Genomic DNA, 288,358 nt, shown 5'->3' with positions numbered 1-288,358 from the left:
CACCCTTGCAGATGATATAATGAATAATATATACTTAGAGAATGCTAGAGAATCAACTAAAAAATTACTTGAAACAATTAACGACTTTAATTTACATGAACTGGTGCTGAGTGAAGTGAACAAAAATAAGAGAATACTGTACATAGGATCAGTAAAAATATGAGAGGTTAAACTGTAATGAACTTAGCTCTTCTCAACAATGTGATGCTTCAAGACAATTCCAACAGATTTGGAAAGGAAAACGCCAACCACATTAAGAAAGAGAGCTAAGAAAACTGCATTGAAGCATAGTTTTTTGTTTGTTTGTTTTGTTTTGTTTTGTTGCTAAAGCAATTGGAGTTAAGTGACTTGCCTAGGGTTACATAGCTAGAAAGTGTTAAGTATCTGAGGTCACATTTGAGGTCCTGACTTCACAGTTAGTGCTCTATCCACTGCACCACATAGTTGCTTAAAGCATAGTATTTTCATCGTTTGTTTGTTTGCCTTTTCTTTCTCTTAGTTTTTTTTTCCTTTTTAGTCTGATTTTTCTTGCATAATATGACAAATGTGGAAATATGTTTAAAAAGATTGCATAGTTTGACCTATATCAGATTGTTTGCTGTCTTGGGGAGGGGAGAAGAGAGGGAGGGAGAAAAATTTGTAAGACAAAATCTTATAAAAATTAATGTTGAAAACTATCTTTACATGTATTTGGAAAAATAGAATACTATTGAGGAAAAAAAAAATTAACAACTTTAGCAAAGTTGCAGGATATAAAATAAACCTACATAAATCACCAGCATTTCTATATAAGCCCAGCAGCAAGAATTAGAAAGAGAATTCCCATTTTTAAAATTGTAGATAATATAAAATATTTAGAAGTCTATCTACCAAGCCAAACTAATTAAATGCTAAACTTTATTTTTTCTGTGCTGCCAATCAATATAGACAACAAGCAACCTCCAAATTCACTCCTCTGAGGCAAAGCCCCCATTCTTCTGTCCTAGTTACATTTCTGAGATTAGCCACCAAATGCTGAATTTTAGAAGGGAGGTGTGATGATATTCTGCTACCACAAAGAATGGAGGGATTATAAACTGCTATATATCTGCATTTGTGGAAAGGGTGGCTGCCCTGAGAAATCTTGAAGAGATTAGTAAGTCCTACACTCATTTTAGTTATTATTGTTCATAGAACTAAGTGTTCTTCTTAATGTGGCACAAGCATTTTCCTAAGTGGTGACTCTAGTCCATTCATCCTTCACAAAGCTGACAAAAATAATCTTTCCAAAGCATGGGTTTAAAAGCCCAAGAGAAAATACATAGTGTGAGAAATACTGAAAAGTTGATTTTCCACAGTGTTGCAAGGATAGTAGATATTACTGACCAAGAGTTTTCAGAATGTTAGAAGTAAAGGAAAGGTAAGATTCCATAAAACAATTAAGTGATCTATAGAAGTCTTGAACAAATAAGGAATTGGGGAGTTAGGAAGGCACAGGTAAATTCAATCAATCAGAGTCTTGTAGTTTTGAGAAAACCACAAACTTTGGTAATAGTCCATACAGTCCAAACTAGTTGGGGTCAATGACCTGACTTGATCAAATCATTATTGCAGGTGCTTAATAGGCTAATTAAATATTAGACAACATACCTTTAGGAGTTTTCCCATTTTTGAACATAGGATATATGATAAGGGAGGAGGAACATAATAAAAATTAGAATAATAATACATGAAATGTATGTATTTTTTCCTTCTCATTTTTTCCTCTTCTCTTGTGCAGCATGATAAATGCCGAAATATGTTGAAATATGTTTAGAAGAATTGCACATTGGTGTTTAGGGGAAGAGGGAGAAGGGGAGGGAGGGAGGGAAAAAATATGAAACACAAGGTTTTGCAAGGGTGAACGTTGAAAATTGTCTTTGCGTGTATTTTGAACAATAAAAAAACTATTATTTTTTTTAAAAAAGAAAGACAAATTTGGCAATAATAAAAGATTGCCCATGCTGTATGGCATGACTTCACTGTAGACTTGATTCTGAACACTCTTTGCACTGTATAAGCACTAAGATTGCCAGAAACACCCTCGGTTCAGATTTGAGATGGATCATGTAAAAATTTCTAAGGGAATGGAAAAAATACAAAAAGAGCTGCTATAGACAACAGTTTTCCATTTGTTAAAAGGTGGTAGGGAAAGAGAGAGATAGATCCATACATACATAGACAGATGGATGGACAGACATATAAACAAGTGGATAGATAGATAGATGATGGATATATAAATAGATGAATGGATAGATGGATGGATAGATGGAAGGATAAATAGATACATAGATAGATGGATGGGTAGATGGATGAATGCATGGATGGATGAATAGGTAGATAGATAGATGGAAGAATAGATGGATGTATATATAAGAAATCAGGCCATTCTCCAATTGATAAATGGTCAAAGGATTTGAACAAACAATTTTCAGATGATAAAATTGAAACTATTTCCACTCACATGAAAGTGTTCCAAATCACTATTGATCAGAGAAATCCAAATTAAGGCAACTCTGAGATACCACTACACACCTGTCAGATTGGCTAGAATGACAGGAAAAAATAATGATGAATGTTGGAGGAGATGCGGGAAAACTGGGACAGTGATCCATTGTTGGTGGAGTTGTGAACTAATTCAGGCATTCTGGAGAACAATCTGGAATTAAGCCCCAAAAGTTACCAAACTTAATAAATGACCAACAGGATGATTTCAGAAAGGCCTGGAGAGACTTACATGAACTGATGCTGAGTGAAACGAGCAGAACCAGGAGATCATTATATACTTCAACAACAATACTATATGATGATCAATTCTGATGGACCTGGCCATCTTCAGTAATGAGATCAACCAAATCAGTTCCAATGGAGCAGGAATGAATTGAATCAGCTACATCCAGTGAAAGAACTCTGGAAGATGACTAAAAACCATTACATTGAATTCCCAATCCTTCTATTTTTGTCTGCCTGCATTTTTTATTCCCTTCACAGGCTAATAGTACACTATTTCAGAGTCTGATTCTTTTTGTACAGCAAAATAACTGTTTGGACATGTATACTTATTTGGTATTTAATCTATACTTTAACATATTTAACATGTATTGGTCAACCTGCCATCTGGGAGAGGGGGTGGGGAAGGGGCTGAAAAATTGGAACAAAAGGTTTGGCAACTGTCAATGCTGTAAATTCTAAATAAAAAGCTATTAAAAAAAAAAAAAGAAAAAAAAGTTACCAAACTGTGCATATCCTTTGATCCAGCAGTGTTACTACTGGGCTTATCCCAAAGAGATACTAAAGAAGGGAAAGGGACCTGTATGTGCCAAAATGTTTGTGACAGCCCTGTTCGTAGTGGTTAGAAACTGGAAACTGAGTGGATGCCCATCAATTGGAGAATGGCTGAACAAATTATGGTCTATGAATGTTATGGAATATTACTGTTCTGTAAGAAATGACCAACAGGATGAATACAGAGAAGCCTGGAGAGACTGACATGAACTGATGCTGAGTGAAATGAGCAGAACCAGGAGAACATTGTACACGGCAACAACGATACTGTATGAGGATGTATTCTGATGGAAGTGGATTTCTTCGGCAATAAGATCTAATTCAGTTCCAATTGATCCATGATGAACAGAAGCAGCTACACCCAGAGAAGGAACGCTGGGAAATGGGTGTAAACTGTTTGCATCTTTGTTTTTCTTCCCAGGTTATTTTTACCTTCTGAATCCGATTTTTCTTGTGCAACAAGAGAATTGTACAGATCTGCACGCATATATTGTATCTAAGATATACTTTAACATATTTAACATGTATGAGACCGCCTGCCATCTAGGGAAGGGGGTGGAGTCAGGGAAGGGAGAAGTTGGAACAGAAGTTTTTGCAAGGGTCGATGTCGGAAAATTACCCAGACATATGTTCTGTCAATAAAAAGCTATCATAAAAAATAAAATAATTTATTAACAATTATATCGTTGAGTATACTGTTTTTAGATGGCTAAATAGCCTGGGACCCTGGCCAAGTCACTTAGCCTCTGTTTGCCTCAATTTTATTATGAAATGGGGTTGCTGTTGTCAGTGCTTGCCATACAGTGGGCGCTCTATAAATGTCAGCGGGCTCCTTGGTGCTCCTTTACTCATTCTGCATCACCCAAGTCTCTCTCTATGAATTTTTCATAGGATGGAAAGAAGGGACAAAGAGAAGAAACGAGCAATTAATAAGCACCTGCTGTGTACCCTGTGCTAAGTAAGCCCTTTATAAATATCCCCTCCCTCGGTCTTACAACAACCCTGACAGGCAGAGGCTGTTTTCGGCCTCATTTGACGGAGGAGGAAACTGAGGCAGGCAGTGGTTTTTTTTTTTTTTTTTTTTTTTTTTTTTTTGTTCTATTTTCAATAAGGGCTGAAATATCTCTGTACATATGAGCAGGTACACAGATGCATCTATGCGTGTGCGTCGCTCTATGTCCGCATACGCACAGCCTGCACACGGAGTGAAACTGAATAAGGAGACTGCTAGGTCAAAGGGCAATTTCCTGCTCTCGGGCATGAATGCAAATTCGGGGGGTGGGGGCGGGGACTCGCCCAGGGTCGCACGGAGGTGCAACTTGAACTCAGGGCCCACTTAGCTGCCCCTAAATTGCTTTTTTAATGGACGCGAGGGCCTCAGGTCGCAGATAAGACCAGTCCTGCGGGTTCGGCCAATGACCCGGCCTATTTGTGACAAGGTTAGGTTTTTCTTTGGGGGAGGGGAAGCTGGGCTGGGTGGCCCACCAAGCCTTTGGCGGTTTCAAGGCTCCCCAGGGCCCAGGCGCCGCAAAATTAACCTTCTCCCAGAGACACCACTTTTTCCCGCCCAGGAGTTCAAACGAAACGGCGGTGGGCCGAGTCCATTTCCGCGCAAGCTTTTAGGGGGCGGGCCGTACGGTTTGGGCCTCCAAACGGAGCAAAGTCTCCGAGCCTCTCTCCTCCCTGCCGGCCCGGTCTGTGGAGAGCCGCCAGAAGAGCCAATCAGAACGCCATCGTGCCCGACTCCTCCGACCAATGGGAGAAGGCGAGACGGGATTGGCTGGAGGCTGGAGACCATTGTCCAATGGAAGCCGGCGGCGGCGGCGGCCGTGATGGGGGTTGTGGCGGCGGCGGCGGCGGCGGCGGCGCGGTAGCGGTGTCTCCGGGAGGCCCAGGCCTGAGCTGGATCCCTAGGCCTCCGGGAGAAGGGGCGTCGCGCGCGGCCCCGGCCCGGGACCCCAACGGCGACAGGTGACGGACGGGGCGGAGCGGGAGGTTCGGGGGCAGAAGGGGCCGCGCGCCCGGGGCCCGGCAATGGCCGCGCTAGGCCTCAGTTTCCACGTGTGTCAGCTGAGGCCGCAGGTCCGGGCCGAGGCCCCGGGGGTGCAGGGCGGCCTCGCCCGCAAGGCGGCGCCGGAAGCCGGGGCCTCCGGGAGAGAAACCTGGGGCAGAGCCGGCCCAGCCCGAGCACTCCCTGAGCGTCCCCCGCGGGCCAGGCACCGGGCCTAGCAAGCTGCGGAGGAAGGCGGTGGGGGGGGAAGGAAGTGGGCGGTTTTTCAGCCGGGGCTCCCACCCAAGTAAGCGTGCAGAGAGAGGCGGCAGCGAGGAGAGGAGACGGGTGTTTTAAAACACCTGCCGCGTGCCAGGCCCTTGCTGGGTGAGTGACCTGAGAAAGCGTAAAAAGCAAAGGGAATGTGCATGTATTAAGCACCTACTGGGTGCCAGATACCGAGAAGTGCCGGCATCCGCGAAGGACAAGGAGGAAAGGGAATGTGCATTCATTAAGTGCCTTCTGTGTACCCGGCCTCCTAAGGGTCTGTGTGTTCCAGAGACCCCCCCCCCCCCAAACCCCAAATGTCAAACACCTCTGGTCTCCGAGAGCTTGGAGACTAATGGAGGAGACTGCCTGGGTACAGCTGCGCCCAAACCACTCCCGGAAATGGCTGGAGAGGCTCAAATGAGGTCATTTATGTGAAGCACTTTGCAAACCTTGAAACATCACATAAACGTTCCATGCTGGTTCCATGATGACAGGGAAGAGAGGAAATTGGGAGCGTGCAGCCTGGGGGAAGAGGACAAAGAGTGGGCTTGGGAGGAATAAGGGCAAGGGAAAGGTGGGGGAGAGGAAATTTGTAATGAGAAAGAAGAGTTTGGATCCTGGTCATAGATTTAACACAACTATGGGTCATTAAGGTATGGAGTGGAGGCTTTCTCCCACCGGAGTTAAAATTGAACACTTGGGAATCCAGGGTATCCGAGATGTCTCTCTGCATGCGGGAGAACTCGGATGAAGGGCAGTCTGGAGAGAAACTGAATCAAGGAGTGGATCCCTTGAGAAAGTAGGGAGAGTTGCCAGCAGAGGAATAGATCCTACTCTGATGATCCGGACAGTGAGACAAGCAGAGAATAGATCTCAGAGGAAGAAGTCTGCAGGTGCCTATAATTTCATGATTGTGATTTGATGTTTTTAAAGTGAGCCAATTGTCCTTTTCAAGCTTTTGGTTTTCATAAACTGATCGTTTCTCCTTTGAAAGCTAGAGATTCTGATGTTTCTTCATGTTTAAAGCATCTTCATGAGCTTTGAGTTCTAGTTCTCTAGTCCTTTGTGACCTAAAGTTATTCACTTGAACCTCTCATATTTGAGGTCGAGGTGTCAAACTTGCAGCCTGGCTAAAGGGCCTGCAAAATTTTGAGTTTAGCCTAAACCAGATTAAAATGCAATTGGGAAATGTTTAACAGAATAAATACAAGTACATTATATAGGTTGTATTTTGAATTTGTTAATGGAGAGAGTTGTCAGTCCTATCCCCACCCCAGTTCCACTTCCCCCAGGTCTTAACACTCATGAGATCACAGGTCCAATCTCTATCCCTAACATCTCCCCTTAAGGAGTTTGGTTCTCTTTTGAACCAGTTTGGCATTTCTTTTTCTATATTCTCTTAGGCTACTACTACTAGATTTTGTGTGCATGGCGTATTGGTTCACTTTCCTTAGTTTTGTAATATTTGTGAAGACTTTTGTATTTTCTTTGAGAATTAATACTTATCTTTCCTTTTTAAGAATCTCTCTTTTGATCTGTTCCTGCTCTTAAATTTCTAATTGAATTTTCTTCCCCATGAAATCTTTAATTTTCCAGGCCTTTCCCCTTGTATTATCGCTTTCTGATTCTTTTCCTCTTTAGTGAGTACACACTCAGAGTCAGAATACAAAGCTGCTCCAGCTTCCTTAATGAGGGAATGTTACCAACTTAGGTTTCCTTAAGGAACTTGCAGAGGGACAGGACCGGCATTCCACCTGGTTTCTAGTTGGTTTTCCTTCAGGCCATTTCATGACCTGCCATCTTCTCTGGCTGGCTGAATTGAATCAATATCTGGACATTTTTGCAGAGCTGGGGGAATGTGGGGAAGGTGTTCCAGACGGAGCAGAAGTCAGCCTGATTTCCTCCCACCCTTTCTTCATGTGACTAGGCAGAATTAATGTCTGCCTTTCAGTTTGGAAAGTACTCTAGATGGAGAATCCCATCGTGGGTCCCAAGCACAATCTCTCCTGGGATGATAGCGGCTGTTGGAGGAAGATTGCTGAGAGTCCCTTAAAGATTAATCCTTACTGTCTAGTCTTTTGTGGGGCTCTCCCTTTCTCTCTCCAGCTCATCCTCTGGGTTTGCCTGTCAAAAAATGCTGCCTTTGGCAGTTGTCACCTGCCTTCCTGGGGATCAGACAGTCATTGGTTTGGAAATAAACGTAATACTGAGCCTGGCACAAGAAGGACTAAAGCAGCACCAACCTCTGCTTAAGACGGCCCTGAAAGACTAGAATTAGTTGAACCAATAGTGTGGGGTTATAGGTTTACTCTGTATGTACTTGTATCTCATCTTTAATTTTTTAAAAATATGTCCTCTTTTCAGCAATGGCTCAGGAAGCAATGGACCTTGATCTTCAGGTGATAGAAGATGGTCCTGCTGTGGAACATCAGGAGGAGGCCTCTGCTGAAGCATTTGTTGGGCAGATGGATGCCCCCCTACTCCCTGTTCCTCAAGTGCCTATCGAAGTGACTGAGGAAGTTGTGTCCTCAGGCCTGGAGAATGAGGAGACTGTGGACCTGGGAGCCGCAGCTGCAGAGAATACAGTAGGAGCCGGAGTCAATCCCATCCTCCCAGAGTCTGCCCTGAACTCAATGAACAGTTTTCTTGATCGACTCCAGCAGTTGCATGGGGTGCTGGGCCTCCTGAGGCAGCCACAGCAGCTCGCACAGACTGTGCGGACCAGGAGGAGAGCGGTTCGCCTGCAGAGGAGGGCAGGAGGGTCTCAGAGGACTGTGGACTACAGGTAAGAACAGGGCCATGCCTGCAGAGGAGGGCAGGAGGGTCTCAGGGGACCATGGACTACAGGTAAGAAGCAGGGCCGCATCCACCCAGCCTGAAAGAAACAAACCCTGGCGACAGCTGGGCAGGCTCTCAAAGCCTTTTTGGCCAAAAGAACATAGAGGTTTTTTCCAGTAAAGTAATTGTATATCCTGGCACATAATGATGGAAATCCATTTACCAGTCTATGGTCCCCAGCAGGCCCAGATTAGTTTGATTTCAGTCAAATTATATTAAATCCATTTAAAACACTGAGAGAAAGTAGCCTGGTGTTCTGGGAAGAATCAATGAAGTTAGGGTAAGTCCCAGCCCCTTTCACAAAGAACTGTATAACGTTAGTATATAGAGTGGAGGTGAGATGTCCTAGGTCAAAGTGATGCGTGTAACAGTGCTTTGAAGAAACACTTACATGATCTCTTTTACCAAGATCAGGGATCCTTATTTATGTCAGGGGCCCTCTTTGTCAGTCAGGCCAGTAAAGCCTATGGACCTCTCTTCTCAAAGTCATTTTTTTAAATGATGAAGGAAATGTTAGTGAAAATATAAATGTAATTTTTTCCCCCTAAAATTTATTCATGAACTCCAGATGAGAAACAACCAAGATGCTGTTGTTGTTCTTGTATGTTAAAAAATATTTCTCGGCTTTAAATGGAAGTCTTTATGAGTACAGATGAATTACTTTATTCAATAATCTCTCAGTAAGTGTGTCCTGTCTAGTCATCTAGGAGCCTTAAAGCTGGAGGGGAGAAAGACTTGTAGAAGAAAATTATCTAAGGTTATAAATTAGTTCTGAGTATATTCTTCAAAATGAAAATATTTCCTGCTCTTTGTCCCTAAGAATATGTTAGGAATTTGAAAATAATATTCTTTTCATAACCTTTTATCTGGACTAGTCTCAACAAGAGAGAGGGGTTCAATAAATCTTTGTTTTCCCTTTATTTTAAGTTTAAATACAAAATAGGAAAAGAAAAATTGCCATGTGGGCAGCAGAACATGAGAGGATTTAGAATATAAAGCAATAAATTTCTATTTCAAGAAAGCCAATAATAACTATTACATCTTGTGTTCAGAGCTACCCATCTTTTCTCTGTTTCCTTGTAGGTTTTCTTTTGTTCTCTGCTGTGTACTTTATACTTCATTCTTTTTTTTTTTTCTTCCTTCCTCCTCTCCCCAAAAAAAACCACATATACATATATATATATATATATACATACACGCACACAAGGATGGAGACATCTGTGATCATACATCTATATATTTTTATGCATCTGTGTGAGACCCTACTATGCTTGTTCATCCTATTTCTCTGAAGGTGGATAGCATCTTCCTTCATAAATCCAAGCCTTTCCACATTTTTCTAATTCTACCTATTCATCATTTTCTATGGCACAGCAATATTCCAACCTTAAACTGTCTAATTATTTTCAGGAGTGTAAAACAGTATTGACTAATATGACAGTTTCCTTCTCCTTTAATTAAATCTATTTTAGCTTTAACTTTTTCTGAGCTCATGATTCCTACTTCTGCTATTTTTACATAATAAATTCTACTCCTAGTATTAATTTATGTTTGTGTGTATCTCTTATTTCCTATCCCTCCTGATTTCTCTGATTTACTTGTACCCACTACCTCTCCTTCCTGTTACTTAACCCACTGCCCCCTCCAAGTATCCCTCCCTTATCCTTTTCTCCCATCTTTTCCTCTTGTCCTCTTGTTTCTGTCTGAATTTAGAAGACTTTTATAGCCTTCCAAATATATATGTTGTTCCTGCTTTATCCCATTCCCATTAATGTGCTTACCCTTCACATGGGCCTGCCCTCTGTGCTGGTTTCTGTCTTTGGGTCTTCTTGGTTGTCTCAAGAGGACCACTGTGCAGCCCCACTCTTGCTTGTTTTTACCTGCTCTACATTCTCCCTGAGGCATTATTTTATCTTGTTTGTGGAACATCTGGAAAGCTTGGAATGTTATAACCTACTCCCTTGTCTTTGAAGAATCCTCTCTATTCTATAAGACTTTCCTGCTTTATTAAGTAGTAGTACTTTTGTGTAAGATTCTTACCATAAAATCCTGCCCTGATTTCTTACTGAGTTGTGGAGGTAGCCATGGCTTTGTGGCTGCAGAGCACAGGCCCTGAAAGCTCTGGGTCAGCTTCAGGCATGATCCCAGCCTCAGACCCCACCTGTTTTCCAAGGACCAGAATAACTAAGTGTAGGTGTTCACCATCAGGCTGGCCTCTTGATAATGGGTTTTATTGGCCTCCCTTGAATGAAATTAGGGAACTGCCTACTTCTGGGCCACTGACAGGGCAGTGTCTGAGCAGAGTGCTCTGAATAAGCACAACAAACTGTGCTCTAAATGGCAAGCCTTTGGCCAGCCCCGAGGACAAATGAGCACAAGCCTTCTTAGCCTTCTCCCCTATGTATAACTGGAAGCCACATGCCAGCCCAGGGAAGGAGCAACCATAGGCTCTTCTGGAAGAGCTCCTCCTTGGCAGAGTCAAGGCTGTCTGTATGTCCAAGAGCCCCGTCGTGGCAGAGTATGGCTCTGTGATGGGAGCCATCTGTGGCTCAGCCCAGGAGAGAAGGCCAAAGTCCCCCGACCAGGCCCATCGCAGCAGAGCAGGCAGGAGAGGCTTTCTAGGAGGAACTCGGGAAGAGTTCAAATGAACTCCAGGGTCATAGGAAGAGCAGGGTGGAAACGGTGTTAGAAAAAATGGTTCAGGAGAAAGACGTGAATGAGACCAAAGTTCTCCCTCCCATATATTGACAACTTACTCTTTTAAATGAAGCATTGACTACAACTATAGTCAGAGGATGCTATTCCAGACACCTGATGTTCTGGGGGAGCATCTCCAAGCAGCTCCCCTGTATGCCTCATCCCTCAGAGCCCCCTAGGACTGCTTGGTTTGCCAGTTTGACCTGCCCCCTGTTGATACCCAGCTGTCTGTTCTGCACATAGTTATGGGTCAGGCTAATGTTAGATTTTATTTGACTGCAGCACCAAATTCTTTGTGTAAACTCAGTCTTCATAATTTTATTGCCTGTGTAACATATTTGTCTGTCCCCAATTTTAAAAACTGAGAGATGCATTGGGAGATAGTGAATGTGTTTAAAATTTTTACAGATGAAAAGCTCTATTTAATGTGTGTCTGTCTGTCTATATCCTTCTACAAATGGAATTTCTCTTCTAGTTCTTGAATGGATAATAGAAACAAATACTGAATTCTTCTTTAGGCTCATCTTTAGTTCACCTATTTAATGAGATGCTTAGAAATGCCTAGTTTTCCATTAAAAGCAGACAAGCCATTAGAAAATACAATTTTTTTTAAGGAAGATGGCCTAAACTGTACCAGATCTAAAACGTAGTATAAAGTGACAGTCATCAAAACTATTTGGTACTGGCTAAGAACTAGAAGATGCAGTAGCCAATGACTATAGTAATCTGTTCTTTGATAAACCCAAAGACTCTAGCTTCCAGAATAAAAACTCACTGGGAAAACTGAAAAATAGTATGGCAGAAACTAGGTATAGAACAATATCTCACATCCTTACCAAGATAAGCTCAAAATGATTTAGATATAAGCAAAGTAGGAGAGCAAGGAATAGTTTATCTGTCAGGTCTATGGAGAAGGTAAGAATTTATGACCAAATAAGAGATAGAGAACATTATGAAATGCAAAATGATTACATTAAATTAAGAAGGTTTTGCACAAACAAAAGCAAAGCAACCAAGTTTAGAAGAGAAGCTTCTAAAGCTGGGAAACAATTTTCATAGCCAGTGGTTCTAATAAAAGTCTTATTTCTCAAATCTATGGAGAACTAAGTCAAATTGATAAGAATACAAGCTGTCCCCTAACTGATAAATTGTCGAAAGGAACTGAACAATTTTCAACAATTAACAATTTTCAGATGAAGAAATTAACCCTATACATAAATATATATTAATTAGAGAAATGCACATTAAAATAACTCTGTAGCAGTATCTATGAGATTGGCTAATGTGACAGAGAAGGAAAGTGATAAATATTGGAGAAGTTATGGGAAATTTGGAATACTAATCCATTGTTAGTGGAGTTGTAAACCAACAATTCTGGAGAGCAATTTAAAATTATGCCCAAAGGGTTATAAATCTGAGTATACGCTTTGATACGGCAATAATACTACCTGGCCTATATCCTAAAGAGAGCATAAAAAAGGAAAAAGGACAACACACATGTACAGAAATATTTATAGCAGCTTTTTTTGTCGTGGCAAAAATTGGAAATTATAGAGATGCCCATCACTTGGGGAATGACTGAAAAGATTTTGATATATGAGTTTGATAGAATATTATTGTTCTATAAGAAAAGAAGACAGATTTCAGAAAAAACCTGGAAAGACTCATATGGTCTAATGCTGAGGAAAGTGAACAGAACCAGAGAATTGTAATAGCAACATTGTACAATGATCAACTATGGTAGACTTAACTCTTCTCAGCAATACAATAATCCAAGGCAGTTCCAAAAAGCCCGTCCATTTCATGATGGAAAATGCTTTCCACATCCACAGAATGATGTAGTGTGAATGCAGATTTAGGTATATGATTTTGACTTTTTTTTTTTTTAATTGTTTTTTCTTATGATTTTTCCCTTTTCTGAATCTTCTTTCGTAACATGACTAATGTGGAAACATGTTTAACATAATTGTACATGTACAGTCTATATCAGATTGCTCTCTGGGGGAAGGAAGAGAAAGGAAAGAGGGAGAAAATTTTGAAATTCAAAATTGTACAAAAATGAATTCAACATCTTTACATATATTTGGGAAAAAATAAAATAATACTAAATCGGAGGGAAGGAAATCTTATTTCTCGATTGCAAAGCGTCTCAACAGTTCATCTGGGGACTTTGAAATTCAATTCAACAACATATAGGCAGCTATTAAAGCTAAAAATAGGAAGCTTTTTAATAATAACACTTTTTAAGATATATCCTAGATAGTTATTAGGGGGCTTAATGCACTTAGGGGGGAAAATGTATAAAATTGAAGTAGAACTTGGGCCTGACTGACAGGAGCCTTCCTGCTTACAGCCTGCACAGTTTTAGCCTAATCTGCTGGAGTAGCCAACCTTTGTCTTCTCCCTGCCCTTCCCCCATGCCAAGATGCATTGTGGGTATATGGCCAGAGAGCTCAGAAACAAGCTAATCTACCAGTGAGCCTGAGTGCCCCACCCAGTCATTCTGCAGACCTGGCTCAGTCCATTTGTGTCCCCTTTTCTGCTCTGCGAAGGCTATAGTAACCCTTCCCTTGACCAGTGGCAGTGTCAAGGCCTCACCTGAGCATCCACGCTCTTATCTAGGCGCTGTCGTGTGGTTATTTTCTGTATAGATCAAGGGCACCACTGGACACGTACTTTCGGGTTAACAGGACACAGTCACTGCAGGCAGCCCACCTGCCCAACCGTAATGATGATGATCCCGGCTCTGAGGACATCCATGTGTCGAGTGTCTCTGATACAGAAAGTAATAGTTCCAGTGAGAATGAGGAGGTGGTGGATGTCCAGAACGGGAACCCAATCGCGGCTGGGCTTGGAGGTAGGCACTCTCCAGGTCTGGGAGTGGGTGGGCAATGTCTCTGCAATGACCACAAATGGCCACCAGCTCGGCAGGTTCCTGCTTATGCTTAGGTCTCAACTGAGGTTTTCCTTCATACTTCCATGAAAGCTTTCTATGTTAGACATTATCAAAGTACACATTTAATTTGATCTCAGTTATGTAGTATTTATATCACATTGACATGATGGAGGTCTGATGTACCTTCTGATGTCATGCTTTAGAGAGCTAAGTATGGATATGCTCATTCTCCCATCTTATTCATTCATGTCTTTTCTGGGCTTCTGATTTATTTGTGTCAAAAGGCAAAGGGCAAAGTGTTGTAATTGGGGGATCCTAAGTGCATGTCCTTTTCTCAATCAACAGCTTTTTTTAAAAATTTTATTTTTTATTAACCAACAGCTTTTATTCAGCACCTATTCTGAGCTTAATGTAAACACAAAGAATGAAGCAGTCCCTATCTCATAGGGAAGTCAAACAAATGGATAAATGCATGTAGATACACAAACATAAAGAGAATCAACAAGTTTAGTACTGGGTGGTGTCAGAAGAGGTTCAGGCTTTCTATCTTACAAGAAGGAGGAGTTTTAAGGTAGAGTTGGAGAAGGAAAAAGCATGAGAACATCCCAGCATGGAGAAGGAGGGGCTGCCTAGCTTGGCTGGGCCGGCTTGGGAAGGGTCTTAAAAGACAGGAGGGGAGCCACAGAGGTGTGGTGGGCCAAAGAGTCATGGAGTCGGTCCAACATTGAGGGCTGTGGCAGCTGGAGCAGGGCAGGGGGGCCGTACTCTAGGTAAGAGATTGGGAAACCCTGAGCTAAGGCAGGGAAGAGATGGTGGGATGCACAGGATGTTAGGGAGGGAGAAACAGCCCGCTGGGGACTCTTGGCCAGAGCAGTCTCGGCCCTCAGTCAGCGCATCCTTCCCATGCCCGCCTGCAGTTTCTGGAGAGGTTCCTGGAGAGGCTCCTCCGCAGGACCCTTCGGCCCAGCCCCAAGCCGCTCCTGCTGCTGCTGCAGAGGCTCCCCTCCCGCAGGTAAGAGTTCTGCTCGGGCTTGTGGAAGAGCCAGTGGGGCCAGTGCTGACCACCTGACCTCACCACACCCATGCTTCCCTTCAGGAGTCTCCGCTGAAGCCTGAACCATCTCCTCCGGCTGCCAAGGGCCCCTCTGAGGAGGAGGAAGGGGACACTTGCGCCATCTGCTTTGAACAGTGGACCAGTGCTGGGGACCACCGGCTGTCTGCACTGCGATGTGGGCATCTCTTTGGGTACAAGTGCATCTCCAAATGGCTCAGAGGACAGGCTGGGAAATGTCCCCAGGTGCGTACCCTTGGAATACTTTAGGGGAAGCAGGGTCAGGGTGCCCAGTGGGCACCGAGGAAAGTTCCAGCCATCCTCTCTACTGCGGGGAGCAAGTCTCACCTGGCTCAGCCTGCTCCTCTGAGCATTGGCCTTGGGTCGCACTCCCTGTGGAAGCTGCCTCAGACTTTTCTTGGAGGTGATCGTGCCCCTGGGTGGCAGGCAGTAATCTGTTGTGATTCTGGGCTCCCAGGAAGGAAGAGGCCTTTCCTCCACAGCCCGCGGCCTCGGTCTCCCCCTTTGCTGGGTTCAGCGCTCATCTGTCCTAAAAGAGCCCGTCCTGGCCGCCTCCACAGCTTCTCCCCTTCAATCCCGCCTCAGTCCCGGCTTCATTGCTCTGGGGATCTCAGGGACACCCCCGGCTCCTGGATTGAGCTGCAGCTTTGGCCACCGTACAGAACATCTCCCCCACTTCCACTTCCTACGCTGCTCTACCGCCTCTTCAGCCTTCTTTGTCAGGGCACACTGGGACCTCCTCCTCTCCCCCTCTTCACCATTTTGCGCCATCTCATGGGTTTGACCATGAAAGTGTTTATGTCCGGTCTTACTATTTTTTCCTAAACTCCCAGCCCCCATGGCCAGCTGTCTGCTGACCTCCGCCTGGGTGTCCCATTAATTCATCAACCTTGTTGTATGCAGAGCTAAGCCAGCCTCTCAGCTCATGCTGCCTCCTCATCTTCCTTTCGGGCCAGAGGGAGGCCTCCCTCGGGGGCAGAGCCATCCTGAGCCCTTCTCTCTCCCTGGTTTTGAGCAGGCACAAAAAATGTTTGTCAAATGAGTTGGATGTTTTTGTATCAGCATAGACAAGAGATTCTTGTGCCTGGCCCCCTCTGGCCTGTGGACTCTTCTTCCTATATTGTCAGGAAATGTAAAAGCACAGGATTACAAAGGAGACCAGTTATATTGAAATAGTTATCAGAATGCTTTTGAAAGACCCTATAGATAGTTTTCTTTCACAAATACCGGTCCCCATCTTGGCCCAAGAAAGACCTTGGGCTCATGGAAGCCAGGTTCTGCCAAGCTGCAGAAGGTGTTGGTGCCATTTCATTTAGGTGCCAGATATCTCACCTCAGTAAGACCAGCTAGCCTCACTCAGGGCAGCTCCTGCCCTCCATTGCCTCAGAAGAGTCAGAGCTCGGGATTCAGACAAGCCTGGAGAGATGTAGGCGCTGGGCCTGGGCTGCATGGTTTCTGTCATGCCCGGCATAGAATGTCTATGGAAGGCCTTGGGGTCAGGGGCCACCTCTGTCCTCAGGATGTGATCCCGGCCAGGACAGCTCCTCTGCAAAGGGCAGCCGCTCCAACGCCTTCCCTTCCTAAGTCCGAGTCCCTGGGGTACTTTGGGTAGCTATGGCACAGCCAGGGGGTAAGAGGTGGACAGTGGGTAATGGCAGCACTGATGCCCTGCGGCACCATGTATATGCTGAAGGAGGGGCTACCTTGCCTTTGGATGATGGAGAGCCGCCATGGCTTCTGAAGTGTCGTGCCTGTGGTCTGGGTGTGAATCAGGAAGGGGTTCTCCTGTCACAACACTGTTGCTTTTCGTTCCTCTCTTTAGTGCAACAAGAAAGCCAAACGTGCAGACATTGTGGTTCTCTATGCCCGAACCCTAAAAGCCTTGGACACCAGTGAGCAGGAGCGCATGAAAAGGTAAGAGAGCGCATGGATGATTCTCTGCAGGCATTTCTTAGGAAACAAGTTGGCATTGAGGATAGCACTCTGAATTTGGGGGTCAGGAAGGCCCGAGTTCAAATTCTCCCTCAGCAAAGTCACTCTCAAAGTCTCAGTCCTAACACCGATGCAGCCTTTGTGGCCTTGCTGTTGTTACTGCTGACTTCTAAAAATAAGTTCCCTTGGGTTCAGTGATCACCTCTTACACAGCATTACATCTGGCCCTCCTTTGCAGGGCCCCAGTACCTGCTCTCCATCAGAATGTCCTGGGAAGTCTTCCTATTTCTCCCTGACCCCATCCTTCCTTTCTGCCTATGTCCAGGCCATCAACATCCTCTGCTCACCCAGTTTCACCGCCACAGACTTGGGCTTTCCTCTACCTTCTCCCCTTCCCCTCCTGTTACACCCATTGTCAAGTCTAGACAATTGAGAGGTACCCTGCATCCCTTGCCACTCTCCCCTTCTCCCCCCTCTCCATAACCATCCCACACCACTCCCCCCTTTCTCCTCCCCCATAGCCATCCCTCTTATTCCATCCTCTCTCACCTCTTGCCAGGAGACATCGGCCTCTCCATTGTTCTCCCCATTTCCAGTCTCTTCTCCAGTGTCTGGCACATGCGTAGGAGCTACTGCATAAATGTTGGCTGTTAATATCTTTCTCATATCTGCCAAATTGATATTCCCAAAATACTGTCTGAACACCCTCTGACTCGGGCATCTTGGGCATCTTGCATAGTTCTGTGTTGCCTTTAGGGTAAATGCAAGCAAGAGTTGTAGAGTTGGACAATTGGAAAGGAAGGCTGTGGTCATCCAGCTTTGCTTGAAAGGTTTCCCAGAACTTATGAAGGTCCCTTTTCCACTGTTGCCCAGTGGAAGAGAAGATTATTTCCCTTTTGATGGGGTTTTATGGAGCAACTTTAATCTGGCCTTGAAAGTTCCCTGCAGTCTCCCTCCCTTCTCCCCTCTTTCCAGGCTGAGTTTACACCTAGTCGGCCCTCTCTGTTCCCTCTCTGGATACAGTGTCCCATCTCCTGCTCCCTGCCCTTACCCGGCCCCCTGCCCCTTGTCTGGAGTGTTAGAACCTTCTCAGGCCCCTGTGTGCCTGCTGTCTTCCCCCAGGAGAGTGGGAGCTCTGTGCGAACAGGATTTTTTTTTTTTTTTTTTTGGTTCTTTACCCTAGCCCAAAAGAGGAATTGTGTTAAATCCTGCTCCCTGATATCTTGGTCTCCATAAGCTCAAGGTGTGTGTGTGTGTGTGTGTGTGTGTGTGTGTGTGTGTGTGTGTGTGTGTGTGTGTGTGTGTCAGTCCCCAGACATTCCCAGGTCGGGGATTACTGATCCAGTTCGACAAACATGCCTCCGGGGTTGTGCTATGCATAGGTGGAGAGAGTGCAAAGACAGAAAGGCTGTGGGCCCCTTGATGGGCTTACACTCTAGTGGGGGATACTACCTATACACATATCAATATGCTCCCCTCAGCAGTCCCCTGGAAATGGAGTTGTCTCCTAGCAGCTGCCTTGTCCTCCTCAGCTGGCCATGCTTTGGATGGAGAGCAGGGTTGGGTGGAACAGTTCGGGTAGCAACTTCCCCATTGCTCTTCCATTTGAATCTAGCTCTCCTCTTAGAACTGTTCTGTTGTGCTCCTGAGCATTTGGTTTGCAGAATGAGCTGTTAGGGATGCTAAAAGACTGTGAAAGGGCACAAATCCTCCAAAAGAAGTACAGAGAGCAGCCTCTTGGAAGGCAGATTTTCTGGTGTATTTGCTTCCCCTTGGCAGAATGGTAGGGGGATCTCGGTGTAGAATTCAAATTTATTTGCCGTATTAGTAATTTGTTCAATTCTTTTTCTTTGTATTGACGGTTCTAGAAGAGATGGCACATATGCCATTGTATCAGTAAGCATTGGTTGGGCTCTTTCTGTGTTCTATGCTACTGATACAAGTACAAAGAACGAGACGTTCCCTCCTTTGGGGGAACTTCTATTCTAATGGGAAAACTTATGTTTGGAAATATTCACAGAATAATAATAAAACAAATACAAAATGAGTTGGTGTGGTTGAGTTAGGGAGATCACTAGCAACGCAGGGTCAGGAAAAACTTTACTGCAAAGATGGTTCTAGAGCAGCATCTGATAGGGAGAGGGGGCACATTCCTGGTGGGGAACACCCCCTGAAAAGGCACTGAGACAGAGGAGATGTAGGGTTATGTTTTTTAGAGATCCAAAGTATCTTTGGAGAGAGCAGATTCAGAGGAAGGAGGTGATTGGGATCCGGTGTGCAAAGGGTTAAGAGTGAAAGAGGGGAGAGGAACTGCTTTGGTGGCTTTGCCTGAGAGCTTGGCTGAGAGTGAGCAAAGATGCAGGGCAGTTATTAAGAGCATGGAAGGATATACTGAAGATTTTTTTAAGGATCAGAGAGATGTGTGCCTATTTGAAGCCAGTGGGGAAGGAATCGGTCAATAGGAAGAATTTGGATATTGTTGGGGGGAGAGTGACTAAAGATGACTGGTATAAAACCAAACGTTTAGAAATAATTGTGACAGGGACAGCTAAATGGTGCAGTGGGTAGAGCACCAGCCCTGAAGTCAGGAGGACCTGAGTTCAAATCTGGCCCCAGACACTTAACACTTTCTGACTGTGTGACCTTGGGCAAGTCACTTAACTCCAGTTGCTTCAACAAAGAAAGAAAAGGAAAGGAAAAAGTTATGATAGTCCAGAGAAGAAAATCCTGTTATGCAGCAACATCATGAGCATGTGAGACATGTGCAAATGTACTGTGATGGGGGAGTTCATGTGTTAAAGGGATGCCTCCTTAATGGCCACTTGTGGGCTTCTCTCTTACAGTTCCTTACTAAAGGAGCAGATGCTAAGGAAGGAGGCTGAGTTAGAATCAGCCCAATGCCGGCTTCAGCTGCAGGTCCTTTCTGATGAATGTAACAAGCTCCGAAATCACGTCCAGGTATGTGTCTTAACTTTTCAATTCTCAGCATTTCCTGAATAATAAGAAACGGAATCTGGAGCTAGTCTTCAGCTCAACAAGCATTTATTAAGAGCCAGAAACTGTCTAGACCCCAAAACCAGTTCCTGTCCTCGAGAGTTTGCAGTCTACCAAGGGAAGACGAGTACATAGAGTAAACAAATACAGAATGCAAATTGGAACCAATCAATTAACAGCATTTATTAAGCACTTACTATGTGCCAGACCTTGGCATATCAGCAACTAGGGAGATCAGGAAAAGCCTCTTGAAGAGGAAAGTCAGACTTTCCAAAAAGTGGAGGAACAATACTTTAGGTGTGTCCAGGGCACAGTCTGCAAGGGCAAGGAGCTGGGACTTGGAACATCCGGAAGAGAACAGCAAGAAAGCCAAGTTAGCCGAGTGTGAGGGGCATTTGTTCAGGGCTGGCCCCTTCATGGAGTCTGGCTTTCATGGAAGACAAGGCTTTCAGTGACAGAAATGCGGAGCAGTTTACGGGAAACCTGAGATAGAAGCTATTTCAGCGTCATCTTCTAAGTACAACTTTACTGACTACTTTGCTAGTGCTCTCCCTTTCCAACTCTTCAATTAAACACAATACATTCATTTTGTATTTGTTCTCATTATTATTATTTGTGAAAATTTCCATACATAAGTTTCCCCATTAGATGGTGAATTTCCTGAAGGAGGATGGATGGAAACAGGGAGCAGAGCAGAAGGAAGCTGCACACGGAATAAAGAGGGAGGCCTGGTGGTATTTCCTAGGAGAGCGAGAGGAGAAGGGACAGCCAGGGTGAAGTGTGATTGATCTGGAGACAGAAGTGCTGGAGTACCTCACCGGGTCACCCGGCTTCAGAGCCTCATCCTCTTGCTCCAAAGCAGCAGGAATGAATTGGAACCAGTAGTTCCCCTTTGGCCTGAGCAGCTTAAGCTTCAGCAAGAGCTTTCTGCTCAGGTCTGGGCACTCTGGGGAAGAAGCCGCTGGGTCTTCACAGGCTTCTCGCATCTCAGGGAGTCAGGAGAGTTGTTTGTTACACTTGAAAACTTCTTTTTAGAAATAGCTAATGGAGCAGCTAGGTGGCGCAGTGAGCCCTGGCTGAAGTCAGGTGGACCTGAGTTCAAATATGGTTTGGGGTTTTTTTGCTTTCAATCCTATTTACTTTATCTTTGATTTAAATAATTTCCTCTTGTAGCTATTTGTGGAGTTTAGTCACTTGACTTTTCTTAAAAATTTTTTACTTATTCACTTCATTAATTTTTATTTTTTCCCTTATTAATTTGTGTCCGAGAATTGTGGTTGCATGCCATAAACTCTGACATTGGCTGTTATCTTCAATGTATTCCTTTATTGTCTCTATGATTTGGTCTGTATTGTATTTCCATTTAAGACCTGTCAGAGTTTAGTTAAAGATGTGAATTGGGGTGATGAAAAATCACAAAAGGGCTGTCCCCAGCTTTGGTGAGAAGGGAGCTTTGGCCTCCTTTTAGCTGGGAGGATGGGGTCAGAAGCAGGCCAGGCTTTGGGCCCTCTCACTCCCAGCAACTGTGTTGGCTTAGAAGGTGAGGATTATGGCCTTGTGGCCTCTGGGCTCACAAAGCCCATGCCTGGCCGTGCAGCCTGGCACCTGTCCTCAGGGAAACAAGGAATTAAAGTGCTGCACCTGGAGTTTGTCTCTCCCAGACTGTCCTGCATCCCCTCCCCCACCCCCCCAATTATCAGCCGGTCCGGAGGGCTCTTCATGCGTGTTTGTGCTTGGCCCCTCAGGAACTGAAGGTTCTCGTGGCTCAGCACTCATCGGGTCCAGCACAGCCGGGCAGCTCCCAGGTGGGCTTCCAGAACTGCCTGCCCTTCAGCCAGAACCAGCACAAGTACCAGTTTCAGAAGGCCTTCACAGTGTCGCAGGAAGGGCGGTGCCGCATCATGGCCTACTGTGACTCCCTGAGCTGTCTGGTGGTGTCCCAGCCCTCTCCTCAGGCCAGCTTCCTTCCTGGTAAGCAGCTGGACACCTTGGTGCCCCCAGCCACCCCCTCCATTCAGCACTCCAGGGTGCCCAGGCATCCAGCCAAGCTGGCACGTGAAGTGCTGGGCTGGAACCTTCTCCTGGCCCAGCTCACTTCTCTCAGCATTGGCCATATAGGCCCTGCCGTGCTTGGGAGGGCTCAGCCATCATTTTCACCCAGTGTGGCCACAGTCCCGAAGCTCTGGGCCATGGTTATTCTGCCATTCCCCAGGAGAGAGAGGCGTCAGTCTGTGGGCCAGGCAGTGCACTATGACACAGAGAACGCCGTGATCCCTGCTCGCAGTGCTGACCGCCCAGTGAGAAAGAGAAGTGCACGTACAAGTGTAGGCAGCAACGTGGGAAGGGGGGCCAGGGGGTTAGTACAGGCAGGGAAGGCTTCGAGACAGAAGGTCTTTATGAGGGGAGGGAAGGAACAGAGACATCTCAGTCTGGGGGGAATGGACCACCTGTGTGAAGGCAGAGATAGTGATGAGATAGTAGGGAAAAGGAGAGGGGGGCCAGCTAGTGAAGAGGTTTAGGAGCTAAACATCTTAGCCTGGTAGAAAGCCCCTGGAATTAGGTGAGGAGGGGTCACAGCTGTGCTTTGGCAGCAGCCATGGGAAGGATGGTCTGGCCTTCCAGGAGGCAAGAATCAAGGCAGGAAGGGATGAAGGCCTGAGCTAAGGGAGGAACCATGTAGCTGTGGGCATGGAGAAGAGGTTGGCTGCCAGAGATGTAAACAGCAGGGCTTGTGAGCACCTCTCAGACTGACCCATTTCATATAGATCCTTTTAGTGCAAGCTGATTTTATTGTTTATTCCTTTTGATGCTGCTCTCTTTAGCATTTCTTTGGCTTCTCATGATTTGGCAGGAACAAGGGAAATGTTAGACTCCTTTTTCATTTTGAATCTTTTAAAATAGTTCTTCTATAAATACATAGTGTTTCTTCTTGTTGAAAAGTTGGTCACTTTTATTTGGTGTTTAGGAAGGAAAGTTCTTAGCCTACCTTTAATAAAAATCACTTTGAATTTCCTGTACTTATGCTATTTCATATATTATAGCAATATGTATGATGATTTCTTTAACTTGGTTTTAGCCTTTAATGATAGTAAGGGCTTCACTTCAATGTTGGTTTTTCCATCTTTATCTCTCTTAATTCCTTCACTTTCCTCTTCCCCTTTTATTTCTCAAGCAGTTTGTGATTTAGTCAGTACAGTGCTCTGAGTTAAATACTTATATGGAGAAGTATAACTTAAATATGCTTATCTTTTTGATTGGGAAACTCGATTATTGTTGATAGAGTTCCTTGAAGTATATAGGTCTCTCTTTAAAATATAGTTGTAGTGTTTCTTTTAATTCAAAAAGCATACCATGTTTTGCTTAGTAGACAATTATGGGTTCCTGGTCCCACAGTTCTTAATTGTTCCTTGTCCCCCTTGAGTAAGGGAGTGGATGAAGGTGGAAGGAGTTCCCTGGAATGCCAGTTGTTCCTTGGCAAGTGATTTCTGTTTTTTATTATAAGAAGACAGAAATATTTTCCCCTTATCACTTTAGTATTGATAGTTAATTAGAAAGTGTCAGGAAATGCTAAATCTTGGGTTCTTTTTTGTCAGAATCCCATGAGTTCTATTTATTTGTACTTTATTGATTATATGTTCCATTTTGGGAAGTTGTATTTAATGATTACATGAAATGAAATGTTCTTATTCTTTTGCCCCCAGATTTTCTAGGATGTTAATAATTTGATTTGATTTTTTAATTTTTAATTTAATTTTTAAAATTTTAATTTAATAATAGTATTTTATTTTTCCAAATACATGCAAAGATAGTTTTCAACATTCATCTTTGCAAAACCTTATATTTAAAATTTTTCTCCCTCCCCAAGACAGCAAGCAATCTGATATAGGTTAAGCACGTGCAATCCTAAATATTACCGTATTCATCATGCTGCACAAGAAAAAATCAGATCAAAACACGGGAAAGCACAAAAAAGGAAAGGAAAAAAAACACAACCAAGCAAACAACAATAAAAAGGTGAAAATACTATGCTTTGATCCACATTCAGTCCCCCTAGTCCTCTCTCTGGATGCAGATGGCTCCATCACAAGTCTGTTGCAGTTGGCCTGAATTACTTCATTGTTGAATGGAGTCAAATCCATCACAATTGATCATCACATAATCTTGTTGCTGTGTACAATGATCTCTTGGTTCTGCTCACTTCACTTAGCATCAGTTCTTGTCTCTCCAGGCTTTTCTGCAATCAGCCTGCTTATCATTTCTTATAGAAAAATAATATTCCATAGCATTCATATATCATAACTTATTCAGGCATTCTCCAATTGATGAGCATCCACTCAGTTTCCAATTCCCTACCACCACAAAAAGGGCTGTACATGTGGATACTTTTCCCTCTTTTATGATTTCTTTGGGATACAAATCCAATAGACACTCTGCTGGATCAAAGAGTATGCTCAGATTTCATAGCCCTGTGGGTATAGTTTCAAATTACTCTCTAGAATGGTTAGATATTTCACACCTCCACCGATAGTTCATTAGTGAACCTATTTTCTTCCCCTTCTGTCATTTCTGAAAAGTGTGAGGTGGTACCTCAGAATTATTTTAATTTTCATTTCTCTAATCAGTAGAGCTTAAGAGTTTTTTTTTTTAATATGATCATAGATAACTTTGATTAGTTCTAAAAACAGCTTGTTCATATCCCTTGACAATTTATCAATTTGAGAAATGGCTCTTGTTTTTAGAAATTTGACTCAATTCCCTATATATTTGAGAAATAAGGCTTTTATCCAAGAAATTTGCTGTAAAAATATTTTTTATTCTTTGTCTACAGTACCTTTTAGCAAAATGATGTTTCCCTCATTATTTCTTTTAATTAGATCTGCTTTTTACTTTTCTTTGTCTGAAATCATGTTTGCTACTCCTACCTACTTTAACTGAAGCAAATGAGATTCTGCTCTAGCCCTTTATTTTAATTCTGTGTGTCTTTCTATTTCATGTTTGTCTTGTAAATGACATATTGTTGGATTCTGGTTTTTAATCCATTTTGCTGTTCTCTTTACTTTTATGAATGTATTCATCCCATTCATATTCATATTTGTGATTTCTAACTATATTTGTCTCCTGTTTCTTTTGTATAGCTCTCTTTATTTTCTTTCTTTGCCAATTTTGTTGAAAGTGAGATTCAAGCATTGCTGGCCATCTTCCCCCTCAATTTTCTACTTGATTCAGCGTGCCTCTTTGAAGCAAGAATATTTTCCCTGTACTGCTTCTCCCATTCCCTTTCTCCCAGTGCTTCTTGCACTCCTAACTTAGAAGGTTACAGTCGAGGGCTCTGTGAAATTATCCTCAACTTGAGTCCTTATTTCTCTTATATTCATTGTGTGGTTTCTCTATGCCACACCCCAGCCTGGGTTCCTCAGAATTGAATGGGTTTGGGCTATAGGGTGTCCTGAGGTTAAGAGCCCCACATTCCTTTGATTTAAGTTTATCATCATTACTAGTTTTGAATTAAAAGCAACAACAATATCAACCGAAATGCGGCATTAAGAATTTCCATACTTGCATCCATGTTGACAATGTAAAAGATTTTTCACTGCCAGATGAATTTGTCCATGCAAATAATAAAATCACAGAATTTATGCCCTCTGAATTAATGTTTGTACATGGCCCCTTTACTCCCTTCTACTAGCCCTAGTCAGCTCCCATTTAGGATTAATGTCAGCTTTCTTTAAAATCTCTATCCCTAACATAGGGATACAAGTATTGATAGTCGTGATTTTTTTGTTTTGATAGGCTAGATAGGTTTTGCTTCCCCATTCTTTTATTTAGAAATATATATAGTTTTTTAAAGTCACCTAAACTTCTCCCTGTATTCTCTCTCTTTTTTTCTCTCCCAGAAAGCAGTTCCATATAACAAAGTGCTTTTTTTTTCTTTGTTTTTTTTTAAGAAAAGGAAAAAGGAGTAAAATCATTATATCAAAAAAGTTTGAAAATATATATAGTGTTTCACACCACTGGACCCCACATTCCTTTGGCAATGTCTCATCTTTTTTCTTCAAAGCCATGCTTTTTCATTCTCAGTTGCCTTTGGTGGTGGTTATTTCCCTTTGTATTGCTGTAGATACTGTGTACATATTGATCCCCTGACTCTATTTCCTATGGGTTTTCCTATGCTTCTCTCGTTTTATCTCATTATCTCTTCTTATAGCATTGTAATTTTCTTTATATTCAAGTATCACAGTTTGTTCAGCCAGTCTCTAATTTATGGGCCATCTTCTTTCTAGGCCTTTACTTTATTTCACTGACCTCCTTGGGATAGATATCAAGTAGTAGAATCTCCAGCTCACAGACAGATGAACCACTTTATTTAAGTAATTCCAAATTGCTTTCCAAAATGGCTGGACTAATTCACAGCTCCATCAACAGTGCATTGGTGTGTCCCATTTTTCCTCTTCCCCTCCCAGAATATTGATTGTTCCCATCTTTAGTATTTTTGCCAGTTTTCTGGGCATGAGGTGAAAACCTTAGGGTTATTTAAGTCTGCACTTCTTTTATTACTTGTGATTTGAAGCAACCTTTTCATATGATTGTTAAAAGTGTGCAGGTCTTCCCAGAACTATATGAACATAATTATAGAAACACTTTTCACACAAATAAAATCAAATCTAAACAATTGGGAAAATATTAGTTGCTCACAGATAGACTAAGCCAATATAATAAAAATGACAATTTTATCTAAATTCATTTCTTCAATGATGTGCCATCGATCTATCAAAAAATTATAGAGCTAGAAAAAATTTTAAAAATTCTTCTGAAGGTTGTACAAGTGGCAGCGATATTGTTTGATGCAGAACTCCAAATGACACGAAGTTTGCCACCATCTGCCTCCAGAGAAAGAACTGAGGTGGCTTGAATGCAGACAAGCACACAATTTTTCACTCTTTCATTTTTTCCTTTTATCCAAGCTTTCCTGTACGAGATGAATTGCACATGATTAATCTGTGTCTAATTGCTCACCCCCCTATTTGGGGGTGGCCCTCTGCAGTCTGTACTGCCGCCTCTCACTCCCCCCACTTATGGTATCGCCTGGATTCTCTCCTCCCACATGGGCAATGCAAGGGCCGATTAGGGAGGTGAGTGGCGGGGGAGGAGTGCTGCTCAGCCCCAGGCTTGCCCACCCTCTTGTCCTGGGCAGGTTTTGGTGTGAAGATGATCAGTATGGCAGACATGAAGAGCAGTCAGTACGTCCCGATGCACAGCCGAGAAATCCGTGGCCTGGCCTTCAGCAGCAGGCAGAATAGCTGGCTCTTGTCAGCCGCACTGGACAACACGCTCAAGCTGACGAGGTGCGCCCGCCCCTGGGACCCCCCACAAGGGACAGCTGTCCGAAGGAGAAACCCGATTGGTTTCTTGTGAAATCAGAGCCGGTGGGGGAGGACATCTCGGGGGGAAAAAAGGAGAGTGAACCTGGTCTGGACAAGGCTCATGCCTCACTTAACACCCGGGGCTCATCCAAGTTGTCTTTGTCCTTCATCCCCAAAGCCTGGAAACCAACACAGTAGTGCAGACGTACCACGCTGGGCGCGCCGTCTGGAGCTGCTGCTGGTGCCTTGATGATGAAAACTATATCTATGCTGGCCTGGTCAACGGCTCTATTCTGGTGTACGACCTGAGAGACACGAGCAACCACGTGCAGGAGCTAACTCCTCAGAAGTCCAGGTAGGAGCATCACTTCTGCTCTTTCATTTTGTGCCTTCTCTCTTTATCACTACCTAACAGCAAGAATAAGCTCACCTTGATACAGACCTGTGTGCCAGACCTTGGGATCATTACAATTATCATCACACTTGATCTCACAACAGTCCTAGCAGTAAGTGCTATTCTTATTTCCATTTTACAGAGGGGGAAACTGAGGCAAGTGGAGGTTAGTAACTTGCTCAGGTCACAGGGTTAGCAAGTGCCTTTGGCCAGATCTGAACCTGGGCCCTGAGTCCAGGCTCTATCCATTGCATCATTTGCCTGCCGCACAAGGGCAGCTTTTCATTATAATAAACACTCACCAGAGAGGATCCCTTGGGTGGCTGAGGAGCACTATGCTTATATCAAGAAGTGCTTCTTGCTTCACATGAGGGATTTGGCAGGGTACTAGAGGTCAGAGGGTGCAGCCCCTGCCTGGTGCAGATACCTGTGGGTGGGTAGCCGCCTTTTGGATCTCCGAGGAGGAGAAGGGGTGAGTGTCAGCCCCAGGGTCCCTGGACCCTGGACTTACTAACAAACTTTCAGGTGGAGGAGACCCTGGATTTTCTGGATGAGTATGGTCAGATTTAAGACCTCTCTTTGGTCATTGTCCAGTAGAGGTGGCAAGGGCTGGCCTACCTTTGGATGGGATGCGGGGCAGAAGAGGGTGTGCATTTGAGAGTGGTGGAGCTAGCATTGGGCAATTGACTGGGAACTGGGGTCCTCCAGCATCTCTAACAAGAGATGGTGACTTCTGGTTTACATTCATTGAATTTTCAGTGTCCATGGGATACCCACTTTGAAATGTCTGACCAATTATTTGTGGAACAGGCCTGGAGCTTAGGAGGTCGGGGGGGGGGGGGGGGTGTCTGTGTTTGCTTGAGATTGCATATGACTTGAGATGGTCATTGACCCGCCCATGTGGGAGTGGGTAACCAGAAAGTAGCATCCAGAGCCCTAGGAGGATCCCCAGTCAGTGAGTACAGTGTGGGTGACGAGGCAGCCATCACGCAGGTGGGAGGATAAGAGAAACTGAGAAAGCCTATGGCCAGAGCCTCTCTGCCCAGAGAGTTTTCTCAAAGGGCCCTGGGATTGGAGGGAGGGGTTTGATAACCTAAGAATAGAAAATCTCTTCCAATTTTTCCAAGTATGTCTTCCCCTTAAACATGACTGCTGTTTTCTCATGGAGTCTCAGAATAGCTAAGCAGAGAAGGAAATTTTCATTACTGTGACGGAGCTTTCTTTGGACACTAAGAAATACTCATTTTTATCTTAGCAGCTTTACAGTAAGCTGATCTTTTGGAACTTATCTCCGTTAAGAAATATCTTTGAGATCTGTTGGGCCCCTTCTGTGAAAGGGATGGACAGAAAGTGGGAACTTGTGACTTTGGTGTTTGCCTAAATTTACCTTATAATGGACCACACATAATGATGATAATAAAAGCTCCCATTTCACAGCACTTTGTGGTACAGGAGAAGGTCAGGCTCAGAGACTGCCGAGAAATGGAGTAGGAGGAGGCTCGAGAGCCGGCCTTCGGACAGAGTGGTTTTAGGGGAAGGATGAGGTTACAGCCCATGACCAGAGGGGTTGGGAGGGAAGGAGCATTTAATGGAACCCTGGTTAGGTGCTGGGTGTCTCACAAATATATTCTCCCCACCTCTTCACCACAACCCCATGGAGAAGGTACTCTTTGATATGGGGTGGAGCCAAACGGGTTAGATGACTTGTTCAGAGTCACACTAGTAAGAAGTCACAGCAGTCGTCAGATTTTAACTCGGTTCTCCCTGAATCCAGGCCCAGTGCTCTGTGGCACAACTGTTGCCTGAGCAGGGAGAGAAAGGGCAGTGGGGGACCCTAATCATGGGCAGCAGCACCTAGCAGGACTGCTTAAGGGCGAGGGAATGGGGGTAGGGGGGAAGTGCAGGCCATGGTCCCTGGGATCAGAACTCCTTTCAGAGGCTGGCCAGCTTGTAGCCCATCACCAGCTAGTCTGACTATTCATCAGTCAAACCTTGAGAGCAGTGCTTGACCTCTCTGTGCTTGGGCTGGTGCAGCTACAGATACTCCCCTCAACTGATGAAGGATCAGGACATATCTTGGTGGCTAGTCTGGGGCTGTCCATGAGGCCTTCGTGGTCTGTAGTTGGGACACGGGCCATAAGCCAGCTTAGTGCTCTCTAGGTGCGACATCGCATCATAGAAGCTGGCACTAGGGGAGCAGCTGATTGGTAAAATGTTCTGTTTACAGATGAATAAACTGAGGTCCCCAGGGGGGAGGGGACTTGCTTTACCACACCTGGAGTCTTTGTCTCCATGTCCACCTCTCTTTGTTTACTGCCTACTTTGATGTCTGTGGGGGCATTAACAGCTCAGTCCTTAGAGTGGTTGTCCAAATCCTTTTATTTTCCACAACTTGGATCATGCCAGTTATTTGGCACAACAGGATTGTGTTTTTCAGGCAAGATGATAGAGTGAGGATTGTTCAAAGGGACCCAACCTTTCACTTGCCTACAACAAATAGGCAGGTAGAAGCAACAGCAAAGAAAAATGGTCACAACATATGACAAAAGCCAGCCGAGATGGACTGGAAGCAGAAATGAAGAATATGACAACTCAGACCCCAAAACCAAATGGCAGAGAAAGGGGGTGCCCCAAAGCCAAGCAGATCATAAAGGGCCTGGGAGCCTTTCCTTTTAACTGGTCTCATCTGTATGATTGGAGAAGGCTCTCTGTGTCACAAAGAGGGAATTTGAAGAAGGTGAGCAAAAGTTAAATCTAAAACCAGACCAACTAGAAGAACTTGAATAGAGTAAGAAATCTCAGGGAAGAACGTTTGAACTAAAAGCTACTTTAAAAAAAAAAAAAAAGATTGAGAAGAAATAGTAAAGAAAATGACAGATTGGGAAGAATATTTCACAGAACCATAGAAGTATACATAGACATACAGGAGGAAGTCCGAGCTACAAATACCCAAATGGGCCAAAGAATTGAGTCTGCCGATTTGAGAGGCAGCTGGGGCCTGGTGAACAGGGGTCTTGGCCCTGGAGGCCCCGAGGGCCTGGGTTCTAGTTCTTCCCTTGACTTACTGGCTCTTCACCCATGTCATCTGCCTTCTCAATGTTGTAAGAGTAAAGAAGGTCCTGGACCTGCTCTGGGAGATGGGGTTTCCTTCTCTTTCCAACAGACCTTCCCCATATTTTAGGATAGGAGATAAACTCTTAACATGATGCAAGAAGACAACCACCCTTTTCCCCTACAAATTACTTAACCACATAGCATAAATCATGGTCACAGAAGATTGCTGAAGGAAAACAAGAGATGACTGGTGGAAATTGGAATTGAAATCTCTATTAATGCCTAGTAATAATTATATTTTGAATATCACAATATTAAGAATTGATGCAGGGGCAGCTAGGTGATGTACTAGATAGGGTACTGGCCCTGGAGGCAGAAGGATCTGAAATCAAATCCAGCTTCAGCCAATTACTAGCCATGTGACCCTAGGTAAGTCCTTTAACTCCAAAAAAACAAAAGAGTCAGTGGACTGTGTATTCAGAATTGCCTTGCAAGATAACAGTATTTTATATTGGTGCAAGAAGTGGACAAGTGGTCAATATTTTCACACTAAATTTGTAGAACTTCAGTATCATTGAAAAACAGCCAAGCTATTTAAGCAAAAAAGTTTAATGCTTAAAAGTCATTCAGATTCATGAAGTCAATATCAGGTGATCTGTTAACAAAACGTGAAGCTTTTCTGAGAGCTCTAGTGCCTAAATCACTCACTGGGGTCTCAGGGTGTTTCTGAAAAGTGAAAGGACCCCCAAGGAAAGAAGGGGATAAGACAAAGCGTAGCACACAGGTGAAACGGTCCTTCTTAAGAGGAAGTCCAAGCTCAGATAGAGGGAACGACAGGTCTGGGAGAGGGCACCCCTGTCCAGAGGAATCCAGTTAGGCTTCTTGTAGAAGGTGGTCCTGCTGACCTTGCAGGAAACGAGGGATCTTTCTCTCTGAGACTCTGCCACCTTCAGGCCCAGGGAGGAGACCAGGGGTGGGGGAGGCTCTGGCCTCAGGCCAGATGGGGGCCTGTGAACAGAGAGGAGAGGACACAGGTCATGTCATGGTGGACTGGAAGCAGCAAGACTTGGGAGCCCAAGATTGAGAGGTAAATGTGACCTGGGGTGGAGCAGCAGGCGCATTTCTGCTTTGTTCTATGTTAAGGATTTATATTAAGATTTTGTTAGCTGTTTGCATGTTCCTTTTTATCAGTGTATGAAAAGGAGGGAAAAAATGACTTCCTGACCGTGACTTGGAAGTCTTCTGATCTGGTTGGTGCCAGAGGTCCGCAGACCCCACAGGAGCTTCAGAGCAACTGTGAGCTCGAGCACGGAGAGCACTCTTTCTGTTCTCTGAGCTCTGACTGACATTTGTCGTCACTTCCTCCCATTATTTAAAAATATTGTCCCACAGTGAAAGGGGTAAGACCCCTGTTTCAGGGAGACTGTCGTGTGTCTATCATCTTTTCTGCTTTCCTGGACCTTTCAGAACCCACTCTTGTTCTCTGAGGATCAGCCTTGGGGGTCTGGAGGCAGGAGGGCAGAGCAAGTGACTATTGTTGTCCCTCTTCAGGTGTCCCCTGGTCTCGCTGTCCTACTTACCACAGATGGCTTCATCGGCATTTCCTGCTGGCGGGATATTAGCTGGAAGCTTGGAAGGTGCCTGCTTCTGGAGGCAGAGCAGCACTAACTGCTTTGACCCTCACAGCCTACCTCTGGAGTCGGGGGGCTGCACTGACCTCCAGGCAGAGAGCCGCAGTGGACACTGCCTCGTCACCTATCGGCCCAGTAAGTGGGGACTTGTGGAGACCCCCAGATTCTACAGTCAGAGCTGGATTCATGGTTTTGTTGAATGTCCTAAGTGATGGGAAAATGTTAAGAATGAAAGTTAGACCTAAAAGTGGGCTCCCGGCTTCATCTCTGCCATGTCAGATAAAACAGAGTCAGAAACACATCGCATAAAGACAAACATCTTTTCCTCCCTTTTCTCAAGTGTGAATATGGCCAGATTCCACCAATAATAAATGTGCTCCATAGGAGTAAATTAGATGTTTGGGGAAGGCTGAGACTTCTTTTTAAGCCAGTGCTGCCCATGAATAGTCGTTTCACAAATTGGGGTGATAGGGCAGCCCCCTGAGAGCTGCCTTTGACTTGATTAAACAAGATCCTTCTGACCAGAAAGATAGCTCTGGAAATGCCAACTTATAATTATGAATAGCAGGCTTTTAAAATCCCTAAGCACTGCTAATTGTGAGTGGGTATAATGTATTGTAAATGAAAAAAATTCAGAACCATGGCAACTTATTGCCTTGTTAAAATTGTCCCTAGTTTTTATTTAGGGCCTATTACGTGCCAGGTACCGGTCTAAGCCACGGGGCCATTTTGGGGGATTCTAGAGTGTGTTTGTTTTTGTGATTCCGAACAATGTTTGCAGTTGTGCATCCCCCAAGGGATCCGGCTCTGTTTCTTCCTCCCATGTTCTTGGACAAGCTTACCTGGGTCTCTCCCTTGTCCCACCTTTGCTATGCTTGCATCCCACAGGGAACTAGAAGGAATCCCAGGGGCCATCGGGGCTGGCCCCATTGCTGGACTCCTGCATGAAGCAGCTTTTCTAAAGGCAAACAGGGGCCAGCGCCCAAACTGGGATTCATGCTTGGTCCTCGGCTCCCACTCAGCCATTGCAGGGCCCTTGGGGCAGCCCAGGTGTAACCGAGTCCCGCCTCTTCCCGGCCTCTCGAGGCTCTCGTGAATCTGTCTGAGCTACACGGGCTTTTGCTTGGGCCTTTGTAGAATGTTTAGCAAAGACATTCCCTGGAGCATTTGGAAGAGGGAACCCAAGGGAGAAGGTGGAAGTACAAGTTGACCTCGTTATGCAGTGACCTGCCTTCTTTGTAGTTGTGCGCAGAGGTCACAGGTCAAAGGCTCCCCTTGCATCTGGAGCCCTGGCCAGGACCAGAGATAGCTTTTGTGTTCTCCAGTCTGGTGAGGGGTCCCTGCGGGTGTCCTCAGCCGGTGTCGCTGAGGCTGATGGCTCTTCGCGCCGGCTGTGCTAGCCCTGCTGTCTCTTCTTTCCCCAGACAAAAACCACAACTCTGTGCGCAGCGTGCTGCTGGAACTGACCTGCAGCTTAAATGAAGCCACAGAGCCGGTCTACTCTTGTCGACCCGTTCAGACATTCATCGCCGGACCCACTTGCAAGCTGCTGACCAAAAATGCCATCTTCCAGAGCCCGGAGGAGAATGGCAGCATCCTGGTGTGCGCTAGCGACGAATCCTCCAACTCTGCCCTGGTGAGTTAGGGAGAGCCAAGCTAACGTTTGGGTTTGAGATCCAGGCCAAAGGCTGTTACTCCTGATTGCTGGGTTCGAATCTTGGGGAACGTGATGGTGGCAGACACCCAGCTTTCTGTCTGTTGTCATGACTGTGAATGAGGGTTAATTTTGGCTCTGAAGATCTTCCTTCTACATATAAAAAAGCAGTGGTAAGAAAACACTGTGAGCCTTTTGTCTCTTAAGGTGCATGTTTGGGGTGTACAGATGTTTCGGGGTGACAGTGGCGGGTCAGTGACTGGGGAAGCTCAGGGACTCCTTTATCTCCCACTTAAGGGCCACAGGGATTTGTCACTTCTCTCTCTGTGCCTTGTGCCATGGCAGATTACAGAACCATGCCTTAGAAAGTGGCTTCAGGAGTAAACCTGCTACCAGAAATTCATCCCCTGTGGCCACCCTCTCCAGGCCCACATATTCAGATATTTCCAGGACCTTTTACCTGCCAGAGTTACTGATACCCAGTCCCGGAGGAGTCAGTCACCTCCATACCATAAGCATCCAAGAAAGGTTGTTGAGGAAGTTTGAAATTATCTTCAAAGAAGCAACATTGGGAATTTGTCTTGTGCAAACTTGCTTCCTTTTCAGGAGACAGCTGAAGATATTTGTATATACAGATTTATCTGTCCCCAGGCTAAGGTTTATCTCCTTTTAATGGGGTCACATTTCAGTAAATGGCTTCTCTAAACGCGGGCCGGCCTCTGCGGCCCAGAGGTGTCCGGTGCTGGCAGGCGTGACTGCTTACGTTGGGCATCAAGGCCCCCCACTCTTTAGTGCCGGACCCCCTTTGCATACCATCGGGTCCCCACCCAAGAGAAAACAATGGGCTTTGGATAGCAAGCAAGAGCAGGGAGTGCTTCCCTCTGACTGATCTGCTTCTTGGAGACACAGCTGGAGGAAGAGTTTGGTTCTGGCTTTCCTGGGCCTGATGAATAGCAGCAGGATGCCGAGCCCGCTACTGCTCAGCGGGGAACAGGGGAAGAACCCCACCCTCACCCCCACCCCTGGCTGTCCCTGCCCGGGCCTTGTTTCCTGAGGTTCCAGATTCTTCCCCAGGGCCTCCCCTTGGTGGTGGTTGGTTTCTCCCACTATAAAGGAAGCCCCCAGAGAGGAGAAGCCAGCCCTTTTCACCCTGTGTGTGTCCCTGGTACTCACCTGGCAACAGCAAAGCCTTTTCTGGTGACCCTCTTGTCTTCCCCTCCTTGCCAGAGGGAAAAGTTCCCTTCCCTTGGCCTTGTGGGCCTTCCTGTCCCCTGCAGCTGGGCTGGAGGCCGGCTGCCTGAGCCCCGCCTCTTTTTCTTTCAGATCTGGGATGCGGGCAGTGGCAACCTCTTGCAGAAGCTCCAGGCAGAGCAGCCGGTGCTGGCCCTCTGCCCCTTCGAATTCAACCAGAACAGCTACCTGGCCTCCCTGACGGAGAAGGCCGTCCAGATCCATAAATGGGAGTGAGGGGGGTGCACGTCCAGCGCACCGTGGGCCCGACTCTAGCAGTCTCGTGGTCGGGCACAGACCTGTGGCCAGTCATCAGCTGGAACGTTCTGACCTCCAAAGCCGAGCCCCAGACCTGACACAGAGGCAACCGGCAGTCTTTTCATGCGCTTCTGTGTGGGACTTTGTGTTTTCTCTCTCTGCCTTCTTAACTAGCTGGACCCAGAGGGCCTCTGGATGGGAGAGCGTATCAGCTTTTGAGATGTGGTTCGTGAAAGCTTCCCCTGGGGAGCATATATACTGCATTTACTGAAGTCCTGCTTGCTGGTTCCATTTTTAACAGGCACAGAGAATTGTTTCTCTGATCAGGCACAAGGGCGTGCTAGGGAAGAGAGGAAAGGATTATTATTGATTGAGTAGCCCAATGAAGGGGGTCCCTTGAGAAACAGGGTATCTTTTGTTGGGGTCTCAGCTCTGTGACTTCCTCTAGCTGGTTCTATGCAAAGCCCCTTGAGAAAGCTGCCTGGGCCTCTGTGACTTGTAGGGTGAGGGGAGGAAGACTTTGGGGATCTCAGGACAAATGTGTCTTAACATCTGAAGTCTGTATCTTCCTCCTCCTCCCTTCAAGAAATGTTAGAAAAACAATAGGAATTATGTCAAGTTAATTCTTTTCTCTCCATCAACAGCAGCCAACAAAGAAGTGGCAAAGGAAGGGGAATTTTAATTGATCTAAAAATGGGACATGTGGGCAGAATGGTGTCTTCAAGCTAGTTATCAGAAAAATCCCAGTATCGCTGTTACCTATATACACACCTGGGCGTGAAGTTCCGTGCTGCTCCTTGAACTGCTTCTGCCACCCAGGTGCGCTGTCTTAGTGATGCCTTTCTCCATCCCAATTGCAATTAGACCCCAAACTCCTCCCCGCCACTCCTTGTGGTCCCGAGGCTTGTTTCTCCAGAGGGGTCACCAGTAGAATGGCAGCATCTGGACACGTGGCATGCTTGGGATCCTGCAAAGGGCCTCCATTTGGACACTTCTGTCCCTTTAATGGAGGATTCTGATAGTCTGAACTGACAACCCAGTGATCCAGTCAAAAGTTTCCAGGTGCAGGCCCAGGAAATGAGTAACCCAGTGCTTGGAAAGCTGGGGTTTTTTTTTTGTTTTTTTCCCCATTATTCTCAGAGGTTGGGGGCTTAACATAATTTAAGGAAAGATAAGGCAGTTTTGCTTCCAAGACCCTGGGTACCCATTGTTCCATTAGCTGGAGGGGCCACAGTTCTCTGGCCCAAATGTTCCAAGAGCCTGTTCACCCTTTGGTAGATTATGGTATTCACAAATTAAATGGCCACTGGCCCCTTTCTTTCCCTTTTCAGATAGTTTTTCAGTCCCAGCTTCTTGACCTGTGAGAGAGAAAAATCTCTTTTTATCAGCCAAAGAAGGTTTGTTTCCTCTCTTTTGATTATCAAGAATTGTTGCCTGAATCTGGGCCTGGGGCCCAGAGGGCGGCACAAAACTTGAGTTAACACCCACTCACTTGGGCCTTTCAGCAAGCAGACTGCTAGCAGAAATGAGAAGGCACTGGGCACAGGCTCTCAGTCTGCAGAGAGGCCCTCACTGTGGACCAAGGGTGGGGTGGGCTCGGGTTGTGCTCTTGTCCAGGTGACCCAGAGCTTGGAGTTAGCCGCTCAACAGGTCAGATGCATTAAGGTTCCATGCAACCAGGGATGAGTTTTTGAATTGAAATCCCCTAAAGGATAGGAAAAGGAAATGACTTAGGCAGGCAAGGTTGAAATTTTGCCAGTTTACTACCATGAATTCAAGCTTTTTGCTGGCAAACGTGAAAACAAAGAACTAAATTTAAGCACTCCCTCAAAATGCTCTCAGGAATAGGATCAAAATTATTCTCAACTTGACAGCCAGAACCATTGAGTGCTATGTTGACTGGCAAGAAAGCCTGCAGTCATGTGCCCAGTACCGGCATCTACCTTTCAGCCTTCGAACAGTTTGGTTTGCATGTGTTCATCGAAGGGTTGTGCGGCTAGAAAATAAGAACAACCTCCTCATGAGGCTCTGTGTCTGAGGGTCCTTCCTAGAGTCTATAGAGTATATTCTTTGTGGCTTCTGGCACGGTATTTTTAATTTCTGTTATTTCCCATCTAAATCTTGGAGCTGAGAGAAATGAGAGTGTTTTGGACTTGCTTTGTGCCTAAGTCCATACTTGCTTGGAAAAAGATTATGTGATCTTAAAAGGCCTTTGTTCAATTGTACTTTTTGTGTCCTCTGTGTATATGTAAAAATAAAGAATTTACAATAGGCTCCTTCTCCTTGTTTATTGAATGTTTGCATGTTTTCTCTCTGTGTACAGTTTAGTCTCCATCCAGCAGATTTTGCCACCTTATTCAGGTCCGTGTTCTCCAAACTCTCCTAGTAAGAAGTAGTTTTGACCCATTTAACATCAGCTGCATCTACAATGAAAGTTTTTGCGTTTTTGAATTGTCAAAGCTTTTACTGGAAGCATCCATTTTATTAATGTAACATTTTCCTTTTAATAACTCAAAGTATTTCTTTGAGGTGCTCTAGGAATCCTGGCCTCCCAAGAGGCGTGTCCAGAATCCTGATGGGGGAACTTGGATTGGGAAGGATGGAGAGGGTCCTAATGGTCATCAAGGCCCAGGCCTGGGTGCCGGGGACATTGGAGCCGGGCCTCAGGCTTCACTGAGCGCAGAGCCTGGAGGCCGCAGACCACAGTGCCTTCATACCTTCTACCTCTGTGTTTGGGGGGAGAACTGAGTCAGCAATTTCCACTACCAACAGCCATCATGTCACTGACTGCACCTGAGCCAGCAGGCCCTTCTGGCTCCTGCTTGCGGTCCGGGAAGTCTTACTGGAACGTCGGCAAGGGTGGCTGGGAGCAGCTATTGCCAAGAGAACCAGTTGTCATCCAAAAAACCCAATACTCACTGGGGGACTGCCGTGGATCAGGCTCTGAAAAACATGAATGGGTAACTCAGGGGCCAAGAGGGCATTCCAGTAGGATGGGCCAGATGCCCAGGCTGGGCTTTGGAGGGACCTGCAGTGGGGAGGGGCTTCATGGAGGGAGCGGGTGGGGGTTGTGGACAGCCCGGCCTGCCCCCGATGCTCCCCCAGGTTCCTTTGGAGATACTGCAACCTTACAAGTGGTGGGCTCTCAGTGAGACAACAGGAGCTGTCGGTAAATGGCAGGTTTGCTTGCCTTCCCCCCAGACCGGCTTGTCTCTCTGTGTCCCCAGCGTTTAGCCTTGTGTGGGGCAGCCGATGCTTAATAAAGGTTTGTGGACTTAGTGCTATTGAAAATGTTTTTGCAAGAACCCATCATGGTGAGCATGTGGGAAAGATTTCTTCCAGCTGAGACGCACTGAGGGCAGCGAGGAGTGGAAGGTACAGGTGGGAAATGGTGTACAGACTGGCCCTTGTCCAGAACCGGAGCCATCTTGCGGTGGGTAGAAGGGTCGGGGCCTCCGCTCTCGCTCTCCTGGCCCCTCTCCTTGGTCTTTGGCCAGTCCCCAAAATCGCCCTCGCTGTCCCTTCTGTTGTGTCATAGACGCCAGACATTGGTCAGTCAGGCAACGCTTATTATTATTAAAGAGTTTACTGAGGACTGCGCTCCCTGGCCAGAAGCGCCGCCCTGTCCTCGGGAGCCCCAGCCCCAGTGGGGCAGAGTATCCCGACTTGGATAGAAGGTGGAGGCCCGTGGGAATGGAAAGGTTTGGGAGAGGGATTGAGGGATGGCCATGGTCCCCGGAGTCAGAAGCAGCAAACGTCCACACCCTGAGCACGTTGTGCAGGGAAACAAGATGTCACCTGTTGGGGCAGGTGTTAATGAGCATCGACGCGGCGCCTAGTGTTTTCTGGCAGCTCACTGACTTCTGTAACCCGACAGGAAAAATTGCACTTTGCAAATACAGGATTCAGAATATCCTTGCGAATTACATCAAACTACTGGGGTTGTTCGGCCGTGTCCAACGTCCGCTGACTCTGTTTGGGGTTTTCTTGCTGAAGATACCGGAGTGATTTTCCATTTTCTTCTCCAGCTCATTTTATAGATGAGAAAACTGAGGCAGACAGGATTCATTGACTTGTCCAGGGTCATGGCTAGAGAGTGTGTGCAGCCAGATTTGAACTCGGGAGGATGAGCGCTCCTGACTTGAGGGCCTGGCATTCTATCCACTGCATTTCTTAGTTGCCTTTTATGCATATTATGAATTATCTCACTTTAAGTCTAAACACTAAACAGTCAAGTGTTTGCTGATTGAATAAATGAGTGACTGCAAGTAACCTTTCCTCCCCACCGTGAATTGCTAATACGTTTCCTGATAACCCAAGACCTGGCACATAGTTGCTGTATAATAATTACTTGTTGACTTAAATGAAAGAGTTGAGAAAGGAGAAAGAATGAGAGTAGCAGGATCCAATTTGGAACCTGGGTGTTCCTTTTTTTAAAAAATTATTTATTTATTTTTAATTATTAAAACTTTTTATTTACAAACCTATGCAGGGGTAATTTTTTTAACACTGACCCTTGTAAAACCTTCTGTTCCAACTTTTCTCCCTCCCACCCCCTTCCTTAGATAACAGGTAGTCCCATACATGTTAAAGTATAAGTTAAATCCAATATATGTGTACATGTTTATATCGTTATCTTGCCGAGCATTCCTTTCATTACAGCTGGCATGGAAAAGTCTATAGAATAGAGCCATGAGGGCAGCCTGGCCAGACTGGATCTTGTAGCTGGTGAGCCCATTTTGTTGAGCCTTTGGTAAGGAGGCCTGGTCACAAGTTTTCTTTCCCCCCAGTCCAGTTAGCCTCACTCTCTCTCCCCGATCATAGCACATGGCAGGTACCAGCCCTTGTTCCCAAGGAGAGGGGGGAGGGAGAGGGATGTAAGGCCCCATGTAAGAGCTGGAAATGCTTCCCTGCTCTCGGAAATAGATCAGCGAGTGGCCAGCTGATGACAGACCCTGGCATTCTCCTGTCTCAAGGACAAAAAATTCCTTACCTTATATGGATTTCCTTTAGCTTTGTGGTACTCGTGGTACTCATCCCAGGGAGGGAGATAAGAAAGGGAAGAAATGTTAGGAATCCTTTTTACTAAAAGTCAACAAACACCCCTCTTCAAGAAAGTTACCAAGGCCTTATTTCTAAAATATATAGAGAATTGACTCACTTTTATAAGAATTCAAGCCATTCTCCAACTGATAAATGGTCAAAGGATATTCAGACAAAGAAATTAAAGCCATTTCTAGTCATAGGAAAAAAATGCTCTAAATCACTGTTGATTAGAGAAATACAAATTAAGACAGCCCTGAGGTACTGCTTCATACCTCCCAGATTGGCTAAGATGACAGGAAAAGATAATGACAAATGTTGGAGGGGATGTGGGAAAACTAGGACACTGATACATTGTTGATGGAGTTGGGAACGGATCCAACCATTCTGGAGAACGATTTGGAACTATGCCCAAAAAGTTATCAAACTGCACATACCCTTTGATCCAGCAGTGTTTCTACTGGGTCTGTATCCCAAGAAAATCCCAAGGGAGGGAAAAGGACCCACATGTGCTAAAATGTTTGTGGCAGCCCTGTTTGTAGTGGCCAGAAACTGGAAACTGAATGGATGCCCATCAGCTGGAGACTGGCTGAATAAGTGATGGCATGTGAATGTTATGCAATATTATGGAACAGCCAGAGGATGATTTCAGAAAAGCCTGGAGAGATTTACAGGAACTGATGCTAATTGAAATGAGCAGAACCAGGAGATCATTGTACACGGCAGCAACAAAACTGTATGAGGATCAATTCTGATGGACGTGGCTCTCTTCAACAATGAGAGGATTCAGGGCAATTCCAATAGACTTGTGATGGAGAGAGCCATCTGCATCCAAAGGGAGGACTGTGGGAACGGAGTGTGGTTCACATGTTGTTTTCACTTTTTTTGAATTGTTGTTTGCTTATTTTTTTCTTTCTCATTTTTTTACCTTTTGATCTGATTTTTTTTTTCCCTTGCTGAGGCAATCGGAGTTAAGTGACTCGCCCAAGGTCACACAGCTAAGATTCTGGTAAGTGTCTGAGGCCAAATTTGAACTCACATTCTCCTGACTTCAGGGCTGGTGCAGTATCCACTGTACCACCTAGCTGCCCCGCATCTGATTTTTCTTGTGCAGCATGATAAATGTGAAAATATATATAGAAGAATTGTGTTTAACTTATATTGGATTACTTGCTGTCTAGGGGAGGTGGGGAGGGAGGGAAAAAAAAGCTGGAACACAAGATGAACGTTGAAAACTATCTTTGCATGTATCTGGGGGGAGCTATTATTATAAAAAAAAAAAGTAGTCACTTGGACTGGTGGTACTCGGGGTTCAGAGTTTGAGAACCCTTTGATCCCATCTTCTAGAGGAAGAGAGATCTCAAAAGGGTAGCTGAGTGGTCAGGCCTCCAATGAAGAGAAGTGTCTCGGATTCCCAGCTAACCTGCCTCAGCCTGAACATGGACAAATATTTGTAGTGAGAATCCAGTGCATTTATCCCAGGGACTAGAGAAGGACATTTCAGTGAGTTTGGTGCTGCCCTAGAAATGATCAAAAGCTGTGGAAAGTTTACAATGCCTGACTTATAGCTTTTAATAAGTGCATGTTGATTAATTTATGGTCAGTCCCCATCATATTTGCCCAGCATTGTGTTGACCCTGTGGGAAACAAAACAAAATGCATTTATGGAGGCCAACACTGTAACATGGTTGAATTGAGAATATTGTTATGCCTACCTGATCACTGAGGGTGATTCTAGGTTTCAAGTAGTTCGTTCTGTGTCCTCTTGTTTGCTTAACTACAGGATTTCTTAACCTGGAGACAGAGACAGAGACAGATTCAGACAGAGAGAGGGAGGGATATGAATAGAGATAGACAGACAGATAGACAGATAGATAGATAGATGGATGGATGGATGGATATTCAGATAGATGAACAGACAGGCATACAGGCAGACAAGCAAATAGACTAACAAATTTCAACAAATTTGTTTCCTTTGTTATGTATTTTATATCCTTAAAAACATTAGTCTGAACAGGGGCCAATAGACTTTCTTAGACTGACAGTCAATAAACATTTTTTAAAAGATAATCTCTACTCTCAAAGGGCTCCTAGCCTAATAGGGGAGGCAACATGCAAGAAACTGTGTACACATAAGATAGAGACAAGATAAATTCAAGTGAATCAGCAAAAGGAATGAAATAGAATTAAGAGGGATCAGGAAAGGCTTTCTGTAGAAAGTAGGATTTTAGCTGGGGTTTGAAGAAAGCCAGAGAATACAGGAGGTAGAGATGAATGAGAAGAGAATTCCAAGTATGGGAACAACTTGGGAAATTTTCTGGAGCTGGGAGGTAGCAGTGCCTTGGGCAGTGGGTGCATGTCTGTAACCCCTGCTTCCAGGGAGACTGAGGCTGGTGGATCACTGGAGTACTTTAGTTCTAAGTCGTAGGTGGGTGAAAGCCAAGTGGGTGTTTTGGGGTACAGTACCATGACAATGAGCCCCAAGGAGTAGGGGACACCAAGGCTGCCCAATCTGGGGCAAACTAGGCCAGGTCAGGAGCAGAACAGTCCAAGGCTCCTGAGCCAATCATAAGTGTTAATGTGCCATGAGTGAGTAGCTGCTGCACTTCTAGCCTAACTAAGCAAGATAGACCAGTCTCCCCTGATTTAGAATTTCCATTTCAATGCCTTCAAGCCATCCCTTATCATATTTAGTTTTGTCCTTTTTTACTAAAAGGAAGGAAAGAAACAGGTAATTTCTTTTAGAGTCTACATATTGATTACAAAGTTTTTTATTTTTCTTTTTTTCCTTTCTCAATAGAGAAATGCTTATTAATTGAAAAAAATAATGTAAAAATAGTCAAAAGTAAACCAGGGGGGCTGCCTGCTAATACTTCCACTCAGTCTCACAACTATCTCTCTGTCTCTATGTCTGTCTCTCTCTATATCTCTCTTTCTGTCTCTTTTTATCTCTGTCTCTCTGTCTCTTTGTCTCTGTCTCTGTGTGTGTGTATGTGTGTGTGCGTCTGTCTCTGTCTCTGTCTCTTTCTCTGGAAAGCAATTTGTTAGGGTTTTGTATGTTAGGAACTTTTGCATTATTTTATTTTTTAATAGCTTTTTATTTTTCAAAATGCGTAAAAAGGTAGTTTTCAACATTCACCCTGGCAAAACCTTGTGTTGCATATTTTTCTCTCTCTCTCTTCTCCTCCCCCCTCCTGTAGACAGCAAGTAATCCAATATAGGTTAAGCATGTGCAACTCTTCTAAACATATTTTTACATTATCATGTTGCACAAGAAAAACCAGACCAAAAAGGAAAAAACCCAAGGAAGCAAATAACAACAACAAAGGTAAAAATGCTATGTTTGAACCACATTCAGTCCTCATAGTCCTTCCCTCTGATTACAGACGGCTCTCTCCATCACAAGTCTATTGGAATTGGTCTGAATCACTTCATTGTCAAAAAGAGCCACGTCCATCAGAGTTGATCACATAATCTTGTTGCTGTGTACAATGATCTCCTGTTTCTGCTCATTTCCCTCAGCATCAGTTCATGTCAGTCTCTCCAGGCCTTTCTGAAATCATCCTGCCAATCGTTTCTTACAGAACAATAATATTCCATAATATTCATATACAACAATTTATTCAGCCATTCTCCCACTGATGGGCATCCGCTCAGTTTCCAATTCCATGCCACCACAAAAAGGGCTGCCACAAACATGTTTGTACATAGCAATTTGGAACTATTTCTAAAACCACTAAACTGTTTATGCCTTTAACTCAGAAATACAACTCAAGCTTTTTTATTCCAAAGAGATCAAAGAAAGAAGAAAAGGATCCACATGTACAAATATTTACAACAGCTTTTTTCGTAGTGGCAAAGACCATTGAATGCTCATCAGTTGGAGAATAGCTAAATAAATTATGGTAAATCGATGGAGTGGTACAGGTACAGAAACATCACCTTTCTCATTTTATATAGTACAATTATATAGTACATTTTATATAGTACAAATATTTATATAGTACATAAATATAAATATAGTACAATATAGTACAATTGTACTATATAAAATGAGAAAGGTGATGTTTTCAGAGAAACCTGGGAAGACTCACAATGAAGTGAGCAGAACCAGGAGAACAATTTATACCTCTTTGGAAGATTTAAGAACTCTGAGCAATGCAGTAGCCAACCACGATGCCATATTTATCCTAGATTTTAGCAAAGTTTTTTTTTGTTTGTTTGTTTGTTTGTTTTTTAACAAAGTGTCTCATGCTATTGAAGAGATGAAGGGATAAAGCTAGACAGAAGAAATCTGGTTCAATGGCGAAATTAAAGTAGTCATCAATGGTTTGGCAACCATATGGCTTGCAGTGTCTAGCAGAGTATTAGCAGAGCTCGGGCCCTAGATTGTTTAGCATGCTTATCAGAGCACTAGATAAGTATGATGGCATACTTACCAAATCTGCAGAAAGCCTAAAGGATAAATACACTGGCCTGGTATATTGTGGAGGGGTTTCTTACTCAGATACCATTTGAATTGCATGATCTTTGTTTCTATAACTAATAAATATTTTTTTTAGGTTTTAGGTAAAACTCATTGACTTTGTTTATGTCAAAGGTTTAAATTACAATCCCAAAGAGTGCTATTTAAATCCTGACTGTGATCTTTTTGATAGTCATCTCTGATGACCCCTTAAAATATTTGTAATGATGTCAGTTTCTATCATCTGATTCACTAAAGATGCATGTGCTTCTTCCCTGGTACTTTTAAAAAATATATATTGTTATTATAAATAATAGCTGTCAACAAAATCAATGAATGAAATAAACATACAAAAGGCAAAAACTTCACATGAACCTTTTAATAAGACAGAATATCTTAGGAAGCAATAAAGACATATATATAACAAAACTTATCAGCTTCCAGTGCTTTGCACTGTGCCAAGCATACAATAAGTGCTTAATAAATGTTTATTGATAGTCATGGCCACTGTTCCTCTAAATGTAGTGTGTATATACACATAGTGAATACATACTTATTGCCCATATATTGGCATAAATTGTAGACATACTATTTTTAAAATATATTATTTTCACCAAGTAGTCATTGTGTTTCCAGGTTCTGCTTTCGATTGGTATCACCCATAAATATTTTTCCAAACTTATATAGAGATAGATAGATAGATAGGTATAAATAGATAGATATATAGTCTATTTTTGACCTCTCTCTTTTTTATTGATGAATCATATTTCTCAATATAATTTTCTTTTTTCTTTTAACTACAGCTTTTTATTTACAAAACATATGTATGGGTAATTTTTCAGCGTTGACCCTGGCAAAATCTTGTGTTCCAAATTTTCCCCTCCTTTCCCCCACCCCCTCCTTAGATAGCAGGTATTCCAATACATATTAAATATGTTAAAATATACATTAAATCCAATATATGTATACATATTTATGCAGTTATTTTGCTGCACAAGAAAAATCAGATCAAGAAGGAAAAAAAACTGGGAAAGAAAACAAAATGCGAGCAAATAACAACAGAAAGAGTGAGAATGCTATCTTGTATTCCATGCTCAGTTCCCACAGTGCTCTCTCTGGGTGTAGATGGGTCTCTTCACAAAATTATTGGAACTGCTCTGAATCATTTCATTGATGGAAAGAGCCACCACATCCATCAGAATTTGATTATCATATAATCTTGTTGTTGCTCTGTATAATGATCTCCTGAGAACACAATAATCTTACAAAATCTTATATTGGCATTTTATTTTTTATTGGGTTACTTTTTAATATGTGCCTTATTTACTTATATATGTGTATTCTCAACATAATTTTCATTATTCTAACCTGTCACCATCATTGCTGTGAAGTTCTTAGCAAAGAATGTGTTCATTTAATTTGGAGTTCTTCATGAATTCTTATAGTTTTTCCTTTTACAATGCCAAAATATTCTTTTTTATAAATATACTTATATTAAGTCATTCTCTGGTTGTTGGAATAATGGGTTGTTTAAAAATTTTTTTTTTTGCTATTACAAATAAGGAACTATGGGTATTTATATGTGTGTGTGTGTGCGTGTGTGTGTGTGGTTTTTTTCTTCCTCCTTTTCTGATTTTTTTTCCCAGTCAAATCCCAACAGTCCTGCCTCATACCTTTTGGAAGGCATTTCTTCACTATTAAAAAATCCTATTGGTGAAAATCCCATGGTCAGACTTCTTTTGCTTGAGTACTAGGGGCTGCTTTCATGTTTGTAACAATAAATTCAATTGCATTTAGTTCCTGGTCTAAATCCAGACTTGGCAGGCAAGCTATTGCAGACATTTTGTCAGAATCATTTCCTGTTGCAAATATTTACTGTAAGTGCAATTGTAGGCTTGTGTACTGGCCCTCATCCCAGTCAACCTGCTCTGTACTTGCCGTGATAGACTCTCCTCCTCATCCTGTAGATCTGAGCACTGAGGTGAAATCTCCTCTTATTCTTTCTGAAAGTCCTTTCTCCCAAAGCAAACTAAGTCAATCACTAACACCGAACATATTTCCATTAGGACCAAAATAGAAGTACTGTGGACTTTATGTCTAGATCAAGTCAACAAATATGTATGAAGCTACTATGTGCTGGGGCACTGTGCTAGGTGCTAGGGAAATAGAGACCACAAATATTAATTAAGTACCTACTATGTGCTGGAGCACTATGCTAGGTGCTAGGGAAATAGAGACCACAAATATTAAGTACCTACTATGTGCTGGAGCACTATGCTAGGTGCTAGGGAAATAGAGACCACAAATATTAAGTACCTACTATGTGCTGGAGCACTATGCTAGGTGCTAGGGAAATAGAGACCACAAATATTAATTAAGTACCTACTATGTGCTGGGGCACTATGTTAGGTGCTAGGAATACAGACTACAACACTCATTGAGTATCTACAATGTGCTAGGGCACTATGCTAGATGCTAGGGAAATAGAGACCACAAATACTAATTAAGCACCTACTATATACTGAGGCACTATGCTAGGTGCTAGGGAAATAGAGAACACAAATACTAATTAAACACCTACTATGTGCTGGGATACTACTACAGAAACAGAGACCACTAATACTAATTAAGCACCTACTATGTGCTGGGGCACTTTGCTTAGGTGCTACTCCCAAAGATAAAAAAGAAACAATTAACTGTGTTCAAAGAGCTTATATTCTCAGAGCAGGATCTTTTAAATAAAGACAAAATACAAAGTATTACAAAATAATCTTAACAAATGACGATAACTTATAGGATCAAGAAAGGCTTCCTGTAGTATACAACGATGCTAATAATAACAATCACATTCACGCAGCACCTACAATATGCCAGGTACAGTGCTAAGCTCTTTATAATTCTTAATCTCATTTGATCCTCTCCTCAGCCAGGTGCTATTATTACCAGTTATCTTTGAGGAAACTGAGGCAGACAGAGAAGCATCGTGCCCAGGATCAATCAGCTAGTAAATGTCTGAGGCCTGATTTGAGGAGGGAATACATTGCAGAAATGTGGGATCCAGGTGGGAGGCAGGAGATGTAATGTCATACATGACTGGAGGAGGAGAGTTTGACTGGAATGGAGAGTGCAGGAGAGGGAATAATAATGAGATGAGATTCAGAGAGTAGGTGGGAGCCAGACTCTAGAGAGCTTGTAATATCACTCTGAGGAGCTTTAAATGATCAATAGGGAGCCACTGAAGTGTCGTGAATAAGGGGTAAGGGGCAACGAACCCATATTTGTGCTTTAGAAATTTGACACTGGAAGAAGGATTGATGAGAGAGAGTGAAGATTGGATACAGGGAAGCTAATAGGACACAGGAGGGTGGTGATTATTCAGACAAATGCAATAGACACAAGTGGGAGCAGACTGAACTTGGGGTTAGCAGAAAAGGGAGGAGTCAAGGTTGCAAACCTTGGTGATTGGAAGGATGGGAAAGTGTGAAGGACAGGCTGGTTGGGGGTAGGGCTGGATATGATAATATAGTACTAATCCATCATATACCATAACATGTCACCTATATTGTGTTTATATTACATATAATTAGGTTAGATGTTATTGTTGTATATTATTACATCATAATTTTAACATCATAATCATATCATGTTGCGTTTGAGATGCCTGGGAGGCAATTAGCAATAGAGAGTAGATCAGGAAAGAGATGAGGAAGGGAGCCATTCATTTGAGAGTATGTAATATGACCCATCAGACACTAAAGGTTCTTATCCCAACTCCCACCTGCACTGATAAGTCGTGGCCTCCTAATGAGATGAGCTGATTGATTGTTCTCTTTTATGGTCAGAGGATCAACATGACATCCCTATGTTAGTCAAGACACTGCGGCTGATCAGGCCTGTGGGATCCTGGAAGGCTGTACCACATGTTGAGCACAAATAATCCGGGTGAACTCTGGGAGTGGAGATGGCTCTGAATGGGCACATTTCATGCTTCTTTTGAGCTCCTGCAATTCTGCTTTGCTCACAGAGCACGGTGCTTTCTCTGATGGGGACACACCCTGCTGAGTGGTCTTCCATGTCTCACAATCAATTCCAAACTTCTTCAGAGAGACCTCGGGAGTATTGCTTCTTCTTACCGACACATAGACACTTGTCTTTTTTTTTTTTTTTTTAATAGCTTTTTATATACAAAACATATGCATGGCTAATTTTTCAGCATTGACCCTTGCAAAAACTTCTGTTCCAACTTTTCCCCTCCTTCCCTCCAGCCCCTCCTCCAGATGGCAGGTAGTCCCATACATGTTAAATGTTAATGTTAAATACAATATATGTATACATAGTTATACAGTTACACTTGTCTTGTGTGAGTTCTCCACAAAATAGTCTTTTAGGCAAAGGACATTTGTCATTCCCACTTGGCCAGCCCATCAGAGTTGCGCCTTCTTGGGTAGAGTTTGAATGCTTGTCAGTTCAGCTCCAGAAAGGACCTCAGTGTTTGGTACCTTATCCTGCCAGGTGATCTTCAGGATCTTCCCAAGACAATTCAAAGGGAAGCAATTCACTTTCCTGGCACGGCACTGGTGTACTGTACTGTGAATGGATCAGCACAGGCTCTGTAGACCTTCAGTCCAATCCCTCTGCTCTCTCATACATTCTTTTGGGGCCTCCCAAACACTGGGCTAGGTTTGGCAATGCGTGCACATGCACATCTCTGGGAAGCATATTGCCAAGGTCTGTGAACTTATCCACGGCAATCATAATTTCTCCATTGGCTGTTGTTGAGATAGTAGGAGGCACCCTGTTTTCCAGAGCCAAGATCCAGGAAGGAAGTTTGGGATCACAACAATCCTTTGCCCTCATCCTCTGGATGATCTCACCTTCTGGCAAAAGTCAGAATTTTTATATTGCTCTGACCAGCAACAGATTGCCTGAGCTTAGACAAGCACCCGACAAGCCTAGGCAAGTATCCATGTTCAGAGCATGAAGCCCTGCTATGACTCAAACTTCTCTCATTGTTGCAGTTAGCCCTCATTGTCAGGGCTACTGCTTGCTCTGCAGCTGTTCATGTAAGTATTGAGATTTCCCCACATTGTCTCAGGTTCCCCCAGTAGGGCTGGGGCTCTGGCAATGTGTCCTTGCTTGCAACCATTTCCCTCACTTTGAAATTAAACTTCTACTTATATGAACTGATGCTGAGTGAAATGAGCAGAACTAGGAGATCATTGTACACGGCAACAACAAGATTATGTGATGATCAATTCTGATGGACGTGACTCTTTCCAACAGTGAGGTGATTCAGATCAGTTCCAATGATCTTGTGATGAAGAGAGCCATCTATACCCAGAGAAAGGACTGTGGGAACTGAATGTGGACCACAACGTAGCATTCTCACTCTTTTTATTGTTGTTCATTTGCATTTTGTTTTCTTTCTCATTTTATTTTCCTTTTTCACTTGATTTTTCTTGTGCAGCAAGATAATTGCATAAATATGTATACATATATTGGATTTAACATATATTTTAGCATGTTTAACATATATTGGATTACCTGCCATCTAGGGGAGAGGGTGGGGGCAAGAGGGGTAAAATTTGGAACACAAGGTTTTGCAAGGATCAACGTTGAAAAATTACCCATGCATATGTTTTGAAAATAAAAGGCTTTAATAAAAAAATAAATAAGTAATCATTTTGAGAAAAAAAAAAAAAACAACTAAACTTCTGTTTGATTATTGACTCTCCTATTTCTAGCCTGCTCTTTCTGATGCTGGCCATCCACAGTTAAGAGGCCAGTTCCATCCAGTTGACACCATTATCATAGATAATGTGGTCTTGGTGGGAGGAGAACCTGTTCTCTTGGTGTTGACTGTTAGGTCAAAATTAGCACAAACAGCAGGAGATTGAGCCCTAATCTGATGCATCTCAGTCTCTGCAGCTGCATTGAATGCACAATAGTGTAGCCCATGTAGACTCAGTGAGTCCTTATCCCAACTCCCAATTACATTGATAAATTATCCCACTGATAGTGAAACTACTCCCATCTCCCTCTGAGGATTTTAGGGGTGCCCCAAGGAGCTGAGCGTTTTTCTAATGCCATTGGCTCAAACCGTACTTCCTGTTTGTCCTCCTTAATACAATTGCCAGTTAAAATGTTCTCTCTCATTTATATCACTGGTGGACCCTGCTACTACCTGATCACCCAAAGGTTTATAGCAGTGTTTGCTTGATCAGGAAAAGAGATTAATTTGGCCATTATCTTTTGTGTGTACACTCAATTCTCTCAGCAACCTTCCAAGAGAATTTGTCTTCTAGGATTTTATTTATAAATTTATGTATAAATATTTGTAGCAACACTTTCTGTGATAACAAAGAATTGGAAACAAAGTAGCTGCCTTTTGATTGGAGAATATCTAAGCAAACTGTAGTATGTTAATGGACTGGAATATGATGGTGCTGTTAAAAAATGGTGCTTGTGACAGCTTCAGAGAAGAATAAATAGAAAGATCTGCTTGAACTGATTCAGAGTGAAGCAGTATAAATAATGATGACAACAGTGTAAATGGAAAACAACCACACACAAATAAAAAGTAAAAGTCATTAAAAAAAAAAAAAGGACTTGTCTTCTACACTCAGTAAGTAGATGGGGAATTTTATTTGTGCACGTTCTGAAGTTGACACAGAGGAATGCCTACTGCATATGCTGTGCATGCTTATTTGTACTGGGTTCTCATTGGCTGGCCTTCTACTACAGCAGGATCATATAATCAGTCACCAGACACCTATTAAAGCTTCCTAGCCTTCATAAGAACTGGCCCCTTCTTATCTTCCCAGCTTTCTTATTCCCTACCAGGCATTCTGGGATTTGGTCACTCTGGGCTCCTAGATGCTGCTTGAACAAGACCTTCCATCTCCCAGTCCTGGGCATTTTCCCTTACTCCTCCACAGCTGGAAATCTCTCCCTTCAAGTCTCCACTAAATATAACACCTTCCACAGGAAGCCTTTCCTGGTCCCCCTTTAATGTCTTCTTCTCTCTTGAGATCATCTCCAATTTATTCTCCACAGATCTTGTTGGTTATGGCTGTTTGGATGTTGTCTTCCTCCCTATTAGATTGCAAAGGACTGTTTTTGCCTTTCTTTGTGTTCTCAGTGCCTGGGATACAGTAGGCACTTAATAAATGTTTAACTTGACCTGATTTCCTTTATGTCAAACATTATGCTAAGCACTGAGCATAGGAAGAAAGATAAAAACAGTTCCTGCCTCCAAGGAACTTATATTCAAATGTGGAACTGTAATGTTCTCCGTGGTTTTCTGGAGGTCTTGGGAGAGGTTCAGCTGAGTAACCACCAGGAGAATAGCCAGGTGTTAAAGTCCAAAAGTCTTTATTGTCTCCTTCGCCTGGTGCTCAGCTTAGCTTTCTCCTGGCTTTCAGAGGGGACTTAGTTTCAGTGAGAAAATGCAGGAGGTCAGGCCGGCCACCACAAGGCTGATGAAGATGGAAATGAATCTCTCTTTCCTTGATTTGAGCTCCTGCCTCCAGTGCTCTGTCTTCTCTGGCTCTGAGTCTGAGTCCCAGTTTCTATGCTCCACACTGAGTATAAACCAGTCATTATATCACTAGGAAACCATTATTTGTTGTAGGATTAAATCAATCATACTGAACTAGAGAACTCACATGCTAAACTAGATAACCATTGTCTCATCAATTCCACTGAGTTAACACCTTGTAAGAATCCTTGTTTCAGAGTTCTGGCCCATATCACGGAACCAACATACAAATAATGATATACAAGGTTTCTTTAGGTAAATGGACAAGCAGTCTAAGAAGGGAATGCATCAGCATCTAGTGGGTGGGGGGGAGACCTGGAAAGGTGTGTAATTTGGAGAGGGCAAACTGGGCCCTGAAGGAGCCCAGGAAAACTAGCAAGTGGAGTACGGGCCAGTGCAGAGGCCAGAATGTCTGTATCAGAATGCATGGAAGGGAAAGGAGACAGGTAAAAGAGGAAGGGGACAGATGATGGAGAGCCTCAAAGGCTCTCCAAGCAGAGGAGTTAATATTTGACCCCTAGACAAGGGGGAAGGAGGATGGTAGCAGAAAACCAATAGAGCAGAATGGGAAAGGGATATATTTGTATGACATGGAGGGATCCAAGTTTTAGAGAAGTAACTGTGGAGGTCCTGTGGAGGATGGATTAGAAGGGGGAGAGATACAGGCAGAGAGACCAATCAGGAGATGATTATAATAGTCCAGGTAAGTGGTAATGAGAGCCTGCACTAGGGTGGTAGTGGTATGAGGGGACCTCAGTTGAAGGTAGAAGAGACAAGATTGGCAGTGGGTGGGATAAGTGAGTAAATAGGTAAGGGTTAAAAGATGGCACCGAAGTTGTGAGCCTAGCTGATTGCAAGGACGGGGTCCCCTCAATGTTAAAAGGGAAGTTTGGGAAGAAAAATAATATGATATTTTGGACATGTTAATTGTGGAGATGTCTGTAAAAGATCCAGTTCAAGACATCCAAAAGGCAGTTGGTGCCGTGTAACTATAGTTCTGGATAGAGGAACTTGGAATCTGGGAACTGTAGGTATAAAGATGAAAATTGAAGCCATGATGATGAGATCACCAAATTAAATGGTATAGAGAGAAAAGAGAAGAGGGCCCAGGATTTCCACAATTTGTGAGTTTAGGATGGATGAAGAACTCACAAAGGAGATTAAGGGGTGGTAGGATAGATAGAAGAAAAGTGAGGAGAGAGCAGGGTCACAGAAACCTTGAGAAGGGATAAGGTGATCAAGGGTGACAAATGAGGCAGAGAGAAAAGGGCTTTAGATTTAGCAATTAAGAGGTCATTGGTCACTGTAAAGAGAGCAGTTTCAATTGAATAATGCAGTTAGAAGTCAGATTTTAAAAGGTTTAGAAAAGAATGAGAGAAGATGGGATGAAGGCAGACACTCAAAGTGATTTTTTCCTCTCTTTTATTATTTTTTTTAATTAAAGCTATTGATTTTCCAAACATGCATGTTTAGTTTTTCTACATTAACCCTTGCAAAACCTTGTGTACCAATTTTCCCTCCCCTTCCCCTAGATGGCAGGTAATCCAATATATGTTAAACATGGTAGAAATATAGGCTAAATCCAGTATATGCATACATATTTATGTCTTCCAAACAAGAAAAATCAAATCAAATAGGAAAAAAATGAGAAAGGAAATAAAATGCAAGCAAACAACAATAAGGGTGAAAATGCCATATTATGATCCACACTTGGTTCCCACAGACCTCTCTCCGGGTATAGATGGCTCTCTTCATCATAGGATCATTGGAACTGGTCTAAATCATTCCATTGTTGAAGACAGCCATGTCCATCAGAATTGATCATCATATAATCCTCTTGTTGCCATGTACTCTGATCTCTTGGTTCTGCTCATTTCACTTAGCATCAGTCAAACTGCTTTTCTCAAGAATGTTTGCCATGAAGGGGAGGAGAGATAAAGGATGAAAACTAGCAGAGATGGGAGGATAAAATGAGGGTATATATATTTTTTTTATTTTTCTCTTTTTTTAAATAATTTTTTTATTTACAAGTTATATGTATGGGTAATTTTACAGCCTTGACAATTGCCAAACCTTTGGTTCCAATTTTTCTCCTCCTTCCCCCCTCTCCCTCCCCTAGATGGCAGGATGACCAGTAGATGTTAAATATATTAAAGAATAAATTAGATACCCAATAAGTATACATGACCAAACTTGTTATTTTGCTGTACAAAAAGAATCAGACTCTGAACTATTGTACAATTAGTCTGTGAAGGAAATCCAAAATGCTGGCAGGCAAAAATATAGGGATTGGGAATTCAATGTAATAGTTCTTAGTCATCTCCCAGAGCTCTTTCACTGGGCGTAGCTGGTTCAGTTCATTACTGCTCCATTGAAACGGATTTGGTTCATCTCATTACTGAAGATGGCCACGTCCATCAGAATTGATCATCATATAGTATTGTTGTTGAAGTATATAATCTCCTGGTCCTGCTCTTTTCACTCAGCATCAGTTCGTGTAAGTCTCTCCAGTTCTTCAAATGAGGGGTTTTTAAGAATGGTCTAGACATGAGAATTTCTGTAGGCAATAGAAAAAGGAGACAGAGATTGAAGATAACAGGGGAAAATGAGAATGATAGTAATATTGGAGGAGTTAAGATGGGATGGGTGGAGGCAACTATGGACACAGTAGATAGAGCATCAGCCCTGGAGTCAGGAGGACAAGTTCAAATCCTTACTTAATCCCAAATGCTTCCCCCACTCCCAAATAAATAAATAAAAAGAGGGACTAAATACATGTAGAAGGATTGGGAGAGAAATAATTCATTTGGATCTCTACTCTATTCTAATCAGTATTAATCAACTTGATAGAATCAATTTCTGTATATAAGGTCCCAAAGTTGTAAGCTGCAGATTCTAACTTCACTTGTTTAACTCTAGAAAGCTAACTAAAGGCCCTCCACCCTTGTTTTGCCTTGTGATGGATGATGACTAAGCCCAGCTTGGCAGAAGCGACAATTACATGGAAAGTTTTCCAAAATATTTTTTGTAACTCCGGACCAACCACTTGTCCAATAGGAGCAGATGATCATCTTATAAACACTTAAATCATTGACTGTGATAGCTTGTACCATTTCCTCCTGCCCATATTAAGAAGACGGTCCATCTCCCGTGGAGATATTCCTTGCTTCATCCAACTTGTGACCCTATTGACACATTGCTTATTTTAACTTATGTAACATATGTCAATCCATGGACTTATTCTGTATTTGGTATAGTTGTTCCAGAATGGCTGGACATATTGTCCTATAAAAATAGGGCCTGAAAGAAAGAGGCATCTGGGATTGTGAGGAAGATCTAAGGTCCACTTCCTTAGAGATGACCATGGACCCTTTAATAAAGTATTATGAGCTCAGACCTCTGCCTCAGTCTCTCTTATTATAGATGGGATAATTTTAATCCCCACAGTTGGTTTTGATGAGGAGAAGGATCCTCTCTTCATACAAAACAAAATGAAGGGATTGATAATAGGAAAGAAATCTGAATATGAGTTGAGGAAGAGGGGCAAAGAGAGAGGCTTCTCTCAATTTTTTCCATGAATTATGAATTGAAGTCTTCAACTGAGATCATGGAAGTGTCAGAGGAGACTTGAATATAAACAATAATGTTTGGAACAAACAAGTCAGTTAGAACCTTGATTAGGGAGGAACAGAATGTTTGCCTTGCTGCAGTGAAGACCCAGTGGAGATTAAATAAGGCAAATTTGTAGTGGTCCCAATAAGCATGATTTTATGACCTGCCTCCAGCCCTGTTCAGGAGTGCTAGAACAGAAGCAAAGGAGGAATAGGATTGGAGTAATTGAGGGTGAGATTCAGCAAGATGTGATCAAAGTAGAAGAAATAGGGAAGGATTTGAGAATAGAAGAGAGTATAAGAGTAATTTGTTAATAGGGAAGGAAAGAAAATATAGCAAGTGGAAAGATGATGGGAAAGTATAGAAGGGAAAGAAATAGAAGAACCATGGTGAACATGAAGAACAGAGTTAGGAATTGTAATACATAAAAATGAAATGATAGATTAGGATCATAAAGGAATTTTTTAATAATTTAGAACTAGAAGGGAGCTTAGAAGCTTCTCTTTGCAGATGAGAAAATGAAACCCATGTGAGTTTAATGAGTTGCTCAGGAGCATTCAAGTAAAAGGGGTCAGAAGTGGGTTTTGAACTGAACTCTGACTCCTGAGCCAGTTTTAAAAGCTGCAGCAATATTAAGGAGGGGATGGCTAAAAAAGGGCCAGTATATGAAGTAGTGAAGTAGTAGTTGTAACATGCTGAACTGATCATTTAAAAAGAACAGTAAATTGTACATCTATTGATAGATAGTTGCATATAATATATAGTTTAATGGAAATCTTTTTTTTATTCTATTATGTAAGTGGTGATACCCATTTTATTTGGTGTTTAGTATAAAAATTTTTTAAATTAACTTAATTTCTTAAAAAAAGATCACTGTGATCAATGGTGATGGACTTAGCTTTTTTCAACAGTGAAGTGATTCAAGGCAATTCCAAAAGACTTGTGATAGAAAAAGCTATCTGCATCCACAGAGAGAACTATGGAGACTGAATGTGAATCAAAAAAGTATTTTCACCTTTTTGTTGTTGTTTGTTGGCTTGATTTTTTTTTTTTTTTGCTTTCTTGTGTTTTTTTCTTCCTTTTGATTTTTCTTTCGCAGCATGACAAATACAGAAATATGTTTAGAAGAATTGCACGTGTTTAACCTGTATCAAATTGCTGTCTTGAGGAGGAAAGGGAGGGAGAAACAATTGGAACACAAAGTTTTGCAAAGGTGAATGTTGAAAACTATCTTTGCATACATTTGGAAAAATAAAATGCTAGAAAATAAAGTTAAGCAAAAACTCAAAATAAAAACCAAAAAGATCCTTGGCAACCTTGGAGAGAGAGATGTTTCAGTGGAATTATGGGGTTCAGAAATTAGATTGCAGGAGGTTAAGAAGTGACTAGGATGTGGGGAAGTAGATGCAACAAATGTTTTTATCCCTTCCTGAAATTTTTGGTCTTGAAGAGACAGGATAAGAGCTTGAGGAATGATAGGATCAAATGAAAAAAAAAAAGTTGTTTTCAAGAATGAGAGAAATAGAAAATGAGAAAATAAGAGATATACACACACAAAATAAAGATCAGGAACAGAATTTACTTTGTAAAAAAAGCAGGGGTAGTAATCACGATCTCAAAGTTAAAGCTAAAATACATTTAAACAAAAGAAAATATAGGGAAACTATACTATATGTCAGCGATATTAGTCAATGTTGTTTTAGATCTTTAAAATAATTAGACAGTATAAGGTTAGAATATTGTGGTGGTGCAGGAAATGATGAGTTGGTGGAGTTAGAAAAATATTGTAAGTCTTGGACTTAGGAAAGAAGATGAAATCTACCTTCAGAGAAACAGAAAACAAACAAGCATAGTACTATATAGATATCCATGTATATGTATATATGTATGTCACATTTATGTATATAGGTGTATGAATATGTGTATATACATAAGTTCATAATTCATTCTATCTTTCTTGGGGGAGATGGAGAAGAGGAGGAAAAAGAATAAAATAAAAAATGCATAGCAGAGAATAAAAGAAAAACTAAAAAGAAGCACAGAAAAGATGGACAGCTCTGAACACAATGTGTAGTGTTTATTATATAGGCTTTCTTGAAATGGAAATTTATTGCTTTATATTTTTAATCCTGTCTTATGTTCTGCAGTGCACATGGCAATGCTTTTTTTTTTTTTCCTTTTCCTCTTTTCTATTTAAGTTTAAAATAAATAAATAAATAAAAGATGAGAGAGACATGGGTGTGTAGGTGGTGAGAGACAATGGGTAAAGGGATTTTGAAGATGGGGGGGGGGGGGGGGGAGAGGAGAACCAAATGATTGAAGAAGGGACAAGATCCTGAAGAGACAGAAGGGAATGGGAAGGCATTAAGAGCAATTGGAGATAGGTAGATTAAGGAGGAAACTGAGGGCCAAAGAAGTTATATCACTTGCCCAAAATTATCCAGCTAATTATTTTAAATGCCTGAGCCTTGGACAAATGCATCTTAGTCTGGGATACTTTGCACTATATTTATATCATGCTTCTACAATAGCCGCCCTCTTCACCCTTGGCATAAAACTCGAGCCTTATGGTGTAGGCTGGGGAAGGGAAGGACAGGGAAAGAGTCAGCTGGTATCTCTATTTTAGTCTCCTATATAATCAGGGGCAGAACTAGCCGACTGAGTAGGCTGCTTATATAATGATCTGAAAAACACCACATGAATTCATTTAGTTCCAAACATTTTTTTTTTCCTGCAAGCAGAGCCCCATTTTATTTATTTTTTTTTTTTAGGTTATTCATGTACAATCCTTTTAAACATATTTCTGGATTTATCAAGTTGTGCAAGAAAAATCAGATCAAAAGGGGGGGAAAAAACATGAGAAATAAAAAGCAAGCAAACAAAAAGAGTGAAAATACTATGATTTGGTTCACATCTGGTCTCCACAGTTCTTTTTCTGAATACTGATAGCATTTTTCATCCCAAGTCTATTGGAATTGCTTTGGATTTCTGGATTGCTGAGAAGAGCTAAGAATCATAGTTGATCATCACACTATCTTGCTGCTTCTGTGTACAATGTTCTTTTGATTCTGCACACTTCACTCAGCATCAGTTTGTGTAATTCTTTCCAGGCTTTTCTGAAATCAACCTGTTCATCATTTCTTATAGAACATAATATTCCATTACATTCATATACCATAAGTTATTCAGTCATCCCTCAAATGATGAGCATCCACTCAATTCCCAGTTCCTTACTACTACCCAAATTAGCTCCTAACATTTCACCCCAGAGGCTCTACTATCTCCAAAATGCTACATTAGGATAATTTTTATTATATACTTTCTTCAAAAGATCCCTACGGTGAGATTAGACTGTAAACTCCCTAAAGGTGGATACTTTTTTTTTTTTTTGCCTTTCTTTGTATTTCCAGTGCCTGGAATATAGTAATGATACTTGGATAGGATAGGATACTTTTCTCATTTACCTATGATACCTGGATAGGCAGGAAGGATACTTTTACCTGTGAGTAGACATTAACTTGCTGTTCTTTTAGAAAACAGCAACAATTTCTTACTGACACATAAAACACATAAAAAATTTGATGGAAATTAAAAAAGAAAGAAAAGTATAGATAATGGCTGTCTTTGTGTCCTTAAACGTGCACTGTTTTCACAGAATCATAGAATCTCAGAGGCAAATAGGGTATTCAGAAGCCATCCAGCCCAAACTGACCAGGAGTTTTCTATATTATCCTCACAAATGGTACCTAAAATCTTTTAATAAAGAGGAACTCACTAACTTCTCTTTTTTTTTTGGTAAATTTTTAAATTTTAAACTAAATACAAAATGGCAGGTTACATAGCAGAACATAAGAGAAAATTCAATACAAAACAATACATTTTCATTTTAAAAAAAGTTATACAATAAATACTACACATTGTTTGGGCATATATATATACACATATACATATATACTCATATACATAGACATTTATAAACATACATATAGACACATACACATATATGTAAGACTGTATGCTTATTTAACTTCCTATCATCCATTTCTCTGAAGGTGGATATATCTTCATAAGTCCAAGTCTTTCCTTGTTTTTCTAAATCAACCAGCTCATCATTTCCTGCACCACAGCAATATTCCAGTTCAATTACATCTTATCTGAGAGACTTTCTACTAAAGTTTTCCCCTAATTTTCATCATTCCTTCTGTTTTTCATTATATAGATTTTATTTATATAAAAAAATTTAATTTAAAATAATTAAAATTATCCGTTTTTATACTTCAACAATGTCTTACAAAATACTGCTAAGTCTATTTCTTTTAATCTTTTCTCATTGGTTTCTTTGAAGTTCCAAACCTTTTGTTCTTCTAAATGAACTGTTATCATTTTATCTAACTCAGTAAAATAATTTAATTGGGATGACATTGAATAAATTGGTTAGGTCGAACTTATTACTTCCTAAGGCAGCACACTTCATGGGACCAGATTCCTTATGCTTTTTGGAGCTGCCTTGGACATCTTACCTAGAATTCTAGGTCTGGAAAGCTCTTTCTGAAGCAGCTCGCACCTTTGCCCCCATCACCATCCAAGACTGGACTGGAGCCTTGGGAAGCGTCTGTTGCCAATAACTTCCGGTGAGCTCTGCTGCAAGGGGAGGTTTTAAACAAATACTGGGCAAAGTGCACAGTTGACATCATCAGTCAGACAGATTGCTCTCTTCCTTTCCCTTCCAAGGGTGAGTCACTCCTGATTGAACTCAAAGGAAGTAAACATTGCATTAGTAAATGCCAATATCTGATTACCTGGCTTGGGACTCAGGGGAAATGCTGGTCTTCAGCTGAGGGATCGCAATGCTCCCATAGCTAAGTAAACAGTCCCTGGGAAGTCAGAGTCCTGAGTCTAGTCCTAGAAACTGGCACAGACTCAGTACACATAAACTAGAAAAAGACTTCACCTTATGGAGGCTCAGTTTCCTTCTCTGTAAAATGAAGGGACTAAAAGTAGCCCACCTGGAACTAGAATGTGTTTCCTAAGTCCCCACGAACTATTTCCTAGGAATATTGTGAAGAAAGAATTTTGTTAACTGTATGTCATTGATATCAATGTCAATTGTCATTATTGCTGAGCAGCACTAAGGGTCAGGCAGTATTGTGGTCATTTGGATAAAGATGATTGTCATTTGAGATGCCTTTAAAACCAGGTGCACACTGAGCTAATAAATCATTTTAGGGCTTCTTTAAATGAGTTTGCTCCCCCCTCCAACTTCCAATTTTACATGCACATACATACACTCACATATATATGTAGATATACATGCATACACATATAATCTTGATCTATATCTTGCCATTGAATCCAGATAGCTCTGGAGGGGAAAGTGAGGCAGGTGATCTTGTATAGACTAACCTCACTCAAATACAATTCACTTTCATTTCACGGCATTCCCTTCCTGATGTCATGGTCCTCTTCTAGAACAAAGAACAAAGAACAACTATATGTGTGTGTGTGTGTGTGTGTGTGTGCGTGTGTGTATAATATTTACCATAATATATATTTAACATCGTTTAACATTTATCATCAGATTTATTCCATTTGAAAGAACATTAGAATAAGTATCCAATTCTCTGGAAAACTCTTCAAAGTAACAAGTGTTTAATTTCTGACACTTAGGATTTTCACTAGCTTGTTTCATATGCCTGGAATTCTCTCCCCTATTAGCCTCTGCCTCTTTTTTGTCTCATTTAAATTGCCTTTTTGCAAAAAACTTTTCCCAATCTCCCTTAATTTTAGGGACTTCCCGGGTACCATGGTTTCTCTAGTTTTTTTGCATGCTTCCTGCAGTCTTGGTCCAAAGTCACCATGGCTAGACTCCTGGATCTAGTGGGGGTGAGTGGGGTTTGGGACTTGGAATGGGGATTGTGCTTTATGGGAACTGAGCTAACCTTGGAACCTAATCTCCTTCCCCTCCACCAAGACTAAGATGATATGGGTAAGGTAGGGATAGGAGGGGAAGAGGAATTATGCCTCCCATATGTTGGGGGTAATAAATTGGTGTATTTGTGATTATAGCTTTTTCCGTAAATTTTCCTTTGTAAAAGCTAAAAAAAAATTCAGTGTCTTCCTTCTCAGATTACTTCCAATTTTTTTTCCTTTTAAACAGTTGTTGGCTTGCTTTCTCCCTATTAGACAAAGGGCTCCTTGAGAGTATGGACTAGGTTTTGCTTTTCTATATATTTCCCAGTGCTTAGCACAGTGCCTAGCACATCGAAATTCCTCAATAAATGTCTGTTAACTGATTGATTGTCTAACTGTAGTTTATAATATGAGCAAAAACATAAAATCTCCACAACAGCCTTCATTAACTGGGGTCCTGAATTAAACAGATTTTTTTTTCTGCCTCTTCCCACCAGGGGAAAATAGGAAACGACACTAATTCATTCATTTATTCAACAAATATTTAGTTTGTCCAGAAAACAATCTGAGGAGATTAATTAAAAACAAACAAAAACATCTTTCAGGGAATACACTGGATTCAGCGCTGATTCAGCCCAATTTCTCAGTTTTCTTCCATTTCCTAACAAAGACTCTGAAGTCCTATAAGATTCCCCATCAGAAAAGAAAGCTTCACTCATATTTAAAACACTGAGTTTTGCTGAAACACAAAAATGACTTGACATTGTAGAAACAAGTTCAATGACATAGATTCAAACAAAGGATTTCTAGAAGATGCTCAGGAAAATCCAACTCACAAACTCCTGGGGCATTCTTATTCATGTCAGATTTGCTATTACTGCGTAATTCCAAGGCCAGCCTTTGGGAAAGGGGAACCACAGTGGTCAAGAACAGAGTACATCACTGTGGGGTAGGGGTCAACCACCAATAAATACACTTACTACTCAAGAGATTTACTTCTTTCCAGTGTATCTCAAATACTTCCAAACCCTCCTCTTACATACTTATTCCCAGCTGTGGAGTTCTCCATCAATACCACTGGCTTGATTCAAGGTCAGAGACTTATTATCTTATTATCTCATCACTTTGGGCAAGCCACAACTTCTTAATTTCATTTTCCTTCATTGTAAAATTTGGGGGTTGGAAAAAGGGCTGGTTCTGTAGTGTGAGGACTTGGGAGCTTAGCTGTCTCTCCTAGATAAGTCACAGCCTCACTGGGTCCTCTGTAAAATGAGAGGATTGGACTGGATGGCCTCGGAGGTCTCCCCCAGCTCCGTCTAGGTCTCGGCGATTTCTAACGTTTCCTTCTTGCTTTAAATCCCATAACTGTGGTTATCTGCCATCTCTGTTCAGAGAGCTCTGCAGCTCTGCTGGGACACTGCCAGCAGAGAGGGTGCAGACTTGACTGAGGTTAGCCAGACGAAAACTCAAGAGTCCTACATGTAATGGTCAGAAATAAATGTCATTGACTCGTCCAGCTCGCCGGGCTGTGAAGATTATGAAAAGCCACCCAGGGACTGGCATTTCCAATGACTGTCCTGGGGGGCATGAACAAGCAGATGTGGATAGATTGTGGACAGATTCAGCATAATATTCTGGGTCACTTATCATCTTGGAGGTCAGTTATCAGCCTGCAGTCAGGAAATACTACACCCAAGTTAGTGATCTTCACTGCAGACAAGAAGGTCAAGAAACTGTCTGAATTCTCCTATCTTGGCAGTACCAACAAAGAAGGGAGGAAAAATACAGATTGGAGGCCACCAACTTAGCTGGCTGCCTTAGCTCCTTATCAACCTGCCACCCGGAGTCCAAATCAAAATCACTCTCTTCTGGCACTGGGAAGCTACAGTGATTATGGAAGGGATGTGATAGAGAACAAAAAGCAGAATCTGGTTCTGTCATGTTCCTTCCCTTGGAAAAGGTTTTGCCCTTTCTGAGCCTTGGTAAATAAATTGGGCTGATTGATATCTAAAGCCTTTTTCAGCTAGAACATTCTCCCACTGCATCCGGGGCCATTTCCAGGTATTCTGACCTATATCTTTCCAATGGATCCAGATAGTTTTGGAGAAGAGAGTCTGATGATTTTGCACAGTCCACTCATTTAAATGCAATTCCCTTGCAAGTCAAGACATCAGCTTCCTGTTGTCTTTGGTTTTTTGGGAAAGGAAGGCCAGCTCTAACCATGCCCCAGTCCGCTGAATGATCCCACTTCCTGCAGATGGGGAAGAAAAAGATGAAGGGGAACATGGGACAAGAAGAGGTGACCTGAAGTGACTGGAAGCCCCAGGTTAGAATCTGGGGAGAAGTTATTCCTGTAAATAGAGCTTCTGACCAATTTTCCTCTTCCCCAATTAGAGTGTAAACTTCTAGAGGGCAGGGACTATATTTTCCTGTGGTTCTTTATCTAACACAAAATGTCCAGCCTCAAAAATAGTAAATGCTTAAGAAATATCTCTAGCACGATGAGCAAACATGTATCAAGAGACTACTATGTTCTCAACATCAGGATACAAAAAAAAGGGCAAAAGAATAAAAAATGAATAAATTCAAAATAATGTGAATTCACCGACTGGTGGACAGAAAAATGGTAAAATGGGAAAACCAAGGAATTGGGAGTTTTTAGGAGGCTTGGATGCTCTCTGTTTCAACTCTGTCACAGGCTATGTGGCAGTGTGACAGTGACTCTGGCAAAGCCCCTTAGTTTCTGTGACACAGTTACCTAATTGGCCAAATGAGTGATATTATTGTATATTTATTGAACACTTGACGTGTGCATGGCCAAAAATGAAGTTCAGAGTCTTGAATCTCACCCGTTTAGAATTTATAACACAAAATTTTACTGACTTTTTTTTTTTTTAATGGAAAAACAATGTCCAGAAAAGTTCCAAACACTTTATACATTTTATTTTCTTTCCTTTTAAAATCTTTCTAGGGGGATTGGGAGGGGGCAGACACTTCTAGGTTCGGGCTCATTTTCTAGCCGCCCCAGAGAGAGGGAGTAGCCGACTGAAATCCATTCCTAACCCATACACTGTGCTCGCTTTATCTTTTACCAAACCCTGAGAAACTGTAAAACCGATTGATGCTGGTTTCCTTTCCTCTCCGTGCCCTTAAGGGGAGGACAGACAGAAATGTCTCATCTGTCGTGTCGGCAGTAGACAAAGCTGGACTTGGAATCAGAAAATCTTGGGTTCCGATTCTTTCCCGAAGCCTTGCCCGTCAAGTCGCTTCATTATTCTGCGCCTCTGCCCTCGCCTGTAAAATGAGAATGATAGTCCCTGCGCCCCCGGGATCGATGCCAGACCCCAAAGAGACGTTTGTGAAGTTCCTTGGGAATCTTAGCGCCCTAAACGCCAGCGAGCTCACGAGCCCAGATCAGATTTGGGGGAGCGCGGGGCAAGGTCCGAGGGTCAAATTTTCGGCGTGAGCATTTTCACCCAACGCTACAAATCGGGGTCTGGCTCGTTTTGTTCGCTGTTAGACTTAGATGTAGGTGAAGCGGAATAAACTTGAATAACAAACAATAGAACAAAAACAGCCGGCTGTTAAACTTGGAGCAGCGGGACCGTAAGCCACGTGTCTGAGCCCCGGAGACCCTCGGCTTCCACGAGCCTCCAGAAAGGAGCTGGGAGCGCGTGGCCGGGGTGGGCACTTGCGGGAGAGCTCAGGGCGCACACGCTCCCCCCCCCCCCCCCCCCCCCCCCCCCCAGCCAGGAGGCCCCCAGACTGTCAGGTAAATGGTCGTACACATAAAGTTGTTGTTTTTTAATGCTGATTGGAGCAGCTGCGCGCTGTGGCAGCCATCTTGGGAGAGGCACCAAGCCACAGCGGTCAGAGGAACCGCCCGGAGAGAAGCCACCGCCACTTCGACTCGGCACGCTCCCTCTCTGCTTCCTTTCCTCGGCTTACTGAAAAATAACTTAACCCGACCACGGTCTTCTCCGGGTTCTCTTTAGGTGCCGCCATCTTGAATGTGGCATCACCCTTTCTCCCCGTAACCTTTCTCCTGCGCCGCTAGGCCGCTCCCCATTCGCCGGGGGTGACGGCGGCGCACGCCCAGTGGCCCCGCCCCTCATTTAAATACGTGGCGGCGCCGGGTACGTCGAGGCTGCCGCGGACTCAAGATGGCGGCGTGTGGACGTGTACGGAGGATGTTCCCCTTGTCCGCGGCTCTGCCGCTGCTTCTACTCGTGGCGGTCCGGGCCCAGAAGTCCCAGAACCTGGGAGCCCTCCACCAGCCTCCGGGGCTGAGCTTCAAGAACTTCGGCGAGGCCGTGGAGCCCCAGGCTCAGGTGCACGCCCAGCAGCAGCCGCAGCCGCAGGCGCCGCCGCAGCAGCCTCAGCAGCCTCAGCTGCAGCAGCAGCCGCCGCCGCAGCCCTTCGCGGCTGGAGCCGGGCCGGCCCGGCGGGGCGGCGGAGGGCCCAGCGGCGGCTGGAAGCTGGCGGAGGAGGAGACGTGTCGGGAGGACGTGACCCGGGTGTGCCCCAAGCACACCTGGAGCAACAACCTGGCCGTGCTGGAGTGTCTGCAGGATGTGCGGGAGGTGAGTCCGCGGGAAGAGCCAGAGGCACGGGCCGGGCGGGGGGCAGGCCCAGGCGAACCCCAGGCCGTCCCGCCCGGCGCCTGCGGCCGCCCGCCCGCCCGCGTCCGCTCCCTCCTCTCCGAGGCCCCCCGCGCGGGCTCGGGGCTGGGGGAGGGGGCGGCGGCCGACGAGCGGCTGGCCGGCGGAATCTCGCCGAGTCTGGTCCCTTCCCTCCGGCCTTTTGTGTGCCCGCGGGCGCGCGCCTGGGGGCTTGTCAGTTTCCTCCCCTCCCCCTCCCCCGCTGACAGCTCGAGGAAGTCCCTTTAAAGCCGCGGAAGCCGCTACTTTGTATCTGTTGGTGGGGGAGACTCCGCCGCCGGGCGACCGCTTCCTCTGGGGAGTCCGGTCCCCTGGAGCGCCCGGGGCGGGCTGGGATCCCGGGACACCCGGCGCCGATTAGAGTTGGAGCCACGCTAAGGACTCGTCGGATTTGTGAAGCGCTTTAACGTGCACGTGGATCACCCTCTTCTCTGCCCTCTCGTCTTTCCCCCGCCCCTATCTCCGAGGGGAGGCGTGGGTGTGCGGTTAGGGGTCCCCTTTGCCCGGGATGCTGCTGTGATTCTGGCTTTTCCTGGTGGGGAAACTGAGGCCCGCCGCGGTTAGCGGCCTTTGCGCAGAGCATTGTTGTTGTTATCCTAGTTTTACATGTGGGGAAACTGAGGCCCGCCGCGGTTAGCGGCCTTTGCGCAGAGCATTGTTGTTGTTATCCTAGTTTTACATGTGGGGAAACTGAGGCCCGCCGCGGTTAGCGGCCTTTGCCAGAAATCTCACAGCAAGCAGTTAAGGCAAGAGGGGAAGACTTGTCTCGGCTATTATGCAGCCTAACAGTCTCTTAACTTCACTCTTGGAGGAATGGGTGGGTAGGAAGTATCCTTTTTAAGGTCTGTTAGTATGCAACCCAAAAAGCACGACAGGTTGGTGCTGCTTTTGAAAATGAAACAGAACTGGGGTTAGCCTTTGAGGTTGATGATCGATCCCTTATAAATCATGGGGTGGCCTGTTTTTCTGCTATCCAAATTTAGTTTTAGTTCTCTGTTGGTAACTTCACGATGGGTAGGCAGAAAATTGTTGATATTCTTAAATTAGGACCAATAAATTAAATTGGTCAATACTGAGCACTTTTCTCGTGGTGGACTGTTTTAACTATTGTTTACGGGAGGCAAAGCTAATAGGGATATTAGAGTTTGTTGGAGCAGTTGATCTGTTGAGAGAAGCATCCTGGATAAATGTAGGTGTTTAATTTCCTACTCTGTCCTCTAGGCTAAGGACCATTTTTAAAGTGTAATAAGGTTGTCAGAAGCAGCAGAGTGTAACAGATAACTGACCGGCTTGGAATCTGGGAAACCTGAATGCTGCTAGTCATTAACTTCTCTCTGCCTCGGGCAATGGGCTCCGCTTGGAGTTGTGATCAGTTGATGACCTACTTTAGTTGAAGGAGTTTCCCTTCTTTGGGAGCGGAGGATTCCTACACAAACAAAATAACCGATTCACTTTAACAGTGATAACAATTTTTTACTTAGGAAGACAACAGTTTTGGAGATTAGGAAATTTATTCCTAGATAAATTTGGTCTTTCTCCAACAATTTAAGTTTAGAATTTTGTAAAAATGAGAAAAGCTTATATTTGAATAACACTTTCTTGTTTATAGAATACATTTATATGTATTTTCATTTGCTTTTCCTAACTGGCATTTGTTATGATTTTTTCCCCTTTTACTTTTCCTGAATTGTTTTTGTTAGAGTTGTCGTGAGTGAGTTTTTTTTCACTATAGCAGCTTTAGAAGTTTGGATTTTCATTGATCTTCTGGTGTATTCTCTTAGGATTCTTTCCCTCAGTAATTAGATGTGTAGCTGATTTTCCTCAAACTGATCTTCATTCAGTGATTTCCATATCTATTAATGGTGTCATTTGCTCCTGCTGTTAAGCAGAATCAAAGGATTTTATGGTGTATGCTGATAGGGAAGGCCAACCCTTTCTGCCTTCCTCCTCCTCCCCACATCCTTTCCTGGAATGTGCTAAAGGACCTGTGGTTTTGTTAATGTGTGAACTTCCTCCACTAAAGCAGATTGCAATCAGTTTATAACTTTTATAGTCTTTGAGGATTGTGTGAGGCCTTGATCCCATTGCTGACCGGGAGAGGGGAGTGTTTGAACTGAAGTTTGGGGCCTCCCAGGCCGGCACTCTATATGCTCCTTTACATGAAATGCAGTAGGAATGTTTAAAACCCTGCAGTCTCTATTATAATTCCCATTAGCCATGCTAGTGGAGGGCAGGCTGTTTATGTGGGGCTAATTACAGGATCTGTTAAATAGTCATAGTAGATGAAATCCTGCTTTATTAAATAGAAAATATCCCAGGCCAGGAATCTAGTCCCTGCTAGGTTATTAGCTCAATTTGGTAACAGGACACAAAAGGACTGGAGATGACTTCGTATTGTTTCCCTTACAGGGGTGATCATTAAGGCTTCCTTTGGAAAATTTATATCCAAAGGAAGCCTTAATGATAAGGCTTTCATTTATAATGATTCACTGGACTGTCTTGAACAGTTCTTTATACACAGAAGATGCTTAGTAAATGCTGTTGATTGACTAATGAGGATGCATGAAATAGTGTGGAGATAGATGTCTTCTAAATTGAAGCTGCTGTAGTTTAAAAAACATGAACAGCCTGCTTTCTGTTTTCTTTTAGTGTCTTCAGCATGGAATCTTATTTCATGTGACTGGCATTTATCAGCTCTGATGGATATATTTGAAAGAAGCAACAAAGTTAAGTTAAGGAAATATACTTTAGATGTAATGTGGAATGGAGAGTTTTTTTTTTTTTCCTTTTTTTTTTTTTTTTTTTTTTTTTTTTTTTATTTAATAGCCTTTAATTTACAGGATATATACATGGGTAACTTTACAGCATTAACAATTGCCAAACCTCTTGTTCCAATTTTTCACCTCTTACCCCCCCCCACCCCCTCCCCTAAATTGGCAGGATGACCAGTAGATGTTAAATATATTAAAATATAACTTAGATACACAATAAGTATACATGACCAAAACATTATTTTGCTGTACAAAAAGAATCAGACTCTGAATTATTGTACAATTAGCTTGTGAAGGAAATCAAAGATGCAGGTGTGCATAAATATAGGGACTGGGAATTCAATGTAATGGTTTTTAGTCATCTCCCAGAGTTCTTTTTCTGGGTATAGTTAGTTCAGTTCATTACTGCTCCATTAGAAATGATTTGGTTGATCTTGTTGCTGAGGATGGCCTGATCCATCAGGACTAGTCATCATCTAGTATTGTTGTTGAAGTATATAATGATCTCCTGGTCCTGCTCATTTCACTTAGCATCAGTTCGTGTAAGTCGGAGAGTTTTTTTTTTGTGAATAGAAACATTTGGCAAAAAAGCTCAGAACCTTTTTTATTCCTTTGCACTTGAATCTAGAGGAAGTTTGTATGTATTCTTTTTTCGTTGCTGAGGCAGTTGGGGTTAAATGATTTACCCAGGGTCACAGAGCTAGGAAGTGTTAAGTGTCTGAGATTAGATTTATACTCAGGTCCTCCTGACTTCAGGGCTGGTGCTCTATCCACTGCACCACTTAGCTGCGTGTGTCTGTGTGTGTGTGTGTATTATGAGGATTATGAAAAAAGGGGCTGAATCCATGGAATATTTAAATGTAAAGAATTCAAACTGCTTTCTTTTGGTTATAAGCATTCTGTTGAGGTGTCTGATTAAGTCTTAAATTTAATCAGGTTTTGTTTTTTTTTTCCCCCCAAGTCAGGTATTAAGATTTATGTTGTAGTTTACATTATAAATATTCTTAAAGGTAATGATTAATGCTAATGAAGTAAATTCTGTGTTTTCCCGAGGTTAATTTAAATCTGCCTGTGGAATTGGGCATACTAGTGACATTTGGCATCTTAGTTGAACAATATGAAGCTTTGCTTAATATTCGATCAGAATTGTTTAGTTTATGACTTTTTCTTAGCTTCCATTTTGAAAGTTTTGTGTTAAGTGGGAGTCTTAAAGATTTTCTCAGATTAATATTTTTAAAACTGTTTAATCCACCAAAGGTCAATCAAGGAAATGATGGTAGTGATGACTGATTAGTAGCCTTAGAAAGTGAAAACTTCTCTTTAAAGCATAATCATAAAGAGCAAAGTATAAATTTCCCTCTATTCCATATGAAGGACAAGGGAGATTTCGACCTTTCTTCGAAGAGGATAGGGGAGCACCAGACCTGGAGTCCACAAGACCTGAATTCAGATCTTGCTTCACGATAACTAACTCTATGACCCTTGACAGGTCATTTAATCTGTGCTTCAGCTTCCTCATTTGTAAAAATAGAGCTGATAGTGGTACCTGGGTCCCTGAGTTTTTGTGGGGATCAAACTCAAGTAAAAAAACAATCTCTGCAGCCCTTAGAAAACCTCAAATTAACATTATTTTATGTTGTATTTTGTGTTTCCCTTCTCTGAGAAATTTTGACTGGCTCCAAGTGTGATGCCTTTGTTTTAACTTTCCTGGGGCCTTTAGTTCATTCTCTGTGCCTATAGTAAATGCTAAGGTTCAGGGCCTCTGCATTCCATTGTCAGAGAGAGTATTTATTGAGTTATGATGATTACAATTCACCTTTATATTCAACTTTAAGGTTATGAGATAGCACAAGTAACAGCCATTTTACAGACCTATTGAGAGAGCCAGCCTGGTGCAAGGGCAGGAGTGGGGCAGGGTTTTACAACAGGATCATTTTCTGGCTCCTTGTCTTTGCACGGGTTTCTCCTAGGCCTGTTATGCCAGGAAGCAGCCTTTGTCAGACCTATCTTTTTGTACTTTCTGGGCTCTTCCTTCTCAAAGCCATTTCTCTTTAGATTAATTGTTCTCCTTCTCTGTTCAGACAATCTTATTTGTTTATAGGTTTTATCTGACCCCAATGGAATGTATACTCTTTGGAGCCTGTACTATTTTTTGTTTGTATATTCCTCTTGCCTTGAAATAATAGTTCTTTTCTGAGATTTTTGTGACTGATGGCACTTGAACCCAGCTCTCCTGTCAAATCTGGGGCTTTTCCCGCTGTTTCATGTAGAATTGAACACAAATTAATGTGCACGAAACAAAAAGGCACTTTCAGACTCCTACATCTACTTAATTTGCATAAAATAGAGCTGCTTCCTAAGCTTCTGCTTCTCCAAAGGGAGCTAGAAGACAAGATAGACAGCTGGGAAGTGGGGAGCAGCTGGACCCATTGTAGGCCAATTGCTGGAGGCACATAAATTGCACTGTTTACGGTTGAGTCATGAACTAGAGAATCCTTCTCTGGCCTGGTCTTCTTGTCAGGAACAACTGTCCATAATAATAATCATAATTGATATTTGCATAGCAGTTTAAAATTTGCAAAGCACTTTATAGGCCCCAAGAGAGTTAGAACAAAGGCATCATTTAGAACCAGTCAGAATTCCCCAGAGAAGGGAAATGTTTAAGAACATAAAAATAAAATACAACATAAATATCTGCGAGCCTCACATAACCCTTTGAGATAGTTTTTACAGGTCTTGTTCTCTATTTTTGTAGATGAGGATACTGAGATTCTAAGAGGGAAGTGATTTTTACCTCAGATAAAAAAACTCAAACGTTGTTGTAGTTTACTATATACCAGGTACTCTGATAACAATTTTACAAATATCTCATTTAAATCTCATGAGTTCCCTGGGAAGTGGGTGCTGTTATTATCCCCATTTGTAGAAGAGGAAACTGAGTTAAACAAAGGTGGGCTGCCTGCCCCAGGGTTACAAGTACCAGAGAGGTGGGATTTGAATTCAGGTTTTCCTGCCTCCAGGCTAGTGCACTTGACTAGGCTGGTGCTCCTTATATGCCTAGTGTCTTAGAATGTGAATTTCAGTCCTTTCTGACATCTAAAACTAAACATAAAAATTGTGGAATTTCATTTCTTTTGCTGCCTAAAAACAATCCCAACAATAGCATGAAAGAAGTAACGTGGCGCTCTTAAAGTCCTGGCTTCCACTTACCCTAATACATCTGGCCTCTGTGAATCTGTATTAGCCTTTGTGCTGCAGTCGCAGACTTGTCAAGCTTTCATAACTCCCCAGTGAGAATGGAGCTAGGTTAAAATGTAATTGGGAAATGTTTAACAAAAACACACACACACACACACACACACATACACACACAATACAACAATATTTATGGTTTTAGGAGTTATTACTTTTATTTGTATTTGATGTCCCTACTCAGGCAACTTTTTAAGATTATGCACTGCAGAGGAGGTACCCACATGTCTTGGTAGAAAGAGTTTCTTCCTTTGGAATTTGCCTGTGTGAGTGAAACTACAGATTTAGCCCCTGGCCCCTCTCTTATCACCACATACTTGACACTCTAGTGAGTGGGAACAGCCTGTTTAATTTTGGGAGAGCTGCTCAGGACTGAGAATACAAAGGCAAGAACAAAGCCGCCTCTGCCTCCAAGTAGCTCCATATTCTTTTTTTCTTTTTGCACTTTATAGCATTTTATTTTTTTTTCCAATTTTAAGTAAAAATAGTTTTTAACATTTATTTTTATAAGATAGTGAGTTCCAGATTTTTTTCTCTCCCTAAAAACAGTAATCTGATAGAGGTTGTTATACATGTATACAATCGTGTTAAATATATTTCTACTTTCAATATGTGTAAAAGAATCAGAACAAAAGGAGAAACATGGTAAACTCAAAGTTATTTGCATTTCTCTATTCAGTAGTGATTTAGAGCATTTTTCATATGAACATAGTTTTATTAATTTGTTCATCTGAAAACTGCCTATTCATATCCTTTGACCATTCCTCAATTGGGGAATGACTTGTATTCTTATAAATTTTACACAGTTCTCTATATATTTGAGAAATGAGACCTTTATCAAAAGCTCTGGTTGTAAAAATTGCTTCCCAGCTTTCTGCTTTCAAGGAGCTTATCTTCTGCCAGTGGAAGGAGATACCTGGGTGGAGAAGGAAGGAGTAGGGTGGAGGATGGGGAAGAATGACGAGAGGTCTCCTGAAGGGGGTACAATTGAAGTTTTGAAGGAAAGCAGGAGGCAGAAATACATTCCTGCCTGGGGAGAAAGGAAGTTGAATGTGGGCAGCAGAGGAGAGGGCTGGGCAGTGGGAGGGAGGGAACAGGTGGTAAAGGAGCCTGAACTCGGTCCTGGAAATGGCTGGGTGAGGGAGAGAGAACCTGGAAGCAGGGGACTAGTCAGACCAGGGCAGAGCTGAGCCCTTCCTGCCCAGCTTCACTGGGGCCAGTGTCATCCTTCCTCCAGGGGATATCACATCTGTCCTGCTCTCCCCCAGTCTTCGTTTTAAGTGCTTGGTCCTTGTGAACGCCAGGCCCTTCATTCTCTGCCCTTCCCTGCCTTTCACTGACCTCAGATGAGGTGTTTAGAACTGGACTCTCATGAGAGTGAGAGGTGCCTTGGGTGGGAGTGAGCAGAGCTCTGTTTGGGACTGCTGCTGCTATTATTGTTTGGCCTTTTCAGTTGTGGCTCCGGGATACTGAAGCTATTGTCCATTTCCTTCTCCAGCTCATTTTATAGATGAGGAAACTGAGGCAGGCAGGGTGAAGTGACTTGTCCAGGGTCCCACAGGCCCTTGTTCTATCCACTGTGCCGATGCTACCCATTATGGCTGCCAGTAATTGCCTCTAACCCTGTGGTCTCAACTGTCAAAGAAAGCTGGCTATTGGACTACTTGATTTTTTTCGTTTGCTAGTGCTGACATTTCATAACCTAAGCACAAAAAGGTTTTTTGTTAATCAATAACATAACTGATTTTTGGGCGGTGGGGCAGTGGCGGCAAGGGGTCTTGGTGAGGAGGAGTATTTGGCTTTGAGTCTGGACTCATTGGAACCTAACTATGTACAGGTCACTGGGGAAGAAACAGGATATAGACAAGTTTGGAAAACAGATCATAAGCTTGAACAAATAACTTCATTTATCTAGACATCTGCTGGAGCTCTTTCTCTATTAAAAGTTGAGTAGCTAATCATTTCTTGACTTGTTTAGTGATCCTTCCTTTAGCTCCCAAAGTGACTTTCCTAAAGCTCAGGTCTGACCATGTCACTCCTCTGTTCAATAAACACTAGGCATTTCTTGTCCCCTGTGGGATCAAATAAAAAAAAAAAATGCCGTTTGGCTCTCAGAATCCTTGAAAATCTTGTTCCCTTCTTCTGTTCCTCCTTCCTTGCCAGAGGTACTCTTAGATCCAGTGTTACTGGTGTCCTGGTTGTTCCAGGAGCAAGACATTATTACATCTCTTAGGCCTGGACGTTTTCCTTCAGCTGTAGCCCAGGTCTGGAATACTCTCCTCAACATCCACTGACCTCCCTGGCTTCCTTTAGGTTCCAGCTGGTGGTGGTGATTGTCCTTGAAGAGGACCTAAATGACACCACTCTATCATACTGTTATAAGCATGGAATGCTCTGCATTCTACATGCCCTGTGGGTCGGACCACAAATAGTTCATATGAACATTTGAGGTGAATTTAGTCCCAACTAAAATCTCATCTTTTACTGGAAACCTTTCTCAACCTCTTCATTCTAATGCCTTTCCTCTGATAATTATTTCCTTTCTGTCCTCTGGATAGCTTGCTTTGTGTGTGTATATATATATATATATATATATATTTTTTTTTTTTTTTTTGTATTTTTTCTCCCTGTTGGGTTGTGAATTCCTCGAGAACTTCTTAACTTTGCTTCTTTTTTGTGTTTATCATGTTTAGCTCAATGCCTGGCACATAGTAAGTACTTAATAAACATTTAGTGATTTATTATTGATTGATTGTGGATCTGATTCTTATTAACTGGAAGGAACTAGTTGTTGGGACTAGAGATTATGGCAGGTGGGGCAGTGACCAGTTTGTGATAGAGGAAAGGAATTGTGAGTGCCCCAAATGTAAGATTTCTACAGGTTGGTTCAAACCAACACATGAACATGAACAGAGACACAGGGAAATGAGAATATAGTATACTTGGTGATTAAGGAAAGCAGTAATTATAGTTCCTAGTCATTAGATTAGAACGCTTTGCACTCTTTTTTTTTTTTAAATTAAAGCTTTTTATTTTCAAAATACATACATGGATAATTTTCAGCATGTACCTCTATAAAATTCTGTGTTCCAGTTTTTCTCCCTGCCTTCCTCCCACTCCCTCCCCCAGATAGCAAGTAAAACAATATATATTAAACATGTGCATTTCCGGATATCATGCTACACAAGAAAAACAAGATCAAAAAGGAAAAAAAAATGTGAAAAAAAACCAAAAATGCAGGCAAACAACAAAATGAGTGAAAGTACTATGTTGTCCACATTCAGTTCCCAGTCTTCTCTTTCAGGATGCAGATGACTCTCATCACAAAACCATTGGAACTGACCTGAATCAACTCATTGCTGATGAGAGTCATGTCCATCAGAATTGATCATCCCATAATCTTGTTTCCATATACAATAATCTCCTGATTCTACTCATTTCACTTAGTATCAGTTCATGTAAGTCTCCAGGTCTGCATACAAAGATTAAGAAACTGAACTGAATGAAGTAGAGTTTGAGTCTGTGAAAAGACCAAGACTTAAGAAGACCCTGAATACGATTGTTGGAGAATTTTAGGTATGATTTAATAGGCAAGTCCATAAGCCTACTGAATAATCTAGATATAGTATTTGTTGATAGAAAATTATTGCATTCTGATTTATTGTGCAGGAGTGAGAAGTAAAACACTTAGGCAACCCAAAATTGAGACATGTTTATCTTTTATTTGGGTCAATAAATTCCCAGTGTGTTTAAATCTAGCTGTTAATTTCAGCCAATAGTTATCTAAAATATTATTCTTGTTTACTATGAGAAATTTAAAAAGGAAGCACTGGTTATACATATAATAGAATGTGATTGTACTTAGTTTTAAAGTTATCTTTAGTTTTAAATTTTACTTAACTGTCCAGATTTAAAATTTTTAATTTTAAAAACTTCCTATTACTTTCTGAGCTCTTTGTACATGGCAGGAGAATTCCTCTCCTTTCCAATATTCTGAGCCTATGTAGTAGTTTAACCCTATAGAGTCAGGAAGTGGGGCCTATTAAACTGTACTATATAAATTTCAAACTTAAGGGGAAAAATTCCTATATAACTTTAGTTGTTGTTGGTCCTTTGTATTCAAAGAGAACCATGATATCAGGGAGATGAAGCTGTGACATGCGAAGATTCAAGTGAGGGAGGGCTGGGCCTTGTGTCTGGGGATTTCTGGCTCTTGAGGCTACATCATTTGGTTTCTCAACCATAGACACGCAACAACCATTTATACAAGCCAAAGGTTAGAAGAGAGACCTTTTCCAAAGGGAAAAGAAGTTGATTTAAAGAACCAGATCTTCTAGCTTTGAGGCAGGCTTGGTATCCACGATGTCATGCTGTTTTTTTGACACATACTGGCTGTGGTTTCGATTTTGGAATTATAATCAGATAAAGTATTCCTGGAAAAGGGTATGTCAGTTTATCCTCCTATAGCTCCACTCACCATTTTTGTAATTTTCCAAACCAAAATACCCTTCCAAAGTCACCACTTCCTTATTATGTGAGGTTTTCTCTTATTAAAATGTCAGCTCCTTGGGATAAGGTTTTGAATTTGGAATTATAGTGCTTGATACATAGAAAGCATGCTTTCTCATTCATGCACACCTCTGCAGTGTGTATTCTTAGATAGACTTGCTCAGTCACATGTAGCATATGTTGAGGCCATACTTAAACTAAGCCTTCTGAACTCCAAGGAGACTATTTTCTTTTTCCACTGTCACAATCCCGCTCCTAGACTTACACGAACTGATGCTGAGTGAAATGAGCAGGACCAGATCATCATTATATACTTCAACAACAATACTATATGATGACCAGTTCTGATGGACCTGGCCATCCTCAGCAATGAGATCAACCAAATCATTTCCAGTGGAGCAGTAATGAACTGAACCAGCTATGCCCAGAGAAAGAACTCTGGGAGATGACTAAAAGCCATTACATTGAATTCCCAATCCCTATATTTATGCCCACCTGCATTTTTGATTTCCTTCACAAGCTAATTGTACATATTTCAGAGTCTGATTCTTTTTATACAGCAAAATAATGTTTTGGTCATGTATACTTATTATGTATCTAATTTATATTTTAATGTATTTAACATCTACTGGTCATCCTGCCATCTAGGGGAGGGGTGGGGGGGGGGGTAAGAGGTGAAAAATTGGAACAAGAGGTTTGGCAATTGTTAATGCTGTAAAGTTACCCATGCATATAACCTGTAAATAAAAGGCTATTAAATAAATTAAAAAAAAAAAAAAACACAAAACAATCCCGCTCCTATCTCAGGTTCTTTTTACATTTCTCAGATGATGAAATGAGAAGTTGCCAAAATTTTTGTGAGTTCTGGGTCTGTGAGTTCTTGACACATTCATCTTATTTAAGAGACACAGAGAGAGAGAAACACACTGCTTTTGGCTTTCCTTTCTTTCCAAGAGGGTTCCATCAACAAAACATTGTTTTTCCCCTCTGGATTTTTTTTTTAATCTTTTTTTGTTGTTGTTGTCGTCATTAATTTCAGCTTTCCTTTCTCACTTTTTCATGTGATTATTCATTTACAACAGTAATAATTTATATAACACTTAAGGGTTTACAAAAACATTTTGATATATTAGCTCATTATTATGTTGTTAGGTTGTAGTGATGAGTAGATTTGCATAAGAATTTCTGGGATTCTGTTTCCAAATGGACTCTTCCAGTACCAAAGTTCTTTCATTGCCTATGCAACATTTTCTTTTTTTCTGTTAGATGGGGATTTTTGTATTTAATTTAGAAAAACTTAGATTGTTCTACTTGGATTAGGAATTTCTTTTTTAGAATTTTGTTTTCAAATTATCTTAAAAGATTTTTCTATAACTTAAATTTAGTGTAATGCTAACAGGCATTTACAGTAAACTTTTACAGTAAAACTACCAAGTATTTTATTGGTGCTTTTTGTCATTTTATCTATCATTTTAGAATGCCCCAACTGCAGATTGAGCCATTCTTTTTTAATAGAAAAATACTCTATACAGTGACTGTATTTGGCAGTACTGAGAGTAAATTCTGGATTTAGACTATTATTTACTCTTATAAATACTTGTCTCCATCCCCACATTTAATCTCATACACCATACTTCATTAGTCTTAATTCTTTCAAATGTAGGAATCTGATTGAGTATCAGATTGGGGGAAGAGAGAGAATATATGAATCCTTAACTCCATGTTTTAATTACAATGACATCCAAAGGTGACACATGAGATTGGATAGCTTAAATTTGGGAGTATTAGGAAAAGAGTTGGAATATCCTCCAGAGAGAAACTAAAGCAAATTTCTGAAGTGTTATTTTTCTTCTGTGTTTCAGATTCCTTCCTGCCCTCCTCTCTCCGTTTAAATTTAGCTTCTACTATTAGTTCAACAGCAAAACCTTCATTTCTATTTACAGGCAGGAGGCAGGTTCAGAGCTAAGATGTAGAAAGTAGAACAGTTTTTATATTCTACAAGATGTTCAAGTTCAACCAACCCATATTATTATCTTTAACTATATTTTAAGATTGGATAATTTGTAGAAATAAATATAATTTTATTGGTCGAGGAACAGAAGATATGAATGGCATCTATGTGCCCGCTGTAGGATGAAAAATATAAAAATCATAGTAGTTTTCCCGAAAAGTCTTGTTGTCTAGCCAGCAATAAGCATTTTTATTTTTTCCTTCAAAAGCAACCGTTAGCAGCTTAAAAAGAAAGCTGATCATTTTTAAACTGTTGTTACTACTTCAAAAAGTCTATGCTATACCTAGAGAAATCACGACAAACCCCTTCAACTGCTAAGTTCCTTTGAAAGCCTTTGCTTGTTTTCTGAGGATTAATTAGAATGTTTGACTGGAGTAGTTTGTTCCTGTGACTGTGGGTTTCTTTTGTGTGTGTTTTTTTTTCCTCATTTTTGACTCCTCTCTTTTTTTTTTTTTTTTTTTTGTGTAGTTGATCCTCTTTTATTTTGGGTTTGAATGATGCTTAAAATGATTGACTTTTCCCCACAATAGTAATCACTGAAGTATACTTTTAAGGAATCATAATTTTGCCCATTTCCTTGTCCTTCTATGGAGAAAGAGAGAGAGAATATGAATTCTTTAACTGTTTTAACTACTGTGACATGTATAGGAGATAGTGATGAGAATTTTTATATTTCCATTTATATCTTTAAAGTGAGATATGGAGTAGTTTAACTTTGAGAATTGTTAAGGACCATGCCTAAATGAAGGGGCAGGTTAGGCAATGAATTGAAATATCCTCTAGAATTTTAGTTCCCCTTTCTCACCATTGGTAAGAAAACTTGAATTAGCAACATTATTTACAGAGGAAGGTAGAATTTTATTGTTGCTTACATCTTAACTGCTCAAAGACTAAGCCTGTTTCCAATAATGAAAAATATCCAATATAACATAATAAAAGTCATTTTACTAATTACACTTTGACATTTTATAGGAAATTCTAATACTGTAAATAAATACTATGCCAAGAGCGCATCACAAATAAGGTCATTGTTGAGTAGACTAGACTTGTGAAACACTTTTTGATGGCAAATATCTTCTTCAAAAGAATTCATTGTATTTTCATCAGCATGGCAATTTGAATGTTGACATGTTTGTAGTAACAAGGAAATTGCTTTTTAGGTTAAAAGATGCTATACTAGTATTAGTTTGAAAATAAAATTCTACTTTTAAAAAAATGTTCTTCCCCAGTGCTTAGCCCGATGTTCCACACCTAAATGATGAGAAATCGGATAGTTCCATATGTAGTTCTCCCATTTGTAACTTCCTCTGCTTATGGAAACAGAAATGTTCCTAGATTTATCAGTATTATATTGTTTTCTCAGTTGATGTGTACTTTAGTAATTACAAAATTTATTTTCAAGTCTCTGAAACTTTCTAGGAAGAAAGTAGTTAGCAAAATTTGCCACTTTTTTTTTTTAAAAAAAACATGATATATTACTTATACATGTGACTTATTAGGATTAATTCAGATTTCCTTGAAATACAAAGTGTTTTTGCTAACAGTTTATATGGTGTGTGTATTAACACACATACATAATATATTCACACACATGTATGATATACATATATATTTGTATATGCACATTATATTTGTACTAATATATGTTTATGCAATAACATACATGTATGTATTATATATAGATATCACATGTACATATGAAAATTGTTAATGTAATGCATATGTCACATCTACCAAATATTACTCTCTATACAGGTGTGTGTGTGTGTAAAAGTGTGTAATGGATACAGTATTCTTTTATGTCTGGTTTATATCTGCAGCTATTTTAGTTTTAGTCTGTTTCTCTCCCCCCCCCCTTTTTTTTTTTAAATCAAGTTGTGAAGATCAGATGAGAGAGAACTTAATGCAGAGCACTTTATGAATCTTAAAGTACTATGTAAAAAACTATTTGTAGTGGTTGGTTCCTAGGACAAAATTTCAGTTAGAAGGTCACTTTCAGTAGCCATCTAATCTAGTTTTGCAGATGGGAGCTGCTTCATGAGACTGGTCCTTGGTGGCAGGAGAGCAGCAGTGTATCTCTACCACCTTTAGACCAGGCCAGGTAGTATATAGAAAGGGAACGAAGAAGGCACAGTGCCAGGGATGGCCCAGGGTCACTTGCATATTTTTCTGTGGGATGGAGCTGCCTTAGTTGTTTACATTAACTATGATGCTCGAAGTCACATTCTTGCTTCCACCATACACTCCATGACCTCTTCATACATTGTTTCTGGTATGTTTAGGTTTCACTGAGTGATTCTAATATAGAGGGAATAGAGGAGCTCAACAGTGATTTACATTGGAGCCATGATTCCCAACCACAGTATAAATGCAAATAGGAAAACCTCCAACAAGAGAATTAATACAATAGTTAACAATCATCCTACCTCAAAGAAGGTGAAGAAAGAATCGGTGGCATCTGGTGATTAGTAAGAGAACTGAATTTTTGAACTTAACTCATTACATATCAGAATTAGGTTCTGAGATAAAGAAACATGGCTTGGGCAATTTTCAACATATTAGAGGTGATAAAGAACAGAATCAATTACAAAAATGGAATCAGTTCTGTTGATTTTCTCAATTTTCTCTTTTTTTGTCATTGAGAAATCTGTCACATGTCTATGCAGGAACAGGATTGATTAATCATACTACAATTCATAGTAAGAATATCTAAACCCAAGGACTAATTTTATTTTATTTTTAAATATTTTTAAGTAATAGCTTTTTATTTTCAAAATACATGCAAAAAAGTTTTCAACATTCACCCTTGCAAAGCCTTGTGTTCCATATTTTTCTCCCTCTCCACTTCTCCATTTCCCTAGACTGCAAATAATCCAGTAGAAGTTAAACATGTGCAATCCTTCTATACATATTTCTATAAATATGCTGCACAAGAAAAATCAGATCAAAAAGGAAAAAAATGAGAATGAAAACAAAATGCAAGCAAATAACAAAAAAAAGGTTAAAGTATTATGTTGTGATCACACACTAGTCCTCTCTCTGAGTGCAGATGGCTTTCTCCATCACAAGACCATTGAAACTGGCTTGAATTATCTCATTGTTGGAAAGAGTCATGCTCATCAGAATTGGTCATTGTATATTGATGTTGTCGTGTACAATGATCTCCTGATGCTGCTCCTTTCACTTAGCATCAGTTCATATAAGTCTCTCCAGGCCTCTCTGAAATCATCCTGTTGATCATTTCTTATAGAACAATAATACTCCATAACATTCATATACCATAACTTATTCAGCCATTCCCCAACTGATGGGTATTCACTCAGTGTCCAGTTTGTTGCCACTATAAAAAGGGTTAAAGACTTAATTTTAGAGGGAAAATGTACATGATACCAAGATAACTGAGAAAATTTACTATATAGATAACAATGAAACAAATAGCCAAAGTAATTAAATGACCATCAACATCAACTAACATTTATTTTTAATATTTTAGTAACTCTCTCCCAATGTTTATTTAATCATCATATTTCATCTTGGATCCCAGATGTTCCTTGTAATTGTCTGGTATATAGAAACATCTTCTCTTGGGCATTCTGGGATACGTCTTGTTCTCAGGCAGTTCTGCAGCAGATTTGCTTTTCTGGTTCCAAATTACTTGTAGAGATCCTTAGATGTTCCTTTACAAAAACATCTCAATACAAATTTTATTTTATCAGTAAGTAGTTCATGTGGTGAAAACTGACTCAAACCTTGAAATTCTGAAATGATCTATAACAGCAACTTCAAATTAAGAACCCATTGTTCACTTGAAACTTCAGAGATTTTGGATTTTTTAATGTACCCCATTGGGATTATTTATTTTTGACATATATGATAGTATGATCTTGTTGCTTTCTCAAAATTTTTCACTCCCAATTAATTCTGATTCCTTTAGGATGACTAGTTGCTATTAAGGATCTAATTCTGTATATGAAAATATAAGTAGCAACACTCTTTGCAAGTAAATTCTTTGTACTCATTGGTTTATTGATTATACAAATTAATTAGAAGAATCTGGATTTAGTTGTAACAAAAGACCTGGGAAAGGGGTTTATGTAGATACACTAAGTAAATTAGTTCCCAATTATATACAGAGATGTCTGATTGCAATGAAATTCTATTTCTTAAAATAAAACAGAAGTTTCTGACTTAAACCTCACAAATTAATAGATGCCTATATTTGTTCAGTTATTCCCATAGCATTCTGAAAGAATGTGATACTTCAAGGACTAAATCTTATGCATGACAATATAAGTATTAACAAGTAGATGACAAGCCCAGGCACTAATTTAATTTAGTTTTTTGGGATATGGAATGACATTCAAGCTGATGACAGTAACATTTTATATAATAACATGGTACTCATAGCTTCTACTGACCAGCTCCCTAAAGTATTGAAATTTGTTATAAAAAGAAAGAAGCAGGAATATGATTATAACAGCATCATCCTGGTCCTCCAAGCCTAAGTCTAAAGGCACAGAATAATTAAGTACATGTATACCAGGATTTCTGGTTGGATTTTAGGTACAAGTCACAGTTGACAACCTATCATGAAATAACAATTCCACTACTTTATTGGCAGGCTCAGGATTAATCAGGTGGGAAGCATTCCTGTTCAATAGGAAATAATACAATGGGGAAGCTAAGTCAAGGGCATCCTATCTTTGCCCATGCCAAAATTGTCCCCTCAGTATTTCCCCATATACAAACATCCCATATTTGCAAGAGTTCACGATCACATTTCACTCTCTGTGACTATCAGATCTGAATTCAAAACTTAGGAAAATGTCCTAAGAGATTTTATCTCACATAATAAGTTTCACAAATCACAGCTGAGGATTTGATAAGATTATTTATACTCCCATGGTATTGCAATAAGCAATAAAATTTAACTAGGACTCATGCTCATATAAAGAATTTCACTGAACATCCTTCACTTGTTTTTCTTCTCCCCAACTTTAAACTCATCCTGGTATAAAGATCATTCATTAGGAATTACTTGTATATAGCATAAACAAACATATAAATTCCCTGTTTTCATTGTTTAAGAATTTCACAACTCTAACAAGCTCTTTTTTTGAGGTGATAAGAAATGTAATCTTGCCTAAGCAAGATAGTTTCAAGAAATAAGTAAGTTTACAAATGAAAGGATTTTTACAAGGTCCTTTCCCCACATAGTAATTGCCAATTTTTCTTTCTCTCAAAATTTTTTCCAGTCCTTACTGAGTCACATCCTTCAGTAATGCCCCTATTTGGCAGATTTTTTTTTTTTTGAATTATTACAGTTTGAGAGTTTTTAGGAAGGTTTGACTTTGTTCCTTTTGTTCCCTTAAATAAGCCTTTTTTTTCCTAAGGGAGGAAATAAGAATAGTTCTTAAAATTCAAGTCACATATAATCTATTATAGAAATGGGTAGGAGACTCATGATTTAAAGCAAAATTTCTCATTTCAAGACACACCAATTTAAAAATGATTTTTAAATTGATCAGCATTTAACTTTAGTTTGCAAGACTCCCCGTAATGCTTCTAATCAAACCATTTATTTTTTGGTTGTTTCCTGATGTTATTTAACTTCACTTGACCCCAATTTCCTCATATGTAAAGTAGGGATAATAATAGCGCTTATCTCCCAGGATTATTGTGAGGATCAGAGTATATTCAGAGTGCTTTACAAATCTTAAAAGTTCTACGTAGATGTAAGTTATAATTATTAACAGAAACGACCAAATTGGAATGTAGTCATTTAGAAAGATTTTTCCAGCCCTCTCATTCAATTCTCCTCCATTTCAGCTGTTTTAGTGTTTTGGGTTCAATAGATAATTAGCATCCCATGAGTTTCTTTAACAGTATAAGTAGAATCTATAAATACAGAGTTCTTGGTCTGACTTAGATTCTTAGATTTCAAATCCCTTCTCTCATCATATGTGAAAATGCTTTAAATCACTGTTAATTAGAAAAATACATATTGAAACAACTCACTTGTTAGATTGGCTAATATGACAAATAAGGAAAATAATAAATGTTGCAGAGGATGTGGGAAAGTAGGGACACTAGTGCACTATTGGTGGAATTGTGAACTGATTCCACCCATTCTGGAGAGCAATTTGAAGATATGCGCAAAGAGCTATAAAACTCTTCATACTATTTGACCCAGAAGTATCACTACTAGGTCTATATCCCAAAGAGGCTTTTAAAAAAGGAAAAGGACCTTTTTGTACAAAAATATTTATAGCAGCTCTTGTGGTAGCAAAGAATTGGATACTGAGGGGGTGGTGTCCATCACTTGGTGAATGGTTGAATAAGTCATAGTATGAGGTAATAATAATAAAAAAAACTTTCATACTACAAGAAATGATGAACAATATGATTTTGGAAAACTGGAAAAATGTATGTAAACTGATAGATACATAGTGAAGTGAGCAGAACCAGGAGAATATTGTACCCAGTAACAACAATATCATATGATGATCAACTGTGAAAGATTTAGCTATTCTTAGCAATATGAGACAATTCTGTTTTCTTTTTAAATTTAAAAATTTCATTTTCAATTTCCTTTTCTTTTTTGTGTGTGAAAAGAATTAATAATAAGCAGGCAGTTTCTAAGTGATAGTTCTAGGTTTTTTTTCTTCACTTTGAAACTATTGACTAGTCCCCAACCTCTACTCCTTCTTTATAATCAATGATGGGATGACCTCTTTCTCTAGTTAAAAATCTGGCATGGGGGAAAGAGAGAATGGTTCCTAATTCTCTTAAGACAAATTCTAAAAACCGTTCAATTTTTAATTTGTTTATGATGTAAAAACATTATGTAGTCTGAGAGAAAATATTTCCTTCTTCCTTTTTTTTCCTCCATACTTCCTGAACCTAGCCATAATTCAAGAATGTAAAGGAAAAGGAAGAATCTTTTTGAAAGCTTATAGTTTCTCTGGCTAGTTTACATTCTTTATCCCAGGAAAAGATAAGTTAACAAGACACATAGATTTGCCAGCGAAGTTTTTCTTTCTAAGCTCCATACTTTACAATTTCAAACACACAGGTTCAGATATGGGCACAGAAAAATACCCATATAAACTGACAATTGTGAGACAGTGGCCCCGATATTCCTTTACCTAGTGAGGCTTTCAGTTACCCAGCCTTTTGAATATTTATTCCTTTTTGCCTGATAATTAAATAAAAGTCAAAAGAATGTTGTTTTTCTCAATTTGATCATTACAGGATGTCTCCAAGAAGTCATGCTTTCTGGCATACAAACAGATAGATACACATGGTTTAAGGAATTATTACCCTTCAAAACTGCATCTACCTGTCTTCCTGCATATCCTAATCTGACACTTCTTTTACCCGTCAGATCTCAAATCATCTGTACCAAGTTTTTTCTTTCCTTGTCTCTCTCCTGTCCATCTGACTAGGTTATCATCTGAGGGAAGGGAAAGAAGAGAGAAAGAAACTGTGTTTTCTTTTCAGTTCAGAGTAATAATCACCCCAAATGCAGCCAGGTGTTAAAAGTAGTTCTTTATTGTTTCTCCCAAAATAGCCCAGTTAGCTTTCTTTGATTCCAGAGCTCTTGTTGCTAGCTAGCTTCAGCCTCTCTCTGAATCTTGGTTCTGCCTGACTGCAGATTAACTTCTCAGTCTCCGGAACTGAACTCTCACTCTGTCAATCTTCCAAAGTAACTAATGACTCTAGCTCAACTCGGATTCCGTGGCTTCTTCTGAACTGCCTCTGACTGTCTGACTGACTGAAGCTGTTTTTATGCTTTCTCAAAAGGTTGACTCCTCCTCCGAGAGTGGGATTATGGGAAGTTACAAAGTTAACTTTGTGTATCTCCCATACTTGTGAACTCTGTGTGACCTCTAATGTGTAAACTCTTAAAGGTGCAAACACAAGCATTGCTTCCATCAATTCCACTTAGTACCTTGTTTCAAGTTCTAGTCCATAACATCTCCTTGTAGGATTAGATCAATCATAATGAACCATGCTAAATTAGATAATTATTGTCTTTATCAATTCTAATGACTTAATACTTTGTAGGGATTCCAACATCCGAGTCAATTCTGTGTCCTTGCTGAGCAGCCTGAGGCTAAGTAAACTGGTTTTTGTGAGCTGGTGGATGGTCTGTGCAGACATCATTTGGTGGTTGAGAATAGGACTACTTTGGTGTGGTAGCTAACACTGTGTTTGAAGGGAGGGGAATGTCATGCAGATGCAGTGGAGGGCTAGGCGAGTTCCAGGCAGCCTCTACCTGTGAAGGTAAATTGATGTGGGCATTAGAAAGAAAATACAAACTGTCTTTGGGCATTCAGATGTCACTCTAAACTGTCCATCTGATATATCAGGCTTGCCTTACAACGACCTAAAAATACATATTGAGTATGCACAAAGTACAAGGTGAAGTATTGGGTGAAGCTCCATGTTGGAGGTAGTGCTCCTCATGGGAGAAGCTTGGAAGGAAGCTGAGATGTGTCTTTAGATTTTGGGGGTAGATAGCAAAATGCACAAATATGGGAGGAAATGTCCTGTATAAGGGAGAAGCAAGTAAATTAGTGTATAATGCATTTAGAACAATAGATTGGATTTCAGGCCTCTCTAAATGGTACCCAAGATCACTATGCTTCCTTGACTGCCATTGTGTGCTGTTGGCTCCTAGTGAGTCTTTTCCACAAATCATTGCCTAACCCAGATTCCCAATTTTGTACTTTGGAAGCCAATTTCTTTAACTCAAATGTAAGACTTCATCTTTACCCTGTTAGATCTCATTCAACTCCTATTTAAAAGTAGCTAAGATGCAGTGGGGATATATCGAGTGTCTTTTCAATAACTGGATCATGTATGTATGCTTTCCATATGGACATAAAATCAGCTATTAAAAAATTATGGGCATAAAATCAGCTATTAAAAAATTAAATCCTATCCAAAGAGTAAAATTTCAGGGAAGCTGCAATTTTCTTTTAACATAACTTGGTCTACTAAAAGACTTCAGTTCCACTTTCCACCCTCTTGAGAATGTAGAGCAGCACATTCTATAATACTATTATTTCTTATTTGCAAAGCAGGGTTAATTATTACCTTCCTCTCCCTCCCCCCCCCCCCACTTGCATTGTATTTTTACTTGTTTCATTAAATGGTATTCAATATCAAGTTAATTGACTTTGTTTTAGAAAATAACAATTGGCACCTTACTGTTGAAATTGAGGATTATGTACATTTAGAACATATAGCAAGTTTATTTTATAGTTTAGTAGTTTTTTGTGACCAGATATGTCAAGTAGCTCATTCTTAACTGACTATATGTAGATATCTATGTTTTTTCTATCCTTTACTTTTGCCAGCATCTCCAAAGATGATATTTTTTAATTACTGGAGGTTTATTTTGGATGCTTTCCTTTTTATTATTATAAGCATTTCCAGCCTAAAGAAGAAATCCTACTTGGTAATTTAGAAGAGGAAGTATAAAGAGTTGATCTTTGTCTTTACTGGGCCATTGACAGGCACCTCCATAGGAGAATACAACATGTTGGAATTAAGGATGAAAAGACTATTGTTAGGTAGTTTTAGAAGATTTCTGTACTCTGGAGATTATTTTCTTTTTGTTTCTTATACTTAAGAAAGATGCCTACTAGTCAGACACTAGAATGAATCCTAGGAAGTGGTTGTTAGCCTCTCTTAATTCAGAAGTTATGGCTGTGGTTATTATTGTCTACAAATAACCTGGCTCCAGAGCTGTTATTTCTTTCATAGAGTTTAAATACTATCACAGTTGCCATCAAAGAGGGATATTGGACATGGGCTGTGAGAGAGTGAGAAATCAAGGACGACCACATTTGTCATCCTGAGTTACTGGGATGATAGTTGTACTCTGGACAGTAATAGGGAAGTGAAGATGAGAAGGTTTTGTGTGAGAGATGAGTTTAGTCTGGTTAATGTTGTTATATGTCTATGAAACAAGCCGTTCAAAATGTCCAGTAGAAAATGAGAGACTAGAAGTTAGAGTTTTTCCTTGTGAGAATCATTAGCATAGATATGGTAGTGGAATCCAGGGAAGCTGATGAGATCACCCGGAGAAATCGCTTAGAGGGAGAAGAGGGTCCCAGGCAGAGTCTTGGGGGCAGTGACCTGGGTGAAGATCTAGCCTGGGAGGCAAACCAGGAGAGAGAATTGACAGAAAACAAAGCTGAAGAGAAGAGGGTCAGAGGCTGCTGTAGTACCAGAAGGGGAGAGAGGTTAGGGGAAGTGTTTTTCACAGTTTGGTCTGATGGCCTTCTCTGGCAGTGGGGTGAAGCCTGTGGACCCCTGCTTAGAATCGTGGTTTTATCTGCTCTGAACCCCACAGGATTTCAAAGGAAACAGATTCTGTTGACAGGCAGTTATTGAAATGTAGAAAGGTCCAAAGAGATAAAGAATCTTCCCCTTTATTTCTTTAGGGAGATGCCTGGCCTGCACCAAGCCAATGAAATGCCCAGATCAGCATCCTTCCCCACTGTTGAAATTGTTCAGTATTAGAGTCTGTGTTCATACTTATTACGCTGCACCCCTCCTGCACGGCAGGTGTTTGTGTAGATGGTGAGGTCTCCTTCTCCATTAGGGAAGAAAGAGGAGATGGTTGTAAGGAGGCTTTGAGGTGAGGGCCAGGGAACCCTGTTTAGGATGATCAGACAAAAAAAATGTTCATAATTGCAGTCTTTTAAAATGCTGGAAACCCGAAATGTGAAGGTTGTAGGAGATCAAGTTAAATGGAATCCACAGGTGATTTGTCACTTATGACATTTACACAGCACTTTAAGGTTTGTGAGATGCTATCCATGCAGACAGTTCTTGTCTTACATAAAATTCAAGTTAGATGAATTTGATCAGTGGGAGCTGATGTAGAAGAGGGGACGGCCTGCTTAGCCAAACACTGTCCCACTTTGGTGGGGGCAGTTTGGCCTTGTCTTTTCTTTTCTCTTTTATTTTAATAGTATTTCATTTTTCCAAATAAATGCAAAGATAGTTTTCAACATTGTTTGCAGAACCCTGTGTTCCACATTTTTCTTCCTTTCCTCTTCCCTCCCTCAAGACAACAAGCAATCCTATATAGATTAAACATGTACAGTTCTTCTAAATATATTTCAATATTTGTCATGCTGCACAAAAAAAAATCAGCTCAAAAGGGGAAAAAAACCACAAGATTTTAAAAATATATAGTAAACAACCTTTTTAAGGTGAAAAATACTGTTTTTATACACATTTTAGCTCCATAGTTCTTTTTCCAGATGTGTATGGCACTTTCCATCACAAGTCTTTAGGAATTACCTTCAGTCATTTTGTTGTGGAAAAAATCTGAGTAATGGCAGAACTTTTACTTTTTTTGAAATAGCTTTTTATTATCATGGTATATGCAAAGACTCAACATTCGAATACCTTTGCAAAATCTTTATGTTCCAAATTTTTCTCCCTCTCTCACTTCCCTCCACCCCTTTCCCTAGACAGCAGGCAATACCATACAGGTTAAATATGTGCAATTCTTCTATACATATTTCCGCGTTTATCATGCTGCACAAGAAAAATCAGATCAAAAAGGAAAAAAACAAAAACGGCAAACAACCAAAAAAGTGAAAATTCGATGTCATGATCCACATTCAGTCCCCATAGTCCTCTTCCAGGGTGCAGATGGCTCTCTCCATCACAAATCTATTGGAATTGGCCTGAAATCGCCTCATTGTTGAAAAGAGCCAAGTCCATCACTGTTGTGGGCCAAAACTCTGAACTTTAAGAATTCTTACAAGGTACTAAAGTACGAAGTCAGTGGAATTGATAGAGACGATAGTTATCTAATTTATCATGGTTCAGTATGATTTCTTTAATCCTACAAGGAGATGTTATGGGGCAGAACTTGAAAGGAGGTACTAAGTGGAATTGAGGAGACAATGGTTAAATCTGGTTTAGCATCGATTTAATCCTACAAGAAATAATGGTTTCCTAGTGATATGATTGGTTTGTACTCAGTGTACAGCATGTAAGGGAGAAGCTCTCAGGGCCAGAAAGGACAAGGGCACTAGAAGCTCTCCAAGACTGAGACAAATTCATTTCATCTTCCACTTTTGTTGTGGCTGGAGGCTGAAGCACAAACCCTTGGAATTCGGGGAGATTCAGGCAGGCGGGAGCTCAAGCTCTCGGAACCAAGGCCAGACAGAAAGGCTCTACAGAAAGCTGCCCAGCCTCAGGAAGGAGATAATAAAGGATCTGGACTATAAGAAAGCTAACTGGACCCCAGGAAAGGAGACAAGACTTGGAAAGAGACAATAAAGGATTTGGACTTTAATTCCTGGCTGCACTTGTGGTAATTACTGACCTGAAAGGAAGGTTGCTTCCAGAGACTCCAAGAAAACTCCAACAAGAGAATATTACACATCACAGTTGACTATCACATAATTTTGTTGTTAACAATGTACAGTGTTCTCTTGGTTCTACTCACTTCACTTAGCAGCAGTTCACATAAGTCTCTCCAGGCCTCTCTAAATCATCCTGCTAATCGTTTCTTATAGAGCAGTAATATTCCATTCATATACCATACTTTATTTAGCCGTCCTCCAACTGATGGGCATCCATTCAGTTTCTAGTTCCTTGCCACTACAAAAAGAGCTGCCATAAACATTTTTGCACACGTGGATCCTTTTCTCTTTTTTATGATCTTTTTGGGATATAGCCCCAGTGGAAACACTGCTGGGTCAAAGGGTATGCACAGTTTGCTTTTTGAACATAGTTCCAAACTGCTCTCCAGAATGGCTGGATCTGTCAACAATTCCACCAACAATGTATCAGTGTCTCAGTTTTCCCACATTCCCTCCAACATTCATTATCTTTTTCTGTCATCTTAACCAATCTGAGAGATATGCAGTATCTCAGAGTTGTCTTAATTTGCATTTCTCTGATCAGTAGTGATTTTGATCATCTTTTCATATGGCTAGAAATAGTTTCAATTAATTCATCTGAAAATTGTCTGTTCATATCCTTTGATCATTTATCAGCTGCAGAATGGCTTTGAATTCTTATAAATTTGAGTCAGTTCTCTATATATTTTATAAATGAGGCCTTTATCAGAACTTTTGGATGTAAAAATGTTTTCCCAGTTTGTTGCTTCCCTTCTAATCTTGTCTGCATTTGTTTTGTTTGTACAAAAACTTTGTAACAATATAATTTTCTATTTTGTGATCAATAATGATCTCTAGTTTTTCTTTGGTCACAAATTCCTTCCTCCTCCACAAATCTGAGAGATAAAGGATAGTAGCTTTTTAAGAAAATTGTTGGAGCAGCTAGATAGCACAGTGGACCTGTGGATTCCATTTAACTTGATCTCCTCCAACCCTCACATTTCGGGTTTCCAGCATTTTAAAAGACTGCAATTATGAACATTTTTTTTTTGTCTGATCATTGGTGTGCCTAGTGGCACACCACCCCTGAAATCAAGAGGACCTGAGTTCAAATCTGACCTCAGACACTTAACACTTCCCAGATGTGTGACCCTGGGCAAGTCACTCAACCCCAATTGCCTCACCCCGAAAAAAGAAAATTATCCTGCTGTTATTAGCTTGCTGTTGGAAACATCTGTGATTGCTGTATTTAAAAAAAAAAAAAAAAAAATTTATTGTCTAATAGAGACTAGCCTATTAAGACAGATTCTTCCACTGACCTGCCAAATTATTGTAGTAATGAGCCTATCCTTGATTTTTTTTAGGTCCTATATTTATTGTAGTCATGTAATGGCTTCTGACTAATATGATAAACTGTAAGTTTTAGTGTTGTAACAATATGGTATGAAGCACATATTCCTAGATGGACCTCCAGAACATAGAATCTTGATTTCTTTCTTTTTCTTTTTGGCCATTCAGTTAATGTTTTAAATCAAAAACTGATTCTATGTTTAACTAGAAATCAATAGGCTCTCTGAGCTATTTATCTGAGTACAGAGGTCTAATAGAAGTTCCATTTCCAATTGAGTTTATTAAACATACAATGTTAAAAGAGAAATTTTCTTCCCTCTGTAAAAATGTCTTAGAAAAACAAGGTTAAAAACATGGTTAAAAAACAACAACAACAACATGCTTATATTAATCCAATCTAAAAATTGTTTTGACCAAAAAAAATGTAGCATTTCTATGACTTTAATGTTTGGGACTTCCCTCTCCTAGGACATATCTGTATCCGGTTTGTAATTAGTGCCTGAGGTAACTATTCACAGTATAAAGAAACTATTGTAATTATAGAAACAATGTTGGTGGTTTTTTTTTTTTTTTTTTTTTTAATAGTCTTACTGAAAAACTGTTCTTATCTTCCTTATAAATTCCTTTGGATGCTACATGAAATGGGTGTGTGGGAGAAAAGTGCTGTATAGTTAGTCCTTTTTACAAAAATCAGGTTTTAGAATGGATAAATTGGTAGCAATTCCAAACACTTACTCTTGGTAACTTGGCATTCAGAAAGAAATTGAATTACACCTTGTTGAGGAAGTATGAAGAGGCAATAAAATATAACTGTTTCTGATATCTAGGGTTTCTCAGTGGATACCAACATGTCAGAAAACCATTACAAAAATCAGTTTTGCTCTCTGGGTCAATATTTTTTGAGGTTTGGGGTTGTCAGAAAATAGTGTGTTGGGTATATTTTGTTTATATCACCTCGATACAACATTTCTCTTCAGAAAGTTTTGCTTAATTTTATCTTTTCTATTAGCATTCATTTTAAGGGAACCTTCTACCTATTTTTAGAAATAAAACACTACTAATTTATATTGTGCTTAATGTTGACAGAACACTTTATATCCATTTTTTTAGTTGATCCTTATTTTGCAGAGAAGACAGGTATATAGAAGTGAAACAATTTGTCACAGATTACCCAAGGAGTCGGTGACAGCCATGACACAGTTCTTCTGACTCAGGAGGTTCAGGTAGAGATGGTCTTTGGGAGAATTTACCTGTACTTAAAAATTACAAAATAAAGCAGGGGGGGAAAATTAACATTTATTAAGTAAGAAAATAGTAAGTTAGCTTTAAAAAATAGTTTTTTATGGATTTCTTTTGTTTTTGTCACCTAGATTTCCTTTGATCCTTTTGCTTCCACCTCTTCTATAGTTATCCTTTATAGTAGATTTTGTTGTTGTTGAGGAAGAAGAGTAATTATCGGAATTTTGAATTACAAAAAACCCAACATTTAAAAAAGTACATATATAATAATTCACACTTGTGGACTGTAACCTTTTCAAAGGAATTTGGGGAAGTGACTATCCTGTCTCTTCTTAGGTTTGTTCTTTGTAATTTTTCAGTTCTATTTCTTTTATTGTGTGTGTGTGTGTGAATTTCGCATTGGTTTTGCTTATTTCACACTTTGCAATAAGATCATATAAATCTTCTCATGTTTCTCTAGATTCATTGTGTTAGTCCTTTCTTCTAATACAGTAATATTCCATTGCATTCATGTACCACAGTTTATTTTGCCAGTCCCCAAACTGGGGGGGAGAAGGGGAATCTTCTTTTGTTTCCTGTTCTTTGCTCCCTCAAAAATTGCTGCCATAAATATAGTCTATGATCTTGAGTATAAGCTTAGTGCTGCAATCTCTAGGTCAGAAAATATGGACTTTTAAAAATCAGTTTATTTGCATAATTTCACTTTCCTTTATCACAATTCCACCAAGAATGAATTAGGCTTTTTTTTTTTTCAATTTTTTTTTTATTAAAACTTTTTATTTACAAAACATATTCATGGGTAATTTTTCAGCATTGACCCTTGCAAAACCTTCTGTTCCAAATTTTCCCCTCTTTCCCCTCACTCCCTCTCCTAGATGGCACATAGTCCAAAACATGTTAAACATATTAAAATATATGTTAAATCTAATATATGTACGTATATTTATACAGTTATCTTGCTACACAAGAAAAATCGGATCAAGAAGGGAAAAAAATGAGAAAGGAAACAAAATGCAAGCAAATAACAGAGTGAAAATTCTGTTGTGCCCCACATTCCGGATCCACAGTCCTCTCTCTGGGCGTAGATGGCTCTCTTCATTACTGAACAGTTGAAATTGGTCTGAATCATCTTATTGTTGAAGAGAGCCACGTCCATTAGAATTGATTATTGTATAATTTTGTTGCCGTGTACAAAGATCTAGTGTTATGTCTGAGATCAAATTTGAACTCAGGCCCTCCGGACTTGAGAACTGGTGCTATATCCACTGTGCCACCTAGCTGCCCCCAAAGAATTTTTTTTTTTATAATAGGATCCTGAGTTTCTTTAGATAGTGAGATAAACTCAATTGCATTAATTATTTTATTTTGTTTGGCATAAAAAGCCTATTGTATAGCAGGCATTCTGCTAGATACTGGACGTAGTCATAAATTTTTAAAATCAATGAATTTAGGGAACTTATATTTTATTAGTGAAAACAGATATAAATAAATACTGAAGATGTACATTAACAAATTTACTTATTGGGTCACTAGCAACTGGGCAGAATCAGGAAAGAAAAGTCTAGGAGGAAGTATCACCTGAGCTGAGCTTTGAGGGAAGGCAGGAATAGGAAGGCATTTCCTTCCTTATGGAGGAAAGAAGTAGGAAGGCATTTGAGGACTGGGGACCTGCTCTAGGGAAAAGTTCCTATGTCATGTATTATTTGCTTGTCAGCCAATTTGCTTGGAAAAGAGTTTGTGACTGATAGTAATAGTAACAGCAAAAGTAAAGGACTTTTATTCTGAAGATAATAAGGAGCCCACTGGAATTTTTAGAGGGCAAGAAAGACAAATCTATGTTTTAAAGAAAATCCTTAAGTAACTCCAGACATTTTGTTCATTTTTTCTTTCTTTTTTTTTTAAATAATATTTTCTTTTTTCAGATCTATGCAAAGATAGTTTTCAACTTGCTCCTCTTTTCTAGAAATAGTAAGCTTTTCGTATACTACATTTGAACTCAATAAAAAGATCATCCAGGTGTATATCTTTAAAAGGGAATGAATGAATGAAAAAAATGTATTACTATGTTCCAAGCACTGTGGTAAGTGCTAGGGATACAAATGGAAGTGCAAAACAATTTTTCTCAATAAATTCACATTCTATAAGAGGGAGAGATTGTGTATATGACCTTCCAAAAAAAAGAAAAAGCCAGCTATCATTCTATGACAGTTTAAGGTTTGTAAAGCACTTGTCTTATCTCATTGATCCTCAATTCCATTTTGCAGTTGTTGAAACTGAGGAGGGAGAAGTTGTCAAGTTGCTAGTTAAGTATTTGAGGCAAGATTCAAATTTCAGTTTTTCTGACCTTTTTTGAAATTCAGTAAACATTAAGTTATTACTGTATGGTCAGGCACTGTGCTGTTAGCTCTGAGGATTTAAAAAAAAAAAACCCCTAAAGAAACCAAAAACTAGAAAAAAAACATACATCCTAGACTTTGAGGAGTCTATAATCTCATGGGGGAAAACTATATCAAGAGAAACTGGAAAGGGGAAATGGATCCAGCATGAAGGCCTGATGCTGGAGAGTTAGCTGGGAAGTTCCCAGCCCTCTAAAAAGGCAAGCTTTGGGGGAGTTTAGTGCTCTTTTCTTCACTCATTTTTACAAAAATCAGGTTTTAGAATGGATAAATCGGTAGCAATTCCAAACACTTACTCTTGGTAACTTGGCATTCAGTTTGGGAGAATAAGCAGAGGGAATTCAGGTGTCGAATGGATGAAATGGAGTCGTCCTGATGGTAAGTTTCCTGATGATCTGGTATCTTGAATGGGGCATAATATATGGAATCCAAACTAAGTGGAACTGCTGGTGGAAAGTTAAAAGTAAGTGTTTATATTGACCAAGTTAGCTGTTGGACAGTTAGGTGCTGTAGTGGATAAAGCGCTGGATGTGGAGTCAGAAAGATTCCTATCTTCATTAGTTCAAATCTGGACCGAGATATTGGCAAGTCCCTTAACCCCTGTTTACTTCAGTTTGCTCATCTGCAAAATAAACTGGAGAAGGAAATGACAAAGTATCCCCAACTATCTTTGCCAAGAAAATCCCAAATGTAGCAGGACTGAAAAACAAGTTAATTATTACATTATTGATAGAATTGTAAGCCATTCTGGATTCCAATGTGGAATTATGCAAGAAAAGTGTTGTCCTTTGACCCATACATTAATGACATGACTAGGTGTGATCAGTGAGTGAGTAACACTTAGCTTGTGTTAAGTCAATTCGAATTCTTTAAGAGCTCATATTTGAATGAGAGAAGGCTTATGACATTACCTGTTGGTCCAGGGGATGCTGTGGCTGAAGGACATGTTTGGGATTCTGGAAGGCTTCTTTGACAGGATAGCCCAGTCCTGCTTCTTCTGCTTCTGTTACTACAGTTTCCATGGAGCCAAGGCTTGTAGCAATTTCTCCCTGCCAACTAATAGAAAGGGCTCAGAAAATATTGGTTATATAAAGAGAAAATATTGAACTGAAGAAGAAAAAGAGGAGTTAACTAAAGAACCTGGTATGTCAAAAGTCTGTCACTTTTTTTCTGTTACATTTGTCTAAACTTTGAAAAAGGCAGGCTTGAAAACCTTGCAGTTATGGTCTTATAGAGCAAGGACCTACTGTGTGCTAAGAGTCAGGGATGCAAAAAGACAAAAGACAGTGTCTTCCCTCAAAGATCTCCCTTTTTTTGGGAAAGCTCGATTCAAAGGAGCTTGTTACAGGATAAACTAGAGATAATCAACAGAAGAAATTACAAGTAAGGGGTTTGGACTGTAGAAAGTAAGATTTTAACTGGACTTGAAGGAAGCCAGGAAGCAGAAAGGAAAAGGGAGAGAATTAGCTTCATCAAAATGTCCAAAATTGGGAAATGATGTCTCTTCCGCATTTTGTTTACATTTTCTTTTGAATACTTAGATGCTATGCCCTTTGGTGTATATGTTTACTATTAATATCCTTTTTATGATTTTGTGTGCTGTAAGTAAAAAGAAGCAAAGATCCAAAATTTATCCAAATATTTATAGCACTCTTATTGATGGAAAAGAATTATAAATAAGCTGAGTATTCATGTATTGGGCAGTAGCTACCCCCAAAATGTCAATATTGCAATATTATTGTACTGTAGGAAATTAGAAAATGTAGAATTCATAGAAATATGGATCTGTATAAAGTGAAATAAACAGAACTAAAGAAACAGCTAGTGTAAATGAAAAGATAACTACAGGGAAGGCAAACTCTGGGTGGTGGAAAAACCATTGAAGGTTCTAGAGAAGAGATGATGTACATCACTCCCATGGCAGAGAAGGAAGAGATGGTTAGAATAGAACATACAGATGTACATATGTGTAGAAAAATAGATAATAGGTGTATTAAGTATACAATATATATACACCGAGAGTGAGAGACAGATTCTATTGAAATTTTTACTTAATAGTGTTTCTTTTTTACAAGAAAAGGTTCTGTAGTAGATTGCCTAGGAAATGACTGATCAAAAGACCAGGGCATCAATAAAACAGATGCTGTTAGGATAGGTTATTTGAAATTTTTACACATACATCTCTTAGAATAACAAATAGCAAAACTGTGTTATAATTTAGAACAAAAACAAATTTTATTTATTTATTTGTAGTATTAACTATTTTACACACACACACACACACACACAAACTGGTATAACATTGTAATATTTAAAGACAAAGATTATAGAAGTACAAAAAGGTCTAAATTTCAAGACAGTAATTGTAAGGTGTTTTAAATATGCCTCTTTCAAAGTTAGATGAATGTAACCAAATGGTAAATAAGAAGAAAATTATGGAACAGGACAGAATGTTTGGAAAATTTGATGCCATAGAGTTTTGATAAATCAGACTCTTTAGCTACCTCTCTTTTTCTTCCTCATTGAAATGTTTTCTCTTTGTGTTTTCAGAATTTCATTCTTGAGAGCTTCCTATCCCTCTGGGCTGACTTTCCCTGTAGAATTTTAGTCCAGGGGATGCTACCTCTCCTTTCACTGAACACTTTGAAATCTACTCTCCCAAAATCTAAGGTATGTGTCAGACTATGACCAATTTTCCTTTCCTGTGTGTCACAAATTTTAAAATTGAGTAATTACTTCCCCTGAAGGGTCTGATCATTTCTAGTTTAGCAGCTGTTCTTCCTTGTTAGAATCCAGTTCTGAAGGGCTGTTTCTCTGCTTGTTGTGTTTTTCCCCCCCTTTTTTGAAGGATGAAATTATCATTAAGGTAAGCCAACCTTGGAAGGAATCAGAAATTGAGTTGCTTTGCTTTTGGCAGAGGGACAGCTGCAGCATATGTTTAGTGACTGAAATTTTCCATTGTTAACTGCCATGGATCTGGGACAGCTTTCTCTTTCCCAAATTGCTCAACTGTTTTCTCTTTCTGTACAGGTGGTCTGTAGCATATTTTATTTGTAACATTTCTTTTTCTGGATCTTCTGGTTTTTTTTTTTTTTTTGTTGTTGTTGTTGTTTTTTTCCCAAATGCTCACCAGCATGTTTGCAGAACTTTCTGATTTTTGAATGTCATCACCTAGGTGTGTTATCTTACTATTTGGTGTTTCCTCTCATCCTAATCGTCTCTTATCCACTATCCACTTTTGACTGTCATACCCTTTGAGAGACCTAGTTATCTGGCCCAGCCCCTCCAAAAATGTGCTCTGTAGCTGTCCTTCTCTCTCACTAACAGCCAGAGAACCTACCTGAGCATCTTTTTCCTTGTCCTACTAATGCTTCTTCCTTCCTCCCTTCTTTTTTCCTTCCTTTTCTTCCTTTTCAGGTACTTTCAAATTTCATCCAAATTTTGGGCGAAATCTTTCTTAAAATTCCTGAAAACTTTTTTAGAAGGAAATATTTTGTAATTGTAAGCATTAATTAAGTGCCTGCTATGTTCCAGGTACTGGACTGATCTCTGGGAATACAAATAAGAAAAAGAAAAATGTAGTGCACAGAGAACTTGTCATTTTAGCTGGAAAGCTCTGAGCCTTTATTAAGGACGCTTTTGAGAGTTTAGTACACTACTGCCTTCTAGCTTTCCAGGCAGAGGAGAAAGGCTTCTAGGGGGCCTAACAAGCTATGCAGGCTCCAGCATAGTGAGATTTCAGCTCATAAGTTTATTATAGGGAAGGCACGTGATCCTGGAGTAGAAACTGAACAGACAGCTGGGGGGAAATAAAGAAATATGGTGGTAATGACATGAGAAATGTAAGTCCTATACTTAGTGAAAGTGTGCATTAATAACCCTGCCATTATGGAAAATAATTTGTTATGTATTTAAAAAAAAAAAAAAGAAGAAGAAGAAGAAGAAGAAGAAGCAGTAGCAGCAGCTCTATGTACCCTTGGATCTAGTAATAATTCTATGAGCCATATTTCCCAAGGGAGGGAAAGTTCTCCTGGATGGAAAAGTATTTGTAGTAGCACTTTCAGTGCAGTAAAGAACCAGCATTAAAATGCTATATGAAAGCGATGACAGGCTATTATCTCATACCAGATGATGATTATGAAGAAAGAATTCAGGGAAACTTGGAAGAAATGAGTAGTATCGATGCAAAATGAGGTGAGCAGAACAGTTGGTGGGTGATAATGTCGTTAAGGCAGGTGACTTGGCTGGATACCAAAACTGATCAGCGCAGGTGTTGGTTGTTGTTTCCCTGATATGTTGGGGAGATGCTGCATCTTCTCTCAGCAGAGAAGTCAAGGCAAATATTAAGGGATGTGGGGAGTGGATATGTTGTTAGAGGTGGCCAGTGTTGGTTTTGTTTCCTAAGCTGTGCTTTCTTGCAAGAAAAGGTTGCCTTCATTGAGTGAATGAAATCATGAAGAAGTGTCAGCAAGGTTTAAAAACAATTAAACTTATCTTTAAAATTTACTAATCTAGAACCCCTTTCCTCAAAAAAAAAAAGTAATATAGGATTTCATAAATAGTCTTTTAGTTTTTTGATGATAGATAGTAGAATATTATTTAATATTTTTGAGCAGGGGGAGTATGCAAAAATTGTATTGTTGAGTTGTGTCAGATTATGACCCCGTAGATCAATCTGTTCTCAGCAAAGATATTAGAGCAGTTTGTTGTTTCCTTCTCCACTGAATTAAGCAAACAGATGTTATGACTTGCTCAGGTGTCTTGAGGCTAAATTTGAACTCAATTCTTTCTGATTCCAGGCCTAATGCTCTACCCACTGAATTAATCTAGCTGCTTAATTTCTTTTTTTTTTTTTTTTTTTTTTAATTTAAATGGCATTTAAAGAACACCTCACAGTGATTTGGAGAGAAGCCTAAGTCCGGAAGTGCAGGAGTATAGAGGTCCTGGAGGGGAGGAGTGAGAAAGGTCCACTGGGTTTAGAGACTGTAGAATATGAGGGATAAAAAAAGAGGGCTGAGTCAGGGACTGCTGAGGTTTTGAACCTGGATTGCTGGAGAGAATGATGGTGTCATTTATTCATAGGATGTCTATTACCTTCAAGAAGGGCACTTTCTGTAGAATGGCACTGAAGCAGGCTTCAAAGTGTTAACTGCAGGAACAATTGACAGAAGCATGCACAGTGGGGACATGTGCACTTGCATGTGTATAAAAGCCTTTGAAAATAAAGGAGTGCATGAGGTGGTAGAATTGATTTTTTTTCCCCAAGGTGGGGGAGTTGTAGGGAAGCTTGGGGCAAGTGAGAAAAATGTGGGAACATTGTCTCTTACATGTCAGGAGGGAAGAGGGGGAATCGGAGAGCTGGCAAAAAAAATTAAATAATTGAGCATGGCATGATTAGGCTTTGTTAAAATTGACTCCTGCAAATCCCTTATAAAACTATTATGACCATTCACAAACTTCCCTTTAAAAGCAATTTGGTTTAGGAGCAATCAAGTATTTATTATTAAAAACATGGTTTGTGTCCTTGTCCTGATGGATGGGCATTTGAGCTAGCTAATCAGTCACTAGACTTGGTTCTGCCTCAGTTTCCTATCTTTTAATGTCTATCTCTTTCAGCTTTGTGATTATGGTTCCATTATTAAACTGAAAATTTTTTTGAGGCTGTGAAGAGTATTATTGGCACTGAATTGGAATTGGTTTCATATTCTTCAGATTCTCTTCCTGGTAAACCTTTTCTTTGCAGAAAAATTGAATGTTAGTAGAGCACATTAGAAATGCCTATGGCCCTGCTGGCCAATAAAGGAATCATCCCCATGGTAATTGATACTGCATGGCCATCTTAGGGTGGAGCCAAACAATTGGGACATTTATACCCTGCAAGTACTATTTTATAAGCCTTGGAGACTTCCAGGGAAGAAAGCCAAAATTGGCTTAAGTGCCACCCTGAAGAAACAGATCCTAAACTACTGGGAAAAGTGCCAAGTACCTGCTGTGCAGAGAAGTGGTAACCTGAAATAGACAATTGATTGTTTTAGGAGCTCAATATGACAAAAATAAGACCAGTATTCTGTGCAGAGCCTTTTTGTCTAAATGAATCCGAAGCTGAGAGGTTTCTTTAACCAAAGAGTTTGCAGTGAATCCTTAGACTCCCTGAAGAATTGGAATTTGATGGTAAATTAATGAAATGTTAGAAATAGTAGAAAAATCTCTATTCTTTTTGCTTATTATATAAATTAAAATACAGAATTTAGGGTTAGGGTTAGGGTTAGAATTTTTCTTCAAATAATGAGACTTTTAACTTCAAATTTAACATCTACCCTTGCCTTTTTGTCACATTTAATTAATTGTGGCATTAGCAGTTGTATACTTTAAAAAAAAAATACCTAAATTATAAATTGTTCTCATTAAACATTTTCTCAGCTTCTCCAAGATGTGTTACATTGTGCCCAAAATGTTACGGTTTTGTGTTGTAGCCTGTCAGAAAATGTTATCCAACTGACTAGCTCTAGAAATAAATACTAGAAGCAGTGAAATCAATATTTCATCCCTTCATTGTGTCTGTATGTTCCGGTCTTTTAAAGTTAATCAACTGAAATTCTAAGGGCCCTTGGAATATCCCCTTTTGCAATATAAGAGCTTTGAATCTCCTGGGAATTTGAGAATTCATGAAGAAATACCTGAATGTTCAACATTTTAAAAGCATTTCTTGGATGCTTCAAGTATCTGATTTCATTACCTTGGGTTTTCTTTCTGTGATGCATATTGCACCATCGCTTTCAACTTTGTAACTGGTCTTTATCCTTAGAAAGAGCCCCTCCAAATTTAGCGAGGCTGGTCCTTGAACAACAAAAATGTCCACTGTCCCTGGACTTGGGCAAGCAGCTAGCTATTCGGTGGATTGGCCAAATCTTGCCATACCTTCATGTCATGGTGTGTTATTAGTTATTAAATGAACATGGGACGTAAATGGAACTTGGTATTTAATGCAGTGGTTCTTGCTGTGGTTTATAGCAGAAACTCTAGCTTTCTCCTCATCTCTTCACCCATCCCATACATATTTAGGTTTACCTAATTGCTGGTTTGCCTTTTCCTTAAAGGCAGCTCAGTGAGTTGGTGGGCAGAGTGCAAGGTCCTGTTTTCAGACGATGATCTGGTTTGTTCCTCAGCAAAGTAATCAACCTCAGTTTCCTTATCTGCAAAATGGGGATAATAATACCACCAACTGAGGAATAAATTAAAGAACATTTAAGAGCTTTGTATACCTTAAAAAAAACATAAAAACTTTTGTTTTTTGATGATTATGCTGGTGTTTCTCTATACTTTGAGTGATTTCATCAGTGTCCATAGCATTAGATCATTTCCATATTCTCTCCTGAGCTTCTGCCTCATGTTTCCACTCTTTGGCTTCTCTTTCTGATTGTCTGATGGTCATCTCAAACCCAGTGTTCTTAAACAGAATTTTTTCTCTTTCTGCTGAAGCTACTATAAGTCTCCAGTCAACAACCCAGGATCAGTCCTTGATTCTTCAATTCTCAAACCACTCTCCCCCTACATCCAGTCATGTGACAAGTCTTGTGGATTCTACTTCCTAAAACATCCCTTCCATCCATTCCTTTCTCTCTGCACTCAATACAGGTAACCTTGTTTAGATCTCTTCCATCTCCTATTAGGTTATCGTAGTAGCAGCTCAATTGGTCTGTGTTTTCAGCCTTTTTTTTTTTCTTTCTTTTTTTTAAATTATTATATCTTTTTATTGACAGAACATATGCATGAGTAATTTTTCAACATTGACCCTTACAATCACTTTTGTTCCAATATCTTAAATACAATATGTGTGTATATATTTATACAATTCTCTTGTTGCACAAGAAAAATCGGATTTAGAAAGGTAAAAATAACCTGGGAAGAAAAACAAAAATGCAAGCAGTCCACACTCCAGTGTTCTTTATCTGGGTGTAGCTGATTCTGTCTATCATTGATCAATTGGAACTGAATTGGATCCTCTCATTGCCAAAGATAGCCACTTCCATCAGAATTGATCCTTGTATAGTATTGTTTTTGAAGTGTATAATGATCTCCTGGTTCTGCTCATTTAACTTAGCATCATTTCATGTAAGTCTCTCTTCAAGCCTCTCCGTATTCATCCATTTTCAGCCTTTATTTACTCCATTTTCTATATTGATGGCAAATTGATATCCCTAAAATTCAGATCTTACCTTCCTATCCTTGTCAAGAAGTTTGCCAGTAGAGAAATAGACTTTCTTTTGTTTGACATTGAAGTTTGACTCCAGTTGGTCTTTCTAAGCTGATTGAATCAATCATTCAGAAAGCATTTTTTCAGTACTTGCTATGTGCTTAAGTGCTGAGGAGGCATAGAAAGTCAAAAGAAAAAATATATTTATGGCCTTACCCTCTAGGAGACAACATGTAAATAGATTCATAGAACCTATATATAGAATAGGTACAAGATAAGTAGATAATTGATAGAAGGACTAGTGGGTCTGCAAAAGATAAGATTGGAGGAGAGTCTTGAAAGAAGCCAGAAAAACTAAGAGGCTGAGTGGGGGGAAAGGAGGAGCAGAAGGTTGTAGCTTGGTCATGACCAGCCCAAAGGCATGGAGATGGAGTGCTGGGTGCAAAGAGCTGCAAACAGACCATTGTACCTCCAAACCAGTGTGTTGGAAGAAGACTAGAAAGGTAAGAAGGAACCATTCTTTCCTGAATGCTAAACCGAGGAGCTGATACTTGAATTTTGATCAATGTGGACTTGACCATCGAAGAAGTGGTTCCTGATTGATTGTGGTAAAGAGAAAGTCTGGAAAGTAGCAGTGGAGAAAAATAGGGGAGCATTCCTACTCTCCTACCAGTACAGCCTGGGCGAGGAACAATGGCGAGGAAGCCAGGTCTCACTGAATGCCAGAAAGGAAAAGATTTAAGATGAACTCTGGTTTATTCCCTATTGTTGGGAGATTGGAAATTAGAGAGATGGATGGAGAATGGTTAGAACCATTGCGGGCTGGGAGGGGTAGAGTGGGCTTTCCAAATCAGGGATGGAGGTGTATAGTATAGTATACATAGATGGAGAAGAAAGTATAGTTGGAGACTGCAGATGGATTGTCAGTATAGTCAACCCAGAGATTAGTCAGAGACTATAAATGAAAATGGGATGGGAGAGGGAACAAATGGAGAAAGGGGAAATTTGTGTGGAAAGGCATCTGGTGGAGAGTTTGGGGAAACTGGAGTGCCAAGAGGGTGATGAAATGGCTGGCCTAAAGAGAGTAAGATCCGCTTTTAGATAACTTTAAAAATGAAGTTTAGATAACAAACATTTTAATAATATTACTTGAAATTCTCCCTTTGAAAAATAGTTGAAAACCTTGGATTTAGGACCTTGTTATTGAGCTGGTTTATTGAAATCAATTGCTGGTTATCTGAAATAGTCTGCCAAGCCTGCTGCCCAGCTTAGATTTTCATTTTAGGGACTTTGCAATAACTGGACCAATGGTAGTGTTATTATTGGCTCTGGTGTATATCCATTTGTAATCTGTGTACTTTACAGTTTCTTTCAAATACCCAAAGGAATGGCAATAGTAACTTAGATTTATGTGAGATCTGTTTTTAATGCTTCCTCTCTCCCCCCCCCCCCCCATGTGAGTTGGATAATAAAAATCTTATCCCCATTTTGTAGGGCAAGCAAATTAAGACTCAGGTTTTTTAGGACTTGCTCATTGTTACACAATAAAGAAACATAACATGAAGCAAAAATCTATATTGGTTGATTACAGATTGAAACTCATTTTCTATGCCCCTCTGCCAAAGTTGTGCTTAAAATAATAGCAGCATTTTACATTCTTTTAAGCTTTGTAGAGCACTTTACATACATTTTCTGATTTGATTTATCTATATGAAGTAGTACATATCAGGATAAAATAGTTATGGAATGTAAGCCTATAAGGTAAGTATCTTGTAAACAGCAGTTGGAAGACTTTAAAATTACCTACCTCCAGGTCTATTTGAATATCCTTGGGCAGCCAGGTGTATACATAGAGAGCCAGGCCTGGAGTCAATATGATGAATCTCCTCAAGTTCAAACTTGGCCTCAGAACTGGTCACACTAGATATGTGACCCTGGGCCAGTCACTTAACTCCGTTTGCCTCAGTTTCCTCATCTGAAAAATCAGCTGGAGAAGAAAATGGCAAACTACTCTGGTGTCTTTGAAAGAAAACCTCAAATGGGAGCCCCAAGAGGAAAAATTACTAAACGACAAGAAAGGTAGTAATAGAAGTTCTGTGCCAGGCTCTTCAGATTTCCTCACATTAATCTTCTTTCTGTGGTTGGTTGGTCATTTTCAGTCTTGTCCAACTCTTTGTGGCCCCATTTGAGGTTTTCTTGGCAAAGATTCATTTTACAGATGGGGGAAACTGAGGCAAATGAGTGAAGTGATTTGCCCAGGTTACATAGCTGGGAAGGGTTTGAGGCCGGATTTGAGTTCTTGACTACAGACCTGGAGCCCTGTGTACTATGGCACTAACTAACTGCGTTAGACATTAAATTGGCCATGAGGGTAAATTCAAAATCCTCACACTGTAGTTAACCAGATATTTCTCATTATAGGCTTAAATTCCATAATTTTTAGGAACTATTTTTTAATCCTAACCTTTGAGTTAGCATATACTGATAGCTATTTCTGTATAGCCTTTAATGTGGAATTTTGACCAGTTGGGGGAAGGGAAAAGGGAATAAGTATTTATTCAGTACCTACTGGGTGCTGGGCACTGTGCTAAGTGCTTTACAGATGTCTTATTTGACTCTCCAACAACCCAGGCAGGTTGGCATAATTATTATCTCCATTTTACAGTAAAGTATACTAAGGCAAACAAATTGAAGTGACTTTCCCAGAGTCACACAATTTAAATATCTGAGGTTGGGTTTGAATTCAGCTCTTTTTGACTCCAGGCCCAGCTTTCTGGCACTGTGCTGTCCAGGTGTTTCAGACAGAAAAGACAGTTTATTTTAATGCAGTTTTTTGGTTTTCCTAAAGCCATTGCTAATTATAATGTAGTTCATTTTGACTTTGTATAGAAGTTTGGCCTGTTCAAGCAGCTAATTTTCACTTAAGTGATAGTCCTAAAGATAGATTCCTCATTTCTATTTCTGTGAGCCAGCAGAGAGGGCATGGTATTCCCAGGCAGGGTTTCCGAAACTAGAAAGAGCACTGTAACAACCTGGCCTGAGATTCATGAATGGGAAGCATGTCAGGTGAAAATTTCTAATTCAATTGTGGCGTGTGAATATTATTTCATTTCTCTGCCCTCAGTTCCTCAGGGAGAAAACTGCTGGGGCACCAACTTAGGGAGTAGAGCACCCTGCTCTAGGGCCTCATTGTAGCTTAGTGCCAATGGACTGTGCAGGATGGGCATTCTGAGGGTCTGCCAGCTCTACAGAGGAAAGGAGGACTTCTCTATGCTCTTCACTACCCTGCTTATGGCCTCTGCCAGCTTTTGCACTGGCTCTAAACAGGTGTTATTGGCTGTGGATCATGATGCGCAAAGAATGAGAGCAGGGGCTTGCTTAGAATTTATTTGGTAAAGTCCTAATTATAATGCTTTTTGCTAACACTGAATAAATTTGAGGATGTCATAATTGACATAAGCATATAATAGAGATTTGCTTCCATCCATTTGGGGAAATCTACAGTCAACTACAGGACTTTGGAATCAGGATTGTCTGGGGTTGAGCCTAAAATTCTCTGAATTTTAACTTCTCATTTCCAACATGAGGATAATAATGCTGGTTCAGTTACCATAGGAGATAGTAAGAAGACCAGTATTCTTCATAGAAATTTCCCTGAGTTAGCATGTGGTCCACCTCTGCTCTTTTCCCTTCGCACAATAGTTATTTTTCCTGTTTGTTACAGAATCTCCTTTCTCACCCTTCTGGGTACCTGTTGTCCTCAGGAATCCTGGTCCCCCGTCCCATGAGGAAGGATGTTGTCCACAGAGGCAGTGTTCTTTCTCCACACTGATTCCTGTGGATGATGTCTGTTGAAAGGTCCCCCTCTTCATTATGCAGTGTATCTCTTCCTCACAATGAGAATGTTCCTTAATAGGACCCCCCCCCTCCCATCTTTAATCAAAATTGATCTTTCCCTTTGCCCATTCTTCTGTAGCCCCTCCTCTGCCTGAGAGACTTACTGGAGTCTTTTTTTCTTCATCGTTCACCTTTTGCTTGTTCAGAGAACATCACCTCTTCCTCTCTATCTTCGGCCTCCTCAAATCCTGTTTCTGCTGATTAATTCCACAAAATACTCTTGTAAGAGTTTTTAGGTCTGTCTCCACTGTCAGTTCTCTTTTCTTTGTTCTTTCATTTTATAATCTTTAGAAGGAAATGCTTTCATGGTCTTGCTGTTCTGCTTGTCTTCTACCTTTTGCTTTTCTTTGTTTCTGCTTAAGGACATTTAACCAGCCAGCAGAAATGACAGTTGTACTCCTACATTGTCCTTCTATAGTTATATTTCTTCTTGTTCATAAATCTTAAAATGGCAATGACAGAGGACCCTAGAAATAATCTAGATCAATCACTTCTCTTGATAGTGGACCAGATTGGTCCAGTTTAGGTACATGTTAACCAGCTAGTTGGGGGCACAATCACTAGTGAAACCTAGCCTTCCCATGCACACCAGGGACTCATTTGTTTATTCATTAAACACCTGATTTCACTTTTGTGGTAAGATCCAAGCACCTCATTTTATTTTATTTTATTTTATTTTATTTATTTTTAATAGCCTTTTATTTACAGGTTATATGCATGGGTAACTTTACAGCATTAACAATCAAGCACCTCATAGAAAGGAAATTGATAAACTGGAAAGCTCTCAAGTAGAAGAGGGATTACACTTGCTCTTTTTGGCCCTACAAGGCAGAACTGAGTGGAGTGGATAGAAGTTGCCAAAATGTCAATGGGGGTAAATTCATGTAAGGAAAAAAATCAAATAATTATTAGAATTATCCAGACTTAGAATGAGCTGTCGGGGAGAGTTTGGGCTTCCAATAAAGGTCAAACAATGACTTGTTGGGTCTGTTAAAGAAGGGAGACGGTCAAGGTGAGCATTAGAAACACTTCTAGACTGGAAATAATGTGGTTTATTTAGAAATTCATTTGGATTTGGTATTTTTTCCCCATCTCTCCTAAAGGCTAGTAAACTAAAGATTATATCTTGTAGCATTAGCATTTCAGCTTCATTTAGTCTTTTTGTTAAAGGCTAAATGTAAAGTGGAAGTGATGCAGTTGAGTTTCCAAGTTTAGGAATTAAAATTAATAAGGAATGTAGTTTAACAATTTTCTAAAATTTTTATTCATAATCCAAGACTTTTTTCCTTTGACTGTTCTAATACACTGTGGCTGTGGGAGCTTCCAGCTGTTCAGATTGCCATAAATTGTCACTGCCCATCTTAACCTGTCTTTAAACAAGTTGAAAAGAAAAAAGTGAGGGAAAGTTTGACAGTTTTTCTGAATATTACAAATGCTCAGATCAGCTACAAAGATCCATGAAGGAAGGTGCTATCCACCTCCAGAGAAAAAACAACAAATAAAAGTATGCATAATATGGTTTTTCATATCTTTACATATTTGTGTCAAATGGTAGACTTTCCTAGTGTGGAGGAAGGGCAGAGAGTTGTGTGTATGCTTTTATATATCTTTTCAAAGGTTTTAAAGTTTTCTAATAATGCTTTCATTGGTAACAAATGACATTTCAAGAAGTGCTTTATTTTAATTTAGCAAGCATGTAGTCCATCTGTGTTCACGGTACTGTAATAGATTCTGGGTATTCAAAAAGAAAATGAAAAATAGTCATTGGCTGTAAGGAGTTGACCTCCTGGATAAGTTGGAAGGCAGATGAGTTAAATAAAATACAAGATAATTTGAAGGTATAGAGAAGCTAACTGTAAAGAGAATCAGAAAAAGATTTTTTTATAAAAGACACCTTTGGTGGCAGTATTAAATTTTTATTTTTGGGCCACCTTTGTTGGTGCTTGCAGGAAACTAAGGAATTTTAAGAGAAAGTGCACTTCAGATATGAGGATGGTCTGGATAAAAGATAAAAAAGCATGAAATGAAATCCAAGTTTGGGGAATAAGAAATAGGAAAATCTGACTGTTATGTAGATTGAAAAGGAAAAGCAATATAAATTTTTTTTTTTTTTTTTTTTTTTTTTAAATTTAATAGCCTTTAATTTACAGGATATATATATGGGTAACTTTACAGCATTAACAATTGCCAAACCTCTTGTTCCAATTTTTCACCTCTTACCCCCCCCACCCCCTCCCCTAAATGGCAGGATGACCAGTAGATGTTAAATATATTAAAATATAACTTAGATACACAATAAGTATACATGACCAAAACATTATTTTGCTGTACAAAAAGAATCAGACTCTGAATTATTGTACAATTAGCTTGTGAAGGAAATCAAAGATGCAGGTGTGCATAAATATAGGGACTGGGAATTCAATGTAATGGATTTTAGTCATCTCCCAGAGTTCTTTTTCTGGGTATAGTTAGTTCAGTTCATTACTGCTCCATTAGAAATGATTTGGTTGATCTTGTTGCTGAGGATGGCCTGATCCATCAGGACTAGTCATCATCTAGTATTGTTGTTGAAGTATATAATGATCTCCTGGTCCTGCTCATTTCACTCAGCATCAGTTCGTGTAAGTCTCTCCAGGCCTTTCTGAAATCATCCTGTTGGTCATTTCTTACAGAACAGTAATATTCCATAATTTTCATATACCACAATTTATTCAGCCATTCTCCAACTGATGGACATCCATTCAGTTTCCAGTTTCTAGCCACTACAAAAGGGCTGCCACAAACATTCGTGCACATACAGGTCCCTTTCCCTTCTTTATAATCTCTTTGGGATATAATCCCAGTAGTAACACTGCTGGATCAAAGGGTATGCACAGTTTGATAACTTTTTGAGCATAGTTCCAAACTACTCTCCAAAATGGTTGGATTGATTCAAAACTCCACCAACAATGAATCAATGTCCCAGTTTTCCCACATCCCCTCCAACAATCATCATTATTTTTTCCTGTCATCTTAGCCAATCTGACAGGTGTGTAGTGGTATCTTATAGTTGTCTTAATTTGCATTTCTCTGATTAATAATGACTTGGAGCATCTTTTCATATGACTAGAAATAGTTTCAATTTCTTCATCTGAGAATTGTCTGTTCATATCCTTTGACCATTTTTCAATTGGAGAATGGCTTGATTTTTTATAAATTAGAGTTAATTCTCTATATATTTTGGAAATGAGGCCTTTATCAGAACCTTTGACTGTAAAAATATTTTCCCAGTTTATTGCTTCCCTTCTAATCTTGTCTGCATTAGTTTTGTTTGTACAAAAACTTTTCAGTTTGGTATAATCGAAATTTTCTATTTTGTGATCAGTAATGATCTCTAGTTCTGCTTTGGTCATAAAGACCTTCCCTTCCACAGGTCTGAGAGGTAAACTATCCTATGTTCCTCTAATTTATTAATAATTTCATTCTTTATGCCTAGGTCATGAACCCATTTTGACCTTATCTTGGTATAGCGTTAAGTATGGATCAATGCCTAGTTTCTGCCATATTAGTTTCCAATTTTCCCAGCAATTTTTATCAAACAGTAAGTTCTTATCCCAAAAGCTGGGATCTTTGGGTTTGTCAAAGACTAGGTTGCTATATTTGTTGACTGTTTTATCCCTTGAACCTAATCTATTCCACTGATCAACTAATCTATTCCTTAGCCAATACCAAATAGTTTTGGTAACTGCTGCTCTATAGTATAGTTTTAGATCTGGTACAGCTAAGCCACCATCATTTGATTTTTTTTCATTAATTCCCTTGAAATTCTTGACCTTTTGTTTTTCCATATGAACTTTGTTGTTATTTTTCTAGGTCATTAAAATAGTTTTTGGGAGTCTGATTGGTATAGCGCTAAATAAATAGATTAGTTTAGGTAATATTGTCATCTTTATTATATTTGCTCCCTCTATCCAAGAGCATTTAATATTTTTCCAATTGGTTAGATCAGACTTAATTTGTGTGAAAAGTGGTCTGTAATTTTGCTCATAAAGTTTCTGATTTTCCCTTGGCAGATAGATTCCTAAATATTTTATATTATCAGTAGTTACTTTAAATGGAATTTCTCTTTGTAACTCTGACTGTTGGATTTTGTTAGTGATATATAAGAATGCTGATGACTTATGTGGGTTTATTTTATAACCAGCAACTTTGCTAAAGTTGTGGATTATTTCTAATAACTTTTTAGCAGAATCTCTGGGGTTCTCTAAGTATACCATCATGTCATCGGCAAAGAGTGATAATTTGGCTTCCTCATTGCCTATTCTTATTCCTTTAATCTCTTTCTCAGCTCTTATTGCTATAGCTAGCGTTTAAGCAATATAAATTTTAAAAAGGTAGGTCTGAACCAGACTTTAATTAGAGGATTAGGAGTTTGTATCTTGTTGTCGAGGTAGTAGGTAGCCATTAAAGATCTGTGAACAGAGGAATGACATGATCAGATAGTTTGGAAAAAGGATGGATTGTAAATTGAACTAACTTTAGAGGCTACTTTTAGGAAGGCCTATATAAGTTAATCAAAGAACTTAATTCTGAAAAATTGAGAGAATTGAATCTTGTTAATGTTGGATATGAAATGGACGACAATTGAAAATAATTACGATTAGTTGGTTTCCAATTAAGGAGAAGAAGATTAGAGTTGTGATCTTAGATTTGAAATTTGGGTATTGGAGGGAAGATCTCCAGAAATGGAAATCTTGAAGCAGGGAAAGTGACGAGTCTAGATTAGATTTGCAAACTTAAGGATGTGATTAGTACTCCAGGAGAGTTTGATGATAAAGGATACTGAATTACGAGAGAAAAGCTATCTTTAAAGAAAACCATGTCCCTCAAATAATTCAATAGAATCAAAAGATGAAAATTATTCAAATAGATAAACTGGAAAAATTTAAATCTATAGAATGATGAAATGAAAAATCGTTCTTGAAAGACTAATAAGATAATATAAAATTTTGAAATAATTGTAAAAGAGTGCACTATTAGATCAACTAGAATAGCAAAGAAGACAATGAAAGTCACAACAGAGAATTTGAAATCTTGGATTGATTTTCAAGATTCTCAGGAAGAACTAGATAAGTTCTTTTAGAGGCAGAAATGATAATTTCGATATCTAAATTTAGAGTTCAAATTACAGATTTTTAAAACAGTGAGAGTCTGCATTATTTGATAAAAGTTGAAATTATATCGAAATTCAAAGATGTTCACATTAGAAAACATCCTAAATAAAACATTCCCACAATCATATATTAATAGAACTGAAAAAGATGAATAAATTGAGTGTGCAAAATAGATAAACTGGAAAAAAAATTTAAATCTATAGGAATGATAGAAATGAAAAATCGGTTCTTTGAAAAAACTAATAAAATTAATATAAAATCTTTGAAATAGCCAGTCTGTCAAAAAGCAGGCAGACTATTAGATCAACAGAATAGCAAAGAAACAAGATGAAATCACAACAGCAGCAAAAATTAGTACCCCAATACTTGAATTATTTTCAAGAATTGAGGAAGAACTTAATAGGTTCTTTCTATGAGGCAAATATAATTTCTGATATCTAAATTGTAGACTAAATATTATCAATTTTTTTAAAAAAAGTAAAGTCCTGTCATTCATTTTGATAAAGTTGAAATTATATCAGAAATTCAAAGATGCTTCAGCATTAGAAAAACACTCAACATAATCATATTAAAAACAAAAATATCCAAAATCACATAATTATTTCAGTAAAGGAGGAAAAAGGTTCTGAGAAAGTACAAGATCTATGTTTAAAACCCTACAAAGTATAAATGGAAAGGCATCTTAGAAAAGGACTCCCTATTTAGTTAAAATTGCTGAGAAACTGAAAAGCAGTCTGGAAGAAATTAGATTTAGATTGTTTTCCTTACACCAAATGGGTATATAACTAATATTAAATTTAATATTAATTTAATATTAAAGATAATAACCATTATTAAAAAAAAAAAAAGAAAAAAAAAAACTTGAAGAGAAGCAAGTCTATACTTTCTCCTAGCTATGGGAAGACAATGTGTACTTAAGCAAAGGACAGCAGTAATTACAAAAGATAAACCATAACTTCTAATATGAAACTGAAAGACTTATGTGCAAACAAAATAGATATTCCAAGGATAAAAGGGAAGTGGTCATGTTGGGGAAGGGTTTCTCTGATAAAAGTTTGGTATAGGATAGTTACTAAGATGTGATATATACACACATACAACTAAAAATCATTCCTGATAAATAAGTGGTCATAGAATATGAACAAATAGTTCTCACCAGAATTGTAAATTGTTAACAACCACATGAAAGAATATGCAAATTCATTAGTAGTAGAAGCAGTGCAAATCAAAGCCATCCTAAGGTTTTAACTTCAAACCTTGCCAATTGGCAAGCATGACAGAAGATGGGAATAATCTATTTTGGAGGGGTTGTGGAAAGATTATTTTCTTTTTCTTATTATTAAAGCTTTTTGTTTTCAAATATATGCATAGATAATTTTCAACATTCACTTTTGCAAACTTTGTGTTCCAAATTTTTTTCTTTCCCTTCCCCTACTCTCTCCCCTAGATAGCAAGTAATTCAATATGTTAAACATGTGCAATTCTTCCCTACATAATTCCACATTTGTCATGTTGCACAAGAAAAATCAGATCCAAAAGGCAAAAAAATGAGAATGAAAAAGTGCAAGCAAACAACAACAAAGAGTGAAAATGCTATATTGTAAACCACACTCAGTTCCCACAGTCCTCTCTCTGGGTGCAAATGACTCTCTCCATGACAGGTCTATTGGAACCTGTAATATTCGCTCTAAAATGTAATGTTCTCTACTTCTTCGGTTTCCTTGGGGTCTCTGGGAACAGCCTTCCATTCAGTTCAGTAATCACCACAAGTGCAGCCAGGTATTTAAAGTCCAAATCCTTTATTATCTCTTTCAAAGTCCTATCTCCTTCACTTGGGGCTTGACTAGTTTTCTGGAGGCCTTCCAGAGTCTTTGTTTCAGTGGGGAAGTGAAGGGGGAGAGCCTGCCACCAAGGTGGTGTGAGATAGGATGAAACTATCTCCAAGGCTTGGGCTCCAGCCTTCTGTCCTTGGCCAAGGCTTCTAGTTTATATGCTACACGCTGAGTACAAACTGATCATTATATCACTAGGAAACCATTATTTGTTGTAGGATTAAATCAATGCTAAACTAGATTTAACCATTGTCTCCTCAATTCCACTTAGTACCTTATTTCAAGTTCTGGCCCATAACATCTCCTTGTAGGATTAAATCAATCATACTGAACCATGCTAAATTAGGTAACTATTGTCTCTATCAATTCCACTGACTTAGTACCTTGTAAGAATCCTTTGTTTCAAGTTCAGAGTTCTGGCCCATAACAGGAACCGACCTCAATCATCTCATTGTTGAAGAGAGTCATGTCCATCAGAATTGATCATCATATAATCTTGTCGTTGCTATGTACAATGATCTCCTGGATCTGCTCATTTCACTTAGCATCAGTTCATGTAAGTCTCTCCAGGCCTCTCTGAAATCATCCCAGCTGCAGTGGCAATCCTCTGAATTGCCAGACTTGAGAATTTGAAGAACAGACATCTTGTGGGGCTGAGGTGAGCCTTTGCAGTACTCCATTAATCCTGAGTGAAAGAGGCCATTGACCAACTGTGATGAATTCTGACCCTCTAAGAGCCACTTAGGACAAAAACTAGACTGGCAAACCCAGCATAGGAATATGCTGAGGCAATTTGAGATCCAGCCCCAGGAAAACCATCAAAGAGGAAGGAATCAGAAATTGAGCAATGTGGAAATAAGAAGGTGAAAACTGAAATTGTCAAAAATCTTGGCAAGGAAAAAACTCAAAAAGATTTTGAACATAAGCCGATAAATCAACAGGGAAAATATTAATAGCAGGAAGAAATATATCCTCCAGATCTAGTCAAGAAGTTTAGGAATCTGTGAAAAACTATTGCAAACAAAGAAAATGATCTAACCCTTGATGTTATAGAGGAACCTGTAGAATTTGAGAAGACATGGAACCACAACACACTGTTCTTGTATAGTTTAAAAGAAATAAGAATTATAGAAGGAATCTGCATTGTTAAGTTTTATCTCAAAGATAGAGAAATAGAACAATTGATTAGGAAGGCAAATACATAGAAGTGAAGTCAATTTAGAAAAAGAAGTAAAACACTAATATTAAAAGAAAATATGCTCTCTAAGTGTACTGATCTCAATCTAAGAATTGTAAGTCTCCAAGAAGAACTTGACACATCAAAAACCCTGTTTGTTGTAATGTAAAAACCAAGACAAGAAATTTATCATAACTTATGAACAACAACAACAAAAAAAATTAAATACCAGTGGAAAGAATTCTCATATCAGTATAATCAACATATTTACAAAATGTTTACTTTCAGGGCAAGCTATATTATTACAATTAGGTGACCATGGATAGAATGCTGGACTTGACATTAGGAAGACTGTCTGAATTCAGCCTGAAATCCTTAGTAGCTGTGTAACTCTGGGCAAATCATTTAGGCTTTCTAAGTTCCTTATTTGTAACTGGAGAAAATAATCCCACCTATTTTCGGGATAGTTGAAAGGATGATATGAAATAATATGTGTAAAGCATTTTGTAAAACTTAAAGTGTGTTGGAGCCACCTGGTAGAGATATTTGAATTGTTTTCAGGGTATACATTTACACCTAAGAAGCTGTCTTAATAGACTTTAGAAAACAACAGAATAAAATGTTAACAGTACATATAAAAATTAAAAGTATGGCATATATTTTAAAAAATCTTATATCACTTCCAGAAGAAAACCCAAGACAGCACACTCCAAGTCATATGGTGGCTACATTTAACAATTCATTTCAAAAACAGCAAATTCTGCCAAGGACCAAGTGAAAGATCTCAATTACAAAGGAAAGGAAATCTGAATAATAAAAGATTGTTTTGTACCCACCTGAAAACTGCAGGAGGGAACTGAATAACTTGTTCTGAAGATCAGTAGACCATAAGATTTAGTCCATAGTGAGCTACCTTGCAAATCTGAATTTAAACATAAGTGAAAAAGGATGGGGGGAGAAAACTCAGACCTTCCTTTACTTTTCCTGGGCTGGTGCTCTATTTACTGTGCCATCTACTTGCCCTACCTTCATTTACTCCTCAAAACCCCAGACTGCAGAAAGTGGGAGCTATAAACAGATGGAGCAGCCAAAGACACAGTGGGAGAGTAGGAGGTGATTTCTTTGTGAAGGTATACCGGGAGACAGTGGTGAAAGGAACACTAAGGTGGAGGCAGTAGTGGAGAAGCATCATGGATAGAACAAGTGAATTGGGGGGGGGGGGGGGTCCTTCTTGCCTTGCTGCTGTTCATCCTTTGTTTTTGAAGAGGACTGGTGACATCACAGATGACATCACAGATAACATCTTGGCCTGTGGCAGGGCAAAAGTCCGGATGACCAGATTATTCTCCTCTGCCCATCCTGCTGGGAAAGTCTCCATGGCTTGGGGTAGATGGGCCCTAACTCAGCCCGTGGGCTCTGGCCACTGTGCATGCTACTTGGAACTCTGGGTGAGTCCGGGACACCAGCAGTCAAAGACCTGACCTAAAAGAGACAGGCCAACCCTGACAACCAGTGCTAATCCTCCCAGGACCTCGAGGGGAGGAACAAAGAGAGAAAGGAGGATGAAATGCCTCCATCACAGGGGGAAGGTTGGGCCTTTGGACATTCAGGAAGACAGGAGCCTACAATGGAGGAGTAGGAGAACGATTAGGAAGATGAAGGGGGCAAAAGAGGGAGCCACTGCTTTGGTGGTGACAGTGTTCCACTGCTGGATGCTTTTGTGGTTAGAGAGAGGTGTCCTGGCCCTTGTGCTAGTCGTTGTCTGGGAGACTGGGTGCTGAAAAGGTGGTTCTGCCTGCTTGGGGGTAGTTAGCACCAGGAGGAATAGGAGACCATGGACTCAGGGAAGGGAAGTTGGAGACTAATGGAGAGAGAAGTAGCTGGGATAAGATTATATGTAGATTGGTGGTGGTCTTTGTAATCAGGGATATCAGAGATAGGGGAGACTTGCAGAGAACACTACCATGGGACCAAGCTCTTTTTGTCAACTGCAGAACTTGGCATTATTTGGGGAATGAAGCACAATGTAAAGGAGGAATCTGAAGGCAGTGGCAGAGTCTACTTAGAAGGGAAGACCCTTCAAAAGTTTTGATTCCATGAAGAATAAAGAGGAACTCAATAATTTTAAGGACCATAAATCAGAAAATGAGAGCCCAGAGTAGAAAAAGAGGATAGATATCGAAGAGAGGAAAAACTCTTTCTGGAAAGGGGTGCAAAAATGAAATGGGGGGGGGCGGGGATTAATAGGACCAATTGAAGGAAAGGAGAGAGGGGGGGGGGGAATCTATTTGACTTAGAAGAAAAATAGAACTAAATAGCCACATTAAATAATTAAAAACAAGATTATTATGAAAAAAAGTTAACCAGTTAGAAAAGGAAATACAATCTTAAAGATGAAAATAACTCTCTGAAAATTAGAATTGGGCAAGAGGAAGCTAGTGAAGCTATGAAAGACTAAGAAATAACAAAACAGATTCTAAAGAATGAAAAAATAGAACAGAATGTGAAACATAAGAAAAATGACAGATCGAAGAACAGATCAAGAAGAGAAAATACAAGAATAATTGGACTGAAAGTTGTGACCAAAAAAGAATCTCGACACAATAATGAAAGAAATGATCCAAGAAAATTTTCCTGGAGTGATAGAACATGAGAGAAAAGTAGAAATAGAAAAAAAAAATCCACTATCAACACCTCAAGGAGAACCTTTGTGGAAAATACATAGGAACATTATTGCCAAATTTTGAAATCTCTAGATCAGAGAGAAATTTTTGCAAGAAACAAACAAAAAAATTCAAATATACTGGAGCTACAATTGTACAGGACTTATCATCAGCCACAATAAAAAGCTGAAGGTCCTGGAATCATATCTACTGAAACCAAAAGAACTAGTTATGGGCTGTGACCAAAACTGACATATCCAGCAAACTTATCTATAATATTGAATGAGAAAAAATGGACATTAGTGAACTTGTAGGTTTTCAGGACTTTCTATTAATCAAACCTGAATTTAATAGGTTTTAACATAAAACAGCCAGTATCAAAGATCAGTTTTAAGGAACTCAATATGGACAAATTGGTTTTTTACATGGGAACTATATAGCATATGTTTAAGATTGACATCAACAATAGGGTAAGACTATGTCAGAATCAAGGTAAAAATGGCAATCATGTCATACAAATGAGGTACAGAAGAAGAATAGACACAGAGGCCTTAGATGGAGGAGGAGGGCTTATAGTTCTAAAAACCTATTATCTGGAATGGGATAGCACCCTGCAAAATATATAAAGAAATAAGGGGGAGGGATTGGGGAAAGGGAAGCAAAGAGTGAGAGAATAAAACAAGGAAGGAATCCATGGGTGGAGAGAGGTTAAATAGTAGCAAGACAAGTTATGGAGAAGAATTAAGGCAAAGAATCATCAGATAGAAGAGAAATTGGAGGGGGGGGGGGAAGAGACAAAGAGGGGCAGGGCTATATATGGTATTTATGTATTTCTATATATATGTATACATAAATATATCCTTTCATAATTATAGTCTGGTTGGGGATGGGGGGGGGGGCAAAAGGTGGGAAAATACCAATAAAGGTAAGGTGTGCAGCAGAAAACAAGAACAATTTACAAGAAAGTAAAGATGGACACCAATGAATATAATTTCTTCTGCATATATATAGATATCGATATCTGTATACTTTCTTAAACTGGTAGTTTTTTGTTATATATTTCAATACTTTCCTGATGTTCTGCTGGGCACATGACAGTATCTCTTTTGTTTTGTATTCCTTTCCTGTTATTCTTTTTTTTTTCTTACTTTTTTTTTTTAAACAAAATAAAATTTAAAAATAAAGTTTTTACTTCCAAATTGTCTTCTTCCCTTTTTATCTCTGCCCCCTCTAAAATGGTAGACAATTTGATATAGGTTATACATATGCAGGGATGCAAAGTATATTTCCATATAAATAATATGAAAGAAAATATTCCCCCTCACACAAGAAAGCCACCACAGCAAAAATAAAACATAATCCACTTCAGTCTATCCACAGTTATTTTTCTGGAAATGGATAGCCTTTTTCATCATTAGTTCTTCAAAATCGTCTTGGATTTTTGTATTGCTGAGAATCAACATTCAGAATTGATCATTGTACAATATTATTCTTATTATGTACAGTGTTCTGGTTCTGCTCATTTCACTTTGCATCAGTTCATATAAATCTCCAAGTTTTTCTGGAAGCATTCTCATCATTTCTTATAGTACAATAGTGTTCCATCACAATCATTTATCACAACTTCTTCACCATTTCCCAGTTGATGGGAATCCAAATCTTTGCCACTATAAAAGGAGATGCCATAAATATTTTTGTACAAATTGATAGGAATGGGACCACTTTTAAAAAGATTGAACTGAAATAATTGAAGAGATATAATACTGTATTTAGAATAGAAGGGAAAAAACCAAACCTCTTAACTTGAGAAAACCCAATATTAGAAATAAATGGAGGAAAATACAAATGTAACTCAATTAAAACATAAACAGACCAATAAGGAAAAGATTCAGATTCAATAAGAAAACAAAAAGCTAAAAACTCTTGCTTACAAGAAACATTTTAAAAGCAAAGATTTACACAAATAAAACCGAAAAAAACTTATTCTTTCGAAGCCAAAAAAGTACAAATCGTTATCATGCTATCATGACAAAGCAAAACCAAACATTCAAAAATGAAAAGGGATAAACAAGGAAACTACATTATGCTGAACCTAACTAAGGTCAACGTAGTCAACATAACATTAATTGAGCTACAAGAGGACATAGTAACACAATAGTAACAAAAGACTTTATTGTGTCTCAGTTTTGGATAAGCCGAACAGATTAAAGGGGGGGAGGGGGTGGGGAGGGCGGAATGGAGCTAATTGCATTAAAAAAAACCACGTATTTTTCAGCACCATGTTTACAGAAATTGACCATGAATTGGAGCATATATTTAATAGGTATAAAAAGACAATTTATACATCATTTACAAACCATAATGTTAGGAAATAGTCATTGATTCAGGGGCCATAAACAAAAGACAGACCCAAATGGAGACTTAATGCTATCTTAATCATGAATGGGTCAAATAACAAGTCATAGAAACAATAATTATGTGAAAAATTATAATGATGAAAAAACATACTAAATTCTAAGGGTTAAAACGTCATATCCCCTAAAAGTATACATTAATGAAATAGAAAAATATGATTAACGAACTGAAAATGCATTTTAAAAATTAGAAAGCCATCAAGAAAACTAAAATAAGCACAGAAGAGATAAAGAGAAAAGCCCCATCAAAATGATAAAATTAAATTCTAATTTTTCAAAAAAGGTAATAAAATGTATAAGCTCTCAGCTAATCTGATTTTAAAAAGGCAGGAAATCAAATCAGTGAAATAGTGACCGGAGTGAAATCACAGCAAAACCCAAAGAAATAAAAACAGAACAAATTATGTGCATTTATATGCTATCAAAACTGATAATGCAAAAGACAACAGTATCCTCAAAAACATAAAACTTCCAGAATGTCACAAGATATCCTAAATGATTCAATCTTAGAAATGGAAAGAGATAGTTTTATAAAAGAAAAATCTTTTTTTTTACTCTTAAACTTTTTTTTTTTATTAAATCATGAAAAATGTATTAGTAGTAGTTAAATGTAGTAGTAATAGTTAGTAGTTAACTACATGTAGTTAAAAGATTTCCATCAATAGTGTTTTTGAATAACCATTAGTTATGAATTTGCTAGTTTCAATTGCCGTCCCTATTAAAATATTAGTGTTTACCTTGTATTTTTCAAAATAAGTTCAGCTCTCTATATAGAATTCCTATTAAAATGCCCAAAGTAACCATATTGCAAACATTTATCTTCCTCATATAAAATTATGTATAATGTATAGCTTCAGTTGGGTACAGATTTATAAATATATACAAAAAATATAGTGTAATTATCAAACTGACCAATAGCATATGATACTAAAAGCATCATACATCATGAAACTTTTAAAAAACAATCAATATCCATACTTATTAGTTCTTATTATTCTCAAAAATTTAGAAAATAGGGTCAGCTAGGTGGTGCAATGGATAGAGCACTAGCCCTAAAGTCAGGATGACCCGAGTTCAAATCTGGTCTCAGACATTTAACACTTCTTAGGCAAGTCACTTAACCCCAATTACCTCAGGGGAAAAAAAATAGAAAACATTGAATCCTTTTTTGAGACAAATAGAATCTCTAATACCTGACCCAGGAAAAGATAACAAGAGAGGAAAACTAAAGGCCAATATCATTCATAAAGTTGACTCCAAAATGTTAATCCTTTCAAGACAGACAAGAGTGATTCCTGTTTTGGATCCATTGATTTTAAGTTATCTCCCAGATTTTCAGTTGAGAACTCTGAAAGACAGTTGGAGACAGATGGACGTTCAGCAGAGATTTTGGGGTAGGATTAGTAGATTTGAGAATCACTGTCACAGAGAGATGATCATTAAATCCATGGCAGCTAATGAAATCAAGTAAAATAGTAGACAGAAGGAAAGAAGCCCCTGTAAGTCACCAATGGTTAGAGAATATGATTTGGTGGGAAGACTGAGCAGAGTTATTCAGGTATTAGGGGAATAAAAAGGAAAAGGTAGCAGAACTTATTTCTCTCTCTCTCTCTCTCTCTCTTTTTTTTTTAAATAGCCTTTTATTTACAGAATATATGCATGGGTAACTTTACAGCATTAACAATTGCCAAACCTCTTGTTCCAATTTTTCACCTCTTACCCCCCACCCCCTCCCCCAGATGGCAGGATGACCAGTAGATGTTAAATATATTAAAATATAAATTAGATACACAATAAGTATACATGACCAAAACGTTATTTTGCTGTACAAAAAGAATCAGACTCTGAAATATTGTACAATTAGCTTGTGAAGGAAATCAAAAATGCAGGTGTGCATAAATATAGGGATTGGGAATTCAATGTAATGGTTTTTAGTCATCTCCCAGAGTTCTTTTTCTGGGCATAGCTGGTTCAGTTCATTACTGCTCCATTGGAAATGATTTGGTTGATCTCGTTGCTGAGGATGGCCTGGTCCATCAGAACTGGTCATCATATAGTATTGTTGTTGAAGTATATAATGATCTCCTGGTCCTGCTCATTTCACTCAGTATCAAGAACTTATTTCTCTAAAATCATACAAAAGTCTGAACATACATGCACAAAGTTTGTTAATAGTATTTTTTTTCCTAATCACATGTAAAGATAGTTTTCAATATTCACTTCTGTAAGTTTTTGACTTGGGGGGAAAATTTTTTTTCTCCCTCTTTTCCTTACCTTCCCCATCCCCAAGAAAACAAGCAATCTGATGTGGATTATACAAACGCACAGTTTGTTGTAGAAATACAAGTTTCTAGGATGAATATATGTGTATGAAGAAATAAAGGAAGTTGGGAGAGTTTGCTGAAATATTGACTGTAACGGTTACTGTGCTTTCATTCTGTTAATTATAAAAGGGAGAAAGACAAGAGTTTCCTATCCCAAACATGTTTACTGAAACCCAAATAGACTTATTTTATTTATCTTAAAAGGAAAAATGCTGTTAGATTTTGGGTTTTTCTTACTAATCAGAGAATTTTTTTCATTAAGCACCTTAATTTTTAATATTATTTCTGAGAAGAGTTTAAAGATAGAAATTATTGGAGTCCAGGCCTTTACCAGAGAAATAGTTAATACTGTAGATTAATCTGTGGCATTGTGGATAAAAGAAATAAAATTTGAAAATGAGTTCAGATTCTGTTAACTTGGTTACCTTTAAGCAAATGCTTTTACAATGAGAGGGAGAGTTGGCTTCATTTACAAATACTGTGGTTTGATTTTCAGGTTTTGGATTTTTCTGTCTATTTTAATTATAGTATACTCAGAACCAGAAGTTTAAGAGAAACTTGGTCCGTCAATGCTGTCAGAATACTAATTATCTGACCTCAAAGATGCTTTTGATTTTATCAAAAAACAATTAAATGTCCCATGATTAAGGGAAACATTTTCATAACTGTATACTCTGAGGTTGATGTAAATTGTCAGCACTGACATTCTGATTCCTAGCAGGGATGTAAATGAAACAGAAATGGAATCATAGCCTTTTATTTGGCATGGATTTTACATGTTTTTCTGGAGGCAGCTTTAGTCTCAGTTGAAATAATTACTCCAAAATCGCAGCCAGCTGGTAAAAATGCAAACGTTTATTTCTCCTTCCAAATTAGCCCGGTTAGTTGAGGCCTATCTCTCTGCCTAGCTCCAAGAGATCTTGCAGCTTTGTCCTTGGCTTCTGCCTCTGCTTTCTTCAGCCTCCAGCCAGCACCAAGTTGGAAGATGCAATGGATCTCTCTTGCCTCGAAGATAGGGCTTGTAGGCTTTCTTCCAGAGTCTCTCTCTCCTAAGTCCCACAAGAAGAACTAAAAAACAAGCTTCAAAAGCTCCCTATATTTATGTGATCTCTGAAAGGTTAACTCCACCTTCTGGAGGGAGAGGGATTCTGGGTTATCTCCCAGAGTGCTCTCTGGCCCAAAGAACAAGGGAGGTATGAATTCGGACTACCCCTACATGTGTGAACTCCATTGAGTACTTAGATACTTATGAGCTCTCTAAAGGTGTGAACACAAGCATTGTTCTATCAGTTCCACTTAGTACCTTCTTTCAAGTTCTGGCCCAAAATAACTTTTTCTAAGATTAAATTAACTCCAATGGCTTAACAGTTTGTAAAAGATTCCAACAGATGTGATCAGCCTTAATGTAATGATAAAGAACAATATGGTCCTAGACATTAGATGTGTTACTGAGGACTTCCAACCCAAGAGCCTGTGCTCTTTCCACTACACCATCCTATCGGGGAAAACCTTTGGAGAAAATGCTTTTATGAGAGCCTGGATTAAGAAAGCCAAGCCCTTCATCACCTGTTCCTCTCCCCCTTTCTAGTCCTGATGCATTGATACCTAATCTCTGGCTGTCCTCATGCTTTCTCCTCCTCCTCTCTGCCCGCTGATCTCCCTGGTTTCCTTAAGTCTCACCTAAAATCCCACCTTTCATTGGAAACCTTCACAAATCCCTCTCAATTTTGGTGCTTTCCCACTGTTAATTGTTTACTGTTTAGGCTGCCATGTGGCTTTCTTTGTATAGATTTCTTTGCATGTAGATACCCCAAAAGATTGTGAGCTGCTTGAGGGCAGGGGGACTGTCTTTGGCTTCTTTTTTAATGTATAATGGTTAGTATAGATGGAGTGATTAATGAATGTTTTGATTGATTAATTAAGAACATTCCTGGAAGTTATGTTATGAAATACATAACAAATAAGTGGTAGCATAGGAATCAGAATTGAAAGCTTCAGAACTAAACCAGTGGACAGTTATGCTCCTATATCTGTACAACAGGAATCCGGCCCAGAAAACATTTTGGCTTTTATACTGCATCATGACTTGGAGGGTCCCTTCTTTGGTCAGCCAGATGATGGTATGCACAAAACCCTGGACCTGAAGTCAGTAAGACTCCTCTTCCTGCTCAGTCTCAGGCATTTCCTAGCTGTGCTCTTTCCACTACACCATCCTACCTGGGAAAACCTTTGGAGAAAATGCTTTTATGAGAGCCTGGATCCTGGAGACTACAAACATAAATCACCTAATCTCTCTCCAAGTTCTCTTTTGTAATTGCATTTCTCAGTCTTCTTGAGGTTTCTGTCTTTGAGCATTGGACACTATCATTTCTTCTTAAATAATGTGTTTTCATGACACTGTTCTCTTTAACATTCTTTCCATCTGGATGTTTATACCCTTCTGGCTAGGGGATGAGCAGAGTAGTTTCCCCATTTTATAGATGAGCAAGTGAAAACAAGGAAGAACAATTTAAACTCATTATTTTTGACAAGAAAGTTCTCAGGCTCCCTTGGTTTTTGAACTGCCCCACTTCTAAATGGCGGTGCCCTAAGGCAGAGTATTTATTGCTTCCTTTAATACTGATTTTGGGATATGCAAAGATTTACATCTGAATGCTTTATGGTTTACTTTCTTGATGTCTTGTAGATGTATATGTATTTGTGTGTTCATGTATGTATGTGTGTGAAAAGTCATTCACTTCATTTATCCTATTCTAATTTTTAGTGATTTGTTTTTTTAAGCTAGCTTTTTTATCTCCTTTTGCATTTGACCAGTTGTACTTAAAGGAGTCATTTTGTTCAGTGGATTTTTTTTTTCCATTTGACCAATTCCGTTTTTTAAGTTATTTTCTTGTGTGTGTGTGTGTGTGTGTGTGTGTGTATTTATTTCCATTTCATCAAATTTATTATTAAGGAGTTGTTTTCTTCAGTAAATTTTTGTGCTTCCTTTTTAAAGATGTTGGCTTTCTCCCTCCCCCCCCCCCCCACTTCCCTTAACATAAATGTCAGCTCTTATTAGATACTAGATTCCACATTGCCTCTCAATTCAAAGCAATTAAGTTGATGACATTTTCCAGATCCTGTTATAATTTTTAGCACTTAAAAACTTTGTAAATAAAAATCATAGCAGAGTTAAATTTGGAAGCATAGTAATTAAATCTGTAGAACCTTTACCATTACTTTATATTTGCTGGCAATGCAAGGTTGCACAGATTCGTATACCTATCTGTCTTTTAGCTATTTTAATAAAAATCATTGATCTTGATATGATAGCCAGGATTGGTGACATTCAAGATTTGCCATCTTAGGTAGTCAACTATTGTGTAATCTAGTTGTAGGAATATATTGGTTGCCATCTGTGGGCAAAAAACCTTTCTCAAGTGCAATTTCTTGATCTTAGTACAACAAAGCCCATGGCTGCTTATTTAGCAAGCCTGCCTTTGAACAGTTTACCAGGACTCTTGGGACCTTGGAAAGCTAAGCAAAGCTATCTTAGTCTGACCTTGTAGTGTTTACACGATGTGAGGAACTTAAATAAATTCAAATATGGTCAGAATCAGCAGTAAATTCTTTTTGTGTGGGATGGGTATAGACTCCCTTCCCAAATTAACTAATCAGAGACATCTTCAGGTACAAAGAGAAAGCATTTATTTAGTCCTTGCAGGGAGAGGTGCAGCACACCTGGGACACATCTCAGCTCCCAACATGCCCCTGACGTGACCAACAGGAAGTAGTAAAGCTGGTTAAATAGCAAAAGAGCCAAGTCTTTTAATTGGGTGCACTAGAAAGGAAGTAATCATCATTAACCATTGGTCACCTTCCAAGCAATGTCTGCTTCCTGTGGGTCACTCATTTTCTGAAGTTACCCTAGAGTCTGACCTTTAGAGACCTTTAATCTTTGAGAGCATATGACTTCCTGCAACCTGGGCCCAAGGACCCATCTTCCTGCTGTGCAGACCTCTGTCTGCACATATGTCATAGACTCTTTGAGAAAGCTTCACCTGGTCTCACTCATTTTTACAAAGTACATTTGCATTTAGCTGTGCTAACATAATTTGCTGAAAAAGTAATTTTTAACTGTTCTTTTCTGAGAATATTCTTTCATTCCTATTTTGCTGAATAATTTCAAACTCAGGATATTTTGCTTATGCCAAGAGTTTGGCTAAATATGGATTCCATGCACTTTAGACATTATGGTAGTAATTGCTTTTGAACTATCTGTTACTAATGTAGAGATTCGAATGGTAGAAATAATTCCTTACTTGCCCCCTAGTTTTGTTTTTATTTTTGTTTGGGGAGGGGGGTGTTTTAAATGTTATTCTTGGCTCAGTCAACAAGAACAGTGCTCAGCACTCTATGGGAACCTGTGTTACATTAACATTGAGTCTAGCCATAAAATCATCTCTGTATCTATCTAGTTGAGTTATTGATTGATCTACATCTTTCCAGCTTCTTCAAGGACAATATGGAATATATTATGAAAAGCTGCTTAAGTCTAGATGGAGTATCTGCTTCTTAGAGGCTGGAAGAAGTCTCTAGCAACCCACAAGTAGGAAAGATTTTATCCCAGGTCTTCTGTTTTGTTTTGTTTAACCATGCTGTGTGCAAAAACAAAACCATTGTTGCTTAGTCGTATCCAAATCCCATTTGGATTTTTTTTTTTGGCAAAGACATTGGCATAGCTGGCCATTTCCTTCTCCAGCTCATTTTACAGATGGGGAAATTGAGGCAAATGGGGTGTCATGACTTACCCAAGGTCGTATGGCTAGTAAGTATCTGAAGTCAGATTTGAATGCGGGAAGATGAACTTTCCTGATTCCAAACCCCGTGTTTTATCTGCTATACCGCCTGGCTGCCCCTATTTTTTTTTTTTTAACTTAACTATACTGCCTCCCAAAACAAAGCTTTATCTGCCCCCATTTTTTTATTTGCCTATTTTATTATTTGGTATTTTGATTCTTCATGCCATGTACAAAAAAGGATAAATCGTAATTGTCAGTATTTTTATTTGAATTGTAATGTGCTCTATTTCCCCAGTATGGGTGTTATTTATTTAGATTGTGAAACAACAGGTGGGATAGCAAAGAAAACCAGCTCATTTTGTCAGAACTAACCTTCTCTTCCTGGGTTTTGTGGCATGAGTTTTTAACATTTCCTGTGCCAGGCCCAGGGGCTGTGAGGAGGAAACTGACAGTGGTTTCTTCTTCAAAGAACTCACCTTTTATTGGTTAGTTCTCCTCTTATAAAGTAAAAATCTGGTCTTCTTCCAGCCATTGCTTCTAAGACACATTATGGGACAACCTGCTGGGCTTTTTCCTGTGTACTCTGTAGGCTCTGGTATCAATATCCTTAAACTGATAACACTTCCTCAATCAGCAGAGGAACCTTTCTGCTAAGCCCACCTCCTAAATAATTCATACTGTTAGATTCTGGTAATTGAAGGGCCTTGAGGAGAATGTTACACTTTAAATAAAGGGGTAAGACAAGATGATAGGAACTCCAAAGGAAGCAGTCATCTCACTGTCTCTCCCTGAAAATACTTTAGACCCTAAGTATCTTAGGATGAATGGACAAGGATGCCTTTATCTAGGTAAGCAAGTTGGGGGGGTGGGGAGGGGAGAGGAATATCAGCTGCACTAACCTCCTTTCCCCAATAAGCAGAGATGGAGGCAGAGGGTACCTGGGGGCACGTAAGTCTAAGGCTAAGGAATCATACAGATTTCTCTTTAGAGAAATGAAGCATTTCTGGGATCAGCAGACTTGGAATTATTGATCCGATTTCTTTTGTGATATTAGGAGGCAGCAAGAGAGCTGCCTGGCTCTGATACACCATGGAAGCCTGAGATCACAGTTGAGGCTGGCAGTGGAACTTGGACCTTCTCCTTTCAGCCTTATAATTTTACAGATGGAGACACTGAGGCCCAGAGAAAGTGTCAGAGTTCGAACCTGGGTCTCTGACTTCTTCTTTACTTCTTTTTAACATATTCCACGAGCTATGAGGCAAGAAGCCAGATGCTGCCCCAGCCTCAGTTTTTTCAGCTGTGAAATGGGGTGGATTAAATCTAGATTTGGGACCCTATACTCTTTGTCCTTAGTGATCCTTCCTCCCTCTTCATTTCTTCTTTCCTTGCTTCCTTTGTCAGAGCAGGGAATGGGGTGGGGAGAATCTCAGAGTTGTTTGTAGTTAATGTGTGGCCTCTTGAGTGCAAACACCAGAAATAATTCATGGAGTCAAATGGAAAGTATACTGAGGATTTCATTTATGGGGATTGATACTCTGTTTTGACTTGCTAATGGGAAAGAAAGAGAAGTTTTGCTGGGATAGAAAGGTTGTATTTTTATCAGCTGTCTCATACTTTATTTGGTGTTTCTTTTTCTTACCTCTTTGGAGTTCAGAAATGATTTAATTATTTCAATGAGAATATACTGTAGTCTTAATGAATAAGCTCCCAGCAGTTGGAGGATTGATAAAGATTCAGATATAGTTCTCAAGAGTTAGAGATCTCATTTTCACATGTAGGGATGTAAACAGTTTAGCCTTAAAATAATATATATTTTTGCCCTGTTTATCTCTTGCTTCTCTTGAGTCCTGTATTTGAAAATTAAATTTTCTGAAAATCTCTTACTTCATTGAAGATCCATCACCTCCCCTGAAAGATGATGCTCTCTCAGTCTTGCTGGGTAGTGTATTCTTGGTTGTAGTTCCAGGTCCTTTGCCTTCTGGAATATGGTATTCCAAGCCCTCCAATTCTTTATTTTAGAAGCTGCCAGATTCTTGGTAATCTCGACTGTTGCTCCTTGATATTTGAATTGTTTTTATCTGGCTTGCATATTTTTTCCTTGAGATTGTAGTTTTTGAGTTTTACCACAATGTTCCTTGGGGTTTTCCTAGTGGGACCTCTTTCCAAAGATAATCACTGGATTCTTTCAATCTCTGTTTCTAAAATATTAGGGCAGTTTTCCTTGATGGTCTCTTGAAGAAAGCCATCCAGGTTCTTTTTTTTTGTTGTTGTTCATGGCATTCACATAGTACAATTTTAAAAAAATTTTCAAAAAGACAATTTTAAATTGTCTTTTCTGGGTCTATTTTCCAGGTTGGCTGTTGTTCCAGTGAGGTGTTTTACATTTTCTTTCTTCTTAGTTTGTTTGACTGATTCTTAATGTGTCATAGAGATTCATTGTCACTTAATTTTTAAGTTTTTTAAAGCACAGTATAGCTTAATATATTTGAAAATTTGTAGATAATTTATCCTTTGGGTAGTCTATAAATGAAATCTGTTATCTAATTGAGTTTAATATCTCTTAGTAAAATGAACTTGTTTAAGGAATTTAGGGGACATCAAGAGGGACTATGAATTTTGCTGATTGAGATAGTAGGTGTCATTGTAGATATTTAGCAAATAAATAACAATAGAACTTGAGAAGACTTTTGGAACGCTTAGCTTAGACAAAGCCTTCAGACTCTCCTTCCAAAATTATTAGTACATGCACCTTAGGGAAATCAATGTTCTCCTTAGCTACTGAAAGGTTGGTTTATTTGAGGGCATTTAGACTCCTTTTCAATTATTTCATTCTAAAACAGATCTATTTGGCTCTACTCTACCTGGAATCATTAAGATGAGGGGGTAAGGAATCATAATAATTTGCAAACAAGGAGCTTTTTTAAAATGCCTTGAAGCAAAAGCAATTATAATCAATACATTTTAAAAAATTAATTCATATTTTCCTAGATTTTTTGAATCTAACCTGTCTAGAAAAGATGGCATGGAGAGTTTGGCTGCCTTGTTTCATACTTGAGGGAATAACAGTTGCCCTTTGCATTGTGCTTTTAAGAATTATAAAATTACAGAAGACTTTACATAACATCTCATTTGCACTTCATAATGTCATAACACTTTGAGGTTAATATTCCCATTTTACAGATGGGAAAACTGAGGCATAAAGAATTGGTGACTGACATGTTGGAAGTAAAATTCCCACCCAGGACTTTGCTGACTCAAAAAAAGTACTATAAATCAAGATGATGCCCTATATCACCAGCATTTCTATATAGCAGCAATAAAATCTTGAAGAAAAGGAAATTCACTTCATGACAATTACATAATGTATAACAAGTTACTCCTCTAAGACAATCTTAGTACTTATAGAATCACAATTACAAAACCTTTAAAAAAAACCTTAATCAAATAATTGCAGGTGTATCCATTGTTAATGGTTGGGCTGTGTCACCGTAGTAAAAACATGTAAATCAACCCATGAGTTTAAACTTGCTAAACTACGACAGGGATAATTTATAGAGTCGGACAGTAAAATTCGTACGGAAAACGGTAGCGCTTGAAGCCTGGGGGAAATGATAGAAAATGCAGTGGAAGTAGTGCTTGCAGCCCTTAAATTATGCTATAAACCAGACTGGCTCTCTCTGGCCTTTTCTCCCTTCTTCCTCTTCCCCTCCCTTGCCGCCGGCTTCCTGCACCTTGGGCTTTACCCGGGGACTTTTGGACATTCTGGCTCTTCCCGGTTCTCTTCATGTTCTTTTCCTGACTCTCTGACCCCTCCTCCAGGCCCCCTCAGCCCGGGACGCCCCCTGAGGTTCAGGCCTTGGCCCACCCTCTCGCCTCTCCGCCGGTTTTGTTTGTATTCGGTCCTCTCTCTGCAGGGGATCCCAGGTGTTTTTATTCGGCTTCCACCTCCACTCTTCCATCGCCAGCCCCCCCCCCCCCCCCCCCCCCCCCCGAACCCCCCCCCCCCCCCCCCCCCCCCCCCCCCCCCATCTTCTTGCGCTCTTCATGCATTTTGAGGAATGACTAGTTCCGCCGCGGTACAGGAGAAGGCGGCTGTGTGCTTAGGGCAGAGCCCGTGGGCTTGGCGTAACGCTGCCCGAGGCCCTGGCGAGGTGGCTGCGCGCTCAGAGCTTTGTAAATGGGCTCTGAAGTTACTTCCAGCTCAAGCCCGGGATGGAACCGGGGCGCCGCTTTGGTTCTGAAGGCCCGGAGGAAGCCCCTTAGCCCAGTGCCCCCTGGGGGCAGGGGGCAGAGCAGCCCCGAGGGAGGGAGGAAGCAAGCAAGCCCGGGCAGGTGCCTGGTGGGGGGCGAGGCTGCTCGCGGGGCCCACACCTGGGAGCGCCAGAGCCCGCTCCAGGAGCCTTAGCTGGCTAAGGGGGACTGGCAGGCGTTAGGGGAGGAGCGGGCATCTGGAGCTAGCGCACCGGCAAGGTCCAGGGCCTGGGAAAGGAGCTCCAGAGCCTCCCCTGCGGCTGAGTCTGACGGACCGGGGCTCCTGAAGTCCCTCCCCAGGAGTTGCCGAGTCCTGTGTCTGCCTCCCCAGCGTTTTTCTGGGTCCCCCCTCTCTGTCCGTAGGACTTGCCCACATCAGGAGGGGACTCATCGCCTCCCGACCATGCCTCCTTGCCCGCATGGATTCCTTGTCATTCCGCAAATTAGGGAAGGAGGGAGAAGAGGTGAACATAAAATCAGGTCTGTTGGGGCTTTCTTTATCTATTCTCTTCTCATTTAATTCAGAAATAAGCAAGATTTACCACTATTATTACTTTTTTCCCAAAACTTTATTTTATTTGTAGCAGCAGTGTAAGAAAAACAGAAAAGGAAGACAAACAAAATGAAATAAAACAAAAAAGAGCATTGTCATATGTCCAGCAGAACATCGGGGAGGATTCAAAATAAATAACAAACAAATTACCAGATCAAGAAAGAAGATATTATATTCATGAGTGTCATCTTTACTTTCTTGTAAATTATTCTTTTGTTCTCTGCTGTGTGTCTTTTTACTTTATTCTTTTTCCCCCTTTTCTTCCTCCTCTTCCCCTCCTCAAACAAGCTGTAGTTAAGAAAAGATATTTATATATACATATGTAGATATAGACAAATACACATTCTTTCTTATCTGTGCTGACTTTGTTTTAATTCTGCCTCTTGTCTTGCTATTACTTAACCTCCTCCCTTCTCTCCCTCCCCCCATCCCTCCCTTGTCTTCTTCTCCATACCCTTTACTTCCCCATTCCCATTCTCCCCCTTATTTCTTTATAGTTTTTGGAGGGTGCTCTCCCAGTGTTGCTTATTGAATTCATTCCTGATGTAAGCTTTCAGAACTACAAGCCCTTCTTCTCGCTCTAATGCCTTTGTGTCTATTTATTCTTCCTTTGTACCTCATTTGTATGGCGTTGGCTATTTTTTACCTTAATTCTGCCCCAGTCTTTCTTTGAGCTATGTTATTGTTGATGTCGATCTTAAACATGTGCTATACATTTCCCATGTTAAAAAACAAAAACAACTATTTGTCTATGTTGAGTTCCTTGAAATTGATCTTTGATATTGGCTGTTATTTATGTTAAATTTTCTGTTAAAGTTCAGGTTTGTTTGATAGAAAGTCCTGAAAATCTGCAAGTTCGCTGAATGTCCATTTTTTTCTCATTCAATATTATAGATAATTTTGCTGGATATGACAGTTTTGGTCACAAACTCTAGTTCTTTTGATTTCAATAGCTATGATTCCAAGACCTGCAGCCTTTTATTGTGGCGGATGATAAGTCCCATACAATTCTAATTGTGGCTTTGATGCAGGAAAGATTCCAATCTTTGATTCCCAACCCCCCTAGCTAATGTAAATTACCCTTTGACTCACAAATCCTGGTCCCTTTGAATTCCAATAGAAGGTCCGGACCTGTCCCAGCCCCACCCGGATCTGGACCAACTTTGGGGCTACACCCCAAAGCCCCTCGAGCTAAGTCTCTGACTTAAAAGGACCACACTGGGAACCCCTCTTTGCAGAGATTCCAAACATGGTCACCATGTGAGGACCCTCTGTCCACTGGACCCTCTGTCCAGTGCCCTCCTTATCTCTACCTTCACCTATCTCCTACTTCTAAACTCAATAATAAACCTCTTTTATTAATCTAGCTCTCTGGGCCAATAAATGCTTTTATTGGGAATCCGCGCTACTTCTAGACCTCATATACCGCCGTATCCTTGTGCCGAATCTAAGGGGGTTTCAGGGGAACTCTGTTTGACTCCCTGTACCCCAAACCTGCCACTAGACCTTAACTAAACCCTAATTTCATTTAGGTACCCCAAATGTGGACCTCAACATGTGTTCTACACCTCAACATTTGGTTCCTGACCTCAACAGCTTCAGCATATTTGAATTGTTTTTTTCTTGTTACTTGCAAAAATTTTCTCCTTGATATGGGGGTTTCAAAATTTGGCAATAATATTCCTATGTATTTTCCACAAAGGATCTTTTTGAGGTGTTGATGGTGAATTTTTTCTATTACTAATTTTCCTCATGTTCTATAATTCAGGATCATTTTCTTGATCATTTCTTGCATTGTTGTGTTGAGATTCTTTTTTTTTGGTCACAATTTTCTAGCAGTCCAATTACTCTTGTATTTTCTCTTCTTGATTTGTTTTCCAGAACTGTCGCTTTTCAGATTTTGTTCTATTCTTTCATTCTTTAGAATCTGTTTTGTTATTTCTTGGCTCCTGATAGCTTCATTGGCTTCCCCTTACCCGATTCTAATTTTCAGAGAGTTATTTTCATCTTTGAGACTCTGTATCATCTTTTCTAGCTGGTTTAACTTTTTTTTTTTTTTTTTGCATAATTTTCATGTTTTTCTTGGGTGGTTTTTATTTTTTTGTTTTGTTTTTCCTCAGTGTCTCTCTTTTGATTTTTAAATTCATTTTTTGAGTTCTTCTATAAATTATCTGGGCAGAGAGCCATTTCACATTACCCTTTGGGGTAGAAACTTTTTTTTTTTTTCCTACTTTAATGTCCTCCCCTGAAGATAAACCCTAATCTTCCCTGTTCCCATAGTAAGTTTCTATGGTGGGGTTCTTTCTTCTTTGCCATTCATTTTTTTTTTTTTTAATAAGAGGTATTAGTGTTAAGCCCCTCTAATCTTGGGATAAAGGGATGGTGCCTCTAGCTTCATTTCAGCTCTCCCCCTGACCTGGAACCCCAAACCAAGAGCTTCCCCCTCCAGCAAGTGCCCTCAGCCTGCAGTGTTCCTACCCCCACACTCAAGGCTCTGCTCCTTCTCACCCAGGGCTATGGCACTGTAGCACAGCTGGGCCTGAGGGGTTCTCCCAGTCTTCCCAGACTCCAACTCCAACTCCACAAACAATTCAGAAGGTGAAAATCTCTGTGGTTCCTGCTGAGGCTCCAGCTACACCCAGCTCACCCAAGGGTTCCCCACTGAGTGCTTCTGTAGAGCTAGCCTGGAAGGGTTGGTCCTTCAAACAGGTTAATCCCTGAATTTATCTTCAGATCTTCTAGGACTGTACCAGGAGGACTCTGTTCTGCCCTTAGGCTTCTTGATTTTTCATCTGTATTTTCCCTGAGGCTCAAATTTGTTCTGTTTGTGGGAAATCTGGAGAGTTTGAAATTTACCAACCTCTACTCCATTACTTTCCTAGAATCCTCCTCCACCAACTCTATTATTGTAGAATAAGAAATAATCTGTCTGTTAAAATGAGTTGAACCAAGTCTCTGAGAAATGTGACAGCTTGGGAATGAGAACTGAGTTGTAGCACCCAGTGAGGTATTTGGGTTCCTAAGGTTTCTACCCTTCTTACTGAGTTGCTTTCTTGTGTTCAGCTACTCTGATAATCTTTTACAAAATCTCAGAATCTGAGTTGGAAAGAAATCTGATGTGTTTCTGAACCAGATCCCCTTGTAATATTGTTTTCCTTAAACCCCCAACCCCACAGATGCTACTGAGAGGGAAGCCTGTCCACATCTCAGTAGCTCTTATTTATACAGTGCCTCTTATTTATATTTGTATTATATACATTCTCTGGTAGCATGGGATACAGTGTCTCAGCACCCTCCTCTGGTCTTTTGTGGCTGCTCTTGGTTGATCTTTTTGCTTAAAGATCATTTTAGTGCAGATGATTACTCCCAAAATTCTCCCAGTCTCTCTCATCTCCTTTCCCCATTCCTCCCCAGTTCATCCATCTTTGGGAAGCTAGGTGTCATGGTGGCTAGAATGTCGGACTTCTTATGAGAATCAAATGCTGTGATGACATGTAGCATTGTTTGAACTATAAAGTGCTGTGTAAATGCTAACTCTTATGATTAGGCAGCCTAGTGGCCCGGTGTATAGAGTGTTGGAGTCAGGAAGATCTTAGTTGTGTGACACTTCTTAATCAGTGAGGTTACCCAAGGGATAGAGCATTGGCCAGGATTTGGGAAGATCTGAGTGCAAATGTGACCTTAGACACTTACTAGCTGTGTGACTCTGGGCAAATTCCTTTACTCTTTTACCTCAGTTCTCATCTGTAAAATGAGTTAGGGAGGGAAATTGCAAATGGCTTTAGTATCTATGACAAGAGAACCTCTGTGGGTTATAGAAATTCAGACGCACTGAAACGAATCAACAAGAAGTTGTGTGATCCTATCTCAGTTTTTCCCATCTGTAAAATGGGAATAGTAGCACCTTTCTTACAGAGGAACAAATGAAGAGCTGTGTGAGTGCCTGCTATAATTATGGTTTCTGTTCAGGGCTCCTCTTTCTTCTGCTCACTCAGGTTCACCACCTTCGCAGTATCTTGGATTATAACTTGTAATTCAGCCCATTACCAGCGTTTTTGGAATCCATTTTTTTATCACTATCTTTTGGTTTTAATTCACTTACATTTCCCACATCTTCCCCAAAGAACTATCCTTTAAAGTGAAGAATTTTTAAGTTCTTTCTATCTCATCTTTGAGGGCCAGGTTTGTTTGTTATATGTCATTCCCCAACATTGATTTGTAGTTTTCTGTTGATGTTGGTTCCATTTCCATTGTGACCACAGCTTAACCCTCCAGCCTCAGCCAGTTTTAGTGGCTTCTTATTGCCTCCCTCTGGTTGCCTTTGTATTCCCATCTAGTCCAGTTCTCTTGTCCCTGCTCATCAAGGCCTGGGTGGACATGCTACCTCCTCCTCTCGGCAGGGCTCCCCAGCGCCTCTCAGTGCCTTGTACTGATCATCTTGAATCTCTCCCTCTTTGGGATACAGTTCAAGCGCCATCGTCAAGAGCTCCCAACAGCTAGTGTCTGATCTTCAAATCAACTTTGGATTTGCTGAATTTTTAAAAAATTCTGTATATATTTCTATATGTTGTCTCCCCCAGTAAAGTGTAGTGTCGTTGAAAGTGAAAATTGTTTTATTCTTTGTACTGGTATTGCCAACATCTAGCCCAGTATCAGGCAAATAGTTGATATTTAATAACAAATAAATATTGATTGATTGGTTAATTATAGTCATTGAATATGTTGTTTTCCAAATTCTACTTACTTTACCTCACATTATTTTGCTTAAATCTTTCCATTCTTTCCATGTCTTCTAAGCCACTTCCTTACTCTAATGGAAAATTTTTTCATTTTCAGAGTAGCATTTGATTTCTCACAATCTGAACTTCTCATAGTATTTCTTAGCACATGGTGTGTCTGTATTTAATCCTGATATCTTAACTAAAGGCTCCTAGCATTTTTTTTTTAATGAATTCTATTAGTATTCATATTGAATTACTATGGAAACCTGAAGGGAATTGGAACAGTGTATTATTTTCCTCTTAAAAGTTGTGAATGATTTAATTAACGTATATTCATTTCAAATTCCATTTCAGATAACACAATTCCTTAAACTTTGTCAAGTCATGTAGTTTTTGAAAAGGCTAAATTCCAAATTTGATTGTGTAGATTTTGTTTTTACAAAATAGGTATATTCATAAAGTTGTCCATACGTGGAAAACTTTCTAAATCAGATAACATTTTAAATTCACTCAAGAAGCTTGCCTTTAAAAAAAAAAAAATAGGGGTTTTTCATATGTTGAGAGTTAGCTTTAAATGAGTGAACCAGTATATATCCACACTCTTCCTGTTCTGAATTTACAAGGAACTTCCCCTCCTCTCTGCAGCAGTTGTGTAATTTATTTGTCTGCCTCCCTCAAACTCTACCATCCTTAATATAGCTTGTGGCATCCCTTCCTTTTAGGTAATTTTTCTCCACTCATGAGTCTCCAGTTTTATAAATTTAGATGTTGTTCCTCATATTGAAAAACCTGTTTTTAAAAGCATAGTTAGAATATGTAGATCTTTATCTTTAAACTCATTTGGACAATGTTACACATACTTAAACCTTTCTTCTTCTGTTTTCTCTTCTAGCCTGACAATGAAATTTCATCAGACTGCAATCATGTAAGTATAGATTTTGTGATCTTTCTTTGTTTTAAGCTTTAGGATTGTAGACATTGTAGACTGAGTTGTTCTGAGTAGTTCCTGAGTTGTTCACTTAAAGCGTTTTTGGTTATCTTAACAGAGGGCTGTGTTAAAAACTTTTTTTTTTTTCCTGCTTTGCACATAGGTATTCCTCATTTTTCAGGAATATGAAAGTTCTATAAAACATTGTACATGCTGAAACAAAGAAAAAAAAGGAATCTGTGTTTACAAGCTACCAGTAACAAATAATCAAGTATTGACTGTATTTACCATGAAAAAAGATTTAGTATTATTGTGAATTATATTTTATTCCTACTTGAATTTCTAAAAGGAATACCATACCCCTATATTTTTAGTTTATATTAAAATAAAGAGAGAAAAAATATTAGAATATTCAGCCATTGATTCAACTCATTGGCAGAGACTTGTCCTAGTCAAAGGAGAAATTTTACACACCAATCAGTGAGTTAATTTACAGGGTACTATAGTTTAGAGGCTCTTGATATTAGTTTAGTTTGATGCAGAAGACAGTCCAAAGGCCCATGATCTTGAGATTAAATCCTTTTTTGCAGCCTTATAAGACTGAGTCGTTCTGAGATTCATAGTTATTCTTCTTTGTCTGCCTTATTTAAACTCTCAAGCAGGCAGAAAATTTTTTTCTGGACAATTATTTTGTTTGTTTATTTTTGCTGAGGCAATTGGGGTTAAGTGACTTGCCCAGGGTCACAGAGCCAGGAAGTGTTAGATATCTGAAACCAGGCTGGTGCTCTATCCACTGTACTACCTAGCTGCCCCTGGACAATTATTCTTTAAGAGAGTAGCATTGAGTCAGATGTAAGAAAGAAATCTTTTAGTTTGCATCTTTGATCCTAGTATTTAGGACTTATAGGGGATACTGCACTTTTAAAAATAAGATTGTTTTACTTTATAATTGACTTTCTGACCAGTAGATCTGCCCCAGAATATAAGATTGTAGATTGTAATTAACCATAAGCATTCATCATATGTCAAACACTTTACTAGGTGCAGGGGGATAAAAAGACATGAATCAAATCACTTCCAACTCCAACATACTTAATACTTTGTAAAATAATATTTGTTAATACAAACCTATTCTAGGGCAGGGCAGGATTTCTTTGCCAGAAACCAAAACTGTCTTTGTCTAATAATGTGAATCACATCTGTTAATGAAAGATCAGGAGAGCTAAGCTCTATAACTCCATTAACCAGAATTAGTTTCTAGTAGCTTATGTTGAAAAAATTTTTTTTTTTTTTTTACTTTGGAGTTCTTTTTGAGCAAAGTTACTTAACAAGCATTTAATGGCAAACTGGTTTTGAGGCATCCGCTTTTGTATCATTTTTGATTTTGTAGATTAATAGTGCCCAACTCTTTGTGACCTTATTTAGAGCTTTCTTGGCAAAGACACTGGAATGGTTTGCCATTTCCTTCTCCAGCTCATGCCATTTCCTTCTCCAGCTCATTTTACAAATGAGGAAACTAAGGCAAACAACGTGAAGTGACTTGCCCAGGATCACAGAGTCCAGGAAGTGTGTCTGAGGCTGGATTTGAACTTGGGTCTCCTGACTCCAGACCTAGTGATGTATTCACTGCATTACTTAGCTGCCCTATTAATTGATAGATTTTTATTAATAGTATAACATAACTATTAAGTTTCTCGTAGTGTTCTTGGACATTAGTTGAACAAACGTAGCTTGTCTGTTACTGTGGCTTTGAATTCTAGTTGATTGGTATTACCACTTTTTAAAATTGTAAAATCCTATCATAGATTTGCCAGTAATTCCTGTATTCACATTTATAGAGAACCAAATGATGTGCTGCATATAAAATTTACTTTGGTATAAAAAGACCTTCACAGATAGACAGTGACCCTTAGGATGGATTTTTACATTGAATTTTACATTTAAGATTTTTTAAGGTTGACAGTAATTTTGTTGGGATGCACTTCTTCCTTTTCAGTTCAAGATAACATTTAGATTTCATAGCATAACCAAATGCTCAAATGACTGCTGTATGTATATAAACATCAATATAAAGAAGTACAATATTTACTTTCAGGGGTTCTTTCCCCATCTCCACCCCATATTGCTAGAACCTTCCATCCCTGACTGCCTTCTATTTATTTTGTATTATTCTGTATATTCATGTTGTCTTATAATATAAATGCAAGTTGCTGTTTCCATTTCCCATTGCCTGGCACATAATAGTTGAAATAAATGCTTATTGATTGAAAGAACATATATTCAAGATGAGATGTCAGTGCCAATTTATAAAAGCATAGTATACAGTGAAAGTGGGGTATTAACTTCCATGGTCAGGTTTTATTCTGTTTCAAACAGATGGCCCAGAGATTTTTTTCTACAGTAGTATTTCAAGGACTAGTGAAAAAACAAACCAAATATTGCCTGTGAAATGTAACATAGAACTAAGCTGTGGAAGAATCCTGGAAAAAGACAATTAAGCACAAATGAATTGGCCTCTAACAGGAACAAATTAAATGAGATTCATTTGTAAAAGAATGAAAAACAGCTTTCGAGAACCACAGTGGCAGCACATTTCTGAAAAGAAAGCCCCCTCCCTGTAAGGTCATATTACTTAATTTCAATGGGTAGTGTGGGTACACGGCTGGATGCAGATCATGGCCATTTAAATCAATTGACAAGTGTTTGGAGCTCCTGCTATATGTCCAGCAATGGAGCTCTAAGCATCCAGTCCTCTTCCATCCCTGGTACCTCTGATAGCCTGGATTCTTTTAAGTAGCAGTGATTGGGCATCTCTTGAAGATCTGCTCTTTCCTCTCTGTTCTTTCCCATTTCATTTTCTCAAACTGTTCAGGCTCTTGAACCTGTGATTGACCTTTCACAATAAAGGAATATTGAAGACACAGATGGGAAGCACCTTGGTATTCTTATTGAAGAATAATTTTATTATTTTATTGGGGAATAGCTATTGTTCCTGCTGATATTTGTAGGATCCTGTACTTGTTTTGTGCCTGTCCCATCTTAGCCAAACTCAGAAGGTAAATTTTGGAGTCTACTTTTCTTTTGTAACTTTGAATGTGGGAGTTACTGGTTTGGTTCTATGAATTTCCTGAAATGAGTCATTTGATGTCAAAAGGACTAGGGGGATGGGAGGGGAGGGGGAGAGGGAGATAGGTTATTTCTAAAAGCTAATTTCCCTCCTTAAAATTGACCTATGGGGGCTGCTAAGTGGTGAAGTGTATAGAGCACCAACCCTGAAGTCAGAAGGACCTGAGTTCAAATCTGGTCTCAGACACTTAATACTTCTTAGCTATGTGACCCTGGACACTTAACTCAAATTGCCTCAGCAAAAAAAAAAAAAAAAAGACCTATGGTTGATCCAGTGTTAATGAGACTGATACTAAAACCTGGAATCGGTATTTAAGTGATTGTCACTTTGTTTTAAATTCAAATTGGCATCTCCTGTTTTTCTTCCTTGTATTTTTTGACAGTCAGAAAATGTAAAAAATCAGATTTTCTTGGCCTTTAAATGATTGAGTCCAAAGCTTTGTGTGTATTTTTGAAAGGTATCTCATTAATGGTTTTATTTTTGTTCCCACAGGACTTTTCTTCTTTACAATTAAGAATGTGATAACATGTAATCTTAGTGTCCCCATTACTTTGAAATACAGTTGTATTTTATCTGCCTTTCTACAATGGACTTTTGTCTTTTTTGCAGTAACTCAACCAGTAATGATGCTAAATGTTCCATTATCTTAACCTGGCTTTTCCCCTTCATTTTGTCCCAGTTGTTGTGGAATTATAAACTGAATCTAACTACAGATCCCAAATTTGAATCTGTGGCCAGAGAAGTCTGCAAATCTACCATATCTGAAGTAAGTTATAATGGAAGAATTTGTGGGTGAGCAGTAGATTTATCTGGGGAAAATATTTATAACTAGACCAAATGAAGAAGGGAAAGAACTGATACATTTTCCTTTTTATGTAATTTGTCATTGTTTTAGGCTTTTTTTTGTGGACTGGAGGAGGTTGTTCTTTAAGACCCTGTTGACCCAAACTGAATATCATGAGGGTTTTTTGGTTCCCAAATGAATCCCTGTAAAATTCAGTAATAAAACAGCTTCTCTTGCTGCCATATTCCCAGATTTTACAGCCTGAGTCCAAAGCATGTTAAAAGACTGGTCCCCAAACATTGAAGTTACTGGAGGGGTGGGGGGAGAGAGGGTGTTTTTTAAGCTGTGCTGGTGGCATTATCATATCCCCTTGAGGAGGTCATTTAAATTTAAAAGTGAAGACCCAGGGAGGATAATCAGCAAGTCAGTATAGAATGGGAAATGAGAATATGAGAGGACTCTTAATGTGAAAAATTAGAGGAGATGCCATTCTCCACCAAGAGCTGCCATTTATAGTATAACCCAAATGTATGGCACTGCCAGTTTGGCAGCTGAGTATTACCTTGATGTAAAAATCCCTACTTACTGGCAATCAGTATAACCCAAAACATCTTTGGGCTGAAAGTACTTCCTAGGTGCCCTCTCATTTTAGGTGGAGAGTCTTTTGGGACAGGTCCAGAGCAGACCTCCTCCCTAAGTGGATGAGAATCTTCCCTAATTTCACATTTCCTTAAAAAAAGCAATTTCTATTCTCCAAAATTAAGGACTTCTATCCATGCCACAGTTTGAGAGTATCAGATTAAAATTCAATGCATTAAACACTGAGAACCTACTCTGTTACTTACTGGACACTAAGGTAATACTTAATGAGGGAACTCATTGTGACCTTCTAACCTCTTATGGTTAGATTGGAAAGATTGAAGACTAAGAGTGAGTCTCTTCATTCATTAGAGATTTAGTTCTGGAACCAGGAAAATAAGATAGCAGCAATCAGGGGATTGTCTGATTCTCATAGAACCCTTTCCCTTCTGGCTTCCCAGAGCAAACTAGTAAACGGGAAAATTTCTGGGCTTAAAACCACACTCATTTGATTTGTCATAGTTACACCAAATGCTGCTTGCTTTTTATTTAACTGTTTTCATTAATGGAACTTATTTCATTTTATTTGTCTATGTTCTGAACATGCTTTGCAGTCATAGTAGTGAAAGTAGAGGGGCTTGGGCCCTCCTTGAAGCATTTGTTCTTGAAATGCAATGGCAAAGGTAGAATAACATAAGCTTTTAATTGAACCCTAACAACTGCCCATGTACTCATTTGTGATGAACTAGGAGAGAAGATGCCTGCCTGACCTGTGGTGGGGTTTGTAACTCTCTAAGTGGGCTCTTGGTTTTGCAGTGTGACGTCGATTACTAAATACTGAGGGTACAACAATGGCAGTGGCACAGTATACCTATTGTATCACAGTCCCATCAAATTTAGGATTTTTGCCAAATAACTGTAATAGCCTGAAAACCAATTTGAAAATGTGATTGTGCTAGGACATTGTGAGATTTAGTTTGGATTTTACTAGATTTAAAACATTTTCAAGCTGAAATGACGCAAAACGTAAAACTGTCCCAAACAAGAAATAATGTGCTTTCCCTTTTGCCTAATTATAGGTTTAACCTGAAATTACTGTCCCTTTCCTCTAAACTTATACTAGATTAGATTAGAAAGTCATTACTACCAGCTTCACATTTTGTTTCTAGAGTTTCAGATTCTTTGGAGTCTGCTCCCTAGACCAGTGCCCCTTGTCTCGGTGTCTTTTGCCTGACTTGAGGATGTTCTAAGTAGTTTATCTATCAGAACTTGACCTTTTAAATCATCTCTTCCCTTTAAAGGCAAATTTTGGCCAAGCTGAAAGCCTTAAGTGTTGCTGGTAGAGGGCACAATGATCTCAGTAATGTAAAACACCATTTTGCCTTTGAGTCTTGATTTACACTTATTTGAGAATAACAGAAACTGATGCTTTTAAAACACCTTTCTTTTCAACAGATTAAAGAATGTGCTGAAGAGCCAGTTGGGAAGGGCTACTTGGTCTCCTGTTTGGTGGATCACAGGGGCAACATTACCGAATACCAGTGTCATCAGTATATAACTAAGATGACAGCCATTATCTTCAGTGATTATCGTCTCATCTGTGGTTTCATGGATGACTGCAAAAATGACATCAACATTCTGAAGTGTGGCAGCATCCGTCTCGGAGAAAAGGTACCTGTAATAGAAGGATTTAAAAGATTTAGGAACCTGGTGTTGCAGACATTAAATATATAACAGGACCATAGAGATCTTCTCGACTTTGCCATCAAAAACCAAATGGAATTCTTGCTCATTCTCACTGCCTCCTACCTCTGAGCCATTACAATTTATGGTAGTTGGGGTGTCTGTAGTGGCTCAGAACTGAGCCTTTGGGCTCCGTATAGGAAATAGAGGAAGCCGTGCATGGCAGCCTGCGTCCGGCCTTATTCACTGTCTCATCACCAGTGTACGGCTCCCTGTTCTATACATTTCTGAGTTACTGTCCCAGAAAAAAAGGAGAGAGGGTGGGGGTGGGGTTTACCCTACAAAGTATTTTAAGTAATTATCTGAGGTATAGTGGGAAGAATTATTCTGCAGTGAGAATAACTTTATCTTCAAAATGATGGGGCAGCTTTTAATTTATCGGCTAACAAGTATTCATTAAGCTCTTGTTCACATGGGCAAAAACTGTTCTCTGCCCTCCTAGTAGAGGAGACAGAATATGTGTGGTGAGGTTGGCAGAGCGGGGAGTGCACAACCAGGCCTGGGTTTGGAAGATGACCCTTGAGGGGAGTGTGAGAAAGCCAGGGGGAGCAGAAGGCAGAGGAAGGAGGGAACATATTCTGGACAAGGCCCAGAGACGGCAGATGGAGCCTTGTGGCAGGTTGGATGGGGGTCCCAGGGACACTGTGCCAGAACCTCTCCTTAGGAAAATCAGTACAGGGTGACTTGGAGAGGAGGCCCCGAGAAGAGCAGGCCTCGGGAGCTCTCCTGCCCATCCCAGCACCATGTCCCTGCTTCCCTCCCTCTCTCTCCTCTCTGTAGCTTCCCCTCTCCAGGCCAGCCAGTGCACAGATGACATAATCATCCACAGATTCATGCGTTGACTCAAGCCTTCTGTGCCCCTGAGGGGAAAGACCCAGTGGGGTACCGGTTGGCACAGAAAGCTCTTCGGCATCTGACATCAGCCTGTTCTGCTTTTTGTGCTCTGTGACTCAGCCCCCACACTGAAATCCTGCTCCTGTCCCCCGCCCGCTGCTCCCTGGTCAGGCTGTCATAAAGCGCCACTGACCACCTTCCCCAACTCTGCGGTGGCCAGTGGCTTCCCATCCCTTCTTGTAGCAACCATTAGAGGCATTTTTCCTTCCCCATCACCAACTCCTGCCCTCCCTCGGATCTCAGCTAGAATCCCATCTTCTCCAGGCAGCCTGTCCCCATCTTCCTTACCGCTGCACCCTCCCGTCTCGGGGAGGGTGTTATCCTGCTGGAGTTTGCCCATAGTCCTCATCCGTGCATCCTTCCCATGCAGACAAAGTGCTCCTGGAGGGGAGGAGCCGTCTTTTGCCTGTCTTTCATCTTCAGACTTAGCACCATGCCTGGCCCACAGGAGGTACTTCATGTGGTTTTGACTGGCTTAGCCATTTACCTTTCAGGGAAGGGTAAAAGTCCAGTAGAGTACTGGATGCTAATGAGAGAGGACATCCACATAAGGACGTCCAATTTCTGCTATTAATTGTTGTTTACTAATTCTTTACTGAAGAGGAATGATTTATAAAAGAAAATTTATCTGATCTTTTGCCCTCTCTGATTTGTTATTGAGTGAAATGGTCATGTGATTAGTTCCTTAGAGCTAAAGACAACATTTTCCATGCTTTTAAATATTTGAACAGATTTTTTTTCTCCCTTGTCGTCGTACAGCCACAATTTCAACCTTTTCACATGTTGCTATCACGGTTACTTTCACACGGATCTCCCCCAATTGCAAAGGGTCTTAAATAATGGATATGGGCAGAAATACAATTATCTTTGTAAGAATTGACATAATTGACTCGATGGGACATTGTTTCAGGTTGTTTGCTGTTGTATCTGAGTCATCAATGCATGATATATTTGTACCAACTTGGAATGTAAAGTGATGGCACATTTTTGTGTATGATCTGGTCCATCTTTCTATAGCAGAATATATAAAAACCTTAAGGATTTCCTTGCCCTTGATCTAAATATGGTCTGATGTTCCTGAGCCCCATTTTCCAGGTGCCAAAACAGCCCCAAAGTCCTATAGCTGCTGATGCTGAAGAAGCATGGTGTGTGCTCCCATATAGTGGTTTGCTTCTCTGGAATCTGTTAATCAACTGAGGCAGACAAACCGATGCTGATATTTTCCTTTCTTATCTTGAGGCAGCTTAAAAAATGATCAGAAGCTAGAGAACAGATGATCAGGTGCAAACCAGCTGCTAGTGAAAAAAAATAAAGGGAGTTTCCATATTGTCAGTAGTGGTGAGGTTTGAACTGATGCCCTCCAGTGGCCAGAAGAAAGGGAGTCCATTATTTTCCTATTATCTACCAATATAACTTGCTCACATTATTTAAAATGATGAGTCTATATTCACATAAAGCAAACTTCAGAACAAAAATCATTTGAAACTAAAAGGAGAGGTTCCCAATTTAGGAAATTAATAAGCTTTGATTTGCATCATTAGTTTTATTGGTGATGAGTGAATAAGTTACCCATGAATTTAAATAGTTGACTCTCATTTTCTCCTGTGTCCTCTGAAGGGCAAATTCCACTTTCTAAAAGTGATAACTTGAATAATGGGTAAAGGCTTTTTACAGAACTCTTAAGTTCTTACCTATTGTTTTTAGTCTTTTATAGAATTAAAGAAGAATGGAGGAGGAATAAGATGTTATCTCTTCTACTCTTAAATACTTAGAGCAGCATCTAGGAAGCAGTTTTCTTCTCTAGCAGATGTATGCAAATCCAGCATACAATTTATTGGAAACAATATCATTTTCACCAGCTTACCAAACATAGGTTTTAGTTCTTTAACTAAATTTTTTCCTACCTTTATCGACATTTTTGGCTTTTCAGGGGATTATTTACAAATCAGCAATTTTTATTAATTGTTTTATTAAATTTTTTGCATTCTTATATTTTCAAATACCTGTGTGTATGAATTCTCAAATGTATTACACCAATAGGAAGAATGGTTAAAGCTGAGAATTCTCTGGGAAATAAATTTAGTTTGAGAATCATAGAAATTGAATTTTAAAGGAAAAATCTATCTGACAACTCTAGCAAATAAAACTACTTATGATGAAAGTGGTATTGTGGTCCACACTTTATAGTGTGCTGTGATACCTCAATTACTGGAATTAATATGAAACTTTATTCCTTAGGAGGTACTCATAAGTGTGAAAGTGGTTGACTTTAGTAAGAAGTAAATGGAGCCATTAAAAAAGATAATGGCACTAAGTGATAGTTCTTTGTTAGATTTTTTTTGGGGGGGGGAAACGTGTGTGTGTGTGTGTGTGTGTGTGTGGTCTTTTAAGTCTGCAGAGGAATCACAAATCTAACTTCAGAGTCATTACCTCATGTATGTAATTCTTGTCTAGAAATGCTAAAGCATAGGTTTGTATCATGGGGGAAAGGTGAAGGTGTCAGTTGAAGAGAAAGTTGACTATGGTAGTTTTTTGAGGGAACTGATCATTTATCTGAAACCCATTCTGTCTTGATCGGTTTGGGACAGCCTCTGCTGTGTTTTATTTTATTTTCTGGCCATCTTCTATTCATCTACCATGACTCTCATGCCAGAAACATTGTCCAGAAGTCTTGGACCTATTTAGCTCCAGAGTTCCTGCCATAGGCCTTGCTTTCAGTCCATGGATGAGAGAAGGCCAAGGGTTTTGGTTCCAGCAAGTACAGAGAGTATTGAGTATTTCACGGGGACATGTGTGGAAGCCAACTTAAGTATCTCTGTGTTTCTGGTTTTTACAAACATTGAAAAACAGTGATAAATGGTCTTAGGTTAAAGCTTAGCCACTTTCTTTTAAGAAACTGCATATAAATTTAAGAAGGAGAACTAAGATTCAGGGAGATGGATAAAATTGGTAACTTAGACCAGGAAATGACTCCATGTAGGTGAGGTCATGCCTGTTCCCTATACTTTGACCTACTTAGGTTTCTGATCTGCTTGAGAGAAGGAAGAACCCTTTAATTACTTCAGTTAATGAAAATATTTTGGGGCCTTTGGCCCCAGGCTACTCTGGCCTAAAATCTTGCAAAGCTAATCAGTGACCTTTATCCTAAGAGAAAGGAAAAAGCCATTGACAGCCAGCAAAGCAGAGACACACAGGGATCCATAAGAGAGGAAATCATAGAAGTCCCCAGCAAAGCTCCCTCATAACTGAACAGTGGGACTGTCCCTGAGACTGGGGGGAAGGGAGTGAGGGGCAGTGTGTGAAAGCCAGGAACAGACCTTGGAACAAAGCCAAAGGACCGAAGAGGCCTGTCCTTAGAGCTGAGCTAAAAGAAGAGATGGAGGAGCTCAGCAGATAAATTGTAAGGGACATGGCGTAAGGAACCAGGAGAGAGGCTTGTTGTCATTCCTGGTTAGTGGTTTAGCAGAGTTGTTATGAAAAATAAGATTTACCTGAAAATATTTTAGCCCTCTTAAATCAGTTTGCTTTCTGATAGACTCTTAGTCTCTTTTATACCTATAGCTGTTTAAAGATAGTTTGTGGGCGATTAGGAGGAGGGAGGTGTTTTCATATTTGTCATGGAGCTCATTAGAGTTCAGGAGCTCCATTGCAGCTTTTTTCTTTGTTTTTTGATATATCTCCGTTTTTCATATTTGCATTTTATGGTTTTGGCCCCTGAATTCTCCTCTTTCCTCTTTGCTAAATCAAAGTAGGACAGAGAGGCAAAAATATGTCAAATCATTTGGTATATATTTTACTCTGTAGTGTGTGTTTTTTTTTTTATTATATGAACTTGGCTGTTTCACTGGATTTTTTTTTTTTTTTTTTAAATTAATACTATATAAATCAGCCTAAGTGCCAATGTGGCCATTGTTTAGAGTTAACTATTTATTTTCTCTGTTTTCCCCCAAAAGTTCTTCCAGGTGAGCTTTTTGTAGTTTTTTATAAATATGTAGGAATGAAGGAGAGGAGGGAAATCCAGAAAGACGTTGAAGAGAAAAGGATGGAGGGCTCTTGGTGGCAAATTTTATTGCCTTCCTCTTTGCCCCACATACTTTGCAGCACATCCTTCAGGGCTGTCCCCAGGTGCCGGCCCAGCCTTCCTCTTTCTTTATGGGACACTTCAGTAGCATCTGCCCACTAGAATGCACTCCTCACACTGCTACCCCAGATGCCCAGGATCTGGGCCCAGCTTGTCCTACCTTACCTCCTCACCAGAGATTTCCCAGCAAAGGTTGGATAAACACTTATTGATGATATTTTTTTCCATTTACATGTAAAGACATTTTTAAAAATACAATTTTGCGTTCCAAATTTTTTCTCTCTTCTCCTACCCTTTCCGTATCCCTAAGTTGGTAGGCAGTTTGATATAGCTTATATATGTGCACTTTTGTAAAAACAGAAAATAAACATTTTTGGTAATGAGTAAAAGTTTCTTTTTCAAGTATCCATTGGATTGAGATAGACTCCAAAACACTTTCTGTGCTATGCTCCAAGAGCCCTGTGTCTACCAAGAAGCCGACAGGGCAATATAATAAATTATTGTTACCAAGAGGGGTTCCCTCAATTCCAATAAAGATGTATTTTTTTTCATGTTTTGATGTTTTGTTTTATGTTGGGTACTATTAGCTAAGAAATAGAAATTTCAAAGTAAATATCTTATTTTATCTTATATTTTATTTTTAGAAAAACAAATTTCAAATTGAACCATACATGTTGAAAGAGCTATTATTGCAAAATAATTGCCTTTATCAATTAGCCAGCTTCTGGCTTACTTGTGAATATGTTTTCCCTTATAGTCTTGCTGTAATGACTGACTCCTTCCTTCCTTCCTTCCCTCTTTTCTTCTCTTCCCTCTTTTCTTCTCTTCCCTCTTTTCTTCTCTTCCCTCTTTTCTTCTCTTCCCTCTTTTCTTCTCTTCCCTCTTTTCTTCTCTTCCCTCTTTTCTTCTCTTCCCTCTTTTCTTCTCTTCCCTCTTTTCTTCTCTTCCCTCTTTTCTTCTCTTCCCTCTTTTCTTCTCTTCCCTCTTTTCTTCTCTTCCCTCTTTTCTTCTCTTCCCTCTTTTCTTCTCTTCCCTCTTTTCTTCTCTTCCCTCTTTTCTTCTCTTCCCTCTTTTCTTCTCTTCCCTCTTTTCTTCTCTTCCCTCTTTTCTTCTCTTCCCTCTTTTCTTCTCTTCCCTCTTTTCTTCTTTCCCTTCTCCTTTTTTCCTCTCCTTTTCCATCCTCTTTTCCCTTCCTCCCTGTCAGGTCATATCCTGTACTTCTGTAAGGCACACACTTTGTGTCTGGTACCCATTTTCTCATGAGATAAGGAGTAAAGAGATCCTGTGCAGTCGTTGAGGTAAAACAGAAATCTAGGCAGGTAAAAATCATCATGTGAGGTTTATTTTCTCATCTGAGAGATGGGATAGCTGGTTGGAAAGGTACAGAGGTTTCCAGAAATGTCTGTACTCAGACTATTCTCCTATTAAGTGTCAAACAAGATCTAAATTGGTTTTTACATAAATATTATACTCCTTAATTAATTTCCCAGGAGAATGAAATATGAAGGAGTGCTAGCAAACATATGATCTAACATTTCCCTGGCAGAAAGTTTTGGATTTCAGCACTTCCTGACTACCATTGTGCCTTTCCCTGTCTTTTGGCTGCATTGTTTATTTTGGTCTGAATGCCGAGAAAGCCCCAATAGAGTGTCTCCTACACGGTGTTTATCTAGATAGTTTAAAACAAGGCAACCATCTGCTTTCCAGGTTCTGCTTCCCAGCCCCAAGCTTTTTGCCTTATTCTGTGATGAGAGGCCATGGGGCCTGTAGCCCAGAAGACTCCACCCCTGATGGGGTTGGGTCTTTGGGATGTTGATGAACCACTTCATCTTTCTAGGCAGCCACGCACCTGGGCTGCTGAGAATGCCCTCACCTGGCAGCTCCAGGGCCCAACCCCAAACAAACTCCTTCTTTTAAACCCAATCCTCCATAGTTTGTATGCTCTAATAAAGGTGGAATTCAGAATATTGGAAAGTAATTCTCTTTAGCTGATTAAGCAGATATTCTAAATATAGAAGTAGGGGCTTGAATGGAAAATCTTTCTGGGAGTTTCTTGTGTGCCATTAACACAGCTTATGTTTGCTGACCAGTCATCTTTTCCTCCCAAAGTGAGGAGATGCAAAATAGCAACTTGTTGCCATGGTGATCAAGCAACTATGCAATTAAAGATAATTGGATGATCTTAGGAAAATACTCAAAAGCAGCAGGCTTAAATGGTGCTAATCTTGTTAAATCACATTAAGACAAAACCAGACACAATGGAGGAAAACTATTCTCATTCTGAATCATGTATGTTTGTGTTTGAGTATAACGGGAGAAAGACCAATGACTTCAATCTTCACTCCAATGTTTTGACTTTCCATCTTCTCTTTTTAACCTGACTTGAAGTATAAAAGAATTTGAGAACCAGATGTTCCATAGAGAGAGTGCAGATTTCCAATCCAACAGTTAGTACTGGACAAAAATGTTTGGATTAATTTGAGCACTGATTTTTAAGATAGCATAATTTTATTCAGAGTTAATTTAAAAGTGTTCACCTGGAGTTGTTTTGTTGTTGTTGTTGTTGTTGTTGTTAATGCCATTTCTTAATTCTAAACCCATCTGACCCTCTCTCCATTTACACCATTTAAGTAATTCTGTTTTGATCAAGAGCTTCAGATTCAGAGTGCCACAGAATCTTTGGTTCCTGATTAGCCCAACTGCAAGTTTCAGCACCATTTATTCCAATTAACATTTATTTGAGACTCTACCAAATATTTGAATATGAAGAATACTCCCTGTATATTAGAAAGCTTAAAATAAAGTCAGGACAACTAATCATGTAGCAGAGAATCTTTGATTTTAGGGTATCTGTTGTGTTTCAGGATGCCCACTCGCAAGGTGAGGTGGTGGCCTGCTTGGAGAAAGGTCTAGTAAAAGAGGCAGAAGAAAGAGACCCCCGGTTTCAAGTCTCGGAATCTTGCAAAAAAGCCATTCTCCGTGTGGCTGAGCTGTCCTCAGATGATTTCCACTTGGATCGGCATTTATATTTTGCTTGTCGAGATGATCGGGAACGTTTCTGTGAAAATGTGAGTCAGCTCAAAAGTGAACTTAATTTCTTCTTTGTTTTCTCTTTTTTTCTATGTGCCCCCTTCACACCAAGAGAAGTCATGGGAACCTAGAGTGAATGAAATTGGCATGAGAAATATCATGAAAGGATAGTTAATTTTCATTGTTTTCTAGTGGCTTCCTGCATGCTATTTCTGAGTTTCTTTTCCCCTTCATCACCCTTAGGGTTGCCAACTTACTTTATTACTGATTTTTCATCCTGAAAGAGACCATTTGATTTATACTCTGCTCTTTTCAAAGTTAAGTTTGTTGTTGTTTTAGCTCTTCTGGGCCACACTTCTGCTGTTTGTTTATGTGGGTTTTTCCCTATGCTAGAATACTGTCAAGTTTTTTTTTCATGCCAAGAATTTGGATGGTGCCTTTCAAATGTTTTAGCAGAACTCTTGTTTTACTAGTACCTCATAAAGAATATCATGTGCCCACACTTTGAGCAAAAAAAAATTAGTGAATTGTATTTATTTCAGCTCTCCAAAAACTTGAATTAAAAGCTGTAATAATGATTGTAATTTTGCTGACTTTCATTTAGAGTGGTATGGAAGAGTGACTTAAATACAATGGGAAGTATTCTTTTCCTCTTAATTAGCTGTGTTTATGTTGAACAAGTGATAATAGCCATGGATCACAAGAAGGAAAATTCAGCCTTCATTAATTCTCTCTAGCCCTCAACTCTCTGGTCATTCAAAAGGTAACTAGCTTGCACTAGTTACTGGGTCATTTGTCCAAGTGCACATGGCATTTTAAAGGCAGATTGTCCATATAAAAGTGCTGTTGTAATATGGTTGGTGCTCAGCATAACTCCTTGGTTTATAAATTAACCTAATTTGCTGTAGTGATTAATGGATATTTTCCATCTTTCAGACACAGGCTGGTGAAGGCAGAGTATATAAGTGCCTCTTTAACCACAAGTTTGAAGAATCAATGAGTGAAAAGGTGAGTATGAGTCTGAAATAAGCAGATCTTCTCTGTTCTGTCTCAAGAGTCTTTTCCCAAATTCAGACACTCTGCAGCTTTCTTTTTTCTCAAAACTTGCTGTGATAAATTCACTTACTACAACATGTAAATAACCAACAAGACATAGTTTTCATATTTTAACTAGCTAGAGCTTCATTTGGCTTTTTCACATAAAGAAATGAATGGATAATTGTATAATTAATTAAAAAAAAAATACTAACATGGAAATGTCACTGACTTTGGAGGAAGAGGATTTGAATACAAATCCCATTCTTGACCACTCTCTGTGTCACCCAGGGTACATTTAACCATTTATAAAATAAAGATCTCTAATCCTTTCAGTTCCACACACATGATAGTATATATTTTAGGGATCAGCAAGCAGTGTGACAATTTGTGATGGATTTCTTTAGTACTAGTGTAATTAGTACACACTTATACCATAGAATACATTTGGTTATCCAGGAAGCCAGTAGTCCACCTTGTTCTAGATCATCGTCCTTAATTTCCAAAAAGATTGGGCTTAGAAAATCAGGTGGATCAAGAGAACATTGTATACAGAAACAGGATTGTTATTTTAAGAACAACTTTTGAGGAGGCAACTAGATGGCCAATGGACAGAGCACTGGCTCTGGAGTCAGGAGGACCTGAGTTCAAATGCCGCCTCAGACACTTAACATTGAACTATTTGACCCATGGCAAGTCACTTCACCCCAATTGCCTTACACACACACAAAAATATATAATTTTAAGCAAAGAAGTCATTTTGACTATTACAAATACCCAAACTAAGTATAAAAGACACAAGAAGATGCTATCTATGTCAAGATAAAGAACTGATTACTAGAAGTATGTATAGAATTATTTTATATATCTGTTTACACACACACATCTTGATGCTAGCTATGGGGAGGAGGGTGGGAAATATACATGACATCTTTGTTACGTATTTAAAAGGAATAGCAAGTTGTACCTAAGAGATTTTCAGTTTCATGTGCAATCATCTTTTATTAGATTTTGTTATGGAGATGGTTATTTTATTCCATAAACTAAAAATTAAATAATTAAAAATTAAAAAAAAAAAAAAAAACAAGAAAATGCATACTACATGTATGCATTTTAGCAATTGTCCTAATGTATATGAACCACTACTAAATATTTATCAGAAATCTTTTGTAGTTTTGGAAATAATGCTCAGTCATTAAAAAGTTTGTATTATTTAGGAAGTAATTAACAATATTGGTTTTGTATATCCTTGTACTGTTTTTTAAGATATAAAGTTCTGTTTAATGAGAATTCATATGATGAAACTTTCAGACAGTTATGCCAATTGTCATTTTGATTCTTGTACATTTGTGGTAAAATCATTATGAATGGGAAAAGATAACTTTTTGTTGAGAACACATGCTGAAGTTTCTCAGATGTCTGTATCTATAGCAAAACTCACTTGTATTTTTCCCCTAATTCTTGTACAAAAATTTCCAATCTCACATGTTAATTGACCTTTATCCAGACTTGAAAATAGATTTTCTGTCAAGTTTCTCAGCTGATGAAACAATTGATATTCCTTGCTGTGAACTTGTTTGTTTTAGAGAATGTATTGTAAGCAGCAGAATAATGCGTGTCTTTATGCCACTTTCTGTTTTCTCCCTTTCTGTTCCTCTTTCCCTTTTTCTCTTTTTCAGTGTAGGGAAGCATTGACGACTCGACAAAAGCTGATTGCCCAAGATTACAAAGTCAGTTATTCGCTGGCAAAATCATGTAAGAGTGATCTGAAGAAATATCGATGTAATGTGGAAAACCTTCCCCGGTCCAGAGAAGCTAGACTTTCTTATCTTCTGATGTGTCTGGAATCTGCTGTACACAGAGGTGGGTAATCATAATTTTTTTTTCTCTTCATTTCCTTTCTCCCTCTTTTTTGCAAGGAAAAGCATTGGCATTGCACCGAAGATCTCTTTTGGAAGATATACATAGAATAATCTAACAGTTTGGTTCTTATTTTAAAGACCAGGATAATTCTTTTCATTCCTATTCCTTTAAGTTGAGAATCTCAGGGCACTGGAAATTATCGATGTTGAAATAATGTTTTGCCTTGTTTTTAGCTTCATTTAAAGTCCTTTTAGATTGGCATTTCCTAACCTTGGTTTTTGCTACATTTTAATGGTTTCCCTTAGTTTTAACTTTTTCAAAGCCAATATAACTTTACTTCACTTTTAGGGACTTTATGAGCCTTTTATTACAGTTGTAACCTGTTTTCTTTTTAAAAATAATAATAGCTTTTTATTTTCCAACTACATGCAAAGATAGTTTTCAACATTCCACCCTTATGAAACCTTGTGTTCCAGATTTTTCTCCCTCCCTTTCCCCTTTTCTAGACGGCAAGTAAGCCAATATAGGTTAAACATGTGCAAATATTCTAAACATATTTCCACATTTATCATGCATTGATCAAGAAAAATAAGGTCAAAAGGGGGAAAATGAGAAAGAAAAACACAAACAATAACCAAAAAAGATGAAAATACTATGCTGTGATCCACATTCTGTCCCCATAGTCCTTCCTCTAGATGCAGATGGCTCTCTCCATCACAAGTCTATCTGAATTGTTCTGAATCACCTCATTGTTGAATTGAGAGCCAAGTCCACCATAGTTAATCATCATATAATCTTGTGCGACATGTTCTCAGTGGCAACTTAAGCATGTGTGTAGTGGTATAAGAGATATCACTAAGGAAATGTATAATCAGTAAAGGTAATCTCTTGTGGTGAGATCACAGAATACCAGATTCCAGTTGGTAACTTTGTCACTTACTACCTAGATTTAGACCACAAATCCTGGGCAGATGGAGAAGAGGATCTCTTTCTAGGATAGTCAATCCAGGGCTAAAAGCAATAGCAGTCTTTGGACTGTGTACCAAGAGAGGAGCAGAACTTCCTAGCTGCATGATAGTAACAGTCCAGTAACATTCTACTATTGTTCATACGCAAACCAAGGAGCTTGCAGAACTCAAACTGGGGGACAGCAATCACATTACCTTAGATCAGACAACTCTGGGAACACTGATGGCTTGCAAATCCCCAGCCTGAACTGGCTCTGAGAATTGTAGTAAGTCAACATTCAGTGCCCCCAGAAAGCAACAATAAAGCTAGACTAGACTTCTGGTAGTGTGGACAATCTGATCTTAATATAAAGTCCAAAGTCAGAAAGTTTGTTAGAAGAGTTAGGGGAAAATAATCCATCATAAAAAGCTCTCAAGGTGAAATACACAACCCAGAAGAGAATTACTCCAGAATACCTATAAGCAGAATCTCAAAGAAAAACACTGACAAGATGAATCTTGTAAAGGACCTTTATGTTGCCTGGAGTAATCTATCTCGATTAGATGACTAACATTCTCTCTAGATACTCTCAGGTTGTATCCTACTTCCAGAGACTCCAAAGGCCTTTCTTCCTAAGAGCACTTGTATGTCACACTGAATACTCACTTAGGAGAGAATGCCCCAAAAGGACCTATTGTGGCTAATGAGGAAGGTTGATGGCAGAGATGAAGATAATGAACCACTTGCTGGAACTGTATTTTGTCAAATGATATACAGGCAATATAAGCCTTGTTGGATGGAGCATGTGAGTGGCAGCTTTGCATGCAGATCCTAAGAATGAAGATTCAGATCATTATTATTAGAAAGAAGAGTATGATGTTGAAGCACATGGACAAGGGTAAGGAGACATCTCTGCATTTTACATTTGCAGAAGGATGAACTCTGCTGGAATGCTTGCTGAGTCTGCAGGTAGCCAAAATCATATGCCTGGAGTGCAGGCTTATAATGAATAAGGGCTTATGGAGATGGAGTAGAGACAGATAGCACACCAACTATTGCAAGCCAACTTGGTAGAGAGGCAGAAAAAGAATCACCTTTAATCCTCCAAAAGTGATAAGAATCACTTTTACACTTCTGCCATATAAGTCACTATTATCAGCGGAAGTTTATTAAGAGAAGTAGATGAATTCACCTTTGTCTATAATCTTTCCCCCCAAGTATACATTTTCTGTATGTTATTAGGGTCACATGGTTCTGAGTACAGAGAATTCACTGTTATAGAAAGATGTGAGAAAAGAAGATGTGCGTCCAAAAATGTACCTTTTACATAAAACTCAAGAGTTAGCATTGGGAGAAATGAAGAGAGCTCCAAAGTCTTGCCTCTCTGTCTCTACTTTTTTGCATTCAGGATTAATCCTGTAACTGTCCATAAAGGATATCTTGAAAAAATTTAAGACTTGATTAGCACAAGAAAGAAAAAGGACCCACATGTGCAAAAATGTTTGTAGCAACTCTTTTTGTGTTGGCAAAGAATTGAAAAATGAGTGGATGCCTATCAATTGGGGAATGGCTGAACAAGTTGTTGTACATGAATTTAATGGGAAAAAATGATGAACAAACTGATTTTAGAAAGGCTTGGAAAGATTTACATGAAGTGATGCTGAGCAAAACAAGCAGAACCAGGAATACAATAGCAGCAAGGATGTCTGATGATCGACTATGAAAGGCTTAGTTCTTCTCAATGCTTCAGTTATCCAAAACAATCCCAATGGATTTTGGACAGAAAATGTATCTGCATCCAGAAAAAGAACTAAGGTGACTGAATATAAATCAAACACATGTTATATTCACTTTTTCTGGTTTTTTTTTTTTTTTTTTTCTCCCATGATTTTTCTCTTTGGCTCTGATTTTTCTCTCCCAATGATTCATAAAGTAATGTATATTAAAAATGAATAAATTTACTAGGAATAAAAAAAAACTTGATTAGTACACCCCTACATCTATGAGTAGCCTAATTAACTATCTAGTAATGTCTCACTAACCTCTAATTCTGACAGTGTTTTGCTATTTTCATTATGTATACTTTACCCTGAAAAATGAAATTTTAAATTACAGCAGTTATAATAAATTGACCACAAAAGCTGTACTATCTCAGGCTCCTGTAAAGATTTAGGGAGACTGGAATGAAATCCTCAAAAGACTATGTATGACAATTTTTTATGCCATTTTAACAGCTAACTAAATAAACCTAGGTTTTATCATGTGTTATAGGCCAGAACTCTGAATTTGAAACAAACGAATTCTTACAAGGTACTAAGCCAATAGAGTTGATAGATACAATAGTTACCTAATTTAGTATGGTTCAGTTCTGATTTATTTAATCCTACAAGGAGATGTTATGGGCCAGAACTTGAAACAAGGTACTAAGTAGAATTGAGGAGACAATGGTTAAATCTAGTTTAGCATTGATTTAATCCTACAACAAATAATGGTTTCCTAGTGATATAATGATTGGTTTGTATTCAGTATGGAGTTTATAAACTAGAAGTTTCAGCCAGGGAGTTTCAGAGACATTTGGAGAGAGGGCAAAGGACTGGTGGCAGAAGCTTAAGCTCTCAGAACCAAGGGGAGAAATTCAATTTGATTTTTAGTCTTCCTGGAAACTGGCCTGGACTTCTGTACTTTCCTCACTAAGACCATGGCCAGACTGAAAGGCTGTCCAGAAAGCTACCAAGTCCCAGGAAGGAGATAATAAAGGATCTGGACTCTAAGAAAGCTAAGTGGACCCCAGGAAAGGAGACAAGACTTTGAAAGAGACAATAGAGGATTTGGACTTTACCCCTGGCTATACTTGTGGTGATTACTGAACTGAAAGGAAGGCTGTTTCCAGAGACTCCCAAGAAAACTCAACAAGAGAATTACATTTTGGCGAGAACATTACAAATTAGGTATTTTTTTTTAAACCTCAAAACTATACTACAAAACAGTGATCATTAAAATAATTTGTTATTATTAAAATAATGTTGTAAAATAATATTTGTGGCAGCCCTCTTTGTAGTGGCCAGAAACTGGAAACTGAGTATCCACATCAGTGGGAGAATGGCTGAATAAATTGTGGTATATGAATGTTATGGAATATTATTGTTGTGTAAGAAATGACCAACAGGATGATTTCAGAAAGGCCTGGAGAGACTTACATGAACTGATGCTGAGTGAAATGAGCAAGACCAGGAGATCATTATAGACTTCAACAACAATACTATATGATGATCAGTTCTGATGGACGTGGCCCTCTTCAATAATGAGATGAACCAAATCAGTTCCAATAGAGCAATAATGAACTGAACCAGCTATACCCAGCGAAAGAACTCGGGGAGATGACTATGAGCCACTACATAGAATTCCCAATCCTCTATTTTTGTCTGCCTGCATTTTTGATTTCCTTCACAGGTTAAATGTTCATTATTTCAAAGTCCTATTCTTCTTGTGAAACAAAACAACTGTATGGTCATGTATACATATATTGTATTTAACATATATTTTTACATATTTAACATGTATTGGTCTACCTGCCATCTGGGGGAGGGGGTGGGTGGAAAAAGGGGAAAAATTGGAACAAAAGGTTTTGCAATTGTCAATGCTGAAAACTTAATCATGTATATAACTTGTAAATAAAAAGCTATATTAAAAAAGAGAGAGAGAAAGGAACTTGTTAAGCAAACAAAAAAATGTTATTGATTAGAAGGATTATATAGTCCCATCAGTGAAACAGGTACACAACATACAGAAGCAAGCAACCTTGGTAATAGATGTTTGATAAACCCAGACTTCAGTCACTCTAAATTAAGGACTCAGTCTTTGACAAAAACTGCTGGGAAAACTTGAGTTTTCAGAAATTTAATATAGAATAAAATCTCATATTCAAAATGTGTACATGAAATATTAAAAGGTCACATCATAAGAAAAATAGTGAAGGAAGAAACTACTTTTCAGATCTTTGGGTAAGGGAAAAAGTTCATGACTCAATAAGCGATAAAGCTCACAGGTAATAGAGTGAACAATTTTGATTATATAAGATTAAAAAGTCTTTGCACAAGCAAATCTAATGCTATTAAAATTAAAAGGGAAATAGGTTGCTAGGAAATCTTTGCCATAAGTTTCTCCGATAAAGACCTCATTCTTTATAAGAGCAGGATACATTACCCATAGTCAAAGAATATCAACAAGTAGTTTTCAAAGGAAGAAATTCAAACTATCAATGAACATATGAAAAAATATTCCATATCATTAGAGAAATATCCATGAAAGCAGCTCTACAGTTTTAGCTTACACAATTAGATTATCAAAAATAGCAGAAGAGGAAAATGATATGTAAAAGGGCTACATTGATGCCCAAATAACATGTTTTCTGACCCATGGATAACTCTGTTAGGCCTATACCCCTTAAAGAAAACAACAAAAGAGGGAAAAGATTTATATATAGCAATTCAATTTTTGTTGTTTGCTTGCATTTTATTTTGTTTTTCTTTTGGTTTGATTTTATTTTTCTTGTGCAGCAAGCTAATTGTATAAATATGTATGCATATATTGAATTTAACATGTATTTCTACCATGTTTAACATATACTGGATTACTTGCCACCTAAGCAGAGGAAAATTAGAACACAAGGTTTTGTAAGGGCTAATGTTGAAGAATTGTCCACACTTACACGTTTTGGAAAATAAAAAGCTTTAATTAAAAAAAATTATAATAAATAATATTTTATTTTAAAAAGTTGAATAAGAAAAACAGAAAAGGATTATAAAACAAACAAAAAAAAAGGTGAAACTGTCATGTGCCCAGCAGAACATTGAGGAAGATTCAAAATATATAACAACAAATTACCATGTCAAGAAAGTAGATATATTAGTAGAAGAAATTATATTCATGTGTCCATCTTTTCTTTAAACTTCTTGTAAATTGTTCTTTTGTTCTCTGCTGGGCACCTTTTTTACTCTTAATTTTTCCCTCTTCCATCCCCCATTCCCACTTCCAAAGAGGCTATAGTTAATAAAGGATATATTTACATATACAAATATAGACATATACAAACACATAAATATACACACATACCCCCATCCCCTACACACATACACTCACACTCACACTCTCTCTCTCTCTCTCTCTCTCTCTCTCTCTCTCTCTCTCTCCCTCTCTCTCTCCCCTTTTCTATCCCTGCTGACTTTTTAATTCTGCTCTATAATTTGCCTTGCTATTACTTAATCTCCCCCACAATAAATCCGTCCCTTGTTTTCTTCCCTCACCCTTTGCTTCCCTATCTCCCATCCCTCCCCCCTTTTTTCTTTATGAATTTTGCAAGGTGCTGTCCCTTTATGGTGTATAAGTAGTGTTGCCTATTGAACCCATTCCTGATGTGAGGAGGTTTGCAGAACTACCCCCCTCCCCCATGCCTCTATTCTTCCTCTGCACCTCATTTGTATGACATAATGCCATTTTAACCTTAATTCTGCCTTAGTCTTTCTTTTGAGCTACCCTGTTGTTGATGTCAATTTTAAACATATGTTATACATTTCCCATGTTTAAAAAAAAAAAAAACCCAACAATTTGTCCATATTGAGTTCCTTGAAATTGATCTTTGATATTGGCTGTTTTATGTTAAACCTGCTATTAAATTAATATTTGGTTAATAGAAAGTCCTGAGTATATGCAAGTTCATTGAATGCCCATTTTTTCTCATTCAATATTATAGATAATTTTGCTGGATATGATATTTTTGGCCACAGGCCTAATTCTTTTAATTGTTGGTAGCTATGATTCTAGGATTTGTGGTCTTTTATCATGGCTGCTGCCAAGTCCCAAATTCTAATTATAGTTCCAGCATATTTAAATTGTTTTTGTCTTGTTTCTTGCAAGATTTTCTCTTTGATCTGGAATTTCTAAATTTGGCAATGATATTTCTTTGTATTTTCCACAAAGGATCTCGTTGAGGCGGTGATGGGTGGATTTTTTTTCTATTTTTACTTTCCCCTTATGTTTTATCCAGGACAATTTTCTTGGATTATTTCTTACATTATTGTGTCAAAGTCCCTTTTTTTGGTCAAAACTTTCAGGGAGCCCAATTACTTTTATATTTTCTCTTCTTGATCTGTTCTCCAGCTCTTATAAGATGTTTCACATTCTGTTCTATTTTTTCATTTTTTAGAATCTGTTATTTCTTAGTCTCTCATAGCTTCACTGGCTTGCCCAATTCTAATTTTCAAAAGAGTTATTTTCATCTTTGAGACTCTGTACCTCCTTTTCTAGTAAACTTTTTTTCCATAATCTTCTGGATGGTTTTTAGTTTAGTTTTTCCTCAACATCTCTCATTTGATAAATTCTTTTTACAAATTTTCTTTTCACATTACCCTTTGGGAGTAGAAGCTTTTTTTACTTCAACATCCTCCTCTTAAGATATAACCTGGTCCCCTCTTCCCATAATATGTTTCTGTGGTGGGGTTCTTTGTTCTTTGCTGTTTTTTTTTTTTTTTTTTTTTTTTTTTTTTTTTTTTTTTTTTTTTGTTTTTTGTTTTTAAATAAGAGGTATTAGTGTAAGCTTCTGTAATCTTAGGATAGGGAAATGGTCCCTCAAGCCTTCCCTTCAGCTCTGCCCACTGACTTGGAACCCCAAACCAAAAGCTTTCCCCTCCAGCAGCAAATGTCCTCAGCCAGCAGCTTCTCTGCCCCTCCTCTTCGTCTCAGCAGCATAGCTGGGCCTGGTGGTCCCAATCAGCAGAGGCTCACTCAGACTTCTCAGACTCAAACTGTCCACAAGTGAAAGTCTGGGGAGTTCCTTTGGAAGCTCCAGCCTCACCCAGCTTGCCCCAAGGCTCTCCACTGGGTGCTTCTGCAGAGCTAGCCTGAGGTATTGGCACTGCACACCCGTTAATCCCCGTGTATATCTTTAGATCTTCTCAGGTAGTACCTGGAGGACTCTGTCCTGCCCCTAGGCTTGATTTTTCACCTTTCTATGTTCACCCTGAGGTTTTAAATCTTAATAGTAGTAGTAACTTACATATTTTGATTACAGAAAACGTGTACTTCTAATTCACCATTCTTAACACTGTAACATATCTCTTTCTTTTACGTGGTTTAGGTCGACAGGTTAGCAGTGAATGCCAAGGAGAAATGTTGGATTACCGACGCATGTTGATGGAAGACTTTTCTCTGAGCCCTGAGATTATCTTGAGCTGTCGAGGGGAAATTGAACATCACTGCTCTGGATTACACCGAAAAGGGCGGACACTACACTGTCTGATGAAAGTTGTCCGTGGAGAAAAGGGAAATGTTGGAATGAATTGCCAGCAAGCGGTAAGGAAGGAATTGGTCTGTCCTTTTAATGCTGCATTTCTGCATCTAAAGAACTCCTCTCTGACCCTGACCTAATATACACCTGTTATAGAATATCTATGAAAACTCACTGAACTCATTGGTTCAGTAGGAGCCATTTATAAAGGCAAACCTCATTGAGGATGTGAAATCTGCATTATAGCAGTCAGTCATTGGAGTTCATAATTGGCAGTAGCCTTTTTTACTTAGAGATATAGATGAAAAATATTCTTTGCAGTTGACTTACAGGAAAGGATAATTTCCTGTGCTTGACATCTTTAAAACCAATCATCAAAGTCAGATCAACTTCTCATAAATTGGAAAAAGGCCTCAGACTTAAGAGAATTGGTCTGCCTTAATGGTTTTATTGATTGTTTTCATTACGTCTTGAAAGGTTCAGGACAGACAATAGAGGGAATTAATCATTTTTAGGAGCTGTTTTCATTGCTGATATGGAGCTATCTCATTCTGGTTTTTCAAAACCCCATCTTTTACGTTAGAAGAAGCCAGTTATGCAAAAGAGGACAAAAGCATACCCACTCACTAATATTTCTTGCTAGCCCTTTGGCTCTCCCCACTCCAAGATATTTGGAGTACTTTGATATTTTCTAAACATCAAAATTATTGTTGGCATTTTTTAGGTGGGAACATTAATAAACTTACCTTGGGTTCATTAGTTGAACAGTTAAAAAACTGGTAAATCTATAATTTAGATGTTAAATATCAAGATCTTTTAGATAAAATTCACTTGTGTTATCTCTGTGGCCTATATTTTTTGCTTTTCATCAGATAAAAAAATTTTCTTAAGCATTTTGGGATAGCAATGACAATTCTTGGACACCTTGCACATAAATTAATTTTTCATTATGAGAATCTGAAATTCAAAGGACAGAGTTTAAATAAATATTCTAAATTTGGAAGTTAAAGTATTTTTCAAGAAAACATTAGAAAATCATAATCTCTTTATTTTGAAACTGACATTTTTATTAAAACTTGTATATTACTTTGCTTTTATTTCTAAGCTATAAATAGAATTTTAAGACCTACTGTACTGATTTGAAATAAAACTGTATGCTGCATCTTATTTTTTTATCTTCTCCTTTAAAAATAACATGCTATATAATTGTGGAAATACGTATAGAAGAATTGTACATATTTAACATATATTGGATTACTTGCTGTGTAGTGGAGGGAATGGGGGAAAGAGAGAAAAATTTGGAATACAAGGTTTAGCCAAGGATGAGTGCTAAAAATTATTCATTTTTTTAATTAAAGCTTTTTATTTTCAAAATATATGCATGAGTAATTTTTCAACATTGACCCTTACAAAACCTTGTGTTCCAAATTTTCTCTTCCCCTAGACAGCAAATAATCCAATATATGTAAACATCAAAAATAGTGGAATATTAAAAAGTAAAAGATAATTTGGTGGCTGTACATTCATCCTCAGTGTAACAGGGACCAGGTAGAAGAAAAGCTATTTTTGAAGCTGAGCAAATGTGAAGCTTTGCTTCTTTTTAGTACTAAGTTACATAGGATAATGAATTGTAAAGTGGGTGAGTAAGAATCCATTATTTTCCATACCTATGAAGAAATACTGCTTTTTCCCATTTGTAAATTCAGCTCTTTAAAGGAGATTGTGACAACTTCAAAGATAACTGCCATTGACTTCTCACTAGATATTTGTTATAGAAATGCTTTCCAAATACAGAGTGGCAGGAACTTTAAAATTCTCAAATGACAGCAGTTGTCAGTTCCTTGAACTGAGAACCCAACCTTCTGCTTCATTCAAAGTATAACTATAACTGCTCTAATCCTTGTTTATAGTCAGCAAAGAAATTATAATGCCTTTGGAAGACACTATTGCCATTTCAGGACAGTAGCTAGATAGGAAAAGAATGCATTCCCCTTAATCTTTAACATTAGGCCCATTTGAAGTGCCCTCAGCCCTTGCTTACCTATTGAAGAATGGAGAGTCAGCAAAAAGAGTATATTTTTCCTTGCCTCTCTGCTCCAATATCAAGCCTTTATCAGTTGTAAAGAGCTTATACAGAAATGGTTCATTTGGATTGGATTATTTATTTCTTCCTTCCTTGTTTCTTAGATATTTCATTCCTTACCATGACCAACTTCCATGTTATAGTTGAAGCACCTTTCATCCATTTATATACCCATGTGGTTAAACTATTACTTTTAGCTGTTTTCCATTTACTGAAGATGTGATTTAGTGAACTTTGCATAATTAGGAAATGTAAGGAAGATTAATCTGTCTTAATCGCATAATTTCCTGTTATACACTGGCCCAGAATACATATTTAATCCTCTTTTAGCTCAGTCCATCTAGGCAAGGGCTCTCCTGAGCCAAAGAAAATGATTTTCTAATCTATTTTCTGTACTAAACACTTGAGTGCTTTGCCAAATTTCTTGCATACATATTAGAGACTGGAGGTGAATTTTTCATCTAGTAAGTAAACAAGCCCTCAGCATTCAGCACTCGTTCACACAGTCCTGTCCTTAAGAGTTCTAAACTAGCAGCATAATCCTTTGCTTTTACCCAGACTAGGGCACTTTGTGTCTTTCCTTGTTTTTGTCTGCTGTACATTCGTTTTCCCCTTCTCTTTGACCACAGCTTTTGTCTCTTATGCACCTATATTTATTTATTTATTTTTAAATAGATTTATTTATTACTAACCTTTTATTTACAGGTTATATGCATGGGTAACTTTACAGCATTAACAATTGCCAAACTTCTCGTTCCAGTTTTTCACCTCTTACCCCCTACCCCCTCCCACAGATGGCAGGATGACCAGTAGATGTTTAATATATTAAAATATAAATTAGATACACAATAAGTATACATGACCAAACCGTTATTTTGCTGTACAAAAAGAATCAGACTCTGAAATATTGTATAATTAGCTTGTGAAGGAAATCAAAAATGCAGGTGGGCATAAATAATAGGGATTGGGAGTTCAATGTAATGGTTTTTAGTCATCTCCCAGAGTTCTTTTTCTGGGTGTAGCTGGTTCAATTCATTACTGCTCCATTGGAAATGATTTGGTTGATCTCCTTTATGCACCTGTATTTAACAGACATCTTTTGTTGGAATTCTAGTATCCTGTATGGATGTCCAGGCAGGCTACCTGAGGGAAAAGGTAGAAAGGAAGGAAGGAAATCAACATTTATTAAATATTTACTGTGTACCAAGCACTGTGCTAAGCAATATTACAGTATTATGCATTTAATCCTCACAACAACCCCAACTGCAGAACTGAAGCAGACAGAGGTTAATGACTTTGTCAGTACAACACAGCTAGTAAAGGTTCAAGGTCAGATTAATTTGGACCTTCTTAACTCCGGCCCTCGCATTCTCATCTGCTGGGCCATCTCTAGCTGACTCTAAAGACATCATGAAGTTGTGGATGGAAAGCTAGACTCGGAACTAGGACCCTCTAACATAGTCTTTGTAACCCTCTGTAAGCCACTTAAGCTCCCAGTGTCCTAGACAACTGACCTTTGACAGATGCCCTTTAAATACTAGAAGACTGCTATCTTGTGTCCCCCCTGCCCCCTTTGGTCTTCTCTTCTCCAAGATACCCAGACCCAGCTCCTTCAGCTGACCCTAAGAAGCCATGGCCACAAAGCCTTTCTGAACACCCAGTCCCCAGGACTGGGCACAATGCTCCCCGAGAAGACCCCATCCCCTCCTGACTCCACACAATGGGGCCAGCTTTCTCAGCTAATGGAGCACAGCCTGCATTCACCTCTGTCCACAAGGGCACTATTCCCTGTGTCAAAAACTTGGAAGTTTCTCCTTACATACTCATTCTTTTTATATGCCCATGTCTGCCTCATTCTATTCTTGGAAAGTTGGTTTTTTTTTTTGTTTGTTTGTTTTGTTTTGTTTTGGGGGGGGGGGGTTGACTCTCTTTCTTCTCCCTCCCTCCCTTTCTCTCTCTATCCCCTTCCTTTCCCCTCTCTCCTTCTCTCCCCTGGCCTTCTCCCCTCCCCCTCTCTCTTTCTTCCTCCCTCTTTCCCCCTAAAAATTGTTTGTTTTGCATAATTGATAATATACAATCCCTGCCCATGTCATTGAGTAAAATGCTAAACATCCCAAGGCCAAATACAGATCTCTTCAAGACCTCTTCTCACCTTGACTTTTAATTATTAATTACGCTTTGGTTCTGACTATCCCACTGAGTCTATCTAATTATATTACAATCTAATCTATATCTTTTTCACTACGGTAGTATGAGTAACTTTAACAAAAATTCTGCTCAATCTAAGTAAACTATAGTCACAGAATTCTCCTCGTTTTCTGATTTAGTAATCTTATTAAGAAAGGAAATGAGGTTAACCTGGAATGACATGTCTTTTTTTTTTTTTTTAAGTCGGAACTTAAACATCAAAGACAATAAGCATTTCCATATATAATAACAGAGAAAAAAAGATTTATACTTGAAACTGTGAATCTGTGATATATACAGATTCTTTTCTTTTTATGTATGTAATAAATTTAACATGTAACTTTCAAATCTCTTTTTGTTATTCCTCCTGGCCATCCTTATGTTCCTGTCGACATTTTAAAAAATACTTCAATGACACTTTTTTCTCTTTTTGTCCTTTCCTTTCTCACTTTTAACATAAAGGCTGAGGTTTTCTATTTTAAAAAACCACCTTTCTTAAAAATATATACATAGTTAAGAAATTGTCAGTTTCCAAAAATATATGGCATGACCTGTTCTTGACAAAGTTATGCTGCCATTTTGTGTTCACTGCTTCTCTTTCTAGATGTTAACCATGTCTCTATCTGTGTATCTCCCTCTCCCACACATTCTCCATTTCCCATTCCAAACTCTCTATTTTTCTATATCCCAAACTTTTCTTCCTTCCCATCCTTACTTATATTCCACTTAGAAGGAAAAAAAATTCCATATTGGTCTTGTCTAAAAAGAGATTTCTCATTCTGCATATTCATCTATTACCTCTCAATGAGGAGAATAGGTATCATTTGTCAGTGCACCTCTAGAATCATGACTCATCATTGCATTGATCATTTTTTTTATCCTTTATAAAAATTTTTTAATACTTATATATTTTTATTTATTATATATTTATATATATGTGTGTGTGTGTGTGTGTATTTATTTTTTTAATGATCCATTCAGAAATTCTTTAATGAGTGAAACTAAGCTCCCTGGACTATAATTTTTAGATTCTTTTGCCATTTCTAGTATTAAAAATCAGGATACTTAAGTATTGAATCTTGTTTTAGCGCTCCCATTTTACATGTCGCTGACAGTGCCTCAGCAATCACATAGATCACATCTGCTGTCAGGTAGGAGAATGAAGCTAGAACAATTTTGCCAGGATCCTTTCAAGAAGAGATTATAAGGAAGAAGGAAGTGATTGACAGTATCAAAGGATATAGAGATCAGTAAGAATAAGATTTGAGAAAAGGCTGTTAGCTTCTTTCAATTAAGAGATCATTGGTAAAATTGAAGAAGCTGATCAGAAGCCAGAATGAAGCGCTCTTAAATGAGAGGGAGAGTAAAGGAAGTAGAGACTTCAGTTATAGATGTCCTTCAGAAGGGTAGCCAGGAAAGGGAGAGGTATGGATTGATAGTTAGTGGATATGGACAGATCAAGTGAAGTTTTTTTGAGAATGAGGAGATAGAGGCATGTTTCCTAATGTTTAGGAAGCAGCCAGCAGGTAGGAAGAGATTGGACTTAAATGAGAGTGAGGATGACTAAGGAGGCAATCTGCTGGAGCACTAGATGAAGTGGGATCATTTGTTTATGTAAAGATATATCCAGGATGTCAGTAGACAACAGCTATCAGAATCTTGATTGGGACAGATATGGTTTCAATGAACTTTAAGGGAGAAGAGTTTACTTACTGATGGTGGGAGCTGGGAAGTAGCAGTTTGGAGCAAGGAATATTCCATTTCCCCATCTACTACCATTAAGTCTGTGGTCTGATTGATAGTGTGATCAAGGCTGGAAATGCTGTCCAGGGAAACTGTCATCATGAGGACAAGGTTTAAGATGAAATCTGGTTTTGCTTCTGGGTCAGTCAGGCCAGAGAATCCAATTGAAGGAATAGCTTTCAAAAAAGCCACTGATTGGATTAGGTTGAAGGGATTGGGAATAAGAGGTCAGGCAAGGGAGAATGGTGTTAGAATAATGACAACCTGGAGTTCCAGATCACTGGGATGGAAAAATATGACTGAGAGGGCTTCCTTCCCCCCTACCCCCCCATTGTTGAGGCATAATTTCAAGCATGTTATTTTTATAAGACTATCCTAATTTTACAATCACCTTCTATTACCCACCCTAGCTCCTATCTTCTGTAATTTCTTTTTAAAATTTAAGTTGGTCTGTAAGTTCCTTTTGTTACCTACATTCCTCTCCAGGCAAATTTTCTTTTTCCTCCTCATTGGAAGTGTTTCTCTTCATGTCTTAGATAATTTTATTTTTAAACTTCTCCCATTCTCCTTTGGTTGATTTCCCCTGAAACATTTTAATCTATAGGATTTTACCAGACTTTAATATAAATTTTTTGAAATCTGTGTTGTTATTTTCATTGTTTTGTTTACAAAATCTAGTATTGGCATGTTGGCCTACATCCAGATTTCTTCTCCTCTGTCACAAAGTCTAGCATAAAATGATCACTGCCCTTCACTCCCTTGTCTTCCCCCAGGTTCCTATAATTTCCAGCCCAGAGCCAATTCTTGTTAGTGAAAATCAGATACAAAAACGAATTTCTTTTTGATATTTCTTCACCTTCAGAATGATGAAATGATCTATAAAACAAATCAAGAAGTTATTAGCTACTCTTATTTTTGGCTGAGAAAAAATTCTAGTAGATAGCTAATTGAAGTCCCCCATCACTATTACAATCATATCTCTGTGCCAGACTTGTGATGTTTTCCAAACTGCCTCCTCTCTTTCCTTCAGAATACGGTCTCTCTTCCCCAGAGCCACATTTCAGGCCTGGGTTTCATTAAGTCTTACCTGTAACAGAGAGTCTTGAGAATACCTGGTTCTTCCTACTTTTTGCCTTAACATTAGTCACTTCTATTTGGCTATTGGAAGCTATGAGTTTTAGTACTATTTCCTTCCTGTGAAGTTCTGGATTCCTCACTCCTTCTCTTCCTTCATTGTACCTTTGTCTGTGCATTGAACAACATTGTTCAAGAGGGCTTATTCCCTCTGTCCAAGTAGCTGGTGTCCATTAGTTCGGAGTGCCGATTTCAGGTGTCTCATCCTCGTCACTGCTTCCCTTCTCAAATTAAAAACACAGTTTGCTCCCCCGTGGTCTTCAGTCTCTTACCCAAAGCTTTACAACTGTTGGCAACACTTCATGGGTTCTCTCCATGCCCATATGAGTGACCAGGAATTCATGTTTTGATGGTACTTTGTAAGGTCTCCATTATTTTCGGGTTCATGTCCCAATAAGCCAGCAGATCTCTTTCATGTTGTCACAAGGTTAGCAAACAGCTCGTTCAGGAACTGGAAAAAAGGAATCTTCCAGTTTTTGTCTCTACCCTTAGATTCTTCCTTTGACCTTCCCTATATGGGGGTCTTCTCTTATCACTTATGGGGCTCTGGAGGAGAAGTGGCTTCTTTCTCAGTGCATTCAATCCTGTCCTCATCAGAAAGATTCTGAATACTTTGTTTAAAGGTGTGATCATGAAGCTGTTTTTTTGTATTGTTGGACATCCTGATGCAAAGATCAAAGTTTCCCTTTTCTACCACAGCTCTTTTTTCAAAATTGAAACCTTGCTTCTCTGCACCTGGAATGTGGTATGTCATTCTTCGTCCCTTCCCTTTCTCAGGCAGGGTCATCAAGTTATGCCTGAAACCCAGATACAAAAAAATACAAACATTGCATACAGCAATGTAAGGAAGTCATCATACAGTTTCTTCCATTCTGTGTCAGGTGAGATTTTTAGGCTCATTTTTAGTTGTTGGTAATTTACACCTCATGAAACCTCAAACATCTGGTAACAACTTTTATAGCCAATTCTCACCACTTAGTAACTTGACAATATCATTCTTGCCTTTCAGCCTTAGGAATACTCTTGATCTGTTTCATCCAATTTTCCCACCCACCAATCAACTCTCAGTTCATTTCATTATACATTTTCTCCACATTCCTTTTCTTGTCTAACCTTTCCAATTATCTTTACCTTTTTTTTTCTTGAATTTTTTATAAGTTCTCTCTAGTCAGACCTCCTCTGACTGCCCCTCCCTCCACCTCAGTTGAGATGGCTTCATCTTTTACTAGAAAAAAAAATGAAGCCATTACTATGATCTTCCCCTTCTCACCCTCTGTTACTGAGTTGTCTTCTGCCACTCTTTTCCTTCATTCGTCTGACATCCCTGACTGAGACTAACCCTACATACTGTTCAAGTCACAGCATCCTTTCTCGTCCTCAGTCATCCTCAGACTCTCTCGCTGGCCAATGGCTCATTTCTTCTTGCCTATAAAAATGCCCGTATCTCCCCTACTCTGAAAAACTCTTTTGGCCCTTCTGTCCCTCCTAACTATTGCCTCTCTCTTCTGCCTTTTGTAGTTAACTCCTTGAAAAAAAATTGTCTCCCCTTTCTCTCCTATACCAATTGTAACCCCTTACAATGTGGTTTCTAACCCCCATTGTTCCTCCAAAAAAACCTTTCCAAAGTTACTGTTATCTCTTAGCTTAATCCTCATTTTCCTAGACCTTTCTTCACCCTTTGATTCTGTGGATATCACTCCCCTGGTTCTCTTATCACATCTGCCCTTCTGTGTCTTTGCTGGATCCCCTCTGACTAGGTGACTCTCAGTGTTTCATCCTGGCACTCTTTTCCATTTCCTTTTTATTATTTCATTCATTGATCTCATCAATTATTTAATCATACTTGTGCTGATAATTCTCTCTTTTTAAAAAAATATTTTTAATCCATATAGCTTTATGAATCATGTTGGGAGAGAAAAATCAGAACAAAAGAGAGGGGGAAAAAAACAGAAAAAAGAAATAAAACATAGCATTGTTGATTTACATTCAATCTCCTTAATTCTTCTGAATGCAGATGGCATTTTCTGTCCAAAGTCTATTGGGATTGCTTTGGATCATTGAACCCACCGAGAACCAAGTCTTTCATAGTTAATCATCGTACATTCTTGATGTTTGCTCAACATCAGTTCGTGTAAATCTTTCCAGGACTTTTTTTTTTTTTTATTCTTATTATAGCTTTTTATTTACAAGATATATGCATGGGCAATTTTTCAGCATTCATAATTGCAAAACCATTGTTCCAATTTTTCCCCTCCTTCCCTCCATCCCCTCCCTCAGATGGCAAGTTGATCAATCCATGTAAAATATGTTAAAGTGTAAGTTAAATACAATATATGTATACATGTTCATACAGTTATTTTGCTGCACAGAAAGAATCGGACTTTGAAATGGTGTACAATTAACCTGTGAAGGAAATATAAAATGCAGGCGGACTGAAATAGAAGGATTAGGAATTCTATGTGGTGGTTCATAGTCATCTCCCAGAGTTCTTTCCCTGGGTGTAGTTGGTTCAATTCATTACTGCTCTATTGGAACTGATTTCGTTCATCACATTGTTGAAGAAGGCCACGTCCATCAGAATTGATCATCATATAGTATTGTTGTTGAAGTGTATGATGATCTTCTTGTCCTGCTCATTTCACTCAGCATCAGTTCATGCAAGTCTCTTCTTACAGAACAATAATATTCCATAATATTCATCTACCACAATTTATTCAGCCATTCTCCAATTGATGGGCATCCACTTAGTTTCCAGTTTTGGGCCACTACAAAGAGGACTACTACAAACATTCTTGTACATACAGGTCCCTTTCCCTTCTTTAAAATCTCTTTGGGATATAAGCCCAGTAGTAACACTGCTTTTCCAGGACTTTATAAAATCAGCTTGCTCATAATTTTTTATAGAACAACAATATTCCATTACCTTTAGGTACCACAACTTGTTCAGCCATTCCCCAGGTGATGGGCATTTACTCATTACCAGTTCTTGGCTTCTACAAAAAGAGCTGCTATCAACATTTTTTGCATTAATAATTCTCAAATATACTTATTCTACCCTATCTCACATCTCCAGCTACCTTTCAGACATCTCCACTCAGATATTCAGGAAGCATCTTAAACTCAACATGTCCAAACCAAAACTCATTCTCTCTCCTCCTTTCCTATTATTCCATCATTACTTTTCTTCCATCTTTCAGACAATCTAAAGCTCTCTCTCACATCCCATATGCAGTCTGTTCCCGAAGCCTTTGCAGCATCTTCTGTATGTTTCTCCTCTCCATAGATGTGGCCATCATTCTGCTACAAGTTCATAGACTATTTCAGTAGCCTATCCAAGATTCTACATGCCTCAGGTCTCTCCCTACTCCAGTCCATCCTCCATTTAGCCAAAAGTGGTTTCCCCAATATGCAAGTCTGATCATGTAAACCTAACATAAGCTCCAGGGATTTCCTGTCACCTCCAGTACCAAATATAAAATGCTCTCTTTGCTATTCACTATCTTCCCAACCATCCATTTATCTAGTCATTTTACACCTTAATCTTTGACACATAATTTCACTTCAGTTACAGGGTCTTCTGGCTTTCCCACAAACAAGATAATCTCAGTCAGGTCTGGGCATAGGAAATCTTTCCCAACCCTTCTTAATTGTGTTGCCTTCCCTCTGTTCAATATTTCCTCTTTACTGTGTATATAGCTTGTTTGTAGGCAAGCACTGTCTTTTGCCCCTTTTATTTGTTCTCCAGGGCTTAGCATGTTGTCTGGCATGGAGTTGTTTCTTTATTATTGATTATTGGCTATTCCATACCTATCTGCTTTTTATACATGGCTTCTTGTTCTTCCTTCTACAACCTTGTCCAGTGGAAGCTGGAAGTGTGATTTAGACATGATTCTGTATAGACAAGGGACCTTCCCCCAAACTAAAACAAAAGATTCCAGATTTAAAGAGACAGCCAGTCAGATGGCATTTGGTAGCACCTAGATATTGGAATAGGGAACACGTCCTCATGATCATTTTTACTGATATACAAAGAACTGTAAACAGGAGCTGCCTCATTGATGGAGGAATTCTAAACCAAATGTAACATAGCAACAAAAATGTTCTATTATTTGCTATAAAATAAGTGGATATTGAAAAGAGTCCAGAAAAGTACAGGCACGTGAACTGATGCAAAGCCAGGAAAGCCAAAGCAGCAGAACTGTGCCCACGATGACATTCAGATTAAAGACTAGCAACAAGCTACAACTGAACTAAGAAGGCCCATCCTCTTTCTTGGAGGAGTGTAGAACAAAGAATAGAAAGTTAGGCTTTGTTAATTGTGCTGACCTGGTTTTTGTCTCTTCATTCCTTTCCTGGACAGATGGTTCTCTGGTTGGGGAAGAGCTATATTGGGAAATAAAAGTCTTGTAAAAACAGTAGATCAATAGCAGGTTTTTTGAAAAGTGACAATTGAATTTGAATGAGTGAATGTTAGTCATTGTATTTAGCATCAATCTGCTCTGCTTACTCAGTAACTTTTTCATTTTCTCAAATTACTCTCATCTAGCTTCAAACACTGATTCAAGAAACTGACCCTGGTGCAGATTACCGCATTGATCGAGCTTTGAATGAAGCTTGTGAATCTGTAATACAGACGGCCTGCAAGCACATACGATCTGGAGACCCAATGTAGGTGCCTTCTTCACATGTACGGTCGTGTTACATTTAGCAATCAGTAATCTACCAAGTGCCCACTATACTGCATTATCCCGGCTCCATGAATGAGATAGTCTCTGCTGTCACAGAACTGAAATGCTCTCAGTGGAAACAAGCCGCCCATATAGAAGGATGTATAGAACAGCTACAAGACAGACTAGACAAGGGAGAACCCAAGGAGCATGGAGGAGTCACTGGAGGCTCGCTGTAGTCAGTGGTGTTTGAAGTGAGTCTCAGAGGAAATAGGGGATTTTGTGAGGAGATGGGCAAGGAATCCCTTCCAGAGGAGAGCAGTCTGTCAGTAAGCCAAAAGGTGAATTATAGTAAAGACTGAAAAGTTACATTAAGGCCAAGTTGTGAAGGGATTAAAAGCTTTAAAGTCTTTAAAAGGAGTATTTTATTTTAGAGGCAATAGGAAGCCACCTATTGAATGAGGGAAAGTAATGGGTCCCTTTGTAATTCTCTTGAGGATGGGAGAGATACTTGGAGGGTGGGCCAGATCTGAGGAACTTTGGTCAGGAGTGTTTCTCAGTCACCTAATTGAGAGGTTATGAGCATGTGGGTCAAATAGTCATCAGGCTAGGAGTGGGGAAAGGATTGATTTAGAGCTTGAGCTGCCATCAGAACTGTTGAGTCAGTGTCTTCCTTAAACCAAGTCTGAAAGGTCCAGTGAAAAGGACAGTGAATTGGTAATTAAGTCATAAAATTGTGAGATGAAGGCCCAAATACTTGGTTCATTGGTTACGTGCCGGGAAAACTTGTACAGCAGCAGGAGAGGGGCACAGTCACACTTTCATGAGGTGTGAGACAAGGGACAAAAGGGAGTGCAGGGGCAGGTGGCATGGGAACATGTGGAAGGCCTGGTTCAGGAAGGCAGAGTGAGGGAATGCATGGCATGGGGAGCATTCAGCATGGACCCAGTAGAGTGCAAGGGTGGGCAAGGGCAGGAGGAGTTTGAGATCCCATTATTAGAGGGCTTTAAGGGGGACAGACTAACTCTCATCAGTACTATCTTGGGATCAGTTCATTAACATAACCAAATCATCTCAGAATTGTTGGTGAAAAAAAAGTTACCATGTCTATGTTATCTCAGAATTACAAGCATTTAAGGCACTGAGAGCAGAGTCTGACTGCCTTCCCAATACCACATATCATCAAGCTGTGATTTTTGATTAATATAGGATAAGGTTTATAATTATGCTCCATTTTGCAACATTTTGTATGTGCCATCCAGGTTTCCCTTTGTGATGTTATTTCTTGCTATTGCCCTCATAGGCTGTCTCTTGATGGACTCACTGTCCTGACCAAAAGGGCACCAAAACAAGGCACAGATGGGCACAGGATATTGTGGGATAAAAATGGCAAGCTTTTGGTGATTGAGAATAAGAAGTTATGGATAATGCCGTGGTTGTAAAACTTGGAAGGCTGGAAGAAAAGGACATGATTTCAGCATTAAAAATGGGGTGTTTTGTTGTTGTTGTTGTTTTAACATATTGTAACCACCTATTTTGTGATGAACAATAGAGTATTAGGAACCCAGGAAAAGCTCCTAGGTCAGTGAGAGACTGTAGAAAGAAACTTGGAGAGTGCTGAGCACATGCCCCGTGGATGTTGCATGATGGTCCCTCATGAGCCACAAGACTGAGAAGACAGGGAGAGCCTGGACCAAGTAGTATCTGCAAAGCTGGAAAGAGGGAAAGCACCCTGCAGAGTCAGGGTTTCAGAGAAGAAAAAGAACCCCCCAATCCGGCCTTGAGAGCGCAGTCATGGAGGAAGCTGTTTCAGGTGAATAGTCAGAACATAAGTCAGATGGCAGGAGTTGGTGTGAGAGGGCAGGACTTAGAGGTAACAAATATAGAAAGGTTTTCTCTAGGCCCTTGAGAAAGGGGGAGAAGTATAGGGTAAAAACTTCAGGGTTTGCTCTTTCTAAAGGATGGGAGGACATCTTGGTGTTGTTTTAAGCAGCAGGGAAGAAACCAGTAGGAGAGGGAAAGAGGAGATGAAGTTTTCTGGTGAAAATGAGAAGAAATGGAATCTAGGTGGCTACCTGTGGAGACAAGAACAGGCATCTACAAAGATTGGAATAAAATAGGTGAAATTATGGGGTGATCTTAGGGGATTTTGAGTTGAAGAAAAGAGAACTCAGAGCTATTGATCTCTGTTTTTCAGTATAGTATGATGCAAGGTCCTCATCTGGAGGGGAAGGAGGAAGAGATTATAGGAGATTTCAGAAAAAAAGAAAAGGTTTTAAAATTTCTGTGGTGGAAAGTAGGTTAGGGCAGGGGTATCAGGCACATAGCTTATAGAACATGCGTAGTCCACAGTGCTCCCCAGTGAAGTGAAATATTGTTAAATATTTTACAAAATAAGAAAACAATGGAACAGGTAACATTACATTTTTAAATTGAGTCTCTATGTGTCCCATGGGACTCCTTAGGTATCATTTAGTGGTCACTACTTGAATTTGACACCATGGGATTAGGGAATCGGCTAGCAGAGGGGGCCAGGGATGTTCTTGCTGGGGTCAGAGAGGCTCCAGGGGAGATGACTCAGTCAGCTCATTGGGGAGATTCTCTCAAGCTCTTTTCAGCAGGTTGTGAGGAGTAGAGGGGCTGTTTGTAGTGAGGTGCAAGAGTGGAGGGGCTGATTGTAGGGAGTGTAGGCTTGACTTGTCACTCCGTGAGCAATAGTGGAACAAGAGATTCGAGAGCAAGGGACCATCAAGCATTCAGCTTCTGGACTGAGGGGTGGGCAAAGTGGATGGCTATGTCAAAGCCAGGCGAATTGTCTGAAAAAACTCTGAGGGGCAGAGAATTTAGAGTTCATAGGAGATGGGTCAGGGAAGAGATGGAATCTTAGGTTCTGACTAGAGAAACTGCAGTTTTCGATTCAGGAAGTGGTACTCTTGTGGATGGAGGTGAATGCAAGCTGTACCCCATTAGCTGAGAAAGCTGGTGCCATTGTGCGCTGCTCTGGGAAGGGCAGCAACGTTCAGGAGTCAGGAGGGGATGGGATCCTCTTGGGGATTGTGTCAGTCCTGGGGATCAGGTGTTCAGAAGGGCCTTATGCCCGTGGCATCTTAGGGTCAGTAGAAGCAGCTGGGCCTGGGTATCTTAGAGATGAGAAGACCAAAGTAGGGAGGAACATAATAGTTGTCTTTTAGTATTTAAAGGGCATCTGTCATATGTGAGGGAGGAATCAGACTGGTTGCATTTATCCTAGAGAGATGGGTTTGGGGGGGAGGGTGTTTACAGAGAGACTAAGAGCTTCCTACCACTGAGAACAGAATCAGTGGAATGGAATGCTTTGAATAGTGAGTTATCCTTCTGGAGCTCTTCACACAGAATGACCACTTTCTGTTTGATACAATCAAAAGGTCTTTTGTTTATGAGTTGAACAGGATTTCTTTGCTTCCTTTCCATCTCTCAAATTCTGTAATTCTCTGTATAGGTAAGGCTTAATAGAAAAATAGGCTGTAAGATTTTAAAGAAATTAAAAAACTGGAATTCTAAATCACTTGAATGGTTTGGGGAAGAGGAAATTTTGAAATATGTCACTGAATTGTGGATCAACATTTGCTAAAAACTAGTTTTGGAAATAAGATCTGAACACTTTGGTCCAGTTTAATTTATGTAATTTATGAAATTGAAGTCTGGGGACTTGGGATTGAATCCCAACTGTGCTTCTTAGTGTCTGTGGGTAAATTACTAAACTCTCAATTTCATCTTCCTCATCTATAAAATGAAAAGATTAGATTAAATGATACTTTTGCCCCTCCCAGCTTGTCATCTATTGTCCTACTGTATATAGAAGAGCTAGGTCATATCTGATCACTAGTATGATGTTGCCCATTGGTATCATGGAACAGTATAGTGGTATGAAGAAATGAATGAGAAAGCACTGTACTAAATCCTGGGGACACAAATACAAAAGTGAGATAGTTGTTGCTTCAAGGAGCTTACATTCCAGTAGGGGAATATAATAGAGGAGATGGTGATCTCAGGCGTTGAATGACACAGCAGTGGTGAGGGAATCACGAGATAGTTGATTGGGTATTCTTCCCAGAGTAGGAGGGGGAGGGGAGAGGAGAGGAATTTTGAGGGAAGATTTCCATCCCAGAGGGCTGGTTGGCAGGTTTAGGGCTGACCATTGAAAGTGTTAGGCTCACTGGCATTAGCTCAGATCCAGCTTTGGAGATTCCAGACTGAAATCGGACAACCTGAATGTGAATCCAGTTTTGCACTTGGGACAGGTGTGACAAGGTATTTTGCCTCCTTCCATGATTTTTAAGTGATCATAAATAAACCTGAATTAGGCCACTGAATAATCAAGGAAATGAAGGAAAGAGGCTCATAGGATATAGTCATATGCTCTGACTGCATTTTACTGACCTCTTTTGTTGATTGGTTATATTATACATATTTCCAGCTTATTTTCAACCAGGGAATCAGTCATAGACAATGATGTATTGTGCGCTTCTGTATGAGTAGAAATTGTCAGAGTCAGGGTGAGGGAAAAATATTTAGTGTTCACAATATTTTAAGACATAGTAATCTGGTTAAGGAGGCAGAATCCTTATCCATAAACAAAATTGAAAGCCCTTCAACTTCAGGTTATTATAGTATCACATAACTGTTGGAGCTAATTATACATGTGTTTGCATAATGAAAGGAGCTAGAGTAACAAAAGGCAAAGGAAATCTTCTCTTGAGAAAGTAAATTCCTAATTGTCCTGCAAACAACCAAATTGTTTTTTCAGGGCTACACAGAAAGTCTGAGTAGTTTGTGAACTCCCTTATTTCCCCTACTCTGTACCACTGAACCCTTCTACATCTTTTTCATCTTTTCTTCTGATCCAGTCTCTGGAGCAAAGGAGGCCCTTTCTTCCCCTTTTCAATCTTCCAGTTACTCTTGTCTTCATCTCTCCCTGTTTCCTTGAGGACTTTGATGCCTTCTAATCATTTTCTCTCATTTTCACTCTTTCTGCTGACTTAATTCTGCCATCCTACAAATATGCCTGAGCTTCTCACATCCATTTAAAACCTTCAGTTGGCCCTGCCTATCCCTTCACGCTTCCGTCATACATTGCTTTCACAGTGAAAGTCATACATGTTTTTCCTCTTGTTATTGATTTATTTTCACCTTCCCATTCTACTAAAAACTCCTTATTACTTTTAAATCCACTGTTCTTTTTTCATTCCTTGATTCTTCAGTTTTTGCAGCCTCTAATACCATTCCTTTTTTTTTCTTTCTAGCCATATCTGTCTTTAATTTTTGTCATATTCTTCCGCATTTTCTCCTATATGTGTTAATTGCTATTGTCCTTTGCTTTATCATTGTTCACTTCTCATTCCCTAAACATAGGTAACCCTCGGACTTTGTCTTGGGTCCCTTCCATACATTTATTTGGTGATCATATCTACTCTCATGAATTCAGTCACTTCTAAGCTGTTAGCTCTCAAATCTGTCTATCTAGACTTTTTTCTTTCCTTAACCCTCATTCTGTATTTCTATCTAGATGTCACCCATCATCAGTTTATGCTCAATATGTCCAATAAAACCTCCAGATTTCTCTCTTTTGAGGATATTACCAACCTCGCAATCTCCCAGTTGCTCCGGATTCCTTGGTCCTTCATCACATTTTATATCCAGTCCATTGCCAAGTTTCATTAATTCTTCTCTGTGTCACTTTCTCCCTCTTCCAATACCATCACTATTTCAGGTCCTTATCACTTTCTGCCCAACTACTGCACTAACCTCTTAAATGATCACCCTACTTCCACATTCCCATCTTTGATCCATCTTCCACATGACTTCCAAAGTAATCTTCCTAAAACAAAGGCATAAGTAAGCATGTCACTTTTATCTTCAAACCCTTTGCCTCAAGAATAGCTCATAAAGTCTTGACTGGTGTTTAAAAACCTCCCCAGTCTGCCTGTGTGCTGCCCTCCTTCACTCCGTCCCACCCACATACATTGGAGTCCCTCCTGAAACCCTTGCCTCCTCTCAAGGTTCTCTCAAGGCGCCATGTCCTCCTTGCCTCACTCATCCTGTTAGTTGTTGGTAACGTCGCCGTTCAGTGGTTGTCCGAGGAACTGGGTTCAAGTCCTTTGTCATGTCTTACCTAGGGGCCAAGGACAAATCACCAAATGCCTGTTCCGTCCACTCCCAGATAAGGGAGTGCTAAATCTTTGCTCTGTCGACATGGTGTATCACCCAGTAAAATGGAAGGGCTTCTTGCAGACAGGGAGTTTCTCTCAGGTGGGTGTCGTAGTGGGCAGACAGCATACTCAGAGTCAGGAGGACCTGTGTCCAACCTCGGTCAGATAGGGCCCAGCTATGGAAGCCTCTCAAAAGGCTCCAGGTTGCAAGAGAGTTTCTGTGAAGTGGTTGGAGTCTCCTTTGGGAGTGCCCTACTTCCACAGCTCCCCATGACAGAGCACAGACTCTGTGTGGGTTTCTGAATTGCATTCTCATTGTGAGAACAACACAGTGTAATCTAACTCTGCTGGTGCCCTTTCTCCCTCCCCGCCGGCAGGATCCTCTCTTGCCTGATGGAGCATCTCTACACGGAGAAGATGGTCGAGGACTGCGAACACAGGCTGCTGGAGCTACAGTATTTTATCTCTCGAGACTGGAAGTAAGTTTCTCCTGCCCTAGCCCAAGCTCCTGGCCTCTCCTCATCTCATAACATTGTCGGTGGGAAAGAGTTGGAGTTTCTTTTTGATCCTTTATTGCTTTTAGTATAGTGTCTTGGGGGCAGCTAGGCCACTACTGAGCTGGCACCAGATAGTACTAATTTCTAAGAGCTCAAAAGCCTGCATCACTGGAGCCTGAGAAGAAAGCAAATCACAGTTTTGAATTATGAAAGCAAATTAGGATTTGGGTTTTTTGTTTGCTTGTTTTATTGATATAGTAGATGCGAATTTTAGAAATTTCTTTATTCAAAGTAATTAAAATCATCCTTTATTATGAATTTCTTAACCATCAAAAATAAGAACTTGATTCCCCTTTTATCCAACTACCCAGATTGATTGCTGGCATTGAAGACTATCTTATCAATTCAGTTTATTCCTTACTCCCAGACCAACAGGTGATGAATGGGTAGAAAATGTCATGTATTTTTGTTCTTAATTCTTTGAAGTTAGCTAATATTATACTATAGAGATCTTACCCACACTGTCCAAAGATGGCTAAAAAGACATGTTCATGAAAATAAAGTATTTCATAATTTAGTCTGTCTTTAGTTTTCCTATTTTATCACTGTACATTCATAAAAATTGTGGAATTCTGAAGCTACCTGGTAAATTTTTCTCTGTTCTCTTCTGTATTTTAATCATAACTCCTAAAGTGTTGATTATATAGTTAGAACAGAATTAAGCTTCCCATGATTCTTGGATAAGTGCACAGTTAAATTATTTCCCCAACTTTTTCTTTATTACCAAACTCAAAATGTGATATAGATATGTTTTCTGGTATTGATATATACATAATTGGTAACTTAAAAATAAGGCTTTTTAACAATCAAAATAAAAAATTCCTAGCCAAGTGGGAGGAAGAAGAGAGATTTACCAGGAAGGGGATGAGATAATGAACATAGAATGGGACTGTGTCAGAGATTTGTCTTTTCCTTATGGCCTCTAGTATGTCCAAAAATATTGTGCTAACATCTTTTTAAAATTTTTTCTCATTATTTTATTCTTCCAAAATCATGTGTAAAGATAATTTTCAACATTGACTTCGGTAAGACTTTGTATTACAAATTTTTCTCTCTTCCTATATCCCCCCCTCTCAAAACAGCAAGCACCTTGATATTGGTTAAATATGTGCTATCCTTTTAAGCACATTTCCACATTTATCATGCTGTGTAAAAAAAATCAGACCAAAAGAAAAAAAAAACATAAGAAAGAAAACTACCAAACAAACAAAAAGGTGAAATATATATATATATATATATATATATATATATAAAATTAATATTTTATTTTTCCCTGATTACATGTAAATACAATTTTTAACATTTCTTTTTAAAATTTTGAGTTCCACAAAAGGTTTGGCAATTGTCAGTGCTGTAAAATTACCCATGCATATAACTTGTAAATAAAAAGCTATTAAAAAAAAATAAAATAAAATTTTGAGTTCTAAATTCTTTCCTTTTCTCCCTCCCTACTTCCCTTAATAAGAAGGAAAGCAGTTTGATGCAGATTATATATGACAATCATGTAAAATATTTCCATATTGAAAACAGAGAGAAGCCAAAAAAAATTGAGAAAAAGGGTTTTTTTGAAGTGTACTTCGATCTGTATTCAGATACTGTCAGTTCTTTCTCTGGGAATGGATAGCATTTTTTCATCATATGCTCCACAGAGTTGTTAAAGACATGTTGGCTATCCAGTTGTGAGTCTGGTAGATCAACATGAATTCTGAGTTTGCTAAGCACTGTTATTACCATGAATTAATCTTTTAGGTGAGGTCCAAGTTTTCTTTCCTATTATAGAGTTGATACTCCCTACCCAGCATTTTTCTCAGGGAAAATCAGACTTTAAAGTGGGTAACACAGGTTCCTAAGAAGGGAGCATTTTTATGCTTTCAGATTGCCTGGCACTCTTCCCAGAGGGAGCTGCTTGTCATTGAGTGAAATAAAAGTCCTATGTAAACTAAAGTGTGTCAAAGTCCCTGTTTTTTTACTCTCTTCTTTATAGACTGGATCCTGTTCTTTACCGCAAGTGCCAAGGAGACGCCTCTCGCCTCTGTCATACCCACGGCTGGAACGAGACCAGTGAGCTGATGCCCCCAGGGGCCGTGTTCTCCTGCTTGTATAGACACGCCTACCGCACCGAGGAGCAGGGCCGGAGAGTATGCAGCCAGGGCTTCTCTTCCATTTCTGAAATGCTGGGATTGATAGTCTCCATATTGTTGTAATTAGCGCTGGGAAAAAGTGTCCATGTATGTCTCCAGCCAAAAAATTCCCTCTCAGACAAATACTTGTATTCAGTTATTGCTTCACAATGAGAATATGGCAGGTCTTCAGTGAGATTGCCAACCAGTCTTCCTCCCCCCAGGCTTTGATCTGGTGTGATATGAGTCACACAGGTTCTCCTCGCAGTGGAGCGGACCCCTCTGGGGTAGCTTTGCAGGCTGCTCTCCATGGCTCGCTCTTGACTCCCTGAGCCGGAGCATGCCATCTGTTAGTGCCTCACTGGGGCTTGTTCACTTGTCCGACTCCCCGTGACCTCCTTAGAAGTTGCCTGTCAAAGATACAGGAGTGGTTGGCATGGAGATGAGGCTGTCTGACTCTAGGCCCGGCACTCTCTCCATTGTGCCATCTCTCTGGCCCCTTTGCAGGATACCACACAACTCTGGAGGAAACCCTCCAGGATCTCGGGGGTCCAGCATGGTTGTTTCAGTTCATTATTTAGGTTCAGGAGGCAGAGATTAAATTCCGTGACTTCCTTATTCACAAATATACCCCTCTTGAACTTGCCGGAGGGCACAGGATATAGAATCGGGGTCTATATTTTTCATTTCTGCAAATAAATCAAACCCTTATAAGTTTGGAGCTAGATAAGAAAGCCCTTTCTTCCAGCTGACACTAGAAGGCCTTACTCTGTGGCCTCCTTAAAGTCTGTCTTGTCACATCTTCCTATGTAGCTGTCTCGAGAATGCCGAGCTGAAGTCCAGAGGATCTTGCACCAGCGGGCCATGGACGTGAAGCTGGACCCTGCTCTCCAGGACAAGTGCCTTATCGACCTGGGCAAGTGGTGCAGTGAAAAAACTGAGATGGGCCAGGTGGGGAACCAAAGCCCTTCTTTTCTACAGTTAAGCACCTCTTGTGTGCTTGATGCAGGGAATGCTAAGACATCTACTAACTGTTTCTTAACCTTAGGGAGCTTAACATTCTACTTGTAGTCATTTTTATTGGAAGCTTGAAGGTTAGATTATTAATCCTGACACGTGGTGAGTTCTCAGGAAAGGCTTCCTCTTGGAAATGGCTGGGTGGCTGAGCCCCAGAGGGAGCTGGGGACTGAAAAAGAGAAGACAGAGAGATAGATGGGACAGTCTGGCCTAAGACATTGAGACATGGAATGTCATGTCCTATAGAAGAAACTGCATGTAGATAAGAGTGCCTGAGAGGGAAATAACAAAAAATGAGTTGGTGCCTTTAAATGGTCTACAAAAGAGTGTGTATCTTCTCATTGAGGCAGCAGGGTAGAAAGTCACAGAATTCTGGTTTAGTATTAACACTTGGCACTTGTTTAGAGGAGAAATTAAGAGAAAGGACAGGTAGATGAGAGGCAAAGAGACCGGTGAAAAGTGTCTCCTTGTCTAGATGAAGGCGAGAACTTGAAGTGCCTGATGTGGTGGTGAATGCCTGGAGAGGAGGGCACAAAGATAAGACCTCATGTCAGGGCAGAATTGACTAGCCTTAACTATTGAGTGTAAGGTTGAAGGAGACAAGAGCCAGCTTGTGAGCCTGGGTGCCAGAAAGGAAATGTGAAGAAGTTAGGAGCAGGGTTAAGAGAGAGAGAATGAGTTCTCAGTTGGACATGTTGTATTTGAGATTCTGTGACTAGTGTCATTTCATTTGAAATAAATCAGAGGTAGGGCACTGGCAGGACTCGATAGGGCTGAATATACAGTTTTGTAAATCACATATGGAGAAAGGATCATTAAATTCGTGAGAACCCTTGAAATCACTCATAAGAGAGAGCTTTGGGGCAGACCTGCTGGTAGGGATTGGGATCAGGATGATGAACCAGCCAGAGACTGAGGACCACTAGCCCCCAGAGGAGGGCTCTGCTCCAGAAACGCAGGAGAGAAAATTCAGGCTGGGAAGGTCTCAGGAGGGGTGAGATGGCCTCAAGTATAAGTAAGAGACCCCTGGTGATATTTAAGCTACCAAGGTCAGAAACCAGTAATCGGGGAATCACTAACAGGATGTGGATACCGTGTGAAAGCCAGTGGCTTTCTAGGAGTGAAGAGGTCCTTGCCCTCCAGTCTTTCCTTCTACAGGGCTGATTGCAGCATAATAAGGGGAGTCCTGTGGTCTTTTCTCCATCCTCTTTCTCTGGAGGCTCTGTGGCCTCTGACTGTTGATCACCCTCCTTTCTTTGGGGACTCTCTCAGGACACCCCCTCTTCTGGCTCTCCCTTTCTCTCTCTCTCTCCACCTCTGTCTCTCCCCTGCCTCCACGTGCTTTTCAGTCTGATGACTTCCAGCCTCTTGGCTCCTCCTTGAACACGATAGTTCCATCTTGTTCCATAGTCCATAGCTTCCAGTCATTATCATTGATTGTTCTTTGGGCCTGGAATCCTCTCCCTCATCTTGGCTTTAGCAAAAACCATTTAATAGGAAAGTAGCTATTGCCATGGCACTGTTTTAGGAAGGTACTAATTATTTAATTCACCTGAAGAGGGAAAAAAAATATACTTTTATTCAGGAGCAGCCCAAATCCAGTTTATAAAGTCTCCAAAAGTACACTTATCTCCAACGATCCTTCCCTGCTTAGGCAGAATTAGTCATCACCTTTATTGTACTAGCAGCAGTAAAATAGTCATGGGTGGTGCTGGGACTTGGCTCCTCATATCAGGGGGTCCTCTGATTCCCAGCAAGAGACTGGTGTGCCTCTCAGACAGTTGTCCAGACCCTATCTTAACTTCAGTTCAGAATACAGAGGACTCTTCCATTTAATTCTTTAATTCTTCAAGTGGTCCCTTTGAAATAAGCTTAAGATCAATTTGAAAATCCTCATTCTCCTCTATGTCTTTTTTTATACTTAGACATCTTTCCAAATGAGCTGTTTTAGTGGCTGTCATCCACAAGGATTCATTTGTATTCCAGCCCTAAGAACTTTACCTAACCTTTTCCCCTAATTTGTACAGATCCATAGAAAGCTAAAAATTGTTACTTTAATCTTAGTAACCAATATCTTTTCCTGAAGAAAGTATTAGTGAGTTTGTCTTAAATTCGTTTTCAATACAGAATTTTGGACATGTAACATATGGAAGCTCCAAGTGAAACCTCAGAATAGGGTTAAAGACTTTGCATCAAAGTGTAGCATTGAGTCCTCTGCGGCCCCTAACTGAATTGTCCCCTTAGAGTTTTGTGTGTGTATTTTGCCCTGAGACTTTAAAAACTTTTTTGACTGTGATCACTTGCATCAGGTAATTGTCCTTTAAGTTTATCTGTGGATCAAATAAAATCTTAGTGTCATTTACAGTGGATTCCTCTTGTTGAAGAAATACAGATCAGGAATCTTTCACTAGGAAACAGACACTTAGTAACCCAGGGAATTGATCATGGAAGTAACTACATAATGACACAGATTTTGTTTTGTTTGTTTTAATTGTAGGAGCTTGAATGCCTCCAGGATCATCTTGATGACTTAGTTGTGGAATGCAGAGATATAGTGGGCAACCTCACAGAATTAGAGTCAGAGGTAAGCCATTTACAACTTAGAAGGAAAATGTTTTTGCCAAGGGCCTTTTCCTTAAAGACCTGCTGGTTCTGACCTATTTTTCCCTTTGAGGGCATTATATTTTCTTTTTGTCTAATAACAGGACATAGAGAGCCCTTTTCCCCTCTCCCCCCTTGCCCAGCCTTTCTTAACTTCCTTCTTTGGAGTCTTCACTTCTCCTGTGCCATTCACATCTGTAACCTTCTAATCTCTTGAATGACCCTCCTCGTATTAGCTCTTTGACTAAATCTTCTTCATTCAATAGAATCTACCGCTTTGCTTTCCTTATGATTCAACCTGACCTTATATTTCTGGAGCAGCAGTTTATCTACCTTCTTTTCAGCAAAAGGTTTAGGAACATATTTTAAATAGGGTCACAGTCCCTTATCCTCACTCTGTAAGACATCTGCCCATTCTGTCTTCAGACTCTCGCAAAGCAACCTGAGGAAAGAACCTTTTAAATGAAGGGCAGCCAGGTAGATTGGAATGCCTTCACTTAACAACTCTAGTTGCAGTCAGTGACATGTAGAATTCCTCCCTCGGGAGTGGGACTTTGTAGTGATTCATGTGATTAAGGCCATCATTTACAACCATGCCTATTCTCCAAAAACTTGATCATTTGTCATTTTATTTGTGGATGTGGACATTTAAGTGACAGCCCTCTGGCTTATGATTTGGGCAAGTGTCACTGCTCAGTTATTATTTTTCAGTATGTTTCTCAGCCACTTAATTTTTTTAAATCTTCCCCCAAAACTTTCCAAATAATGATATTAAAAGTTTCTCTCTTCCTCTTTACCTTATTTTCTCGCCCTGCAGTTTCATGTAGGCAGAGAAGTTAAGGCCCTGTAGAACAATGTTTGTCTCCAAGAACATGAGAGCCACATTCTTCCCTCCCCCCAAATCTCTAAAATCTGCCTAGTCTTATATTGGGTACGAGCAGAGTGGTATATATGGGGAATATGGGTGCTCTTGACTTACAGGTTTTTGCCAATGGTCCATATTGTTTTGGATGGGGTAGAGAACATCCTAACTTTCTTGTGCCAACAGGAAGTCATCCAGATTTAATTTGCAAATAGCGACTGAAACTCAAAAAGATAACTTCCCCAACAAATACTAACCTTTAAAAATGTAGCAAACCCCACCTTCCTTAGCCATTTTGTTTCTGTATAGAGATATGTATTTTTAATTTTTCCAGTTATAAGTAAGACATATTTTTTTACGTTTGTTTACAAAGTTTTTAAAAATTTTAAAAACTTTAAAACTTTGAGTTCCAGATTCTCTCCTTTTCTCCCCACCCCTACCCACTAAAAAGGCATGAGTGAAATTATGTAGAACATTTCCGTAAAGATCACCTTGAAAAAGAAAAGGGATCTCTTACCTCCTTTTTCTCCCCTTCCCCGCCCAAAAAAAAAAAAAAGTTTAAAAAAAAGAAGTCAGTTCTTTCTCTGGGTATAGATAGCAACTGTAGCCATTTCTAAACTCAAATTGTAATCTTGTCTCCTACAGGACATTCAGATTGAAGCTTTGTTGATGAGAGCCTGTGAGCCTATCATTCAGAATTTCTGCCATGTAAGTGACCTTTGAGAATTGAAAAATTAAATTTGATACTTATATACTGGGTACCTATTTCTCCTCCCCCCCCCAAAAAAAAAAAAAAAATCTGTTAATCTCAAAAGGAAAAGAAACTTTAGTAAATTAGAAAGAAAGAATAACTCTTCAAAGAGATACTAACGTTATGGGGAAAACTTAAGCAACATGTGGCTTATGCCCTAGTTGATCATGTATGAATCATGACTGAAACATACTCATAAATAACATGGATTAGATGTGGTTTAAAATCAGCAAAGATTGCTTATGTCCTAGCAGAGCAAGAACAGTAACATACATTCATGTTTTATAAGAAACACATTATGTAAATTGACTTTTTCTTTTCATTTATTTTTGGACTGGTATTAATTTTGTTTACAAAATCAAACCCTTATTCATCTTTGAGCTAAGGGGGGGTTGTTTTTCAATTGGAGGTTCAGTGAGTTTTGCCTTCCTTCAGGATGTGGCAGATAATCAGATCGACTCTGGAGATCTGATGGAATGTCTGATCCAAAACAAGCACCAGAAGGAAATGAATGAGAAATGTGCAATTGGCGTCACCCACTTCCAGCTGGTGAGTATGTCTAGCATGGCCCAACTTCTTAAAATGTGCCTTGTGCCCCCATATGGGAGCTCACAACTGAATGTGGGGGTTGTGCAATTATGGTTTGTTATCAATAAATGTTTGATTTGTATACCTATGTCCCACGGGATCGTGGAAACATTTCTGAGGCAAAAAGGGGTCGCAAGTAGACAAAGTTTAAGGAGCCCTGCCTCTAACAAAGGACAATGGTGCAGCAGTTTGAGGGGTTTGCTCATCAATCATCTACTGCTCTTATATAAAGTCAGAGCAAATCTGCAGTGGGAAAGCTAAGATTTCCAGTCTTCATTCTATTTTAGTAACTATATATTTTTTTTCTATTTGTATTGGGGGAAAATAATCTCAAAAACTATTAGTTTAAGGATTAAGATTTGATTAGAGTGATTAGCTTTCCTGGTATGGATGTGAATGTTCAGATCTCTGTGTGTGTATATGTGTGTAAGTGTAAGTGTGTAAGGTCCTTCAGTTAATAAGCATTTATGAAAAGGATCTGCTTTTGCTAGGAGCTAGGACTCCAAAGACAAAAGTTTGTCTCTTAACATTTCAGGTCCAGATGAAGGACTTTCGATTCTCCTACAAATTTAAAATGGCTTGCAAGGAAGATGTCTTGAAACTTTGCCCCAACATCAAAAAAAAGTACGTAGGTTCCCCTGCCTTAAGTAGAAAGTGTAATCCTCCTTGAGTCACTGAGTACTAGAGAAGCAGCCCTGAATTCCTCCCCTAGCCTCTTTAACCTGAGAAGATTGATTTAGGACCTTGACCTAATCAGGAGAGGAATCCATTGAGGCTGTCATGGAGGCAAAGCCTTTTGGCTTGTAGCTGCCCCCCACCTCTTCCCTTGTGTAAGATGGCCATGTCCATCCTCCACTGGCGGTTCCCCAGGCTGGGAGCAGCTACAGTCTTTGGGGACAGAAGTGTGGGGGTCTGGTGCCCAGGCTAGTAACATAGAATGTGTGCGGCAGAGCAAAGGCTGACTGGTGGGTTGGGGTGCTGCCCAACTGGGGATCCCCCCAACACTCCCCCATCATGTCATTCTTGAAGAAAGCGACAGTGAAGAAACAAACAGGGACTCCTACATCCTTGGGCTACTGCTAGCAGGGAATGGAAATGCTGAGCCCTTGGTTTGCTAAGTTGGGAAACAGGGCCAGGGGTTTCCTTGTCTTCCAGGAACTGATTTGTAGTGACTCAAAGACAAGAATCAGACTTAGTGCTACTCATCCCAGAGAGTCTGATCTAATAAAATGGGTTTCAGTGTCAGGCCTCCCACACAGGCTTCTGAAAAGCTTCCCCCAGACTCTTTACTCTGGAAGGAAGAGAGCTCTGCAGAGATGCCTGAGGGACTGGGTTGTCATTGGCGGGGGAGGGGGGGGGGAGGAGAAGGGGGGCGGGAGGCTCAGGCCCTCTCCTCTGGTTGGCAGGGTAGACGTGGTCATCTGCCTGAGTACCACTGTGCGCAATGACACGCTGCAGGACGCCAAGGAGCAGAGGGTGTCCCTGAAGTGCCGCAGACAGCTACGTGTTGAGGAGCTGGAAATGGTAATGCTCTGGGCAGCCCGCAGGGCCTTGTCCTGCTTCCCTGGGGTCCCTGTCACTGCAGCATAGAGCCACCCTTTTTTATTGCTTGTGGGAAGATTTGAGCGGGGCCCGGGGTCCTGTAGCTTTATATAGAAGCTCTGCATAGCAACAGAGACCCTTCCCCCAGGTTCCAATCTCCCTGCTAACATGGAGAAAAGCCACCTCATCCACTTTTGCCATCCTTCAGTCTTGTCAGGAACAATGGTGTGAGTCCCATGTTGACCCTAGAATAGCTCCCCAGCACCTCGGAACCCTGCATGGCGAGACCCTGGGAGCAGGGCACACAAGGCAGCCTTCCCATTCCAGAGAGCAGAGTGTGAAGTGCTTCCCTAGGACCGCCCAGCCAGCATGTGGCAGCCACGGGGGCTGCTCCCTCGCCTTTGGCTTTTGTGGGAGAGCTTTGGGTCCTCGCTGAAAGCCTGCCACACGTGAGTCTGGGACGGTGCAACTTCTCAGCTCACGCCTTCTCTTCCATGGTTCCTTTGTTGGTGCAGACAGAGGATATCCGCCTGGAGCCCGAGTTATACGAGGCCTGCAGAAGTGACATCAAGAACTACTGTCAGACCGTGCCCTTTGGCAATGCCCAGGTAAACCTTGTGGGGACCTTCTGGGGAGCGGGGAGAAAAGCTCAGGAGGAAGCTGGAGTTTGTCGCCCTCCCGGCAGTCCTCCTCACCGCAGGGTGATGAGTTTGCCAGTCAGGGGCCAACTTTAAGCTGGCCTAAGCCAGTCTGAGCCATGAAAGTCATTGGATTGTTTTTATCCACTTATCCTCGTGGCTTCCTTTTCCTGACGCTAACCCCTGTCACAGGAGGGTGTGCACTGGGTCAGAATACGAACACATCCTGACTTGTGCCATCTACAACTAGCTGGAAACACACGTTGGGGAAACATCAGGCCATAGGGCTGTCTCATGCTGACTTTGTCTCTCCTCCCAGATCATTGAGTGTCTGAAGGAGAACAAAAAGCAGCTTAGTCCTCGCTGCCACCAGAAGGTCTTTAAGTTGCAGGAGACAGAAATGATGGACCCAGAACTGGACTACACGCTCATGAGAGTTTGTAAACAAATGATCAAGGTAAGAGGCCGTGTCCCAAGCTTCCAGATTTGTACTCATGTTGATTCAGGAGCTCTTTCTGCTAGAGTATGTTGCAGCCCATCTGTGTGCTCCTCCTGTCCCCCAGCTACCCCCAGGAGACCCCTTTGTGGTCCCACCACAAGGACATGTTCGGGCTGCCCACCTGTCTTTTCTGGCTCATGCCATGTGACCAGGCCATCTTCTCTATACCATCTTCCTCATGCTATCTTTCACTCCAGCTCTTTTTCAGAATTGCTTATGGCTGTATGTTGCAGCCTGTTCCCCATTCACCATGTTCTTCTCCATTACCCTCTGGTGCTCATTCTTACTTCTTTAGTACATTGTACTCTGTCTTACTGCTGTACACGCTGACAAGACTAGTAGTGAAAAGATGACTTTGCAGCATCCCCAAAGTCATCTGGCCCACCCTCTTCCTCCTACTCGGTTCTTGGCTCCATGCCCTTAACCCCCCCATCTTGTTACCTGTTTCATTCATGCCCACTGATGGCCAAGTTCTGCCGGAGACCTGGTCCAATCTGGCTACTTGAACTTGCCTTTGTGGGTGTGCAGGCCAAACTCTGAACAATCACAGACCTGTTCGGTGTTCTGGAGCTTGATGGAACCAGCCCACTGGCATCTGCCAACTGGTCAGTAGGTGGAGGTCCTTCTCATCCGAGGCAAAGCTCCTTTTTTCAGTGACAGATTTCTTGGACAAGCACATATCTCTCTGTCAGGCCTCAACTGATTTTTATCATCCAAGGGTCACTGGGTAGGGTCATTCCTACTGTTAAAGCTTCCGGGGATTCTTGAATTAAGAACGCTGCATGCACGGGAGATACCTTATAGTGAAAGAAGCTTTAAAATACTGTTTTGTTCTGATGAGTTTCTTAATAATCATACAATAAGCACAATGTAATATTAAGCCCTCTACCTCTTTCATTAAGTGATTTGGTCCATTGTCAAACAGCACTTAGGAAATCATGCTTGTTTGCTACTAATATTGTCATCAAGGATGCCCTTGAGTTAATGATGGATGACTCTCAAAGATTGTATGTCGCACATGATAGAATCGGCATCTAAGCTGAGAGTTTTTACACTTTTCTCCCTTCCCTATTTCAGCCTCTTTGTGAGCCAACTTAGCTCTTCTCTGTCTCACACCTTTGATCCCCTTTTCCCCCCTGGCCTGATGATTCCAGTTAAGGGCCAGCCCATGATTACTCACCTGCTTCTCTCCTATCACAGACCGCTGGAAAGAACAGGGCTGGTGGAGAGGATGGGTGGGGGGAAGGAGTATAAACAAAATCTTACTGCTTTAGGCCCTCATTTCAGGAAGGGAGCGTGTTATTCCTCCCTTATTGATTGCGTGTCTCACACTCCACTTTTGCTGTTCCAAACCTTGTCTTCTCCACCTTGCCATCACATTTCTTCTGAGTCCTCAGTCAGATGACATCACACAGACTAGCCTTTACAAAACATACAACTTTCTGTAAAATGCTAGTTGTTATTATTGTTTTGTTATTAAATCATAGCAGAAAAAAATTGAACTCATTCTCTCAGACTTTTTTCTCTACTTCTCTCCATCTCACATCATTCAAAAATCTCCTCCAACCCTTCACAGTGACTTCAAGTGAAGGTGTAGTCCCTCTCCTTGTCATGACACACTTTCTGCATCCCAGTTTCTACAGTAGATTACTCTCACTGTCACTCTCTTATCTTTAGTCTCTTTCTCTTGCTTATGTAAGCCAGAACAAAAGTCACTGAGACAGATCTGAGTATAATCAATCAATTTATTAGGGAATCCAGTGGTCCATAATTAATTGGATCCAAGACTTTCCTCATGATCAGGGACCCCTCTGTCAGGAAAAATTGCTTTCATGGCCATTGAAGGAGTACCAAAAATAGGAGACAGAAGCAGGGAAATCTCACAGTTGGCTAATTAGCACTTTTGTCATCAGGCCTTTGTAGGTTATCACCAACCAAAGGCCATCAACTGCGGTCCACTTAAGCAAGACTCCACAGGGCATAAGACCCTGTCACTATAATTTTAGTCTTTTTAGAGGTCCTCCAACACTGTTGTTTGACCAGTAATGTCATATCATAGAGCCCAACAGGTTGAAATTTTAAAGATCACTAGGAAATGGATGTTAATGACTCCTAAGTATCAAAATTATCCTTATACCTATCCTTAAAAAACCTATACTTGAATCATCCATTCTTACTCAACGACACTTACTTCTCCCTAAACTCCTTGGAAAAGCCATCTACAATTGGGGCTTCTACTTTTCTCTTCTCATTTTCTTTTAAACCCTCTCTTATAAGTACATCTGTAACATTCACAGTCTATCAGTGGCAGTTTCCCCTATTCTTGAAGGAAAAGATAGTTGGGTAAAGTAATTTTTAAAAATCTTTTCCATTTTCATCCTTACATGCCCATACAATGACTTTGTTTATTCATATAGCTTACTAAGCCTTTCTTAAACTGTTTTGTTTTTGTTTTTGTTTTGTTTTTACTGTGTACTTCTTTTTACAGTCACATCTTTATTTGGCAAGTGAATCAGATGTTTCCTGACCAAGGGGCTATTTCCAGGCTTTTTATTCTCCTTGTGGCAATTAGTTTATTTGTTATATTTCCAGATGAAATTATTATTATAATCAGTGACTGTGTTGTTTCTGTTGTTCATTTTTTAATTTTAGTCTTTGTCTTAATAATTCAGGATTATGTTTCAGTTGGATAATACATCACTTTCTCTTTATTCTTGCTTTCCTTCTCTTCTCCCCTTCCCCCCTACCTTTTAAACAAGTAATTCTCATCTTAATTACTGATGAGTCAGTGATCTGACTCAGATCACTCCCACATCACTAGCAAGTCTTTTCCTGTTTATTTCTTTATGATATTATTTGTTGCTCACTGTTTCTGTCAGCTATCATTCCTGGTATGGAAGCCTGAGGCTTTTTTTTTTTTTTTACAAGTTTTTGGTCTCCTGTTCTTTTTCTCTGAGCCATGTTTTCTCTTATATTTCTCCCCATCTTGATTTTTCCCTACTCCTGCAATTAAGTTTCCCAATGTTAAGTATCTGTTGATTTTATTTGAAGTTTTATCAGACTCTTCATGGAATTTCTCTTCCATGTCATCAATAGCAATTTAGCTTGGTGCATGAGCTGCAATTATTTCCATGGCAGTCTTTTGTGAAAATTACCATTTATAATCACAATATGCAATGATCAATATCCTGTTAGGTTTCACATCACCTTCCAGTGTGTGATAAAACCTGCTCCTCCAAATCTTGAGCCTCTCTGTTGGTGCCCACAAGTTGTCTGCCCATTTGATAACAACTTCCTTATTTCTTCTCATTTTATTTACAACAAAAGATCAAGAATGGTGTAATTCATCTCTTCTAACAATATATCCATATATTGGTCCTTGGACAAAGATTTTCTGTTTAAAGTATAGGAGTTAAATTAATTAATTTGTATTCCATATACAATAAATTAAAAAGCTTTCAGAGCCAACTGGTGTTTAGCAGAAAGAGCTGGATCTGGAGTCAGAAAGACCCAAATTTGAATTTGGCCTCGGGCCTGGGCAAGTCAGTCAGTTTACCTTTGCCTCAATTTCCTGCTCTTCACAATGGAGTCTAACATTAGCACTTAGCTCACAGGCAAGGATCAAATGAGATAAAGTTCAGAGGAAACCTACCATGGTGCATGGCACACAGCAAATGCTAAATAAATGTGTATTCTCCTTAACTTCCCCTTTAGGTACTAGAGAACTAGAGAATGAAAACAGCAGGAAGGGACTTCGTGCTCTTCTAGAACTTGACATAATCTCTGACTTTTGTGAGCACATCCTTTATCATAGCCAGTTAGAGTTCATTAGTGAATCACAAGGAATATGTGGAAAACATGGCTGAAGAAAAATAAGAACATGCAGAGACAGCCTCACTATGTTTTGTAACCTCCTGTGGCACCTTCACTGTAGGACTGGGTAAGATGGCTTCCATCTCCCTAGAACAGTGATCTGGGCTGGGGAGGAAGGAAGTGGAGCTTGATCTGGCTCTGTGCTAGTGGAAGCAAAGCAAGTTGGTCCCCACTTTTCTTCTTCCTTCCCCTTCCCTATCTCCCGTAAGCAGAGAGTAGTCAATCAGGGAGGTCATCATAACCTTCCCTCTCTATACCCCCACCTTAGGAGCAGGGCATATTCCATATGTCATCTAACACATGTAAAGAAAGCAGTTCTTTGTACCATTAATAAACAGATTAATACTTTGTTTCATCTTTCTCTCATCCCTTTTTTATGTCTATTTTTGTGGGGCTTTTATAGTGTATATAATGTATCAGTTCAGTAGTAGGTGAATATATATACACACATATATTTATATGTAATTTATAAGTAGAATGTTTGCTCAGAAACTTTTTGCTGACAATGTTGCACAGTTCAGAAAAATTCAACTTTAGTAGCAATTCCTTTATTCTTTGGTACAAATATTTCCAGTGAAGCCATAGTTTTTTCCACATTCCTGCTGGGGGTTAAAGAAGTCAGATTAGTAGCCATACGAAAAAATGTTCTAAATCACAAACAATTAAAGAAATGCACATTTAAGACAATTCCAAGGGATCATTCATATCCATTAAATTGGCACAATTGACAAAAATGCAAAATGACCAAAGAATTTGTTAATCCAGATGTTAAAAAGCAAACGTGTATATAATAATGCACCACTGGAGGAGTGCTAACTTGACCAGCTGTTCTGGAAAACAATTTGAAAAGATGTCCCTAAACCTATTAAGTCCTGCATGTCTTTGACCCAGAAGCACCACTACTAGGTCTGTGCCTCCTAGAAGAAAATGATTGACATGGATAAAAACATTTATAACAGCACTTTCTGTGGTAAGAAAGAACTGGAAACTGAGGGGATGCCCCTCTTTTGGGAAATGGCTGAAAAGGCTATGCTGGATGAATGTGATGGAATCCTATTATTCTACAAGAAATAATGAAAGGGATGTTTTTAGAAAACCCTGGGGAGACTTGTTTGAACTGATACAGAATGAAGTGAGTAATAACAGCATTATTATAGAAATAACCATAAAAGATTTGGGAATAAGAAAATGACCAGTCACAGTATCAGGGAACTTGTGGTGTAATGTGCTGCCTCCTTCATGAGAGAGCTATAATGATCTCAGAAGGCATATTGAGGGATGGAGTTGGGTATTACAGGGAGCAGGAAAGGGCTGTATTTTGTTTTGTTAAACACTATCACAGTAGGCATTAATTTTGCTTAATAATACATGTTTGTAATGGATTTTGTTTTCATGCTGCCTCAGTGGAACAGTGTTGGGGAGAGAATTTGGATCTGAAAAAAAAAATTGATTTTAAAAAATTTATTTTATAAAACATTGTGCATATAAAGCTTGTAAGTGAGCCGCCTGGTAAGACAAAATGCAGGCTTTATATGATTATAAAATCATTGGGAGCAGAGATTTGAATCCAATACTAGCGAGGCTGGAAATAACACAAATAACAGATTAATGGTAATTACAATAGAAAACAAAAGGAGAGCTGCATCTTTGTGCTCTAGATACAGAGAACAAGTTTTGGCTTTTCCTCTGGGAAAGCTGTAGCCTGCTCTCCCTTGAACCATTCCATACAGAAATAGCCAGTGAAACCTCTAATAAAGCTCAAAGGTAACTAGGAAATAGTGATTGCTCACAATTCTATAATGCTTTGCAATTTACGAAGGAGCACTTTTCTCCCAGCAGCCCTGTGTTTTACATAACGCAAATTTTGCTAACCTTGCTTTACAGATCAGGCAACTGAGGCTCCATTTGCCTTTGGTTGGCCGTACAGCCTGTGTGGGAACTCAGGGCCAAGCTCCGTGTCCTGGATTGATGTGCCATACTGGGGCTGCAGGAGCCCACAGAGGGGTCTGTGCATGGAACTGCTCACAGGGCTTCTTTCTTTGCAGAGATTCTGTCCAGATGCAGATTCAAAGAACATGTTGCAGTGTTTGAAACAAAATAAAAACAGCGAACTGATGGACCCCAAATGTAAACAAATGATCACCAAGCGTCAGATTACGCAGAGCACAGGTAATTGCCTCCTGATTCAGTTCCTCTGGCTAACAGAGGGAATAATGAGCCAGCCTCAAGATACTTTCTCTCCAGTGGATTCTCTTCTTTGAGGTGTTGAGGTGATTTTACAAAAGATGGGCTAGATCCCACCTGTGGGGGATAGCTGGGGCTGTCTGGAGAAGCCAAGCTGGGGGCTGGGCATCTAGCATGGAGAAAGAAGGCCTGAGGGCTGTCTGACTTCCCCTCCCCAGAGACAGAAGAGGAGGGGCGGCTGTTTTTAGAGTTGGGGTATCTATTAGACACCAGGCCCCAGAAGTGATGGTCATAATTACTAGGTCTTTAATAGTGTGGCCAGGATAGACAGCCTTGGAGCTTCCTTTCTCTCCACCAGTCCTCAGTTTTTGGTGATTTTACTAAAGAGTAATTTTGACAGCCCTGTAAAACTGTTTCAGGACAGAGCAATAGCTTTGAGTCTCTTGTTTCTCTTAAAATCACATTGCGTTGAGAAGGGAAAATAGTTCATGGATACCAAAAGTCCTTCTGACTCCCAGGCTTCTTGTAGTGTCTAAACTCTTAGAGTGCATTTTGGTCCTGGAGAATTGATCATGAGCCACATTTTCTTTCATTTGTGAGATGTAGTAGAGTAGGACTGATGGTGCTGGAGGTTGCATTTGCATCAGATGAAGTCACTTCATTTTACTTAATTCTCTTTGTTTCCCAGATTCAGTGTTGGGGGGAGGAGGGCATTTCAAGGTGTCAACAGATCTACCACAACTCCAAAGGACTCCTGAAATAAATTGCTGTCTACCTCCAAAAAGAGAATTGATAGACCCAGAATGCAGAAATGAAAGCCTATTTTTCCCCTTTATATATATTTTTTTGCTTTTTAATTTTATTTCTCAGTCATGTTTTTCATGACTAAGGGGTATCATATTTCTTGCCTTCTCAACCAATGGGAGAGGGGCTGGAGAGAGGGACAGAATTTGGAACCACTACCACCCCACCCCACCCCCCAAAAAAATCTTTTTTTTTATTTTTAAAACATATGCATAGATAATTTTCAATATTCACCTTTGCAAAACCTTGTGTTCCAAATTTTTTCCCTCCCTACCCTAGATGGCACATAATCCAGTATGTGTTAAAACACGTGTGATTCTTCTATACATATTTCCACAATTGTCTTGCTGCACAAGAAAAATCAGATCAAAAAGGGAAAAAGTGAAAAAAATGCAAACAAAAAAAACCAAAAATATTTTTTGAAAGTGTCAATGGAAATAATAGAAGATAAGTAGGTATAAACCCAGATTAAGTTTCTTAGCCCCCTTTCTCTTCCCTTTGTCCCAGATTACCGCCTAAATCCTGTGCTAAGGAAAGCCTGTAAAGCTGACATTCCTAAATTCTGCCAGAATATTATCAATAAGGCCAAGGATGACTCTGAGTTGGAAGGTCAGGTCATTGCCTGCCTGAAACTGAAATATGCTGATCAGGTAAATTGGGGAGGAGAGAGGGATCTCTGTTCTTTGTCAGTATACCTGTTACTTCTTCATCTCAGGTTGGGGCCAAGCCCCAAGGCCAGAGTTGGTGAGCTGATTAATTATTTTTTGTCCTTCCCTGCGCAGCGCCTTTCTCCTGATTGTGAAGACCAGATTGGAGTAATAATCCAGGAATCTGCTCTGGATTACAGACTCGACCCTCAGCTGCAGATGCATTGCTCAGATGAGGTAGGAAAGCTTGTCGTGAAGCCAGTTGTGACCAGAACCTTCCTGGCCAAGGGAGATGAGTGTCACCAGATTCATCCTTCCTCCTATCCCCACTTTCCCCTAGTTTACCTCCCTTCTCACAAATATTCATAGACACCCTTCTAATTTCTCCCACCTCTTATTTGTTAGAAAGAGACAGCTGTAGTCTAGTTAAAAAGACTCAACTGAATTTGGCATTGGAAGAATCCCATCTCTCCTTTTTCTCAGCCCTACTAGGAGAATCTCTACCTCTCTACTCCTTGAGGTGGGAAGATCGGATGAGCTAGGGTTTTTTCTTTATTGTGGAATGTGCTATAGGATTTCTATAGAAATCCCTCTGCCTGATGCTCCCAGCGGGGCTGTGTGCGGATTGGGGCCCTCCATTTCTAGCAGTACACCTTAACCCATTCGTTCTTCCTCTACCTGTATCGGCTCTTTCTGCTAGGAGAGTTTTCTTTGGGGGATCAGGTAAATAGCCTTGTGCATGGTAAACCTTGGATCAGGCCGACTCGCCTCTGGGTAGTTGTGGGATCAAGATATCTCAACCAGCTTTTTTCTCCTGGCTGCCAGGCCATCAAGGGAGGCCATGCTGAGCCTCCGGGGCAGGGGGAGAAGAGGCACTGTTGGCCAAGCACTTGCTGAGGTTCTCTGAGTACCTCTGGCAGATGTAACTGGGGATGCCATGGGGGTCCGGGGGACGCCGCGGGGGCCGGTGATCACCAGCCTGAGGACAACGGCTTTGGTGAGGGGAGCTCGGCTCTCCCCAGTAGCCAAGCGTGTGGTAGCCCCGGCATGTTTGCCTGCTCTTGTTTGGCTGCTCTTTTCACCCTTAGTTAGATGTGCTGCTGTGTGTGTCCTTTAAATAGATCTCCAGCCTGTGTGCAGAAGAAGCAGCAGCCCAGGAACAGACTGGTCAGGTAGAAGAGTGTTTGAAAGTGAACCTGCTGAAAATCAAAACGGAAATGTGTAAAAAGGTAAATAGCCACCCCTGGTTCTCACCCCTGCCCAGGCCTCCAGAACCTCTGAAGGCTCCCCAGCATGGACATGCTGATTAAAAAAGTGATTCTTAAAGACCCAGTCACCTTCCCTGTCCTCCTCTCTCCTCCCCCGTTCCCCTCCACCCCCCACAAAGACTTGCTCATTTCAGCCCTGGGCATTATCACCCCTTGGAGCTGGACTCCAGGATCCTTCATCAGTATACTACAGGAGTTGTTCCCATGTTTCAAATCAGTTTTATTGGCAGCAGCATCATATCGCACCCCTCTCAAGTGAACTTTTATAGACTGCTAGTAGTCATTTATTATGTATTAAAATATACATGCTTCCTATGGTTCTATTCATGCCCAAAGCCATTTGTATTCCATAGTGCCATGGGGCTTACTGATTGAGCTTTTGTTTGAGTGTAAATATTGGCAAATAACAGGCCTGATCCACTTGTCTTTATGTCTTTTCTTTGTCATCATTCTTTTTCTCCAGGAAGTATTAAACATGCTAAAAGAAAGCAAAGCAGACATATTTGTGGACCCAGTTCTCCATACAGCCTGTGCCCTGGACATAAAACATCATTGTGCAGCCATCCCCCCTGGACGAGGGCGGCGTAAGTCTTTAAATACTTAATCTGCCCTCTCTTACTTATAGGCTGTGATTCTGGTGGAGGAAAAAGAGGGACTCTTGGATGTCAGACATTGTCCCCCTCATTTTTGCAGCTGGGGTTGTCTGGGAGCATGGCCCATACAAACTTTGCTGTATGTTAAGTGCCGTGGAAACTATGGGTGTTACTGGATTAAGTGGCTGTTAGAACGAGACCTGCTTAAAGCCAAGAAATATCTTGCCACCTGCTTTGAATTACTCAGGCTTAGGAAGCTGTAGAACTGGAAGAAAGACACTGTCTTCAGCTTCTTTGCCCAGATTTAAGCAGCTGAGGATGTTAGTTTAGCTTATTGTGGAGAATTATGTCTAGAAAAGGGCTAAAGGGCAGCTCTGAATGTGGGAAAGGCTTATCCTTGGTGTAGATGGAATTTTGAAGCAAGTCTTAGAAAATGAGGAAATTTTTAAAAGGATAGACAACATTCCTTTGATTGTGGCATCTTGGTTTAGTTTCACCATATAGACTAAAAAGGAAATTTGGGTTTTGGGAATTTTATAGTGATATATAATTGGATGAATGCCCTCTTCCCTGGCTGTTGGGAAAATTTTCCATCAGCTGCTTAGGCCCTTCTGTGATTACCTTTCCTCCCACAGAAATGTCCTGTTTAATGGAGGCCCTGGAAGATAAGCGGGTAAGATTACAGCCAGAGTGCAAAAAGCGCCTCAACGATCGCATTGAGATGTGGAGTTATGCAGCCAAGGTGAGGGTCTGAGGATGAAAAGCCTCCTCTTCTGGAAGCTTGACTTTTCCTTGAGAGCTATTGCCTGCCTCTTGTCCCTTATTTCTGCCATATAGGAGACCTAGAGCCCCTACTATGTTCAGATTTAAGAGGAACCCGAAGCTGGTTTTGTGATGAGCTATATAAATTTATTTTAAAAAGCTAATCAAGACTTCAACTTTTTCTATAACAGAAGTAACACTTCAGCCTAAAAGCATCTTCTCCCTTTTTCTTAGAACCTTACTACAATCACAAAAACCATGTCTTCAAGCCTTCATTTAGACTGGTTTTTCCTTGCCCTCAATCTAAGCAGCTAAGAGACTAGTGGGCTAGATGAAGGATGTGGCTTAAGGCAGCCATACAGCTTCTTGTATTCCTTGAGCCAAAGGGAAATGTAATAAGCTGCCACCTCTCCTCCACAGTAGTTTTTTTGTTCGGTTTTCATCAGAGTTTATGGGGAAATGTAATAGCCTCTTTTTCTGCATTAATGGAGAACAAATAGTAAGTTGAAGAGGGAAGAAGTCATCACTTTAGACAGAATCTCAGAGTCATCTAGATTAACATGACCTAAAAGATCATTTGGGGCATCCAGATGGCACAGTGGAGGGAGCACCAAGCCTGAGTTCAAATCCTGTTTCAGACACTTACTAGCTACGGCACGCTGAGCAATACACTTCGTCTCAGTTTTCTCATCTCTAAAATGGGGTTTGTTGTGAGGATCAAAGGAAGTACTCTCTTGATGTAAGCTGCTAGTATTCTCATCCAGTGTTACCCTTGTCTGTCTTCCACATTCTTGATCATTGGTTATTCAGCCTTTGTGTGAACAGAGAGGTTGCCCCTGTGAGCTAATAAAATGATGGGTGTTTCATTTTCCTTGCCATCTTCTCCTCACCCTTCCCCCACCCATCTGACTTCCTCTACCCCAGACTCTGTGTATCCTGGGTGGAGGAGACCATGAGATATAGGTAGTGGAGAAGTACAGCTGCCTCCTAGTCCAAACTACCAAACATGAGACTTGCATTTGGTTAATCCTGCCTGAAAAGAATGAGTTAATATGTCCCTAAAGAGCTTCCTGTTTAGCCCCGGTTCTGCCACAGTATTTGCTTTGGGAGCAAGGAGGGGGAGGAGGGCTGGAATCCCCAGATGCTCCTCAGCATGGATCCCTCTGCTTCCCCCTTCCTTCTAGGTCGCCCCTGCGGAAGGCTTCTCGGATCTTGCCATGCAAGTGATGACTTCGCCCTCTAAGAACTACATCTTGTCTGTGATCACAGTGGGCATCTGCATCCTGTTCCTGATTGGCCTGATGTGTGGACGAATCACCAAGCGGGTGACACGAGAGCTCAAGGACAGGTAGAGCCCCGAGTGGCCACCAAAGCAACCACCTGCCCAGTGCCCGGTTTGTACAGCGCTCTTGTATAGTCTCCCCTTCCGCCTCCCCCTTCAGAGCGGAGCAGCAAGCACCCACATTAGAGCAGCAGCCGTCTCCACTCCGTTGCCCCGTCTTGGATTTCATCCACGGCATCCTCATCACGATGAGAGTCTGTGCACAACCTCAGCAGCTGGCCACCTTTGTTATCCCCTTTGTTAGACTTTTGTTTACCTGCCTGTAGATAAGTCTCTCATGCCAATGGAACTACCAACGCTCCCAGAATCAGACTGACCTGACCTGCAGCTCAAACCATTTTTAAGTAAAATTTTTAAAGAGAGAAAAAAAATTATATATATATATATATATAAATATATATAAAACCTCCAAGCTTGATTTGGGTAGTGGGGTTCATACCTGGATACATTTCTATTCTCTGACTGGGTAAAAATCAAGAGAGGACTTTAGAGAGGAATCATGTCATCTAACACAACTTGTTTTTTTGGATGTCTTACTCATCTTCTTATAAGTGTCTTCAGCATTTAATCAGGATAGTGGACACCAGTGACAGGATTCCCCACTGGCCATCCTGATTCGGGTCCCATTTATTTCTGCTGAAACATCAATGCCTTCCAGCTTCCGTCCTCAAAGAGCCGCTACTGGCCAAGGTCTCAGGCTCTGAAGAGATTCTTAAGCTTTCCATGCATCGAGTAAAACTGGGCCAATGGAAACGGAACTGGGGAGATGGAGCTTTTGTGAAGCCAGTCCATCCATAGAACTGCACTGAAAGGCTATGTCCCATGTCCCCCCGGCAGCCTTCTTCCTGCCAGCTCACATGCCACTTAAGTTTGGAGCTGACTCTGGAAGCCGTCTGCTGCATCTGAGACCCCGCCTGGAATCAGAAGAGCCCTCTGGGAGCTGACTGGGGGAAGGAGGGAGGTCATCAGAGACACTCTGACTCATTTGGGTTTGGTTTTTTTTTTTTTTTTTTTTTTTTTTTTTTAATATTTAATTATAGGCTAGCAAAACTCGGTTTGCAAAGATCCATTGGAAGTCTCAGTGTGTCTCTTGTATTCCAACAACTAAGGCATTCTAAACCTTCTCGGAGCACAGTCCCAGCTCAGTGATTCCCCACTTGGGCCAGATGCAGATTACACATCAAAAAAGGGGAGAGTCTTTTCCATCTTTGCCACACCAGCCCTGGAGGTGCTGGAGGAATAGGGTGTTTTCAGGACTCGGCATCCCTTCCTGCTTCTGAGCTGAAAAAGGAATCTCACCCAGAGCCTGGCTCACTTGTTTTCCCTAATTGTAAAAAGGATTGGGGGGTGAATGGGGGTCCAATCCTAAAATACCTTAAGTTGAGTATGGGGCTTAAAGTCACAGTGGTTGCACAAGAGGGCCACATGTACAGTAGGGATTATATATATATACATACATATATATATATATATATATAATATATATTTTATTAACCTGTAAGATGTGTCCACATATTATGTGCTGGAGTATTATAAATGATGTGCCTAAAACTGTCCATATAGGCTGAGGCTGATTCATAATTAATTTCCATTCCTTCACCTTTTCTGGTTTCTCCCCTACGCCTTACCAAGAATTATCTGGTATTTCCATGATATGATAGGGAGCATATATGATTGTGGACCAGCTGATCTAGGTTACTCTCTGTGTATAGACTGACATGTATATGAATACTGTGATTTCTTTTGCTACCCTTCCAGAGTGCTAGAGAGGGTACAAAAATAGACATTAGGTGAAGATACCTCTGTTCCATCTCCTGCACACCACAGGTTGGAGGGAAAATGGTCTTTGTTGCAATCTTCTCTCGAACATTGGCAAAGTGCCTCGAATCTCAGGCCGTGGTCGTTGAGAGAGAAGGTTATGGAGGGGTTCTGAAATGCAGACGCTGTGCTTCCTGCCTCCCTCGGGTTGTGTGAGTTTCCAAGAGAAATGGTTGTCCTTCAGACACAGGGAGGCTGGTGGCCCTGCCCGTTTCCCTCAGTCTTGTTTATGAGACTATCTTAGACTATCTTCCATAGTTGACTTGAGGTTTTTTCCTCCAGATTCATGAAACTTGAAACTCAAGGTACATAAATTCCCTTTTCCTTCTGACCCCCATGAGTGAATTGAGGTTTTTGCTGTATGAGGACTTTAATGGTGGAGGGAAGGGAGAAGTTTCATGGGAAATCGGTTGACTGGTTGATTTTGTGTGTGTGTACGTGCGTGCAAGTGTTTTAAAGAAAAAGTATCAATTGAACATTTTTTTAAAAGCATGGATTAAGCACATTCACCTTCTCCCCGCTCCCCTAAGGGAAGACCCTCATAGGGTTGCCATCCAAGTAGAGGTGAGTAAGGGGATGGGAGAGTGAAGAGACCAGTGCCCAGAACCCAGGGATCATGTGTATAGATCCTGGACATCATTTCTAGTGATGTCTGGGGTAGGGCTGAAGGGCAGCATCAACTTCTACCATCTAAGGGAATAATTTCTCGACTGTGTTTTTCCCAGATAGAGACTGTTGACTCCTTGTAAGGGAGGATTCTGACAGCCCTCAGTGGAGTGTTCCCAAAGCCTTAGGACAGTTTTAAACTGAGACTTTGGACAGCTAAGTGGCACTGCACCAGACAGACCCTGGGGCCTGGAGTCAGAAAGACCCCTGAGGTCACTCCAGCCTCAGAGACTCAAGCCTGATCCTGGACAAGTCACTTAACCCTGTCTGTTTCTTTATCTGTAAAATGAGTTGGAGAAGGAAATGGCCAACCATCCCCCCCCCCAAAAAAAAAAAATGGGGTCATGGGGTCATGAGAGTGTCAGACACGGCTTAACAACCACTGCAAGACTTTTGGGATACCCTAGTTATCTTAAGATTTTTTTCTAAACTTCAAAGATTTTTTTGTTTCTTTCAAAATGAACTGTGCTAATTCTTGGCATATTAGCAGAATTAGAAATTAGAAAGGAAAATTGGCTCTTGAAACTTTCAACCTTTTAAAATTATTGAACTAGTAAGCAAAAATCCCTTCTCATTGCTTAATGAAAATAATTTTAGTGATTCTTGATCTGTTATCAGAAGGTATTTTGAGAGGGGCAATATTAGTCACAAACTGAGACCTCAGTAGTAAATTCTGGTCATGATGTTCTAAGCAAATGCCATTTCATTTTCCAGGCCCAGGTGTCCAGCGCCAACTTGGCCACCTGCTAGACTCAGGTGCTGTGATTACAAAAACTACCTTTGTAACTGTCCCCATTGATAGAGCTGTCACTCAAGATCTATACTTCCTATTTGCCGGTTTACTTACCTTATGTCCAGCACTGATCAACCTAGAGGGAAAAGTTTCTTGCCATCAGTGATAGCATGAAGTTCAAACAGGGGCTGCTCGTTAAATCCAAAGATGTAACCATCCAAAAGAAAATTATCCAGGCCTTTACCAAGAAATAATTTAACAGCTAGTTTCCAAGTTAGCAGACATCCAGTGTTCTACAGTTGGCACCTCATTCCCACAGCTTTCCAACTCAGATATCCATCTTCCATTTTGGACATGTCATTCATTATTCAAAAAACCAGAAACCTAAGTAATCTGGCGGAGCTGGAGCTACACTGGGCCAGTAGTAAGAAGTTATTTAGTAGTGTGGGCGGCCTTTAATAAGGGGAACAGGGGAGAGCAAGTGCTGGAGTGTTCTAGCCTCTGAAATTGCTATCATCCAAAGAAGAGGGTTTTAGAAAGAAGTAACAGGTATAACAGGTATTCTTGGTGTGACCAGGATCTGTGTGAATGAGAGTCAGATCTTTTCAGAATAGAAACTTTCTAATAGGGTAAAAATATCTGGCTGTGGGACTAATATTTCTTCAAAAGCTGAGGCTTTGGAAGATCTGAGGATTTCAAAACCTGTTATAAAGAAAGCTGTCATCTCCTTTACCCCAAACATGCCTTCTAGCTCTTGCCCCCACTTCCAAAGTTACCTGATCCTTTCAGCAGACCTACAGGCCCCAATTCTAATTCAGAAAATTCTTGGGAAACTGTAACTCCAGGGAATTGACATCGGCTGCTAGGTAGCATTTACTTGTTACAAGTTACTTTGTTAATCAATAAATATATTTGAATTGAGTTTACTTCCAGAATCTTTAACATATCACTTAATCCTCAGAGAGTTGAGAAGGGAATACTATTAAAGATTGATAGACATTTTTAGTTTTTCTTTCTTCCAAGAAAATAAATGCCAGGTTTCCTTTCCTCCTAGGGGAGCACAGAGATCTGGTGTATTTCATCAGCCTGACATCACCTCATAAAAGTATTGATAAGTGAGTAGTTAATATTAGGCCCTTAGTTTGAGAATTGCCCATCCAGTTTCTTCATTACATACTGTGTTTATTATTGTCAGTTGGATCAGAATCAAGTCTTTCCTTTATATCACTGTGGCCTTTGAAATATTTTGCACCCTAGATTTTTCCTGCTATTGCCCATCTACTTCAGAAAGTCTCCCTAAAGTTCTGGAGCAGAAATTCAGGTTCCATTAAATTCAAAGTCTAAATGGGGACAGGATAGGGGTGGTTCAATGGTATGATGAGTGTAGTTTCAAGAAATGAGGAATATCTTCTGAATAAACCAGAATCAATCCATCCATCCATCCTCTGTGTGCCAACTCCTAATGCAGTCTGTTGCCACCCTCTCAACAAGGCAAAATTTTCTCCCTTGGCAGACCTTAGTCATTGACTTCTGGGTCAGGGAACATGGGAGATCAGTCTATCGGCTGTCTCCAGCCTTAATATAGAAGTGTTCCACCAACCTCATCCACCTGGTGAAAGGGTCTATTAATCTATAAATCTAACAGTCAATTCATAATACAGAAGAATGTGGCATTTTGAACTGTGAATACTCTTACTTGCTTTTTCGCCCCCTTCAAACTGAGTGTATAAAAACAGAAGTCAAAATGGTATAGTTGTATGTCCCTATTTGAATCAGACCTAGTTTATAAAATGTAGCATTCTGTTGCATTAAAAATTTAGTGTGGTTTTTGGTGTGGATGTCTCCCTCTCTGAACCCCTTCTCTCCATTTTCCATGTGATATTAATGTATCTAACACTCTAACTTAATTTTTTTTGGGGGGGAGGGTGATATATCTCTAGAGTTGGCTAACTTTCCAGTCATATTCATTCTTGGCCTTCCTCACTCCATCTCTCCACCATTCCTATTCCTTCAAAAATTGGGAAACCATAAACCCATACTGGTACATCCAGGTTCCTGTGTCTTCTCCCCATGGCACTCAGGCTCTCAAAGCTGGAACACAGGGCTGTAGAGGAATTAGGCTGTCCAAAGTTAATGGATTCTTGGTGACCTACCACCCCATTCTCTTGCTTATCCCATGAACAGACTACCAAAGAGAAAGACCTCCTCCGATGCGTTGCAAATTATAGGAGTCTTGGTAGTAGACAGATTTGACAACTGAAGCGGAGTTAGGGTGGTACTGTCCCATTCAGAGGTGCCAGGGTCTCTGAAAGGGGTCTCCATGTCAGACGGAATGCACTCAGTGAAATAGCAGATGAACAGGGTAGGATTAAGTGGGAGGGTCAGACCTGAAAGTTGGTTAGCGCCATTACCATGTTGTCAGCCTCTCCAAGGGCAGTGTCTCAAATCAATCAAAGCATTGAAATAAACTGGACAGCAAATGTTGTGTGAGATCTTAGGCCTTTTTTTTAAAAAATAAAAAAAAAAAAGAAAAGGAATGAAGAAAAAAGAGGGGAAAAAAGAAATAAAAATAAAATAAGACTCTTTTGTAAATTGTTTTCTGTGTATAAAATTCTGGCCGTTCCTTGTTTTTACATGTTCATGCTGTGTAATTTTGAGATGTTACTGAAATTCTGAACATAATGTGCATTTTTTTCTGTACAGATGAAATGGGAGAATTTAATAAAAAAAAGAGTCTGCAGGTTTTTACTTGTTCAGTCCTGTCTGTTTTGAATGGGAAGAGTTGCCAGGCACTCATTGTGCTAGTAAAAACTGAAGTAAAACTAAAAGCAAGAATCCCCAGAGTATTCTGGTGGGCAGAAGTTAAGCTGCAGAAAGTGACTGCTTCCCTAGCAAGGCTGTACCTCTTCCATCAGCCCTGAACCAGGAGCTGAGGAAGCTTTTGGAGACATCTCTGGGCTACCTTGAGGTTCACGGGCACCTCCTTCACACAACTCTGGGAAGTCAGGGGAGTAGACACCTGCTTTCACCAAGGAGGTTCTGGTTTGAATGGCCTGATATTCCCACATCTATTAAGTATTCAAGGTAGAATTCAGATCAGAGTCTCCATCCTATAATACCGGCTCCTCCCATACAGTACCATGTGTCATCTTGCAAAAGGTAAGACTGAGGAACTGCTTCTTCAGGTGTAAAGTTTAGTAGTACCTTCCCTGACCAGACTGTCTCAAAGTTAATTAAGGATTTTTTTTTTTTTATCATTAATCATACTAAATGACAGGATGGAGATGAAAGTAGCCCTTAACCACATGTGGTTTTTTGTTTGTTTTTTGCTGAGGCAATTGGAGTTAAGTGACTTGCCGTGGGAAGCCTTAAATGTCTGAGTCTAGATTTGAACTCAGGTCCTCCTGACTTCAGGGCTGTTGCTCTATCCACTTCGCCCCTAGATAGCTTCTAACTGCCCCTAACCACATGTTCATAACTAGGACATGAAATCTATATTTTTCTGAATTCATCTCCCTTTTACTCTTTCTCCAATTCTCATCCCTAAACCAGGTACCCACAAGCCCTTTATCTCCAGGTAGGTATGACAAAACTGGTGTAGGCATCTGTGTCACGCTGGATATCAGCAACATGGTTAACAGAATCTGAAAAAAAAAAGTGTTAATGGATTTTATGGGATCATTGGATAGCTAGTAGTCAAACTCCAATGGAGTGATTAAGTCAAAAGTTACACTAGAAAGCTGTTTACAAAGCACCCACTGTGTGCACTGTACTAAGGGGTGAGGATACCAAGGCAGGCAAAAGACAGCGCATGTTCTCAGGAAGTTCACAATATAATCGGGGAGAGAACCCATAAACTTGCACTTTTCACTGTTTCCAGGGCAATAGGCAGGCTTCCAGTCCAGTCCCCTCCTTTTACAAACGAGGAAAGCAAGTCTGCTCCTTAGCCAGTGGTCACTGTGGGAAAGGACCACAGCCTCAGTGAGTCAAAACCCTGATGATCCGGATTCATGACGCCCCGAACAGAGAAAGAACAGAGGGACTCAGTGCAGTGAAGCAGATTTTTATAATTTTATTTTTCTTGGCCCCGCCCCCAGCAAAATGACTAATGTGGAAACGTTATGCAAGATTTCATGTAATAGCTATTGTATTTTTGCCTTCTCCATGGTGAGAAAGGGAGGAAGGAGGGAGAGAATTTGGAACCAAAAATGAAAATATAAAATAATCAACAAGGAGAAGAGGTGTTAGGAAGGTACAATTGGAAGGCCTTGGTGATGAGGGTGAGAGAGGAATTGAGGATAACTTCTGGGGAAATAATTGGCTGTATTGAGAGTTCGAGGTGTCCATTAGGAGAGATCAGCAAAAGTTAAGACTGGAGAAGTAGGTTTGAGAATCCTCAGCATAGAAATGAAAATCAATGGGGGGGGCTTCATGAGGTCGAGCAAAAGAGAATAGGGTTCAGCCTCCCACTGTAACCCTAATTGGGCATGATTTTAAGATCTAGCAAAATAGACTTAGAAGCTATCAGGAAACCAGGGGGCTTTAGAAAAAAAATTAGACAGGATAACATGGAGGAGGGGGGATTATAGCGTGAAAGGCTGCAGAGTGGACTAGGGAGAAAGAGGGTTGAAAAAAGGTCATAGTATTTGGCTGTTAAAAAAAGTCACAGATAACTTTGGAGAAAAGCTCCAATGGAGCGATTAAGTCAAAAGTTAGACTAGAAAGCTGGTCAGCTCGTGTAGATGGCCTAAAATGGCCTAATATGGGATCATGCAGTAAGATGGTTTTATCTTGAGTTAAAGGGGCCATGTCTTTATGAGGAGAGGGAGGATAAAGGGGGAAATAGTGGCAGAAGGCATAGGAGATGGAAACAGCTCTCGGCCAACAACGTCTGGCTTTTCTTGAAATAGGAGGCAAGGATCTTAGGTGAGGAGTAAACGTGTCCCGGTACTGGAAAGCAGGCCAGGAGACCGTCATCAGGAGGCAGCCCAGTTTCAGTGAGAGCCAAAAAATAAAGTGGGGAAAGAAGGGACTAAGGAGGAAAGCAGGTTTCCTGCCTGTGGAGCTGGCTTTCAGGAGAGCAAGGTGGAGGGAGCAGGGCTTGGGAGTGGGACTTTGGGAGGGGGTGAGAATGAAGCTGTGGAGACAAGGGAATGGGATTTAAGGAATGACCTCCAGGGGTTCAGAATCACCACAGAGAGGGGAAGGTGTTTCAGGGAGGGAGCTTGTCTATCCTGAGGATTGAGCTTGTTTGGAGGGATTTTCATTGCCCCAGGGCTAAGCTCTCTAGATAGAATCCTCTTTGGGTTTTAGGCAATTCAGAGGAGGGAACTGGTGCTGGAAACTGAAGGAAGGGTGTTGGTTATTCCCTTTTCCCCCCCAAGGCTAATCTGCTAGAAAGCCCTTTCTCCTCCTCCCTGGAAGGGAAGGGTTTGGTGGCCGACGGAAAGGTGTGTCTGTCTCCTAATAACCAAAGGCGGGGAGATCTTGCCCATTGACTGGCATCTTCTCATACTGCCCTCCCTTCCCCCCAAAGCAGGAGACTAATAAATGATGGAATTTTGTTCCTCCTGCTACAGGAAGCTGGAGATAAATGGAAATGTAATGGTACTTTTCCGTCTCTCCATAGAACACCTTTCCACGTACTTAAAATATTTTTCAAAATACTTGCAAAAACAGCAAGATTATGCAATGATCAATTCTGATGGACGAAGCTCTCGTCAACAATGAGATGATTCAGGCCAGTTATGGTCTTGTGATGAAGAGAGCCATCTGCACCCAGAGAGAGGGCTGTGGGAACTGAGTGTGGACCACAACATAGCATTTTCACTCTTTTTGTTCTTGTTTGCTTGCATTTTGTTTTCCTTCTTATTTTCCCCCCCTTTTTGATCTGATTTTTCTTGTGTAACACGATAATTGTGGAAATAGGTATAGAAAAATTATACATGTGCAACATATATTGAATCACTTGCTGTCTAGAGGAGAGGAGTAGGGAAGGGAGGGAGAAAAGTTAAAACACAAGGTTTTGTATAGGTGAATGTTGAAAATTATCCATGTATATTTTGAAAATCAAAAGCATTAATTAAAAAATAAAAATAAACTAAAAGACAAAATACATGCAAAAATAGTTTTCAACATTCACCCTTGCAGAACTTTGTGTTCAAGTTTTTCTTCCTCTCTTGCTCCCTTCCCCTAGAGAGCAAGTAATCTAATGTAGTTTAAACACTTGCAATTTTTCTAAACATATTTCCACATTTACCATTCAGCGTGTGCTTATTTATTTTTTTTATTTATAGCTTCTTATTTACAAGATAGATGCAGGGGTAATTTTTCAGCATTGATCCTTGCAAAATCTTCTGTTCCAAATTTTCTCCTCCCCTAGATGGCAGGTATGTTAAATATGTTAAAATATATATTAAATACAATATATCTATACAGTTATTTTGCTGTGTGCTTAACTTTTCAAAGAGCTTTCCTGTTCCTTACATGATTCTCTCAATGGCGCTGTGAGACAGGAAGGAATACTTCCTCATACTCATTTGAGAACCAAAAAAAAAACAAACCCAGGCTAACTTGGGTAGGATTCTGTACCTAAGTAGTATCTCTAACTGGAGCTGTCAGAAGCTCCATCCTGTGCCCTCCTACCTGCTCCTCTCTAGCTTGGAGCCGCCCTGAACTCTCAGACTTAGAAATGGCCTCCTCTCGGGTTCATCCCTGACATCTCTTCCCAAATTTGCTACAAATACATCCAACGTCATTTAATAGACTTAAACCAAAGCCCAAACGCTGAGAAAGGCCGTACACCATCACACGGAGGGATCTACCTCTGTTCCAGCTTCCGACTTCTGGGAAGCTCAAGCCACTCTCAGGGCATGTATTGTTGGAGACTTGGGTTTCTTCAGGCTGTCGGGGTCTCTCCCCTAGACCTTTAGGAGAAGGGTTGCATTCAGCGCCTTTAGGGTCTTGCTCAGGGTTTCTCCTGCTAAGTCTGGGTTTGTCAGGAAATGAGTTCAGATCTCCCAAAGGCCGGGAGTATCGGCATCCGGCCTGCAGTGGGCAGTCTGAGCTCTAACTGTGGTCTGACTTCTCTCAGACCACTGACCCTGCCAAAGTAAGGGCCCTAACTGGGGGAAAAAGACAAGGTCACATGGTTCTGTCTCTGGTTAAGGCAAGACTTCAGGAACCACCATTTACCCGTCTCTGTTTTTAGAGGTTCCCATTGGATTTGAAGTCTCAGTCAAAACACACTGGTTTTCTAACTACATGCCCTTTGCTCTGTAGAGCTAGAGAATCTATTACTGCTTAGTTGTAATGTTGATATATTTATATACTTTTATATATTTCATATATTAGTATAATAAGTAATAATGTAATCCATAAAGCTACATTTTCTCTTGGAAGAAAACTAAGTATATATTCTATGTGACTAGGACACTAATATAATGTCTGGCTGGTTAAATAGGCTTGGGTTGGGGAGGTGGGGCGGGCAAGCAGGAAGGGGAACCCTAAAATCTTCACCAGGGCTAAACCACTAAAGGGACCCCCACTGAATCAAAATTTGCTCCTTGGAAGACTGTTCCATTCAGATATTAAATCCTAACTATAACACCTTTCCCCCCTCTGTTTAATCTTAAAATCCATATTTCTACCCAAATTTTCCTTCCTTTCCTGAATGAGCTTTTACTTTTTAAAACAAATAAATGCCTGGCATTTCTCCCTGTAATAGCATAGGTGCTCTGCCTTTCCCATCACCCCATCTTCAATCCCACAAAGAGCATTAAAGATACAAATATAAAAATGAAAGCTTTCAAAGACTACCTTGTATTTTTTCCTCCTCTTTAAACTTTCCTTGGTGCTTTTTTGTATCACTGTCACTTTCCAAAGACATACACCGCCTCCCCCCCCCACACACCAATAAATCCTTTGTTACAAATAAGAACTTAACCAATCTAAGAACTATATCTGAAAAAATATAGAACTCACTTTGTAGCACTTTCTGACTATAAAGCAGAATATAAAGGGCAGTTAAGCTCCATCACCATTCGGAAGAGGCTGGAGCCATTCATCTTAAGGGAATGTAAAGTAATTTGAGAAGTGAGGAGCAAGAACAATTGGGAGAAAGCCCAGATTTTCTGAAACTGGCTATGAAGTTAGCAGTCATTCTTAATGGGGTGTCTGGTACTACTCACTCCTCCCCCAAAGGAAAGTTCGTATTGTCTGGGACTGAACACATCTCCCAACGTGTGATCAACAAAGGTGTTTATATCCTACAGAAGGAGACGCCTTCCAAGGAAGGAACATCCTCTCCCCTTATTAGCCTGGACTGGGCCCTGCTCCAGGGCTGCCTTTGAGGAGGCAGTGTCCAGGACTAGGGATCCCTCCACGTGCTACCCTGCTCATGACCACACCGAGTGACCTGTTTTAGAGAGGACTAGAGAAGCTTTGAAGAGAGTAAGAGGGACAAGGAAGAGGCTGGAGGCCGCTGTCTTAATCAAACTAAACAGAAGACTTAGCTTGTAAAAGATGGAGGGACAGGGAAGCGGTCCTCGGGTATTGGAAAGGCTGAAACAATAGAATTAGCCTTTTTCTATGTATTATATAGAATTAGGTGGAACATTTCTTATATTATATATTATTGTATACATAATATATATTACTGTATTATAATTATAATTATAATAATATACAAATTTTCTGTTCTAAGCTGAGATTGAGGACAGACTATATTTCTATAAAGTAAAGAGCATGTAGTAAAGTTCAGGAGAGGAAGGAAATAATGATGCTTTCACAGACCATCTAACAGCAAAAGGAAGTTTATTTAGCCATAGCAAGAAACAAATGCAGCAGGGACAGAATATCAGTTAATTCAAAGAATTGTGTCTTTTTTTTTTTTTTTTTTTTTTTTTTTTTTTTTTTTTTTGAGGCAGTTGGGATTAAATGTCTTGCCCAGGGTCACACAGCTAGAAAGTATTAAGTGTTTGAGGCTGGATTTGAACTCAGGTCCTCCTAACTTCAGGACCAGCACTCTATCCACTGCCCCAATTCAGTGTCTTTTTAAAGAAAAAACTTGGCTAATCCGTGTGGAGCAGTTGTTGCTACCTCACAATTAGCACCATTCAAAGGGGAAACCAACCATGTTGGGAGTCAGCGGGTCCCTCTCAATTTTGGGGTTGTATTGGGCTTCGTGTATGGGGCCTCCAAGGCCCATTCTGTCTCTCAGATTTCATTTGTCTATGCCAGACCCAAGACCAAAGGGAGGGGAAGGCAACAGATGTTTATTAAGTGCCCACTGTGTGTCTCTACAAATATGCTCTCACTTGATCCACTCTTCCAAGGAGGAGATGCTTGTCACCTTTATGGGAGTCAGACTTGATAGGCTATGAAAGTATGGTCATAGTTAGGTTGATTTTATAACCTCTAGGCCCTAAGTGGGCTTCATCTATTAAAAGAACACATCATCTAAAAGAACACACAGACCTAAGGTTTGCCACAGGCCCCTCAATCAGACCTAAAACTGCCTAAGATTTTTGGGACACCCTATATGAACATCTCCCTGATAGAACGTCACCTTTTTGAGAGCTGGGAGTCCTTCATCCCTCTTGTTCACCAAGTTCAGGGTCTGTCTCCCATAAACTGCTCACTTCTGGGGGAAAGAGGGAGCCAAGTTTAAACAGACCATATCTCCAGTGCCATCTGCCCTTCTCCGTTGTTGGCTTGGGTTTATATTTCTCAAAGAAAGAGCTTTTTAGTCCCAAATGCAGCTATTGGGGTTACCTGAACATCTGATGACTCTAATCTTTCCATGATAACGTTAGTGTCCAGGATCCTGCTGGAGGGCAGAAGCTTTTGGCAGAAGGGGAAAAGAATGAGCATTTATTAAGCACTTACTGTGTGCTCAGCCCTGATGTCCTTTATCTTTTAAATTGAGTCTTCTTGCTTGCCATCTAAGGGTGGGGATGAAGGGAGGGAAGGGAAAAGTTGGAACAGAAGTGAGTGCAAGGGATAATGTTGTAATATAGTACCCAGGCATATGTTCTGTCAATAAAAAGTTATAACAAAATAAAAAAATAAATAAATTGAGTCTTCTCAGGAAGACCCCTGGTCAGCGTCCTATGTAGCCTACTTCACAGGGCTTGTGGTTAACAAAGCATTTTGATATACTCTTGACTCATTTGTCTTTAAAACAACCATGTAATGTGTAGAAGAACTGCATTGGATTGCTTGCTGTCTAGGGGAGGGAGGTGGGAAGAAGGAAGAGAGAGAAATTTGGACATAAGGTTTGGCAAAGATGAATGTTAAAAACTATCTTTGCATGTATTTGGGGGAATAAACAAGTTATTATTAAGAAATGCTTTAAAAAAAAAAACAACTACCACCATATAAGCTAGTTAGGATTGGTATTATGACCCGCGTGATATATAATTGTCACAGTGGTTTGTCTTGAATTTTGAATCAGGAGGACTTGAGTTCAAATTCTGCCTCAGACACTTACTAGTTCTATGACCTTGGGCAAGCTACTTAATCCTGTTTGCCTCAACTCCTCATCTGTAAAATGGGGATTATAATATCTTTTACCTTTCAGGGTTGCTATAAGGATCAAATGTAATAATGTATGTAAAGTACTTTTCAAACCTTAAAAGCATTTTGTAAATACTAGCTATTATTATTATTGTCAAAGAAATTATGTGATTTGCTCTCTATCAGGGTTGGTAAGTAACTTTTAAACTTATACAATAATAATAATAATAATGATAATTTTTAGATAATATTTACTGCTGGGTACTGTGTTAAATGTTTTTCAATTACTATCTTATTTGATCCTAACAGAAGTCTTGAAGGTAGGTACTATTGCTAGCAACATTTTTTATTTTACTTGCAAAGCTTTTTATTTTCAAAACACATGCATAGGTAGTTTCTAACATTCACCCTTGTAAAACCTGGTATTCTAGTTTTTTTTCTCCCCCACCTCCTCCCTCAGACCGCAAGTAATCCAATATATTAAACGTGCAATTCTTCTATACATATTTCCACAATTATCATGGCTAGCTCCGTTTAATAAAGAAGCTGAGGCAAACAGAAATTAAGTGACTTTTCCAGAGTCATATAGCCAGTGTCTGAGGCAGATTTGAGCTCAGGATCCCTGATGCTCGGATCAGTCTGTCTGGGCGATAGCCTGGGCCCCGGCCAGGATCAGGCAGTTCTAGGAGCCGGCTGTCTGACCCAGGAGGCCCCAGGTCAGCTTGTTCTCTCAGTCTTCCAGATGCTGAGCCCGCTGACTACATGTTTCCCACCGCCCTCCACCTTGCACCCATAGTGCAACCTTTTTTTCCAAAATTGCATTTCTTTAGAAAGCTTTTTTGAGCCTGAAAGGAAGAGCAGAGGGCCGGGATGCTGAGAGGGTCGGCAAAAGTTAAGTCTGGAAGAAAAGGGCCCGTTTGGGGAAGTTGTGAAAGCTCCAACGGGTCTGGAACCTACGGCCTTCAGCGAAGGCAAACCCAGGGTTGCCAATAGGACAACCAGAAGCAGACATCGAGTTGAGCTCCTCCTAGCACCCCCAGTCACGGGACAGGGCAAACGTGAGGCTCCACTCCCGCTGGGCTTTTGGGGACAGTCACCGAGTCACAGACAGAGCCTCTGGGCTTCTCCAGGAGATGGGGACACGCAGAGGATCCCGGGAGGTGAGAGGGGAAAAGGGCTGATGGAGTGACATACCTCCTGCATCCTTGTGGGTGTCCTTGTGGGTGGTGGAGCTTCCCAGGGTGCTGTTGGGCAGGGAGGCTGACCACAGACTCCCCCACGGCCTCCATCAGGTCCTCCACCGCTCCCTGATTCTGGAGGTGGCTCCCCAGGCACACACAGGACAGGAGAACCGCGGTCTGAAACCAGCAGGACCAGCCAAGGAGGATGGAGAACCAGAGGCAAGTCCTCAGCTGGAGCAGAGACAGGAAGGTGGAAGAAATCACTAGGGCAGCCACGCCGGGTGCTGAACTCATCTGGACCCCCGACCCCCAGCGCTGTAGCTGCTCTCTCCTCCCAGCGCCCCCTTCTCTCCCGCCCTCCCAGCACCCAATCTCCCCTGGAATTCACTTTATCCCCCCTCCCCAGACTCTATCCCACTCCTTGGGAGACTGGATGACCAGCCTCCCCCAAGGCTCCCCAGCCTTTGGCTCCCTCAGCATTTCCCCTTTCCAGAATCTGTCTTGTCACTCTCTGAAAGGCCCTCACCGAGGCTCTGACCCTGAGGGAGAGCCACATCTTGCCGGCCTTCCACGGAGCCCAGTGGCGAGTGCCCACATCTTCGGGCCTGGCACTGCCCCCCGTGAGGCGGGTGCTGCTCTTCTCAGGGTCCACCCAGCCGGGAAGCTCGGGGTCACACCGGGCCCGCAGGCTGGGGCAGCCCCTTCCCTCTGACTCAGCAGAAAGATGGGATCCTTCCCAGGAAGTTGCCGGTACAGGAGAGAAGGTGGGCACCAGTGGGGCTGTCCCACACACGGCAAGGGGTCTGTGGGTTTCCCTGCCCTTGGACCACTAAGGGTTGGAGTTGGAACAAGGAAGATGGAGGAATAGCCTGGAAAGCCAAGGAAGCCAAGAATCCAGAGCCTGGGGCCGGGGAAGTGCTGCCCACGGGCACCTCCCCAGCCCCTGCTGTGCCCAAGGACCAGAGGGTACAGAACAGTCATCACATCAGTTGGCCTTTACTCTCTCCTTTCCTCTGACTTCTCTGCACCATTTAACCCAATTACCTTGTTCCTCCTTGAAAATTTCCATTAAGTTTAGCTTCCATGGCATTAAACTATCCTTGTTTGCCCCCTGCCTTTCCTCCCGATCCTCCTCTCGGCTTCTTCCACAGGCTGGATCCCCCCCCCCCCCAATCTGGCTTCTTGTTCCATTTCCCTTTGTTCCACACATTTATTGATAAGATTATCAATGTATGAACAGCTTCAACCGCCACTTCTCTGCTGATACAATAACAACTAGTATTTATATGGTGCTTCAAGGTCTCTCATTTGAGCCTCATAACAACTTGGAAGGTAGATGCTATTATAACCCCCATTTTTTACATAGGGAAACTGAGACAAATAATAGTCACCAGGGTCACCCAGTTACTATCAAAGGCTGGATTTTTTAAATTATTTTTTATTGTCCATGGTTCCTTTTTTTATTAAAGCTTTTTATTTTCAAAACATGCATGGATAATTTTTCAACATTAACCCCTGCAAAACCTTGTATTCCAAATTTCCTCTCTTTCCCTCCATTCCTTTCCCTAGATGGCACATAATCCAATATATGTTAAACATGGTAAAAATATATGTTAAATCCATAAATTAAATCCAAGATAGATATACATACTTATACAATTATCTTGCACAAGAAAAATCAGATCAAAACCTGAAAAAAATGAGAAAGCGAACAACGAAAGAAGAGAAAATGCTGTGTTGTGCTCCCCTCTCAGTTCCCACAATCCTCTCTCTGGGTGTAGATGGCTCTAATCACCACAAAATCATCAGAACTGGCCTGAATCATCTCCTTGTTGAAAAGAGCTACGTCCATCAGAACTGATCATTGTATAATCTTCTTGTTGCCTTGCACAGTGATCTCCTGGTTCTGCAGAGGCTGGATTTGAATTCAGATCTTCCTCCCTCCAAGCACAACATTCCTATCTACTACACTGTCTCAAATTCAAACACTGTTTCAAAATTGGGGATTAAATGGGAATTTAAAGGAATTTTCTAATCCCAAATCCTTCTTTTTAGGGCTGACTTGTTTCCTAAACTCAAATCCCAAAATACTGACTTCTTGAACATTTTCCACTACCCAATAAAACTTGGCCTGTCCAAAGTCAAACTCAACATGGAGTCCCCAGGATTACCTCCCCCTCTATCACCTAGACCAGACTCCCTCTTTTTCGTTCCCCGTGTCCGGGGAGTTGCAGTCTCCCTATTAATTACCCACAGTAATCTCCCCTTTTGAATTTTTATTATCTGTACCATTTACTTTAGTCTTAATTGGGTATTAACTGCTCCCTTACAGGGATCCAAGCATCTTACCTTCTAGTTCTAGCTGCTCCCCCCCAAAAAAAAACAAAACTTTTTTGAGATTTTCTGTTCAAAGCAGATTGATCAGGTTTGAATCCTTGGTGGGGAGAGGAGGGTGGAAAATTTCCAGGGCAATAGGAGGAGGGGGAAGAGAAGGGCCTGTGACTTCTCTGGCACAGAAATGGGGATGCTTGTGCTATGCCTTAAAATCCCAACCCCATGCATCATGAAAATCTGGGGGAAACACCCACAAAAATCTCTGAACCTTCTGGGAAGATCCCAGAGTTGGAAAAGGTGACCTTACTGAGTCCAATTATTTTGCATCCTAAAAATAACAAAACGTCTCCAAGAAGTGACTTCCCCCAAATTCCCTGGTGATGAGCCGTCTCCAGCCAAAAGAGGCCCCTTCTTTCCTGGGACTTACCCTGCTGGGAATCACCCCCCCCCTTAAGAGCTGTTACTCTTCCCCCAGCTGCCCCCTCCCCATCCTCACTGCCAAAAAATTGGTTGCAATCAACAGGGACTGGAGGGAGAGTATACAAGGCAAAGGGCCTCAGCTCCAAGGGACCAGGCAGTAGGAGAGCCAGGCTGGATGAGCTCAGGGGGTCTCCCCTGCCATTCCACAGCCTTAAGCCATAAGGGGACTATCCACAGCTCTTCTTAACTGCCTCCTGGGGGAGGGAGGGGCAATGATAGCCACTTCCTGCTTCTAGTAAGTGGGGAGTAGAGAATGGGGTACATGGGACTCCCCTACATATCCAGGCCCCACAGCATGGGGAGAGGAGGGTTAGGGTGCAGTTAGATCATACAGCTGAGAGAACCACATGAAGTGGGGGGGTGGAGGAGGAGGTCCCTAACCACCCCCCAGGGGAACCCCCTGATCTGGGTTTTGGGGGAAGATATCTGAGTTAAAATCTCCCAAGTCTGAGTCCAAGGGTGAGGCACTATCTAGGGGAGGGGAGAAGCAAAAAGGGGGGAGATTGGGGAGATCTGGAACACAAGGTTTTGCAAGGGTTAGTATTGAAAAGTTATCAATACATATATTTTGAAAATAAAAAGCTTTAATTAAAAAAAAAGAATAGGGCAGTATGTTGACTTTGAGGTTAAGCTCTGGAAACAAGGGGGGGAAGGAGCAATGGAGCCTACAGCTGGCATTAAAGCCCTATCCTTGGTTTAGCAGGAGGGATGTAGGAGAGCCCCACCTTTGGAAAGCTTTGGAGGTCCCGTGTTCAAATCCCCCCTCTGCTCTTTATTAGAAAGTGACCTGTGCTAAACCTCAACAGTTTCCTCATCTGTAGAAATGAGGTTGGGCTAGATGACTTCTGAAGTCTCTCCATCCAGGGGTAGGATCCTTCCCAAGCATCTCTGGTTCTGTTCCAAAAGGAACGTGTCTACCCTCTTTCCCTCCCATCTCTTACCCCATCCCTCTTGAGCTCACTAATTCAACTTGGCAGATGGGCAAAGTAGCCTGAAGAGTCCTGAAGCTCCCTCCCCCTTCGCACCATGAGATCCCCACCCTCACCCCCCAATTTTTCTTGTATGCCCGTTCCACCATGTGTTTCTAGTTATGGTCCACACTTCAGCCCCCTCCCCCTCACAAACATCACTATTGTCACTAAACTTCAGGATATCCTCAGTCTGGAGAATATGTGAGTGACTAAGTCCCCAAAGAAGCCTGGTCCCTTGTTCAATTGTGTGTTTGTTTGTTTTTTTAATCACCTGTCAAGAAGAAGTCCGGGCATGAATCCCAAATAAGATTTTTTTTTTAAAGGGCCTATATTTATAAAAAATATTTATAGCAGTTCTCTTCTCAGTGAGGGGACGCCCATCAATTAAGGAATGGCTGAATAAATTGTGGTTTGTGATTATGACGGAATATTATTGTTCTAGGCGAAATGAACTCAAGCAAAGTGAAATGTACTGGGGATAAAGCCATAGCAATGTTGTGGGATGATCATTTGTGATCCACAACTACTCTGGAGGACGTATGATGAAAAATGCCTGAGAAAGAACTCATTGTGTCTGAAGACAGATTGAAGCATTTTTTTAAGCTTTATTTTTCTTGAGTGTTTTTTTTTTTTTGTGGGGAGGAGGGAGATCTATATTTTCTTTCACTGCATGACTGACGGAAATGTTTGTATAGTTCACATGTGCCTTTTTAAAGCGGGATAGGAGGGAGAGGGAAGGTAGAGAATCTGGAACTCAGAGTTTTTTTTTAATTATAGCTTTTTATTGACAAAACATATGCATGAGTAATTTTTCAACATTGACCCTTGCAAAAAAGAACTCAAAGTTTTAAAAACAAATGTGAAAAATTGTTTTACTGTAAATGGAAAAATAGAATATTAAATGATACAGGGGGAAAAAAGAGGAATGGAAGAACCAAAAAAATCTCTGTCCTTCAGGGGCATCACTATATCTGCAAGGAATGAAGAGCCATTCATTTTTAAAATTTTGAATTCCTCTATCCAAAGGGCTATATAACTGTGCATACCCTCCAACCAACAGAATCACTCCTGGGCCTGTATCCCAGAGAGATCATAAAAAAGGGAAAAGGACCCACATGTGCAAAAATGTTTGTGGCAGCCCCTTTTTGTAGTGGCAAAGAATTGGAAAGTGAATGGATGCCCATCAGCTGGAGAATGGCTGAATAATTTATGGCATATGAATGTTATGAAATATTATTGTTCTACAAGAAATGATCAGCAGACTAATTTCAGAAAAGTCTGGAAAGGCTTGCATGAACTGATGCTGAGTGAAGTCAGCAAAACCAGGAAAACATTGTACACGGCAACAGCAAGATTGAGCGATGATCAACTGTGACAGACTTAGCTCTTCTCAGCAATGTGTTGATTCAAGACAATTCCAATAGATTGGGATGGAAAATACCATTAACATCCAAAGAGAGAACAATGGAGACTGAATGTGGTTCGAAGCACATTATTTTCACCTTTTTGTTATTGTTCTTTGTTTCTTTGCTTTTCTTTCTTGTAGGTTTTTTTTTTCCCTTTTGGTTTGATTTTTCTTGCACAACATAACTGAAGTGGAAATGTGTTTAAAATGATTGTACATAGATATCAGCTTACTTGCTATCTGGAGGAGGGGGGAGGGAAGGAGAAAAAAATGAATGTTGGAAACTATCTTTATATGTATGGAAAAATAAAATACTATTGAGAAAAACAAGAAAGGAAAGGAAAAGAAAGAAAGGAGAAAAGGAAGGAAGGAAGGAAAAAAAGAAAGCAGGAATGAAAGAACAAATGATGAGCAGGCTAATTTTAGGTAAGTCTAGACAAACAAGAACTGATGCTGAATGAAATGAACAGAACCAAGAGAATATTGTACACAGCAAGCTTATGTGATGATCATCTGTGACAAACTTAGCTCTTGCTTTATATAAGACAAATGCTGTCTGCATCCAGAAAGAGAATTGTAAATTCTGAATTCAGGTCAAAGCAATACTCTCCTTCCTTTCTTCCTCTCTCTTTGGAAATCTTCAGGGTAATTTTTCTTGTAGGTGGTTTCCAGGCCTGTCTTGCTACATGTAGATAATGGACTTTTTCTTTCTTGGTCTCTCACCTATCAGCCATTTTTCTACTGAAAACCACCTGTTTTGGCATCAGTATAGAGGTATAGTATATAAATGTGCCCACTGGATTTATCTTTTTTAACTCAGTCTTCCCATCAGTCTCTTCCCCTCTACTTAAGAGACAGAATTAAATCTGTGGAAGGACAAAGTCATGCATGAAACTTTTTTTCAAAATGTGGAGCCGTCCATCAGCAAGCATTTATCGGACACTTTCTATTTGCCAGCACTCTACTAAGCTCCAAGGATACAAAGACAAAAAATTGTCCTGCCCTCAAAGTCATGTTCTACTGGGGGAGAAATATATAAGTGACATGGAAGAAATGGAAGAGATGGAAAGACCCTTCCTTTCCTTTTCTTTGGAGCCAGCGCAGGGTGCCCCTTCACACTTGAAATGCTCTCCCTCCCCAGTTCTGCCTCTTGAAATCCCAAAGGCCCAGATCACACAATTTCCTCAAAGAGGCCTTTCCTTATTCTCTCAATTGTTAGTACTTTCCTCCAAAATGCTGAACTTTTTTTGGACATATATTTAGAGGGGTTTTTCTTCCTTAGAAGATGGTAGCAAAGGGCAGCTGATTTCCTTAAAGAGATTAAATGGATGAGCAGAGAATAGTTTAGTGACCCTAACACCAGAAGAGATGTCCTAGAGAATGGAGACACAGCAGCCATCAGAGATGTGATGCTCAGCAAAGAACAGCAGAATGAGACACCCAGAGGAAACAGTCAGCTCTGCACTGTCCATGTACCTTTGGTACATGGACCGTGTGTATGGGGGGGGGGGGGGGGGGGGGGGGGGGGGGGGGTGTTTACCCTGCAAAGGTATACTCTAACCATGTGGTTCCTGGTCTATTCCCTTGCTCTTGAAACAATTTCCCTTTTATTTTTATTATTAATTTTACAAACAGCAAATATGAACATTTTGTATACAAAATACAAAACAAAAACAAACCCAGAAAAAAAGAACATTATATTGGATACTAGTAATCTATATTACATAAAGCTTTTAAAAATATATATGTGCAATTACCATCATTTTTTTTATTAAAGCTTTTTATTTTCAAAACTTATGCATGGATAATTTTTCAACATTGAGCCTTTCAAAATCTTATGTTCCAAAATTTTCCCTTCCTTCCCTCTACCCCCTCCCCTAGATGGGAAGCAATCCAATATATGTTAAACATGTTAATATATATATATATATGTTAAATCATATATGTACACATATTTATACAATTATTGTGCTGCACAAGAAAAATCAGATCAAAAAAAATCAGATCAAAAAGAAAACAAAATGCAAGCATATAATGTTCTCTTCTCTTCCAAAATATGATCATTCTCTGGATGCAGATTTCTTGGGGGGCTTCTGGAGGCAGTCTTAGGTTCAGTTCAGATCAATAATCACCTCAAATGCAGCCAGCTGATAAAAGTTCAAATCCTTTATTATCTCTTCCAAAATAGACCAGTTAGCTTTCTTCAGTTCCTAGAGCTCTCCTTGCTAGTCTTTTGCCTCTGCCAGCTTCAGCCTCTAGCTCTCTCTGAATCTTGGTTCTGAATCTTCTCAACTGACTCCTCTACTCACTCCTCCACTGACCCTTCAACTTGTGAACCTCCCAGAGTCTCCTCTTTTCCTAGAGACTTCTAGCTTATATGAGCTCTCTAAAGGTGTGAACTGTATGTAAAGTGTGACATCTAATGTGTAAACTCTTTTAAAAGTGTGAACTCTAATATGTAAACTCCATAGTTTCATAGTTTGGAGTTCACACAAAGGTGTGAACTCCAAAGGTGTGAACCAATTACATAGGCATTGTTTCTATCAACTCTAATGACTCAACACCTTGTAAGGATGCTAACACAAGCAAACAACAACGAAAAGAGTAAAAATGCTGTGTTGTGATCCACACTCAAGTTCCCACAGTCTTCTCTCTGGGCATAGATGGCTCTCTTCATCACAAGATCACTGGAACTTGCCATCATTTTTGAATTATCATTTTGCTTGGTTTGGGCCCTTTCTGAATCTCATGTTCTATGCATATTTAAAAATATTTAATTGATACTTATTTTCTTCCTCTTTTATATTACTATACTTATCCCTACCTTCTAACATAAATCTCAATTCTTCCCATCCAGAAATTTTTTAAAAGCTGTTCCTAGTAATTAATAAATGCAGACACACTGGTCATGTCTCAAAACATGTACCTCATCATGTGCCTGTAGTTCATTATCAGTTTTCTAGAGTTGGTCATTGAAATAATTATAGTTCTTATGCCTTTCACTGTTATTTTTCTTTTCAGTATTATAGTCTTTGTCTAAATTGTGCTCCTTATTTTGCTCACTTTTCTCTCTATCAATCAGTTCATACAAGTCTTCCCAGGCTTCTCTGAATCCCCTTTACTGTTGTTTATGGCACAACAGTAATAATTCATTACATTGATACATCATATTTTTTCTCAGATGGTCTTTTCTCCAGTATTTAGAGTCTTTAAGTTTATTGAACATTATGCTACTGTGTTCGATTGCCTTTGTTCTTGTATATTTAATATGTTCCACTGATTTTCTATTTTTTAACCAATAACAAATATTTTTGATGACTATTGTTTTATAGTAAACATAAAGCTCTGGTACGTCTAGATGCTTTTTCTTTCTACTTCTTTCTATTATTTCCTTTGACATTCTTGGCTTTTTGGTCCACCAGATATATTTTATTATTGATTTTCTAGTTCAAAGTAATTCTTTGATTGTTTGATTGATGGCATTGAATCTGTAAATTAATACAGGCAGTGCTGTCATTTTATTACTTTTGCAAGGTCCAATTCTGAACAATTAATATCTTTCCAGTTATTCAAGCCAACCTTTATTTCTGTACAGCATTCTATAATTCTTGTGTGTGGCTATAAAGGTAAATTCCAAGATATTTTATATATTCAGTAATCATCTTCCAAGCAATATCTTTTTCTCTTTCTTCCCATTGGGTTTTAGTTGTAAAATATAGAAAAGTTGGTAATTTCTATAGTTTTTTTTTTTTTTTTATCTTGCTACTTTACTAAAGCTGGGAATTGTTTAAATGTGTTTTAGTTGAATCTTAAGCATTCTATGAATAAATCATCATATCACTGCAAAAAAGTGATGAGTGAGAGTTTTTTCTTTGCTTATTTTGTCCGTTATTTCTTTTTGTTATCTTGTTGCTATAAGCATCATTTCTTTCTTTCTTTCTTTCTTTTTTTGTTGAGACAATTGGGGTTAAGTGACTTGCCCAGGATCACACAGCCAGGAAGTGTTAAGTGTCTGAAGCCAGATTTGAACTTGGGTCCTCCTGACTTCAGGGCTGGTACACTATCCACTGCACCACTTAGCTGCCCCTATAAGCATAATTTCTATAAATATATCAAATAACAGTGGTCACAAAAAACCTTCTTGTTTTGTCCTGATCTTATTAGAAAGACCTCTAGGGTTGCTTCCCTGGAGATAATGCTTATCTTGGTATTAAATACATACTATTTAAATGTTATTTTATATTCATTACTAAATGTTTATACACACATATAAAAGAATGGCTAATTTATTCCTGTTTTTAAAATTGTTAAGGTATATTGTACTTTGTCAAAAGCTTTTTCTATTTTTATTATTATTTTGTTATTAGTATGATCTATTATATTTATGATTTTCCTGATATCAAGCCAACACTACATTATTGCATAAATCCGGGTTGGTTGTAGTGTATATTCTGTTTAATATATTATTGTAGCTTCTTTGTCAAGCTTTTACTCAATATTTTTAGCATTGATATTCATTAGAGAGTGACCTCCAAACCCCTAGGCACTATCATTTGACTAACTCATGTATCCTAAAGACTGGCGGGCCTTACCATTTTCTCAGTGCTACACTCTTAATATTTTTTATTCATGCTGTAGCTAAATTATCTTTATACATTGTTTCACTCAAATACTGTCTCCTGGAGAAATGATTCTGCCTCTTAATTCACCTATTTATTCCATTCACCAAGCCTAGATACTGATCTTTTTCCTTCCTTCCTTCTTTTCTTCCTTCTTTCCAACTTCTTCCTCCCTTCTTCTCTCTCTCCATCTTTTCTTCCTTCCTTCTCTTTTTCCCTTTCCTTCCTTCTTCCTTCCCTCCCTTTCTCCTTTCATGTTCTTCTTTCCTTCCTTCCTTCTTTCTTTTCTCCCTTTGTCTTTCTCTTTATATTAAAAAAAAAAAAAACACTCTGAAGTTTTGCTTATGACTCTTCACCTCTCCTCTTTCTCTTTTTGAGTTTAAATTTTTTCTACACAAAACTTTTTGAGTATGTACGTTTTTATGTGCATGTGTGTGTTAAGCCTTCATTTGTCCACTTCAGATAAGAGGGAGTTTCATGGGATGCCCGGTTCACCATACTCCTTCCTCCAGTTTATATGTTCTTTACATTGTGTACCTCAAGGGTGCAAAAAAATATATTCTTCTCATTTCTTCCTCATCTCTTCCCTATCTAGCTGTCAGACATCACTTGGCTAAAGCCATAGGGTCTGGCGGCTTGCTCCAATCTCTATTTTCTACCATCTCAGTTTGCCCTGGATTTATTGTTCTGAAGTCCCCCAGATTCTCTGCAAGAAAATAGGCTCCTCGTTGCTGCATTCTACCCAACCCCAACCTCTGCCCCCATACACAAACACTCATATTCCTTTCTATAGAGTTACTGATTATATAAATAGATATGGGCTCAACATTCAGGTTTTTCCCCAGCTTAGGGAGGGAGAGTATAAGGAAAAAAAGTTACCTAATGTACAAACATGAATCACTCATGGAACAGGTCATTGATTCCTACACAGAAAAAGGATTGCTAAGCAAGAAAGAACCACAAAATAATCAGAACAAAATCTAGTAACTTACCGTGACCAGCATAATCAGTAGGAAGAATAATGTTCAAGCCTTATTGGAACACATTTTTTTTCACAAAGCTACTGGCTAATTTGTCCACCCCTTCCCTAAGCCCACCCAGTCTAATTAAACATCAAGGAGGATCACCTTTCTGGAAACTCCCTCTTAAGTCTCCCTCTGTCACCATTGTTGCTATCATGGCTGCTCTGCTAGATCTTGCCTCTGTTGCTTTCCAGGTAACACTCATCTCCAAGACCCCCACTAGTGACAAGGTGAACAAGGAAACACAAAGGGGGTGAGATAGCCAGCTAGCCAAGTCTGTATTACATCATCACAAGAACTCCTCCCTCTTCCACCTTCAAGTAGAGCTACGTCTTGTTCTCTTGATTGCTACCTCTAATAAGTGTCCGAGTAAAACTGCTCTTCTATATCTTTACATCACCAGATTTCTGATTCAGCAACCAGGGCGGGATTTAGCCGATGAGGATCCCAGTCTCTGGTCAAAACACCCCAAATTTTTTTTACAAAAACTTCTGCCAAGATGATTCCACTCACCATCAGTACATGAAGTATGTGAACATATGTGAATGAGAAATCCAGCAGACCTGAAAGACAACGAGCTCTTGTTGTGGGAGAACTCAGTGAGTATTACATGGAAATACAGTCCTGAGTGAAAACAAGACTGACAAGTGAAGACCAACTCACCAAAGTCAGAGTCTGGAATGGCTGAAGTGATGGGAAGTACCATAAAACTGCTGTAGATTTTTCAGTCAGTACACAATAACAGCAAACATGTATGATGATCAACTTTGAGAGGCTTGGTTTTTCTCAGTAGTTCAGTGATCCAATGCAATCCCAATGGACTTTGGACAGAAAATGCCATCTGCATCCAGAAAAAGAACTAAGGAGACTGAATGTAAATTAACACATGCCATGTTCACTTCTTTTTTCTGGGTTTTTTTTTCTTTCTCATGGTTTTTCCCTTTTGCCCTGATTTTCCTCTCTCAACATGATTCTTAAAGTAATGTCTATTAAAAGGCACATAAATTTAAGAGGAAAAAAAAAGATTTTGTAATGAAAATTAATGGCATCAACAAATTTACATGCTTTCCCAAAGGAGTGAATGACAGTGTCATGACAATGGAATTGCCACTTGCAAGAAAATACTACTTATGTTCCTATAAGTATTTATGTTCCCATCATAATGAATGCTGATGAGGTCAAAGAAAATTTTATTAAGACCTGCAGACTCTCATTATCAATGTGCCCAAAGAGGACGAGCTTGTCATTCTGGGTGATTTTCAGATGTGGCAGAGAGTCCTTGAGAGGAAAGGAGTCAGAAAGAGAAACAGCAGTGGTCACTTACTACTGAAGACTTTAGCGTCTTATGACCTTCTCATTACCAATACTGTCTCCCACTTACTTAAATGCAACAAAACTTCAGGGATGTATCTTCATAACAAATTTTGCCATTTAGTGGGCTGTGACTGTAAGGAGAAGAGACAGATAGGATGTAAGAGTGATGAAGACAATATGCAGGACAGAGTGTTAAACCAATCACAGACTTATCTTCTCCACATAAAATATAGGTATCCCTTCCACACCACAGGAAATAGAGTCATGATTGCCTCCATGATCTGAAAACTTCACATAAATTTTTTTGGCCCTCCCTTCATACCAAAGAAGTCTGAATTTTTAAATTTTCTTTTAGGGGGCATTTACAGTACCCATTGTAAAATTTGAATTGATATTATGAATTTTATACATTTCTAAGTTTCTAAACTTTTTATGTCATTTGCTGACCTTCATGTGTCCTCTGCAGCTTCCACAAAGTTCTCCCAAAATTCCCATTTAATTTCTTATATTGCCCAATGATATATAGAAACTACAATAAGGAAGTTATGGTGTGCAAGGGATAACTTTATTTGCATTCAATAAAAGTAGTGATCCTGAGGCAGGACAAAGAACAGGAGACAATGTCAACAGGTTAGAGCATTTTTCTGAGTGTGAACAGTTCTAACTTGAATAGAAAGCTGAGCCAACATATATAGTTAGCAGCAATGAATCAGAGAAAAGGGCAGTTTTGAAAGATTTGGTGTATAACATCTCATTTACTCATCAGGACTAGAAAACTCACAAACATCAAGATTGGTTTGATGAATATGGTGGGGAAATTCAGAAGCTGCTAAATGAAAAATGAAAACTCTACTGTGTTTACCAAGAGGATATTTTTTTTTTTTTTTGATTCACAAGTGAATTTTATCAAACATTTAAAAATTAACTAATTCCAATAACAAATAAATTATTTGGAGTATACACAAAGGAGATCCTACCAAACACCTTTTATTTTATTTTTCAGGTCATGAAGGATTTTATTTATTTATTTATTTTGTTTTGTGTTTATGTTTTGTTTGTTTTGCTGAGCCATTTTGGCGTTAAGTGACTTGCCTAGGGTCACATAGCTAGGAAGTATTAAGTATCTGAGATCAGATTTGAACTCAGGTCTTCCTGAGTTGGATTCCCATTGGATTTTATTTTTTTTAAACCTTTTTATTTTCAAAATATATGCATAGTTTTCAACATTCACCCTTCCTGGGGCAGCTAGGTGGCACAGTGTATAGAGCACCAGCCCTGAAGTCGGGAGCACCTGAGTGGATTTGAAGTTTGGTCTCAGACACTTAACAATTCCTAATTGCCTCAGAAAAACAAACAAACAAAAAACATTCACCCTTGCAAAACCTTGTGTTCTAATTTTTTTCACCCTTCCCTTAGACAGCAAAAATCCAATATATGTTAAACATGTGCAAATCAGATCAAAAGAAAAAAATGAAAAAGAATACAAAAATGAGAACGAATACAAAAAATATGAAAAAGAAACCACAAAAAAAGTGAAAATATTATGTTGTGATCTATACTCAGTCCCCACAGTCCTCTCTCTGGGTGCAGATGACTCTTTCCATCACAAGTCCATTGGAACTGGCCTGAATCACCTCTTTATTGAAAAGTGTCACATCCATCAAAATTGATTATCAAATAATTGTGCTATTCCTGTGAACAATGTTCTCCTGGTTCTACTCACTCCACTTAGCCTCAATTCATGTAAGTCTCTCTGGGGCTTTTTGAATCATCCTGTTGATCATTTCTTATGGAACAATAATATTCCATTATATTCATATACTATAACTTATTCAGCCCTTCCCCAACTAATGGGCATCCACTCAATTTCCAGTTTCTTGCTATTACAAAAGGGCTGCTATAAACATTTTTACACATTTGGATCCTTTTGCCTTTTTTATGATCTCTTTGAGTAGAAACACTGCTGGATCAAAGGGTATGCACAGTTTGATAGCCCATTTTGGCATAGTTACCAAGAGGATAATTCATCTGTCTTTAAGAGGGCAGCATTTAACTCCATCAAAAGTAAAGTATACACACACAAGTAAAGTATAATGTTTAATATGTATTGGATGACTTGCTGTCTGGGAGAGGGAGTTGGGGAGAAAGGAGGGAGAAAATTTTGGAACACAAGGTTTTGCAAGAGTGAATGCTAAAAACTATCTTTGCATGTAGTTATGGGCCAGAACTCTGAACTTGAAACAAAGGATTCTTAAAAGGTACTAAGCTAGTGGAGTTGATAGAGACAATACTTATCTAATTTAGCCTGGCTCAGTATGATTGATTTAATCCTACAAGGAGATGTTATGGGCCAGAACTTGAAACAAGGTACTAAGTGGACTTGAGGAGACAGTGGTTAAATCTAGTTTAGCATTGATTTAATCCTACAACAAATAATGGTTTCCTAGTGATATAATGATTGGTTTGTACTCAGTGTAGAGGATATAAGCTAGAAACTCTCAGGGCCAAAAAAGGATAAGTGCATTAGAAGCTCTCAGAGGCTGAGACAGATTCATTTCATCTTCTACCTTTGTTGTGGCTGGAAGCTGAAGCACAAACCCTTGGAATTCGGGGAGATTCAGGCAGGCGGGAGCTCAAGTTCTCAGAACCAAGGCCAGACTGAAAGGCTCTCCAGAAAGCTGCCCAGCCCCAGGATGGAGATCATAAAGGATCTGGACTATAAGAAAGCTAACTGGACCCCAGGAAAGACGACAAGACTTGGAAAGAGACAGTAAAGGTTTGGCCTTTAATCCCTGGCTGCACTTGTGATTACTAAACTGAAAGGAAGGCTGCCTCCAAAGACCCCAAGGAAACCCCAACAAGAGAATATTACATTTTAGAGAGAATATTACAGCATGTACTTTGAAAATAAAAAGCTATTATAAAAAAAAATTTAAAGTACAAGTGAAACTTGGAGAAATGCAGGATTCCTCTCTCGGTACCAAGACAGATAATATTGAGTTTTATGCTCATAATAACCATCCAAAGTGCTTTTATGAAATCCTGAAGCCTATTTATGGGCCAGAGACCTATGTATCTCAACTACTCAGTGCTGATGGAGCCACATTGATTAATTATAAGGGATGTGACCTGAAGAGAGATAGGTTGACTACTTCCACACTCAACAAACCATCATCAATCAATGCTGAAGTCACTGACCATTTTCCTCAAGTTAAAATCAATCCCTCTTGAGCCAAATTTCCAACTGAAAAAGAATGCTCCTCTCACTGTGGCAATGTGCCTGATGTGGATTCAATGCCAACTGAGATTTATAAGGCAGGAGGGTCCAAGCTGACTGACATTTTCCAGGTTATATGGCAAGAGGAGGTTATCCTCCAGGAGTTTAAGGATGCCTCCATTGTCTGGTTCTATAAAGGGAATAGATTCTCCTGTTGACATTCACAGGGGAATCTCTCTCTTAGTCAATACTGGCAAGATTCTTGCCAGAGTTCTTAAATAGGCTGATTCTTCAACTGGAAATCGGTCATTTACTTGAGAGCCAGTAAGGCTTTGGAAAGGGTCAAGGAATGGTTGTAATAATGTTTGGGCTTGACAACTCCAGGAAAAATGGCAAAACCAGATCAGAAGTCTGTGCACAACAATTCATCAATCTGACCAAGGCCATTGATACTGTCACTCTTGCAGGCTTATGGAGGATCATGAGAAAATTCGGTTGCCTGGAGATTTCTCAGCTTTGTACATCAGTTACATGACAGCATGCTTATATGGGTTCTGGCTAATGCTCTCCTTTCTCCCCTTCGCCAGCTGAGTCAAACAGGGTTCCTGCTCCTGCATTTTTATTTAGCATGATGTTTTCCGTGATGTTGTAAGTCACCTTGAATGAAGATGAAAAGCACTGATGGTAAATTATTTAACTTGAACAGGCTACAAGCTAAGACTAGAGTGGATGGAGAATCATGTGACTTTTTGTTACAAATGATTGTACATACAATACAGCTTCCGAGGCTGAGATGCAACAAAGTATAGATGGATTCTCTGACGCTTGTGCTACTTTTGGCCTAACAATTAACACCAAGAAAATACAGATTCTCCTCAGTCAGTACCACACCAAGCATACATAGAACCATTGCTTACATCCAATGGAGAAATTGTGAATGCAAGTTTGTTTGCCTTGGCAGTATACTTTCCAGGGTTATACAGGGGATGGTGAGCTTCATGCATACATTGCCAGAACTAGCTCAGCTAGCTCTAAAGGAAAGTAGGGTGGAAGAGGTTGCTCCCAGCTGAAGGTCCAGAGCCATTTTGCTGACCTCAGGGTTGTATGTCCATGAAACCTGGACAGTTTTACCAGCCCCATGCCAGGGAATGGAATCACTTCCATTTGAATTGTCCTGGGAAGATTCCAAAGAGCACCTGGCAAGACAAGGTCCTGAATCTGGAGGTCCTTTTTCGATCTGAATTTCCAAGCATTCAAACTCTACTGTGGAGAGGGCACCTCCAATGGGCGGATCCAGTTGTTCAAATGCCAAACATACGTTTGCCTGAAAGAATATTTTACAGAGAAGTCGCATGAGACGAGCACTCACATGGAGGTCAGAAGCAGGAGACTCTCATTCGCTGAAGAGCCTTGGAATCGATTTTGAGACAGGAGAAAAAATGGAACATGGCAGGTTAGCATGGGTCAAAGTTCTGTGCTCTGAACAAGTAGAATGCAGTAGCTCAGAAGGAATGCACATCGTCAGAGCTGCCTGCCCTCTAAATGTTCCTGTGGACCCTTTGTGCCCGACCTGTGACAAAGCTTCCCAAGCTCACAGTGGTCTGATCGGCCACAGTCGGGAACACTGTACCTTGATCCCAACATGATGGTGTCATTTTGGTCCTCTGGGAACAAGGGGCAACAACCAGCTGACTTAATTTCCTCTGCTAGCCTTGGAGACGTTGGGATTCTTTCCTCCCATTAAAATCCACACACTTTATTGTGGTGTTCTTTTTTCAAAATATGATGGTTCTCCGGGAGCAGGTTTCTTGGGGTGCTTCTGGAGGCAGCCTTAGTTTCAGTTCAGAGCAATAATCACCTCAAATGCAGCTAGCTGCTAAAAGTTCAAATCTTTTATTGTCTCTTCCAAAATCTCCCAATTACTTTTCTTAGAGGCCTCTCTGCTTGGTTCCAAGAGCTTTTTGCAGCTTCTGCCTCTAGCTCAACTCAATTTTGCTCAATTTAGCTCAACTGAATTTTGGCTCTCAATCTCTTCAACTGACTCCTCACTTGTGAATCTCCCGAAGTCTCCTCCTCTTCCTGGAGACTCATATAAGCTCTCTAAAGGTGTGAACTCTAAAGTGTGACTTCTAATGTGTAAACTCTCTTAAAGGGTGCGAGCTCTAATGTATAAACTCTCCCCAAGGTGTAAACTCCAAAGGTATGAACCAATTACATAAGCATTGTTTCTATCAACTCTAGTGACTTAACACTTTGTAAGGATTCTAACACTTTATAATCTTTTATTATTCAGCCACTTTTTCAGTCATGTCCAACTAACTCTTCATGATCCCATCTGGGATTTTATGAGTAAAGACACTAGAATGATTTACCATTTCCTTCTCCAGCTCATTTTACAGATGAGGAAACTGAGGCAAACAGGGTGAAGTGACTTGCCCAAAGTTACACAGCTATTAAGAATCTGAGGTCAGATACTTCTTCCTGACTCCAGGTCCAGGGATCTATTCACTGCATCACTTAGCTGCCCTAACCATCCAGCTGCCTTATCATCATATATCTCCTTCTAATTCTAATTCAAATGGGCATTTGAACAATTGGACCAATTCACTGGAGTTGCCCTCTCTCCAGTAGAGTTTGAATGCTTGGAAATTCAGCTTAAAAAAGGACCTCGGGATTCAGGACCTTATATCTCTTAGTCTAAATACTCTTGTATTTATATTTCAATGTTTTGGCTTAACTCTGATCTTTTTTTGTTGTTGTTAAGAATGCTTGAAAATCTTTGATTCCATTAAACATGTATTGAAAACAAGGATTACATTGTACTGCTGTGTAAATTATTTTTGGTTGAAAAGTCTTATATTTTGCCTTTTGGAATAATGTATTAAATGATTTTATTTCCCTTAAGTTGTAGCATCGTTTTCTGTGATCCTGACTATTTGCATCATTAATGTTTTCTTTCTGATTGCCTACATTTTCTTTGATTTGGATTTGTTTTTTTGTTTTTTCCTTTAGGAAATCAGTGAATTCTGCCTTTTTTTTTTTTTTCTTACTTTATCTTCTGATTCTTATAGCAATGTGCAGGTTTTTTAAAATAATATTTTATTTATTCCCAGTCACATATAAATAATTTTTAATATTCATATTCAAATAATTTTGAGTTACAAGCTTTCTCTTTCCCTCCCTTACTTTCCTCCTCCCTGAGATGGTAAGCAATTTGTTATAGCTTAAACAAGTTCAATTGTGCAAAATATATTACCATATTAGTCATGTTGTAAAAGAAGACACAGACCCAAGGGGGGAAAACTCCTCAAAAACAAATACATAAAGTGAAAAAATAGTATGCCTTGATTTGCATTCCAACTCCATCAGTTCTTTCATGGAAGTGGATGGAATTTTGTAATCACAAGTTCATTGGAGTTCTTTTGGATCACTGTATTGCTGAGAATATCTTAAGTTTTTTATAGCTGATCATCATACAACGCAACTGTGTCCAATGTTATCCTGCTTCTGCTCAGTTCACTTTGCATTAATTCATATTAGTCTTTTCTGAAATCAGCATGTTCATTATTTCTTATAGCATGGTAATATTTTATTACAACCATATATAACAACTTCTTTAGCCATTCTCCAGTTGACGGAAATCCCCTCTTTGCTATTTGTTTAGTTTTCATTTATAATTTCTTAATATGGAGTATCCAGATTTTTTTTTGGGGGGGGGGAGGTGGTTATAGTTTCTAGAGTCTAATGATTCTTAAATTCTCTCTCCTCAACTTGTATTTCAGTAATTTTTTTTTTAACAGCAGCTACTTTATTTTTCAGTCTTATTTCAAATATTTTTCAAATATTTCTGATTATCTCATACAATCGTTGAATCACTGGGATTGCTCCACTATATTTTCATGGAATCCATTGATTTGGTAAGATTTTTATCTTCTGTTCTAATCCATTTCCTAACTTTTTCCCCCCTCTTTAGAGCCCTTATTTAAGTTCTGATTTTATTTTTAATATCTTATTTTTAAATGAAGCATTTAACATCTTATAGTCCTTATGGCCAAACCAATCCATGGTGTTCAGGTTTGTTTTCCCCATGGTATGCAATCTCTTCCTGAGTCTTCATCTTCTGGTTTATTTGCTATGTTTAGTGGTAGATTCTCTTATTCAATCTTCTCTCTTAGTTACTGTGGGCTTTTTTTTTTCTTTCTTCCATTTCTAGCTTGATGGAAATTCTATTTCTTGGGTTTTGTATTGCTTTGTTTTGTTCTGATTTCATCTAGGATCTTCTTCAGACCTTTGCTGATGTGTATATAGAAAGACTGGACCTCTATACATCCCTTAATACTGTCATACACATACATACACACAATTTTTCCAGTTACATGTGAAACATTTCTTTTGACATGTGTTTAAAACTTTGAGTTCCAGATTCTCTCCCTTCCTGCCTCCCCCACCACCACACCCATTGAGAAGACAATGTGAAATTATGCAAAATATTTCCATAAAAGTCACATTCATGGTATCATCTTAACAAGAAATATGGGATGAATGTTTAATCTCCATGTTGGTAGTATTATAAGATCAAGGCCAGGGTTATTGAGTTTTTACCACCTGACTGTTCTTCAGGGCTACATGGGAGGAGTCTGTGGAAGATGAGGTGAAGAGGGAAGCAATGGAAGAAGAAAAGACTATTTGAGGTCTTTGGATGAGGAACTGCTGGCTCCTCCTGATTGGTTGGGTTGGGAGACAGGAAATGTGTATCTGGGCATCTCCTGTAGATCCATTCAAATGAGTGGGTGGGGGAAGGCATAAAAGGCATCTTCTGTCTGCTCTGGAATTTCTTGAAACTTTTCATATGCTTTTCATATACGTAAAGCCTTATTTTGTACATTTTATGAAAATGGTCCAAATGTTTCTGAAAGAGGCTGACATTTTACAAAGTGAAAATGAAATGTATACCCTTTATATCACATCATCTCTTGTTATTTTCATTTAAAAATGTATTGAGTCTGAGAGTGTATAGGATAATTATCTGGTAAGAGTTCTCTCCTCCATCCTCCCCTCCACTCTCAATATGGGTTAGGGTAGCTTTTTCCTTGAAAATCAACAAAGCTGTTTCTGGAATTTGGCCCCAGCTGGTTCAAGCTGTACCATATAGTGGCACTATGGTGTTAATTCACCTTGTTTTGCTTGCTAGCCCTGGCAAAATGGATGGGAAGACTTGAATGTTGTCAATAAATACATTTTTACCAAAGAAATATTTTTTTAATGAAAGTTATTTACTTTTCTAAACATGCGTGGACAATTCTTCAACATTAGCCCTTTGCAAAACCCCAAAGAAATATTTCTAAATATCTTGTGAGGGTTGGCATGGAAGGCAAAAGTAGTAGCCACCTCAGACAGGCAAATGCAGTTGAGCCTCAAGTTTTTCCTTAAGATATTCCTAAGAGGTGTTTTATATCAACTATTAGAATGGAACTTTGGTATTTTGGGACTTAGATATGGGCAGTTAATTATCTGGGGGTCATAGGGTTTAGAGCTTAAGAATTCATCTATTTCTATTCATCATTTTTTGTAAGAAGGAACTGAGATGGAGATAGATAAATTAACCCAAGTCACACAGATATTAGGGCTGGCGTTTAGTATAGTCAGGAATTTTGCTACTTCTGTTGGGGCTATGATTAAAGCCTATCTCGTATTTCTGGGTATATTAGTTATCTTTAAAGCAAAGACTCCGGAAGTTCAACATGCATTGTGGATGTTGTTCTGGGATCTTTTGTCATTCCCAGTATGGCTTTCCCAGCTCATTTTTTGGGGACTAAAGAAGGTTTTTCTGTGGCTGCTTACTTCAGATGAGAGATTATTTGTAAAGCACTTAGCATTTAGGTACTGGATAAATGCTTGTTTCTTTTACTCTTCTCCTTTCTCTCAACTCCTCCCCTCCCTCTCCCCGCCTCCCCCCATATCAAGGACAAAGCCAAGATCAATTTTAGTCAATCCCACCTAAACCTGATGTTCAAGGAAGTTCCTAAAATAAAGTGGTGGTCTTTCCACCTGCCCCAAAAAGCCTCTAAACATTTCTATACAGATGCTTACTGAAGAAAGGATATGAAAAATATTCTGTTAAAAAAAAAGATTTCTCTGTAAAAAGAGAGAGTTTAACTAAGTTATCTTTTCAGTTATATAATTCCATGAAAATGCAATCATTTAACAAGCATTAATTAAACACTATACAAAGGAAAGGAAAAACTCCCTGCCCTCAAGGAGTTTGAAGTTCAAATGGGTGTGTGTTTGTGTGTGTTTGTTGGGAACGACCAATCAAGAAAGCGTTTATTAAGTGCTTACCAGAGTAGGCATTCCGGAGGGGAAGAGTATAAAGGGGTCCCTGCCCAAAACACTAGAAATAGGTACTTGTAGGAGACTGAATGAATGGAAAGTAGCTTTAGAGAGCCATGTACAAGCCCTGGTGAGACTGAGGTGAGCTGCGGGGCAGAGTAATCCATCTTCCAGTTGATGTGTATTTGACTTGAAAGAAGGATTCCAAGAGTCTGAGGTAAGTCAGCAGAAAGTGAATGGAGGCATGGAGTGAGAGCAAAGGCAGAGTCAAGAAATAGAGCCTTTTATGTGAGGGCTGCACCTTGTCGAGTATGTTGGGGACTGTAGAGTGTAGAAGAGAAACTGGAACGCTGTGTAAAACTTTAAATGCTAAATGTAGGATTTTTGTATGTTCCTGGGAGTAAAAGGCAACCTGTTTATTGAGTTGGGGCTAGGGGAATGGTGATAACTTTGGCAACTAAAATCCTACACTTTTAGGAAGCTGCCTGGAACCCTCTTAAATCCAGTGCTCTTTTCATTACTTCCTATTTATCCTACAGTTTGTATATAATTGTTTGCACCATCAGATTGTAAGCTCCTGGAAGGCAAACTCTTGGCTTTTTTTTTTTTTTTTTTTTACTATCCATTGATTAGCACAATGTCTAGCTCACGGTAGGCATTTAACGTTGATTGATTGATTGGTTACACAATAGATTGGAAAGGAACAGGCTCTGTAGTCATGATCCAAGTGAAAAATGGTAAAGGTGTGATCTAAGGTAGTGACTGTGTTACAGAGAGAACAGAATACTAAGGATGGTGTGTAAGCAGAAGCAACGCGGGGCCCAAAGAGTTGGGTGACAAAAATCTGGGTTGTTTTTATGGCTTGTTAAACTTGGAGTCATGTGTTAATTATGCTTCTTAATTTCTAGATGCCCCTCTGAACAGGACTATAGATGAAACCTCCCAGATGGAGGCCGCACAGATAAACAATTTTCAGGCTAGGCTGGCGGCTCTGAATTCTAACCTGGACCGACCAGAGAGTAACCCGTTTTTGTACGGAGGTGTTGCGCTGGAGTTTGTAACAGGTACCGGTGACTGGCGGGACTGGGATGGGGCTTGCACCGAGGACTTTTGGGGCACCCAGACCTCAGCGGGCCGGCCGGCCTTTGATGCAGAGGACTATTTTAAATAGACAATTTCAGGAACACGAGATAAAACTTCGTTCTTTCTCGGGGAAAAGGACAATCTAGTGGGAAAACGTGTGGGACCAGATATTAAACTATCAAAGCAGCGTTATGTCATTGAAGAAATACATTAGTGGGAGCTTCCCGGGCGGAGTGGAACGGAACCTCCATCCTCTTGTCGGCAATTCCTGCCATTTGTATTCGAGGTGCTCCAAGTGGGGGCGGGGCGGCTGCTTAACCCGGAAAGAGGGACTCGGTTTAGTTGCATTTTTTTAAAACGGTTAAGTTGGGGGAATAAAAATGAATTCCTTTTCGTACGTCTTCAAACGTAAGTGTCAGTCGGAAGCTATCGGTACCGGAGTCGTGGGGAGGGGGCGGGCCGACCCGCGGGAAGGGGAGCCAAGGGGGACACACCCACAATTAGCGCCTAACGGGGGATCGAGGGCTGAGGAAGGTTCCATTTTTTTTTTGAGTCCGGGATCCCCATTTGGCAGTAGACACCGTCTTCCGATCGTTTTTTCTGGCACAAACTGAAATGCACACGGGGCGGCCGCTTATTTACACAGTATTGGAAGTTCAGTTCCCTTTGTGGCGGTTGGTCAGTGCCCGAGGGCAGGAAGGTGTGGGGGTCCCTCGGGCCCTGCTCGCCGCTCCTCACCCACCCCTTGTCTCTCCAGCCCAGGAGGAGCGAGCGGCCCAGACGGTGCTGCGCAGCCTGCCGCCCTTCGTGCTGGGCTGCATCCGCATGGAGAGCGGCACGGGCTTCCCGCGCCTGCTGGCGGCCGCCTTCCAATGCAGCGCGGACCTCAAGGCGGCGGTGCAGCTTGTCTTGCAGCAGCGGGCCCCAGAGGGCCTCGACTGGGACCGGCTGCTGGCGATCGAGCGCCAGTGCAACCTCTGGGCGCGGGACGCTTTCTACGTCATGAACGGCGTGCCGCTGCAAGAAGACACCAAGCTGCTACAGAGTCACGTGGTGGCCAGGGCCTTGGACCTCTGGCGGAGAAATCAGGTGGCCGCCGCCGCCACCGCCGCCCAGAGGTGGGGCTTGCCTCCGTCTGCGCCTGTGCAGAGAGGCTGGGCCCCGCCTCCGTCTGCGCCTGCTCCATCCCAGCTTGCACCTGGGGGCCAGCTTTTGCCTGCGCCCGCCCTGAGGCACGGATGCCCGCCTGCTTCTGGGCTTGCGCCTGCACTGAGACTCGGATGCCCGCCTAATTCTGGGCCAGAGCCCGCACTGAGACTCGGATGCCCGCCTAATTCTGGGCCAGCGCCCGCTATGAGTCTCGGGTGCCCGCCTACTCCTGGGACGGCGCCCGCACTGAGTCTCGGGTGCCCGCCTACTCCTGGGACGGCGCCCGCACTGAGGCTCGGGTGCCCGCCTACTCCTGGGACGGCGCCCGCACTGAGGCTCGGGTGCCCGCCTACTCCTGGGACGGCGCCCGCACTGAGGCTCGGGTGCCCGCCTACTCCTGGGACGGCGCCCGCACTGAGGCTCGGGTGCCCGCCTACTCCTGGGACGGCGCCCGCACTGAGGCTCGGGTGCCCGCCTACTCCTGGGACGGCGCCCGCACTGAGGCTCGGGTGCCCGCCTACTCCTGGGACGGCGCCCGCACTGAGGCTCGGGTGCCCGCCTACTCCTGGGACGGCGCCCGCACTGAGGCTCGGGTGCCCGCCTACTCCTGGGACGGCGCCCGCACTGAGGCTCGGGTGCCCGCCCACTCCTGGGACGGCGCCCGCACTGAGACTCGGGTGCCCGCCTACTCCTGGGACGGCGCCCGCACTGAGACTTGAGTGCCCGCCCACTCCTGGGTGCCCGCCTACTCCTGGGACGGCGCCCGCACTGAGACTCGGGTGCCCGCCTACTCCTGGGACGGCGCCCGCACTGAGACTTGGGTGCCCGCCTAATTCTGGGCCTGCGCCGATGTACCCGAATTGCACCGGGTATTATGACCCCGCATTTCCTGGACACTAAATATGTAACGGTATTTTATATTACATTTTTATCAATAAAGTTTGTCTTGATTTTTAAGAAGACGTGTTCAAACGCTAACGGCTGAACCCAATGAGCGGGGCCGGCGAAGACTCCGGGTCAGCAAGGTTGGTGACGGAAGGGAAGAGGAAAACGGAGGGCTCCGCACGTGGGGTCCGCTCCGGAACCCAAACAATACCACGTGGTGAGGCTGGGCGGGGCCGGCGGCGTGACGGCACGCGCACGGGACGGCCGCCGCCGTACCCTTGCTGAAGGGGCCGTAAAGCGCGAAAGGTCGGGAGCTCGGGCTCCTCGTCCTCGGCTCGTCCTCTCCTCGCGCCCCCTTCCCACCCCCCCACCCCCGGAACGGAGCCGTCCCTCCGGAACCCTTTGGCCGCCGCCAGCCGCTCGCCCCCTGGCGGGGAGTCCCAAGGCGCGGAGCCCGCGGCGGGGCCGTGAGGTAAGGTGGGGCCCGCGAGCCTCCTTCCGTCTCTTCCTTCGGGCTCCCGGCCCCCGCGCGCCCTCAACGGCCCCGCCCCGCGCCCTTGGCCCGGCCCCGCCCCCGCCGCCGGCTCGAGGTCAAGCTCCCCCCTCCTCCCGCCCCCTGCCTCCGCGTCGGCGGGGCCTCCCCGGCTCGTTGGCGTCCTTGGAGATCCTGCGTGGGCGGGTCCGGCCCGGGCCGGGTAGCTCCGGTACCTACCGCTGGGGATCCGCGCCCCCCCCTCATCCAGCGCTAGGAAAAAAATTATATAAAAAAAGTTTTAAATGGGTATTAAAAACGGCTGCAAGAAACTTAAGGGGGAAAGGGTTTTATGCATCTCCTACAGCATTGTGACAACTCTAATTTAACTCTCATTCCATCTGTGACCAGTCTCTTCAGAAAGCTTAGGTGGAACTTCTCTCTAGTCCGAACCATCGGGTCCTTTCCCTTGAAATATCATTTAGGACTTTGACAAACAGAATGACGCGGGACAGGCTCTGGTTTCTTTCCTTTTAATTCCGATCTGATTGCGCTCAATTTCCTTTTTCTGTCACAAATTTAAAGCTGCTTTTGCAGAATGGACGCACACTCCTGGTCAGCCTTGCTTATTTTGGACCCGCTGTTACAGAATGGTATCCTTTCACTTTTTCCAGTGGTGCTGTAGGCGAAATTGCTCAGGATAGACGTTTGTCTTTGCCTCTCTCTTGGCTCGTTCTCATCCTGCAATTATTCTATGTGTTGAATTTCCTTGATCTTTAGGCCATTATTCTGAAGTAAAATATAAACATCAGTCTTTGCTCCTGGATGTATGGGGAAAGGGGGTGAATGGACACACGTTCCAAAACCTTGGCCCCTTGGGCTTTTGGCTTAAATTCAATGTAAGCCATTCCATTGGGATCCCATCTTTGAGACTGATTGAATTCAAAAGCTTCTTCAAACATTCCTTTAGTTTCTTCTGTGCCATTTTGTAAAACGGGTTCTTTGCATTATAATATCTTTAATTTTTTTTGCTTTTTCCTGTTAAGTTTCAGTCGAGGATTTTCAAGTTGCTGCCAACAGCTTTTTCCAAGCTGTCCCCACATTCAACTTCCTTATCACTAAAATGGCCAGATATGACAACTTGGGCATGCACATCTACAGTGATCATGTTTTGCAGAAGAGTCAGGGTTATCTGTTTTTAGTTCAGAAGAACTTTGGATGAAAATCTGGTTTCTAACGAAGAGATTAAAAGCGATAGATGTTTTAACTTCTAGGTTTTTTTCTTGGCTTGGGAGTTTCACTCTTTCCCAGTTTTCTTTTTGCTCTGCAGCTGCTTCTTTGGCAGATGTGACTCTTCATTTTTGTGCTCATCTTCATGCTTCTTCCTTGGGCAAATAGTGTGTCTATAACTTCGTCCTCCTGGTCCTCAATCCTCAGCCAAGTTTGGCTGCGCTTGCCTGTCTTTTTATCACTTTGGCCGCTTCAGGGTTTTTGCCCCCATCTTCTTCTGTTTTATTGTCTCATTACTGACTTTTTTTTTTTTTTTTTTGCTACTTTTTAGTTGGAATGCTGGTTGTGACAATTGTTGTTTGGGCTTGGGCCGCTTTCTTGACGGGGGAGCAGCTGTCCCTGCTGGAGCTCGGACTTCCTTACTTGGCAAGTGTGGCCACGGGATGTGCTTGCTTGGTGGTGCCTTCTTTCCTTTCTTCTGATGCTTCTGTCACCATCTTCTGACATCTTCCTCACTCTCTTCTCTGCTTTGGGGCAGGACCCGTTTTCTTGGACTCCTCGATTTTTAGTAACCTTACCTTGATGGGGAACTGTTCTGGAGAAGGCAATCCATCTTAAGGACTTTGGGCACCTGTTCACCAGCACTCTTTTGCTGGCAGAGATTATTACAGCCTGTTTATTCTCGAATGATTTTTATCTTGGTTTTCTTTACTTTTTTCCCTTAAGATTTCTTAGTTCCTTTGCTTTCCTTCCTTCTTCCTGGTGGCATCTTTGGAGACTCAATTCCTGTTTTGTTTTTTTCTTTATGACCTCTTCCACAAAACTGTCTCCCACATGTGGCCCATGGTGATAATTCTACACCACCAAGTACTGTCTGTTGTCCCCTTAGAGCTCTGACCTGACTCCACTTGGGTTTTTCTTGGCAAAGATTCTGGGGTGGTCTGCCATTTCCTTCTCCAGCTTCTTTTGTGGATCAGGAAACTGAGGCAGTCAGGGTGAAGTCGGCTGCTCAGGGTCACTCAGCTAGGAAGTGTCTGCACCCACTGCCCTTCAGAGCTGCTTTTGTCATTCTGACCTTCCTTGCTCTCTGGACCCTTCCAATAGCTTTCATCCCATCACCCTTCTGGGAAACTGCTAGTGGTCACTCAGGCTACCTTCCTCTGTCCAGCATCTGGGTGGGAATGGGCCCAACCCCAGAGAGCCCCAGGGACTCCTCCAGGGTCTTCTGGGTGAGACAGCCAAGAGTCAGGCTGCCCCACCCCCAGCTCTGCTGCCTTGAGGTTGAAGCTGTCCTGGGCAAGTCCAGAAGCAATTTTTCCGGCCAGGTTGTCCTAGCCCCTGGGAGTCCTTATTTATCCAGTCTCTCTAGGCTGGCCTCTGCCTATCAGGGACCATTGTTGGGCCATGGTGCACAGAGCTCCATCCGAAATCAGACACCAGACTCCTGAGTTCAAATCCAGCCGCTGACACTTGCTGGTGGGTGACTCTGGGCCAGCCTTGTAGCCAGTTTGCCCCAATTCCTCATCTGTAGAATGAGCTGGAGATGCAGGCCACTGCAGTGTCTCCACCGAGGAAACCCCGATTGCTCAACTTATATCCTGCAGTGGCCCTTCTCCCCACTCCATGTGCAACAGCTGAGGATCAGAGATGCCTTACCCAAGGCTTCCCCAGTCCAAGTTCAGCAACAAGCATTTTGGAAGTGCCTCTTCTTCCACGTGCTTTCTCTTTTCAGTGTTCAGTGTTAAGTCCCACTCCTGTTGAGGTCTGATTCCTTTAGTCCATATTGATCTGTTTATTATTTTTTTGGTTCTCTTCTTGAAGTTACTTGTATTGTGCAATTTAGTGCATTGCATAACCTATTATGGCTTTCTGGTTCTGTAGAGGTAAATTTTGTCAGTTTAAAGCACTTAACTCCTATTTCCCCTAGAGGGCAATGCCTCTGTATAACTTTTTTTTTTAATTATAGCTTTTTATTGACAGAACATATATATGCATTTTTCAACATTGACCCTTGCAATCACTTCTATTTCAACTTTTCCCTTCCCTCCCTCCACCTCCTCCCCTAGATGGCAGGCAGTCTCATACATGTTAAACATGTTAAAGTATATCTTAAATACAATATATGTGCACATATTTATATAGTCCTCTTGTATAAATCGGATTTAGAAAATTTACAAGAAAAATCGGATTTAGAAAGGTAAAAATAGCCTGGGAAGAAAAACAAAAATGCAAGTAGTCTACATTCATTTCCCAGTGTTCTTTTGTTGGGTGTAGCCGATTCTTTTCATCATTGATCAGTTGGAACTGAATTGGATCCTCTCATTGCCAAAGATAGCCACTTCCATCAGAATTTATCCTTATATAGTATTGTTACAACTTTTATATAGCAATTTGTAAAGTACTTTCCTCACTGCAGTTCTATGAGGGCTACAGTATTTAAGTAGTATCCCTATTTTAAAAATGTGGGAAGTCTTAAATCTCTTAACAAAATGTAATCTTTGTAATAGATACTTTATTACAAGTATTTCTGATTATCCCTATACACTTGAATTAAATATGACCAGTTTTTCCTTCTCCAGGTTGAATTCTTATGGCCTTCTTTCTCTTGGGAGAGTGAAAATCACATTTCTTGAAAGCTGTCAAACAGAAGCCATGATGTTTTTCCGGTTGCTATGTGATATCCAATGGCGGAGAGCCAGTCAAAGATGGCCGAACAGGTTCCAGTCAAGGCACAACATTTCTTCTGTTACAGAGTCTCAACCTTCTGTCTCACTCCCCACCCAGGCTCAGGTAGTCATCTGTGGTGGTGGAATTATGGGCACATCTGTAGCCTATCACCTTTCCAAGTTGGGATGGAAGGATATTCTCCTGTTGGAACAGGGCAGGTAAGAACAACATTGCATAACACTTGATTGCTGTACTGTACTAAGTGGTTGGTATTTCCTACTTCCTAAGGCCTTTGGGTTGGTATCTTTTTTTTGGTACCAGTAATATCTCTGATCTTCCCTGTGCTGTTGATGTAACATTCAAACCAAAGTGTATAAATTGCTTGCAATTGGCCATCTAATAATTTATCTGCTTTTCTAGTTTTTGAAGAAAGAACATGTTCCACCAGACACATGCCACAAATGTTTAGAAAACAAGTGATTTCTCTTCAATTTGGAATATTTTCTAAGTGCTTGTAATAATGAATTTGCAATACCTTTTGATCCAGCTGTGCCATTACAAGATCTCTATTTGAATGAGATTGGAAAAAAAAGGAAAGAGACCCACATATGCAAAAATGAGCTCTTTTTGTGGTGGCAAAGAATTGGAAAATGAATGGATGCCCATCAATTGGGGAATGGCTGAAATAAGTTGTGATATATGAATGAAATGGAATACTATTGTTCTTTTTTTTTTAATTAGTTAAGCTTTTTTCTTTTTCTTTTTTTAAGGTGAAAATACTATGTTATGATACACATTCAGTCCCCAAAATCCTCTCTGGATGCAGATGGCTTTCTTCATTACAAGTTTATTAAAATTGGCCTGAATCACCTATAATGAGTCAATCTAAAGAGTTTCATTTTATGTTGAATGGCTAAAAATAAGCTTTTTATTTTCAAAACATGCATAGATATTTTCAACATTCACTCTTCCAAACTCCCTTCCCTAGATGGCAAGTAATCAATATATGTTGTTTTTTTGTTTGTTTTTTGGCTGAGGCAATTGGGGTTAAATAACTTGCCCAGGGTCACACAGCTAGGAAGTGTTAAGTGTCTGAGGCCAGATTTGAACTCCGGTCCTCCTGACTTCAGGGCTGGTGCGCTATCTACCATACCATCTAGCTGCTCCATAATCCATATATGTTAAACATGTGCATTTCTTCTATACACATTTCCATAATTATCATGCTGCACAAGAAAAATCAGATCAAAAAGGAAAAAATGAGAAAGCAAAATGCAAGCAAACAAAACAAAAAGAATTGTGATCCACACTCACTCTCCCTGGTCCTCTCTCCGGGTGCAGATGTCTCTCTCCATCATAAGACCATTGGAACTTGCCTGATTCATCTCACTGTTGAAAAGGGCCACATCTGGCAGAATTGATCATTGTATAATCTTGCTATTGCTGTGTACAATGATCTGGTTCATCTCACTTCATTTATCATTGGTTCATATAAATCTCTCCAGGCCTGAAATCTTGCTATTGCTGTGTACAATGATCTGGTTCATCTCACTTCATTTATCATTGGTTCATATAAGTCTCTCCAGGCCTGAAATCATCCTCCTGATTGTTTCTTATAGAACAATAATACAATATTATTGTTCTATAAGAAATGATGAGCAGGCTGATTTCAGAAAAGCCTGGAAAGATTTACATGAACTGAGGCTCAGTGAAGTGAGCAGAACCAGGAGAGCATTATACACAGTAACAGCAAGATTGTGTGATAATCAATTATGATACACTTAGCTTTTTTCATCATTGCTGTGATCTAACACAATTCCAATAGATTTGGGATGGAAAATGCCATCCACATCTAGAAAAAGAACTATGGAGATTGTATCCAGATTGAAGCATACTATTTTCATTTTATTTTTGTTTTTTCTTTCTTGTGGTTTTTCCCTTTTGTTCTGATTTTTCTTTCACAACATGACAAGTATGGAAATATGTTTAAAATGATTGTACATGTATGATGTATATTAGATTGCTTGCTGTCTTGGGGAGGGGAGAAGTGAGGGAGGGAGAAAAATATTTGGAACTCAGTCTTACAAAAATGAAAGTTGAAAATTATCTTTATATGTAATTGGAAAAAAATATTTTTAATGGGAAAAAAAAGAATTTTCAAGTGCCCAGGATTCAGCAAAGATCAGGCAATAAATTGTATTTAAGAAATCAACTAAAATTAACTTAGGGAATATTATGGTTGGGGAAGGATGGGCTGCTTATTCTCTTCTGTTATCTAGTTCTTTTGCTTTTTGATACCAGTCTTATGTCCTTTCCTGTTCAAGTTAGGTGCATGAGTTTCTATTTGTGATTTGTCTTACAGGTTGGCTGCTGGTTCCACCAGGTTTTGTGCTGGCATTGTTAGTTCAGCTAGGCATTTTACCTTAGAACAAAAGATGGCTGATTATTCGAACAAACTTTATCAACAGTTAGAGCAAGAGACAGGGATTCAAACAGGTAAGACAGTGACATTTTTTGGTGTGACTGTTACTCAAGCTTCATTACTTTGTATTCATTCTGTCTTGATCCAGTTTTGCAAAGACAAGAGTTGTACTGGACCAGAAAATAAATGTTTTGGGTCATTTCTGTGTCTCTTCATGCTTTAATATATCAAGAAAGATTTAAAATTTCCATATTTCTGAGAGAAATTTGGAAAAGGAAGAGCATGTGCTGCCCTTTGAGTATTAAGTATCCACGGGCTACTCATTTAAAAGTTATTTTGCTATTTGTGGTGACAGACTTGTTTAGCTTACTTAGCTAATTAAAATATTGTTGTAACATGGCTAACATGTACTGACATTGCTTCCTGTGGGAACCCTTTAGCTCTGATTCTTTTTTTTTTTTTTTTTTTTTATTTAATAGCCTTTTATTTACAGGATATAAACATGGGTAACTTTACAGCATTAACAATTGCCAAACCTCTTGTTCCAATTTTTCACCTCTTACCCCCCCACCCCCTCCCCTAGATGGCAGGATGACCAGTAGATGTTAAATATATTAAAATATAAATTAGATACACAATAAGTATACATGACCAAAACGTTATTTTGCTGTAGAAAAAGAATCAGACTCTGAAATATTGTACAATTAGCTTGTGAAGGAAATCAAAAATGCAGGTGTGCATAAATATAGGGATTGGGAATTCAATGTAATGGTTTTTAGTCATCTCCCAGAGTTCTTTTTCTGGGCATAGCTAGTTCAGTTCATTACTGCTCCATTAGAAATGATTTGGTTGATCTCGTTGCTGAGGATGGCCAGGTCCATCAGAACTGGTCATCATATAGTATTGTTGTTGAAGTATATAATGATCTCCTGGTCCTGCTCATTTCACTCAGCATCAGTTCGTGTAAGTCTCTCCAGGCCTTTCTGAAATCATCCTGTTGGTCATTTCTTACAGAACAGTAATATTCCATAATTTTCATATACCACAATTTATTCAACCATTCTCCAACTGATGGACATCCATTCAGTTTCCAGTTTTTAGCCACTACAAAAAGGGCTGCCACAAAAATTCGTGCACATACAGGTCCCTTTCCCTTCTTTATAATCTCTTTGGGATATAATCCCAGTAGTAACACTGCTGGATCAAAGGGTATGCACAGTTTGATAACTTTTTGTAGCTCTGATTCTTAATCATAGGTTGCATCTTTTAGCCTTAGGCCTAGTGTCTCATAGATATGTGCTATTGATTACAAGGAAGATTTAGCAGGATTCTGTGTATTCAGCATAAATCTACAACTCCAACTGGATTATTCTAGTAATAAAGTTAAGATTGGAGATCAAATCTGGTTTTAGACATTTATCAGCTGTGGGACCTTGGTCAAATCACATCATCTCTGTTTGCTGCACTAATAAACACTTATTGCACAGGCTTGTTGTGAGGATCTATTGAGATGATATTTGCAAAAAGTCCTGAACACAGAGCCTGGCATGTGGTAGATGCCATATAAATTCTTGTTTCTTTCCTTCCTATAACAATATGAATAATCGACAGATTGGCTTTGTATTAGGCTTTTATAACATAAGTTCTTAGGTGTAGGACTAGGATTTTTGCCCTAAAAACATTCTATTTTAAACTTTAATAAGTTGTAGTCTAATGGAACTCTTTTGTCTAGACCTAAGATATGAGGAAATTTCCTATGCCCATGAGATGAGCAACTGTCCTGCAGCTTAGACAGTTAGAGGCATGTGTGAGGAGGGCATGGAGTGGTTGAGGAAATGAATGAATAAGCGAATGAAATGAATGAATGAATGAAAAAACACCGATTAAGCATTGACTCTGTAACAGGCATTGTGCCAACAGCTGGGGTTCAGAGAGAAAGCAAGGCAGGCGAGAGCTAGAGCATTCAACTGCAAGTTGGATGGATGGCTAAGCCCTATATACCTTAGAGCAAAACTTCTTAAATTGTGGCTTGAAGCCCTGAATACGGTCATGGAACTGAATATGGGGGAGGTCATGAAAAATTTGACAGTAGTAAAAGGTGTCAAATATTCCACCAAGATTTAATTCTTTATGTAAAAATAAACAAGTACATTCATCTCATTAATATGCAAATTTGCTTTCATCTTAAGTAAGTGTTAAAATTATATGTATATTAAAGAATTGATTTAAAATGAATTTCTTCATGATTTATCAGTAAATGTTTGATTTGATATATCTATTTTATATATCTATAAAGGGGTTTTGAATGGAAAGAATCCTGTCTTAGAAGGCAGTGGCAAACAAAGCCAGTGTGCATCAGTGTTCAGACTTGAGTCCTAGTCTTTCTGACTCTGAGGTTGATTTTTTATTAACTATATGCCTCCTATTGCAGTTTTACTGTATGGTGTAATTTCAGATTATTTGATATCTTTGGATGAGTCCTTTGTGTTGTTGTTTTTTTTAATTGAAATTCATATTGTCTACTTCCAAATTGTCTTTGAGATTAGCCATCTAGTTTATGCTTTGTCTTTGTTTTAAATTTGTTTTCCCCAAGTCTAAAATTCCAATTCTCCTAATTGGGTTATGTAGGCAGGACTGTGCTAGTGAGAATTCATTGTTAAATTTTCTGAGTTGGCATTCAGATCTCTGGCTAGATTTATTGTTTTGTTGATTGTCTAGATTTAAGAACATTGTGGAGAAGATTGTAGTAGTATTGATTAAATTTATAGATGTGTTTTTGTTTTCTCTTTAAATGGTTAACTATTTACCACTGTACCTGTCTTATAGGGCATATTTCTCTGGATTCTCTAGCAGAGAGTCTATAAAGATGTGGACTCTAGCTTAGGTTGACAAGGTTTATTCCAATTGTATTTCATTTTTAAAGTTTAGACAACTAAAGATAGTTTTCTGTAGAAAATGAGATTTGCCGGCATACTGGAAAGATTTTCATTATTCTTCCAGTAGCGTCTACTAGAGTACTTCCTCTGGTCTGACTTGGTTTTTCATGCAGGTTACATAAGGACAGGCTCAATCTTCTTGGCTCAAACTCAGAACCGACTGATCTCCTTGAAGCGAATCAACTCGAGGCTGAGGTATGGGCCAGGCTGAGAAAAGCCCCTCTAGTCTTGGCTGTGGTTTTGCCAGAGTTGTTGGCCAACTCCCGCCTCTCTCTCCTGTGACAGTGTATTGGGCATCCCCTCCGAGATCATCTCCCCCAAGAGGGTGGCCGAGCTGTACCCACTCATCAGCATCCATGACCTGGTGGGGGCCATGCATGTGCCCGAGGACGCGGTCGTGTCGTCATCTGATGTGGCTCTGGCCTTGGCGAGTGGTGCCTCTCAAAAGGGTGAGACTCTCTGTGTGTGCCTGGTTTGAGCAAAAATTTGAAAGTGAGGAAGTAGGGTGCTATCTAAAGTTGTCTCTAGTAATTTATTTGTTTATTTTTAAACCATAAAGAAACCAGTCCAGATTTAGAAAGATGGTTTTTCATTTGGGATAGTTATCATTTTAAAATGCATGTATATTAAAGTTCATTAAGTAATAGATAGGGTTTTTTTGTTTTAAATCCACTTTTCTCTTTTTGTTCCAGAGAATTGCTTTCTCTACCTAGCCATGTACTACAGACCTAGGAGTTTTTCACAGCTCTCAAAACTCCAGGCTTAAATTCCTTAGATGTTTAATCCATAGATTTAAAAAGTTATAAGGACAGAAAGTAATTGAATCAAAGTTTGATGGGGAGATGGACTGGGTGGACCTTGCCCCTCCATGACTTACTCTTTTCATTCTCATGCTGTACCTCCAGAAGTTACCATATTTGGGGACTAGAATAATTCCTTAAGAAAACCTGACATTTTCAGGATTAGGAAGAGTCCCTCCACATTATGTCAGTGAAATGGGTCAGTGAAGTGTATTAAACAGGTAGAATATCACTTGATGCTGTTTCTGGAAATTAAAGGCCATGGGTAGGGTTTTTGTAAATTATTGATTATCTGACCTACTCTTTTCAAGGTCTCCCTTAAAGAGATAATGTGATTTGAAACTGGTTGATACATAGACTCGAAAATGTTTGTATCCTCTCTAATTTCCTAACCTAGGGCAATATTTTAACTTCACTTCCCTTATTTTGGTGCAGGTGTTCAGATCCGTGACCGAACAAGTGTTATTCATGTAATGGCCAAAAAGGGTCATGTGACTGGAGTAGAAACGGATAAAGGAAACATCGAATGCCAATATTTTGTCAACTGTGCTGGTCAGGTTAGAAACAATGTTGGTCTTGATTCTGTCTTTGGCCTTTTATACTTGTTGAGTTTAAGTATCCAGGACTCCAAATACTTAATCATCTAGAGAAATGGATGATTATGTTACTAAATAACTGTAAGAAAGCCAAATGATTCTCCCTGGTTTTGACCAGAGGAAAAAACTTGGAACTGAAATTTTATCTGAAAGAGAGGCACCTCTAGACTTGACCTTCTTCCACACTTGAGTGAGGTCATCACCATCAGAAATGTCAGCATATAGCCAGCTACCCTCTGGGTCTGGTTGTTGCATTGAGCTTCTTCTTTAAAAAAAAAACAAACAAACTTTAAAGCAGCTTCCTAATTACTAGTTTATTTCACTATGTCAGGGGCATGGAATTCCATTTGTGAATACTAAGGAAGCTATTTTGAGGGAAAATTGTTTTCCTTTTGGACTGTTCGGAAATCTTTAGGTGAGATGGGTAATTCATTATATCAGTTTGAAGTTCATTTAGCCACTGTCATTTTGAGGGCTATAGGTGAGATGATGTCTTATTTTGCTATAAGAACTTAATTTTGTCCCCAAGAGAGTAATCACCCTTTAAGCACTGAGATAATTCTTTATCTGTCTTTGTTCTAAAATTGAACTCATTTCTTTGATGTAAACAGTACAGTGACATTTCCTATATGGACTAATGCAGGCTGAAATTGGCTTCCCATATTTGACATTGTAGCAAGAGCACAAAAGTCACTTGAAATTAAGGTCTTCAAGAGACTTAACTTGCTCGTTTGTATTTTTTTCTCCCCTTCCCACCCACAAAATAAATCTGTCCATTTGTAGTGGGCTTACGAGCTGGGTCTGTCCAACGAAGAACCGGTTAGTATCCCGTTACATGCCTGTGAACACTTCTACCTTCTGACTCGTCCCTTGGAGACCCCACTGCAGAGCAGCACACCAAGTGAGGACTTGTACTTTTTAAAACAAATCTTACTCATTTATAATATTCTTTCTTCTGAAAGGGAAATCTTTATCTTAAGGACAGAACTTACTTTCCCCAAGGAGTTTTTCTTTTTCTAGTGAATATTGTAGGTAAATCCAATTTCAGCTTAATTCTTTAAGGTCAATATTTATTAAAGGATAGCCAAGACATTGTTCCATCTAAACCACTGTTCTCTTACAAGAAAATTCTTCTAAATTGTTTTCCCATGCCTTCTGAGAACCTGGTTAGGAAAGAACTCTTTTTTTTCTACAGTGAATTGGTCTGTAAAAGTAATTCAGATAAAAGAAGAAAGATGCATAGTTTAGATTCTCTGTGTGAATGAGCCTTGTTTCAGAAGGGAGGGTATTGACATCTTGGGGGCCAGCACCCGCAAATAGGCTCCATAGCTCCCTCTTTCTGGTTAAATTTCAGTTGATATAATGGCAGTTATGACCTTGAGCTATAAAGTATTCACAAAGGCTCTGTGATAATTGCATTAAAAGTGTAGGAAGTTAGGAATAAGAAGACAAGTATTCTCCACTGGCTTCGGAAATGAAGTTGACTTGGAAGTGGCTGACCAGTTTGTATCCCGTGCCCCACACCTGCACAAAAGCTAGAATGTCTGTCCCTAATGGATTCTGACATGGGTGACTTTGGTGAGATCATTAATGCATAATGAAATCTTATTCTGTTGATTCCCAAGCCCTGTTTTGATAATTCTTTCTCTTTTTTGTCCATTTAGAAAAATTGTCTTAACTTAAAATGGAGATTCTCTTCTCCTTCTCGCCATTGCTTTGTTGCCATCTCTTTTCTATAGCTATTGTGGATGCAGATGGAAGGATCTACATTCGGAACTGGCAAGGTGGAATCCTGTCTGGTGGCTTTGAGAAGAATCCTAAGCCCATCTTTACTGAGGGAAAGAACCAGCTAGACATTCAGAATCTCCATGAAGATTGGGACCATTTTGGTATGTGAATAGAGGCATGATCAGTGTCTTACATTTGTATATCTCAGACATTATCCAAATGGATTCTCACCACTCTAAAAGTAGGTTGGTAATTATTATCCCCTTTTATAGGTGAACCAAAGGAGATTTAAGGAAGTTATTTAGAAGTTGTCCAAAGACATAACTAATTAGTAACAACCAAACTAGAACCTAGGCTGCTCCACTTTTTTTCTTTTTCTTTTTTTTTTTTTTTTTTAAATCCTAAAAGAGTATTTTGCTTTTGAACTGTACAAATAGCCACCCAGCAGGACCAGGTTTCTTTATGAGTATAGTCACAAGGCTCCCTGGCAGGAGGTCATGACTCTCAGAGTGACTTTGCTGACTTTGATGTTGGCCGAACACACAATATATTCTTGTGACATCTCATCCTGTCCTCTTGAAGGAAAGGACAGCCAGCAGAACTCTGCAGAAAATTCAAGAATTCACTAAAAAGCAGTTTGGGGATGATTAGTCTTTGTTTATTTTGAAATTAAATGAAATGTTGAAATCTATTCATACATGCCTTAGGAATTCGTTGCCTCTCATTGTGTAAGATTCTTTCAATGACTCTAAAAACTTTTTTATGATACTGTCTTTCAGTTTTTTTGACATTTTCGACCATTCTTCTGAGGGATTTGATTTTAAATAAATCTCACAGATCCTCTCCTGTGGGGTTTTTTTTTTTTTAATTGTAAGATTTTCCTTTTAAAGGTTTTGTTTTTTTTTTTTTTAATTTATAATAGCTTTTTATTTTTCAAAATACATGCAAAGACAGTTTTCAACATTCACCCTGGCAAAACCTCGTGTTGCATATTTTTTCCCTCCCCACCTATCTCCTTTCCTAGATTGCAAGTAATCCAATATAAGTTAAACATATGCAATTCTTCTGAACATATTCCCACATTTATCATACTGCATAAGAAAAATAAGATCAAAATGGGAAAAAACTGAAAAAAAGAAAAAAAAACCCCACAAGCAAACAACAACAAAGATGAAAATACATAATCCGTATTTGGTTTCCCTAAGTCCTCTTTCTGGATTCGAATGGTTCTTTACATCACAGGTTTATTAAAATTGCTAAAGGTTTCTTTTTTTTTTTGTTTGTTTTTGTTTTGTTTTTTTAAAATAGGTTCCGTGGAAAAAGAAGAGAATGAAAAGATGGGGGATTAAAAGTCTTTGCTTTCTTTGCAGGTGAGGATTATATTTTTTTGTATTTTTTTTTTTCCTGCTCAGAGCCTCTGCTGAGCTCCCTGCTGCGCAGGATGCCAGCCTTGGAAGCTCTAGAAATTATGAAGTTGGTGAACTGTCCCGAGTCCTTTACGCCAGACATGAGGTGCGTCATGGGGGAGTCTCCGACTGTGCAGGGTTACTTTGTACTAGCTGGAATGAACTCGGCCGGAACATCATTTGCAGGAGGAGCAGGGAAGTAAGTAACTTTGGTAAATTTATGGCTTGATGGCTTCGCTTTAATAGTTCATCCCTTCCTGAATCACTTGTGGCACTAAAGTCGGAACTATTTGTGATTTTGTTTTTTTAAGTAAACATAGTAGCAGAACTTCATTCAGGTGAATGTTGTCCTTTTCAAAGGAGTTGCCTTAGGAGGCTGGCTACTTGTTCTAATCTAACAAAGCCAAAAGGATTTCAGGAACTCTTCTCTAAAAATTAACTTGCATTAAAGAGTGGTGATTTAGAGCCAAGTCTGCTAAGAGAGGAGAGTAGTCAAACTGGATTTTATTTAAGGTCAGAAATAGATTTTGACTTGGAAAGGTAATAATACTAGTTTTCTTGTGTGGCTCATAGTTGCCTAAAGACATTTCCAAAGATAGTTTCACTTGGATGATAATGTTATTTCCAAGGTGATTACTTTAAAAGGCATATATTAAGTTTTGGTGTGTTTTTATTTTTGTTATCCACGATATCTGACATCCTCACAGTGCCCAGCTCTGTTTCTCCTTGAGACAGAGACAGAGCTGGAAGTAGCAGCTTTATCCTGATGTTTCCCAGAGAAGTGAAGTCTGTAGCACAGCCAGAAATGAAGCTTGGTGTTTTCATTGTCATTGTCAATCCTTGAGACTCCAGGTGGTACTTGATCAGCCAATTGAAGGATGGAAAGAGAAATCATATTCCACCCTCCCTGCTGGCTTATCCCAACCACCTACATTCTTGTTCTCCCCTCTCTCCATTATTCCCTTTGCTGGGTAGACTTCCCACCTCCCTTCCTCTGAGCTTGGTCCCTAGGCACACAGGCAGCTGCTGTGCAAAGCCTACTGGGACAGTTCCCTCTCCCTGAGCCTCGTCACAAGGTCTGCCCTGTGCTGCTGGGTGGGAGCAGGTGGGACAGGGCTCGTGTTCTTTCTCCTCTCTGCCTGGTAAGGGTACCACTCTTCAGTCACCCAGATTTTACTTTGTCACAGCCCAAGTGTCCAAGCAGCTTTAGTCTTGTTTCTCATCTATGGCCTCTCCTCCAGTCTCTACTTGGTCCAGGTCGTTAAGCCTGTGCTTTTTCTGATTGGCCTATCTGCTTCCAGTTCCCCTCTTTGCAGTCTCTCTTCATGAGCCAAAATGATTTTCTTAAAGTTAAAGCCAGGTCATGGCTACACTCGGCAAACTTCAGGAACAGCTTGTTTCCTTGAGCAAATATTTCATTTTATATGATGATCTTTACGTTCTATTTTTTAATGTAAGTTATATCATATGGATAGAGACTAGATCTGTATTTCTTTGGTACAGAGAAGTCCTTTGTGACTAAACTTTCTGTGCCATTGCAGGCTGGCATCTTCTTTGCCACTCACAGTCTTGGAACCCTCGGGAGCAGGGAGGGGATGATTTTTCTGTCCACCCCCTGTGCTCCTCCAGTAATAAATTGCAATGGGACTTGGAAGCAGGTCTTTCCGACTTGCAGTCTTGCTCTCTTCCCACTCCACATAGGTTAAACCTGTGCAATTCTTTTAAACATATTTCCACATTTATCGTGCTGCACAAGAAAAATCAGATCAAAAAGGGGAAAAAAAACATAGCAAGCAAACAACAACAACAAGGGTGAAAATACCATGCTATGATCCACATAGGCTGCTGCTTTAACTTTTGGAATGTTCATAATTAGTACTATAGTATCGGTAGATTACTTACAAGTAACTGTGCTTTATGGCATGTGTCCTCAAGAATGTTGTACTGATGGTGAGAGATCACTGTTTTAGACTGTTGGAAACAAGAGCTTTTTGTTGTTTTGTGTCTCAAAATAGGTATCTTGCTGAATGGATGGTTCATGGTTATCCTTCAGAAAATGTATGGGATTTGGATTTGAAGCGATTTGGAGCTCTACAGAGCAGCCGTACCTTCCTCCGTCACCGTGTCATGGAAGTGATGCGTGAGTAGTCTTCTTCATACTCTAACATTGCCTGCCAGTTCTTCCTAACAGCCTTTGCGCTATCACCCAAAGAAATACTTTGTCTCTCATAAGTTCACTGATTCATCCTCAGAGAATTCACTGTGGAGTCAGAAAGACCTTCTCCTTCTCCCCTCTCCCTCAAATTCTTTCCTTTTCAAATGTTCTTTATGGATCCTGAGTACTGCCCCTGTAGTTTTACCTGAAAGAGGCCACATATTGCTTAATGAATGTTTTTTTGCTTTTTTTCTTGGAATTTTAGACATGTCTTTCCTACCTAGTAGTTTCACAGAATTATTCTTAAAAGCCTAATCCTCATTACTGAGAGTCCTGATTATTTACTACATATCACTGAAATAGAAAACAGTTTTCAACACATTCCACACACTCAATTTTTTCATTCTCTCCCTTTTGGTTAAATTTTTTTTGTTGTTTTCGATCACTCTCAAGGAATCTATGCCCTGACTTTGCTAAACTGTTCCTAAATATATGAATATTTATGTTCAGAATTGAATGTTCTATTGAATGTGACTCTTAATTTAATTTACTGTTGGTTTCCATGCCCAGCACACATGCACAGTAAGGGCTTTGAGTGTCACTCAATGTGAGAGTTCTGACTTTGTACCATCTCCCCCAATCTATACTGATAAAAGAGGCCCCACTGCTGTCATTCTCAAGAATGTACTCTTTTGTCCCAGACACTGAGAAAGATTGAGAGTTCTGAGAAAATAACACAGTCTCTGTCCTCCATGTTCCATCCAACATTTGCTAAAGAATCCCACAGGAGGGATATAGAGGACCCTCTATTTCCTCTCTTCTTCCTCCCATCACCTCTTGTTTCTCACTGATTAAGTCCTTCTTACCTTAGTGATTATTTTCACCTACTTTTCTGCTCATTTCAGCCCTACTATATGATCTCAAGGTACCGAGATGGGACTTCCTAACTGGTCGGCAGCTGCGCACCTCTCCTCTTTATGACCGCTTGGACGCACAGGGAGCCAGATGGATGGAGAAACATGGCTTTGAGAGGCCTAAGTACTTTGTCCCACCTGACAAAGGTGAGATCTCATTTTAGTTTCTGGCCTAAAAAAAGGAGAAAAAACAAATGCATTGTAAGGTGAGAGAGGCAGGTGTTTTTTTTGTTTTTGTTTTTGTTTTTGCAGTTTAAGAAAATTATTTAAAAAACAGAATAATAAAAAGAAAAATAGAAAAGGAATACAAAACAAAAAAAAAATAAAAAGGAAAACAAAAGATAACATTGCCATGTGCCTAGCAGAATATCAGGGAGGATTCAAAATATATAACAACAAATTACCAGATCAAGAAAGAAAGAATATATATATTAGAAGAAATTATATTCATGAGTGTCCATCTTTTCATTACTTCCTTATAAATTGTTATTTTGTTCTCTGCTGCATACCTTTTTTACTTTATTCTTTTTCCTCCCCTTTCATCCTTTCCACATTCCCCCAGGCTGTAGTTAAAGGATATATTTATGTATACACATGTAGATATATACATACGCATATACACGTACAAATATCTTTTCTGTCCCTGCTGATTCTTTTGTTTTAATTCTGCTTCTAACTTGCCTTGTTATTATTTAACTTCTACTTAACCATGGATCCCTCCCGTGTCTTCTTCCCTCAGCCTCTGCCTCCCTGTACACCAGTCCTTCTTCCCTTATTTCTTTATAGATTTTGGAAGGTGCTATCCCCTTTGTGGTGTATATGTAGTGTTGCCTATTGAACCCATTTCTGATAATGAGTAGGTTTTCAGAACTATAAGCCCTCCTCCCCACCTCTAATGCCTCTGTGTGTATTTTTCATTTGAATTACAAGTTTTTTTTAGAGAAGAAAAAACATTGGATTTTGGAGGCAGGAGGCTTTGGTTTCTAGTTCCTGATGCACATTGGGCAAATCATCTGACTTCCATCAACTTGTTTTCTTGTCTCTGTCTCTAAAGTGAGAAAATAATTTTGATTCCTCATAGCCTAATTGTGAAGCTCCTGTAAGATGATGGCACAAATTAAAAGAATACAAAAGTACCTTATAACCACTGAGTACTCTATAAATGCAGCTTTGTCTTAGCTTGTGTGTTGTTTTGGTTCAGAGCTGTAGAAAAGGCCCTAGATTAATGCAAAGCAGCAAAGGATTTGCCATTTAATCTTAGCACATTGCCTAGTGTGTAAATGTGTCTTGCCCAGCTTCATCCAGTCTGTCTGTGTCAGAGAAAGCACTTGTGCCTTACGTTTTCCTTTATGTCCTGTTTGTCAGTGCCGCCTCTCATGTACTTAACAGGAAAGGGAAGTAGCATATTCTTCATTTAGTCACTGGAATACATAGTATTCCCACTATCCTCAGTAAAAATCCTTAAAAAAAAATTTTTTTTTTTTAAATTTTATCATTTCTCATTTTTAGATTTATTGGCATTGGAACAGAGCAAGACATTCTATAAACCAGACTGGTTTGACATTGTGGAGTCTGAAGTCAAATGCTGTAAAGAGGCTGTAACGGTCATTGACATGTCCTCTTTTACTAAATTTGAAATAATTGTAAGTATTTGGGAATACAAATGGCAGGCTATAGAATCTTCTTTGATTATTAAAATAGCTTTATCTGACAATTTGTCTCTGTAGTACTTTGTCTCTGTAGGATGAATGTAATGTAATTTTTTAGTCTTTGCTTTTTGGAATTTTCCCTAATTTCTTTCCCAGTTTTTGTTCTTACTGAATTTTTTCAGGATTGAATTTTCAGGATATGTGTCAGGATATGTATACTTGCATATTCAGAATAACTTCTACCTTTTCTTTACTATGCCTATAAGAGATACAATCAGAATTTTTATTTTATCTTCCTGATATAAACTCAACAAGTATTAATTAAACACTTACTTTGTACCAGGCTCTGGGCTCAGGCCGAGGATTACAAAGAAACCCAGTTCAGGGAATTCCCAGCCTAATTGGGGAAACAGCACTGTGTAAATATAATGGGGGGGTTGGGGCTCAATGGAAGGCAGTTTCCAAAGGAAGGCATTAGTGGCTGTGGGAGAGGGAAGACCAAGAGGAGCCACCTTCTGGGGGTGTGTTTGGAGCAGATGCTTTTAAAGGGTGGAACAGCCAGGGGCTGAAGTGAGGAAGCCAGCAGGTGCCAGGAGGAGGAGGAGGAGGCCACAGGTTGGCCCGAGGAGCTGGATCCCAGAGCATGTGGGGGCCAGTAAGGCCATACCTGCCTGGTCCTGTGACTGTGGGCTCCAAACGACCAACAGGACTGGGGAGTATGTGGGGAGGTGATGGAGGGATGGGAGCGTGATGAGACCTGCACGTGGCCTGCAGTAGGGCTGGAGATCGGAGGCAGAGGGAGCTCTGGGCCAAGTCCAGCTTGGAGAGGCTGGCTGGCTCTGGGGGGTGGGGGATAGGTTGGCGCTGCCACCCCCAGGGATGGCGCTCCTGCATGTTTTTTGCACACGTGCTTCCTCTTCGGGGCGCTCACTGGCCTGATGCTGTTGTGCTAATTGCTGTTTCCTCCTCCAACCCCACAGTCCCCTGGGGAAGAAGATTTTGAGCTGCTGCAATACCTTTTCTCCAATGACCTGGATGTGCCCGTGGGCCACATCGTGCACACAGGCATGCTCAACGAGGGGGGCGGCTATGAAAATGACTGCAGCATAGCACGGCTTAGCAAGAGCAGGTGAACGGCAGGGTCTCCCTGACCCCCTCTGGGACCTCTCCCTTGTGGTGGGATGGGGGCTTGGCTAAAAACCTTCTCTTGGTCAGTTTTTGAGCAATATGTTCTTTGGAGACTGACTCTGAGAAGAAATCACAGAGGTGCATCATTGGCAGTTTTTAATTTGGGAAGGCTGCCTGTTTTGTGGAATGGCAGCCAGCCCCATGTAATGTGTGTCTCCTGCCCACAAGCCCGTCTTCTCTGTGGGTCTCCTTGGGCAGCATTCAATCCCAAGATGCTTGGAGAAGATGTTGGATGTGGGCTAGCCTTGTTCTCCATCGGCTTGGAGAATAGAGAGGGCAGGATTCCTTGCTACTTTCATTGTACGTTCTTTGCCATCTGGTTTTGATTTGTTTTTTTTTGTTTTTTTTTTTTTTTTTTGGACTTTGCTTTCTAGTTTCTTCATGATTTCTCCTACTGATCAGCAGGTCCACTGCTGGGCCTGGCTCAAGAAACATATGCCTGAGGACAGCAACCTGCTTTTAGAGGATGTAACTTGGAAGTACACTGGTAAGGTGGGCTCAGGGGCGGTGGGGGGGGATGTTGGGAGATTCAGGGATGACTCATGCTTCTGTGCTGTCGGAGGCAAAAAAAACTGAGGTCATCTTTCATTGGCCCAGGCTGGTTCAGCAGGACCACTTCAGTCACTCTCCTGAACTCCCATTTACAGGTTCTGGCTCTAACAGCAACAATAATAACTAGCATGTGTAGAACTTGTTGGGATCCAAAAGGCATGTTATAAGTATTATCCCCGACAGCCCTGGGGAGGGAGGTTCTGTTAATATCCCCATTTTACAGATGAAGAAACTGGGGCATTCAGAAGTCAAGTGACTTGGCCGGGGTCACACAGCTGGTAAGTGTCTGAGATGGGATTGGAACTCGGGTCTTCCTGACTCCAAGTCTAATGTTCTGGGCTACCAGCTGCCTCTGAATCATTGCAGATTAAAATCTGCCTAATGAGCTGGCCTTTCCTATTCTGCTGTGGTCTATAATGAAGGCTTGAGTTCAGCTTTCCTGGATAATTTTAGATTCTCTTCTTAGCCTACCTACCTGCCTGGTACATTGCCAGGCATATTCAGCTTTTCGTTTAAGAATAATCATTGAAGAGTTATCTGGAAGCTTATGAAGAGTTGTAGGTAGGAGGTGGGGGAGGACAGTGCTACAAGAAGACTGGATGGAAAATGGGGGATACACACAGAGTCAGAAGAAGCAGTATTGCTTCAAGACCCAGACACTTTGAACTTTTTCTTTCTTTTGTGTTGTGTCATTACTGAAGTTCTCAGAATAATCATCCTGTTATAAGGAAGGTACTTTCTCTTCCATGTGGTAGTAAAACTTGGGGTTACTTCTGCATTGATCTCAAATCTTTAGTCTGAGCATGGAATTAAGGGCCTTAAAAATGCAAATGAAAGCATTTTGCATCTAGATAATAAAAGTATAAAGTTTTAAGTCTTAACATTTATGTTTTTATTTTTGATAAATAAGAATTGTCTAATATGATGCTCAGCTATGTGTGCTGATAGCATAATGGTTCCTTTCAGAAGTATTAATATTATCAGATACCCATATGATGTCATCATGTAGAATATAAGTCTCTTAAGAGTAGAGATTGTTCCATTCTCTGTATTTTGTTTACCTTATGCTGGGCACACATTAGACCTTGAGTGTTATCAGAGAAGTGAAAAAGCCTTCATTCTAGTATTGACCACCATTTGAGCTCACTCAAATTGACTCTAGGAAACTTATTAACGATACTGATATACCTCATTGGTAATTGCTGTGATAGAATGTTTGGTCATGCTTTTCCATTTCTATATGGAAAATTTTCCTGAAGCATAATGATAAATGAGATAGCTTTCTATAATTCTTTAATCCTGATAAGAGTTACATGATAGTTTCAAAGTGTTAGTAAACCAATCTCATTATTGTGTGTGCCAGGCAAAATGCATCTAGAATAAACCTTTGTCATTCCTTTCGAGAAACCAAATATCTCTTCTTTTGTATTTAGCTCTCAATCTGATTGGCCCCCGTGCTATGGATGTTCTTTCTGAATTATCTTATGCCCCTATGTCTCCAGATCATTTCCCATCCCTCTTCTGCAAGGTGGGTACTGGCATATTTTTTCTAGATTTATTTATCAAAGTATTTTGAGTTTTGGGTTTGTGTTTCTTATGCAGGGTTATACCAGAGATGGTTTTGACTGCGCAAACAAGGAATATAATGAATAACTTTCTCCTCACTTTCAGATTGTCCATGTTCAATCGTCAATGGAATTTTTTAAAAATAGATTCAAATATCTGAATGTCAGTATAGTATAGTAGATTTAACTTATTTCCAACTTCCAAGATTATGGGCCTTAGAAAATTATTTTTTCCAAGATATATTTTTCCCTTGCATTGTTTTTTGTTTTTCACAGCCAGTATAAATTTGATGTAGAGAGTTAATCATCTTCTCCAGTTAGAAATTACTTGTCTTAAAGAAAAAAAGTTTACATGTAATGTTGGATATCTCCTAAAAATACCACTGATATTTAAAGTTTTTTGTTTTCATCTTTCTCAGTTTAAACTAATTGTTATTACTTGTAGAATTTTTTAAAATGCTAGCTGCAGTGTTTCTTAAATTAAATATACATTTTTAACACAACTGTAATGACATTTCCATTTGTGGAGCCTTTCCCCTCAAAGGCACCCTGAACGCGGGGCGGGGAGATACAATTATGAACTTGGAACAGCTCTCTTCCAATGACTCAGTGACTTCTGCAGAGTGGGTCTTTGTCAATGCCCACCCATATGGGAAATAGCAAGACTAAAGGAGCACTGGGTGGGCTCTGGCCCTGCATGCTTGGATGTTCCATGATTATAGAGTTATTGTGAGCTGGGGCTTTAGGCATAGGTCTGATCATTGGGTATTTTAACTAGGGATGGAGGACTGAACTTTGTGATGAAAAAAGAAATGCTTATATTGAGTGAATAGGCTGGGGGTTTTTACCTATTCAACAGGAAAACAAATGGGTTTTGTTTTTTGGTCTTTCCTACCCCTCTTATCCATTCTGAATTTTAGTCAAAATCTCTTTGGTAGTAGCCTCTTAACAATCTTTTCAAATTAAGCTACTATAGCCTTGTCTAGTTGCAAATTATTCATAACACAATTGTTGTGCTGTTGGTTCATTACCAGGTCATTTCTTCAGAACCATGCCCTTCAGAGTTTTATCTTTATCTTGGAGCTTGGTTAAATTCACAGTCAGGGAAGTCTCTCTTGCCTGCTCTGCCTTGGTCTGATTTTTGAGTGCTTCATCAAGCCTCTCTTTCTCAGTTGTGTGGGGTTGTGATTGCTGTCCTGTTTCCCAAGTCAGCTGTCAAAGTGTTGGCAGATGAATCCTCCTGTTCTTGTGTAAAGGCTCAGCCAGTATCTATAGTGCCCTTCCCCTTGAAGTTATAACAAGTAGATGAGGCTAAGCTGATGTTTCATAACTTGCTGAGATAGTATGACTCTTTCAGTCGTTCACTTTGAATCCTTTGAATAAATATATATTTTGCTTTTTTGGCAGTAGACTTAGTGAAAGTACTCTAAAAAGCTGCAAAATTGACAGATCTATGAAATAGGTAGTTGTAAAAGAATCTGAAAGTCCATTTCTGAAGAGGATTGTATGACCTTCAAATCAGAGTTAAAAACCACTCCTGAATTTTTTTCACCACTGTCCTTGTCTCAGCTTTCAGGGAAATGCAGTTGAAAATTGTTTACTGTTAGTAATAAGTAGACTATTTCATAACTGTTTTATTGGAAAAAGGGACCAGCTAAAGTTTCCTATAGATAGAGAAAACATTTATGTTCATTTTCTTCAAGAAGCTTTCAGTTTGCTTTCAGTCTTCTGGGGTTTACCACCTTCTTAATAGGAGCAATAACTTAACTGTCATCTGATGAAATAGTTGGCAGAGTTGTTAAGGTTCCTAGTTTCTGTAAACACTGTTAAGAAGCCTTGAGCCAGGTTTCTAATGCTATGGTAGCAAGTTAATCTGGATGTCTACAGTACCCCCTTTGTGCAGCATAGGTAGGAGATTTGTCGACAAAGCCATCCTGTCTTGTAAAAAGCTTGGATGAGAAAGGAGTCATCTTTGGCTCCTGTGGTTTTTATGAGGTGAATCTAGTTCTTGTTTACTGCCCTCTCTTTCTAACTAAAGAAAGAGGTATACCTTGATAAGACGTTCTCAGTGACCACTGGTCTCGGTCAGAAAATCAACAGGTTATAAACAAAATGGTGCCATTAGGAATGCATCCAGGCAGCCAGAAATGCAAATGAGATTGTTGGCTACTTCTTGAAGCAGAGTGTCCAGAATGAGGGAGTGGGGAGTCCCCCCTCCCTCTGTTTTGGTCAGAACAACTGGATGCTCTGTTAGAGTACCTGGAAAGGAGCCTCATAAGGACCATGGATGACTTGAAAGGGCCATTCAGAGGACAACGAAGCTGGTGGGGGGGAGACCAGATCTAGACTGGCCCATTAGAGGATTGGTTTAATAAACTAAAAATGTTTAGTAAAAGAGACTTAGGGGTCCTCAGGTTCTCAGATGGAGGAGGGAGCAAACTTTTCCTTTCTGGCCCAGAAAGGCAGAATGAAGTAGAAGTTACTAGTTAAATTTTTATGTCAGTTAAAGGAAAAACTTGCTAAAAATTAGGGCTATCCACAAAGGGAACATTGTTTTCAGAAGTAGTGGATAAAGCCTTCTGTAGAAAGCTTCAAATAGACACTAGATGGTGGATTAGTGATGTTAGATTGGTGATAGAAGAAAAAGTCTGCATGTCAGTTATCATTTCTCTTGGAGAAAGATCAACATATATAGAGTTCTATTAGATAAATGAGAGAGTTGATTAGAATTTTTTCCTAGTCCCAACTGTGTCCCCTTGTATTTTATAGTTATTCTGTAACAAATGACAGACTTCTATAATTGAGTTAAAAAAAAAAAAAAGCACATGATTTAGTTTGAGAGCTTCTGATTTGCTTAAACAGAAAAAGAATAATGTTTGCACATCATTGGTATTATCTGCCCAAAGCCACTAACTCCCTTCTTAACCATGCCTTTTAATTTGGTCAAGGGTAAATAAAGCTGATCGACATCCCTGTCTAAAGTCAATTGATTCTTCTATTTAAGGATGACTAAATAGATTTTTTTTTTTCATTTGAGTGATATCAAGGCCTATAGATTGCACTTCTGTCAAAGTATTATTAATTAATATTTCATAACACATCTGAATCCTAAATGCTAAATGCTTTCCATCCTTTTAGAAACTAATTTGCCAGTACAGTAGACTAAAGATTCTCCCAAGTCCTATACATCCAGGCCTAATCTTTCTCCACATTATCAAGGTTCTGATGGGCAACTCTATCTGAAAGGGTCCCATAGACATTTCAGTTTTAACATATCGGGACAATTCATTAGACTTCCCCAAAAGGGCTATCTCTTCTCTAACAACTAAAAAGAGCCTTATTTCTTTTGAGGCAGCTCCTTTCTCCCAGACATCTGGATTTATAACCTTCAAGTCACCTTTGATTCTTCCATTTCCCTCACCGGCAATATCCTCTCTTTTGGCAAGCTTTATCAGTTCCCTCTCCCTGTAAGTCTGCCCTGTTTTCTGCACTTTCACGGCTCCTGCCTAATTCATGCTTCCCCTACTTTCCCTTGATCTGATTCAGTAGATCAGGCCCTAATCTAACCATGTCACTCACAAAACTTAGGTTCTGCATGCCCCAAGGATGAGATATAAGCCCTCAATAATAAACTAGACCTCCCCCCCAACTTGACAGTCTGACTTTGGGAGCACCCCTTTTGGAGCATTCTTTTCTGCTGGTCTGCTGGCTTTTCCTGGGCTCCCTCTGCCCTTTCTCTTCTCACAAAGCTTCGCTTAGCTTCTGTCTGTTCTTGAAACCTTCCCTGATCTTTCCTCTATATTTGTGTGTGTGTGAAGTTTCCATTTTAAAATTATTTGATATTTACTTCTGTTCTTATACTCCCCCCCCCCATCAAATAGAGCATACAAGGCTTGAGGCCAATGCTGTCCTTTCTGTCTTTAAACCAAAGACAGTGAATAGAAAAAAAGATGATTCATTCAGTACTTGAAGGACCTGTGACTCACAGGATAGTGTAGCAGTTGCCTTAAATCGATCTGGTGATGTTTCTGATGAGCAAGAAACTTTGTTTCCTTCTGGTTTCAGTAGACTAGAGAGGGAGAGTGTCAAAATCAGAGAGTGTCCTTTTCATTGGAATGTCTCGCTCTGGGGTTAGACCAAAGAGTTAATGAATGACCTTTGCCTGGTAGGGACCTAAGAGCTTACCATAATATTCTGTTGCCCACTTCCTCTTGTCCCTTGGTTTCTACAGGAGATGAGTGTGGGTTATGCAAACGGCATCAGAGTGATGAGCATGACTCACACAGGAGAGCCTGGATTCATGCTGTACATCCCGATAGAGGTAAGTCATAACGGTTATGTGAATTTTCTAGTATAGAATTTAAGGCAAAGTTTTTTAAAAATGAGATTAGCTACTTATTTGTATTTTCTTTTTTCATACTCAGAATGAGTTTATTTTGTGCCAGCAGCCTAAGCTGGGTTAGTTCTGTTCAACTTCTCTTGCAATCATATTAATTTTCTTAATTGACATCTACTATCCTAAATTTGCTTTCAGTTCAAAGATCCCTATGTATATTTAAATTAATTGCTGACTAACAGTTTCTGAGACCAATCTTTAAGTAATGAATGCAAGGCAAAAGCATTTATTAAGCATTTATTCTGTGCCAGAACTACTGAGCTTGGGATACAAATGCAAAAGGCACAATTTCTCCCCCAAAGGCAGTAAATTCTAATGAAAGAGATCCCACCCAGAAGGGAATAGTGGCTTGGGAGTGTAGCTTGGTCTGGAATGTTAGTAGCGGGGTGTGGGGTTAGTGAGGCTTTGGGATAATGGTTGGATACATCTCACCCAGGAAACCAGTTTTGGATCTGGCTCCTGAATTTAGGGAGGGGACTGCTAAGGCATAAAGTGGTTGCTAATGAAGAGGAGGAGGAAGAGGTCTGAGAGAAGGGCTTAAATGAAGCATGCCTGGGACTTTTTCTGAAGGTACCAATAATAACAATGAGGCCTCAGGGCAAAGCCTTTTCATGTGAAAACTTTTATGTTCACTGAAAGTATCCTTTTAAATTTAGGGATGGAGAAAATAGAAATTGGCTTCATTGTTTTTCTTCTGATTACTCCATGCACCCGGAGTTGATCAATTGCTGGTGTCTGTGCCAGATTAGAAGCTGTTACATAGATCTAGAATTGTCTAGTTCTCATTTTATTACATTCTTAATTTATCATTTGTTTATTTTATCAAAAGAAGTAAAGTGTGTGTGTGTGTGTATGTGTATGTGTGCATGTGCATGTGCATGTGCATGTGCATGTATGCGCGCGCGCGTGAGTGTGTGGAGGGGTATAAAAGGGAGGGAGTAAAAGACTGAGGACTGGTTTGAGAAGTAGTAGGAGCTAGAGTAAACCAAAATAGGATGAAAGTTGTAAAAGAGTGGCTCCTTTGTAAGTAATAGTCCTAGTCTTTAAGCTCTAAGTATATTTGTTTAACAAATATCTATTAAAGACCTTTGCACAACACTATTTGGTAGTTTGGAGGGGGCAAAAGGAATTTTTAAAAAATTATCCTTTCCCTCTTACTGTCTAGTTGGGGAGAACAGTAAGCTAGTGTCTTGGTTTTCTATTAGAGATACAATATGTATTGTTTAAAGTTTTTTTAATGTTTCCAAATGAAAATCATAAAATTTTATTTGTGTCCATTCAGCATGTCAGATGATGGGATAATCATTTTTTAATGTTATTTGAGGCAGATTGGAGCTTATTAACAGAATAGGGTATCCTGGGAATGGGAGTAACTGATGCCATCTAGTTTGGACTTTATCCATTGGTTTGGCCTGGAAGGAACTTTGGGCTGTTAGTTGTGTATTTGATTTACCAGTCATATATCTTGATCTCATTTACTTATCAGTCTTAATTCCCTAAAATGTAACAATAAACTTTATTTCTCCTTATAGTATGCCCTGCACGTATACAATGAGTTGATGAGTGTTGGGCAAAAATATGGGATCCGAAATGCTGGATATTATGCTCTTCGAAGTCTTCGCATTGAGAAATTTTTTGCCTTTTGGGGTCAGGACTTGAACACTTTTACAACACCCCTGGAGTGTGGACGAGAATTTCGAGTAAAATTGGATAAGGTACTGTATATGACCAGATGCAGGTACCTGATCAAATGAGGAAGAAAAGTGCTCACAGAAGAGCATGCTCAGAAATTCCAGATTTGTAGCAATAGGTAGATAATTATGAACTGGATGTCCTTGGACTGAAAAATTTTATCCACAGCAAAAAAAAATTGTTATCTGAAAATAGCATCTAGAAAAGTCGTCTAATACTGTAATTGTGAAACCTTTTAGATCAACTACTTTTCTGAATGCTGTGATGATTGTGGGATTTGCATTGTCCTGCTGACATGTTTTACACTTAGCTGCCTATTGTCCCAGCAGATGTTTTGTGTTTTTTTTTTTTTTTTTTTAAATTTAATGCTAGTTTATGGTATGACTGAAGTGTTCTTAAAATATTTTAAGAAGTATTTTCTGCTGTTAGAGACACTTTTTGGGATGCCCTCAGCATTATGAATTTGGCTCACATAAGGCACTGTACCCTCTATCTTTTCCAAGTATAAAAACATTACCCAAAAAGGGTAGAGTGTGGCATAGTAAGGCATTGGGATCAGAGATTCTTCCCTTAGGCCTGCTTTTCAAGACCAAATGATGGGGGTCTGTACCCCTAAGTCCTTGGTTTTTTCTTTTCCAGGGAATGGATTTTATTGGTCGGGAGGCCCTGCTACAGCAAAGGCAGAATGGAGTCTATAAGCGCTTTACCATGTTCATCCTTGAAGATCATGACACGGACCTGGACCTCTGGCCCTGGTGGGGAGAACCTATCTATCGCAACGGGCAGTATGTGGGCATGACCACCAGCAGCGCCTACAGCTACACCCTGGAGCGCCATGTCTGCCTTGGCTTTGTGCACAATTTTAATCCGGAGACTGGGGAGAAGCTAGTGGTGACCCCTGATTTCATTAACCGTGGGGAATATGAAATCGACATTGCGGGGCAACGCTTCCAGGCCAAGGCCAAGCTTTACCCGTTCAGCTCCCTCTTTACTTACAAACGACGAAAGGATGAGATAGAAATGAGTGACTTCCAGGGAAAGTAATGCTGGTAGGAAAGCCTGCTGCCTCCCTCCTCACACTAGGACTTCCCACTAGGATCATCTTGCCAGCTGTTCCCTCTTTTCTTCATTGTTTCCTATTCTTTCTCCCTTTCTTAAATATGAAGGTTATTTTCAGAATCTTGGGACTGTTTGCAACTTAGCCTACATTAACATTTTTTTTTTGCTTTGAAACTTTTTTCACCTTTCCTTCTTTTAACTATCCCATCCAGTACCTCCTCCCCTTCCTTTCAATCCTTTACCCCATCCCAATCTCATGTTGGCAGATGGCGTTTGATACACTTGGCAGGCTGAACAGGAGAAACCATCCATTCAGCAGAAATAGTTGCACCATTGTAGCTGCCCTTTGAAGGGTGGCGTCCGATTCCAAGTACTTTGCTCTCTCTGTGCACCTACAATCAAGAGCAGCTGGTCTTTGCTGGCCTCTCCTTGAGAATTAACTCTTCTCTCTCAGCTTGGGCATTCTCCATGGCCCGTAGCGTACTCATTAGGGCTACATCCAGAGGGTGGCTCGAGGAGATGCTCCTCTTAAGCAGGTCATTGGGGATACTCTGATTTACATTTTCCTCATGTACATTGTGCAGAGGGGTTTGGTGCAATGATACACTGAGCAATAGAACGATCAGCTACCTCATTGGTGTGAGACTCAGCAAGGGTTTTATCAGAGAGAGACAGTCTCCAGCGGATGTCAGGTCTCTCCGAAGGAGCAGTAGAAGAGGTTTGGTCCGTGAGGAAACCCCTGCCGGTCACTTCTGCTCCCTTGTCAGGCTCCTCTTCTGTAGGTGAACATTGGCGGGCCATAGTCCCAGAAGGGCCAGCCCCCCATCCAACAGAAATAGGGCGCAGAAGTCTGGTCCCCCTTCTGGGTTTTCTCTTCCACAGGCCCACTGCACTTTGTTTTTGACTAGTTCAGTCTTGCATGGCCTCTCTGTAGTAGGCATATAAACTCTGCTCCTTTGAGGGAAGGTCGGCTGCAGGGATCCACGCATGAGTCCAGTAAGAACCTTGTCAGCCGTGCTTAGTAATAGCCATACGTTTGAAGAGGGAGGCCTTCTCTCCAGTGGCTCAGTTGATGTGGGCCTTGAACCTGGCTTCCCAGCCTCTTCTCCCTCCAGGAAATGACTCCATTACTCATGCAGTTTTCTCATTTCTACTCTTCCTTGTTCACTAGGATCAAAAATTAGTTTGGGGTTTTGGGTTTGTTTTGTTCTCTTGAGACAAACATTCTAAGGAAAAAAGTGTCATTGCCCGTTCAGAGAGGAGTGTTTCTTGGACTTGGCAGTGAAGCTCTTTAGATTGTGCAGACTGCTCTGGGATCTAGCCCCTTAATTTTTTTTTTTTTTTTTTTTTTTTTTTTTACTACTTAAAGCTGCTAAAACTAAGGAACAAAGAGTTATCCAGAAATTCATGAACTTAAGGCGCTCTGCTGCTCCTACGAGTAAGCCTGCCCTGCCCCGACCCCCATCTTGAATTGGGCTCGACTTGTTTCCTTCTAGTTTGTTGCCCACTGGTCCATCTGGCTCACCCCTTCCTTAGTAACTTTTTGACTTAGATGCGTTTGTTTGTTTCCTTGGGCCCTTACTAGTTTGGTAAAGATGAAGAATGTGGTTGACAGACCTGAAGGGATGGGGGCAACTTATTTGGCTTCATAAGAAAACCCACTTTTCCTTTAGCCTCATTCGTCTCCTTGAGGACTCTTCTGTTTCTACTCTTTTTACCTCTTGTGTCTTTCATTTTGAGTCCAAGCCTTGAGATTTCTGTGAAGTTTAGTATTCTGTGTAGGGCCCTTGGCTGAGACGAGGCTTGGGGAGAAGGATCAGGAGAAGAGAAGTGTCTCCCAGCCCAAAAGCAAAGCAACAGATAGAACAATTAGGAAAGAGCAGAGTTTGGGGATTTGGGAGAAAAGTGGGGAAGCAAACATGGGAAATTGAGATTTTCTGGAGGGATATTCTGTGAACCACACAGAATGTGTTTTGTTGAGTCTTGAAGATGAGACTGCTGGGTATGGGTAAGGGGTTTTGCCCTAATCTGAGTTCTTCCTTTGTAGAAATTTGGACTTTGTATGCATAGGTATCTCCCATCCCTTCCTTAGCAGTTATTATATTATCACATCACTGCTTAGAAAGAGAAATAGAAAAGAGGTAGCTGTGCAGTCATCCCAAAAGCATTCACCTAGAAATTTATCTGACCCAAAGAGTACTTGGCTTTCTTGGGTTTTTTGTTATTGTTGTTGCTGTTCACCCTCTTACTCCTCCATATTTTTGACGTCTACTTTTTTTTTTTTTTTTTTAATCTCTAAAACCAATCTACTTCTTTTCATTTGGAAGGGAGGTTCAGAGTGCACTTAGTTGCCATCTTGTTTGAAAAGTTAATTTGAGGTTTTCCCTTTGCTCACACAGGGAAAAAGGTTTCTTACAGAGTGAGATCTGAAATTTTTGTTCACTTTGGATTCAGGCTTCCCTTGGAGCAGTTTCCAGGCAGGGAGTAGCCAATTTATTCCATCCATTTCAGAAGTTAGCTCCTTTGGGATAAAAAGGCCTTATGTAAATTATGCTATTAAAAGGAGATCTAGATCCCAAAGGCTTAGAAATGGTCAAAGCAAAAATAACTTATAATGTCCTCATGTTTTTCCCTTCCCTGATGGATGTGTTACCACCCAACATTATTTCATCCCAGCTATCTGGTCAAGATTATTCTTGTTTTAGGGCACTTAAGGGACTTTTGTGTTTCCTGTGGAGGAGCGATTTCAGTGTAGCTCTTGGATTGACAGGCCATTCTCTAAGCAACAACAAATTCAATTCACCAAATGCTTTCTGAGGTTATTCTTCAGTTATCATGGTCATGTCGTTTTTTGTTTTTTTGTTTTTTTAGTTTTCCTTCTTGAAAACACACCTATATTTATTCTCTTTCATTTTGGTCTTAGGTACAGAAAACATCTTGGTTTTATGTGAACACTCACTGTTGCACGTCTTCTGTGAGCCTTCCTAGAAAACAGCTAATGAGTATTTTCCTTTCATTCTAGTCTATGCATTTGGATCTGCTTTCTTGTTGTGGTGAAAATCATTTGGCTTTTGGAATTTGAACTTGAGCCAGAGGATATTAGGTTTACTTGGCAGATTCCTCCCGCTGTGCAAAGAGGCACTGAGGTCAAGGAACAGAATTACTTACTAGTGCAGAAAGCTTTGAAAAAACAATACTCTAATGTGATTAACAGTTAATTTTAATGGCTTTTTATTTTAATTACTAATACTATTTTAATGACTTATCACAATCATAAATTGAATATTGTTTGCTTGAGTAAATCATTCTCTTGATGGAAGATGGGAAGGGTTTGAGGGAAACAAATTGCTTTATCTTTTCTGGATGATTCAGCTGCTTATCAGTATCCCACATTGTTAGCAACAAGTATAATATGATGAAAAAATTAAATCCCTTCAGTATGGATAGCTTTTAACATCTTGATGTTTTTAGAGAGACACATAGAGTAACATTGCTATAGAAATGAACATCTAGGAAAAAATGCCCCCGAATTGAACAACAAATAGTGTGTATGACCCATACTTATGTTATCACTAAAATGCTTTGATTGTATTGATGTTAACTTTTCTGGTAGATGAAGAGAGAACAACGAACCTTGTTAAGCTGCCCTTTTGACACAGACTAAGGTCTCCAGGCTAATTGGGCTTTCTACTTTAGAAGCGACTTACACAAACTGCAGTGTGGATATAAAATCCATTGGAATCTGAAAGAATATCCAAAAGAAAAGGATGTTTGTGCCCCACTCAATAATTACATGTGGCTTCAAGTATTTCATATTTTTACTTTCTATGTATTACAAAGTGAACTTTCAAGATTCATTATTCTAAAAGTATTCCAGCTTTCTAGAATATGGCACTACTAAATCTTTAATTGTTAAAGAAAAACAGCATTATAATTACTATACCAGATTGAATGAAAGTTCACACTCTTAGAATCAAAACCTCTTTCTGGGCAGAAGACAGACAAATATTCTTATCTAAATGAAAATGGGATTGCAGTCTAATTCTCTATTTGCAGGCTTCTAGTACTCCATATCCTAATGTTTTATAGTAGTCACAATTGGGGAAATGCTTTCTATTTGTCACTTTAAGACAGTTCTTCCTCTTTTTTTCCCCTTAACACAAAGATTCCAGGGACTTTTGTTATTCCCTTATTGCCAATTATGACAAAACCATAAGAAATTTGGCTTGGCTAATAAGGACCATCACATCTATTAATTCTGGGAAGGGGACAAATTGGAAATAATTTTGTTTATACTTCAGCATCATGTTTTTGTTGAATGCATAATTTCTCAGGTATATTACTCAGAAACAAGACTACCTTGAACCTAGAGAGCTGTGCACTTATTACTACAGTCTCGGTGCTGGTTAGGTATCCTTGTCTTAGTATATGAGCTTTTGTGTCGGAACTGTATTTGGCTGAAGAAACAAGTACCATTTTGTTCTCTGGTTTAAAGACATAATTCTGAAATTGGCACAAGTCACCTTTTTTTTTCCCTTCCCGGAAAAATAGAATCAAGCACTTTAAGGTAATTCTCATGTTGTTTACCTAGAAGATGTTGTTGCTTTACTTATTGTTCCATCTTGTTTCGAAAAAAGAGATACAGTTGACTTGTGGTCACATTAACCCCACATGTAGGGGATAAAGATATAACTGGAGCTTTCTGAACATTAATTCTTTAAGTTTATTGGTTATGCTAAGCTTGGGAGAGTGGCTGTCCTCCTTGATCATCAAACTTAAGGACTTGGATGTTCCCTTAAATGACAAAACTGTTAACAGTAATCTCTCGGTACCATCTCCACTGCTCCCACAGCTTGGAGAGGGCAGCTTTCCAGCCAGGCAGAAGCAGGTAAGTTTTCTCAGCAGTAAGGCATGGATCTAGTTTTGATCTCTCGATGGCTGCTTCCACAGAGAAGCTCTTAAGAGACCCAAGGGACAAGCTGTGTTGGGGGTGGCTAGTGGATTGTTAATAGAAAGGATTTCTGCAGTTTGAACAGCCCTGATCTTGGTTTCATGACATGGACACTTACATAGGCAGGGAAGTATCATCTAGTCTGTTTTCTGTCAGGTGGCTTTAGAATAAACAAAGGTGCCTGTCGCCCATTGTCTAGCCATGCAACAAAAATAGGTCAAAATTAGCTTTGAAATCTGCTGTCCATCCTGTTATAAAACTCAGCAAATAATGACTCTGCTCTGTATCTTCAGAACCCCAGCCAACACCACTTTGGGCTAACGGTGCTAAAATCACTTAGACTCTTTTCACGAATGCTTTGCTTCCTTTGAGTAGCTTTCCAAGAGGCCTGAGCCTTTCCGGCCTTTTCTCCATTGAGCACTAGAGCTACCCTTCATGGACTCTTGTCACACTGGGCTTCAGGGACAGTTTTGCTTATCCTCGGTGAGCGTTGGCTGCCTTTTTATTCTTTAGCCTTTTCCTGTCTCCTGCGGACAGGGCTGCCCCTGTTGGGAGAACTGGCCAGCGTCTCCTGCAGACAGAGAGGAGAGGGCAGAAGGCCCGAGTTCTCCTCGCCATTTCCTAGTGCCTTATACAGGGGAGGGCCAGCACAGAAACAACTTTTCAGTCCGAGTCTCCACAAACCTTCCTCCTCACAGCCACGTCACTCTCCCTAGCACGAAGAAACAGCTTTCTGCAGATGGGTTTGAATGAACATTGTTCTAGGAGCACAATTCATGCTTTAACTAACCCTTGGTCTATATAATACGCCATTGTAATTCTTGTAAAGTGTTGTAGCCCATTGCATTTGTGCAGAGCACTGAAGCCCGGCTGTGTCCATCAGGTTTGGAGTGAGAACGTGCTCCTGAAAACACAAGGCACTTTAGCAAATTGGCATCTTTTTGTGGGGCGCCGATGGTGGGCGGCTGTTAGTCACACTGGATGGGCCCCTGTCCACCAAGGCTGGGTTAGCCGTACAGTGTGCACTGTGTTTATATGGAGTTGTATTTCAATTAAGATTTTCTGGTCTGTTCTCATATCACAAAATTTCTTTATGAATAAAGAGGCATTTAATTACTCTAGCCTTGGCACCTTGCAGAATGTTCTTTGTGGCTGGTTTAATTCTTTCATGTCCTCCATGCACATATGTGACAATTCCATGTTATTGCCATTTGTGGGAAGAACCACCATAACCACTGTAGCCTGTTGCCTCCTTCTAAAGGGGCCCTTTGGGCTCTCAGAGATGTGGAGTCAGGAGAAGCCTTCAGTTGGAACCTTTTGGTACTTCCCTGGGTGACCAAGGAACGGAGACCAGTATATTAGGGATAAAAACGGCTGCTTCATAAGTGGTGGTAAGAACGAGGGGTCAGACTGCATACCTTGAAGCATGGCATAGATGCCAGTTATCGGCCATGCCAGGGGGCCACAGGATCTTGGGAATTCCTACAAAATTGGGAAAGAAGTCGGACCAACAACACTGGGCAAGGATGGATCAAATTACCTTCAGAGGCTCAGGAGTAGACGTTGGCCTCTAGGGAACGTTTTGTTTTTATTTTAATTTTAAAAAATTTATAAAAATTCGAAACTATCAGCAAAGGTAGACACATTTATAATCCCCATTGATCATGGAAGCAAGTGCCCACTCATAATGGCGGGGTTTTTTAAAGTCTTGAGAAAGGAAAGTGAAGAGTTTGAAACTGTAAAGGAGGAGTGGTGAGGGGTGTTATAGCGGGGGCAAGATGGAGGGAAAAGAAACCCCAAACAAGGAACCTATGACGAGATTTTTCTCCCCTGTGGATTTGCAGCCGCTTCTGGGAATCAGTTCTGGCCCTGCCTTCCTGCGCTGTCCGGGATGGCCACCAAGTGGGCCGCCGGGAGCGGAGAGGGGACAGAAGATGCCCTGCCGCCCACTGGCGTTATGTCCTGGGAGAGCCCGCCTTCCCCTCCACGGCCTCGGGGTCCTCGCCGTGGGAGGCTGGGAGCCAGTTTTCTCCCGGTCCGCAGAGGGACTCACGGCCTGAATGCTGTCACTGCCTGACAAAGCCTCAGACGCCGTACCTGGGAGCCTCGTCTGCGCGTGGCGGAGGGAACCAAAGCGCGCGCGGGACTTGGGGGAGTCACTTTGGGAAACCCGCGGGCCACCGAGTGACCTTCGCCGAGAGGAAGGAGCGGCGGAGGGCCGCCCGCTGCGCGCTCGTGGCCGCGGCTCCAGGCTGAAGCTTTTCTAACGCACCGGCCCGGACGGGCTCGCTCCCGCCTCCCCCGGGCTCCCTGCCCGGGGCTCGGGATTTAGCTTCAGGCAAAACCGTCCCAATGCCCGACGCCGGTGGGGGATGGGAAGGAATGGGAATCTCCTTCCCTTTGTTATCCTAAGTGGGGGCCAGCAGGGGGCGCCGTTCGTGCCTGAATGCAGGCCGTCACCTGCTGCTGCTGAGGAAGACGGAGTCGCCACCCAGCCGGGCCGAAGCGGCTTTTCCGAAACCGGGACGAGGTGGGGGCCCAGCGCGCCCCGCCCGAGGGAAGCGGTCGGGCCCGTCCCAGGAGGCCTCGGCGCCCGGGGCTTCGGGGCGTCCCTTCGGCGCGGGGGAGGGGCGGCCAAGCAGGGCGCGCCCGGGGAGCAGGGAGGGGGGGGGCGGGGTCAGACAGCGCGGGCCAAGCATCTCCCTCCCGCGCGCGCCATCCGCGGGGAGGAGGGGATGCGCCGGGCAAACAGCGAGGGGCGGGCAGGCGTCTACCTGAGGGAGTCTTTTTAATTTTTTTATAATTTTTATTTAATTTTATTTATTTACAGATTTTGAAATAAACACTTAGGAAGTTGATTTATGTAATTTATCATCTATTTTTATTACATTTTTTTTTTCGAAACACATAGGAAGCATCTACTACCTACAAGGAGAGGTTCCCCTGCCCGCCCGCCCGCCCCGCCCCGCCCCGCCCGCCCCGCCCTGCCCGCCCCGCCCGCCCGCCCGGCCCGCCCGCCCCGCCCGCCCGCCCCGCCCCGCCCCGCCGCCGTCGGTAAAGCGTCCCGCGCACGGTAAGAAGGGCAGCCCCTCCGCACGCTTTACGCTGCGCCAGAACTACCGGCTCCAAAAAGGGAAGGAGGAGAAGGAACAAAAGGCGAGCCAAGGGCCGGAGGCCGCGCTGTGCCCGCGGCGGCCCCGGGAGGCGGCTCCCCCGGCGCCTCCGGCCCGCGGCTGGGGAGCCCAAGGATCAGCCTTGGGTCTGGAGAAGTGTTCTCCAGACGTGAGGGAGGGGGACGGAGGAGGCCGGGAAAGCAGAGAAGAGGGGACTGGGGGGGCCCGCGAGAGCTTCCAAAGGTCCGAGGGAGGACAAGGTTCAGAGGAGCTGCCTTGGACACGGGGAGCGTCAGTTGGTGAGGTGGGACTGCCCGGCAGCAGAGGGCCCAGGGGAGCGCATGGAACGGGCATTTGGGGTCGGTGATTCCCCGCCTTGTTCAGCTCCCCGTGTGTGGGTGAGAAGGCGGTCAGGGCAGAAGCTCTGCCTCTTCCTCGATGCCGTCGGAGACGGTCCTGAAAGCAGAATTTGTCGCCAGTAAGGAGCCGGGTTTCCCTGCTCCCGGGCGGACACCTCTCTCCCAGCCCTGCGTCCGTGTCCCGGGCACTTTCCAGAGTAGAGAGTGTGGAGCTTGGCGTTTTCTCTTCTCTTCCCCCAGGGCAGGCGCGCCCTCTGCCCGCTGGGTCTCGGAGCCGGCGGTTAAACACCCTCCCTTTCTTCCCTCAGACTGAGGGGGCCAAGGCACAAAGCAGCCATGCAGGGGCGAACCGGGCCTGCCTCCCGAAGGCCGGCGCAGAGGCCTCCCTCAGGAGCTGGCACGCGGCCGCCCGCTTCGAGGAGCCGGAGAAGCCACCCTCCTTGCCTGGCCCCCGAACGGGGGCTGCTGTGTGCTGCTGTGTGCTGAGCCCGGGAAGGCTTTGCCCGCCCTTTGCAGTAACCTTCATCTTTCCCCTACCCAGTGCCGCCCAAATGGCCAAATCATTTCATCTTGGCCAAGGCCTGGTTGAGAGGGACCCAAATATAATCACTACCCTCCAGAGGACCTGGTTGGGGGGCGGGGAAGGAACATTTCGCAAAGCCCTTTCCTTCCCACCCAAAGCAACTTAAACCAGCTCCTTTTGAATCTCCTTTCTCAGTTCCCCAGCATGTCCTTGGGGGAGTCGTAACCCCAGCAAGATCAGCAGTGGAGCTTCCAAAATACATGGAGAGCAGAAGGAATTTTGCTTACAGAGTGAACAAAGTGTTTTGTCTTAATTCTACGGTCGAGTAACATTATCTGTAATCGAATATATTTATATTGTTGTCCAGTCACATTCGACTATTCACACTCCCATTTGGGGTTTTCCTGGCAAAGACCCTGGAGCACTTCCTTCGCCAGGTTTTACAGAAGAGGGATCGGAAGGAAACAGGGTTAAGTGACTTGCCCATGGCCATACCCTCAGCTAGGAGTGAGGAGGTCAGACCTGAGTGCATGCAGTCTTCCTGACTACAAGACCTCGGAGCTGTTAACCTAGCCCAGCCACTAATTATCGTTCGATTTCATCCCCACCTCGTGCCTCTATTTCCTTCCTTATGAAACTGTTACCTGGCTCCCGTCCTCATCCCTCAGCTGAAGCTTCTCTCTCCAGGGTTGCCCGTGCTCTCAATGGCCAAATCCAAAGTCCTTTCCTCCTTCCTCCTCCTTATCGTCCTCCTGCATTTGAGGTCATTAAACACCTTCTCCTGTTATATTCAGTTCTTCCTGAATTTTTGCCAGACCCTAGAGGTCCTCAAACTTTTCAAATAGGGGCCAGTTCACTGTCCCTCAGACTGTTGGAGGGCGGACTACAGTAAAAACAAATACTTTGTTTTGAGGGCCTTTAAATAAAGAAACTTCATAGCCCTGGGTGAGGGGGATAATCGTCCTCAGCTGCTGCATCTGGCCTGCGGGCCTTAGTTTGAGGACCCCTGATCATGACTATCCCTCCAAACCCTGCTCTGGGCTCTCTTTCCCTTTCATTCTCTCATGGAGGGATCTCATCAGCTTCAGGGGTTCAGTTATCACCACTAGGAAGATGACTCCCAGGTCTCTGTTCAGGTCTAGTCTCTCTCCTGAGCTTAACTCACCCAAATGTCCAATCAGTTGCCAAATCATGTCTCCAGAATATCTCTTGCCTAATCCACTTCTCTCCATTTTCCTAGCCCGAGGTCTTCATCATCCCCTGAACAATGGCAGTCCCTACTTTGCCTCCCTGCTTCAGATGCCCCCCCCCCCACTCCAATCTATAAGCTGCCAATTCGATTTTCCTAAAAGTCACTCCCCCAACTCAACAGGCCACATGGTAGATGCTTAAAAATACCTGATCTCTTCCTCTTCCTCTCTTGCATCTATCCCCTTTTTTTCTATCCCATCCTAGTCCAGACCCTTTTGTCTGGACCGTTTTAATAGCTTTCCTAATCAGTTTCCTTCTCTATAATCTTCCCCTCTCCAACTCATCCTTCACACAGTTGCCAAATTGATATTCCTAAAATTCAAAAGTCAAATCAGTCCCTTCCAGAGAAATTGATCTTTTTGAATGCTTATATTCTCATATCTATCATATTATGGTGCTCATGTCAGTATTTCAGGTAAGGAGAAAGCATGGATTTTGCATCCCTAAAATTCTGGTGTCTAGCGGATAATTAGACTGATTGCCTTATCGTGACATCCTTAAAAAAAATTTTTTTTTCCTCTTGAGCTGTTACTAGTCTTTTTTTTATTTTTTTTTTACTTTTTTATTTAATAGCCTTTTATTTACAGGTTATATGTATGGGTAACTTTACAGCATTAACAATTGCCAAACCTCTTGTTCCAATTTTTCACCTCTTACCCCCCCCCACCCCCTCCCCTAGATGGCAGGATGACCAGTAGATGTTAAATATATTAAAATATAAATTAGATACACAATAAGTATACATGACAAAACGTTATTTTGCTGTAGAAAAAGAATCAGACTCTGAAATATTGTACAATTAGCTTGTGAAGGAAATCAAAAATGCAGGTGTGCATAAGTATAGGGATTGGGAATTCAATGTAATGGTTTTTAGTCATCTCCCAGAGTTCTTTTTCTGGGCATAGCTGGTTCAGTTTATTACTGCTCCATTGGAAATGATTTGGTTGATCTCGTTGCTGAGACATTCTTAAAAATTGACATTTTTTTTAGGCCAAACTTTGCTTGCTTGCCTAGAAATCCAAAATAATTCACCTTTGGTACTGAATCCTTTTTGTTAGAAGCCTCATACTTTAGAGTTTAATTCGTTCTGTTTTCTATAGACTTTAATCAAACCTACTTGGCCAATATATTGTTGAGTGAAGTTGAAATTGCATGGTGATTATCTTTGTATGGATCTATTTGGAAATTTCTGGTGCCTCTTGGTATAGGGACCCAAATGAAAATTCTATAGAACTTGTGTCTATGGTACAAGGACCTCTAAAAGGATTTGAGTAGGTCCTGTGTAGAAAAAAAATCACCTTGAGATTTTGTTTGAACTTTCATTTGGATTTTCTATGTATTTTAGAGATCTCCAGAGAAAACTGAGGTTCACCTTAGCTGCCCAGTGAATATTTACAGCATTAAACCTGTGATATGAGGGCCTACTCTTAATTCAAGAGTTCTTGATCTTTTTTTGTGTGCTGTAGGCCTCCTGGGCCCTCACTAGTCCCTTTCTCAGAATAATATTTTTTAAAGTAAAAAATAAAACATGTAGAATTATAAAGAAAACCAGTCAACTTGAAATAAAATCATCAAACTATATTTTAGAAACAAGTTCATAGAGCCCAGATTAAGAATTCATGCTTCAGTGGAATAGAAATTATGTGAGGAGTCCCGGTTTCTCCCCCTCACTCCCATTCCCCAAGAGCAACAGCTAAGTTAGTTTGGTTTCCCACCTGTGGATAAGGTGCTGACTTTTGTAGACCCTGAATTTCTTTTTTTTATATTTTTTTTTATTGAAGCTTTTTAGTTTTTAAAACATATGCATGGATAATTTTTTAACATTGACCCTTGCAAAACCTTGTGTTCCAATTCCCCCCCCCCTTTTCCCCTAGTCCTTCCCCCAGATAACATAATTCAATATATGTTAAACATAGTAAAAAATATATATATTAAATCTAATATAGGCATAAATATTTATGCAGTTCTCTTGCTGCACAAGAAAAATCAAATCAAAAAGGAAAAAAAATGAGAAAAAAACAAAATTCAAGCAAACAACAAAAAAAGGGTGAAAATGTTATGTTGTGATCCACACTCAGTTCCCACAGCCCTCTCTCTGGGTGCAGATGGTTCTCTTCATCACAAGATCATTGGAACTGAGATCCTGGATTTCTTAATGTCTGTGGGCGAAACTCCACTGATCTGGGGAGCTTTCTAGAGAGTAGGTTTTCCTTATGAAATAGGAAGCTTCTTTGGTCAGTTGTTAAATCCAGCTTATTTGTGGGGCTTTGGATAAAGGGGTTCCTCTAGAGGAAACAGAAGATGAAGTATCCTAATACTGCCTAGCTCCAGGGTTGGTTTTGGGCAGTAATTGGTGCCAGACAGAGAGCAGAGTAGAGCAAGAAGGAGGAGGTGAGGACCCCAGCCCCACTTGGAGTCAGGGGACCTACGTTGCTATAGGAGCAGCGAGTGAATCTGGTTTGTTATTCTATCTGAAGGAAAAGATGGTGATTTCCAGTTAAGGCAGATTTAGGAAGGCAGATTCACAGCTCTACAAGGAGACTAGCATACAAACAGAGATGGGGAGAACTCTGAGAGGAGGAAGAGGAATAATTGAGTTCCCCTTCCCAGAAGTTCCCCCTTTGCCACATCATGTGGCTCCAAACTCTACCTGTAAGTGCTTATGGGAAAGACTGTGGGGGAATTGGTTGATATCAAGCGTTCTTTCTAGACCATTTATCTAGCCCATAAATATTCAACCAATAAATATAGTAGGCATTTAATATTGGAGGTACTGTATTAGGGCTTCTGCTTTCAAAAAACAAATCGAGTCTGGCTAACCAAAAGAAATGAAAGCACAATCATGGCAGGAAGTGCACTGGTGGAGTCTGTGGGTTATGGCATTGATCCCCAAGGCATCCCTAGAGCCCTGAGGGGATGGAGTGGAATCATCTCATTGGTTTGAGTGACATTGGGATACTTGTCTCAGAGCTCATGCTTTGTGCAGATCCAGCCCCCCCCCCCCAAACATCTTCAGTCGGTCCCCATTGCTTGGAGAACAAAATATAAACTACTCAGCTGGCACTTAAGGGCCTCTCCATTGTCTTGCAGGCCTTGTTCCTGACTTTCTGTACTTAAAAACTTTGCCTCAGTTGCTATCTCATCCTGAAATTTCCTTCAGTGCCTGGGACCTGGAATAGCCAACTATCCCTGCATCCTGCTTAGCCCTCTGCAAATGTCACCACTTTCCTTCTCCCATGGTGAGCTCCCCTAGGAGCTGCCATTTTGCGTAGGGATCCAGGCTCGCTTCCCTTTAATCTTCCTTGTCCCTCTTCTTGATTTTCTGGACTTAAATCCTGGCCCTATGTCAGGTGCTTTCAGCTACTCTCTCCTTTTTCAGTTCTTTT

The 288,358-nt window shown here is 40.4% G+C and overlaps 3 protein-coding genes and 1 long non-coding RNA gene across 10 annotated transcripts; 3 read left to right on the top strand and 1 right to left on the bottom strand.

Annotated features, from left to right (window-relative positions):
• Nucleotides 1-5,146: 5,146 nt before the first annotated feature.
• RFWD3 (ring finger and WD repeat domain 3) lies at nucleotides 5,147-37,848 on the top strand. Of its 3 annotated transcripts, none has more exons than XM_031949994.1 (13): nucleotides 5,147-5,274; nucleotides 7,928-8,348; nucleotides 13,789-13,955; nucleotides 14,912-15,006; nucleotides 15,091-15,291; nucleotides 16,889-16,980; nucleotides 19,842-19,956; nucleotides 21,738-21,963; nucleotides 27,185-27,335; nucleotides 27,532-27,708; nucleotides 32,353-32,567; nucleotides 33,857-34,068; nucleotides 35,410-37,848. In XM_031949994.1, exons 2-13 carry the CDS (start codon nucleotides 7,930-7,932, stop codon nucleotides 35,551-35,553), a joined length of 2,214 nt encoding a protein of 737 aa, XP_031805854.1. In that variant the 5' UTR covers nucleotides 5,147-5,274; nucleotides 7,928-7,929; the 3' UTR covers nucleotides 35,554-37,848. The 3 variants fall into 3 exon arrangements, with proteins under 3 accessions (XP_031805854.1, XP_031805852.1, XP_031805853.1); XM_031949992.1 differs by having other exon boundaries at nucleotides 13,750-13,955; XM_031949993.1 differs by lacking the exon at nucleotides 5,147-5,274 and adding an exon at nucleotides 5,309-5,680 and having other exon boundaries at nucleotides 13,750-13,955.
• A 28,415-nt stretch (nucleotides 37,849-66,263) lies between these two features.
• GLG1 (golgi glycoprotein 1) lies at nucleotides 66,264-211,584 on the top strand. The gene is made up of 26 exons (XM_031949991.1): nucleotides 66,264-66,727; nucleotides 139,572-139,604; nucleotides 143,414-143,500; nucleotides 145,553-145,768; nucleotides 153,680-153,883; nucleotides 154,782-154,853; nucleotides 156,560-156,743; nucleotides 164,824-165,038; nucleotides 176,667-176,788; nucleotides 183,353-183,454; nucleotides 185,517-185,670; nucleotides 186,466-186,603; nucleotides 189,167-189,253; nucleotides 190,778-190,840; nucleotides 191,319-191,432; nucleotides 192,007-192,095; nucleotides 192,878-192,995; nucleotides 193,529-193,621; nucleotides 193,971-194,108; nucleotides 200,069-200,192; nucleotides 201,519-201,661; nucleotides 201,794-201,895; nucleotides 202,780-202,887; nucleotides 203,390-203,510; nucleotides 204,155-204,261; nucleotides 205,466-211,584. Exons 1-26 carry the CDS (start codon nucleotides 66,308-66,310, stop codon nucleotides 205,631-205,633), a joined length of 3,522 nt encoding a protein of 1,173 aa, XP_031805851.1. The 5' UTR covers nucleotides 66,264-66,307; the 3' UTR covers nucleotides 205,634-211,584.
• LOC116421281 lies at nucleotides 94,158-118,421 on the bottom strand. 4 transcript variants are annotated; one of them, XR_004231584.1, is made up of 7 exons: nucleotides 117,999-118,421; nucleotides 117,809-117,894; nucleotides 103,788-103,912; nucleotides 100,060-100,192; nucleotides 97,631-97,775; nucleotides 97,016-97,165; nucleotides 94,158-94,339 (listed from the first exon to the last, which is right to left on the bottom strand). It is a non-coding gene; the product is annotated as an uncharacterized LOC116421281 (long non-coding RNA). The 4 variants fall into 4 exon arrangements; XR_004231586.1 differs by lacking the exon at nucleotides 103,788-103,912; XR_004231583.1 differs by lacking the exons at nucleotides 100,060-100,192; nucleotides 103,788-103,912.
• A 33,991-nt stretch (nucleotides 211,585-245,575) lies between the features above and the next one.
• Nucleotides 245,576-280,853, top strand: PDPR (pyruvate dehydrogenase phosphatase regulatory subunit). Of its 2 annotated transcripts, XM_031949989.1 has the most exons (18): nucleotides 245,576-245,820; nucleotides 249,630-249,935; nucleotides 252,080-252,213; nucleotides 255,189-255,270; nucleotides 255,361-255,524; nucleotides 256,311-256,432; nucleotides 257,255-257,372; nucleotides 258,211-258,360; nucleotides 259,612-259,804; nucleotides 261,621-261,745; nucleotides 262,666-262,821; nucleotides 264,184-264,317; nucleotides 265,304-265,452; nucleotides 265,886-265,998; nucleotides 267,497-267,591; nucleotides 271,860-271,949; nucleotides 273,557-273,739; nucleotides 274,356-280,853. In XM_031949989.1, the coding sequence occupies exons 2-18, from the start codon at nucleotides 249,703-249,705 to the stop codon at nucleotides 274,758-274,760; spliced, it is 2,646 nt and encodes an 881-aa protein (XP_031805849.1). In that variant the 5' UTR covers nucleotides 245,576-245,820; nucleotides 249,630-249,702; the 3' UTR covers nucleotides 274,761-280,853. The 2 variants fall into 2 exon arrangements, with proteins under 2 accessions (XP_031805849.1, XP_031805850.1); XM_031949990.1 differs by lacking the exons at nucleotides 245,576-245,820; nucleotides 249,630-249,935; nucleotides 252,080-252,213; nucleotides 255,189-255,270; nucleotides 257,255-257,372 and having other exon boundaries at nucleotides 255,386-255,524; nucleotides 274,356-274,760.
• The last annotated feature ends 7,505 nt before the right edge of the window (nucleotides 280,854-288,358 follow it).

Source organism: Sarcophilus harrisii, chromosome 2, assembly GCF_902635505.1.
Source record: "Sarcophilus harrisii chromosome 2, mSarHar1.11, whole genome shotgun sequence".
NCBI classification, from domain to species: Eukaryota; Metazoa; Chordata; class Mammalia; order Dasyuromorphia; family Dasyuridae; genus Sarcophilus; species Sarcophilus harrisii.
The sequence above is the reverse complement of the archived record's forward strand: the minus strand, read 5'-3'. Positions and strand labels throughout refer to the sequence as shown.

What these genes read in the sequence shown, in the direction of transcription:
- RFWD3 (XM_031949992.1), top strand. Translation starts at nt 7,930, where the DNA reads ATGGCTCAGGAAGCAATGGACCTTGATCTTCAGGTGATAGAAGATGGT. An exon ending in AATCGCGGCTGGGCTTGGAG is followed by an intron (nt 13,956 to 14,911) that starts GTAGGCACTCTC and finishes GCCCGCCTGCAG; the next exon opens with TTTCTGGAGAGGTTCCTGGA. An exon ending in AGCTCCGAAATCACGTCCAG is followed by an intron (nt 19,957 to 21,737) that starts GTATGTGTCTTA and finishes TTGGCCCCTCAG; the next exon opens with GAACTGAAGGTTCTCGTGGC.
- GLG1 (XM_031949991.1), top strand. Translation starts at nt 66,308, where the DNA reads ATGGCGGCGTGTGGACGTGTACGGAGGATGTTCCCCTTGTCCGCGGCT. An exon ending in GAATGAATTGCCAGCAAGCG is followed by an intron (nt 165,039 to 176,666) that starts GTAAGGAAGGAA and finishes ACTCTCATCTAG; the next exon opens with CTTCAAACACTGATTCAAGA. An exon ending in AACTGAAATATGCTGATCAG is followed by an intron (nt 201,662 to 201,793) that starts GTAAATTGGGGA and finishes TTCCCTGCGCAG; the next exon opens with CGCCTTTCTCCTGATTGTGA.
- PDPR (XM_031949989.1), top strand. Translation starts at nt 249,703, where the DNA reads ATGATGTTTTTCCGGTTGCTATGTGATATCCAATGGCGGAGAGCCAGT. An exon ending in AGAGACAGGGATTCAAACAG is followed by an intron (nt 252,214 to 255,188) that starts GTAAGACAGTGA and finishes TTTTTCATGCAG; the next exon opens with GTTACATAAGGACAGGCTCA. An exon ending in TGAAGATTGGGACCATTTTG is followed by an intron (nt 258,361 to 259,611) that starts GTATGTGAATAG and finishes TTTCCTGCTCAG; the next exon opens with AGCCTCTGCTGAGCTCCCTG.